Here is a 288,358-nt window from a genome sequence, read left to right as displayed (position 1 = left end):
TTCTTTAACACTTGGCCTCTTTTACCTAACATCATGACACTCATCCATATTGTTGAGAGAACCTATATTCTTTCTTTTTCATTTTTATGTGTAATTCAGTTACATATATATACAATTAATTCATTCTGTCATTGATGGATATCTGAGTTGTTTCTAGGTTTGGGCTATTAATAATGCTCCTATGAACATTCTTGTGACTTGGTGTGTGACTTCAATTCCCACTAGTCTTGTACTTGCTCACTCTATTTCAGCCCCACAAGGGTCCTTACCATTCCTTGAACAACTACTACCTTTGCTCTTGCTTATTTTATTTATCTATCTATGTATATATCTATCATCATCTATCTATCTTTCATTTGAGTGTAGTTGACACACAACATAGTAATTCAATTGCTTACTTTATTTTAGCTACAGTAGAATCCTTGCCATTCCTTAAACATTCCAGGTACATGCCCACCTCTAGGTCTTTGGCCTTCCTCCTAGAATGCTCTTCCTCTAGATATTCACATGACTTACTCCATCACTTTTCTTAGGCCTTTGCTGATAGACTTCCTCTCAGTGAGCACTCTCTAACCATGCTACCTACATTAAAATAAAATTCCTGTCCCTACCTTGGGACACTCAGTTTTTTCCCCCTGATTTATTTTTCTCCATGTTACTTATTATAGTTTGACATATTTGTGCATTTTAGTTGTCTATTGACTGTCTTCCACCCCACTATAATGATATCTCTACAGGGGTAGAGATTTTTTTTTTTTCTTCTATAACACGGCTTGACATGTAGACTCCCAGTAAATACCAGTTGAATAAATGAGAGAGTAAATATTAAAATTAACGACCAGCCAGAATCTAAAGTAGTCACTGACATTTTTAGAACTTTGAATAATATAGCTATTTTCAAAGCTGTTTTACAGTCAAATTGAACAATCAAAAAGTTACCAACACAAGTATTATTTGAATAATCTAGTACATAAAATGCAGAAAGAATAAATGTTGCTTCTCATTCCCTACTATGGAGAGAAAACACTTTAAATGGCCTTTCTATGTAACACATTTACACAAAATGACAAGTCCAAAAAATAATATCCCCAAATGTGCATTTTAGAGAAGCTGGCATAGATATTTGGCAAAGCTCTCTTTTAGGGATTGAAACATTAGAATAAACATTATCTGTCTATCTATCTGTCTGTCTAAATAAAAGGTTTTTTTAAAATCTTTTCTTTTAATGTTTATTTATTTTTGAGACAGAGAGAGACAGAGCATGAACAGGGGAGGGGCAGAGAGAGAGGGAGACAGAATCTGAAGCAGGCTCTAGGCTCTCAGCTGTCAGCACAGAGCCCGACGCGGGCTCGAACTCATCAATTGATGAGATCATGACCTGAGCCGAAGTCAGACGCTCAACCGACTGAGCCACCCAGGTGCCCCTAAATAAAAGTTTTACTATGAGAATATTGAATTATAACAGTTAGGAAGCACCTAGTATCCTTCAAGTTTGTTGTATGCTTTACCTGCTTATCTTGTTTAAACACTCATAACAATACTATGAGGTTGGTAAATTTATGATCCCCATTTTACAAATGAAACAACTGAACTACAAAGGGATCTGAACCCCATGTAGCTTAACTCTGGAGCCTGTGCTTTGACCCACTACCTTTGGATGGCCATTATAGATGCTTATCCACGCACATAGATATTGTTACATTTTCAAAGGTATTATTTTAATTTTTTTAGTTGTTTTGGGAATAAGAAAGGAAAAGAACAACTTTTATTTAGAATCTACCATGTTTCGTATGTTACCTCATTTAATCCTCAAAATGGCTCTGGAAGATGACTATTATTGCCCCATTTACAGAAGAGAAAACTGAAGCACAGAGAAGCAGATAAACTTATCCTAATCCTAAAGCTATTATGTGATGTGACTCAAATGTGGTTCAAACCTAGGTCTCCAAAAACCCATACTCCTCACCATGATTTACAGGGAGGAAAACTGGTGTTACTAAACAGTGGAGCCCCGGGACAGGGGGAGTGACACAGTTCCAGCTGGGAACAGGCTGTAATGGGGCCATGGAATCAGGAAGACAGAAGACACAATCTCAGCTGAGAATTTCTGGGTCAACAGATGCCTTTTCCTGACCCAGGCCCTCGGGGTTTCCTTGCCACATGAGTGCTAGGAGAGTAGGTGGAGTGGGGCCCTGTGATCACAGCCAAGCTAACTCTTCATTCTGGGAGGAGGACTTTAGTAAGTCACACATACTGGGTCCAGTGGTTCAGACTGAGGAAACTCCTCTTCCTGCCATTGGAGCGGCAGTCACACCTCCAATGATCCTCACTGTTACCATGACTTCTTCATGGCCCAAGGTTACTCACTCATCTCAACACTTCAACTCTTTGGTTTTGTTTTGAAAACAAAATGAGAAAAAAAAAAAAGTTCAGAGAATGCTATCCCCTTTCCTGGTGAGCTTGGGAACAGTCATTCCATAGGCACAGAATAGATATGGCTTTTTTGACTTTAGTGGGAAGGTGTGAGTTGCAGTAGGATGTCAGAATAACAGTTCCAAGGTGGTAAGCTGATGGGGAACACTCATTCACCATATAGCTGGAAGGGACACTTGTATTGAAAAACTCAGTGAAATACAACCTGGAACAAGAAGCAGACGTGAATACATCAACGGAGTGAGAAAACAACCAGAAACAGCCTGCTGAGTGAGGAGAAATACAAGATGGAGAGGCTGAGCTTGAACAAAGGAGTCACATTGATTATGAGGCAGAGTGGTCCTTGTGTTTAGAGAGCCAGATTCTGCATGAAGCAGCTGCTGTCAGAATGAAAGAATAATGAATTCCTGTCCATTTATTGGTCTTTCAGCCTCCAGGGCACTTACTCAGCCAGCAGTTCTATTTTCAGAAGCAGAGGATAAACACATGCTTTAATCTCACCATTTAAAATCTAATAAATATTTTTGCCAAACATCTGTGACCAATTTTTCCATTGTTCTTTTGTATATCTATAGGCGTATCTATATCTAGCTGCCTTCTGTTATCTTTTACATACTGCCTCACTTGGTTAAGAGCTTAAGGTCTGTACATGCATTACTCAGATTCACATCTGGACTATACCACCTGTTAGCTATTAATTAGCTGACTTGGGAAAAATTTCCTTGTCTCCTTAGTTTTCAGTTTCTCTGTAACTGCAATGGATAATAGATCTAGGTTAACTGGTTCATAGGATTTTGGGTATTAAGTGAGATGATTTGCGTAAAGCAAATATAATGTCTCGATATTGGTTAAGTGAAAAAAAAAAAGCCCACAATATTTAATAGTGTGTGGTGATCTATAGTGTGCTGAGAGCCTTCACACACAATTTTTATTTGGTTTTCACAATGACTTAGTGAGACAGTCCAGGTTTGTCCTTTTCATAAAAAGGTAGGAGGTTTCTAGCTCCATTCAGGGGCTCACATAATACCACAGAGCAAATGGTAGATTCAGAATATTTTATCTAACAAGACATTTTTGGGATACCTGGGTGGCTTGGTCAGTTAACGGTCTCACTTCGGCTCGGGTGATCATCTCATGGCTCATGAGTTCAAGCCCCACATTGGGCTCTGTGCTGACAGCTCAGAGCCTGGAGCCTGCTTCAGATTCTGTGTCTCCCTCTCTTTCTATCTTTCCCTCTCTCTCGCTATTTCTCTCTCTCTCTCAAAAAGACATTTTAATCCTTAGATTAATGGCTTTTCCACACTTTTATGTTACTTCCCCTTAAAATGAAATTGCTGTTCTTTTTGTAGCTGATTTGGCCAACTTCATTCATACTAGAAGGAGCCTAGGTCTCCTCCTGCCAGAACTCATCCTGAACTTCCAGATTCCCTCAAGAACTACTCAGAGGACCTGAATTGGTTAAATAAAAATTGTGCCTGTGCATATTGTCGCCCATTTCTGGAAATATGCAGGGGCTTAAAGGAATACTTAGTTATGTAAGGGAAGGAAATTGAAATTTACTGAGCAGAAGTCTTTTAGTTGCAAATGACAGAAGCCCAACTTAAATTAGCTCTTGTAAAAAGGGAACGTATTGCCTCTGTTTTGAGTTGAATTGTGTCCCCCTCAAAAAAGATATGTTGAAGCTCTAACCCCCATTACCTCAGAATGTGACCTTATTTGGAGATAGGATTATTACGGAGGTAATTGAGTTATCATGAGGTCATTAGGGTGGGGCAGAATCCAATGTGACATGTCTTCATGGAAAGGGGAATTTGGATACAGAGATGTGCACAGAGGGAAGACAATGTAAGAGACACAGAGAAAGGTTTACCATCTACAAAGCCAGGAGAGAGACCTGGAACACAGCCCTCCCTCACAGCCCTCAGAAGGAACCAACCTGCCAACACTTTGATCTTGGACTTCTAGCCTCCAGACCTGTGAGTTAATACATTTCTTCTATTGTTTAAGCCACTTGATCCGTGTACTTTTTTATAGCAGCCCTAGCAAGGCAATACACCCTCTTATATCTGAAAAGTGCAGGAGTAGCTTAAGGATTTCGGTAGGGGTGTATCATCAACTATTGAGGCTTGGTTCAAGAATTGTGTCAGTCATAGTGAATCCACCCCATTCCACTGTGAGTCTGTCTCCATTAGGCATAGACTTAGGTTTTCTGCATCAAAATTCCTGTAAGCAGTGTGGAATCTATAAATATTTTTGACATTTCTGGCATTTCTGGGTTTGCATAACCCAGATACAGTACCCCGTTCTCCATACCATTTTATCTTTATACACCTGTCTTCAATAGCTCTTCAAATGATATAATTACTTTCTCTGAAACTTTGAATTTTCAGTTATATCTGTAACTGATACTGGTGAAATGTGGCTAGTAGCTTTCTAGAAATTATCAGAACTCCCTAGAAATCCCTTTTGAGTTTCAAACTGTAATGATATAAAGAACCTTATGTTTGAAAAGGACACTGACTTTATCCATCAAAATTTCTCAGGTTGAGTGACCTTTTGATAGTGAACCTGAGTGGACTGCAGACCATTTACTCTGTGTTTTACTCTGCACATCACATCTCCTCTAAATGATCTGGCTGTGGCAGTGGGAATCCTAATGCACCACAAGTCCTGCTCATCCCTTTTTTTTACACTGTATATTTTGTAAAGATCTGGCTCCTAAAAAGTAGCAACTGCAGAAATGCTCCTGGCAATCACTTTCTCATCCTTGGGTAGTATTTCTGCTTAGACCAGATGTCACGTCCTTCTTCCTCAGATTATCTGTTCATGACAAGTCAAGATGTCCTTGTGCTTCTTAAATTATTTTGTATTTTCTAATTATAATAGAAACACATATTTTTGTATTGTATATTTTGTAGTGACCTTAGGTAAATACAGAAATGTATGGAGAAGAAAACAAAAATTCCCAGGAAGACTATAATATTCAGAGAGAACTGTTAACATTTAATGTATTTTCTGGCACTGTATATATGTATATATGTACATAATCTCATGTTTTTCTCATACATTATTATCTCATGAGCATTTTACTGTGCAGTAATAATTTTGAACACATCGTATTATATATTTCTTCCTTATAAATGAATCATAATAATTTAACTCTTTACCTATTGTTAGATAGTTAGCTTGTTTTTATCTTTTCTTATAAATGGTGGACATAATTATATCTTTATCCTCTTATCCCATGACCTCCTTGGAATCAATTCCTTGAAGAGGAATTGCAGAACTTGATTATCTTTATCCTTAATGTCTTTGGTGTGTACAGACTGCCTTTCCACAAACGATTAGCAATTTAAACCACCAACTCATTATGAGTGCTTCTCCTCTTCCAATGTTCCCCCAATGATATAGGACATTCTCATTAAGAAACATTTTGACTGTGGGCTAGCTGAAAGATGTTACCACACACTTCCTTTACTTCTTTGGTTACTAAGAAGTTGAGCATTGTTTCTTGTATGGTTTTTCCTTATTTGCATTTATTTTCTATGTTCATTCGTTGTGTCCTCTGCTTATTTTTTTTTTACTAGTTTTCAAGTTTTCTTTTTTCTTTCTATTCTTTCTCTTTTAATATTGGACCTCAGAGAGAGAGTTGAGTTAGTGATACTCCTCTTTTCATGGACATTGCTCCCTTTCATCCTGATTCCTGATTCCCATCTTACTACTGCCTCTCCCCACGCCCAATGTAAGCTTCCTAGTATACGCATTCATGTGTGTTGTAAAATAGATACTATTATAAGCATGTATTTTAGATTGATGTAAATGAAATGGTATTGCATATTACATTTATGTCTGCTTCTCAGTTTCACTTACAGCAATTTTAAAGATCATCTATATTGCTCTGTGTGTATCCGGTACTTCTAACTGCTGCAAAGCACTACATGGTGGGTGAATATGTGCATATTCAACAGGAGTGGAATTGCTAGGTTATACCTAATGTGACTATTGAGCCAGTGCTCTTTAGAAGGCTAGTCCGTCTAAATTCCCACCAGCTGTGCATGAAAATTCCTAAATCCCTACATTCTTCCCACACTTACTGGTCACTCTAACAGATGAGAGTAATAAGGTATTATTTTACTTTGCTTTTCTTTGATTGCTAATGAATTTGAGCATCTCGATTTGGGTTTTCTCTTGTGTATATTGCCTAATCATAGAACTTCTGCAGTTTTTAAAATATTTTCTGATGTATTTGTTTTTTTCTTTTTTGTGGATTTCCAAGTCTCTTGTATGTTTTGCTCTACTTGTACATCATACTTGTCAGAAGTGTTTCATCCAGTTCATTTTACTTTTAATTTTGTCATGCTATTTTATACATTTCTATTTTAAATTAGTAGGTAGTCACTTCTACTAATGGTATTATGTGATTTTGTCCAATGCATTTATGACATTTGGCAAAGTGAATTATGTTTTCTTTTGCACTAGCAACCTATCTGTTTTACTGCTTGCCCCAAATACAGTCTTCCCAATATGCCAGCCAGTTGTTTCAAAAAGTGTGTTATCACTTTTGATCCACTAGGGGCCAACACTTTCCTGAAAGAAACTGATGTGCCTTCCTAAAACTCATCCTTTCCTCTCTGAAAGGGAGGAAAGTAGCTAAAAATAAGTAATTTCCATTTAAATTAAATGACTGGAAACTATGTGAAAAGATCTAAATAAAATGAAAAGGCTACCGAATTACATCAAAAGAATTCCAAGGTTTTTTTAGTGAAAAAAATAAAAGCAAAAAATACAAGTAAAGCAGTTAAATGTTTAAAAAATTAACTAAAAACCTTTTAGTTTTAAAGGGTTTTTTTTAATGTTTATTTTTTTTTAATTTTTTTTAACGTTTTTATTTTATTTTTGAGACAGAGACAGAGCATGAACGGGGGAGGGGCAGAGAGAGAGGGAGACACAGAATCGGAAGCAGACTCCAGGCTCTGGGCCATCAGCCCAGAGCCCGACACGGGGCTCGAACTCACGGACCGTGAGATCGTGACCTGAGCTGAAGTCGGACACTTAACCGACTGAGCCACCCAGGAGCCCCTTAATGTTTATTTTTGAGAGGGAGAGAGAACAAGTGGGGGAGGGGCAAAGAGAGAGAGACAGAGAGAGAGAATACCAAGCAGGCTTTGAGCTGCTAGCAGAGTCTGATGTAGAGCTTGAACTTATGAACCGTGAGATCATGACCTGAGCTGAAACCAAGAGTTGGATGCTTAACCGACTGAGCACCCCAGGTGCCCCAAGAAAGTTTTAGTTTTAAAATAAAAATAAAAATGGTTCAACCTCTATTCAAAATCTACATAAAACACTAGTAAATAAGAGATAGGTAATAAGAAACAGCAGTAATGATTTTTTCTACTTTTCTACCCTTCTTTGCTCTGAAAAGGCAGGGAGCTCTCCTGGCTTCATATTTTGTAGCTTCTACACAGACAACCAAGTCAAAAGCTGTTCTCAAGCTAAAAAAAAAAAAAAAAAATCGGTGTTTTAATTCCAATGAGGCAATGTGTACAAAAGGTCCATGCTGACCTTAAAGCAATCCTTGAAAAATGCTTCCTCTCTGAGTCCCATTAAAATTCTTAAAATCATGCTTATGACACAAGAGTAGACAACTCCACAGAGGAAGGAAAGGAGGAAGAGAAAGAGGGGAATGAGGAAGGCAGAAGAGAAAGGATAATCAGTTACCAAGGCTGCAAGTCTTTTATCTAGGAAGATACAAAAGGACAGCTGAAGACAGTTCTTTACACATAGAGAGCTGCTTCTGTTTAGTCCTGGAAGAAAGGATCAAGATCCAATCATGGCCCACATGGAAAACAACATGAAAATAAAGTGCTATTATTCTTTTAAATGTTAACAAAATTTTTTTTAACGTTTATTTATTTTTGAGAGACAGACAGAGCATGAGGAGGAGAGGGAGACACAGAATCCAAAGCAGGCTCCATCTCCAAGCTGTCAGCACAGAGCCCGGCATGGGGCTCGAACTCACAAATTGAGAGATCATGACCTGAGCTGAAGTCGGTTGCTTAACCGACTGAGCCACCTGGGCACCCCTAAAATTTTTTTAATGCTTATATTTGAGACACACACACACACACACACACACACACACACACACGCACCCACCCACACACACACACACACACACACACAGCACACAAGTGGAGGAGGGGCAAACAGAGAGGGAGACACAGAATCTGAAGCAGGCTTTAGGCCCTGAGCTGTCAGCACAGAGCCCGACACGTGGCTCGCACCTGTGAACCATGAGATCATGACCTATGCCGAAGTCGGACTCTCAACCGACTGAGACACCCAGGTACCCATAAGGCATATTATGGTACCCATATTATTATACAAAGATGCATAGGTCAGGTTGGAACTTGGTTTCTGGGGTGTCCCTTCCTAAGGCAGCTATCTCATATCAAATATGACAGCCCATGCTATAAGAAGCAATTTGCATGTGAATTCAATCAAAATGACAGTCCATGATCTAAGAAGCGATTTGTATGTGAATTCAAACAAATGCATGAAAGTTTTATATTTGTATGTAAGACAAGGTAAAATTTTAAGAATCAACTAAAACACATCTTAAACATGACAATTTACATTATAAAACACTTTCCAATTAATGTCTATTCTGTTTACTTTCAGTTTAGTACTTATAAAAGCAGGATGTACAACTGTAAGAACACATTTACAAGTACTAAGAAAGCCACAAATTAGTTCATAAAGTTTATTTTTTTAACTCTTAATTGATAAGGGTTATTTTGTATGTGTAACTAATAAGCAGAAAATTATTTTCTCTGAAAGCACACTATCCTTCTGTCTCCACCCCCACCCTCTGGTCTCCTAGTTTCACTCTCCAGAGGTGGAAAAAACTATCGTTTTATTGCCAGTTTCTTCCTATCTGATTCATGTGAATTTTCTTTCTTTCCTTTTTTTTTTTTTTTTTTTTTTTTGCAGAAATGGTAGTATGGTTATAGGGATTGTTCCATACCTTGCTTTATTTTTTTTTCAAGTTTATCTACTTTGAAAGAGAGAGTGTGAGTGGGGGAGGGGTAGAGAGAGAGAGTCTCAAGCAGGCTCCACACTGTCAGCCTGGAGACTGATGAGGGGCTTGAACCCATAAACCTTGAGATCATGACCTGAGCCGAAAGTAAGAGTCAGCTGCTTAATCTAGTGAGCCAGACTGTTCTTGTTATTTGCAAGCCTTTTCGTCAACAGCAGGTCACTAGCAGTTATGTTTTGGGGAAGTCAACAATTATACATGGATTTTCAACTGCATGAGTTGTTGGTACCCCTAAGCTCTGTGTTGTTTAAGGGCCAACTGTAGTTTGGCTTTCATTTCAGGTCAGTTAGAACAGAATGAGGTATGTCTTATTCTTTTCAGTGGTTACAAAGTATTCCATTGGTTGAACATACCAGAGTTGATTTCTCTAGTCTCCCATTGAAACACATATAGGTTGTTTTCAGGCACTGACTATCACCACAATAATTAAGTGATTTTCTGTGTACCTGTATTTCTTTTGTGAGAATATAATTTAGGAATAGAAACTTGGAAGAGGAATTGATGGATCAAAAGTTATGAGCATATTGTGTGTGAATAGTGCTGAAATTGTCCTTCAGAGGGATGTAGCAATTTATATTAACACCACACTCTCTCCAAGATTGCTTTTTGTCAATTTTTTTGGTCTTTTCCAATATATTGGGTGAAAAAAAGACTCTTATTGTGATTTTAACTTTCATTTCTCCTAATATGGGTAAGACTTCAACATCTTCCTATATTACTTAAAAACTTTTTAAATTATTTATATTTGTGTGTGTGTGTGTGTGTGTGAGAGAGAGAGAGAGAGAGAGAGAGAGAGAGAGAGAGTGCACGTGGCTGGGGGAGGGGCAGAGAGAGAGGGAGATACAGAATCTGAAGCAGGTTCCAGGCTCTGAGCTGTCAGCACAGAGCCTTATGCAGGGCTTGAACTCACGAACCATGAGACCGTGACAGGAGCCAAAGTTGGACACTCAACTGACTGAGCCACCCAGGCACCCCTAACATCTTCCTATTTTAAAACCATTTGTATTTTTGGTGAATTGATTATGTTTTTTGCCCATTTTCCCATTTTTCCATAGAGTTGTAAGGCATTTTTTTAATGATTTGTAGATATTTGTGAATATGGAAATTAGCCCTTTGTTTTTATATGTTCAAAATAATTTCCCTGAGTTTATTAGCATAAATTTAACATTTTTATGTAGCAAAACTATCAATTTTTTCCTTGTATGGCTTTTGTGTGTTTTATCAGTCTTTATTTTATTTTATTTTTTTATTCCCCTGAGGGGGTACACCATTACTGGAGGTGCTGCAATTCCAGATTGATGCGTGGAGTGGACAGAGCAAGCTCCTATTCCATTTCCTGCTCCAAAAATCCGTTTGATATACTGCCCTTGGATAGAGGACATACCAGAGATTAAACTGATAAGAACAAATAGTATGCTTGATCTTAGCTAAACGGCTGAGAAGCCACATCATGTCAGGTTTTAAAAGGTCCCCAAGTCTGAGACTGCTTTTAAAATTCTTCCATATTTCCTTCCAGTATTTTCATTATCTCATTTTTCCCTTTAGTATACTTAATATGGCTAAAATTTGTTTTGATGTAATCCAGAGTATTTTTTTCCTAGATGCTTGGCTCCCCAAAACTCTCTGACTAATTTATTGACAATTCATCTTTACCATTGAAGTGTTCATGTCTCAAAACTGTCCCCATAAGTATCTGTATGTTTCTTGACTCTTATGTTGATTGATCTGTATATTTCTTTATGTGCATGTAGTAGACTATTTGATTACTATTGCATTTTAATAGGTTTTAAAATAAAGACAAGAATGCCCACTGCCATCACCTGTATTCAATATCATACTGAAAGTCCAAGCCAGAGCAATAAGGCAAGAAAAGAAAAGGCATTCAAATAGGAAAGGAAGAAGTAAAATTGTCTCTATTTTCAGAAGACATGATCTTATACATGGAAAATACTAAAGATTACACACACACACACACACACAGAAAAAAAACTTTTAGTACTAATAAACAAATTCAGCAAAGTTACAGAACACAAATCAACATAGAAGTCAGTTGCATTTATGCACACCAACAATAAGCTATCCCAAAAGGAAATTACAAATACAATCCCATTTACCTTAGCATCAAAAAGAATAACATACTTAGGAATAAACTTAACCAAGGAGGTGAGTGACTTATACACTAGGAAGTATAAAACACTGATGAAAAACCCAAATGAATAAACAAACAAAAAGCAGAACCAAACCTACAAATACAGAGAACAAACTGATGGTTGCTAAAGGGGAGGAGGGATTGGGAAAATGGGCGAAGGAGAGTGGGAGATAAAGGCTTCCAGTTATGGAAGGAATAAGTCATGGGAATAAAAGGCACAGCATAAGTGCCTTCTATACTTAATGATACTGTAATAGCGATGTATTGAGACATATGGTTGCTATACTTGTGGTGAACAGGGCATAATATATAAGCTTTTTGAATCATTAAGTTGTACATCTGAAACTAAAGTAACATTGTGTGTCAATTATACTAAAAAAAATAGAAAAAAGAAGTATAAAACACTGATGAAAGAAATTTAAACAGACAAACAAATGGACAGCCTTGTCATGTTCATGTATTAGAAGAATTAATAGTGTTAAAAGATCCAAAGTAACCAAAGAAATCTACAGATTCAGTGCAATTTGTCAAATTCCCAAAGGTATTTTTCACAGACATAGATTAAAAACAACCCTAAAATTCATATGGAACCACAAGACCCTGAATAACCAAAATGATTTTGAGAAAAAGGAACAAAGCTGGAAGCCTCATGCTATTTATTTATTTATTTATTTATTTATTTATTTTCAATTAACTGACATACAGTGTAGTCTTGGCTTTAGGAGTAGATTACATACAATATCCAATGGTCATCCCGTGTTCCCTCCTCATTGCCCATCACCCATTGTCCCCACCCCCATCAACCCTCATTTTGTTCTCTGTATTTAAGAGTCTCTTATGGTTTGCCTCCCTCTCTGTTTTTATCGTATTTTTCCTTACCTTCCCCTTTGATCACCTGTTAAGTTTCTCAAATTCCACATGTGAGTGAAATCATATGATATCTGTGTTTCTCTGACTGACTTATTTTGCTTAGCATAATACCCTTTAGTTCTTCCACATTGTTGCAAATGGCAAGATTTTATTCTTTTTTATCACTGAGTAGTATTCCATTTGTGTGTGTGTGTGTGTGTGTGTGTGTGTGTGTGTATGTATGTATTTATGTATGTGTGTGGATATATATATATATATATATATATATATATATATATATATATATATCACATCTTCTTTATCCATCAGTTGATAGACATTTGGGCTCTTTCCATAATTTGGCTATTGTTGATAGCACTGCTATAAACATTGGGGTACATGTACCTCTTTGAATCAGGACTCCTGAATCCTTTGGATAAATTCCCAGTAGTGCAATTGCTGGGTTGTAGGGTAGTTCTATTTTTAATTTCTTAAGGAACCACCACGCTGTTTTCCAGAGTGGCTGCACCAGTTTGCATTCCCACCAACAGTGCAAGAAGGTTCCCCTTTCTCCACATCCTTGCCAACACCTGTTGTGTCCTGAGTTGTTAATTATAGCCACTCTTACCATTGTGAGGGGGTATTTCAATGAGGTTTTGATTTGTATTTCCCTGATGATGAGTGACATTGAGCATCTTTTCATGTGCCTGTTGGCTATCTGGATGTCTTCTTTGGAAAAGTGTCTAATCATGTCTTCTGCCCATTTCTTCACCGGTATTTGCTTTTTGGGTGTCGGATTTGTTAAGTTCTTTATAGATTTTGGATACTAACTCTTTATCTGATATGTCATTTGCAAATATCTTCTCCCATTCCATCGATTGTCTTTTAGTTTTGCTGATTATTTCTTTCGTTGTGCAGAAGGCTTTTATCTTGATGAGGTCCCAATAGTTTCTTTTTGCTTTTGTTTCCCATAGGGTTAAAATATTTATTAGTTAATTATTATATGCACACTGAAAAGCTATTGGTTTTTTTCTGCATTAATTTTGTACTAGACAGCTTGCTGAATTTTCTTCTTGTTTATAATGGCTTTTAAGTTAATTATCTTGGGTTTTTCAGGTATATAGACACAACATGTGAGAATAACACATTTACATTTTTTTCTGTCTTCATTTTTAAAGAGCAAAGTAAGAATCTACTAACAAATAAAGCTGTATAACTTTTTGTTGTACATAGAAACATTATTGATAGCATAAACACTTAGGATACAGAGTAAAAGTTAGGACTATTTTAAAATAATTGGGGGTGGGTGTAGAGAGAGAGAATTTACCAGGAAAAAAAAAAGACTAAGTTCTTAGCAGTCATTAAGAAAATTAGAAAGCAAATCATAAAATATGTGTAATAAGCATGAACATTAATGGACATTAGTGTCTGTGAAATCTGTTATATTATGACTCCTACCTTGAACTTTAGGTTAAATACCTCCTTGTGTTGTGAGTGAGATGGTCAAGTTATGTGGCCCATCCTTCAGCCTGCTGCAGTGGCAGCTACTGAAAAGAGGGTACCTATGTCCCCTTTTCCAGCAGCAAAGCTGCAATTAATGGCCAATGATCACTCTGACCTGCTTCCTCTTTTTCCTCAGCCAGAGATTAAAGAATTGTCACTGAGTCTTCATAAAAGGAACGGGGAGAGAAAGGGTGTGAGAGAACCGCTGGATTCAGTTGAATATGACTCAGTAACGGACTGTTAACAAAAGAGGGCAGCTGTGTTGCTGTTATCACGATGGGGACACTGAGCACCTCGTCCCTTGTGGGAAGAGTCGCCTTATGGACTGGGCAGTTGCCTTCACTCTTTTAGAGACGCTTCCTCGCTTTGTTGGCTTCCTTGAAGTTAGCATCACTGCGCTGGCTGGCAGCCTGCTTCCTCCCTGCCAAAAAACTATTTTGGATTCAATTCATAGTTTGCCTCCTAATTTATTTTTACACTTTAAAGAAATCGGATACTATATCTGTTTGTGTGCTAAGTAAATTTTATGTGCATTTAAGTATTCTCAGGCAGACCAATAAGTTCTACAGAACTCTTTTTGTAAAGACATAGAGAAAAGCAACTTGATTGAGAAATAGAAGCCTGGCAGAACACTGATTATGCAGTTTCAGTTACATGAATGAGATTATATGTTTAACTACATGAATGGGCTTAACTCTTCAGACCTGCCTTTTTCACCAGAACAGTCCAGCTTGACTTTTCATGTCCGTACATACAAGTGTAACTCACTCTTTTAATGACTTATAATTATGCACTGTGTGAATGTACTATAAATGAATCGACCCGTCCTTTGTTAATGGAAATTTGAGTTGCTCTTGCAAAAATTCATTGCATTATATGTACCAAGGTATACAGAATGAGAATGAGGATGGTTATACCAGAATCCCAGTTTTGCCCAGGGCAGGAGTATTTCTTACTGGAGCAGTATCCACTCTGTGGCAGTGGAAACAGCAGAGAGCTGCCAAGCATTGGGAACTGTGATCAGGGCCATCGATATTTGGATGTGACAGCATTGGCAGGTGGCCTGACGCAGAGGGAGGCCATGAGAGGAGCCATAGGAGTCGATTTGGTAAGCTCCAGGACTGAAGCTCAGTAACTGCAACACTGGAGAGAAATAACAGGACTGGCCATATTTACATTTTCTTAATCCTGAAATACTGGCACAAATGTTGGTATCACTGGCAGTCTTCTATTTAAGAAAATAATTGTATGGTGTCGTCATCTACACTTTGTCATGAGAAAATCATGAACTTGAGAGAGAGCCAAGGACTGTTGTTCCTGTGCCCTTCTAGCCTAAATCTTTCTAGAAAGGGTAAGCTTGGAAGAAGTTAGAATAAATTATCCTAGGGGAGAACCATCTGTTTGTATGAAAATGGGTTTGGTGCTCTCAGGAAAGAAAGGGAGGAACCTTTAATCCAGAGCTTCCTTATCTTTTCTTTTTCTCCTCACCCTATGCCTTCCCTCATACTACATATTCCCCAGGGCCCCTTCCTAACTCCCTATCCCCACCCTCACCCCCATCCAGATTCCATCAGGGACTTCTGGACACTGGGCCCAAACTAGCTCTGATAAATACAAAGTGCTCACCTTCATCTGTAATTTAGAACATTGAAATTAATGCAACCAAAGGATACTTTGAACAGGTCTTTCTTTTCTTTTCCTTTTCCTTTTCTTTTCTTTTCTTTTCTTTTCTTTTCTTTTCTTTTCTTTTCTCTTCTCTTCTCTTCTCTTCTCTTCTCTTCCCTTCCCTTCCCTTCCCTTCCCTTCCCTTCCCTTCCCTTTCCTTTCCTTTCCTTTCCTTTCTTTTTTTTGAACAGATTTTAAAAGGGAAGTGATGCAGTGAGAGAGATTTCTAGCAAGTCACCTCTATTTAATACAAAATGTAAATGGAGTATAGAACTTTCTGGATATGTGTCATAATGTCCATAACCCAGAGGTTAGATTTTTGAAATACTGAAATAATGGGACTACACTAAGAAAAATACCACAAGATACTTGGATTTTCAAAAAATAGCCTGATATTCCGGCATACCAGAAAGCAGTTGAGCACTGAACAATACGGGGGTTGGAGCACCGACCCCCACACAGTTGAAAATTTGTATTTAACTTTTGATTCCTCCAAAACTTAACTACCAATAGCCTACTGTTGACCAGAAGCCTTACTGATAACATGAACAATTAATTTACACAAATTTTGTGTATGTGTTACTGTATTCTTATAGTAAAGTAAGCTAGAGAGAAGAAAATGTTATTAAAATCATAAGGAAGAGAAAATACGTTTATAGGACTGTACTGTGTTTAGCAAAAAAAAAAAGTCCGTGGATAAGTGGACCCATGCAGTTCAAACCCATGTTGTTCAAGGGTCAGCTGTACTGCAAAACGACATTTCAGTCATTTATTAGGTCAAGGTTGGAAAGACAGAGCAAGGCAAAGTACCAGTTTGGGATACCAACTGACAATTAGAAGAATCCCATGAAATTGGGCCAAGTAGAATGGCATAGCAAAGAGGGCCTGAATTTGGTGCCAACAAATTAAGTCTCAAGAGTCCTGACTATTTTACTTATGAAGGTGGCTGGGTTGAAACAAGGTCTTCTATCCCATTGGGCCTTACTTTCTTCATCCATAAAATAAGCATAGTAGCACTGCTCTGTCTCTCCCACAGGGCTGCTGGAAGATAGTATAGAATATTGGTAATAGAAACTATAAAAATAAGACCATAAGCTTTAAGGGTAGAGTTGTCCTTTATTTAAAAATGTCAGGGGCGCCTGGGTGGTGCAGTCGGTTAAGCGTCCGACTTCAGCCAGGTCACGATCTCGCGGTCCGTGAGTTCGAGCCCCGCGTCGGGCTCTGGGCTGATGGCTCAGAGCCTGGAGCCTGTTTCCGATTCTGTGTCTCCCTCTCTCTCTGCCCCTCCCCCGTTCATGCTCTGTCTCTCTCTGTCCCCAAAATAAATAAACGTTGAAAAAAAAATTAAAAAAAAAATGTCAGTGTTAGGAAAGAAACGTTATGATTTTGCTCTCAATCTCTGCATAAAGATGGTTCCTTCCTTGAATGTTCTCTTATTCTTATGTAGATGTAAATTGAGGGGAAATTTTGAATTACAGGATGTTTCCTTCCTCACTAACAATGTTAGCTCATACCTCTCATGAATGTGTTTAATTTTTAGCTACTGTCATCTCCATTCAGAATGATGTACCTGAATGAGAAAAGAGCTCTCATACCATACTGTTGGGAAGGCTAGTTTTGTTTAGTCTGTACACATGGGGTCCTCTCTCCATTATTTTGAAGCAAGGCTCAGATATCATATTAACAGACTCTTTGAATTTGATGTTTAATTTGAACTGTCTTTGATTTCTGCATATCTGTTAGCCTTACACCCTGCAGCTGACCTAGTCTTGAAGATTCATGGGGCATGAGAGCCTTTGGCAGTTTGCTTGGAAAGGAAGCTTGGCTCCTTCCTGGCAATCGTCCTATTCCATTTGGTTCTCCCTTGTTCCTGCTCTCTCAGCCCATCTTTGAATTCTGGCTCACTCAGGCTTCAAGCCCCTGCTTGGTATTTGTTGCCACTGAGCTGGGTTCTCACTCTCTCCAAGGGACAATGGCTTATACTTCCTCTTCTAAGCTTTCCTGACTTTTGCTTTCTCAGGCAATTCACATGTACTTCTAGCCCCTCAAATCTCAACACTGGCAGGACTGGTTCACTGCCAGGCCCAGTCAGGAGGAGAAAAGGACATGCAAATTTGTGACAGCTTCCTCTCAGGTTGTGGTGTTGCTTCTCCTTAATCTGGTTCCTTAAATTATCCTCCAATGGCACTCTTCCAACCAGAACTGACTAGTCCAAATTTTCATGGTTTAGTCATGATAACTGCTGGGAAGAAGATGCTAAGTATCTCATTTTGTGTTAAACCTTGCCATTGGGCCACTGTCTTGTTTTTGGCCTTTTGATCCCAGTTTTCTATAGCACTTTTAGGTCAGCAGCTCTTTATCTTGACTTGTATGGTTCTGATTCTGATTCCAGTCACATTGTTTGGGTTTCCCACACCCAGGCAACTCTCCAACACCAGCCAGGTGTCCTACAATTCAACTCTGTTCAGATGGTATCTGATCTCACAGGTTAATGGCTCAGCCCCACAAGACTGTCTACACTTCAGATGCCCAAATTGCAGGTCCAGATTGTTCCCTCTGCTTCTGACCAACCAGAGGTTCCCATGACTCCCTCTTTGGGTTTATTAAAAAACAAAATTCAACCAAGTAAATTTGAAGATCAAATTGGCTTTATGTAATGATTCATAATCAGGCAGGATCCCATCTAGATCCAAGAAGCGGAAAGCTCCAGGAAGCTGTAGAAAATGGAAGTTTTCTAAAGCCAGGAAGGGGCAGAAGAAAGAAATTTATTAGCAAGGAATGCATTATTTTAGGCAAAGATACCCTTCTAATGGTATTGGGAAAACGAATAAAGTTTTACACCACAAGATGGCCAGTGGGACTAAAACAAGCTCTGGTCTCTAGCTTAGAGACTCCTCTTCCAGGTTCTTCTTGCCCTGTTTGCCAAGCGTGCGAAAACCCCCACTGTTATGGGAGCTGATGGAAGCTCTCTAAACCCCAGACTTCTGGATTTTTATGGAAGCTGCATTACATAGGCACGACTGATTAAATCATTAGCCATTGGCGATTGAACTCAATCTCCTGTCCGCTCTTCTCCCAGAAGTTTTAACCTTTTACTTTATTTTTAATTTTTTTTAACGTTTATTTGTTATTAAGAGACAGAACATGAGGAGCAGGCAAGGGACAGAGAGATAGGGAGACCCAGAATCTGAAGGAGCTCCAGGCTCTGAGCTGTCGGGCACAGAACCCGAAGTGGGGCTCGAACTCACAAACTGGGAGATCATGACCTGAGCCGAAGTTGGTCGCTTAACCGACTGAGCCACTCAGGCGCTCCGAAGTTTAATCACGTGGTAGGCTCCTCTGGTAACCAGGCTCCCGTCCTTAAGTGACCTAGGAGTTTCCAACAATCATTCATTAACATAACAAAAGACACGTTTATAGCTATGGTCACCTAGGAAATTCCAAGGATTTTGGAAGCTCTGTGCCAGAAAAGGTTTGAAACTAATATCACCATGTGACAGCTTGCTCTTCAGAATTCATGCAGCCCCTTTTGCCCAGCGAGGCTAAGAAGGAACCCAGGGAGCACATCTCTCTGCAGCTAAGCTGCAAGACAGTTTGGGTAACACCAGACATGCAGCATTCAGAACCGTCCCTCAGGACACCCGGCTTCTCTGTGTCTGGAACCTCCTTGGGATTCTTTCTACTCTCTGCCCTTCACCTGTTCTGTCTCTCTCTTAAAATAAATAAACTTAAAAACAAAACAAAACAAAAACTTTCCATCCTGTTCTATCTTGGATTAGAGTCAGATTGGCTTTTGAACTAAATTGAGGTCCAGGGCGCCTGGGTGGCTCAGTTGGTTGTGTCTGACGTCGGCTCTGGTAAGGATCTGGTTAGTGAGTTCGAGCACCTCATCAGGCTCTGTGTTGGCAGCTCAGAGCCTGGAGCCTGCTTCAGATTCTTTGTCTCCCTCTCTCTCTGCCCCTCCCCCACTCATGCTCTGTCTCTCTGTCTCTCAAAACAAATAAACATTTAAAAAGATTAAAAAAAATAAGTTGAGGTTCATAAGAGAAAGGATTTTCTCTGCAGACAATAAAAGCTATGTGGGTTTGTTTATGTTTTCTGAAAACCCATAGAAAGCTCGTCCTACAAGATGGTCTAGAATCTCAGAATTAGAATCAGTGAAGGAAAAGCACATTATCGGTGACCCAAGCTATTTTTCATTTTTCTTCTTGTTATTTCAAGCACTGAGGCAAATGTCAGAAGAACTGACATGGATAAAAAATGGACAGTTTCTAAGATGTGAGCTTTGTTTTTTCTGTTTCCTTCTTATTAGGTTACTTGTGTTCATTCAGGAAAGGGCAGTACAAAATGGAGTGCAATGTTGGAGGAAATATCAGAAAATATTTTGTGTATAATATTGGCAAGAACAAAGTGGGGTGAATACCTAGGTGAAATAAAGCTGAAAAAATATAAATGCACACATGTATCTATAATCTATACACATATAAATTGTACATTGAATAAGTATATATGTGAATATATATTTTGCTAAGCAGTTTTACATGCACTATGTAATTAATCTGCATAATAACTCGATGAAGTAGGTACTATTATCATTTCATTTTGGAGACAAGTAGACTTGCACACAGAGATCTCAAAGAACTTGCCCCAAACCATGTTCATGTGGAGACAGGATTTGAATCTGGTGGGGGATGGGGGGGGGGCGCTAATTCCAGAACCTGTGTTCTTTACCACAAAAGTAAGTCTGATTTACTTCTGTGAATTATGAACTGCAGGAATTTACAGAGTTTCTCTGAGGATTCAGTGCCACTCAAGGGAAGTGTGGGTGGCCAGTGTGATCTTTAGACTAGATCCAGATGGTTGATCTCCTCCAGAAAAACCTTTAGAACAACCAGAGACAGTCCTGGAACCCCAGATCAAAAACATATTCTGGTTCTGGACTGAACTGGCCTGGCCATTTGAAGAGAAAAAGAGGAATTCTATTTACCGTTATGTTTGATGGACAATCTACATGATTATCACCTGTACAGGTGAATTGGAAGCATATATATTCTTTCTGTTGTTCTGACTTCTGAACCAGTGTTGCAAATAACTGCATGTAACATTTCTTATCATTGTGCTATTTTAATCAGAAGAACATAAATAGTGAAATTAATGAAATTCCTTAACTATTGTTTCAGCATATAATTTTCACCTATTTGTAAGACTGTTCTAATAAAAAATCCTTTGCTCTATGTAGCAGAAGCCTTTTATTTTTGTTTTCTTCCGAACATGTTAATCTTCTTTTGTTCATGAATGATTAAGTCAGTATGGCAGAAAAATAATATGTCCAGGCAGTGAACAAAAATGCAGAAGTTGAATTTACTAGCCAAGCACCAAATCTGAGTCATTATACCATAAGTAAATTATGCTGTGCATGAGCAATGCATTAACTTGTTCAATTTGTTCTGATAACATACGACATTTTAAGGAAACGTTAGGGATGTTTAGTTTATTTCTATTCATTGAAAAATTTTATTTAGCCACCGATGCCTTTGAGCTTTCTTGCTGTCTCCAGCCTTTTATGTAGGAAAATAATTCTAAAAGTAGACATGACATTTCTTTTAAAACCAAATGCTTCTTCGAACATGTTGCCATTATAAAAATAGTAAGTAGTACAGATGGCATGTAGCTGTAAACGAGAGCTTATTTTGACTTAGATGCCACATGCAATCATCTAGCATTTAATCGTATAAAATCGGGACTGGTGGTATAAATAGGAATCCTTTTTGTTGGTCATTTTCATATCCATTTCTACTGCCAAATCTTGTTGACCCTTGTATGTATTATTTCCTGCCTTTAATGTGGTGTACATTTCCTATAAAATAAAAATTGGAGGGGCGCCTGGGTGGCGCAGTTGGTTAAGCGTCCGACTTCAGCCAGGTCACGATCTCGCGGTCTGTGAGTTCGAGCCCCGCGTCAGGCTCTGGGCTGATGGCTCGGAGCCTGGAGCCTGTTTCCGATTCTGTGTCTCCCTCTCTCTCTGCCCCTCCCCCGTTCATGCTCTGTCTCTCTCTGTCCCAAAAAAAAAACAAAATAAAACGTTGAAAAAAAAAAAAATAAATAAATAAATAAAAATTGGAGAATGGCTTTCATTCAGCTTAAAAATAAATATTTCCTCCTTTCTGGCCGCTGCGCAGATGATGACTGTGACTGCAAGTACAGGTGTGTGTCTGTCAGAATTAGAAGGTTTCCCATGTTCATGTGACACCTGTACTGACTTCCATCTGCACACCTGTAGCACTCGGTTCTGATTCCATCTGTGTTTCTTCTAGGTGATGAGTATCGTAGAGATCATCTCATATTTTCCTGGGTATCTCTAGTTTTTTACACAATATTTACTGAGCAAATTAATGTCTCCTTCTGTTTCTTACCTAATTACTTATACATCCATTTAAAAACTGGTATGTTAAAGAAAAATATAAAGGTAAGCAAGCTCATAAAGAGGTAAATCAAAATCTGGGGACACAAGGGTGCCTGACTGGCTCAGTCAGTAGAGCATACACCTCTTGATCTTGGGACTTGAGTTCAAGCCCCACCTTGAGCATGGAGCCTACTAAAAAAAAAAAAAAAAAAAAAAAAAAAATCAGTTCTGAGGCACTTATACTCTAATAATGTCTGAACTAGGTATTTAAGGAAAGTAGAAAAGAAATACTAGATAGACATGATCTATTTCTTTAAAGCACCTCTAGATAATGGAAGGAGAGGGCATGAAAACACATACACAAAATGTAGGAACATCTATCACTGAAATGAGTGCAGGCATTTTGTTCACACACAAATACAAGCCACACAAATACAGTCCATTTTACTAGTGTGTGAGTATGCAATTTTGTGCTTTGCATTATCTCTGAGATATTTTGGATCCTAGCTAAATTTTCCACTGCCATCTAGCATGCTTGTAGCCATTTTCCCCCCACCTATTCCGCTGTTATGTATTTGGTGGGTGACAACTGCCCTCAGTGTTAAGCCACAACAAAGTCTGGAGGTATATCTGCTACAAAAATATCATAATATGTATTTCAAAGCCAAAAGAAAAAATCAGGTGTGGATTTCCAGATTCCCTCCACCACTGCTTTCCACAATAGTTTGGCTATTGTGAATATTCTAGACTTGTTCTTCCTGACCCTCACTCCTAAGAGCTTATAATTGTGTTGCTCTGCTCCCTGTATGTTTTTGCCAGCTCTTACCTCACCATGCACACACACACACACACACACACACACACACACGTGTCTTTCCTGCCTCTCTTACCTTTGTGTGCCTTATCTTTCTTTTCCAGCCTTTTGAAGTACCAGATAATCTGACAAGTCTTCAGGGATATATTCATGGAGAGGGCATATGTCGATTTCTCTAGACCTCTAGAAACAATGTTTTCATTGGATGACCCAGGAGGGTACCCCTCAAATGCCTCTAAAAAGCAGATTGTTGCTCAACCTATAGGTAGGGTTGGAGATCTGGATTCAGGAATGATATGCTTGATTGGACACTGGAAGACTAGCAGTCTAAATAATGCTGCACATATTTGCAAATGGGATTGATATGGTGGATGTAACTGCTCACCACTCATACTACCTACGTGTAACTTGACAGAAGCCCTCTTGTCTTGGCCTGAATAAGCTGGCAGGGAATCAGGGAATCTGAATAATCATTTCAACAGTTGATTTCGCTGGCAAAGGGAGCGTTCTCAATTGTCTGTCCTTCCTTTTTGGGTAGGGGAAACTGACTGGGGCCCATATTCCAGACCCCAAAGTCTGCATATCATAGATCCTTAGGCTTGGAACCCACTTTACAGATCACATGAGCAAATCCACAGTCCACAGAGGACTACCTCTGCAACACCCCTCCTTGGACACCAATCTGCCAACCAGGCGGGGATGTATCAGCAAGGACGAGTAGGGCCCCATGAATAGCCTCTTTTATCTTGGGTAGAATTTGTGGCTGTCAGTCAGCAGCCTGCTCCCCTAGCCAGCATAAGCATTAACAAATTGTCTTTTCCAGACTCTGTGTGCTAACATGCCATGTAGGAATTATAGTTGCATTATTTCATTTGTTCATCAAATTTACAGATACCTATTATATATTTCCATTGTTTCAGGTGGTTTTCTGAATATCAAATGTTTATATTTTCCATTATTACATTTCAAATCTAAAGTTACTGGGTGGGTACTTCTGTAAATTTCAGTTGCCATGTACATATTTCTTTCAAGATTAGTAAACACATGTATATGTTCTTATTAAATCCTTTTTGATTTCTGCTGAGAACAAAAGGAAAGGGAGGGAAGCTCGTGTACCTGGTTGTCACTGTGCTAGGCACCTTGCACCAGAGGTTCTGAGGGGGATTCTGTTCTAAGGACATACATGAGAGAACTGAATCCTGCAAAGGTTTGAATCTGAATCTGCTTGGTCACACAGCTAGGAAAAGGGCCAATCAGGATTTGAAACCAGCTCTACTGGACTCTGTGCTGGCTGTCCTGCCTGAGGCTTCTTCTCTGGGTACTTTGTTCCTATGTAGCCTCCCCAGTGTGCCCAGAGTTTCCGGGAATCTCCATTCATCAATTCCTTCGACAATGTAAATGGTGGCTCCTACCTCTATCACCCATTCCAAAACAAAAATGAAAAGAAAAACCTGCTCTCTCCACCTTGTTTTCCCCTTACTTTGCAATCGCATTGCTTTCTCTCTCTTTCCAGCAAAGCAACTGGAAAGGCTTGTCATCTCTCCACTGTCTTCGCTGCCTGGCTTCCCACCTTGCTCTACAACGCAGCTTGCTTGTGACTCTGCCCTTCTGCTTTCAAAGGTCTTCAAACTTGTCTTAGTTCAAAGAACTTACAGCACAACTTTCTGCTCTTAACCTCTCTCACCTTTGAAAATGTCCGGTGTTGACGAGTCCTTCCTTCTTAAAACCCCCTCCTTTCTCGTAGACACACAATGGAGCCATTTTCTCTCCTGGTCCACCTCCAACCTTCTCTCATCCCCAGGCTCTTTGACTACCTCTTCTTGTCTCACCTGCTCCTTCCATGGGGGAGACTGCTTGGTGTCTGCCTTTTTTCTTCCCCCACTTCCACTTCCTCTTTCTCTGCATTTAATTTATTTTTTTCCTATGAAGTCTTATCCATTGCCATGGCCTCAACTCTCAAATATATGTCTTCAGTTCCAGACCTTCCTTGTAAAGTACATACTGGGTATCTCCTGGTGCATGTCTCAAGATGCTACAAGCTTCTCTCCCCTCTCTCCCCATTGCATCACTCAGTACACCCCCAGCCCCCAAACAATTGGTTGCTCTGTTCTTGGTGATAATGTAATACCTTTACATTAGATAAAAGATTTCTCTTTTATCACTTGATGTATTATAATTATTTATGCATCTGTTCCTTCTGTGGTTGATTATGGAAGAGCTTATCTTCAATGCTTGTAATAGTTTCTTCCATTTTTAGCATCGTTTCTGGCCAAAAGTAGGGGCTCAGAAAACATTTGTTGAATAAATGACTCAGACTGCAGATATGCCTTTACAGACTCAACTGAATCATTCTGAAGTAAATCTGGAAGCACAGTAATGAAGCCTACCTTTATGGCTCTGTTTTCTGTGATCCATACGGATAACCTGAATCCCTGAGATAAAAATGTGGGCCACTTTTGTTGAATGTTCTAAGCATGTGACTGAAGAATACTCAGGTCTTGGCAAGGGTTCGGTTTTAGTATTTCATCCCACTGTAAAGAGTTACATAACCTTAGCTTCTATGTGATGACTCTATACCAAGCCCACCAGAACACAGTAGAACATTCCAACTCAGATCCATCAGTTCAGTCCCAGTGCCCAAATGTCCTGACCATGAGCCTGCATCACAGAAACACTCTCCAACTTTGCCACTCATGTTACCTTCCTTTTCTTTCTCATCCCTCAGTTCATTGCTTATAATTATTCCCAATAGATTTGACTCATTCCATACAGCATCACCTCTGGTAAGTTAGAAAGTTCTGAAGGTTTTAGGTGCAGCCATGAGAAGTTATGTAGACTGAGTATTTCTTTACAACCTCGTATCTCAGCCAAAATATAAAACTGTTTGTTACAAAGATGTTTTTCTCAGTCCCGTACAGAATAAAGCTGCATTGGACAAGGTATGATTGAGTAGGTATTTCTAACTATAGTCAATCGATAAGCATTGATTAAGCTTTAGAGTGAGCAAGGCATTGTTAAACACAGTGGGTAATAAAATGAAGAAAAAATGTGGTTCCTGTTTTAAAGATGTTTGTTGCTGACTCATTTAGAAATTGATCACAAGTATTATGTAATGTCCTGAGTCAGTCTTAACAGCCTAAACCTGTCTGTACATCACAATCACTTTGGTACCTTTAAAATAGTAAGGATGCCTTGAACCCACATTGGACACAACTGAATCAACATTTTTAGGGGGTTAAGCCTGAGAATCTGCATTGTTTTTTTTGTTTTGTTTTGTTTTTTGTTTTTTTAACAATTTATCAGCTGGTTGTAACGCAGCCAATAGTCTGGCTTTTAGAAACCACTGGTCCATGTTTCACCTAAGTAAAACTCAGTGGAAATATCTGGCTGTGGGAATAACTAAAAGAGCCGTGTTAATTTGTCCCTTCAGTTTTAGTGACACAATTTTTAGAAACTCAGACAAATTTTCAGTTTCATAACTTTGTAAAGTAAAAGCTCAGAGAAAAGAAAAATGTAAGTCCATTTTTTTCCTAAGTGAAATGTCTGCGTTTTTTTTATGTGACTTTTATATAATTTACTTGTCATGCTGGAATGGTTCATGATTCAGCTTTGCTAATCAGTGCTAATAGCAAGAGCATCTGGCATATTGGAATAGAATTAGTTATGGCAATCATGAAATTCAAATCAAACAACAAATATTATCAAGTGCCAGCTATGTGCCAGGCATAGCATACAAATCACCAAAAATATTTTAAAAATAGATGAATTGAGCTACTAAGTAAAGGCAGACTATGGGAAAATATTAAGTAACAATGATTTCTAGGTAGTAGCATATTATCAGGGGAATTATAATAATCCTTCTGAGTCAATCAAGGGTAAATTGAATGAAATTCTGTGGTGTTAGAGTTAATGCCATTGATGTTGGTGTTATTAATTTCATAGTTTTAATACACATCAAAATGGACTTCAAAGGTCTTGTGTTGCATACATTCAGTAGGGTATTTATTAGTTTCCCAAGCTTAGGAAGGTCAATTTACTAATTTTAAGACAGCTAAAAGAATATAGAGGTGGAATAGTAAACGAGTTGAAGGAAAGTGTGAGAGAGAGGTCTCCTGATCCATGATAATTGACTTAGAAGCAGGAACTAAATTATTCCTTTGGCAGAGGTGTGGGGGAGGGGAAAAGAAAGCAGAATGATAAATGAGGTCGGTTTTGGTAGAGGTCAAGTGTGTGGGGAAATGGGGGGAATGTCTTTAAAGGTAGAAGAAAATTATATTTGGAATCCACAATGGCATGGTATGCTCATGTTCTAGAATCTAGAAATATATGGTTCTCCTTCAGATGGATGGATCAGGGGAAAAGAGGAAGGGATGACAGGAGGGTCTAGAAAGGGGTCAGATCAATATCTGGGACTCTAAATGTTTGAAGGAAGATTTAACTTCCTCCCTCTGCAATCAAAAGGATTTGCAAACCAATCAAAAGAGTTTTGAAATTTCAGTTGAGAACAACTTAGAAGTTAGATAACACTTCCTACATTTCTAAACAGTAGATTAAAACATGTAGATTAAAACAGTAGATCTAAACATGGTTAAATTTTCTTTATATTTATTTATTTAATGTTTTATTTATTTTTGAAAGAGAGAGAGAGAGCGAGCACTAGCAGGGGAGGGGCAAAGATAGAGGGAAACACAGAATCCAAAACAGGCTCCAGTCTCTGAGCTGTTAGCACAGATGTGGGGCTCGAACTCACAGACCATGAGATCATGACCTGAGCTAAAGTCAGCCACTTAACCAACTGAGCCACCTAGGTGCCCCCTGATTAGATTTTCAATGTAGTATTTCAACCTCCTGAAACTTCTTATGTAATAGCAAATAAATTTAAAGAAACCTTTTACCTTTTACTCAATGAAAATATATTTTCTAATGGCTGGATATTTCTCATAGGCCTTCTAAATGGCTTAGTGGCAATGTATTCTCCATATTTATTATATATCTTTCGAAACAATTAAGAGGATCATATTAACAAAAAAGAATGCTTCATCAGTTATGACAAATGTCATTCGTGTCCCAAGTTCTGTTTTTGGTGGATTTTGTTTTGTTTTCATTTTGGTTTTTGGCTTGTCATGATTTTAATAATAAAGAAAAGGGTTTTAATTCTTCTTTTCTCTTTTCCCTGGAGGCCTATTTACATGGAACGATCTAACTTATTCTAACTTATTAGAGGTTTCATGAATCCCGTTTTGGGAGGAGGCACTCTTATTTGCAGACATTGGCTACTGACTTTTGGATTTGCAAATAGACTGCTATATTTCAGTTGTGCTTTGTGGAAAACAGGTCGGCTTTGGGAGAAGGAACTTATTACTCATCAGAGGAACGTCATAGAAACAGACAAGATCAATTCATAAAAGAGAACTAGAGACTTAGAAGAGAATTTGAAAACACATTTTGTGCATTTTAACTCTTTAAACCCTGAACTACAAAATATGTGTACATATATAAAATATGTGTACATAATCGTCCATCTACACTAGATCTTATCTCACAAAAGGGCTAAATTAATTTATAAAAATACATACCATGCCAAAGGTTGACATAAATTTCTTAGACAATCTGGGCCAGAGGACTATTTGTGAGAGAACATAAGATGTAGTCATGTTCTAAAACAATGGCTAAGGGAAGGATACAAATTTGGCTCTAAACTTTCTAAGCCATCAGAGAAAAGAGGAAACAACATCCACTTATATGAACTATGGTGTTCCCAAGATCAAAGCATATCAGTTCTCTGGACAAAGCATAGCCTTCCCTAGCCCTGAGACCTGAGAGAGAGCTCTTCTTGAGTCTTTGTAAAGGACTCTATGTGATCTAGGGATGCTGCTATCATCTCTGTATCACTGGGATGCGTACCACAGAGACTTCCATTTGCTGTTTATCACAGTGTCCCTCAATTTAGGTCTGACAAAGCCAAAGTACAATTCAGTGAAAGCAATTCAATGGGTTACCAAAATAATGTAGCCCAAGTAGGAAGCTTCCAAACAGCATGATACGATACAAGGGACAAAATATATATCTGAATTGCCTTTCACATATATTGACAGGTGTGTTCCATGCACAATAAAATAGCACATGATGTCAGCACATCACTCAATAGTATTTAAGATGCTGAGAGGTAAGCAGGACAGGTAATGCTCTTATTTTCCAGTTAAAATAATCTAGGATTGGGAAGATAAATTTATCTGATTCACACAGCTTGTGAGTGGGCCACACCTGGATTCTTAACAATGATCTGCTAATTCCAAGCCCAATGCTTTCCCCACCACATTCAGCAAGTTCTTATAGGGTACCTTCTATGGGCTTGCACCTTTCCAGAACTTAGGGACACAGCAAGTTGTGTGACCAGAGTCTCTAATCTCAGAGAGGGAGGAGTAACAGATACTAAAAAATAAGCAAATGAATATTATCAGCTGGTGCTAAGTGCTATAAAGAACAGTAAGGAAGACAGAGAGCCAATGAATAGAGACAGGGATACAGGGAGGGAAGGTGCCATTGCAAATGAGAATCCTCAGAAAAGAACTCTTATGAGGTGATATTTGAGCAGAGATCTGAAGGAAGTGAAGTGCCCTGAGAGAAAAATATTCTCCTTTTACGCCAGATATAGTGGCTAAGGTATATAGCCCTCTTTTTTGATACTCTGCTCATATTTGGCTTATATATTTTAGACTTTTTTTTTGCCTCATGTAAAAATTGCCTTTGGTGATTATTATCACATTGGTAATTATTATGACGTGTCTCAGCTTGGTGGGAGTAAAATCTGCTAGACTGGAAAAAAATCTAATTATATCATCCTAAAATGTGGTAAGAAATTTCCTGAAATATCCTGGCCACACACAGCCCCAACACTGGGCTGAATCAAATAGCAGATGGAGTTTTAGGATATTATGGAATAAAGATAACCAGAGTTTGATGGCCAAAATTGTATCTTCCACAATGAATGAGCCCAAGGATCCATTTCAATTGGATCTTAAAGAGTCTAAAATCTCCCTCCTCTTGAAAGAAAGACTTCATGGAGCAGCTGGTGGCTGTGTAGGTCTAAAGGGTAACTAAGATGTTGCAAAGTGAAAAGAAGGGTAGAACTTGCTCCAAATCAAAGGAATAGATGCATAATGGGAAAAATAGTTCCTGCTATTGTGATTTTCTCTATTTACACTTTTTAGGGACTGGAAGTCCAACAAGAGCTGCAGTTTTGGCCTACCCCAAACTGGGGCAGCTTATGACACCACCGAGTGACCCCGGTTGCTCTCACCAAGATATCTTTGAACATGTGTGACCGTCAGAATCCTGAGACTGGCCAATATTACTTCATCTTTCATTCCTGCTGTCCTTCACCCCCCAAATCCCGGGCCTTTCCGGTCATCTGTCCTCACTTATCCTTTATCCTAGTTCTCTTCTGGGCTTCCTCTATCCTGGCTTGTCCCCATACTCTTGCCCTATTTGCTAGTCCTTTCCACTGGGCTTGCCAGAACCTCCATTCAATTGCAAACTACTCCATTCTTCTTAGTACAACCCAAGGTCAGATGGTGACAAGGACACATTCTAGCCTCGCTCCCACCTTTTTTCCCCAAAACTGTTATTCCTTTACCCTCATACAAAATGAACTTTTGGCTCAGGGTATTTTCATTCAAATTCAGTCCCACCATCTTCCTGGGACTTTTTGTCTTGTGGGAAATTTATTTAATGCATAACATTAGAGTTTCCTGATCTCAGTTTTAATGAACTTCATCTCTACTTTCTTCCAGTTTTCTTTCCCCATGACCATCCACTCTATACTTCACATCTAGGATTGTTCTACTTCTATAATCTAAAATGTCATTAACCTGCTCTGACCACACCACAGCCTACTAACAACTCAACCTCTCTTACTTTTCAATACACTTTGAAAGTATTAGGTGGTCCATGACCACACACTTTCCCTGGGTTGCCAGTACTCTGCTAGATTCCCCATCTTCTCTATCAACCTCTGTACTGTGGTTTGCCATAAAATACTGCCTCGCTCTTTCGCTGAATCATTTGCCCCTTGTCCTGCCATTGTGTTCATTCTGTAAAATCTCTGATCAGACCACTGAGATTTCAGTCTCTGCAAGAGATATAGAGAAGATCTTATAACTCTAAAGATTGGAACCATTGCAAATTCATATTAAAAACAAAACAAAACAAAACTCAGTTGGACCTTAAATGCTACCTGGTGGTCTTTGGTATATCTAGACAGCCCTCTCTTGCATTCTTCATCAGTATCCAAGTTTCCTCATTCATTCCTTTTCTTTTTTTTTTGTTTTTATATGAAATTTATTGTCAAATTGCTTTCCATACAACACCCAGTGCTCATCCCACAGGTGCCCTCCTCAATGCCCATCACCCACTTTCCCCTCCCTCCCACCCCCCATCAACTCAGTTTATTCTCAGTTTTTGAGTCTCTTATGCTTTGACTCCCTCCCTCTCTAACTTTTTCTTATCCTTCCCCTCCCCCATGGTCTTCTGTTAAGTTTCTCAGGATCCACATAAGAGTGAAAACATATGGTATCTGTCTTTCTCTGTATGACTTATTTCACTTAGCATAACACTCTCCAGTTCCATCCACATTGCTACAAAAGGCCATATTTCATTCTTTCTCATTGCCAAGTAGCATTCCAGTGTGTATATAAACCACAATTTCTTTATCCATTCATCAGTTAATTCATTCCTTTTCAACCACCTTTTCAGGCCCCAGCCCCAATTTCACTACCAGTTCTGATTGCCTAATGACGTGGGTCTGGGAATCAGAATTTGATTCTCCTCCACTTCCTGAAGATGTGACTTTGGGCAAATTGCTTGACTTCTCTAAGCGTCTGTGTTCTCCTATGTAAATTTAAATACTAACAACATCATTGTATTATGAAAATTTAATGAGGGAAATCCATGTCTAGTGCTTAACCTGGGATTGATAGATAATAAATATTAAATGTATGTTAGTTATTGTTATTATTCATGGGGGAAGCTGAGACAAATTGCCAGGAACTCCCTCAACTTTCTCCCGTGACAACTACCATTTCATCTGTGTTTGTACCAACTTTTACTGTTTCCTGTCACAGAGGAATATGAATACTGACTCTGGTCTAAGGCAAATCTTACTCCAACAAATATCACAGATATCTCCAATATCTTCAGTTTTTCTCTTTACTGTTTTGACTCACTTTTCTGTCTTTAAACATGTTTAAGCCCCTCCCCTCCTACAGTTCTGGCTACCCTACTTTCACAGCCAAAAATATATTGATTTTAAAATACTAGATATAAAAGACTATTTTAAAAGACTAAATATAGACTAGATATCTCAAAATTCTCAGAACCACAAGGAAGCTTGAGTAAAAACATCATGAGCTAACACAAAGAGCTTCCCACTGTTTTCCTTGATCTCACTGCCAAATTTCATACCATTGATAACTTCTTCCTTGAAAGTCTTGGCTTCTGTGTGTCCAAGTCTCTCCCGATTTCCCTCCAAATTTCTTTTCTAAGCAAGTCTTTCTTTTCCTCTTTTTTAAACAAAGTTTATTTATTTATTTTTGAGAGAGGGAGAAGGAGAGAGGAAGAGAGAGAGAATCCCAAGCAGGCTCTGGCTGTCAGTGCAGAGCCTGACGTGGGGCTCAGTCTCACAAACCATGAGACCATGACCTGAGCTAAACCAAGAGTCAGATGCCTAACCACCTGAGCCACCCAGGCACCCTTTTCTTTGCCTCTTACTACTGGTAGTCCTTGGGGTTCTGTCCTTAGCTCTTTCATCTTTTTATCTTATGTACTGTCCCTGATTGACCTGATCAACACCTACTGATGTGCCTAACACTAAAGCTCACGATCCTCAAATCTCTCTCTCTGACCCAGAACTCTACCAAATCATGAAAACCTGGAAAGACATATGAGTACCCAAGATAACTAATTCAAAGTAGAATGTGTTAAACACTACAAAGGAGGTTCAGGGGGAAAAAGTGCTATGGAAGCCAAAGAAGAGGGATCCTACTCTTGGTGAGATCAAGCACAGGGAAAGATTTTTATGGAGGACATAAAATTACCCAAGCCTTGAAATGTGATAATTTCAAATACCACATTTCAAATGTGATAATTGGAAATATTTGGTGGCCAGGAGCAAGACAAAAGGAAAATAAGGGAAAGTTTAGAGCTTGTTGGGGAGTGGTGAGTAGCCTGGATTTCCTAAAATTTAGCAAGGAGATAAGTCTGAATATTTAGTTTGGGGCTAGACCTGGCAGTGTAGACTTTCTCAAGTTGTTTTTTAAGAAAATATTTTTTAATATATTTTAGAGAGACAGTAAAAAATACATTTTACTTCATGATCCAGTAAACAGATACAATATCTGCACATGCATCCTGAACAAGCTTCAGTACCTTCACAAAAGGGCACAACGTTTCTATGTGCAAATGCACACTAATATTGCCTGTTCTATTATTAATTAAATTCTCTAATATTTTTAAAAGTTAAAAATTTAATACTTTATATATTTCTCTTCCTTAGAATAGGGCTATTTGAGAGCTTCTGAGTATATATAGTCCAGATGCATGTGACAATTTTTGGAGGTCATGTTAGCTTGGCAAGGATCTCATAAGCTCTTAAGCATTTTCATATTTTGTTGAATTTATACTCATAATGGATATGGGTCGAAAGCAGGAATTGCAACAAATGTTGAAGTTGAAATGCAATAAGGCAACAAGGACAATAACATTTAATTCAGTAAATGTCCTCAAGGTCATAACTAAATTCACATATTACATCCATTTGATCAACATTCTCAAATAGCACATCAATATGCCTCTAACATTTCAAAGTAGAATTAAAGAAGACAAAAATTTAGTGATGGTTATAACTATTTTGGCTTTCTCCTTGTTAGAAATAAGGCTGTACACACCTTTAATGTATTACTTTCAGAGAAGAACCTGTAATTAGCATACTGAGCCCTTCTCTGATGGCTCATTATTTAGAAATGAAACACAAAAATTATTAAACTATTTTTTAAATGTGTAAAGTGCAATAATTGTAAACAAGTCTTGACAGCAGTTTTGGTCTGTTTTGGCTCTAACATGTAATTTAGTTATTTTTTAACTTTTCTTGTGAAATATAGCACAACTATAGAAGATTGATCTAAAGGTAGACAGAAAGCTCACTTTATCATCACAAGTCAAAAAATAGGATGTTCTCAGCACCCAAGAGTCCTCTGTCATGCCCCTTGTGGGTCTCAAGGTCTCATTACAGAAAATGATGAAGATTGCCATAGAGTATGGGATTTACCCTTACACAACTGTGTGAGTTGGGTGAATAGATTATATATATACATAGCTGCTGCTTCTGGGTCCTGTGCTGGTTCTGAAGTCAGCAGAGCAGGCAGTCCAGCCCAGGAGTCACAGAAGGTGAAGAAGGAGGTTTGGGGTAGTTGTGGAAGCACAGGTCTGCCCCATGTGCACCTTTGTGGCTAGGACCAAGTGGGAGATGAGTGACAGCATGCACTAAGTCAACCACGGCACCCTGCACCACCTTTTGTGCATAAAAAATATGTGGTCACTGCCGTACTTTTGCCTTCCATATTGTGCTCAAGTTCAGATGGTCTATGCTAACCTAGAATTATAGAACGGAAAATTCTGGAAAAAGTCGTTACAAATAAGCTGACACTGTACAAATAACTACACTTTTCTTCTGCCAAAAAGGTAACTACTATCCTGATTCTTATAGTGGCCATTCCCTTGTGTTTCTTTTTTATTTAAAAACTGTATGTAATTCATACCTAAAACCCTATAATTTCTTCATTTTTCTGAAAACATTTATTCTAGTGGAATCCTATAGCTCAGGTTAATTTATGTCTGGCTTCTGCTCAACATTCTTATTTGTGAGATCCATCCATGTTTTGTGTATAGCTGTAGTTTATTCCTTTTTATTGTGTTGTATTATATGAATATCTATGACAATTTCCTTGTCCATTCCACCATGAAGAACACGTGGGTTGTCCTCCATGTTTGGAGGAATTGTAAATAATAGGGCTGTGATCATTCTTTTACTTGTCTTTCGGTGGAGATGTACACATATTTCTGTTGGGTGTACAGACCTAGGATAGAATACTGAGTCAAGGACTGTGCATTTGTTCAATGTTGACGATATCAAATTGTTTTCTAAAGTGACTGGATCAGTTTACACTTCCACTCCCCCCCAGAAGCATATAAGAGTTCCTGTTGTTCTGTATCTTGGCCAATTGCATTGCTAATTTTAATTTTAGCTATTCTGGGGTTTGTGTAGAGGTATGTAACGTGGTTTTGGTTAGCCTTACCTTAATTACTAGGGGCTTGAACACCTTGTTACATGTGTATTGGCTATCTGGATATCCTCTCTTATGAAGTTTCAGCTCATGCTTCATGACTATTCCACTGGATTCTCTGTAGTTTTCATATTGATTTGTTGGAGTTTTTCATATATTCTGGATGAAATTCTTTTCTTAGTTATGCATGATGCAAATGTCAGCCATTCTGTGGCTTCCTGTTTTACTTTCTTTATAATATTTTTGTTGAACAGGAATTTTAAATTTTAAGGTAATTCAATTTTCCAGTCTTTTTCTTTGTGTTCAGGTACTTCTGTATACTACTTAAGAATTGTTGGGGCACCTGGGTGGCTCTGTCGGTTAAATGTTCAACTTTGGCTTGGGTCATGATCTTGTGGTTTGTGGGTTCAAGCCCCACATCAGGCTCAGCTGGTCTGTGCTGACAGCTCAGAGCCTGGAGCCTGCTTCGGATTCTGTGTCCCCCTCTCTCTCTCTGCCCCTACCCCATTCATACTCTCTATCTCTCTCTCTCTCTCTCAAAAATATATAAAAATAAACATTAAAAAGATTTAAAAAAAAAGAAATAAAAAAGAAGAATTGTTTCCCTGATCCCAGCTCATGAACAAATTTTCCTTTGTTTAATTCTAAAATCACTTTATATTTTACCTTTCATTCTTAGAATTATAATCACGTGATATTGATTTCTATGCATGGTGTTAAAGAGAGGTCATTTTTCATGTTTTTCAGAGCAGACACCTGATTCTCCCAGGACCACTTTTGGAAAAGATAACCTCTTCGTACTGTGCTGTAGAGCTGCCTATGACATAAATCAAATGTCTTGATATGTGAGAGTTACTTTCTGTGCTCTTACCCCATTCCATTGGTCCCTTTGTCTGTTCTTCACTTGATCTTAGCCAAAAGGCAGAGAAGTGATTCCCTTTGTCTATTCTTGTGCCAATACCTCTCAGTCTTAATTACTGTAGCTTTATAGTAAGTCTTGATAATAGCCAAGCCACTCTGTACTCTTTGATTTTTTAAGAAGAATTATTCTTTATACTATTGGTAATTCTTGACCCTTTTTTGTATTCTTAAAAATTTTTTTTTAATCTTTATTTTTGAGAGAGAGAGAGATAGAGAGAGAGATACAGAGTGAGAGTGGGGGAGGAGCAGAGAGAGAGGGAGACACAGATTCTGAAGCAGGCTCCAGGCTCTGAGCTGTCAGCACAGAGCCTGGCAAGGGCCTCGAACTCATGAACTGCGAGATCATGACCTGAGCCAAAGTCAGATGCTTAACTGACAGAGCCACCCAGGCGCCCCGACCCTTTTTTATATTCTTAATTAGAGTTTTGAAAAGCTTGTCAATTTACTCTTCAAAATGTTTATTTATTTTGAGGGGGGAGGGGCAGTGAGAAGGGGAGAGAGAGAGAGAGAGAGAGAGAGAGAGAGAGAGAGAGAGAGAGAATCCTAAGCAGGCTCCATGCTGAGTGCAAAGCCCAATGTGGGGCTCCATCCCATGAAGTGTGAGATCATGACCTGTGTCAAAATCAAGAGTCAGATGCTCAACAGACTGAGCCAACCGGTGCCCCTAAATTAAAAAAAAAAAAATTGAATGTAGAGATTTTGATTGAGATGGCATTAAAGAATGTGGTAGATCACACACAAAAAAAATAGGTTCACATTTTTCCTAATTTTGCATGGCTGCCTCTTTGTAATTTGACTATTTCTCCGCCCCCCTGGAATTGTGGTTTGCTTTGTAACTTAATTCTGGGAATCCTCAACCTCGGCTTCCAGAGATATTGCAGCTTTTGTTCTCATCCTCTTGAAACCCTGAGACTATCCTGTGAAGGATAGCGTCAGCAGGAACGAGAGACCACATACAGCAAGAGGTCCAGCAAAGAGCTGGCTCCAACATGACATGTGTGAGGAAGCCATGTTAGGCCATCCAGCCACTCATTGCAGTGACTGATACCAGGTGAGATCAGAAGTGCTCAACTGGGCCCAGCCCCCATTACTGACCCACAGAATGATGAGCAGATAAAATAGTTGTTTTAAGCCACTCTTAAAGAGCAGGTCTTAACCCCGTCACAAGAATAAAAGAAATTTTGTAACTATGTAGGTGACAGATGTTAATCAGACTTATTGTGATCATTTTGCAGTATATATTAATATCGAATCATTATGTTATACACCTGAAACTAAAATGTGATATGTCTTTTATACCTCACTTTTTTAAAAAAGGATCTTTGGGTTTACTTAGGTATTGATAAGTGCATACTTTCTATAACTATGCTGTTTTTCTAGAGTCTCTTCTTTCATTTGAGTAAATTGTTCAAATTATTATTATTATTTTATTTATTTAAAAATTTTTAAGGTTTATTTGTTTTGGGAGAGACAGAGAGAGTGAGTCAGGGAGGAGCAGAGAAAGACGGCAAGAGAGAATCCTTAGCAGGCTCCACACTGTCAGCGTGGAATCTGATGCGGGGCTCAAACTCAACAATCTTGAGATCATGACCTGAGCCAAAACCAAGAGTCAGACACTTAAGTGATTGAGCCACCCAGTGCTATGAATTAATTAATTAATTAATTAATTATTAAAATATTATTTACTTTTATTTTTTAATTTACATCTAAGTTAGCGTATAGTGCAATGATGATTTCAGGGGTAGATTCCAGTGATTCTTCCCCTATGTACAACACCCAGTGCTCATCCCAACAAGTGTCTTCTTTAATTCCCCTTACCCATTTAGCCCATCCCCCCTCCCACAACCCCTCCAGCAACCCTCAGTTTGTTCTCTGTATTTAAGAGTCTCTTATGTTTTGTCCCCCTCCTTGTTTTTATATTATTTTCATTTCCATTCCCTTATGTTCATCTGTTTTGTATCTTAAATTCCTCATATGAGTGAAGTCATATGATATTTGTCTTTCTCTGACTAATTTTGCTTAGCATAATACCCTCTAGTTCCATCCGCATAGTTGCAAATGGCAAGATTTCATTCTTTTTCATTGCCGAGTAATATTCCATTATATATATGTATGTGTGTGTATACACACACACACACACACACACACACACACACACACCACATCTTCTTTATTTTATCCATTCACCCATGGATGGACATTTGGGCTCTTTCCATACTTTGGCTATTGTCAATAGTGCTGCTATAAACATTGGGGTGCATGTGCTCCTTTGAAACAGCACACCTCTGGGGCGCCTGGGTGGCGCAGTCGGTTAAGCGTCCGACTTCAGCCAGGTCACGATCTCGCGGCCCGTGAGTTCGAGCCCCGCGTCGGGCTCTGGGCTGATGGCTCAGAGCCTGGAGCCTGTTTCCGATTCTGTGTCTCCCTCTCTCTCTGCCCCTCCCCCGTTCATGCTCTGTCTCTCTCTGTCCCAAAAATACATAAACGTTGAAACAGCACACCTCTATCCCTTGGATAAATACCTAGCAGTGAAATTGCTGGGTCGTAGGATAGCTATATTTTTAACTTTTTGAGGAACCTCCATACTGTTTCCAGAGTGGCTGCACCAGTTTGCATTCCCACCTGTAGTACAAAAGGGTTCCTCTTTCTCTGCATCCTCACAAACATCTGTTGCTGCCTGAGTTGTTAATTTTAGCCATTCTGACAGGTGTGAAGTGGTATCTCATTGTGGTTTTAATTTGTATTTCCCTGATGATGAGTGATGTTGAGCATCCTTTCATGTGTCTGTTATCTATATGAATGTCTTCTTTGGAGAAATGTCTATTCATGTCTTTTGCTCATTTCTTCCCTGGATTATTTGTTTCTTGGGTGTTGAGTTTGATAAGTTCTTCATAGATTTTGGATACTAACCCTTTATATGATATTTAATTTGTAAATATCTTCTCCCTTTCTGTCGGTTGCCTTTTAGTTTTGCTGATTGTTTCCTTTGCTGTGCAGAAGCTTTTTTATTTTGATGAGGTTCCAGTAGTTCGTTTTTGCTTTTGTTTCCCTTGCCTCCAGAGACATGTTGAGTAAGAAGTTGCTGTGGTTGAGGTCAAAGAGGTTTTCACCTGCTTTCTCCTCTAGGAGTTTGATGGCTTCCTGTCTTACATTTAGGTCTTTCATCCATTTTGAGTTTATTCTTGTGTATGGTGTAAGAAAGTGGTACAGGTTCATTTTTCTGCATGTCACTGTCCAGTTTCCCCAACACCATTTGCTGAAGAGACTGTCATTATCCCATTGGATATTCTTTCCTGCTTTGTGAAAGATTAGTTGGCCTTGCATTTGTGGGTCCATTTCTGAGTTCTCTATTCTGTTCCATTGATCTGATTATCTGTTTTTGTGCCAATACCATACTGTTTTGATTACAGCTTTGTAGTACATCTTGAAGTCTAGGATTGTGATGCCTCCAGCTTTGGTTTTGTTTTTCAGGATTGCTTTGGCTATTCTGGGTCTCTTCTGGTTTCATACCAATTTTAGGATTTTTGTTCTAGCTCTGTGAAGAATGCTGGTGTTATTTTGATAGGGATTGCATTGAATATGTAGATTGCTTTGAGTAGTATCGACATTTTAACAATATTCGTTCTTCCAATCTAGGAACATGGAATATTTTTCCATTTTTTTGTGTCTTCTTCAGTTTCTTTTGTAAGCTTTTCATAGTTTTCAGTGTATAGATTTTTCACCTATTTGGTTAGGTTATTTCTGGGTATATTATGGTTTTTGGTGAAGTTGTAAATAGGATTGATTCCTTGATTTCTCTTTTTGTTGCTTCATTATTTGTGTATAGAAATGCAACTGATTTCTGTGCATTGATTTTATATCCTGCGACTTTGCTGAGTTCATGGATCAGTTCTAGCAGTTTTTTGGTGGAATCTTTTGGGTTTTCCATATAGAGTATCATGTCATCTGTGAAGAGTGCAAGTTTGACCTCCTCCTGGCTGATTTGGATGCCGTTTATTTCTTTGTGTTGTCTGATTGCTGAGGCTAAGACTTCCAATACCATGTTGAATAACAGTGGCAATAGTGGACATTCCTGTTGTGTTCCTGACCTCAGGGGAAAGCTCTCAGTTTTTCCCCATTGAGGATGATATTAACGATGGATCTTTCATGGATGACTTTTATGATCTTGAGGTATGATCCTTCTATCCACACTTTCTTGAGGGTTTTTATCGATAAACGATGCTGTATTTTGTCAAATGCTTTCTCTGCATCTGTTGAGAGGATCAGGTGGTTCTTGTCCTTTGTTTTATTTATGTTATGTATCACACTGATAGTTTTGGAGATATTGAACCAGCCCTGCATTCCAGGTATAAATTCTACTTGGTCATGGTGAATAATTCTTTTAATGTATTGTTGGATCCGGTTGGCTAGTATCTTGTTGAGGATTTTTGCATTCATGTTCATCAGGGAAATTGGTCTGTAGTTCCCCTTTTTAGTGGAGTCTTTGTCTGGTTTTGGGATCAAGGTTATGCTGGCCTCATAGAATGAGTTTGGAAGATTTCCTTCCATTGCTATTTTTGGAATAGCTTCAAAAGAATAGGAATTAACTCTTCTTTCAATGTTTGGTAGAATTCCTCTGGAAAGCCTTCCAGCCCTGGACTCTTGTTTTTTAAGAGGGTTATGATTATTAATTCAATTTATTTACTGGTTATTGGTCTGTTTGTATTCTCTATTTCTTCCTGTTTCAGTTTTGGTAGTTTATATGTTTCCAGGAATTTGTCCATTTATTCCAGATTGCCAATTTTATTGGCATATAATTGCTCATAATATTATCTTATTATTGTTTGTATTTCTGCAGTATTGGTTGTGATCTCTCCTCTTTCATTCTTGATTTTATTTATGTAGATCCTTTCCTGTTTCTTTTTGATCAAATTGGCTAGGGGTTTATCAATTTTGTTAATTTTTTCCTGGTTTCATTGATCCGTCCTACTATTTGTTGTTGTTGTTGTTGTTGTTTTGGTTTCAATACCATTGATGTCTGCTCTAATATTTATTATTTCCCGTCTTCTGCTGTTTTTGAGTTTTATTTGCTGTTCTTTTTCCAGTTCTTTAAAGTGTAAGGTTAGTTTGTATATCTGAGACTTTTCTTCCTTCTTTAGGAAGGCCTGCATTGCTATATACTTCCCTCTTATGACTGCCTTTGCTGCATCCCAGAGGTTTTGGGCTGTTGTGTTATCATTCTCATTGGCTTCCATGTACTTTTTAATTTTCTCTTTAATTTCTTGGTTAGCCCATTCATTATTTAGTAGGATGTTCTTTAGTCTCCAAGTATTCATGGTCTTTCCAAATTTTTTTCTTGTGGTTGATTTCGAGTTTTATAACTTGTGGTCTGCAAATATGCACAGTATGGTCTCTATCTTTTGTACTTGTTGAGGTCTGATTGTGTCCCAGTATGTGATCTATTCTGGAGGATGTCCCCTGTTCACTCTAGAAGAATGTGTATTCTGCTGCTTTAGGATGAAATGTTCTGAATAATGTTATGTTAAGTCCATTTGGTCCAGTATGTCATTCAAAGCCATTGTTTCCTTGTTGATTTTCTGTTTAGATGATCTGTCCATGTTTGTGATTGTTTATATATTTGGGTGCTTTCACTTTGGGCACATAGATGTTTACAATTGTTAAGTCTCCTTGGTGGCTAGACCCTTTAATTATGATATAATGCCCTTATTCATCTCTTGCTACAATATTTATTTTAAAATCTAGATCGTTTGATATAAATATGGCTAGTCTGGCTTTCTTTTGGTGACCATTAGCATGATAGATGGTTCTCATCCCCTTACTTTCAATCTGAAAGTCTAAAATTTTAGGTCTAAAATGGGTCTCTTGTAAACAGCATATAGATGGATCTTGTTTTCTTATCCATTCTGTTACCCTATGTCTTTTGATTGGAACATTTAGTCCACTGATGTTTAGAGTGAGTACTGCAAGATATGAATTAATTGCCATTGTGTTCCCTGTAGAGTTGGAGGTTCTGGTAGTGTTCTCTGGTCCTTTCTAATCTTTGTTGCTTTTAGTTTTTTTTTTTCCATGTTTTTTCCCAGAGAGTACCCTTAAAATTTCTTGCAGGGCTGGTTTAGTCGTCATGAACTCCTTTAGCTTTTGTTTTTCTGGGAAAAATTAAAAAAAAAATTAACGTTTATTTTTGAGAGACAGAGAGAGAGACAGAGTGTGAGCAGGGGAAGGGTGGAGAGAGAGAGGGAGACACAAAATCTGAAGCAGGCTCCAGGCTCTGAGCTGTCAGCACAGAGCCTGACACGGGGCTCGAGCTCATGGACCATGAAATCATGACCTGAGCCAAAGTTGGATGCTTAACCGACTGAGCAACCCAGGCGCCCATTTCTGGGAAAAATTTTTATTTCTCCTTCTATTTTGAATGACAGCCTTGCTGGATAAAGAAGTCTTGGCTGAATATTTTTCCAATTCAGCACATTGAATATATCCTGCCATTTCTTTCTGACCTGCCATATTTCTTTGGATAGGTCTGCTGCGAACCTGATCTGTTTTTCCCTTATAGGTGAAGGACTTTTTTTTCTTTGCTGCTTTCATGATTCTTTCCTTGCCTGAGTATTTTGTGAATTTGACTATGATATGCCTGTTCATGGTCAGGTTTTGTTGAATCTAATGGGAGTTCTCTGTGCTTCCTGGATTTTGATGTCTGTGTCTTTCCCCAGGTTAGGACAGTTTTCTGCTATGATTTGCTCACATAAAACTTCTACCCTTTTTCTCTCTCTTCATCTTCTGGAACCCCTATAATTCGCATGTTATTCCTTTTTAATGAGTCACTGAGTTCTCTAATTCTTATATCATGCTCTTTTGCCTTATTTTCCCTCTTTTTTTGTGCTTCATTATTCTCTGTAAGTTTGTCTTCTATATCACTGATTCCCTGCTCTACTTCATCCAAGTTGCCGTGGCATACATTCAAGATCGTATCTCAGTTATAGCATTTTTAATTTCGTCCCGAGTAGATTTTATTTCTTTTATCTCTGCAGAAAGGGACTCTGCTTTTTTCAACCCCAGCTCGTATTCTTATTATCGTGATTCTAGTCCCTGGCTGTCATTTCTTCCTGTTCTTTCTTTTGGAGTGAATTCCTTCATTTCGTCATTTTGGAGGAAGAAAAAGAATTAATAAAATAAAAAAATAAATAAACATTTAAAAAATTAACAGCAACACACACAAAAAATCAAATAAAGGATGCTAGATCCTAGGTGTGTTTTGGTGTGGCTGTTGCAGGAAGCGTGATAGAGTAGAGAACAAAGGGAAAGAAAAGAAAGAAAAAAGGGAAGAAAAAGGAAATCATTTGAAAACTTAAAAAACGAATGCAGTAAAAAATGAAATGATGAAAGTAAAATAGAATTTAAAAATTTACAAAAAAGTAAAAAACAGTACAAAAAATTAAAGAAAAATCCTTTTTATAAAAACAAAAAATAAAAATAATTTTTTTCTTTCTACATTCAAGAATAAGAAAAGAAAAAGAAAAAAATTTGAATAGATGGACCAGAGGACAGAATAAAATATGACTGAAATTATGTCCAGTTCCCCCCAGAAATCAAACTATGAAGCAGTTTATAGTCCGTAAAGTAAGCAGGTGGAGAGACTTGTGTTCCTCTAGAGCATGGTTGGCCCAGATGGACAGAGTTTGGCATAACACCCTGTTCTCCAGTAGATGGCACTCCTTAGTTTACTGGGGTGATTTTTATGGTGCATATAGGCATGTAGGCACATGCGCGGGAGGGTTGACAATGGTATCACCCAGCTACCCAGTCTCTAGTATCTGTGCTCTTGGTCACTGGAAATCAAGCACCCCTCCTTTGTCTCCAGCTTCTGTCCACTCCCTGCTTCTACATTTTCAGCAACCAAGTCATCAGCCTGCCAGGTGGCACCTCCTTCCTGAGTTTTATCTCAGATGGGGCTGTGTTTCCAAACCTCTCACTTCTGAGGGCCCTGCAGATTTGAACTGCTCAGACCCTCTGGGGGAGGGAATCGCCAAGCAATGGCTGGTGCCAGCCTGGCCCCAGGAACGTTCATGTGACCACGCTGTTACCGATGCCCAGAGACTGTGGCTGAGTGCCAGCCCACCCCAGAAAATGTTCATGTAATCGTGTAGCAGTGGTGGTTCAGGGATTACAGTAAATCACAACACACTTCTGGTGCCAGGCGTCACCCTTAATGTCCTTGTTCCAACAGCAGTGAACATGGCTGTTCTCCAGGGTCCACTGGGACTTTACCTCTGGGTGGCCACACAGCCTCTACCAAATGTCCTCCCAGCAGGGGAACCACCTCTTCCTGTGTGGCTCGAGGACCACTTGGACCTCGCTGTCTGCTCCAGGGGATTTGCTCTTCCTACCAGAGCTCTGCCAGGTATCAAGCTGTGGAGTTTCAGACTCTGCACTCCCCTGTTTATAGCATCTTAATGGTATTTAAACCCTCTCCTTTCTCCCTTTCTTGTTCAGTCCCTTGCTGGTGCTTCCACTCTTTCTCTTTCTCTCCAGGTGCTTTTGGGGGGAGTGCTTTTCCTGTATCTTCCCCCCTGTCTCCATCCTCTCTCTGCAGCAAAAACAGCTCCCTGCCCTCCACGGCTTCTCTCTTCCCCAGTTTGCCTCTCCACTCCATGTACCTGCCAAATTCTGTGGTTCAAGTTGTACTGATTTTTTTTAAATCCTCAATTAAGTTTTCTAGGTGTGCAAGATTGTTTGTTATTGATCAGGCTGCATTTCAGGGACAAGACAGGCAAAAAAAACTTCCATGCTGCTCTGTCACCTTGGCCTCTCCCCGCCCCCCAACTTATTTTTTAGAGGGGGAGAGACAGAGAATGTGAGTGGGGGAGAGGGGCAGAAGGAGAGGGAGAGAGAGAGAGAGAGAGAGAGAGAGAGAATCTCAAGTCGGCTCCATGCCCAACTCAGGGCTTGACCTCATGAACTGGGAAATCATAACCTGAGCTAAAATCAAGAAAAAGAAAATTAGTAGGAGAAATAATCACATTCCTACAAGCACCCAAAATTAGTACACGCCTCAAAATAAACATAGAAATGTATAAAGTTTATGTGAATAAACAATTTCTTTATTTTTTCCAAACTTGTTGGTATTTTAAGAAATGGAGCCCTTCAGAATGGAAAGGCAGAATCAAATCTTAAGAGACCACAGTTTTTTATTACCAAGTGGTATCATGCATATAACTGCTTTGGGTGCGTATAACCCTTGACATGGGAATGCTTTCATTACCCAGAGCTCTGAATCATTTCCCAAAGAGAAGTGAGGTCAGTGAATGTGCAGGCTTCAATTCTGATACCTTCCTCATGCCTTTGATTTACTTAAAATCTCTTGTATTGTTGATCATGTTTAGATGCTTTCATACAAATACAAATACAAAAATACCAAAAAATGTAAAAATACATGCATGCCCATTGGTAAAATTAATGATTTGGCCACATTACCAAAATCAATTGGTAAAATAATTAATAAAAGATGAACCCAAGAAAGGTCAGATAATTCTTTTTATTTGGACTCATTTCTAGACTAAATGTAAATAACTTCTAACTTTAAGAAACTCTAAACATTTTCTTCCACATGATATTTCCATAAATGAAGGAAATAAAGAGCTAGAGGCTTGATTTGCACATTTTTCTTTTTAATGTTTTTCTTTGTATAACATAGGATGAAACAAATTCTGATAATTCTGCTTATGAATTCGGGTGAACAAGGGGGAGATGCAAACAGCTGATCATTGATAACCATGTTATTTTCAATCTACTTATGCTATTGATTCTCTTTGTTTCCTTATGTGTCATGTTGCTGACAGTAAGCAAGAAACATTCCCTATTCATTAAGTGGATTTCCATCTATGAATGAAGTTGGCTAACTGTCTGCTTGCTGCTTCCTTGTTCAGATCTGAGGCCACCTGGGCTCCATGAGCAACCTTCTCCATTGAAGGATGGCCTGAGGATATAGATATGGATGACAGTGTCTGGGGGACCCACACTTTCATCCTGAAATAAAGACTGGAGTATCAAACATGTGAAGCTCAGGCCACCACAGTCACATCTGATTTTTCTCTCTTCATTTGTTGATGGCTGGGAAGAAGGAAGAAGCCAGATTTATTTGTGGGACGAAATTTCTTTTCAGACTTTTCTTCCGTTGACTCTGTGAAATAAAGGACATGTCAGTTAGTAACTGGCATTATATGATAAATACAATTTTTAGAGTCAAGTTGCACCACTAATTTATGTAGAGATTTTAATCCTCCTAGTAAGAAAGTATAGTTATTTGCTTAACTATCCTGTATGCTTCCAGGGTAAAAATGTGTTAAAAACTGGAGGTAGGGGTGCCTGGGCGGTTCAGTCAGTTAAGCGTCAGACTTGATTTCAGCTCAGGTCATGATCTCATGGTGAGATTGAGCCCCGCGTTCGGCTCTGTACTGGGCGTGGAACCTGCTTAGGATTCTCTCTCTCTTCCTCTCCCTTTGCCCCTCCCCCACTTGCTCAAATGCGTGCCTGCATGCACACACTCTTTCTCTCTCTCTGAAAAACGAAACGAAACGAAACAAAACAAAACAGGAGGTGGGGTTCCAAAAGGGTATGGTGGAAAAGCAGAAGCTTTGGACTAACTACTTGACTGGGCAGTTATCCCATGCTGGGACTCAATTACCCAGTCTGCAAGGGTTTGATTAAAATAAAGCCAATTACAGAAGTTTGCTATGTTGTTGTCAGGCAGAAAGATATTGTATATGAATATCATCAGAGTCCATTGACTTATAGGAAAATAAAATCAAGTGATGATCCCACAAATGAGAAGTGAAAATCAGTTTTGAATTAGATAGTTCTGGAAGACATACATATAGAAAGTTAAACTCATTTGGTTTAAAAATTCAGAACAAGAAGTATCTAATTTTTGTCAGTAATATTCAGCTAATATTGACAGTACACATCAATTTGATTTTATGCTCTATTGTGGAGAATAAGAAAGAAAGAAGGAAGAAGGGAGAGTAAATACAGAGAGTTATAGCTAAAGAAAAAAACAGAGAGAGCCCCAAGGTAAAATTCAAGCACCTAAAGATCTCTCAGGCTTGAACGCTTACAGTCACCTGGCCAGTCCTTTCTGAGACACAAGGTGGGAAACTTAGTTCCCCAGATCAATCCACTAACCAATTGGAGCAAATTCCCAAGCTGCACTGATTTTCTAATCTAATTTTCTATCATTATTCTCCCCCACTTCCTCCTGCTCTCTCCCCTCCTTCTTGATCTCATTCATTCTTTCATTCAGCAAATTTTGTGGGTGTGTTTGTGTGTGTGTGTGTGTGTGACTTATGTGTCTGTTCTAAGCCCTGGAGATCCACCAGAGAATAAGCCAAAGTGCCTGCCTTCGTGGATCTTACATTCTAGTGGGGGAGAATCATTACAAATAAATCAACTTTTATGAAATGTGATGGCAGGTAGTGATTGGAGCTGTGAAGAAAAATAAACTAGGGTGAGGGCACAGAGAGTGATGGGAAGGGAGAGTTCTTCCTTGTTCATTACCTGCAGACGCTCATCTGGTTACTTAACCCGGAGACACCGAGCAGCTTCCTGACTGCCTGAATTACACTGCACTGTATTCAAGTGTCTGGGCTCTGAAGTCAACCTGCTGGATTTAGATCCCAGCTCTACTATTTACTTCTTTTGGGATCTTAAATAAATTATTTATCCTCTTGTGCTTCAGTGTTCTTGAATATCAAATGGGGATGATAATCATAACTCCCTCGTTGTTATAAAGCTTCAGTGAAAGAGTGCATATAGAACCTACAGGTTTGTGCCTGGCATGCTAATTTAAACACGAATGTTAGCCATTATCACCAGCGGTAGCACTCAGTTATGGTTTATATCCCCTTTCACCTGGAATAAAATTGTGAGTGTTTTTCTGTTATTCTTTGAAAAGTTATAAAGTATGCTATTATATATATTTTTTCATTGTTTTAAGTAATGGATGAAACACAGTTGTATGAATAATCCAAAACTAACAGGTAGTCAAAAGAGTGTTTGTTTGGGGTTTTGTAATTCATATATTTTATGCCTATATTTGCATTCTTATATATCTTTCACTTAAACATTTTTCTATTATTGGCTATGCTTCCACAATTGTGTAAATGGATCACATGTCACAAAGTTCATGTTCTCCCACTCTCTTCCACATTTAAATTGAAAAGGAGCTACAGTTGACCCTTGAGGATCCCCTCATGAAGTAGAAAATCCACGTATAACTTTTGACTCTCCCCATACTTAACTACTAACAGTCTACTGTGGACTGGAAGCCTCACCAGTAACATACACAGTGGATTAGCACATATACCATATTTTTATAATAAAGAAAGCTACAGAAAAGAAAATATGATTAAGAAAATCATCAGGAAGAGAAGGTATACTGTACTGTATATTTATTGAGAAAATCATCAGGAAGAGAAAATACTGCACTGTAATTATTGAAAACAATCTGCACAGAAATGGACCCTTGTAGTTCAAACCTGTGTTGCTCAAGTGTCCACTGTATAAAATTGGCTCTGATGTATGCTTTCCTGTGCTATGGTTAATATTTTGTAACTTGTTTAATTCTAAAGGGGTTTACAAGCTATTTAAAGACACTAATAATTGAAATCAGCATTTCTATTATTTAAAAATAATCAGTTGAAGAGATTAAGATACCTGTTTTTGGACTATTTGCTCAGAGAACTTTCTCTTCTCTTTACTGTGAGCTCTTTGATCTATGAATGGCTTCTTAGTGCCCAACACAGTGCAGGGCACATTAGTAGGTATTTCAAGATGTTCTGTACATGTTTGTTTCACAAAACTGGAATTTGAACACAAAATTTTCTGAAGTAATGTTATGCCTAGCTTCTTGGAAGTGCTTTTCATGAAAATAGATATTTGATGGGTATTTATTAATTTGACCTCATCCACTATTTTCCCCACTTAAGCTGTATGTTTTTTTTTAAATTGCAGACAATCAACCTAGTGATTCTTTTTTTTTAAGTTTATTTATTTATTTTGAGAGAGAGCAGAAGTGGGGTGGGGGTAGAGAGGGAAAGATAGAATCCCAAGCAGGCTCTGTACTCTCAGTGCAGAACCCAGTGAGGGGCTTGAACCCGCAAACTGTGAGATCATGACCTGAGCCAAAGTTAAGAGTCAGATGCTTAACAGACTGAGTCACTCAGGTGCCCCCATGATTCTTTAATCTATACCAGTTTCCAGATTTCATTGTCATCTTGCTAAGTGCATAGTTTTGTGGAAAGGACCTAATATTATTTTGGAAACAGATTTTAACCCCTGACTATACTTAACTCTTTTCTACATTAAACTAGAAAGGGAATTTTTACCTTTTCTATAAGCAAATGGAGATATCTACTCCTTTTACCCTTCTTGTATGGTTAATGATTTTTCAGAGTGAAAGAAAGCTTTATTCTCTTTTTATTAAGAGAAAATAAAGTTTTAATATATTAAAACAGTAGATATATTAAAAATTCCTTTGCATTTGGAGAAATAATTTATCATATTTCATGATCGTTGACAAAGTTAATCATAGTGGAATCAATTTCTGATGATCTAAGTGTAGATTATTCATTATGTAGATTAACCATGACTAATTTTTATTCGATTTTTGTCTTCCTCCTGGTATTTAAGACACATTTGGCCACCTTCTTTCTTCACTTAGTCTGTATTTAAAGAATGCAAAGTATATTTAATATCAGATGAGGCAAAACAAATAAGAATGGAAATACAAGCATAAAATATACAAATTATAAAACCCCAAACAAACACTCTTTTGCTTACCTGTTAGTTGTGGATCATTTGATACCACTGTGTTTCATCCACTACTTAAAACAATTAACAGTAAATTATATTATTTTATAGAAAATCCTCTATTGCCAAAAATTCATATTCAAACAATTGGTAGAGTTGATGATTAACAGGAATCATTTATGTACATAAGCTAACAAAATAATAGTCAAGATTTCTATATAATTAAATAAAGCAGCTTTTTGTTCTGGTGGTGGGAGTTATGATTTTTATCGTTTATTCCATTAGGCACAGACAGTAGGAACCAGCTCTTTCTGTTTTCAGTCTGACATCATGAAATGAGGCTTACAAGATGTACCATGTGTTAGATCCTCCTTTTAAGGTTTGATCCATTTTTTTAAGTTTATTTATTTATTTTGAGAGACAGAGGGCATGAACAGAGGGGGGCCAGAGAGAAAGAGGGAGAGAGAGGATCCCAAGCAGACTGTGCTATCCACCTCAGTGGGGGGCTCGAACTCATGAACCGTGAAATCAAAACCTGAGCTGAAATCAAGAGTCAGGTGCTTAACCAACTGAGCCACCCAGGAGCCCCACATTTCATCTATTTTATTATAAAGATGAGACGAATGGCCACAGGTTAAGTTGAGCCAATACAAGCTTCCTGGAACTAGTAGAAGAGTGACAGCATTTGAATTTTCTAGGCTGTATGGCTTAGTAGGATGAGCATGACATTTAGAGTCACAAGTAGAACTCAGCTTATCACTTATTTCTTATGTGATCTTTGGCAAGTCACCTACCCTCTGGTTAGGCTCTACTTGTTCCCAGTTTTAAGGTGGGTATAACATTTTTCTTTGTAATTGTTGTGAAAATGAGGGGAATAATTTCTAAAAGTACTACGTAAACTGTAAGTTGTTGAACGTTAGCTACGCCTATTAATACGCAAAACAACTTCTTGACGTGGCTGGTGAGACAGAGGCTTACTGATTTCATGGCTCCATCCTGTGGGTACCATAACATTCAGAAGCAAGGATGGTTATACAACCCTCAGAGATGTTATGTCATGTTACCTAGCTTTTTTTTTTTAACTTTATATGATTTTCTTTTTTTTAAATATGAAATTTATTGTCAAATTGGTTTCCATACAGATTCCCTCCTCAATGCCCATCACCTACTTTCCCCTCCCTCCCACCCCCCACCAACGCTCAGTTTATTCTCAGTTTTTAAGAGTCTCTTATGGTTTGCCTCCTTCCCTCTCTGTAACTTTTTTTTTTCCCCCTTCTCCTCCCCCATGGTCTTCTGTTAAGTTTCTCAGGATCCACATAAGAGTGAAAACATATGGTATCTGTCTTTTTCTGTATGACTTATTTCACTTAGCATCACACTCTCCAGTTCCATCCACATTGCTACAAAAGGCCATATTTCATTCTTTCTCATTACCAAGTAGTATTCCATTATATATATATAAACCACAACTTCTTTATCCATTCATCAATTGATACTAGCTTTTAAAACTAGGCAGTGAATCTAAGTCTTGAATTAGCTCTGGAAAAATTTCATTTGTCAGGTTCAGAGGTCCTGTTTAATTTTTCCTCTCTGTCCAGCAAATTCATGATTTCCATCTCACAGAGCTAAAACACATGCATCCTGGAATATTCATGATAAGAGTATGGACTGAGAAAATCTTAGGCCCAGAATGTCCCTGGGAACAAAGAAATAATTAACAGTCCACACAGAAAAGGAATACACTAGGAATTCTAAGTACTAACCTTATCATGAGTGTGACCTCCCTTCTTTTTTCCTGGAATGATGTCAGAAGATTCCCTTCGGGCTTCTGAACCAATGAGTGGAAGAAATCTTAGGCTAGTGGGGCTTGGTACCTAGAAGCCATAAGTAAAGATTTAGTGAGACATATTTAAGGTGATTACACCTGTAATGTGAATTCACGGGGGTGGAGAATAGGGAAAGGTTCAACTGCTTTAAAATATACCCCTCCTTCCCAGATGCCCACTATGACTTCTTGACACTTCATCCTTAGCATTATCTGTAGCTTAAGTGTTTGACCCTATTACAGGGAACATGTTCTTGGGAAGGACAAATAACATTTTATGAAATAATAAGGTTAAGTTGAAGTATTTCTTCTTCAGTTTATTATTCTTGGTTTAATTAGTTGTTTAATTTAACAGAGGTTAGCTCTAGTGGAGACTGGAAGAGAATGAGTAAGGAGGAGAAAATTCTGGGCAGCGGATGAATTCTGGGCCAACGGACAGCACAGGCAAAGTCACAGAAGAGGGAAGAGTGGTGATGCTTAAGGAATGGCAAGTAATTTGGCACAGCTGGAGTATAAGGTACATGGGAGAATGTGGTAGAAAATGAGATCATACAGTTCAGGCAGATGCCAGATTATGAAAGGTTTGTATGCCAGGCTAAAGGTATTTGGATTTTATCCTGTAGGCGATGAAGAGCCAGGTTAAAATCTGAAATAGTTTCCTATAGTGTTGTTTAACGTGAAATGGCAGAGGCAAATGGTCAAGACCATGGACACCTAGAACTAGAGACTTCTTTGGGATCAGATGCAGCACGCTCATAGAAGCATCAGTCTGCTTGGTTATGTGATTTTCTTCAACCTTGTTGGGTAGCCCAGGGTCGGGAATGAGACATCAGATTCCTTGTTTTCTAACTACTCTAGTTGTAGAAGCCTCCAACTTACCCTATATATAGGAAGAGAGCCGAAAACAATCCCTGCCTCTCTGTTTTCCATCAGGAATCCTTCTAAGGCACGTCTTCGAATCTGCAAAACACAGGAAGTGGATGTTTAGTGATGTGGGCACATTCTATCAGTGGCAAAATTCCTGGGTTTAAATCCTGACTCTGATGCTTATTAGCTGAATGATCTTGGGCAAGTTCTTTCTCTGTTGACTATTTATGAGGATCAAATGAAATAACACAGATAGTGTGCTACTCAAATGTAAGATTTACTATCATTGTATTATTATTACTGACAATGATATGTCAAAAAGAAGTGAATGAATACATTTTATATAATTGAGAAAGAAAAGGAATAGGCAAAACAAGATTCTGGAAGAATTCAGAGATTCCTAAGAAAAGGGTGTTTTTTTTTTTTTTTTAATTTTTTTTTTTTCAACGTTTATTTATTTTTGGGACAGAGAGAGAGCATGAACGGGGGAGGGGCAGAGAGAGAGGGAGACACAGAATTGGAAACAGGCTCCAGGCTCTGAGCCATCGCCCAGAGCCCGACGCGGGGCTCGAACTCACGGACCGCGAGATCGTGACCTGGCTGAAGTCGGACGCCTAACCGACTGCGCCACCCAGGCGCCCCATGAAAAGGGTGTTTTAATTCAACTTTAGCATTAACGTTTTATTATTTTACCAATGAATTGAGAAGATAAAGTTGAGCTAAGGGGTAGACAATCCTTGGGGCATTTGATTGTTTCAAGGCCTTTTAAACTTTGCTAAAGATTTCCCCAAAATGTATTTAATATTGCAGTTAAATTATTTAAAAAATTATTTCTTATCTTCAAATTGGAAGAGAATATTAAAAGGACATACCAATCTTTATTTTTAGGTTGTACTATTTCAATCCTATTCAACAAAATTGAGTTATATGCTATGCATAAGTTTTTGGCCATAAAGAGCTTAGGACTCAGTGGTGAGTGGGAAGTAAAGATGAGTACACAAAAAAATACTGATTCATTGGAGAACATGGTAAATAAATATGCTATAAAACACAAAGCAGGGAGAGATCAGGGTTGTTGGAGAATGTGGAATTAACATTTATTGAGAATCTGTGATGTAACTGTATGCATCTTCACATCTAATCCTCACCACAACACTTTGAAGGGTTTGCAGATGAATAAAGAGATAAAATTATTTAAGATTAAACCTAAGTCTGTCCCACTCCCCATCCTGTCCTTCTCCTCCTTGTCACCCTGCCCTCTGGGAGCAGCTGAATTCCATTTGGACAGAAAGGCAGGACTTATGAAAACTATTTAATTTGGAAAATATTAAGTATTTATCAAATTATGAAGTTGATAATGTGAAAGAATAATGACATAATGAACATCCATGGACCCACTGCTCTGTTTTATGTATTGAAACAATACCCTCAACTTTGAGGTTCTGAGTCCTTTTCATCTGCCTTTAAAATGTAATGACTGTCCTGAACTTTGTGCTTTTAATTCTCTTGCTTTCGTTTATATAGTTTTACTTTATGTAAATTTTTGCCCAAACAATATTTTATTTAGTTTGGTTTCTTCTTGACTTTTATATAAATGAAATAATTATGTACATATTCTTAAGCAAAACTTTTCCCATTTAATAGCATGTGTCAAACAATTATTCATATACATGAGTGTTGTTTTGGTCCATTTATATTCACTCTTCTGTAGTATTCCAATTTATAGATATGCCATAATTATGTTCCGATTATAATGTCTGTGAGCATTTAGGCTGCTTTCAGGTTTTTCTATTACAAACAGTACTTCTCTGAACATTCTTTTACCTGCCTCCTAACCATGTGTTTAAGGGTTTCCCAAAGATATATATCTAGGATAGTATAACTATTTTCAACTTTACTAGATAACGCCATATTGTCTTCCAAAGTGGTTTTACCAATTTACACTATTTCCGCCAGCAGATTAGTGTTCTGATTGTGCCAAATGCACACTGACCCTTGATATTGTCAGACTCTCTGACATTTGCCAATCTGCTGGGTGTAAAATGATATCTCATAATATTATTGATGTGAATTTCCATGTTTACTAATGAGCATCTCATCATGTGCTTATTGGCAATTTTTTTTTTCCTTCTGTGATGTATCTATTCAAGTATTTGACCATTTTTTAAGTTGGACTGTCTTTTTTTCTTATTGATTTTTTTAGGAGTTCCTTTTCTATTCTGAATACTAATCTTTTGTCAATTACAAAGGTGGGATGGACTTGACAGAGAAAGGTCACAGATGTGGTACGGACAGCTCAGGCGAACTGGAGCAGAAGGCAGGAATGCTCAGGAAATAACAACTAGCCTGATCTGTAGAGGGTGGGGCAATGGTAGGTTAGTAACAGGAGATAAGTTTAAAAAGATTAAGTTTGGCTTATTGTGTTGAAGATCTTGAAGAAATTGATTTCAATTAATACCACACCTTAGCCTAAAGACTCATGCTATATCCACTTTTTACAAATATTGCAAATAGAATGAATAGCAGGACCCATTTCTCTCCTAATTCTGCACTGAAGACAAGTGTGTCAGTCTGTGATAGGCAGAATCATAGCAACCAAAGATGTCCACATCCTATTTCCCCCACCCCCAACCTATGGTTTCACTGCCTTACTTGGCAAAAGGAACTTTGCAGATGTGATTTAGGTCAGGAACCTTGAGGTGGATTATACAGGTGGGTCCAATCTAATCCCAGGCATCCTTAAAAACAGAGAACCTTTCCCATAGGGTCACAGACATGTGACCACAGGAAGATGGTCAGGGAGAAGCAATATGTCTGGCTTTGAAGATGAAGGAGGAGGGCCCCCAACTAGAGCATTGAGATTCTCCCCTACAGCCTCTATAAAAGGAACATAGCTCTGGCAACACTTTAATTTTAGACCAGTGAGAACCAGGACAGACTTCTGACATATAGAACTATAAGATAATGAATTTATATTGTTTAAGCCACCAAGTTGGTAGTAATTTGTAACAGCAATAATAGAAAACTAATATACCAGAGAGATCTAAATTCAGGAAAACAAAAGCAAAGTGCTTTATCTTTTTTTGTTCACTTGTTTGTTTTAAGGCTACCTTGGGAGAAGAAAGAGACTTGAAAAACTTAAAATCATGATCCACTTCAAAGGCCTTGGGAGGTGTACGTTTGAAAAGCAAAGACATTGAGCTCATTTTTTTCCATCTGTGTAAAAAGATACAAGAAAAACTGTTCAGCACATACCCACATCTTTTATTCTCTGCCTACTGCACATGTATCCATTAAATCCTTCTTTCTCTGGGTCCCAAATTCTCTGGCTTTCATGGCACCAGTCCTAATGATGCTACCTCTGCACTTAACTAGTCATTCTTTATTTGTTCACTCAAATACCTTTTAAGTGCCTATTGTGTGCTAAGCACTAAGCTAAGATCTGGGTATATAAAGATGTATAAAACATGGTCTTAATCCTCAAGGAACTCACAGAGCTAGTGAAGGAGATGCATATTACCAAATTAGAATATACTATTTTGAGTACTAAGATAAATGGATGTTCAAGGCTCAGCAATTACCCATTGATCAACTGTGTGTGGGGAACTTTACCACAACTTGATGAGTCTTGACTCTACTACACCACCTCTCATGTTTTGGCATGATCTCTTCTCTGGAGCTCTTGCTGGCCAGTCAAGGCAAGGCTTGAACCCTTCAGTGGAGTCTTGGCAGTCACGTGGAACCCTTGTCGATTCTTCTAAGATTGCTGCTGTGTGGCTTGTGACACTTTGCTTCAATTTCTGTTTCTTCTACCAACTATTGGGCTAGATGATGGCATGCAATCTCTCCAGCTTTGGCGCACTTACGATTTCCCTGAAGGACTTTATTTTAGATAATCCCTTCTGCTTCTTCCCATTTTTGACTCATCTGGTCAGATCCCCCTGTTCTGGTCTGCTGTATATTACCAGTCCAGGGAGGACCCCATGCTTTGCTGATGTTGAGCTCAGTTAAGCTCCAATCATTTCCATAATGACAAAGATCCAACCACATCAAAACCAGGACTGAATGTTACAAAAGCACAAAACACCTTTTGCCAACACTCTGTTCCCTACTAGGGAACTGTCCTCTTTTTCTAAGCCTTTAAGCAGTGCTCAGGTGTCCTTGAGACACAAGCATACCCATGAATCAAACTCTTGTCTAACGTTAGAGCTATCTGTCTTCCTTACAAAGCAATATATACTATCACCACCTCACATCTCCTATTTATTTCTCAAGCACTAGCATGTGATTGTTACCCACCACTCCACTGACATTACCCTCTCCAAGGTCATCAGCTGAAATAATGCCAATCTTGTGTTTACTTTTCTGTTGTCCTATGTGACTTCACTGCCACGTTCTACAAATGTGTCCTCACTACCACTTGTCATCATACCATGTGCATGTGGTTTTCTTTTCAACAACCAGACAGGTCTATCTCAATGCTCATTAAATATCTTCACTTGGATGTCCCACAAACATCTAGACTTACACTTGTCCAAAACCAGATGCACTATCCTTTTCTTCAGACTTGTTTTTTCTCTTCTGTATTCTGTCACTATGATTGCTGTAAAGCTTAAAATCCTTCTGTTGGTCCGTTACAAAACCCATTGCGATTTGGCATCTATAAAATTTTCTTGCTTTATCTCCCACCACGTCGTCCTTACTTGCTCACTGGACCCCCCAGTCTTGAAAAACTACATCATAGTCTTTCATTATTTAGTGCTTTTATTTACCCATGATTTAAGTAAACATAGAAGATCAAAGTTGCCTCTTTGGTCTTGTTTGGTTACATCCCATTTACCCCTTGGTGATTATCTTGAGAATTACATTTTCCTAGAAGTACCATTATACTGAATTGTAGCTTTTTGTTTACATATTTTTCCCCTCCACTGGATTGCAATGTTATTGAAAAGTCCTGGACTTTTCACCTTTGAATTCTCCATGTCCAGCACAGTGTCCCATTCTTGGGGTGCCTGGGTGGCTCAGTCAGCTAAGTGTGTGACTCTTGGTTTCAGCTCAGGTCATGATCTCACGGTTTGTGAGTTCAAGCCCCACATTGGGCTTTGTGTTGATGGCACTGAGCCTGCTTGAGATTCTCTCTCTCATTTCTTTGCCCCTTTCCTGCTTGTGCTCTTTCTTAAAATAAATAAATAAACTTAAAAAAATAGAGTTTAATTCTTGTCTGCTCATCTAAAGAAAAACCCAATGGTCTTACTTTTGCCGGTCAAATACCAGAGGATATTCATATTTTTGCGTCTTCTCTGTGAATTTGTTTTCTTCTTTTATTTCTATGGGATATTCATTAACATCACATGGCAAAATGAAATCATTTGTTGGTGATATTTCAAACATTCTTCGCTGTCCAAAATATCCACAGTAATGACCATTGAGGGCATGCCAGACCCTGAGGAAAGGCAAAAGTAGGGAGAAGAAAGTAACTGGAATTCAGTGAAAGTTATTGTTTATTAGATCATTTATATGGGTTTTTACTGGTCCATCAGAGATTTTAAGCTTGATTCGAGGACTATTCCTGTTAAATACATGGAACCAATCATAGCATAAGCATTTTTATCCATTAGAATTCTAATCAACAACAATTTTGGGAAATGTTGATTTGAGTCTGTACTTATGATGGCCATTCATTAAAATCAGAAAACAAGGAATGGATATTTCCCAGAATAACACTGTTCATTCATTGTGATCAGAACCTGTGTTGGCTGACAGTATGCTAGTTGAATTAGGCCTTACAGTGTGCTATATCTTAGTTGTCTACCTCTGCATCAGCATCAGTAGGGCTTGTGGGAGGAGTTTCCTAAGGATGCTTTTACTATTAACAAAATCCTCTCAACCTCCATCCATAACTCCTACTGTTCTGGAAAAACCATACTATTTTTCACAACTGAGTTATGAAATAAGGTGACAAAAGAAGTGTTTTTTTTTATCCATATGCATAGTTTTACCATCAGGTCACTCTGTGAGATCCCTCTAAGCAGCCCACTTGATTTAAAGTCCTATAGAATATCCTTAGCAGGAGTGTGTGCCCTGCATCTTAAGGAAAGATAAAACAGTATGTGGAAGATCTTGCTTTTATATCTTGACTTCAACCTCAGAGTAACAAATGATGGAAGCAGTCATCATGGCCCATGAGGAGGACACACTAAATGAGGTAAGAGTAAATTCCACCAAGTTCAAGTGGTTTCCCAGGTCACGGGGGCGGGCATTGAGGAGAGGACAGAGGAGAGGTATCTAGCCAGGACTCCTCACACCTAATAGCATCCTAAGAATGTAACATGAGCATTTTACATCCCTTACATATTCTAATTCTCCTACACTGCCTTGCCAGAGCCTTCACCAAAGTGAAATGGACCAGTCCTTCCAGCACAGAAGTTAGAGGGTAAGGACTACCTTTAGGACAACTCCAAACTCACTCTATTCTAGGTCAGGACTGAAGCAGCTTCTGATCTTGTTTTGTGACATTTCCTGCTGCATGTGGAATTCTTCCAGATGACTGATCCCACCTCTCAGCCTGATTTCCTGGGTCTTAGATAAATATCTTAGCCCTGTCTATCCTCTGTCTAAAAGCTAAGTCTTTATTACACTTTTTCCTATTATAATATCACAATCTTTTTGATAACAAAGATTTAGAATGTTAAAATTCCCTACCCCTTTGGAAAGTGGCAGCCAGTGTTTGCAAAAGGACATAGCTTAGTTATAAAGGGAAGTGTATCTGAGATAGTTATTCATAGAGCTACTTTTTCTGAATTGAGTATCTAGGGAGATCTCCACTTGAAGGAATCATACAAAAGAAATTTCTGAGCAGGGAATGCTCATAACAACAGAAGCGTGTGCACATGTGACATGTGGTGCACGTGCACACTTGCGTTTGTGTGTGCATGCCTGTGTGTATTACAATCCCCAATTAGCACTTCTGCTGACAGGTAGCTGAAAATAAACCGGAACAGAGACCCAAGGGACAGAGTTGTGAAAAACATCTGTAATAATTAAATGTCATGTTTTTAATTTTTCCTATAAATAAAATAACACATTCCCTTTCTGGCGGAGGAAGAGCTGTTTAACCCCAGTTAGGACCTTGCCCCCTTCCAGACTCACCTTTCACTCAACATTTCTAATAATTTACTTTCACCCTTCCATATTTAAAGCATTTTTCTCTTTTAGTGCCTCCTTTCTCTCTCTTTTTTCTTAAGTGCCTCCTCTCTTAATGAATGGTACCATCGTTCACTGAGTGGTATATGGCAGGAGGTAGGCTTGACATCCTCTGCTTACCTTCCCTTTCAGTTAAAGTTTATGTCTCCTGGATTTTATCTCCTGGACAGTTCTCAGATCCGGACTATCTGCTTCCAACACTGTTGCCACTGCCCTAGTCCAGGCACCTGCACTCAGCATAGACTTCCAACTGCTCTCTTTGCTCCCACCTTGCTGCTCTGAAATCCATTCCCTACACGTTATTTTTTTAAAAAAATGTAAATCAGATTATGTTAGTCCTTCACTTAAAATCCTTTGGAGGCTATTTCCTTCAAGGTGAAGATTCAAATCAGCCCCAGGCTCACACAGGGTCTTTTACCCAATGTAAAATATTCCTTCCTTTTTGCCTTCACTATGTTTAAACTCTCCAGCACACTTTGAAACCTCTCTACCACTCTCGATCTTACCTGACTTTATTCTCCCAAAAGGATAATTCATTACCATGATTTTGACACATTTTAATATGCAGCAATTTGTCTCAAGAAATGTCATGGCATTTCCTTTCTTTTTGTATGTGTGTATGTGTGTGTGTGTGTGTGTGTGTGTGTGCGTGTGTTCAGTATTGGTGTATGTATCCTTAGCATTATCCAGGCAATTAGAAATAAGTAGGCTTTGCAGAATCAATCACAGTGTCCATGAAAACATCAGCTTGCTTTCACTTTTCTCAGTGTTGAGTTGCACTTTGCTATGACTTTCTTTATGCCTTCTGATCCTGTGTCTCCTGTGGCCATTCCTGGGCTTGAGTCTATCTCTCTGAGATAATCATCTTGCTTCATTCTTTGAAATGAGTACACAAAAAACACTTTTATTGAAGTATTTGTTATACTCTGACATGGATGAGCAGAGCATCTTGTCTCCTTGGGCATGGAAAAGAATTCTAAGCCAGTGGCCATCTTTCCAAAGCCCTTTCTGCGTGCCACATTTTGTTTGTTTGTTTATGTATTTATTTTAATTATCCAATCAAGATTGTATTTGGGGTATAAACTTAAACTGTAGCTTAAAATTTTTACTTCTCGTGCTCAAAACCCTAAATTCACAATATGAAGGTCCATACCTTACTGAGCCATCAATGGAGGCAGTAAGTACCACTTGTTTGTCTTCTACGTAGATTACTTGAACAATTTCTAAAGAATGAGCACGCCAGGCAAGCAGCTGCTTCAGTTTCTAGAAAGCAACAATAAAGCATATTCCGTAGCATAAGTATGTGCTGATCATAATCCAATCTCAAGCAAAACCAGTAACCATGAATGAGCCAAGCTTCCAAGTGAATGGGTGTGGACATCTGTGCAGGTTGAAACCCCTCTCCCTGTGAGCTCTTTTTCCTTGCTCAGGTATCCTAACTCCATTTTTAGGTGATTGTTCATCTCATGTATTCCTGGGAGAAGAAAGACCTTATGTCTTTAGCAATTTCTCGTTTAAGTGAGGATGAACATTTAGTTGAGGATTACAAGATGAGTAGACAAAAGAAAAGCCTTAGGAGAAAGGCTGTGGGATAGGCAGAGGCAGAGTGGAATCAGGGGCAGGAGGAAGCAGAGCTGAAAGGTGAGGACCGAAGGGGAAGTTGGCAAAACTTCCGTGTTTTCAGATTTTATCCAGAGATAGCCCTGGTGATTTTGTTCTCTTTTTTTGGTGGTGGTGGTGGTGGTGATGGAGGTAGTAGGGTTATATATGATATCACAAGGAATCAACAATTAGAATGGGCCTGGCTCATTCTCTTTGATAGACCTCAGAGGTCTCGATTCAAGATGTGGCTTATCCTCAAGTCTAGAGCCTTTAAACAGGCCTGAACTGTGTGAACTAGAGTTGTCCACTGGAAAGCTGACTCTGTAGCAACATCTCCTCAGAGCACATTCTGTCTCTATCACTGATGAACTCACAGCAAGCACTACTTCTTCTGGGGTCATCTACCTAGAATATATGTGTAGCTAGAATTCTGGCAGCTTGGAGTTTTCTTATGAGCCTCCTATTCATTTAGACTTGAACAAAGTTCAGACACAATTCCTCCTAAATTTATTGACCTTCTGACTCAATCCCCTCTAGTTGTTCTTAGACAACCAGGGTGAAATCTGCATTCTCTTACTTCTTATTGTCTCATAGTTATTCAATAATAGCTTGTCATCCAAGGGTTCTTTCTCTGCTTTGGGATTGGATTCACTTAGGCAAGTGTTTCTCTACTATGGGCCATATCTACAGTAAGAAAGACGTTTTACAGATGTCAACAGATACAATATCTGCACATGCATACCGGACAAATTTCAGATACTTAACCTTACTATGTGCAATGCACACTGATATCATCTATTCTATTCTATTGCATTTTATTCCCCTTTTAAATTAAAACTGGTCACCACTCATTACACTGATTTTATAACCCACTAGTGGGTTATAACCTGTATTTAGAAAAACATTGCTCTAAGACTTTTTTTTTTTTTTTTTTGTAGACAAGTGTATATTATCATACGTATGATTTCTCTTCCTGTGGACAGGTTTTGACTATCCTATCTCTTAGAATATCTATATTATATAGAGCATCTTTTTAATAGTAATGTTGCAAGAGAAGCAGATTAATATCTGATGTATGTACTGACATATTAGGTGTTTATTGTAACTAGTTGTAATCTATAACTGAACCTGATTTAATTCATGATATATATTAATCTGTGTAATAATGAGGCATCTTATAATGGGATTCTGTTGTATATACGCAGCCATGTACAAAGTGGAAAAAATACATTGCCCAAATACAGAAAAAGGTTGAAATGACATTGAATATGGAGCAATTTCAAATAAGTTATTAAAATAAATTCTTTGCTTTTATAAATTGGTGAAAATGCTTTAAAATAAATTCCACTGATAGTTTAATTCAATATTATTTTATAACTTTGTTTTTAAGATTTTCTCTAAATTTTATAAGGTCTTGTTTCCCAGTTTATAGGAAGTTCATTTGCAAAACTGTAAGCTTTGGGTCATACTCTTGTGCCTTAAAATTAATAACAATATATGATAATCATCAAAATTAAGGGAGAACAGATAACTTTCCACTTATATATGGTTCAAGCATGTCATTTGTTTTTGTTCTGCTCACAACATGACTTGATTTCAGACCATTTATAGCTGTTGATAAGTGAAACTTTGTGCTTCACAAGTTGTTTGAACGTTGTTTTCTATTTGATAGCAGTGAGTGTTATATATGGAAAAAACACTAGACTTGAGGACAAGAAGCCTGGCTCTAGTCCTGATTTAGTCATTAACTGTCTACATGGAGTTAAGGCAAGACAGTCTCTGATTTCCCCTCTGCAAAGTGGAGATAATCATAGGAAAAATAAACATCTGAACATTAGAAAACCATCATTGGTTCTTGGAAACAAAAAGAAAATTCTATGGATCAACTGAAATAAGGTTTGAAACAGTACCATTCTGTGACACTCTGCAAGGAATCCAATCTTAATCTATGTAACCATAGGAAAACAATAGTAAAAGAAATACTATTTATTTACGTTTTAGGTTTAAAATATGACCTTAAAGAGAAATAAGTCTATGGTAAAATAGTGCTTCTTGCTGTAACTTTTAATTAGTCAAGTTGAGTCTTTATAATAGATGTAGATATATTTGTTTATCCACATTGACACAAAAAGTTCATATTCAGGTGGTTTTAAATAAGGATGGTGACATTTACATTGCGTTCACTCTAAAAAGAGCATAAAATATGTTTGAATCACAAGGAAGATTTAGACTAGATGTGAGGAAGCGTTTCTTTCTTTTTGTTTAATTCCAGTATAGTTGGCATGTAATGTTATGTTAGTTTCAAGTGGACAACATACTGTACATTACTCAGTGCTCACCATGATAGCATGATAACATGTTATTGCAGTGTTATTGACTATATTCCCTATGCTGTATTTTTCATCCCCAATGGTTGGGCACTAGATTAGGCCTGTAAGGAAAAGTTATAGCATCTCTTTCTGTGTTTCTTTTTTTTTTAATGTTTATTTATTTATTTTTTTTCTTTTTCTTTTTTTTTCTTCAATATATGAAGTTTATTGTCAAATTGGTTTCCATACAACACCCAGTGCTCATCCCAAAAGGTGCCCTCCTCAATACCCATCGCCCACCCTCCCCTCCCTCCCACCCCCCATCAACCCTCAGTTTGTTCTCAGTTTTTAAGAGTCTCTTAATAGCATCTCTTTCTGTAAAGTTATGTCAGATATATAAACTGACTGTGGAGGACTAGATGATTTGTGAACTTTTTTAAGCTCTGGGTTTCTACATAGATTCTCTCAAATAAATCAAAACATGAAGATGATGTAATGTGGCCAGTGGCTAGATCACTCACTCACTCACTCACTCATTCTTTCTTTTCACCAGTAAACCATTATTATTTGGCATGTAGCTTGTTTCTTTTTTCTTTTTTTTATTTCAAGTATAATTAACATAGACTGTTATGTTAGTTTCAAGTGTACCATATAATGATTCAACAACTCTATACATTTCTCAGTGCCCATCAAGATAAAATACTGTTAAGATTCAATAGTATTATATATGACTCCAGAGTAGGAAGTCTTGGCTTGCATTTCTATCTTTTGTGGTATCTAGCACAGAAAAATGGTCAGTTTCTGGTTCACGAATTAAACTAAAACTAAAGTTCCTACCTTTTCATTGTGAGGTGGATCCAGGAAGGAACTAATGCTGCAAAGGATAACATGTCCTTCTGTAGAAAATGTAAGCATTGGAATCTTTAGTTAGATCTCCTTTTTGTCTAAGCAAATACTATCCAGCTTGCCAAATTAATTTGACTTAGGCATTTATAATGGTAAGTAAAATAGAATCTGAAAAACCAGAAATGAAAGAAAAAAAATTATATCACTTATACGTAGGAATTCTGATATATGGCAACCTCATTGTGACTTACTGTTGCCATGTATGCTCAAAGTCAAATTTCCTCTAGATGTCAGGGTAGATGAAATAGAAATGAATACAACACTACCAAATGGAATCCAAACCATTAGAGAGATAATCATCCTACAATCCACATGATAGTTACAAAACTAGATTTTAAAAAAAGCAACAGGGTGCCCGAGTGGCTCAGTTGGTTAACTAACTGTCTGACTTTGGCTCAGGTCATGATCTCACAGTTTGTGAGTTCAAGCCCCACATCGGGCTCTGTGCTGAATCTGGATCAGAACCTGGAACCTGCTTTGGATTCTGTGTCTCACTCTCTCTCTGCCCCTCCCCCGCACATGTCTGTCTGTCTGTCTGTCTGTCTCAAAAAATAAATAAACATTAAAAAATTATTTAAAAAAAGCAAAAAGGACTACATCTAGGCATATTCAAACTGCAGAAAGAAAAAAAATCTTGAAAGAAAACAGAGGGGGGAATATCTTATCTATAAAGGAACAATATAAGAATTACATCTAACTTCTGAGAAACCATGAAAGTTAGAAGAGAATGGAATGAAATATTTAAGTGTTGAGAGAAAAACGATCAACCTAGCATTATGTCCCTTGTGAAACTGTCCTTCAAAAGTGAAGGAGAAAGGTGACTTTCCCAGACAAACAAAACCGGAGATAATTTGTTGCTAGTAAACTTGCCTTGCAAGAAGTATTAAAAGAAGTTCTTAAGAGAGAAGGAAAATGATATAGGTAAGAAATTCAGATTTATACAAAGAAAAGAAGAGCATAAGAGAAGGAATAAATGAAGATAAAGTAAAAGCAATTTATTTAAAGCAATAATAGCAACAATGTATTTGACAATTGTAACTTATAGGTACTTGAGCTGAATGACAGTAGTGACACAAGGAAGAAATTAGGAATATTTTGTTATTATAAGGTACTCATATTACCAGGGAGGTGGTGTAGACTTGTTTGAAAGTGGACATGAATTAGTTGTAAATGTATATTGCAAACTCTAGGGAAACCATTCAAAAAGTTTTAAAAAGATACATAATTGATATGCTAAGAGAAAGTAGAATAATATGAAAGGTCACTTAAAACCACAAAAGGCAGAAAAAGAGTGAAAGACAAAAATAAGAACAAAAACGAGGAATAAATAGAACACAATAAGAAATATGGTAGATCTATATCAAAAATCACTTTAGATGTCAACAGTCTAAGTAAACCACTTAGAAGACTGAGATTGTCAGAATGGATTAAAAAACAACACCCAATTATATGTTGCTTACAAGAAATCCACTTTATATATAAGGATACATGTAGACTAAAAGTAAAGGGATAGAGAACGACTTACCATGTTAATGCGAATCAAAAGAAAGGAAGAGCATCTATGTTTCAGAGAAGACTTAAGAGTAAGAAAAATTATTAGGGATAAAGAAAGGCATTACATAATGATAAAGGGGCAATTCTCCAAGAAGACATAACTATCCTTAACATGTATGTGCTGGGGCACCTGGGTGGCTCAGTCAGTTAAGCATTGGACTTTGGTTCAGGTCATGATCTTGCAGTTGGTAAGTTTGAACCCTGCATCAGGCTCTGTGCTGGCAGCTCAGAGCCTGGAGCCTGCTTTGGATTCTGTGTCTCCCTCTCTCTCTGCCCCTCCCCACTCTCTCTCTCTCAAAAATAAACATTAAAAATTAAAAGAAAAACATGTATGTGCCTAACATCACAGTATCAAGATATGCAGCTGAAAACTGATAGAATTGCAAGGAGAAATAGATAATACACTGTTATAGTTGGAAACTTCACACCCATCTATCAGAAATGGACAGACCCAGGGGGCAGAAAATCAGTAAGGACATAGTTGAACTTAATCACACCATCAGTCAACTAGATATAATTGATATCTATAGACTACTGCATCCAAACACAGCAAAACCCACATTAATCTCAAGCTATCATTCACCAAGATAGACCAAATTCTGGGCAATACATTATATCTTAACCAATTTGAAATAAGAGAAATCATATAGTGTATGTCCTTAGACTACAATGGAATGAAATTGGAAATCAATAAGAGAAAGGGAGCTGGAAAATCCCAAAATAATTAGAGATGAGACAACATACTTCTCAATAATAGATCATAGAAAAAAATCTCAAGAGAAAGTTTTAAATATTTTGAACTAAATAAAAATGAAAATATGACACCAAAATTAGAGGGAAACAGCAAAAGCAGTGCTCACAGCGCAATTTACATGCACATATTAGAAACAAAAGGAAGATCTATAACCTAAACTTCTCTTTTAGAATGAGATAAAAAAAAAAAAACAAGTTCACCAAAGTAAGCAGAATAAATGAAGTAAAAATCAGAATGGAAATCAATGAAACTAAAAATAGGAACTCAATAGAAAAAAATCAACAAAACCAAAAGCTGGTTCTTTAAAAAGATCAACAAAATTGATAAATCCGGGCTAACTAAGAAAAAAAGATCTCATGGGAATTAAAAGGATACAAAGGAATACTATGAATTCCATGCCCACAAATTTAATAACCTGGATAAAATGGACTGATTCCTTGAAAGACACAATCTGTCAAAACTCACCCAAGAAGAAACAGATAATGTGAATAGGCTTATATTATTTTTAAAAAATGTTTATTTATTTATTTATGGATGGGGTAGGGAGTCAGAGGGAGAGGGTCAGAGAACCCCAAGCAAATTTCTTGCTGTCAGTGTGGTGCCCAATGTGGGCCCATGAACCGAACTGTGAGATCATGATCTCAGCTGAAATCAAGAGTAGGATGCTCAACTGACTGAGCCACCCAGGCACCCCACGTCTATATTATTAAGGAAAGTAATTAATAATCTTCCCAAACAGAAACCACTGCGTCAAAATGAGTTTAATGGTGAATTCTATCACACATTTAAGTAAGAAATCTTACCAATTATGTACAAACTCTTCCAGAATATAAAAGTAAAAGGGAATACTTTCTAACTTGTTCAATGAGGCCAGCACACCCTAATACCAAACCCAAAGATATTATGAGAAAACTATGAACCAATAGCTGTTATGAATATAATTAATATAGATGCAAAAATCCCCATCAAAATATAAGCATATTAAAAGAATTATATACAATGGTCAGCATTTGAAGATCATTTCATGTAATCCATCCTATCAACAGGCTAAAGAAGAAAACATCACATGATCACAATAGATGCAGAAAAAGCAGTTGACAAAATCCAATACCCATTCATGATAAAAACTCTCAATTTGGAAGTGCACGTTACACTTTTCCCACCAAATTCTAAAAGCCAAAAAACCCAGATCAAAACAACCCTAAGTGTAACATGCAAAACTATAAAACTGGAAGAAAATCTAAACCTTGGGTTTGGCAATGACTTTTTAAAAACAGCATCAAAGGCACAATCTGTGAAAGAAACCATTGGTAAACTGTACTTCATTAAAATTGAAAATTTTGTATAATCTCTGGAAGACTGAAATAATTGATGGTACAAACTGATTCATAAAGTAAGTTTTGAAATGAGAACAATGTTCTTTCAAGAAAAGATGTAAAATTTAAATATTATTACTTTTTGTTTAACATTTATTTGTTTTTGAGATACAGAGAGAGAGCACAAGCAGGGGAGGGAGGTGAGAGAAGGAGATACAGAGTCTGAAGCAGGCTCCAGGCTCCCAGCTGTCAGCACAGAGCCCAACACAGGGCTCAAACCCACAAGATCGTGACCTGAGCCTAAGTCGGAGGCTCAACCTACTGAGCCACCAGGTGCCCCTAAAATTTAAATATGAATGTAATAGCAGTACCCGAATCCAAATATCAAGGTTACAGTAGCAAATGATAAGTGAAGGGGTGGGTGTAGAGGAAAAACAAGAGTAAAGTGGGCTAAGCTTTTGTTTAACTGAAAAGATGCTGTTTCAGTCTAAATTCTAACAAACTGGTTAGTTTTGTCTGTTTTTTGGAAAAACTTAAAAGTGAACACTACTAAAATTTAAAAATGTTTTTACACTAGGAATGCTCATTCACACACTCACATAATCTTTTAAAGTAGATGAAAAGAAAGATAATTCATGATTAATTAAAAAGATGAAAGAAAGGAAATAAAGCATTAGAAAAAAGAATTTTGTTACATCAAAGAATAAAGACCAACTGTATGAGTTCTAACAATCAATACAAAAGTCCCCTAATGAGAGCAAAGAATCCCTCTCCTTCCTAATTAATGCTGTTACTCCCTTTATGAGATAAATACAACATAATCTATTCAAGATGGAAAATGAAAACTTTACATTCTTCCCAATATGTAAGGTAAGAGAACAGGTAGTTCTGTACCCCATTAAAAAAATTTTTTTTCAATGTTTATTTATTTTTGAAAGACAGAGAGAGACAGCATCAGCACAGAAGAGGCAGAGAGAGGGAGACACAGAACCCAAAGCAGGCTCCAGGCTCTGAGCCGTCAGCACAGAGCCTGATGTGGGGCTCGAACTCACGAATGGTGAGATCATGACCCGAGCCAATGTCGGACGCTTAACTCTGTACCCCATTTAAAGATGGGAAAAAATAGATTGTCTCGCTCTAAGTAAAGACCTCAGAATTTCTATTCATTGCTCTATTCATTCATTATTCTATTTATTCAGCAAGCTATTCATAACACTCTCTCCTGCTTCAGCATCCTTCTTTTTCTTTCTTTTGTCTCAACAAATGTCATGTATTTTCCTACCTCCATCTTTATGTCATGTGGTTATGGAGCAACCTGTAGACGACTACCTAAGCATGACTTACCCACATTTCCAGTCAGAAGTATCCTGGTACATGGATCAGTATACAGCGATGTCAGAGAAATGGCAGAATGTTTTGTGAAAGGCAGCATATCCTTCAGTAGCTTTCCCTGAATAAAGTATAATAAATTCTATAAAATATTAATCTCAGAGTTGAATTTCTCTATAAATAATCCATCTAAAAAATTATCTCTACTACTGCAACATGATTCTCTTCTTTATAATAAAAACAATTTGAAACTATCTGAAGGGACTTATTTCCTTGAAATTAAATATTCATAAAGCTGTAACAACTATTAAGAGCATCTAAACTCTGATTATTACAGACCACTTCTATTCTTGGGGGTTGTTTCTTACACTTCCATGACCCTTTCCATGAACTTCCTCAGACCTCTTTTCCAGGTACATATTCCCCTTCTAAACAAACATTCTTTTCAGGTTTAAGTGTATCTCACTTGTTTAAGTGTATCTCAACCAGTAATATTGCACTTACGTTTTCAGACATATCTATTTTGAAAATTGGTGCAAGATAAAGAGATTGTAGGAGATTCAAATTCAGCAGATTATTTTTCAGTGCTTAGGATAAGTCAGCACCAGGAAGGATTTTCCACAAGCACTGCCTCACTTAGACAATAAACATCCCTGCTTCAGAAGAGAGATTTAAATTTTTTTTTAATTTTAATTTTATTTTTGAGACACAGAGAGACAGACTATGAGCAGGGGAGGGGAAGAGAGAGAGAGAGAGAGAGAGAGAGAGAGAGAGAGAGAGAGAGAATCTGAAGCAGGCTCCAGGCTCTGAGCTGTCAGCACTGAGCCCTACGAGGGGCTTGAACTTACCAACTGAGAGATCATGACCTGAGCCAAAGTTGGATGCTCAACCGACTGAGCCACCCAGGCACCCCAGAACAGAGAATTTGATAGGGCACCTGGGTGGCTCAGTTGGTTAAGCATCTGACTCTTGATTTTGGTTCAAGTCATGATCTCATGGTTCCTGGGATCCAGCCCTACATGGGGCTCTGCACTGACAGCATAGAGCCTGCTTGGGATTCTTTCTCTCTCCCTCTCTCTGCCCCTCCCCTGCTTGTGCTCCCCCCCACTCATCAAAATAAATAAATAAATAAACATTAAAAAAAAGAAGAGAGAATTTGAGTCTGCTAATCATTTCCTGAGATTTATTTGGGTATAATCTTCCTTCTGTCACTCTTATTTCTCTATCAGAAAAAAAAAAAAAAAAAAAAAGGCATTGCTCCAATACCAAGATACTCTCAGGAAAAGTTGTTAATGATAGTTTGTATTTTTGGGGTGCCTGGGTGTTGACCAACTCTTGATTTCAGCTCAGGTCATAATCTCACAGTCGTGAGATCGAGCCCCACATCAGGCTCAGTGCTGGATGTGAGCCTGCTTAGGATTCTCTCTCTCTCCCCCTACCTCCTCCCCCTCCCCCACTTGCTCTGTCTCTCTCTGTCTCTCTGTCTCTCTCTCTCTCTCTCTCTCTCACTCTCTAAAATGAAATTTAAAAATTGTTTCAAAAAGTTTGTATTTTCAAACCAAGATTTTCCCACTTACACGCTAAGATCTATTGACAGACCTGGACGTTTTACCCAGCAGATGCCTGCGCTATTCTGTGTCACTGGGTCTCACTATCTGCCATACAAAATGGTGGCTCTTTTCTCACTTGCCTCTCTCGTGATTTCTTGCCTCTCTACTGATTTCATTGTTATCAGCACCTTCCGTCAAGATCCTTCCTTCCGTCATTTCTGTCTTCCTAGTTTTAAACTCTGCCACCCTCCGCTCCAAGTCATTTAAATGTATCTTCGGGGAAATAAAAGCTATTTTTTCATTGTAAAATACTTAAGGACACTCAGTACAATGTAATAACTTCTTCCAATAGTTTAGATAACTAAAAATTTATACATACTCAATATTTGAGTGTTCTTTTATTCTTTTACTGTAATACATCATTAATATCCTCTAATGTTATTTAAATATCCAATGAAATAGTTAGTGGCATGTGCTCATAGCTCAATTTAAAGAAAAGAAAGATTTGAAATAGTTAACTTAGGAGTTTTGATCATTTGACCCGAGTTACAGAACTGTCCTATTGTAATGTTTGAGTCGCACTTTCAGTGAGAAGGCTGAGGAACCACAATTTGTTACAAGGTTGAAAATATTAGAATTGGATGTTCTCTGGAACCTTAGAAGGCTAGGATTCATTCCATAATACTTTTATCTTTCTCATTCTCTGCTGTTCCAGGTAAACAATGGGTCCCATCACCTCCATAGTCCACAAACGAAGATGTCCATCCTCATGAGCACTGACAATGATAGGGGGCTGAGCTTCTATTAAATTGGTGCCTCCAGGATGTTTTTTGTCCACTGGATGTTGCTCTCCCATTGTGACATCAGTGTGTTCACCTACAGGAAAGTTAACGAGCTGCCATGGGTGTTTGCAATACTTGGAATTACAAATTTTATAGAACATAAAAGAGGAGCCAGGTAGGAAAATAGTAAGACAACACATTCTTTTCCCTAGAATATTTTTTTCAACCTCAGATAACTTCACTCAGGGCAGAGAACAAAAAAAGCATTAACAAATAGAATCCTAGATCACTGGGGGGAAGAAATCATTTTTCATCTTATTACAAAAGCCTCCACGTTGTATATAACAGCTAAAACTAGATATATACCCAGTGTAAGTCTTACACATCCCAAATGGCTTATGAATCTAGTATAAGTTTTAGGAAAACGGACTCAAGACTAAGAAGCTCAGTAATGCATTGGATTTTTAAAAATCTAGAATTAGTATTTAAAACAGCATCACCATAATGGAAATTCTGCCTCTTAGACTACTGAATCTTATACCACCCCCTTCACATTTAGCCACAGAAAGGATATAATGTATATTCGTAAGACTATTCTAGAACCCGAACCCCTGTAACAAGAAATTGTTACAAGAAAGAGAGGTGATCTCATACTTACGTTTAACCTCAGGGTCGTGTATGCTCTGTTTGCTTCCCTGAATTAGGGGAGAAAAAGAGAAAGCATTTCCATGACATTGTAAGGAAATGAGAGGTACTGGATGAGTTAGATTCTTCAGGTGCATTTACACTTTTTTTTAATTTTTAAACATTTGAGTATAGCTGACACACAATGTTACATCGTTACATTAGTTGTAGGTGTACAGCACAGCAATTGGGTAGGTCTTTAAGTTATGCCACGCTCACCACAAGTGTAGCTACCATCTGTCCCCATGCAATGCTGTTACTGTACCGACGATACTCTCTATGCTCTAGCTGTATCTTTTTTCTTGGGATTTATTTACCCCATAACTGGAAGCCTGTAACTCCCCCTCCGCTGCACCTATTTTGCCCATCCCTCATCCTCTCCCCCTGGCAACCATCAGTTTGTTCTCTGTTAATTTTACATTTCTCAGCATTCTTTTTGAAGTTTTTATTGTATTTTATTTTTTTATTTCAGAGATAGAGAGAGAGAGAGAAGGAGAGAGACTGGGGGAGAGGGGCAGAGAGAAAGAGAGAGAATCTTAAGCAGGCTGCATGCTAAGGGCAGAGCCCAATATGGGGCTTGATTCCACAACTCAGGGGTCATGACCTGAGCCAAAATCAAGAGTCTGACACTCAACTGACTGAGCTGTCCCAAGCACCCCTGAAGTTGTTTTTGAATTAATTATTTTAAAAAGTATATTGCAGAGATTGTCATGTTGATAAATATGGTATCTGTAACACAACATTCTAGTGGCTTAGGGAGGGCATAACAATGAAAGTAATTATGTGTGTAATGCATGCCATGTTCTTGGTGTACATGATCTCCAATTCTATTAGCAACCATGTGAATTAGACTTTATTTGATAAAGAAACGAAACTCAGAGATTAGGTGATGTCTCTAAAGCTAATCAGAGCACCTGATTGAAGTACAAGTCTGTCTGACTCTTACATCCTTGTGAGTTTATTCTTTTCATCATGCTAGTCATTTTAAAATAATTTTTCCAGGGAAAAGTTTCCTTTAAAACAAAATCCTACTAGAGGGGAGCCTGGGTGGCTCAGTTCATTAAGCATCCAACTTCGGGTCAGGTCATGATCTCATGGTTCATGAATTTGAGCCCATCAGGTCAGGCTCTGCTGACAGCTCAGAACATGGAGTCTGCTTTGGATTCTCTGTCTCCCTGTCTCTCTGCCCCTCCCCAACTCTCTCTCTCTCTCTCAAAAAATAAATAAACATAAAAACTATTCAAACAAAATCCTACTAGAGATGTAATGGGCCAAATCTATGGACTGAGAACAGAGTTTGAAAACCACAGTATTACTCTGTGTGTCGTCTCTTCCCTGTGTAATGTATGTAATACTTTTTAGCAAAAGAGGTTGTCTAAAATTGATTTATTATTTCAGAAATGTAAAGATAGCATATGTAATGTATTTTATTTATATGTATGCTTTATTTTCAGATATGAAAACCTTGAAAATACAAAAAAAAAGATTTTACACATGCATGTACATACAGAGTTTTTCCACCTTGACCTTCTCTCAAAAGAGCATCTCAAGTGGGGCCAATCACTATTTCTAAACCAACATTGGATATAACAGGAAGACATACTCTTTCTATTTGTTGCTTACCTTGCTACTCTGTGGACCTTTACTAGAATCACATTGTGATGAGGAGCACACAGAATCCTGACTTGATCTCCTACAGGAAGAGGGAAAAGCCCAAGGAAGGAAAGTTAAGATATTCTATCCTACACAAAGTGTGCTCTTCTCTGCTTTAATTTCAGTAGGTTACTTCTCTCATCATCTATGGATACTGAGCCACTCAAGAAACAAATCATACTTTCTATCTTGGGTTACAAATGTTCATCTGTCTGGTTTTGGTAGATGCTGTTGGGGAGCCTCAGTAATTAAGATTTAATGTTGCCTGGGTCTGGGAAATAAAAATATGCCCTGTACCACTGCTCAGGGCTAGATGTATTCCCAGGAGCTGACACTGAAATGGCAGGAGCAGGGTTGGGGGGTGGGCCCCTGAAAAGCCTGGCTAACCCCTGCTCTGCTCTGCAATTCCCAGTTCTAGCCTGGTTGTCTCGGCCGTGCTCTGCTGGAATGAACTGGAAAGTGACTTAGGTTCCAGTGAGGGCACTGATATGGAACAAGTCTTCAAAATAGTCTCAGTTAAGGCAATTTCAAGTCAAGGGGTGGGGAAAGTGGTGCATTCTTGCTCGCTGCTGGGTGACTCAAAACCAACACGGAAGCCTTTGCTGTCTCATTTCCTTTCCCATTACATGTTGCCTGAAAATCAGAACTCTGAAGCGCATCTAGGCAGAAAAAATAGTTTTTCTTAAATATTTAGAAAACAATGTCCTTCCCCCTCAGAAATGAATGGAGATGGCTCAGTTTTAGCAGATGTCATATGAAACCTTCTGCTATAGGTTTAAATTTGCCCTGCAAGTCTTTCCTTATTTTGGCCACGAGTGTGGTCAAGTGGGCACTTTCTACCTCTTCTACTAGTGTAGAGATCGCTGTGAGGCTGACATGGTAAGGGAAATGAGAACCCCACATAGCAAATCAGATCCCAGAGGACCACCTACCTACAAAAGATAGTAGCAGGGAAGAAAGCTTAAGCCAAGTAGCATACCCAATTTATATCTTCCCTCAGTTGTACCTTCCTTAGTGCTGGGATAAGGAGAACTCTTTTTACATCACCCGCATAAGTCCCAGACAGTATTTCTTCATCAGTAAGTAGTGAGTTACCTTGCACATTCAGGGGGTCGAAAGAGGAACAGTATGTCATTGATTCTAAAGCGTTTGGGATCCAAATCAGGGTCCACCTTGAAGCAATTTTCAGGTCTGTACCTGGGAGTGAAGCATACATTTACATGATAAACATTTACAGGTTAGGCAACTTGCATTACTTATACATCCCATGAAGAGCTAATCAATTCCTGCAATGCTGGAATTGCAGCACTGAACATGAAGAGAAAACCTAGAGGGGTAGAGTTGGAACCTATCTCCCTTAATAAAGCCCCGTGTAACCACATGACCAACTCAGTGTTTAAAAGTCTTTTAACCCAATTAGCAGGTCTAGCCTTCTACTAATACGTCAAAGTGGACTTACATATAACCTCCTGGAAGTTTCAGAAAGTTTGAAGAATAGAATTCTACTCTGAGTAAGTGGAGTGGCAAATTTCCAGTTTGGGCCCCCCAAAAAGCATGAGACTTTGAACAGGAAGAGAAAGGCCAGGTCTCCTGACTGGTGAAGGGATCTTAGGCAAATTTGAGCAGAGGTAGAGACGGCTTCCACCATGAATATGAAAACCACTTGCAACTTTAGAGCCTTTTGAAAGCTGGACCCAAGTTACATTAGACAGTTCTGTACTAAATTGTACGTTTTGCAAAATACTAAAGTGATTCTAAGTCACTTACTTGTGTATAATCATCTTCTCATGGGAAGGGAACATGATGTATGGCTCACCATACCGTTACTTTCCTCTGACTGAGTGCTGGATTCACATGCATCGCTTTACAAAATACTAGCACTTCAACAAGGAGCATGTCCTCCTTCAAGTTGGGAATATTCTCAGGAGAGCTTCCCTCCTGATGCTGTGGAAGCAGGACTACAGTCTCTCTGCTTTCCTTTTGTAGTGAGTCACGCACAAGCTGACACAGCATGAGAACTGCTTTAATAAGAGGCTGAAGAACCCACAGTGCATATTGATATGGGTATCAAGTGACAAGTCTACAGTCATGAGAAAGCCCAAGGGCAAGTGTTGAAAGGAAGGAACAGGAGGGTGACAGGAATTCTAGGACAGGACCCAAGAGAACACTGGCTGAGGTACAGAGGGAGAAGTCAACGAATGGTTCAAAGGAGAACAAATCCAGGATCTAAACAAGACAGGACTATGTCCCCTCAAACGTTGGTTAAAGGTAAAGGCTGAGACTTACACTGGAAAGGGGTCTGGGGTCCAGATGGACCAGGAGTGTTTAGGGCACTGTAAATAGAGAAGCAGAGGTTTCTTCTTGTTTTCCTCTTTCCTCTTGTCCTTTCTAGTGCTCTTCTCCCTCTTTCCTTCCTCTGAATGCTTAGATAGATTGATGTTATTTTTATTCATTCACTAAGGTTCTTGACCACCTTGTACCTGAAAGTACAACACTGCAAGTTCCCTTGATACAGGATGTTTACACATGGCCCTTGCTTATGGCCCAATTACAGAACTGGGGAGAGTTTGTTATTTACAACCTATCCGTAGCAAATAATCCAATGTTACATTACTTCCTTTACAGACAATGGTAAGAATATTTAGAAATGGATAGCAGGGAGTGGGTAAAGCTTTTGGCTATGGCGCAGGGCATATCTGATTGGTTGAGATCTATTTATTTAATTGCATATGCCACCCCCTTGTTAGCATTGACCTATAATGCACTGCACACGTTGCAGTGGTGAATAAAAAGAAAATCCATGTAGAATGCTACTCACCATTTGACTTTGGTGACTGAGCAGATGGTGGTATCACTGGGAATACAGGAAAAGGAGATGCATGGGAGAGGGGAAGACTGGGACACAGTTTTGTTCTTTCAGGGTGTTGCTGGTGACCCAGATGGTCATCGCCAGATATGTGTGTTTAAAGCTCTAGGGAGATTAGTGTTTAAAACATATATTTTAGGGGTGCCTGGGTGGCTCAGTCGGTTAAGTGCCAACTTCAGCTCAGGTCATGATCTTGTGGTTTTATGGGTTCAAGCCCCACATCAGGTTCTGTGCTGACAGCTTGGAGCATGGAGCCTGCTTCGGATTCTGTGTCTCCCTCTCTCTGCCCCTCCCCCGCTCACACTCTGTCTCTCTCTGTCTTCTCTCAAAAATAAATAAACATTACAAAAATTTAAAATATATACATATTTTAACTTTTTGTGTAGGTTATAAATTAGGACAGGATCACACATGAAAGCATGTACTAGAGGGAGAAGAGTGAAAGTCAAGGGACTTGGGAATATGAATACTTAAGTTTCCTTTTATTCATATTACTCTGGGATTTGGACATGCAGAACAAATCTCATGAATGTAACTTCCAGAAAACCCTCTCTTGAGAGAATCACCGCTGTTATACCACTGATTTATTGTTTTTAAAAACGTGTTGAGGGGCGCCTGGGTGGCTCAGTCGGTTAGGTGTCTGACTTCAGCTCAGGTCACGATCTCGCCGTCCGTGAGTTCGAGCCCCGCGTCAGGCTCTGGGCTGATGGCTCAGAGCCTGGAGCCTGCTTCCGATTCTGTGTCCCCCCCTCTCTCTGCCCCTCCCCTGTTCATGCTCTGTCTCTCTCTGTCTCAAAAATAAATAAATGTAAAACAAAAACAAAAACAAAAACAAAAACAAAACGTGTTGAATGTGGGGCACCCAGGTGGCTCAGTTGGTGAAGTGCCCGACTTTGGCTCAGGTCATGATCTCACAGTTCATGAGTTCGAGCACTGCATCGGGCTCAGTGCTGAAGGCTCAGAGTCTGGATCTTGCTTCAGATTCTGTGCCCCCTCTTTCTCTGCCTTCCCCCCCTCAAAATAAAGAAACATTAAAAAATTTTTAAAATAAAAAAGTATTGAATGTTATTTTGGCTCTTTTGCAGTACAGCTTTTATATTGTTTAAAGATGCAACTTACACTTCTTTGACAGTAGAGTTTACAAAATTCCATAAGATAATCACACCATTTAAGGTCCCAGCAACTATCAAATTATATCCTTCTACTTGCAATAAATCAATGCAGTTCACTTCCATACTGATGGCAGGATTCTGAAGAAGGAAGCAAAAAGACTTATGGACCATCATGAACACAGTATCTAACCACAGCAGAAATGCTATGTGTACAGTTTGTTATTCTATCATTAAAACAAAATGTCTCATTATGATTTTTTAAAATTTAGAGCATGGAATTTAGTAAAATAGATTTAATTTTGCATTAGAGTTTTGTTTGTTTGTTTGTTTGTTTTAACTAGTTGAACTCATTAAAACACCAAAATATACTCCTCAACTACTGGCTCCTTCTTCCCAGCCTTGACTTATTCTTCCCTGGCATACCAACCATTAGATTCCCTTGCCTTCCTTCTCTTTCCTTCAATCTTCTTAAAAATATTCTATATTGGCTGATCCTTCCTACGACTTTCCCTTCACTCACTGTTTGGCTTCTGCTCCATACTTCTCTATGAAAACTTTTTCTATTTATCACTAAGCACTCTCTATTGCCACTGCTATTTGGCACTCTTCAATTGTTGCTTCAACTATTTGTTGGACACCTGCTGTTAGGTTCCTGAAATACAAAGTCAAACAGAATGTCTGTGACCTGGACAAAACTTATCATATCATGAAAGTATTAAGATAAAGCCCTGTACAATTTAAAAGTGCTGTATTGGAGGCATGTATAAGACTTTCTAGAAACATAGAAGAGTGACAGCTAAATAAAGTAGAGGTCTATTATACAGATGGCCAACAGGCACAGGAAAAGATGCTCAACATCACTTATCAGGGAGATGCAAACCAAAACCATAATGAGATATTGCTCCACACCAGTTAGAATGGCTAAAATCAAAATGACAAGAAACAAATAAATGTTGGTGATGATGTGGAGAAAAAGGGATCCTCATGCCCTATTGATGGGAATATAAAGTGGAGCAGCCACTTTGGAAAATAGTATGAAGGTTCCTCAAAAAATTAAAAATTGAAATACCATATGGTCCAATAATTCCACTACTGGGTATTTACCCCCTCACACCAAATAAAAACACTAATTTGAAAAGATATATGCACCTCATATGCTTATTGAAGCATTATTTACAATATCCTAGATATAGAAGCAACCTAAATATCCATCAATAGACAAAGAGATAAGGAGGATGTGGTGTATACATGCATATGTGTACCTGTGTGCATGCATGAGTGCTCATGCACACACACACACACACACGAATATTACACAGTCATAAAAAAGGATGAAATCTTGCCATTTGCAATGACATGGATGGAGCTAGACAATATAATGCTAAGCTAAATAAGTCAGTCAGAGAAAGACAAATACTATATGATTTCTTATGTGGAATTTAAGAAAATGAACAAGTAAAGGGGAAAAAAGAGAGAGAGAGAGAGAGAGAGAGAGAGACAAACCAGTAAACAGACTCTTAACTATAGAGAACACACTGCTGGTCACCAGAGTGGAGGTGGGTGGGTGAATGGGTGAGACAGGTGGTGGAGATTAAGGATTGCACTGGTGATGAGCACTGGGTGATGTATGGAATTGTTGAATCAATGTATTGTACACCTGAAACTAATATAACACTATATGTTAACTATACTCAAATTAAAATTGAAATAGGGGATGAGATCATGCCATTTGAGATAAAATGCATGGACCTAGAAGGTATTATGCTAGGTGAAATAAGTCAGACTAAGAAAGACAAATACTATATGATTTCACTCATAAGTGGAATCTAAAAAAAAAAAAAAACAAAAAACAAACTAATAAACAGAAAGCAGAATTGAACCTACAAACACAAAGAACAAACTGATGGTTGTCAGAAAGGAAGGGGGTGGGACACTGGGTAAAATGGGTGAAGGGGAGTAGAAGATATAGGCTTCCAGTTATGGAATGAGTAAGTCACAGCATAAGGATACAGTGGATGATATTGTAATAGCAATGTAATGGGACAGTTGGTAGCTACATTGTGGTGAAAATAGCATCATGTATAAACCTGTCAAATCATTAAGTTGTGCACTTGGAACTAATGTAACATTGTGTGTCAGCTATACTCAAATTAAAAAAAAAAGATTATAGGTGTATTATTCTTGTCACTCTCAATTGCTCTCTCCTTCCTAAAACTTCTTACTCTCTTGACATCTTTGACATAAGGCTCCTAATTTTGCTTGTGTCTGACAACCCTTCCTTTTCTGTTTCCTACTTGGTACCTCTTACTCTACCAACCTGTTAAATATTAATATGTTGAGGGTTTAGCTCTAGCCCCTTGGCTTTTTCTTTTTTCCAACTCCTCTGGGCAATCTCATCATCTATGTTTTAATAATTGTTCCAATTTCAGTGTTCTAATGATCTTTTCAGTCCCCTCCCATAAGCTTTGGGGTTACATATTTAATTACTTAGAAATGTTAAGGTGGGGCGCCTGGGTGGCGCAGTCGGTTAAGCGTCCGACTTCAGCCAGGTCACGATCTCACGGTCCGTGAGTTCGAGCCCCGCGTCAGGCTCTGGGCTGATGGCTCGGAGCCTGGAGCCTGTTTCCGATTCTGTGTCTCCCTCTCTCTCTGCCCCTCTCCCGTTCATGCTCTGTCTCTCTCTGTCCCAAAAATAAATAAAAAACGTTGAAAAAAAATTAAAAAAAAAAAAAAGAAACGTTACAGGTATCTCAACATGCATAATTTCTCACATCCTTCAAGTATGTTACTTCACTCCATTCTACAGCTCACTGGGTAGCACCCCCTCAGTCCATCTTTCAAGTAGGAAGCTCCATGCTGTCCTTGATTCCTTCCTTTCTGTCAGGACCCTCCTCTCCCAACTACATAACATCAATCACTAATTAATGAAGTCCATGTTCTGCTACATTTGCCACCTAAAGATTGTTTGAAACCTCTCCTTCCACCATCCTATCATGGCCTTATCTCCTTCACCAAAAACAGTGGCCTATTGCCTGAATCTTCTGCCTGCAATCATGTCCCATTCAAAACTGTCATCAAAGGGTGCCTGGGTGACCCAGTTGGTTAAGTGTCTGACTCTTGATTTCGGCTCAGGTCATAATGTCACAGTTCGTGGGACTGAGCCCTTTGTTGGGCTCTGCACTGACAGTGTGGAGCCTGCTTGGGATTCTCTCTGTCTCCATCTCTCTCTGCCCCTCCCCACCCATAAATAAATAAACTTAAAAAAGAAAACCATAAACTGTCATCAAAGCAGCATCAAAGGTGCTACCCACAAATTCGATCATGTCATTTCTCATTTAAAGCCCTTCAATGGCTATTTCTTATACAATATTCAAGTACCTTAACGCCATGAGCATGACCTAGCCCCTACCTATCTATCCATCACAATCTTCTCTCACTCCCCGTCTTCTTTCAGCCACACTGAGGTACCTGCATTTATTCCTCACAAACCATGCAATTTCTTACTTTTGTGACATTTTTCATTTTATCTCCTCCACTTGGCATTCACTTTGTCTTCTCAACTCCTTCTGGAAACTTTTAGATACCCTATCTGGGCCAAGATACATCTTAGTAATTCTTTCGGACCTATTCAGCAATTGTTTTTAGGAAGCTCCCCTGACCTAATCCTCCCAGCTCTCTGCTGTGCTGCCAGAGGGAAGTAGGTATAGGTACCAAACTCCACCAACCTGTTAATCCTGGTGCTAAGAACAATGCATGATACAAAGTAGGTATTCAATAAATAGTCCTTCATAAATGGAAGAGTTTTAGAAAGATAATTTCCATGCGCAACCCAAGTTTTTTTCCCTAAGTGACTTTTGCAAACTTTCCATCTATAGAGTAATTTCAAAGTGTGTTGCAAAAAAGAAGCGCCATAATTGCTAATTATGATAAATACAAAACATAAGGGCTCAAAATCAGAGATAATTTACATTTTTATTGTAACCATAAAGGTACTTTCATTATACTTCAATAATGTATTCCAGAAGTTTTTCTCATTTTTTCCAAAGTAAGCGTTTTTCATTACCCATGTAATAACTTGCCAATTGCATCAGGTCTAGTTCACTGTGCATTAATCATTGTTCAGCTTTTATTAGCTCCAAACAAGGAGCATAAAACTGAACCTAGTGCTTCCAATTGTGTGGAGCTGGAAGAAAGGGACTAGAATGAGTGTTTGAGGAGATGCATTCTGTTCATCCAGCTTTGGCACACATTATGTGGTAATGTTATCCTGAGACAGTCACTGTATATTTTGATTTCAAGTCCTTTAGCAAACTATGAAACCTACTTATCATTTAAACTAACAAGAATGGAATTGGAATTGTAGAGCTGAACTAACATTTAAATTTTTTTTTTTTAATTTTTTTTCAACGTTTTTTTATTTATTTTTGGGACAGAGAGAGACAGAGCATGAACGGGGGAGGGGCAGAGAGAGAGGGAGACACAGAATCGGAAACAGGCTCCAGGCTCTGAGCCATCAGCCCAGAGCCTGACGCGGGGCTCGAACTCCCGGACCACGAGATCGTGACCTGGCTGAAGTCGGACGCTTAACCGACTGCGCCACCCAGGCGCCCCTAACATTTAAATTTGAGGGAAAATAATACAATATCTCTCCATGTAGGATGAAATAATAGTTTCCAAATTCTTTAAAAAATTTTTCCTAATGTTTATTTATTTTTGAGAGAGAGAGAGAGAAAGACAGAGCATGAGAGGGGGAGGGGCAGAGAGAGAGGGAGACACAGAATCCGAAGCAGGCTCCAGGCTCTGAGCTGTCAGCACAGAGCCCAACATGGGGCTTGAACTCATGAACCATGAGATCATGACCTGAGCCAAAGTGGGACGCTAAACTGACTGAGCCACCCAGGCGCCCCAGTTTCCAAATTCTTTAAAACAAACTATATTATTCTCTCTTAAATTATGTTTGTTTCACTAATGACAGCGGTGAAACCTTAAGGCTTTCTTCAATTGCTCCCTCTATAATTTTCAGTTTCTTGAATTTTTTAGCATCTGACCACTTATCTTTGTAAAAACTGGAAAGTATAAATGGCTTGAGCTAATATTAGAGTAAGCAAATAAGATTGATAAAGTCTCAAGAAAATCAATCGATCTGAATCCTTATGGGAACAAGGGCAGCTTCCTTATTTCTCTGTTCTTCAGCCTGAAACATGTCATGCACTGTACCCCTCAGGAATGATCGCGTGCTCCTGCCATACTGAGTAGATACAAGTGCCTCACAAAAATACTTTCTTAGAGATTTTAAATTAACTAATTAATTTTTAAAGCAATCATTTTGTGAATCCTAATGGAAGTATATGACAGAATCTATCGAATCTAATTTAAAAAAAAATCAGGGGCACCTGGGTGGCTCGGTTGGTTGGGCGTTCGACTTTGACTCAGGTCATAATCTCACGGTTTGTGAGTTCGAGTCCCACCTCAAGCTCTGTGCTGATAGCTCGGAGCCTGGAGCCTGCTTTGGATTCTGTGCCTCCCTCTCTCTCTGCACCTCCCCCTCTCATGCTCTGCCTCTCTCTCTCAAAAATAAATAAACATTAAAAAATTAAAAAAAAAATCAAAGCTCATGCAATTAAGCCAGATTAGAGGAAGTACAGACAGAACTCCTTAAATTACACCAGGGGGTGCAATCAGCAAAATCCAGAAAATGGGAAACTATGGCACCAACTCTTACTATTTTCAGTAGATAAATTGCAAAGGAAAAAGAGAAATGGAAATATGTTTATAGATTAAAAGAGATTTAAGACACTTATCAACTAAATGCAACAAATGGACCTTATTTGAATCTTGTAAGCCATAAAAAAAAAGGGGGGGGAATCTAGGAAATTTGAGCACTGTGTAAATATTTGATGATATTAAGGACTTCTTAAAAATTATTTTAGAAGATATCTTAAAAATAACCATGTCCTTCCATTTTTTGAGTCATTATCATGTAGAGATACATACTGAAATATTTAGGGATGAAATGACCTAATATCTGGGATTTGCTTCAAAATAATTCTTTTGTGGTGGTTGTGGGAAGTGGTAGGAATAAAAAGGAATGTTTGGCCATGTACACATAATTCCTGAAGCTGCATGTTAGTACATAGAAGTTCAATGTGGGGCGCCTGGGTGGCTCAGTCATTAAGCGTCCGACTTCGGCTCAGGTCGTGATCTCGCGGTCCGTGAGTTCAAGCCCCGTGTCAGGCTCTGTGCTGACTGCTCAGAGCCTGGAGCCTGTTTCGGATTCTGTGTCTCCTTCTCTCTCTGACCCTCCCCCATTCATCCTCTGTCTCTCTCTGTCTCAAAAATAAATAAACGTTAAAAAAAAATTAAAAAAAAAAAAGAAGTTCAATGTATTGTTCTCTCTACTTTTGTATGTTTATAATTTTCCATAATAAAAGGAAAGAAATGAAGAAATGAAACTTACATTAGCACGTTGAGAAAAGTTTTTCTCTATCAACTCGACATGTGGGAAAGGAATAGTCATGCTCCTATTTTGAGGGGATGTCCTCAGATGCACAGTGTGAATCCCACTTTGTAGCATAGGCATGACATTGGGCAGCTCCCATATTACCATAAGGCACATATCATCTTCCTTACCCTTCAATAGAAATACAGTGAGTATATGAAAAATTCAATTCACTGTTTTATTTTGAGCTGTTTTAAAGGTATAGGAAAAATAGAACATACAATGATGTACCCCCCATCTGGCTTTATCAAATCTTAAATCCTGTCTAGATCTCTTTAATATAGTTTTGTTTCTTCTTCCTTCTCCAGAGGTAATTAGTAACCTGAATACAGTGTTAGTTATGGAAGTTTTAATATTTCTATATAAACTTATACGTGCATTCTGCATATACATATATTACATATTATTGTACATATATATGTGTACATATATAATGATATTTCTTTATGCCTATTTATAAATGCTGTCAAACTGTATGAATTCTTTAAAATTCTTAACATCATATTTTTGAGATTTGTACAAATTATTACATATCTTATAAAAGGTTTCTTATATTTCTTTATTCTCTCAATCCTTAATCAGCACCTGCTTGGGGCAGAGCAGGAATACAAATATGAATAAGAGAGGTTTTCAGTCTTCATCAAGCTCAGTCTATGGATTTTTGAAACATGAAGAACCAGAATAATCAAAATGAACAATGCTGCAATAAAACCAAAACCAATTTTGACTTGGGAACAGCACCAGGCTTTTTTTTTTTTTTTTTTTTGGAATGGTTAAAAAAGGCTTGTTTATAATAGACACTGTATATTAGGAAAAGCATACTGGTGGCCAGTTGCACTAATTGAAAGAAGGGAAATCAGTATGTTGTCATGTGGTAGAGTGTATAATAACTAAAAATTCCTTTCTATGGTGCTATCTGGATTGCTCCGACAACATGGGAAGAGTATATTGCATCAGGGATGTTTTTCACTCCTTTTTTCCAGCAGCAGGGACATCAGTCACCTTAATCAATGCTGAAATTTCATGATTGCTTCCCTAATTTAAGATTTTTTTTCCTGATTTTAGCTTTCAGAAGGGGAATAATAAATTCAATGAGTCCTCGAGTTCCAGGCAGAGAGAGATCCACTCAGTAGCCAGGATAAATGATCTAGCCTTCATTTTAAATATGAAGAAGGCATTAGCATTCTTAGGTGGTAATAGACTCGCAGAAAAAATAAATTAGCCTACCTCAATCCTCCCGAAATGGCCCTGAGCAGATTGCATCGTTAACCTCAAAGTAAACAAAGCAATTTTGGTGACAAACTGAAAAAGTGACTTGAGCATCGCTGAATGCATTATGAGTTCTGAGAACACAGGGGAATCATTGCTCCCTTACACCGAGACTGCTGGGGAGCAGTTCCGCCAGGGAATTATCCCCGGACGAGGGTATAAACAATGTCTGAGGTGGCAGCTGTGGGTCAGTTTCACCTTTCTGATACCTGCTCCAGAGGCTCCTAACTAATCCTTCAGCAAATGCTGGCTGGGCGAGATGCTGTCGCTGATCAGCTCTTCTTTTTTGTTCTTTGCTTGGACCTGGACAAGGATGCTCTTAATTGGGAGCCTCCTAGGAAGACTCGTGGAGAAATGTTATCCTCAAATGACTGGTGAGAGAGGCGTGAAATGGGGAATCATCCATGGACTCCATTGATTTCCCCAAGAAGAGCACATATGGTACAAATATAAAACTGAGATTGCAAACCTGGATCATTTTGATCTTCCCGTTGTGCTCCAAGGCGAGGATCAAGTACTGGTGTTTTTCCTGAGCTTTCAGGAAAATCAGGCGCCGTAGCCAGTGCTCTTCTTCCTTCCAGTCTTTCCCTTCAGGCAACATTTTCATCTCCTGCCCGCTGCCAAAGTCCCAGATTTTAATTGTTCCTGAGCACACAGGAAAAAGACTATGTAGATAAAAATAATTTATATAGAAAGCTTGGCTTTTATCTCAGACAAAACTGATCTAGGAGTGCCTGGGTGGATCAGATGGTTAAACGTCCAACTCATGATTTGGGCTTAGGTCATGATCTCAGGGTTCATGGGATCCAGCCCTGCATAGAGCTCTGTGCCAACAGTCTGCTTGGGATCCTCTCTCTCCCTTTCTCTCTGCTCCTCCCCCACTCACACATGCTCGCTCTCTCTCTCTCTCTCTCTCTCAAAATAAATAAATACACTTTAAGAAATTGATCTAATTGAAAGCTTTCTGCCAACCATTTATCCTATGTTTATTTCCTACTATGACATGTGAGTCTCCCTAGCCTTGCTGTGCAAAAGAATGAATCTCTGTATGCCCTTATTTGTCACAGGCTAATACAAATTAGCAGGACTAGGCAATGTTTTGAAATTTGTGACAGGTTTTTTGAAACACTCAAACTCTCCTAGCTGAGCTTTCTGTATGAAGTAGATCTTTCCGCCCTGACTCTTCCAATGTCCTCCAGTTCACTAAATACCCTCCAATATCTTCCTATTTATCTAATATTATGTCACAGTAGTCAGCTGTAGTGAAAGATCAGTCCAATAATGTCACATTTCCTAAGGTGCTGACATGTTTGAAGAATTTAGCTCTTACTAGGTAATAAAATATTTAAGAGAATTCCAGCAGGTAGGAATCTATCAAGCTTTGAGTTGTTTTATTGGTTACATGGGAAGGAAATGCAAAAGGGGTGCTGAGTTTCTTTTTACATCTGAAATCATATTTTCTTTGTCATTAACTTGGGTCATTTGATTTAGGGGAACTTGATGAGGGGCCAGGAGGCTTGATTCACTGCGTGGCTGTTGAATGTTTGTTGCTAGGTCATCACTCCATGTAGGAATCGTCTCATGTAGGCTTTTCTAGGGGTCACCTCAGGTTTAGAATCCAGTGGACAGCCCCTCACGTCACTTTCCTCCCCTTGTGTCACCCTAATCCCACCTTGTCTCTTGCTTCTTATTTCCCAGCTTTACTCTTGCTGGACATCCGGAATGTTCTCACTGTGTTCTTTTACTCCCTTTATGCCAGGTACTCTCTATCAGCAACACTCACAACTCCTACCATTTGCTTACTCACTAACAACAACATTAAACGCTGACTAAATTCTCCCTATATACTCAGCACTGTGCGAGTAGCTGGGAATGAAAAGTGAACGGGCATCGTTCCTGCCCTCAAGGACTTTATGGTGTTGGAGGAATACAGTCGTGCAAACAAATGAAAGAAGGAATGCTTCCATTCAGTCCTGGATATGTGGACTACAGTCTCATGGCCCAGATTTCCTGCTACTTTGGAACTTTCGCAGTCAGATTTAATGGGGACATAGAGAGCCAGGAGAGGTACTGCTCAGCTTAGGTGTGTGGGTCGGTGGGAATGAGGGGGACCTGATGGTTTGTGAGCAGAGCTGTTCTGAGACCCGAAGAATCCTGCTTCCCAGGGTGTCCTAGAATGTCTCTGTACCTTTGTCAATTACCTCTGTGGAGGACAAACTGTCCAAGTTTGAAGAAAATCTCCACCCTAGCACTAATAATGAAATGTGACTTGCTTGTCCAAAAGTAATACTATCTTAGTCATCTGTATGAATTGCTAATGCATATGCCTGATAATAGTTGTGTACATTGCTCAGAATTTCTATTTTAACTAATTTTCATATGTATGTAGAGTGTGCTTATAGAGCAGGAAGGCTGTTTTCTTAAGAATTGTCCACATGCAGAGCAGTTGCACCAATTCACGCCCCAGCACTTAGCATTCATGATTTTATTTCATGTGTATTGTCTGCCACACTTTAAAAAATCAGACTTTCACATCAGCATGTACACACATCCCACCAACAGGCTTATAAGCAAGAATTTCTTTGGCAAACATATCTCTAGAATAAATAAACCATGAGTAGCGCATACAAGTTGACCATATGGTCTAGATGAAGTAGTTCTGTTGTGGGAGGTCAGGCCCAGGTGACATGATAGGTGAGGCAGCTGGAGTGCTTAGTTCCAGAAGGTTTTACACAATGCTCGATAGATAACACAAGGAGCAGCAAGCGACCAAATACCACTGGAGAATGACATCCTCTCAAGTGTGACCTGGTGTATGCTCCCAAAGAGCTTAGACATATCAACAAGTCCAATAGAGAATTCTAGGTGTTGTATAACAATGTTGGCTGGATTTTTGTCTGGTCCTCAAGTCTACTGTCAGTAAAAATATTATCAGCAAGCACTAAATGTAATGTCCATCTCTTAGCTGAAGGTACCCAAAACGAAAAGGGCAAAAGGAGTCAATGCAAGTAAATCCCACCAAAGATAGAATGAGATATGCCTGAAAGACTTTTGCAAATGTTAAAGCAATAATATAAATGTAATCTCAGGTATTGATACCAGGGCTCTGGTGCTCATTAGAGAAGAGTCACTAAGGCAGAGCACTCTCTGGCATGCTGACATATTCCAGCCTGATTCATGCTCTCTCTAACCCACACAACTAATGAGTTCCTAGCACAAATTCTCAGGGCACTAAGGCAGGGAGGCCATATTCTGGATACAAGTCTGACCATTATATGCTCCTGTGGCAAAAAGAAATCCACTTTCATTAATAGCTGCAGAAGTCAGTTCAACACTGAAGCCATGAGGGTCTAAAATCTGGTATATTTGGAGGCCAGTCTCGATTTCCCATACCTGTAGGAAAGAACAACAACAACAAAAATAAAATAATCCATATACCTTTCAGTTATTAACAAATTTTACAATATTCAAAAAGCCCCAGAATTGGTACTATGCACTTCTAAAATCTTTCCCAGCATTCTGCCATGAATGTTGGTTTGAGCAAACAAAGTTCTAAAAGATGCATTGCTGTCTAGTAGTTACTGTGCTACCCTGGACTGTGTCTGCTGTAGGTGGCCGAGACAGGCAGCGACTATTCCAGGCACGCTGGCTGTGGAGGAAGTAGTCAATTTTGCCACTGTAAGCACGAAGCAAGATTCGCAGCAAGATAGAAATGTAACAATTATAACAGACAAAACAATGAAACAGGATTTATTCCCTGTTGACATTTATCCAAATTAGCCACGGTCACAGGACAGGATCTGTGGTTGACACATGGAATCTAAGAGAACCCAGAGGAAGGTCAGGAGCTCACTGACCTTTCCAAGAAGTGTTCTGATTAGGGACACAGGCATCACTTTTAGAGACAGAGAGAAAGACTTCAGAGAAAGCTGTCTGTGTAATCAGGCTGGATGTGACTGAAAAATCCAGAAACATGTCAAGACACATCATTATTTCTCTTTGGAAACACGGGAGAGGCTCTACACCTCCAGCCTTCCAGTCTAAATCTCTTCTTTTTCATGGATCTGTCATGCTCACATGTGAACTAGGCTGTCAGTGAGTAATAAAACAGAACTGGCAAGCACAGAATGGTGCCTCTCAAGGTATCTGGGGACAGGGACTGCATAAGCAAAGGGCCAGAGATGGGAAGGTGCATTGTCCCTCCGGGGAGCTGAGAGGTGTTGCAGCTGGAAGAGGGAGAGAGGGACCAAATGGAGCTCAATGGAATCACCTGGAGGCCAGGTAGCCAACCGAGGGCCACCGACTGATCTGAATGAGGCCAGTTTGGCCCTAGAGCCCACGTGGTCAACGTCTGAGTCCTCCCGAGTTCAGACAGAGTCCTCAAGGGAGAAATGAGTGATGCTGCATGAACAGGTTTCAGACATCATCCATTTCCTGGCCTGAAGTAGGATCACTCTTCAACCAATCAATCATAATGAAAACTCACCTAGATGCATTCCTTCCCCCACTGCTTCTCTTACAGGCAAGACATTTTCTCCATAGTTTTAGTTTTCCTTTACTTATTTTGTAGGCATTATCAGAAATAGGTGATAATTAAGTGAACTCAGGAGATTTTGGCCCGAGAAAATTTCCAGCAGATGAGCACAAAAGGTCAAAGATTGAGAGGGGATTTAAAGGGTCCCCACAGGATGCTTTCTACTGCTCGAGCTCTCTCCTTTTGGAGATCATGCATGAAATGAAAGGCAGCATGCATGAAATGAAAGGACAACACTCTGAAGAAAACACTGCCAGCCATCACTGCTGGATGGCTTCAGTGGTTGTAATTACAGGTGTACTCAGGATAGCTACATACCCTGGCCCCTGGGGAACACAGTAATGACAGGGCAGAGGAATGCAGAGAAACAGACATAGGTATCTACATCAGGCAAACCTGGATTCATATCCTAGCTATGATGCTTACTAGTTATATGATCTGGGGCAAGTTTCTTGATTGCTATGAGTCCTAGTTTCCTCATCTTTAAAATGTAAACGTTGATGTGTCCACAGAAAACCAGTGTGGAGATTAAATAAGATCATGGGTTTGAGGCACTTGGCATACATCCTGCACCTAGAGGGGTTACAGTAAACATTATAAATTTCTTTCCCTTCCTTCTTAACATATCTTCTTCCCATAGCTCAGATTTAAAAATCATCTATCTATCATCTATCATCTATCTATCCTAGTTCTCTTTCCTTGATATATTTCCTTTAAAATTTCTATTCTGATAGTAAAAATGAGCTTTATATATTTAATTGAGCGTGTGGCCTAATAAGCAGTGTAGGGGTGCCTGGATGGCTCAGTCGGTTGAGAATCAGACTCTTGATTTCAGCTCAGGTTGTGATCTCATAGTCATGGGATTGAGCCCCAAGTGGAGCTTTGTGCTGAGCACGGAACCTGCTTAAGATTCTCTCTCTCTTCCTCTGCCCCTCCCCTGCTCATGTGCACTCTCTCTTGAAAGAAAAATAGCAAGCTGTCTGAGCTGGCTTAAAATACTTGTTTTTCACATGTGCATGAACGCTTAAAAATAGCTCTACTGTTGAGTCTCATCAAATGCACCACTACAGTTACTTAATTTCCCAAAGACTTACCTGTAAAAAGAGAAAATTCTATTAGCTCTGACTTTTTCTTTCTGAAGAGCCAATATGTACTCACCTTAATTATGGATTCAGAACAGATAGTAAGGACTTGGTGAAAATATCTGTTGTAAAGCATGACATTGATCTCTCGTTCATGAGTGTGAGGAATCTGTTTTGTATCTTGTACCATCCTCGTCAGAGGATACATGTCCATAACACCAGATCCTAGAACAGAAATAAGTATCTCACAAATACCCAATATTAGAAGTTTTGAATCACAAAGGATTTTACTCAATCATTTGTGTTTGGAAAGAACCAATCAGTGGGATTAGTAATATCAGTTCCTAGGATATCTAATGAAGTGAAAACACATTCTTTTTCTCTAAGACATTTTTGACAAATAAAGCCTATGTTATTCAGTAAGAGAAAAACATTCATTTTGACGGCTTCATTAATTTTCAAGTACAGGCGATTTGAATTCGCTGATATCCTATTTTCAGTGACCCCCATTTTTTTATTTTTTTACAGTCTACTGTTTTCCTTCTTTTAGAGAGTCTACCACATGCCTCTCCATCTGGTATATAGTAGCTTTCTGCTGAAAGGTCAGCTTTCTGCTGAAGGTAAACTTCCATTTAGTGATTGGAATTTATTGTTAGAGAGCCTTTTCCAACCAACAAATGATAAAGCACTCTGTAAACACATTCCTATTAAGTGTAATGAAAGAATGGTTGCAAGCCAGTGCTTGCAACATCAATATTAAATAAGATTAATTTCTAAATCACCATGGGGAAGTAGATGGAGAGCAGATATTCCTTATTTACATTTTCCTAAGGGGGTAGTTTGGCTTTACAGGAATATATAAATGGCAAATATGATTTAACTCTCAAAATCAACTATGTATTCTGTTTCAGTGTAATGTCTAGAAATATAAATAAGAATCTCAAAGCATTTCAAAGATCAAACAAAATGAAACTTCTCTGTTTTATTGATGTGGAGATTAAATTACCAAAGATAAACCCTTTGTATTGAGTTTCTCATGACTTTCCAATCCCACCTGCACCTGTAGGAAAAGGTTCAGCAGGAGTTACTAAGCACTTTCCTAAGGTGCTTAAATTTTAAGATAAAATCTGTTCACGTGTAAAGAAGGACTTAAAAGGCTTTTCTGGTAATATTTCTCAGTTTGAATGTCCCAGTATGGACATGTGAGAGGAAAATAGTAACCAAATAACCAACACTCAGAGCTTTTTGGTAGATCATTTAACATTATATTGTGACTAACTTTTTTCAGAACTCACATCAACAAAGCTAGATATGCTTATGAACCAATGGTAATGCTCTACATTTTGGCTATGCAAACACTGCAGTTACAGAGAAAGAATGTGGTTTCAGGAACCAGAAGCTCTGGGAATGAATCCCAGCTCTACCTTTTAACCTTGTGTTTTAAAACTAGTCAATGGAACTGTTTTAATATTTAGTTTGTCATTTATAAAATAGGATAAGCAGTAATTCCCAACTCATGGGGTGGTTGTGTGGGTCAAATGAAAGTACATGAAAGCACTTTGTAAAAGAACTTTACAAAAGGTAGTTGTATTAACAGAGGAATAATAAAAACGACAGTAACAACAGAATATTCTACAAGACATTTCCAGAATGTGGTGCTGCTGTCATTGGGGTTTAGAAGATTACTATGGCGGTTTCATTTGAATCAAAGCATGAAATAGAATCTGAGAGATAAGCTTCATGTAATTCTGATGTCAAGTTGATGGTTGCAGTTGATGTAAGCAACACACAGAGCTCTATATTTTTGTAGGTAAAGTACTGTCAAGATTACATAAAACTGGGAAGTAATCTTGATTTTCTCTTCTCCTTCCTCCTCTTCCTTCTTTTGTCTTGATACTTGAGTCCTTAGTTACTCTGATGATAAGTGGGTTGTAAATGCTGAGCCCACTAATCAAATATGCAAGTGGGGATACCAGGAGAATATGCTTAGAGTCATTAGCATGTTATTTTCAGAGGAGGTAATAAAGAGGAGGGGTGCTTATACCAGAATTAAGTTCTGTTTTACAAGGTGGAAAATTGTCAAGTATGAAATGCTGGTTTGGAAAAAGACCCCCAGAGTTAAAAAATAATTATATTCTCCACCGACAGAGATAGCACCATTTCCCTGCTCTAATTAATCTCACAGGAACTCAGAACAGGCGGTCAGTGGGAAAATGCTTAGGAAATGCATTCTGAGTTGGTGTTCCAGAAGGAAGAAGTACTGTTAATATTGTGTATTTTTTCTTCTAAAGCCAGAAGGCATGCATGTGAATCACATTTAACCTAAATGCCTTAGCAGAATCTTTTGTGACTTTAGGAAGCATTTTTTTGTTTGTTTGTTTTTTAAGAGACAACAAGAAAAGGAAACAAATCTGTTAGCATCAGCCCCGGGGATCTGTCATTTGGAACTCTATCCTCTCTCTCCACTTCATTGTCTAGAAGCAGACAGGTGGGAGGGTCAGCACCTTCTAACTGACTGTCTCAGCACCAGAATGCATGGGGCTAAATTGCCTCACTGAACAAAGGGGGCATTGATTCAGCGTTTTGATGCAGCCACTCTAAAGTGGATTATATTCCAGCTTCTGAGGTCATAACAGAGCTGGCTTGCCTTCTATGCAGCAACACATCACATCCTATTGTTGCTCAACCCAAGCCATCATCCTAGACTCAAGAACTTAGAGCCCTGACCTGGTCTTTTTGAGGAAGTTCAGTCACACATTTTATCTACCCAGTAATGGAAAGACAGGACAGGGTGGAACTGAATTAAATATCTGCTGTGATGAGGACACCTGGATGGCTCAGTCGGTTGACTGTCCGACTCCTGATTTCAGCTCAGGTCATGATCTCACAGTTGTGGGATCAAGGCCCAAGTTGGGCTCTGCACTGAGCATGGAGCCTGCTTACAATTCTCTCTCTCTCTCTCTCTCTCTGCCCCTCTCTCCCACTCACACTCTCTCTCTCTTGCTAAAAAAAAAAAAATCTACTGTGATGAATCACAGTGTACATATTCCCCTTCTACTTTTTCTTTTCTTCTGGTTAGTTTTCTTCAAGTGATAGTTAAAAAAGGTTAAAAGTCAAGATAAGAGTTTTGTCTGCCATTAATTGGGTACACTTACCTGTAATAAGCATGCCATTATTGGAGTCATATACCATAGAATAAATCTGCATATCTCCTGGTCCTCCCTGGCTGTCATGGAAGATTTGTAACAGTGAAAGAGTCTGTATATCCCACACCCTGAAAACCTGGGGAAAGAAAGAGCACAGTTCACCACTTTTACACCCTATGTTCCCCACTCAAAGCTATTTACGTGAAGCATTTTCAAAGCCTGCTGAATGCTCTTAAAATCTTGCAGCAAGTATGATTTAGGTGATGAGCACACATTTGCTAAACTCCAATTTGGTTCTTGGTTCAATTATTGTCAGTTAATATCAAGTAAATAGCAGCAGCGATTAAAAGTTTGCCTCGAGGGGCGCCTGGGTGGCGCAGTCGGTTAAGCGTCCGACTTCAGCCAGGTCACGATCTCGCGGTCCGTGAGTTCGAGCCCCGCGTCGGGCTCTGGGCTGATGGCTCAGAGCCTGGAGCCTGTTTCCGATTCTGTGTCTCCCTCTCTCTCTGCCCCTCCCCCGTTCATGCTCTGTCTCTCTCTGTCCCAAAAATAAAATAAACGTTGGAAAAAAAAAAAAAGTTTGCCTCGAGGAACTAGATTTTTCTATCATTACAGAGAAACAGTATTCTTCTTTAAGAATCTGGAGGGCTGATCATGACTTACAGTTCAAATGAAGCCATCTCTCTACATTATGGATTGGAGAATAAATAGAAGATTTATATTTTATTTTATTTTTTTCACAATGGGATTTGTATTTATTTATTTATTTATTTATTTATTTATTTATTTATAATATGAAATTTATTGTCAAATTGGTTTCCATACAACAGCCAGTGCTCCTCCCAACAGGTATCCTCCTCAATGCCCATCACCCACTCTCCCCTCCCTCCCACTCTCCCTCAGTTTATTCTCAGTTTTTGAGTCTCTTATGCTTTGACTCCCTCCCTCTCTAACTTTTTCTTATCCTTCCCCTCCCCCATGGTCTTCTGTTAAGTTTCTCAGGATCCACATAAGAGTGAAAACATACGGTATCTGTCTTTCTCTGTATGACTTATTTCACTTAGCATAACACTCTCCAGTTGCATCCATGTTGCTACCAAAGGTCATATTTCATTCTTTCTCATTGCCAAGCAGTATTTCATTGTGTATATAAACCACAACTTTTTTATCCATTCATCAGTTGATGGACATTTAGGCACTTTCCATAATTTGGCTGTTGTTGAGAGTGCTGCCATAAACATTGGGGTACAAGTGCCCCTATGCATCAGCACTCCTGTATCCCTTGGGTAAATTCCTAGCAGTGCTATTGCTGGGTCATAGGGTAGAACTATTTTTAATTTTTTGAGGAACTTCTGACTGTTTTCCAGAGTGGCTGTACCAGTTTGCATTCCCACCAACACTGCAAGAGGGTTTCCATTTCTCCACATCCTCTCAAACATCTATAGGCTCCCGATTTGTCATTTTAGCCACTCTGACCAGCGTGAGGTGGTATCTCAGTGTGGCTTTGATTGGTATTTCCCTGATGAGGAGTGATGTTGAGCATCCTTTCATGTGCCTTTTGGCCATCTGGATGTCTTCTTTGGAGAAGTGTCTATTCATGTTTTCTGCCTATTTCTTCACTGGATTATTTGTCTTTTGGGTGTGGAGTTTGGGGAGTTCTTTATAGATTTTGGATACTAGCCCTTTGTCCGATATGTCATTTGCAAATATCTTTTCCCATTCCGTTGGTTGCCTTTTAGTTTTGTTGGTTGTTTCCTTTGCTGTGCAGAAGCCTTTTATCTTGATGAGGTCCCAATTGTTCATTTTTGCTTTTAATTCCCTTGCCTTTGGAGATGTGTCAAGTAAGAAATTGCTGCAGCTGAGGTCAGAGAGGTCTTTTCCTGACTTCTCCTCTAGGGTTTTGATGGTTTCCTGTCTCACATTCAGGTCCTTTATCCATTTTGAGTTTATTTTTGTGGATGGTGTAAGAAAGTGGTCCAGGTTCATTCTTCTGCATGTTGCTGTCCAGTTCTCCCAGCACCATTTGTTAAAGAGATTGTCTTTTTTCCATTGGATGTTCTTTCCTGCTTTGTTAAAGATTAGTTGGCCATAATTTTGTGGGTCCAATTCTGGACTCTCTACTGTATTCTATTGGTCTATGTGTCTGTTTTTGTGCCAATACCATGCTGTCTTGATGATTACAGCTTTCTAGTAGGGGCTAAAGTCTGGGATTGTGATGCCTCCTGCTTTGGTCTTCTCCTTCAATATTACTTTGGCTATTCAGGGTCTTTTGTGGTTTTAGGATTGCTTGTTCTAGCTTTGAGAAGAATGCTAGTGCAATTTTTATTGGGATTGCATTGAATGTGTAGATAGCTTTGGGTAGTACTGACATTTTAACAATATTTATTCTTCCAATCCATGAGCATGGGATGTTTTTCCATTTCTTTATATCTTCTTCAATTTCCTTCCTAAGCTTTCTATAGTTTTCAGCATACAGATCTTTTACATCTTTGGTTAGGTTTATTCCTAGGTATTTTATGTTTCTTGGTGCAATTGTGAATGGGATCAGTTTCTTTATTTGTCTTTCTGTTGTTTCATTATTGGTTTATAAGAATGCAACTGATTTCTGTACATTGATTTTGTATCCTGCAAGTTTGCTGAATTCATGTATCAGTTCTAGCAGACTTTGGTGGAGTCTATCAGGTTTTCCACGTATAATATCATGTCATCTGCAAAAAGTGAAAGCTTGACTTCATCTTTGCCAACTTTGATGCCTTTGATTTCCTTTGTTGTCTGATTGCTGACGCTAGCACTTCCAACACTATGTTAAACAACAGCGGTAAAGGTGGACATCCCTGTCGTGTTCCTGATCTCAGTGGGAAAGCTCTCAGGTTTTTCCCATTGAGGATGATATTAGCTGTGGGCTTTTCATAAGTGACTTTTATGATGTTTAACTATGTTCCTTCTATCCCGACTTTCTTGGGGGTTTTTATTAAGAAAGAATGATGAATTTTGTCAAATGCTTTTTTCTTTTCTTTTATTAACGTGATGTATCACGTTGATTGAGTTTCAAATGTTGAACCAGCCCTGCATCCCAGGAATGAATCCCACTTGATCATGGTGAATGATTCTTTTTATGTGCTGTTGAATTTGATTTGCTAGTATCTTATTGAGAATTTTTGCATCCATATTCATTAGGGATATTGGCCTGTAGTTCTCTTTTTTTGCTAGGTCTCTGTCTGGTTTAGGAATCAAAGTAATGCTGGCTTCATAGAATGAGTCTGGAAGTTTTCCTTCCCTCTCTATTTTTTGGAACAGCTTGAGAATGAAAGGTATTATCTTTGCTTTGTATGTCTGGTAGAATTCCCCAGGGAAGTCATCTGGTCCTGGACTCTTATTTGTTGGGAGATTTTTGATAACTGGTTCAATTTCTTCGCTCGTTTTGGGTCTGTTCAAGTTTTCCATTTCTTCCTGTTTGAGTTTTGGAAGTGTGTGGGTGCTTAGGAATTTGTCCATTTCTTCCAGGTTGTCCAATTTGTTGGCATATAATTTTTCATAGTATTCCCTGATAATTGCTTGTATTCCTGAGGGATTAGTTGTAATAATTCCATTTTCATTCATGATTTTATCTATTTGGGTCCTCTCACTATTCTTTTTCAGAAGCCTGGCTTCTCAAAAGGTTTATCAATTTTGTTTATTTTTTCAAAAAACCAACTCTAGGCTTCATTGATCTGCTGTACAGTTTTTTTTTTAGATTCTATATTGTTTATTTCTGCTCTGATATTTATTATTTCTTTTCTTCTGCTGGGTTTGGGGTGTCTTTGCTGTTCTGCTTCTATTTCCTTTAGGTGTGCTGTTAGATTTTGTATTTGGGATTTTTCTTGTTTCTTGAGATAGGCCTGGATTGCAATGTATTTTCCTCTCAGGACTGCCTTTGCTGGATCCCAAAGCTTTTGGGTTGTTGTATTTTCATTTTCATTTGTTTCCATATATTTTTAAATGTCTTCTCTAATTGCCTGGTTGACCCATTCATTCTTTAGTAGGGTGTTCTTTAACCTCCATGCTGGAATGAGGAGGGAAGATGGCGGCGTAGGAGGACGCTGGGCTCACCGCGCGTCCTGCTGATCACTTAGATTCCACCTACACCTGCCTAAATAACCCAGAACACCGCCAGAGGATTAGCAGAACGGAGTCGCTGGAGCCAAGCGCAGACGAGAGGCCCACGGAAGAGGGTAGGAAGGGCGGCAAGGCGGTGCGCGCTCCACGGACAGGCGGGAGGGAGCCGGGGTGGAGGGGCGGCTCGCCGGCCAAGCAGAGCCCCCGAGTCTGGCTGGCAAAAGCGGAGGGGCCTGACGGACTGTGTTCCGACAGCAAGCGCGACTTAGCGTCTGGGAGGTCATAAGTTAACAGCTCTGCTCGGAAAGCGGGAAGGCTGGAGGACAAAGGGAGGGAGAGCTGCTGAGCCCCCGGACGACAGAGCTCAGTTTGGTGGGGAACAAAGGCGCTCGCCAGCGCCATCTCCCCCGCCCATCCCCCAGCCAAAATCCCAAAGAGAACCAATTCCTGCCAGGGAACTTGCTCGCTCCGCGCAAACACCCAACTCAGTGCTTCTGCGGAGGAGCCAAACCTCCGGCAGCGGATCTGACTCCCTCCCGCTGCCACAGGGCCCCTCCTGAAGTGGATCACCTAAGGAGAAGCGAGCTAAGCCTGCCCCTCCTGCCGCTGTGCACCTTGCCTACCCACCCCAGCTAATACGCCAGATCCCCAGCATCACAAGCCTGGCAGTGTGCAAGTAGCCCAGACGGGCCACGCCACCCCACAGTGAATCCCGCCCCTAGGAGAGGGGAAGAGAAGGCACACACCAGTCTGTGGCCCCAGCGGTGGGCCGGGGGCAGACATCAGGTCTGACTGCGACTCCGCCCACCAACTCCAGTTATACACTACAGCACAGGGGAAGTGCCCTGCAGGTCCTCATCATGCCAGGGACTATCCAAAATGACCAAGCGGAAGAATTCCCCTCAGAAGAATCTCCAGGAAATAACAACAGCTAATGAGCTGATCAAAAAGGATTTAAATAATATAACAGAAAGTGAATTTAGAATAATAGTCATAAAATTAATCGCTGGGCTTGAAAACAGTATAGAGGACAGCAGAGAATCTCTTGCTACAGAGATCAAGGGACTAAGGAACAGTCACGAGGAGCTGAAAAACGCTTTAAATGAAATGCAAAACAAAATGGAAACCACCACGGCTCGTATTGAAGAGGCAGAGGAGAGAATAGGTGAACTAGAAGATAAAGTTATGGAAAAAGAGGAAGCTGAGAGAAAGAGAGATAAAAAAATCCAGGAGTATGAGGGGAAAATTAGAGAACTAAGTGATACACTAAAAAGAAATAATATACGCATAATTGGTGTCCCAGAGGAGGAAGAGAGAGGGAAAGGTGCCGAAGGGGTACTTGAAGAAATAATAGCTGAGAACTTCCCTGAACTGGGGAAGGAAAAATGCATTGAAATCCAAGAGGCACAGAGAACTCCCTTCAGACGTAACTTGAATCAATCTTCTGCATGACATATCATAGTGAAACTGGCAAAATACAAGGATAAAGAGAAAATTCTGAAAGCAGCAAGGGATAAACGTGCCCTCACATATAAAGGGAGACCTATAAGACTCGTGACTGATCTCTCTTTTGAAACTTGGCAGGCCAGAAAGAATTGGCATGAGATTTTCAGTGTGCTAGACAGAAAAAATATGCAGCCGAGAATCCTTTATCCAGCAAGTCTGTCATTTAGAATAGAAGGAGAGATAAAGGTCTTCCCAAACAAACAAAAACTGAAGGAATTTGTCACCACTAAACCAGCCCTACAAGAGATCCTAAGGGGGAACCTGTGAGACAAAGTACCAGAGACAACGCTACAAGCATAAAACATACAGACATCACAATGACTCTAAACCCGTATCTTTCTATAATAACACTGAATGTAAATGGATTAAATGCGCCAACCAAAAGACATAGGGTATCAGAATGGATAAAAAAACAAGACCCATCTATTTGCTGTCTACAAGAGACTCATTTTAGACCTGAGGACACCTTTAGATTGAGAGTGAGGGGATGGAGAACTATTTATCATGCTACTGGAAGCCAAAAGAAAGCTGGAGTAGCCATTCTTATATCAGACAAACTAGACTTTAAATTAAAGGCTGTAACAAGAGATGAAGAAGGACATTATATAATAGTTACAGGGTCTATTCATCAGGAAGAGCTAACAATTATAAATGTCTATGCGCCGAATACCGGAGCCCCCAAATACATAAAACAACTCATAAACATAAGCAACCTTATTGATAAGAATGTGGTAATTGCAGGGGACTTTAACACCCCACTTACAGAAATGGATAGATCATCTAGACACACGGTCAATAAAGAAACAAGGGCCCTGAATGAGACATTGGATGAGATGGACTTGACAGATATATTTAGAACTCTGCATCCCAAAGCAACAGAATATACTTTCTTCTCGAGTGCACATGGAACATTCTCCAAGATAGATCATATACTGGGTCACAAAACAGCCCTTCATAAGTTCACCAGAATTGAAATTATACCATGCATACTTTCAGACCACAATGCTATGAAGCTTGAAATCAACCACAGAAAAAAGTCTGGAAAACCTCCAAAAGCATGGAGGTTAAAGAACACCCTACTAACGAATGAGTGGGTCAACCAGGCAATTAGAGAAGAAATTAAAAAATATATGGAAACAAACGAAAATGAAAATACAACAATCCAAACGCTTTGGGACGCAGCGAAGGCAGTCCTGAAAGGAAAATACATTGCAATCCAGGCCTATCTCAAGAAACAAGAAAAATCCCAAATACAAAATCTAACAGCACACCTAAAGGACATAGAAGCAGAACAGCAAAGGCAGCCTAAACCCAGCAGAAGAAGAGAAATAATAAAGATCAGAGCAGAAATAAACAATATAGAGTCTAAAAAAACTGTAGAGCAGATCAACGAAACCAAGAGTTGGTTTTTTGAAAAAATAAACAAAATTGACAAACCTCTAGCCAGGCTTCTCAAAAAGAAAAGGGAGATGACCCAAATAGATAAAATCATGAATGAAAATGGAATGATTACAACCAATCCCTCAGAGATACAAACAATTATCAGGGAATACTATGAAAAATTATATGCCAACAAATTGGACAACCTGGAAGAAATGGGCAAATTCCTGAACACCCACACTCTTCCAAAACTCAATCAGGAGGAAATAGAAAGCTTGAACAGACCCATCACCAGCGAAGAAATTGAATCGGTTATCAAAAATCTCCCAACAAATAAGAGTCCAGGACCAGATGGCTTCCCAGGGGAGTTCTACCAGACGTTTAAAGCAGAGATAATACCTATCCTTCTCAAGCTATTCCAAGAAATAGAAAGGGAAGGAAAACTTCCAGACTCATTCTATGAAGCCAGTATTACTTTGATTCCTAAACCAGACAGAGACCCAGTAAAAAAGAGAATTACCGGCCAATATCCCTGATGAATATGGATGCAAAAAATTCTCAATAAGATACTAGCAAATCGAATTCAACGGCATATAAAAAGAATTATTCACCATGATCAAGTGGGATTCATTCCTGGGATGCAGGGCTGGTTCAACATTCGCAAATCAATCAACGTGATACATCACATTAACAAAAAAAAAGAGAAGAACCATATGATCCTGTCAATAGATGCAGAAAAGGCCTTCGACAAAATCCAGCACCCTTTCTTAATAAAAACCCTTGAGAAAGTCGGGATAGAAGGAACATACTTAAAGATCATAAAAGCCATTTATGAAAAGCCCACAGCTAACATCATCCTCACCGGGGAAAAACTGAGAGCTTTTTCCCTGAGATCAGGAACACGACAGGGATGCCCACTCTCACCGCTGTTGTTTAACATAGTGCTGGAAGTTCTAGCATCAGCAATCAGACAACAAAAGGAAATCAAAGGCATCAAAGTTGGCAAAGATGAAATCAAGCTTTCACTTTTTGCAGATGACATGATATTATACATGGAAAATCCGATAGACTCCACCAAAAGTCTGCTAGAATTCATACATGAATTCAGCAAAGTTGCAGGATACAAAATCAATGTACAGAAATCAGTTGCATTCTTATACACTAACAATGAAGCAACAGAAAGACAAATAAAGAAACTGATCCCATTCACAATTGCACCAAGAACCATAAAATACCTAGGAATAAATCTAACCAAAGATGTAAAGGATCTGTATGCTGAAAACTATAGAAAGCTTATGAAGGTAATTGAAGAAGATTTAAAGAAATGGAAAGACATTCCTTGCTCATGGATTGGAAGAATAAATATTGTCAAAATGTCAATACTACCCAAAGCTATCTACACATTCAATGCAATCCCAATAAAAATTGCACCAGCATTCTTCTCGAAACTAGAACAAGCAATCCTAAAATTCATATGGAACCACAAAAGGCCCCGAATAGCCAAAGGAATTTTGAAGAAGACCAAAGCAGGAGGCATCACAATCCCAGACTTTAGCCTCTACTACAAAGCTGTCATCATCAAGACAGCATGGTATTGGCACAAAAACAGACACATAGACCAATGGAATAGAATAGAAACCCCAGAACTAGACCCACAAATGTATGGCCAACTCATCTTTGACAAAGCAGGAAAGAACATCCAATGGAAAAAAGACAGCCTCTTTAACAAATGGTGCTGGGAGAACTGGACAGCAACATGCAGAAGGTTGAAACTAGACCACTTTCTCACACCATTCACAAAAATAAACTCAAAATGGATAAAGGACCTGAATGTGAGACAGGAAACCATCAAAACCCTAGAGGAGAAAGCAGGAAAAGACCTCTCTGACCTCAGCCGTAGCAATCTCTTACTCGGCACATCCCCAAAGGCAAGGGAATTAAAAGCAAAAGTGAATTACTGGGACCTTATGAAGATAAAAAGCTTCTGCACAGCAAAGGAAACAACCAACAAAACTAAAAGGCAACCAACGGAATGGGAAAAGATATTTGCAAATGACATATCGGACAAAGGGCTAGTATCCAAAATCTATAAAGAGCTCACCAAACTCCACACCCGAAAAACAAATAACCCAGTGAATAAATGGGCAGAAAACATGAATAGACACTTCTCTAAAGAAGACATCTGGATGGCCAACAGGCACATGAAAAGATGTTCAGCGTCGCTCCTTATCAGGGAAATACAAATCAAAACCACACTCAGGTATCACCTCACGCCAGTCAGAGTGGCCAAAATGAACAAATCAGGAGACTATAGATGCTGGCGAGGATGTGGAGAAACAGGAAACCTCTTGCATTGTTGGTGGGAATGCAAATTGGTGCAGCCGCTCTGGAAAGCAGTGTGGAGGTTCCTCAGAAAATTAAAAATAGACCTACTCTATGACCCAGCAATAGCACTGCTAGGAATTTACCCAAGGGATACAGGAGTACTGATGCATAGGGGCACTTGTACCCCAATATTCATAGCAGCACTCTCAACAATAGCCAAATTATGGAAAGAGCCTAAATGTCCATCAACTGATGAATGGATAAAGAAATTGTGGTTTATATACACAATGGAATACTACGTGGCAATGAGAAAAAATGAAATATGGCCTTTTGTAGCAACGTGGATGGAACTGGAGAGTGTGATGCTAAGTGAAATAAGCCATACAGAGAAAGACAGATACCATATGGTTTCATTCTTATGTGGATCCTGAGAAACTTAACAGAACCCATGGGGGAGGGGGAGGAAAAAAAAAAAAAAAGAGGTTAGAGTGGGAGAGAGCCAAAGCATAAGAGACTGTTAAAAACTGAGAACAGGGGCGCCTGGGTGGCGCAGTCGGTTAAGCGTCCGACTTCAGCCAGGTCATGATCTTGCGGTCCTTGAGTTCGTGCCCCGCGTCAGGCTCTGGGCTGATGGCTCAGAGCCTGGAGCCTGTTTCTGATTCTGTGTCTCCCTCTCTCTCTGACCCTCCCCCGTTCATGCTCTATCTCTCTCTGTCCCAAAAATAAATAAACGTTGAAAAAAAAAATTTAGAAAAAAAAAAAAACAAAAAAACTGAGAACAAACTGAGGGTTGATGGGGGGTGGGAGGGAGGAGAGGGTGGGTGATGGGTATTGAGGAGGGCACCTTTTGGGATGAGCACTGGGTGTTGTATGGAAACCAATTTGACAATAAATTTCATATAATAAAAAAAAAAAAAAAAGAAGACATCCAGATGGACAACAGGCACATGAAAAGATGCTCAACGTCGCTCCTCATCAGGGAAATACAAATCAAAACCACACTCAGATATCACTTCACACCAGTCAGAGTGGTCAAAATGAACAAATCAGGAGACTATAGATGCTGGCGAGGATGTGGAGAAACAGGAACCCTCTTGCAGTGTTGGTGGGAATGCAAACTGGTACAGCCACTCTGGAAAACAGTCGGAGGTTCCTCAAAAAATTAAAAATAGACCTACCCTATGACCCAGCAATAGCACTGCTAGGAATTTACCCAAGGGATACAGGAGTACTGATGCATAGGGGCACTTGTACCCCAATGTTTATAGCAACACTCTCAACAATAGCCAAATTGTGGAAAAAGCCTAAATGTCCATCAACTGATGAATGGATAAAGAAATTGTGGTTTGTATACACAATGGAGTACTACATGGCAATGAGAAAGAATGAAATATGGCCCTTTGTAACAACGTGGATGGAACTGGAGAGTGTCATGCTAAGTGAAATAAGCCATACAGAGAAAGACAGATACCATATGTGTTCACTCTTATGTGGAGCCTGAGAAACTTAGCAGAACCCATGGGGGAGGGGAAGGAAAAAAAAAAAAGAGGTTAGAGTGGGAGAGAGCCAAAGCATAAGAGACTGTTAAAAACTGAGGACAAACTGAGGGCTAATGGGGGGTGGGAGGGAGAGGAGGGTGGGTGATGGGTATAGAGGAGGTCACCTTTTGGGATGAGCACTGGGTGTTGTATGGAAACCAATTTGACAATAAATTTCATATATTTAAAAATAAATAAATAAATAAATAAAAATCCAGTTAGTATTCTCATTTCCCCCAATTGTCTTACACAGACAACATACATGTATATTCGGTCTATGTGTTTAATCAGCAGGCAAATAAATTCCAAATATTATAATTAAAAAATAAAAATAAAATAAAATAAAATAAACATAAAATAATTTAAAAAATAAAAAATTTAAGACCTGATTTTGTTGTATTTTTTGAGCAGGTAATCATTATTATTTGCAAATATAATGACTCAGTCATTATATATCCAATATTCATAACTCCTTTTTTCTTATTTTAGCACATTGGTTAGAACATTTAAGACATTGTGTAATAACAGCAACAGAGCCGTCATGCTTTCTGTCTTTGCTGATGATGTCCTGTCTGCAACAGGAGAGCCATGCCTGCTCTCTTTCCAGCACGACCTTCCTTTAACGCTTATATTTAATCATGTTCTTCTACATGCTTTCATCAGCAGAAACAGAACAGTGGCTCATCATTTCCTTCTCCACATCGACAGTATTTTTCTCAGTGACAAGCAGCTATTTCAGTCAAAAATTGTATGTGTTCTAGATTTTCCAGTGGCTGATTTTAAGGGGAAAAAACGGTCTATTTCATTTATGTTGTTTTCTGTTACCTTTGCAGAGGAAAGGCTGATGATGTGTTGATCTTTCTCATTGGTTACGATCTCGGTGATACTGAACATGTGCCCCACAAGTTTCCCCACCGGCTTGGTGCTGATGTTGGGATGCCACAACCGGAGTACCTTGTCGTCTCCTAACAAGGAGGACATGGGGAGGTTATTTGTTTTCTCAGGGATACAGACAGCTGTACGGACAGCTGGTCAAAGTTTAAAAAGTGCCTCTCACTCAATCATATCCTTCTCATCCTTCTAATACCAAGTCACATTCTGCTTCTTCCAGGATGCCGTCTATGATTGACTTGCTAAGAGGCCAGGCTTGCTTTAGGGCCACTTCCTCCTGTCAGGCTGTTTTGCAATAATTGTATTTACACACACTAATGTGAATTCTTATAAATATTTTATGAGTTTTTCTTGATTCAGTATTTTCCCACTCATTCATGCATTAATGTATTATTTATATTTTATTTACTTCCCAAGGTATTTTAGACAGATGTTCTTTTGTCTTCACATTGAGAGGAAGAGGAAAATTGCACATAATCTCTACCATTATAACAAATCAACTGTTTTCCTGTCTCCATCTTCCCTTCTAGCACATATCCATAAGCATCTATAATTTACACATACTTACTATCATAGCATACATACTATTTTTTAATTGTTAAAATCATATGCGTACACGGTAAAAGATTTAACAACACAAAAGGCTATAATTTTGTCAAAAATGTCTTCTTTTCCCTCAGAATCCCTACTTCACCTCCCTATAGATGATCACTGCTAACTGTTTTCTCCCTCTTTTTTAAAAATAAACTTTTTATTTTCAGAGTTAAGGAAAACACTTTTCCATTCGTATTGAAATGCGTTGAATTATTTTTAGGGGGTATTTAGATTACCATTTCTCAACAACAAAAAATCACTATTACTAACTTTTATCTTTGATATACACATTTAAAAAATATAATATAAATGTTTCCAAAATAAAAAAAAATCACTGTTTTTTAAAATGTATTTTTACCAAGAAATCACAGCATGCTATCTTGAATGCAGAGAGAGACCAACCGTGTTATTATATGTGGGGATTACAAGGCAAGTTGCTTTCTGTTTTTTTTTTCCCAGGGTTATTGAAATATAATTGACATACAACATTGTGTGAGTTTAAGGTATGCAACATGATTATGTGATATAAGTATATATTGCAAAGTGAGGTTAGTTAACACATGACCACCTCACAGTTACCTTTTTTCCTTGTCGTCAGAACTTTTTAAGATTTGCTGTCTTCATAACTTTCAACTATACAATACAATACTGTTAACTATAGTCACCATGTAGACTTTATATCCCCAGAACTTATTCATCTTATCACTGGAAATTTGTACCCTTTTGTAAAATACAAATTTTATATGTTCAACATAATTCAAATTATACACACACACACACACACACACACACACAATTTTTTTTTTGCATTTGTGGAAAAGCACAGGTCCACACCTTCATAATTATCATTTTGGCTTATACATCATCATTTTTTAACATTTCCTATCAATAAGTGTTCCTGCTAATTCTAGTCTTTCACTTTATTCAGCAACTTACGTATTTTTTTCTTCTTTTGGATATTGTTATTGAGGATAAATTTCCATGTTGTTAGGTTGTTTTCTAAAATGGTCATACCAAATTCCAAAGCCATCAACTATATATGATTATACCAGTTTCATCAAACTTGGGCCAGCAAATGGATTTTATCATAATTTAAAATGTTTGCTATTTTAATGTCTAAAATGACACTATGTTTTTATTTAATTTATATGACAACTGATGCTGCTGAATTTTTTCTCCCACGTATATCTGCTATTGTATCTCCTCCTATGAATTATTTAATCATATACTTTACCCATGGTCTATTAGAATTCTGATGATCTTAAAAATTAAAATCTAATAAAATTTTATTATCATATGCATACACACACACACATCCACTTTTATGATAAAGAGTAGCTAGTTGTTTACCAACTCTTATTGTCTCTTACTGGGTACACAGCTGGACTATATTTCCCAGATTCCCTAGCAGTTAGGTGTGATCAGATTACTGACTTTAAGCCAGTGAACTAAGAGAATTGATATCAGATTTGACATGAGTAAGAGAAATACATTTCCATTTTGCTTGAGTCATTATACATTTTGGGATTTATTGTAAGGAATAAGTTTAAGAATTCTCTGACCTTGCACCAATGGGTTAACAAGGCTTAGAGTGGAAAGCTGCCACAGGGTAAAAGTGCGTCCAGAGTAGAACAAAGCATAGAGCAGAGTGGAAAGCCCCTTGCACAGGAGGAAACTGTCCAAGAACAGATAGAGGTGGACAGCTGCTGCAGCAAGGTGAAAGCGCTGAGAGCTAGTTAACAACAAAAATGCCTTGTTAACCCTGAGGTAGCATGTTCTATTTGTCTTAGCACCTAGAAAAGTTAAGATAAACAGATTCAGGACCTGGTGCCGTAGTAAATGGCCATGTGCTTAGTGCCAGGACTTTGATTTGTATTGATCCTAACACCTAACACCTCATACCTTTACAACCCCCTTTCTCTCACACACATGAGTTAATGATCACTGTTTTATTGTCTCTTTAATGATCACTGTTTTATTGTCCATCACATTTTTAAGCCTTCTGATCCTAATAAATACCGAGCAAAGATCCTTACTCAGGGTTCTTGTATCCTCCTGGACATTAGCCTCTCTCGTATTCAATTTTGTGTCCACTCTCTTGCTGGACAAAAGAGAACTCCAGACTCAAAGTCTGTGACAATTTGTTACAGCATTATCTAATGCGTAGTTGTAATCTATTTTAAACAAGCAACCTAAACCATGTATAATAGTTTACAAATATAGAATATTTTTATTTTATTAAGCTTATTTATTTTAGGAAAGAGAGAGAGAGAGAGAGAGAGAGAGAGAGAGGAGAGAATGAGTGGGGGAGAAACAAAGAGAGAGAGACAGAGACAGAGAATCCCCAGTAGTCTCCATGCTGAGAGTGCAAAGCCTTATGCGGGGCTTGAACTCATGAACTACAAGATCATGACCTGAGTGGAAATCAAGAGTTGGACCCTTAGCCAACTGAGCCACCCAGTTGCCCCCCAAATACAGAATATTTTTAATATATTGGATGTCCTATTTCACAAATAATTAAATGTCATTTTGAGTCATATAAAATCATCAAAGAATTTCAAGTTGGAACCCTAGGAATATATAATCCAACTCTCTTATATCAGAAAAGAAACTAACTCCTACATATTAAGTGATTTTCAATTAAATGATTTACTTTACTTTAATGATTTAAGTGTGATTTGTCCAGAATCACATATCAGAAAATGGTATCACGTTAGGAATATTATGGCACTTTCTTGATAATTTATTATCAAGGACCTTCAGGGCACTAGAAAAATAAGATTCTACAATAACACTATAATTTAAGGTATAATTTATATATAAGTTATATAAGACACAATTTGTGTATTAAAAAGTACAAAATTCAAAGTGGTCATGTTAGTTAATCAGGTATCACATATTTGGCCACCCACAGGATGAATTTGCTGATATATATTGGATCTTTTTATGGAAATACACTTACCCACACCAGTCAGTTAGGGAGGAGAATTAGATAACTTACCAGCTGGACATTTATAGACCAAAGAAATGTTCTAGACACAAATGTTTTCATAATTCTATGATTATTTTGCCAGGTTCCATAAAAAGAAAAAGAAACATAGTATTTTCTTTCTCTCCTTTGAGTATTCCAATCCATTCTTCAAATCTTAGCATACCTTTACCTCCAAGAATATTTCAAAATGCCTTCATATTCTTTAAAACAAAGTGCCCCTGCCTATGTGTTCCCTGCCCCAGCATGTTTTATAATTAATTATTCATTTTTCTCTACCATCCACTCGAGGGCAGAACTTTTTCTTTTTTATCATAGTATCTCAAGTGTGTAATCTACAGTGGGAGTTCAAATATTTATTGAACAACTTCCACAACTTCAACCTTGGGATGCTGAATCCTAGCTCAGAAGTTTAAATATAAAGTGGCACAAGACTGGGAAAACATGTATCCAAACAAAAATAAATCTTTGTTGAATGTTCGCCTGATTCCTTCCACTCCAGAAGTCGTTGGGTTATGGAATCTTAGTAGAGACAGGCTGAAAAATCTCAGGGCACAATTGACTCTTACCTTCTATTTCTCAGGCAACTGGTATGGATTGAATCATGTCTCCCCAGAATTCTTATGGTGAAGCCTTGACCCCCAATGTGATGGTATTTGGAAATGGGGTCTTTGGGAGATAATTAGGTTAAAATGAAGTTTTGAGAGTTGGGCCCTAATGATGGGATTACTGTTCTTATAAGGAGAGACACCAGAGAGCTAGCTCTCATGCTGTCTCTCTCTCTCTCTCTCTTTCTCTCTCTTTGCCATGTGAGGATAGAGGGAAAAAATGGCCATGTGCTGGCCAGCAAGAGAGCTCTCACTAGACATTGACCATGCTGGTACTTTGATCTTGGACTTCCAACCTCTAAAACTGACAAAATAAATTTCTGTTGTTTAAACCATCCAGCCTATAGTATTTTGTTATGGTAGCCTAAGCTGACCAAGACAGTGACCAAGATATTTTAAGTGGGTAAGGGGGATGTTTTGTTAAATTTAAAACTTCCATGTTGCTCTTATTAACAACAAAAAAAATATCTTAAGAAATTACTTCATGCTTGGCATTTTGTTAGATGTTGAAAAAGTTCTAGATACTGACCCTACTGAAAGTCTTTCTCAGAAGACCAAAACTTATACCTTCTAGAACTTATTTCCAACATTTCCTCCCTAAAGCTGCCCCTGATCACTGTCCCCAGCCTCAGATGGTGTTAGGATTTCTTCCCCATTCTTAGGTTGTTTTCTTCCTGTTTTGTTTATAGCACAAACCCTATTTAATTATTATTATTATTATTTTTTGCTTAAATATCTGTTTACTCATTAACTGGTGAGTCTTATATTTCTCATTTACAGCAGGGTTTAACAAATAGTAAGTGCTTAATACATGTTTGCTAAGAGAATGAATTGGCTAGTAGAGTCACTCAGGGAGTGCTTACAAAATATGTATGTGGGGAAAGTCTACCTTGATTTGAAACCTGGCTCTATCACTCACTAGCCTTATGGCTTTAAGTAAGTGACTTCGTCTTTCTATATCTGGGTTTTCTCATCTGTATATATATCAGGGATGACTGGAACTTTCGTCATAACCTTATTGTGATATTAAATGGGGTCATACATGGATAATCTGAACAGTTCCTGGACTATGAGTGGACTATTACTACGACTCTATTCTTCTTCTTCTAAATCGCTGTCATGTGCAAGTATTTTATATAAAATGTTTGGGGGAGAGAGAGAAGAATGCATTCACAGTGATACAAAACATGCCCTGCTCTTGAGAGTTTATAATCTAGTAGAACAACTAAGGCAAGCATGAACGATCTGGAGGTAAAGTAAGCATTCATAGAAAATATTTCAAATCTGAAGGTAGGATTTTCTACTATAAATGATATATTATGGGTCATAAAGGGTTAATTCCTTGTTCTTTTGTTATTTTTCATTTATTTTAGTTTCTCTCTTCCTTTTTTTTTTTTTTTTTTTTCCACTGTGATTTAGATAAGGCCACATACAAAGATAGGATTTTCTTTCCTTTAGCAAGCTCCTATTTCAGCTGGTGAGTCAGTGGATCCAAATGCCTCACTCTTGATGAGATGAGCTGGCTCAATGCAGAGAGAAAAGCAAGGGAGGGAGAGACTGTGTCAACCAGATTGCTGTGGTCCAGGGGTTGCAAAAAGGGGCTGGGAGCAAAGAGAACTGACTTGAGCTCAGGTTTCTGAGACGACCGGTTGCATGATGAATTGAGACAAACCATTCTCTTTTCTGGGGCCTCAATTTCCTTATCTGCAAAATTTTGATCTCCCGAGATTCCTTCCCATTCTAAAGTTTTATGATTGTGGGCTGTGGAGGGAGGGGATTACTACAGTGAGAGTACAGAGCAACCAGGAATTTGTAAAGGTAATGAGAAAAACTCCAGATTATCAGCTACATGATTCATACTGAATAATTCCTATAATGCAGTATCTTGCTTGCATTCTCTTTTCATTGGCAAGTATGTTCAGAACCTGAGCCTCAGGACCAAAGGTAGTTGGGCTTTACCACTCCTGGAGGATGAAGCCGGGCTATCCTCAGAAGAAAATCTGTGACTTGTATGACACAGGAAGAAGGATACAATAAAAGATTATGACTTGAGAAATGTGGCAAACGAAGAGCTTTGTCCAGTGTGCATTATGAAAGAAACCCATTGTGTGCTACCAGAGTCTTCCAGTTGGGTTTGTTTTTTATTGATAGTAATGGAATCCTTACGTGGTCTGTGTGGTGGTTATTTGGAGCCAGAATGATCAGAAAGGGACATGATACTAAGCTCTAAATGTCTACAGTGCTTAATCTGTATTGTTATTGTTACGATTATTAATCTGTTGACTCGTGATCCATGTTGTATTATAGTTATGTATTAATATGTCTTATTTGTATGATTAAATTTAGAATTCTAGAAGGTTAAAATACAACCTGATCTCTATGACATATAATGCCTAGTCTGTAAAGCTGTGCAAGAAGTAGTTGTTGAATGAAATATTAACAAGTGCATGCAGAGCCTCCAAGTTACCTTGGATGGCAGAGAATTGTTTTTATACACTGGAACTTCCAAAGTAGGAGTTTAGCTCTTAAAATGCCAACAGAGATGGATATTAGCTTTAAAAAAAATTCTTCATGGTCACTACAACAATGCTTAGGAAGTTTGCAATTTTTTTGTTTGTTTTGTTTTGTTTTTGTAAATACCTTGTCCTGGTTTGGCTTTTTTTTTTTTTTTTTTTTTTTTACCTCCCTGCAAGAGCTTCTATTTTTTCAAGCTCATCAAATGTCCCTGCATATTTCACACATTCAACTATGCTTAGCAAAGCTGCTTTCATAGTATATTTTGAGTCATCAGCTGGTACATACAGTACATTTAGCAATGTGCTTGGCTGAGTCACTAATCAACAAGAGTATTCTCCTGAGGAAAACGTGTTTTCAGTTATTGAGGAATTGCATTTTCTACTAATAGAAGTTCTGTAACTGTGACAATTTAATAAATTTTGCATGGTGAAAAGTATCAGTTGCCTGTCAGTCATACTGCTAGATGTTTTGGTTTTGTAAGAAAGCTAGAAAACCTATAATTAATAAGATTTCAAAGCTATAGCTGGGCATCTTATAATATAATGACCACTGAAGTTATAATGAAGGTCAAATACTGTATTCCATAAACACTGAAATGGTTTGAGTTCCAGAACTTTACCAAACACGTTTGTGTTTTTTTCCCCCTCAGAAATGATTAAAATACCTAATATTACAAAATATATGAAACCTGGTCAATTCTTACATTTTGAATTATTTTGTGTGAGAACAAAGGGCTGTTCAAAGGGGTTGATTAAGATGGAAGTGACAGTTTGTCTTTTCAGAAGAATCCAATTTAGGAATCAGAGCTCACTGAATTTTGCTTTCTTATAGGGTTTCCTGAGGAGGGTCTGAATTGAATTAGGATAGAGGCCACTATATTTTCACCGAACTCAAGACATGCCATGCTGGGGACAGAGTCCATGGTAGTTCTATTCTCTGTCCCAGGACCACTGTGCTCTTGCCCTCATCCCCAGAACACCCCTACCTCCTTCTGATGAGTGGTCAGCATCATTTCCTCACAAGGAATAAGCCAAGACAGTCATTGGCTCACCAAAGGGAAATGGGGATCAAGAAATTGTGAAAGAAGGACATCACTTCTTTGTTTGAAAACATGTGATCTCTTATGTGTTCTAGACTTCAGTGCGGGGCTCTTTAAAGGATAACCTCAGTGCACCTGGGTGGCTCAGTGGGTTAAGCATTTCACTGTTGGTTTCGGTTCAGGTCATGATCTCACAGTTCCTGAGTTTGAGCCCCGTGTGGGGCTCTGTGCTCACAGCGTGAGGCCTTGTGTGGGATTCTCTCTCTTCCTCTTTCTCTGCCCCTCCCCTGCTCACACCATCTCTGTCTTTTTCAAAATAAATAATAAATTAAAAAAATAAATAAAAGATAACCTCAATTAGCACAGCTTAAAGACTTGGATCCCTGTTCATTTTGAGAATTATCACCACCAAGCATCAGGAAACTCGCCCCCTGTGCAAGCCATGACTCCCACATACTACTCTGCAGACTCCTCATACATATGCTTTGCTTTCTTGATGTCCTTGCTTGAAATTTAGAAGTCTGTGGCGCATTAATGCCTCAGTTTTCTGAGTACACAAAGCTCTGACTATATATTGAGTAATACCTAATTAGCAGACTGGGTTCCAAAATTTCCAAAGAACATTTTAATTTATCTCCCTATGAACAGGAATTTCCTTAAACAATAGAATCAGGGTATTTTAAGCTCAAGGGAATCTTGGAATTGATGTAGTTCAACTTCCTCTGTTTACCAGATAAGGAAAGTGAGCAATGGGAGAGATTACATGATTGTTGAAATCAGACAGTTGGTTAGTGTCCAGGTTATGACTAAACCCAGCTCTTCTAACTTTTAGTGCATTATTTTTACTTGTTTTGCTCTTCGATAGACTACTGTATATTTTTTTGAAAATAATATTCAAACCATAAACTAGTTTTAAGTAAGCGTTGTGAAAGGGCCCAAAGCTGAGCACAAATTTCAATATAAACTTCAAATATAAACTTGAAGAAAACTTTAGCTTTATGTCCTCGGGGGAGATTACCCAGGTGTGCAGAGACAGTGTGACTATCTTTACACAGTTGACCCTTGAACAACACAGGTTTGAACTGCGTGGGTCCACTTATATGAGGATTTTTTTTTTTTTATAAATACACTATGGAGCTTTAAATGTATTTTTTTCTTCCTTATGACTTTCTTAATAACATTTTCTTTTCTCTGGCTTACTTTATTGTAAGAATACAGTGTATAATACATCAAACATTCAAAGAATGTGTTAATCAGCTGTTTAGGTTATCTGTAAGGCTTCTAGTCAACAGTTGGCTGTTGGTAGCTAAGTTTTGTGGGAGTTAAGAGTCACTTAAAGTAGGGATTTTCTACTATAGGGGGTCAGTGTCCCTGACCACTGCATTGTTGAAAGGTGGACTGTACTTATCAATATTGCGCTTCAGGGCTGAGGCATGATAGGAAACTCTTGATAGGAAAACAAAGGTGTGTGTGTTTTGGGGGAAGGAATTTGAAGGAGCCAGTAGCATTACTCACTGAACAGTTTTGCTCTTTTAATAAATATTTTTGCTCTAAGAATTTACCAAATGGTACGTTTGTTGGTGACAGCTTGCTTCTTAAAAATCTTGTTTGCTCTTTCCCTTGATAAAGTTCAGATCTCCAGTATAAGCCATTTTCTTGATGTTTGTTTGAGTTTCTGTTTTGTTCATTTACATCTTTCAATTCTATGTGATCTTTATTTAAGGTGACTCCGATCTCCTTGAGGTACCCCAGGAGCTCTTCTTCTCACACATGTAGGCAGCCTGGGGCCGCTACATCCCCTACATCCAACTAGGCCTTTTTTTCATCACCAAAAGGAGCATCCTCTTGGGTGTCTAATCACATGTGACATTTAAGTTCAAACTTGAGATCTGCTTGCTCTCCTTCCCATGTAAGCAACCTCTTCCTGATCTCTGGTGACAATACAGCTGCTGCTCTTCTGTTTCTCCTACTTTACACACTTGCAGCTGGTTGATCCGTCTTGTTAATCCCAATGCCATTCTTACTTCAGGTTTTATGACTAGTTTCTTTCCCAGGCTTTTGGGACTGGCTCTCTCTTTTCTTTTTCCATTGCTCCTACAATTCAGACCCTCACTGCCTCACTCATGACTTCTGGAACAGCCTCCTAACTGGAACCTCTGAGTTCTTTTTATTCCAATAAAACCCCCATACATTTGCCAAAATGACTTTGCCTATGTGTTATAGATGGATTGAATTAATACTTATTGAAAAGCAACTATGTGCCGGGCATACATTATCTCAGTTAATCTTAAACACCACCATATGTGGGTTTTGTTATTGTTAATATTATTATTTGTAGATTTGTTTTGAGCACTTATTATGTGCTAAGTACTTTATTTGAATTTGAATTCTTATATATAATCTTATGAATAGATACTGTTATCAGTCTCACTTTCCAGTAGATGGAAGCTTAAAGGAATGAAATAAACTCCCCAAGGCCACACAACTTGCTGGAAAGACAACCAGGATTTTCAGCCAAAAGGTCTGACTCCAGAGCTCAGGCTCAAAGCCATCCTCCTGCACCCCAGGATTATAGGTGATGAGTCTGAGGCTCAAGGAACCTCTTCATCCTCCACTTTCCCCTTCAAGCTTCTTATAATATCATCTTTCCTTTACTCTCCACCGATGACCTTGTATCCTATATTACACCATACTTAACCCTTAAATACTAGTGTGTTTCAAGTCTTGCTCCCTGGCCTCTTTTCTCCTAACTCTAAAACACTGGCCCCTGACCTTGGTGGTCATGTATGCCATTGAAGATTTGATAAAATTTGGAACTACCTTTCCAGAAAAATGCACATAGACACTCAAGTGTCGTTAGCTTTCAGGGGCCTCCAGAACTCCTTTAAAACCCTGGGGGAACCAGTCTAGGAACTCATGTTCTCACATGTTGAAATAACTTCTAGAGAGATTAAAGGTCTGAAGGTAAAATATAAATAAAGCAATAAAAAACTATAGTAAATACAGGAGAAAGTATATCACATATTCTGGTGCTGAGGAAGAACTTTCTAAGTGTGCCATCAAATCCAGAAGGCACAAAGAAAACGTCTGACAGATTTAGGCAAATTTTTTAATTCTCTAAAATGTTTTCCTAGGAGTAAAATTCTGTAGGCTTATGAAGACCACCATATTAATCAAGGAGAGCGCTGTTTGCCAAGTAGAAAATCTCTGTATGATATGAACAATCCCCTTACCTCCAGTGACAATCACGTTTGCCTTTGTACAGTAACAAAAAGTGTTTGCTCCTCTTGGCATGGAGAACTCTCTGACAGGCCTGGGAAACACAAATGAGATGTAAAGCTTCTACACTTTTCTTTATAAAGCGAATTCTAACTTATACATAGGTTATGTTCAGTAGACTCATTTCTAAGCTGGTTGTAAATCAGGAAGTATGGTAAGTAATGATGACATCTTCGCTGGCCCACAGAATCCATTCATTCCATAATGTGATTTACCACAACACTTTGTATTCTTTCTGCTTAGCGGGAAATCAAGTCTTCCACTCTGGGAACTATGCTTGTGCTCAAGGAAAGACTGTCAGACACCGACCATTCTCAATCCAGAAAGGCTGTTGGGCGTCTGACTGAGTCCATTTGGTACACACAACACCAGGAATGTCTTTGGACGCATCCTCCTCTACCACCACCCACATGCCACCTTGTGTCAAGTCCTCTAAAATATACTGAAATATTATCACTGTTTCCACCACAGTGTCCGGGTTAAAGCCTCCATTCCTTCCGACCAGACCTTCTACAATAAACTGCTAACTTCTTAGCCTCCACCATGTCCATTCTCCTGTCCACATTCCCACCTCAAGTTCTTCTGTCATGTTACAGCCAGGGTGACCTCTAAAACCTGAATCGGAGCACACCCCTTCTGTCCAGGGATTTCCTGAAGTTCTAAGAGGATCCAAGCTCCTTCACCTGGCCTGCTTGGCCCACATGGCCTTGGGTGGCCCCTGTCACCTTTCCAGGCTTGTTCCATGCCTTCTCCTTTCCCTTCATGCTGTGGTCCAGCCATGTTACTCTAGCCACCCTCCCTCTGGCCACACTAAGCTCCTTCACTCCCTCCATAAGACATTTTGCACAGGCCAAAGATGTGCTTGCTTGAGATCCCGGCCTTTCTCCACCCATCCTTCTGTGAGCATCAGTTCAAAAGCTACTTTATCAGAAAAGCCTTGCCTCAACTCCACCCTCTTGCCCCCACCAACTAAGCAGTATTTTTTGTGTTATTGTCTCTCCTGGTGCCATATTATTTTCCCTGTAGCATATAGTATCTATCATATAATTTTAGTATATAGGTTTTGAGTGCTAATTTAGTATCTGTGAGTAGTATTGTGCTGTACTTAAAAGAGCCCAGGCTTCAGTGAAAATGTGTGGGCTTAAATCCTGGCTTCATCACTGTGCCTTCTGACTTATTGTTTTGTTTGTTTTTGTTTTTGTTTTTGTTTTTGTTTTTAGAGAGAGAGAGAGAGACAGTGAGCATGAGTGGAGGAGAAGGGTAGAGGGAGAAAGAGAGAATCCCAAGCAGGCTCCATGCTCAGTATGGAGCCGGAGATGGTGCTCAATCCTACAAACCATGAGATCATGACCTGAGCCAAAATCAAGAATCGGACACTCAACCAACTGAGCCACCAGGGTGTTCTATGCCTCCTTGTTCATTAGACGGGATAATAATAATACTGACCTCTGATACTAGCAATAGTTGAAAGCTGTTACTGTATCTGACCAGATGGGGTGAAGGAAGAGACGTGTTTATGTGAAGAGGGACACCTGGAAGGAGCCCTGGATCAGGAATTAATGAGGCACTGAAGCAGGGAGGGAGGGGAAAGACAGCAGCTGGCCTTCATCTCCTCTTGCCTTGGATGTGTGTGTTATTTCCTTCCCTTTTTTCTTAAGCACAAATGGCAGCATATATCACTCTGTTCCTTGCTTTTTCACTTCATATTATATCTTGAAGATATTTCCAAATCCATACATAAAATACTCCCCCTTTCTTTTCCCCAAAGTTCATGAAAAGAAGCCTCAATGTAGTAACAGAAATCTAAAGTCGGAATTTAGAATTTTTAAAATGTTTAAATGTCCCAGATAAGAAATAGAAAGTTTTGGCAGGTGACCCATTTCAAGGTTTGCCAATGACACACTTGGTAACTGTAGTTGGTTGACTGACTGAGCTAAGTTTGATGGGGTTACACACCAGGAAAGACATCACTCTCTTCTACCCTTGTCTCCAAACACGGTCTCTTATGGTGTCACTTTGTACCAACAGCACAGCCTCTTGGGCTACCTTGTGTTAGCACAGCTTCTAAGATATCTACTGTGTCTCATGGGACATTCACACTGGCTCACCACACAGAAAGGTGTCACCCCTCCCCATTGTCCTGGGTCCCTCTGGCAAGAGAAGAATGTGTCCATTAGGCATGGAAAGCACATCACCTCAGGTTCACAGTACTTTCGGCGTCCTACAAAAATGTTCTAGTTCTTAATCAGAAGGTTAAGAACAGGGCCAGGGTGCCTCAGTGAACCCTTATCTGTAAACACCACCCATAGCAAGATGGCACCAGCCTCAGTCTCGTGTACAAGGTAGGCCCACATGGTCCATTCCATAGAAAAGAAAATGTAGCCACCATGGCACTTTGAGCATAGAAGACTCCCAATAAATATTTGTTTGAATATCCTTAAGATATGAACACCAGATAGACAACACCCCTTTCTGGAATCACAGAGAATAGAAATGTATTGATTCTGGGAAGTTCTCTCTGAAGTTTTCCCTGCTACTCTTGAGACAATGGCACTTCTGAAAGAGAAACATTTTCTAACAATTTCTTTAAAAAGTAAAAATAAAAACCCACTCTACTCTCAAAAGGCCCTGACTGAATGATAGTGTCCTTCGCCTCAGCTTCCCTGTTATTGTTACACAAATCCAAGCCTGGGAGGGGAAAGATCAGTCATGGAAGTTAAGGGGGTGACTCTTAGTGCATGTGTGTCACATGACTGGTGCTGTTTACTGGATGGAAGATGGTGCCCAGACACAAAGGGACTCCAGGGAGATCCTGTGATCGATGAAGAAGGGCCATTGAGCAAGTAGGGTGTCTTCCTATCTTTTTTTCCCTTGGAGGTAAGGATAGTTGGTGGAAGTGAAGGCAGGATGCAAGGAAGAAGGTATTTTTATTTTCTCCTTGAGAATGTGAAGTAGGAAATTTCGGAGTGACTCACATCAAGGTATGTTTTTAAGTGGCCCACACTCTGCATTGTTACCTGCCACCGATCCATATTGCGCCCATTCCCAAGGGACAAGTAAGGATGCAATAGAAAACTAAATCAGGAGTTGGTAAACTTTTTCTTTAAGGAGCCAAATAATAAATATTTTAGACTTTGCCATATAGTCTCTGTGGTCACAACTACTCAACTCTGCTACTGTGGCATGAGAACAGCCATAAATAATACATAAATGAGTAAGCATGGCCGTATTCCCATACTACTTCATGAGCAAAGAAATTTGAATTTCACATAACTTTCATGGGTCATGAAATGGGTCATCCCTTTGACTTGTTCAACAATTTGGAAATGTAAAAATAATTTTTGGTTTGCAGATGTAACAAAAACAGACGGCCTACTGGATTTGGTCCTTGTGGTTTTCTGACCCCTACTCTCAATGCCGGAGCACAAGGCCCAAACCACGACAGCTCTATAGTAGCTTCACCTGTTCTTAGTATTCACACTCATTTTTTGCTGCTTTTCAGCATCTTTACAAAGGGAACAAAAAAAGAACTTACATTTATTGAGTACTAACCATGTACTCACTTTACATGAGTTAACTTAGGTCATTTTCCTAAGACTATAAGGTAGGTACATTCATTCCCATCTAATGATGGGGAAACAGATTAAGAAGAGGTAATGTTACTGTGTTCACGGTGTTCAGTGCTCAGAAAGCTAGTGGTACTAGGATGGAAACCAGCTCTGTCTGGGTCCACAGCGACCCTATTATGAGGCAGTATACACTTCCCAGTATAAAAACCTGCCTCTGAGTTGGGTAACTGAGAAAAAGTAACGCTGAATAGTTAGTTGTTCATCTCTGGGAAGTTGTCAAGCTATCAAAGGGTTAAAGGTTCAACTTATGTCTTGCAACAGGCCCATATGCTTTACATGGTATAATTAATTGCAGATGTTCATTTTCTTGCTGGTACAAAACTCCATTTGTGAAATTACCATACAAAATTATAACCAAAATGGTAATCATGTTTGAAATGGAAATTTTTTTGAGAGGAGTTTTTTCCTGCCTTCTTGGGAGTTGTGCTAGCTCCTGTTTTAACAGCTGGCCAATTACGTATTAGGATAATTGCAGTTTCATCGGGCTCAACTTAAGACTCATTATAGGAAATTGCAGAAATAGGACTATGTTGAATCTAGGGATGAAATGGACCTGACTCTCCTTCTATTGAGATGACTCTCCAGTGGCACCGACAGTTCAGGAAAACATTATTATACTGTATCACTTGAGAAATCTCTTTAGCTTCTAGATTTAGGAGAGTGGCCCAAGGAAATAGTTGAAAAACTCAGCCATAATCTTACTGAATGGATCGATGATCACCGTTTGCTGAGGTTGGCTGAGTATTTTTATCTGAGTTTCCTGACTCCCTCAGTCTGAATGTATCATCAACCACATTCCAGAAGTTATGGTAAATACTAGGAAGCTCAGAATTGGGCTCAAAGACAAACTCCTGACTCTTGCAAAATAGATGATTTCAGAGCAAAGACCAGAAGTATTGGCTAGTTTGAAAATAAAATCTTCTAGCAATCTGTTTATGACTACTAAGTACCAAATCTATGGAACACTGTGGAGACTAGGAATTTAAATTCCCTATAATACCATTACATAAATTAGAAATACATACAAATATAGATTTTGAAGGAAATGTATAAACAAAAAGATACATTGAACCCAATAGAATGGTGTTGTGTGTGTGTGTGTGTGTGTGTGTGTGTGTGTGTGTGTGTGTCTGTGCATACATACATGGGAAAATGGATTGGAATCCAGGATAAAAAGGAATACAATAAGTGAAGGAGAATGTAAACAACTTAGTCCTGCTCTTGAGGTTACTCCACTGGGGGAGGAAAGAAATTAGATTGGCTTAGAATCATGCTAGTTGAAGGGCATATTTTCCCTTACAAAAAGAAGGTATACAATCTAAATGAGATCAGGAAGATTACCATCTTGTTTAAAATCTAACACAAGAATCACCACTTGATAGATAGATCCTAAGCTTTGGAAAAAGGGAATATGTGCCCCATCATAACTTGTTCCCCAAGGAAAAATATTAGTCTTTTCTTTCCCTCCCAGTATTGTCATTATTATGGATTTTGACAGTGCATGGAAATCAAGGTATTCTTTAAAAATCAATTCTTTGTGAAAGAGCATGAACATCTATAAGCAAATAATAAACCTTTAAATTATTACAGTATTTTACAGTTTCAAGGGACCTTCACTCATCTCAGCTCATTTGAGCAGTGCAAAAGTCCTGGGAGGTAACAAAGTTACTATTTTCCCCATTCATTAATGAGGCTATTGAGGTTCAGATAAGTAACATGCCCAAGACCACTTGGCCAAGAAATAAGTGGCAGAAGTGACATTAGAAGTCATGTGCTTCCTCATAAACTTATTCCTTTACTAACATTCTCTCTTAATAAATAGCTTAGCCACGCAAATGGGTCTCCCAGACAGAAACCCAGCAGCCTGCTACTGCCCTAAGAATTCCTCTGGATCTTGGATGATTTGCTCTTCACCTCATTCAGTTCTTTGCTCAAATGTTAGCTCCTCAGAGCAGTGTCTCCTGACTATCCAATCAAAAATGCTATCTGCAGTCACTCTATCCTGTAACCTTACTTCATTTCCTAAATTTGTATTATTTATAGGATTGTCTTTCCCACTTGGATATGTGCTCCAGGAGAGGAGAGAGTTGATATTTTTTGTATACCATTATATCAATTCTTGGAACAGTTTTTGGTCTGTAATAGTCGTTCAATGAATATTGTTACAAATGAAAAAAATGAAATTTGGATTTCTCTCTTTATTTCTCTTATCCAGTAGGTCACCAATTCTTATCAATGTTACATGAATCTCTTCTCTCTCCATTTTTATTTCCACTGGTTAAGTTCAAGCTCTCATCAGTTCCTTTCTGAATTATTACCCTATATTCTCAGTTCTCTCCTTTCCAACTTGCCTTTCCCCAATCCATTCTCCATCATGTTGCTAAGGTGGTCTGTCAAAAATACTTCTTTGACCATTCTGCTTGCCAAAGCATTCAATAGCTTCCTATAGCTCTCAGGTTAATATTCCAACTCTTCAGCATAATATACTGGCTTTTTCATTTTTTCCCTGTCCCTCCTCATCTTTCCCAACACTTCTCCCTCTCTGTGTTCCAATAATATTGATCCACTTACAGTTTCTAGAACTCGCCATTTTCTTTTTCACTTCCACAACTTTGTAAATGCCATTTCTTTAATGGGGCTATTTATCCACTCTCAATGCAATAGCTTTGCCTGGCTAATTGTTATCAGGTCTTCAAAACTCAGCATGTATGAGCCCTTCTTCAGGAAGACTTCCCCAATTTTTCTCCCTTCAAAATCCTATGTAGGATGCTCTAAGAACTCTTTTCTGCTCCCATACACCTCTCTAATATCTATATCATGACACTTATCAGCCTCTGTGGGAATCTCTTTGTTTTCTCTCTCATCAGATACAAGATCAAGGAACTAGTCTTATTCATCTTTAAATTACCAGCACAGAGTACAATGCCTCAAATATAGTAACTCATCAGTAAGTATTTACTGAACAAATGAAGATTCAGACTCTGGAGCTTCTTCTTGTTTCATCAAATTCCTCAAATTATAGGACAATTGGTTAGACAATGTTAGATATAGTAATAGCTCTCGACAAACTTAGTGTCTTGGGAAGGCACACCCTTAATCATAATTAAAAGATAAATAAAAAGACTGAGGCACATAAAGGATACCTAAATCAGCTGGGGAAGGAGGTTCTGGGAGAAGGTCAGGAAAATTTCCTAGAGTTGGTATCAACTGATCCTTGAAGGATTATGGGATCAATTATACCTCAATAAAATTGGAAAAAAGTTAAAAACAAAAAACTTTCCTCTTTTCCATGAAACAAACAAACAAACAAAAGGATTATGGAGGTTGAGGGAATAGAAGTAAGAGGAAGAGAGGGGAGAGTATTTAAGGCACCAAACAGGTATAAAATCCCAGCATGTACATGCTCCTACCCTGAGAGCAGCCACGAACTCAGAGTTACAGGAGCTTAAGTACAAGGCAGTGAAAGGCAGTGAAGGGGATGAGGTAGAGAGGCTGGAAGAGACTAGACCATGGAGATGCTATGGCAGGGGATGGAAAACGTGAAAGTTATTGAGATGGCTGGGTATCATCTTTATCAGAATAATCTGGAAGATTAAGGGACAATAGTCTTGGCAGGGATAAAACTGAGGCAAGACACTAGTTGAAGATAGCCTAGGGATATAGAGATACAGAAGATAAGACAGATTCAATGAGTGTTTATAAGAGAACATAGAAGGATATGTTGATTGGTGGTTTGTGGGCACAGAGGAAGGAATCATATGGGATTGTCAGATTTCTGCCTATGATGAGTTGATGGATCATAGTAATTGGATGGACCAAGAAAAAATATTTTAAAAATCCTGTAAAATATATAGCTTAAGAGGTGAAGGATTTAAGTTCAGTCGTGAACATGAGTTTGAGGGGCTATGAAATATCCAAGTGGAGATGGTGAGCAGGTATACGAAGTACAAAGTTCAACATAGTTTGGGTTTCATAGCATATAGATGTTCGTATGCTAGAGAATAGGAACATCACCCAAGAAGTTCCTAGAAAGTGATAATTAAAGTTAGCTAAGGACAGAACTCTAGAGCACACCCCATTTAACAGCAAATACAAAAAGAGGAGTCATAGGAAAAAGAATAATAAGATACCAGGAGAAAACTCTGGCTTCCCAAAAGCTAAGAGGATAGAGTTTCAGGGTGAGTGAGATCAGTAATGCCAAATGCCCTGAGGCTATCTGATATGTTAAGTTTCCATTGGTTTGACAATGTAGACATCATTGGCCAACTTGAGAGTCCCTTCTACAGAGTAGAAGGGGGAGACACTGCATGAGAGAAGGTTATGGAGGGAACAAATAATGTGGAGGTAGTGGAAGTGGTGAGTGTGGAGTACTTTTTCCAGGGAAAGTGTAGTATGAAAGCTCAAAGGAGGTTATAGGTCAAGAAAAGCATCACTCACATCAGAAGAGAATTAAGTATTGTAGGTGGAAATGAGAGACTAGGAGAAACAGATTAGCAAGCTAAAAAAAAAAAAAAAAAAGCAAGGCCACCGATGGAGGCTTTTCTATTTCAACAAAAAAGAAAGATCAAGGATAGGTGTGGATATAGAAAATTCCAAATGATGTGGGATGTTGGGAATTCCAAAGGCCTTAGGGTTTTGTGGTCATGAAGGGCCAACATCAATGGAGGTGGGGATAGTCTGAGGTAAACAGAGAGGGTGAAATAAGGACTCTATGGAGCAGTAGGGTTGGGATTCTGATTGGTGCTTGACAGATGGGGTGCATGGTAGATGAGGTGCAGGGCAGAGAATGCTGGTGATACATGAGCTCAGATGACTTACCTGGGGTCCAGGTAAGGAGGGAGACAAGAAAGTCAAGGAGAGAACTGACAAAATTTGGAGATGAAGGATTAGAGGCCTCTGTGAGGTCATTGAGAAGGCGCAGAGAGAGTCACATCTTTTAAGAGCCAACAGTGTAAGACAGAGAGGCCAGAGAGAGGGATACCGGGGATTCTGAAGACAAAACTTCTAGGTGCTTGTCAATATTATTCAGCCTAATCTTTTGATTTCCATTTTGTTTTAATTTCTTTTAAGAGAGAGAGAGAGAGAGCACACCTCTACACTCAACATGGAACCAATCCAGGACTCGATCCCATGACCCTGGGATCATGACCTGAGTCAGAATCAGGAGTTGGCCCCTGATCAACAGACTGAGCCACCCAGGTGCCCTGGGTTTCTACTTTGTAATGTGAGATTGACAATACCCAACTAAACACATCAATGTAAAGATATTCTTTAAGAAGAAATAAGCCACCTAATTCATCCAAAAATGGACTTGGCATGCTTATTGTTAGCTACTATGACCTTTCTTCTTTAATAGAATCTCTGCTAAATTTATTTTCATCATCCCCTATATAAGGCTTGTTCTTATCTCCAATAGGCTTCCTAGAGGGCTATCATTTATCACTCTCTTTTCTTTTTTTTTTTTTTTTTTTTTTTTAAATTTTTTTTCAACGTTTATTTATTTTTGGGACAGAGAGAGACAGAGCATGAACGGGGGAGGGGCAGAGAGAGAGGGAGACACAGAATCAGAAACAGCATCCAGGCTCTGAGCCATCAGCCCAGAGCCCGACACGGGGCTCGAACTCACGGACCGCGAGATCGTGACCTGGCTGAAGTCGGACGCTTAACCGACTGCGCCACCCAGGCGCCCCTATCACTCTCTTTTCTAAGCTCCTATTATGCCCATAATCATAAACCATTCAACTGAAATTAACATGCTTTGCTTTGCAATGTGAATTATCCTATGCAGTTGTGTGCTGGTAAATGTTTAATACTCAGCAGGGGCCAGGGAAGTGGAGGTGGGGGAGGGCATTTGTTTATAACATTTGCTGTTTTTCATTGTATAAATATTCCTATGGTGGCCAATTTCAGATGAGTAATGTGACGTCCCTGAACTTGGAGTCTGGAAAAGACACACAGTTATACACCATTATATAGTATTCCCATGTTCTTAAGGACATAAAATCCTTGAGGATATACATAATAGTAAAATGTAGTAAAATAAAAAGTGATGAGCTTGGAGTATTTATTGCTTTTGGTTTTAATATACTGGAATTCTGAGCTTATATAAATTTTAAATGATGGCAGTGTTTAAGAAATTTGCCAAATTCCTGAAATCTTAGCCATCAGCTCTCATAAACTGATATGAGCTGACTCCAGCATGGCACTGATTTTATGTCTGTATTCCTTGTCATCTTACCTAGATTTTAAGCATTTAAAGGCAGGGATCACGACTTAAACATATTTGTATTGTCCACAGTGCTTACCACGTAGTGACTTAGTAAATATTTGTTGAATTTTGATACACTTCTGGATTCAAGGCTGAACTACATGGCCTGTATAGCTTTCTGGTCGTCGTATTGATGGTTAGAATTACCCTGGTGAATGTACTGGAAATATTTGTGTGGGTAAAATCACGTGTGTAGATTTGTGTATCTTGGAAATGAAAATCCTTTCTCTGGATGTTGAAGTAGAATATACATGTACTATAAGGATAAGGGCATATTATATTTCTTTTTTTTTTAATTTTTTTAATGTTTATTTATTTTTGAGACAGAGAGAGACAGAGCATGAACAGGGGAGGGGCAGAGAGAGAGGGAGACACAGAATTGAAATGGGCTCCAGACTCTGAGCTGTCAGCACAGAGCCCGACGCGGGGCTTGAACTCACAGACCGTGAGATCATGACCTGAGCCGAAGTCAGACGCTTAACCGACTGAGCCACCCAGGCGCCCCATATATTTCATGTGCTTTCACAAATGCTTCTTTATGGTTATAAATGTATCATGAATCGCCAACACAATACAAAATCAATTAGAAATTAAGTTGCATCTATTCTTAATTAAATGCTTCAGAAATGCACCCCCTTAAAATGTCAGAGTGTAATCACTAGTAGTTAATTATGTTACAGAAACTAAGTGAAAATTATGCCATAGAAATGATATTTATGGAATCAGATCTGGTGTTAAGAAATGAAACTATTTTTAATGTTCTGTGAAAAGTTTTTAATTCACTTCTCAGTGCAATATATTATATGTCAAGATAAATATTTTTTATCTTTTTCTGGATGATGGGAAAATATGTTTCTTTCATGAAGATTACAACTTTCAAGAAAATGGAGGGTAGTTAGTCATTTCAGAGATGTGATATTCTCTTCTTCCATAACATTTCTAATTTTGTTAGTCTGTTTCTGAAATTAAAATTCTAGCCCTATATGTGTAGAGGCTATCTTTTTCTCTCACTTTTTGTGAATTTCGTTAAAAAACTCAATAGGAAGGACCTGGAAGTTACCATTTGTGTTTTGTTAGGGAAACACTATTCATTATTTTTTCTAGTATGTATTTTAGTTTAACCCTAATGTAAAAGGGGAAAAGCCCAAGTCCTATAGGTAAGACTCAATCTCTTGTTCTTTACATAGAAGAGCTGAAATTCATAAAAAATTATTACAGTGAGTTTTAAAGAAGGGAATTAAATTATCAAGAAGAGATTTTTATTGTTTTAAGTTTTGACCCTTAGTCTTTTGTTTTGTTTTTATCTTTTCAGGTTTTTTTTTTTTGATCTGATACGTATATACATTGTGAAAGGATTCCTCCCCATCCAGTTAACTAACATAACCATCACTTTGAGTATTTTTCTTTGTTTTCTTTCTTCCTTCCTTCTCTCTTCTCTTCTCTTCTCTTCCCTTCTCTCCCTTCCCTTCCCTTCTATTCCCTTCCATTCTCTTTTCTTCTCCTCTTCCTTCCTCTTTCTTTTCTCCCTTCCTTCTTTCCTTCTTTCTTTCCTTCTTTCTTTCCTTCCTTCTTTCCTTCCTTCCTTCCTTCCTTCCTTCCTTCCTTCCTTCCTTTTTTTCTTTCTAGAACATTTAAGTCCTACTTTCAGGAAATTTCAGTTATACAATATAGTGTTATTAATGATAGTCACCAATACATCCCCAGATCTTATTCATTTGTAACTGCAAATTTATACATTTTTCTAACTTTTTCCTATTTCCCCCAACCCAGCCCCTGGCAACCACTTTTCTACTCCTTGTTTTTGTGAGTTTGACTTTTGGGGGGGATCCCACATGTAAGTGATACCATCCAGTATTTGTCTTCCTCTTTCTGGCTTATTTCACTTAGTATAACTCTCCAGGTTCATCCATATTGTCACAAATGGCAAGGTTTCCTTCTTTTTATGGCTGAATAATATTCTATTGTATTTATGTACCAATTTTCATATCCATTTATCCATTGATGGATCGTTACTTTGTTTCCGCATTTTGGTTACTGTAAATAATGCTATAAGAAACATGGTGGTGCATATTATCTTTTTGAATTAGTGTTTTGTATTCTTTGGATAAATACCCTGAAGTGGAATTACTGCATCATATGGTAGTTCTATTTTTAATTTTTTGAGGAACTTCGGTATTGTTTTTCATAGTGACCGCACCAATTTACATTCCTACCAATAATGCACCAAGGTTCCCTTTTCCCTACATCTTCACGAACATTTGGTGTTTCTTATAATTTTGACTTTAGCCATCCCAACAGGTGTGAGGTGATATCTCATTGTGGTTTTGATATGCATTTCTCTGATGACTAGTAATGTGGAGCACCTCTTCATGTACCTGCTGGTCATCTGTATGTCTCCTTTGAAAAAAATTTCTATTCAGATCTTCTGCCTATTTTTAAATTGGATTGTTTTTTGCTCGAGTTGTATGAGTTCTTTATATATAAAATATATATAAATATATAATATGTAAATAAATTATATAAATAAATTAAATTAAATATTTTTATATAAGTATAAATATTTATAATATTTAGATATTAGCCCCTTATCAGATATATGATTTGCAAATATTTCCTTCCACTCAGTAGGTGGTTTTTCATTTTTCTTAGGGCTTCCTTGCTGCACAGAAGCTTTTTAGGTTGATATAGTCTCACTTTTTACTTTTGCCTTTGTTGCTTTTGCTTTTGGTGTCAGATTTAAAACATCACAGCCAAGATTAATGTCTTACATTACTTACATTACATTTACTCTATGAGTTTTATGGCTTCAGTTCTCACATTCAGGCTTTAATCCATTTTGAGTTCATTTTTGTGTATGGTGTGAGATAGGGGTCCAATTTTATTCTTTTGCATGTGGCTGTCCAGTTTTCCCAATACCATTTATTGAAGAGACTGTCTTTCCCATAGCGCATTCTTGGCTTCTTTGCCACAATTAATTGATCATATTTGTGTGGGATTATTTCTGGGCTTTCTATTCTGTTCCATTGATCTGTGTGTCTGTTTTTAGACCTATGTCATACTGTTTTAATTACTATAGCTTTACAATACAATATGAAATCAGGGAGCATAATGCCTCCAGCTTTGTTACTGTTTCTCAAGATTGATTCACCTACTTGGGGGCCTTTTGGGGTCCCACACAAATATTGGAATGCTTGCTCTATTTCTGTGGGGAAAAATGCCACTGGAATTTTGATACGGATTACGTTGAACCTGCAGATTGCTATGGGTAGTATGGATATTGTGATGATATTAATTCTTCCAATCCATGAGCATGGAATATCTTTCCATTTATCTGTATCTTCTTTAATTTCTTTCATTAATGTCTTACAGCGTTCAATCTTTCATCTCCTCGGTTAAATTTATTCATAGGTATTGAATTGTTTTTGATGCAATTGTAAATGGGATTATTTTCTTATTACTCTTTCCAATAGTTAATTATTATTTTATAAAAACACATCTGATTTTTGTATATTGATTTTGTATCCTGTAGTTTACTGAATTAATTTATTAGTTCTAACAGCTCTTTGGTGGAGTCTTTAGGACTTTCTATATATAATATCATGTCATCTGGAAATAGTGACAGTTTTACTTTCTCTCCAATTTGAATGCCTAAAAGGCATTTCTTTTTCTTGTTTCTTGCTCTGGCTAGGATTTCAAATACTATGTTGAAGATGCAAAAGTGGGCATCTTTGTTCCTGATCTTAGAGGAAAAACTTTGAGCTTTTACTGAGTATGGTATTAGCTGTGGATTTGCCATATTCATTGTGGCTTCAATTTGCATTTTTCTAATGACATATAATGTGGAACATCTTTTCATGTGCTTATTTCCATCTGTATAGCTCCTTTGGTGAAGTGTCTGTCTAGGTCTTTTGCCCATTTTTAAAATTTGTTTGTTTTCTTATTCTTGAGTTTTAAGAGTTCTTGGTCTAAGAGCCCTCTATCAGATATTCCTTTTGCAAATATTTTCTCCCAGTCTATGGTTTGTCTTTTTGTTCTCTTGATGGTGTCTTTTGAAGAGCATAAATTTTTTATTTTAATGATGCCCAGCTTATCATTCATTCCTTTCATGGATTATGCCTTTGGTGTTGAATCTACAAAGTCACAGCCAAAACTAAGATTATTTAGATTTTCATCTAAGAGTTTTATAGTTTTGGGTTTTATATTTACATCTTTGGTCCATTTTGAGATGTGTGTGTGTGTGAGAGAGAGAGAGAGAGAGAGAGAGAGAGAGAGAGAGAAATACAAGGTCTGTGTCTTGATTTAGAGTTTTTACATGAATAGATTTTTTCAAATGCTTTTTTGTATCTATTGATGTGATAATTGATTTTTATTCTTAGCCTGTTGATATGATTGATATATTAAATAATTTTCAAATGTTGAGCCAGCCTTGCATACCTGGTCATGGTGTATATTTCTTTTTATATCTTATTAAGTTCAATTTGCTAATATTTTGTCAAGGATTTTTGCATCTATACTCCTGGGAGACACTGGTCTGTAGTTTTCTTTGTAATGCCTGTGTCTGGTTTTGGAATTAGGGTACAACTGGCCTCACTGAACAGGTCTGAAAGTATTTATCTGCTTCTATTATCTGGAGGAGATTGTAGAGAATTGGTATAATTTCTTCCTTAAATGTACAGTAGAATTCACCATTAAACCTACATGGGCCTGATGCTTTTTCTTTTAGAATGTTTTATTATTAATTCATTTTCATTAACAAATTATAGGCCTATTCAGATTATTTACCTTCTGGTGTGAGTTTTGACAGATTATATCTTTCAAGGAATTGGTCCATTTTTATCTAGATTATCAAATTTGTGGGCATAGAGTTGGTCATAATATTCCTTTATTTTTTTAATGTCTATAGGATCTGTCGTCATGTTACTTTCTTTACTTCTGATAGTAGCAATTTGTGTCTTCTCTTTTCTTAGTTATCCTGGCTAGAGGTTTATCAATTTTATTGATCTTTTCAAAAAACCAGGTTTTGGTTTTATTGACTTTCTCTATTGATTTCCTGTTTTTAATTTTATTGATTTCAGTTGTAATTTTATTTTTTTTTCTCTGCTTACTTTGGACAGTTTCTATTTTTGTCTAGTTTCCTAAGGGAAACTTAGAGTATTAGTTTTAGATCTTTCTTTTCTAATATATGTATCTAATGCTATGAATTTTCCTGTCAGTGCTGTTATATATACCTTGATCACATATATTTGTATATATCTCAATACATTGTTGCCATTGTTGTGAACAAACTGTTATCTGTTAGATAAATTAAGAGTAAGGAAATAAATGTTTTTATTCTTACCTTCACTTATTCCTTCTGTAATGATCTTCCTTTCTTTATGTAGGTCTTGATTTCTTACATACATTATTTTTCTCATCTCTGAAGAACTTCTTTTTACATTTCTTGCAAGTCAGGTCCATTGGCAACAAATTCACTCAATTTTTGTTTGTCTGAAAATGTTTTTATTTATCTTTCACTTTGAAAGGATAATTTTGCAGAAAAAATAATTCTGCGTTGGTATATTTTTGTTTCAATTCTTCAGATATTTTACTGCACTTTCATCTTGCATGGTTTTTTTGAGGAGAAGTTGGATGTAAGTCTTACCTTTCCTCCTCTAAGGTGAGGTGCTTTTTTCCATCTGATTTCTTTCAAAAATTTTTATCTTTGATTTTCTAGAGTTTGAATATGATATGCCTCAGTGTTTTTGTTGTTGTTGGTGTTGTTATTTTGGCATTTATCATGCTTGGTGTTCTCTGAGCTTATTATATGTGTGGTTTGGTATCTGACATTAATTTGGGGAAATTCTCAGTCATTCCTTCAAATATTTCTTCTTTTCATCTTTCTCTTCATTTCCCTAGAATTCCCATTATGCATATGCCACAACTCTTGTAGTTGTTCCAAAGTTCTTGGATATTTTATTCCTTTTTTTTTTTTCAGACTTCTTATCCTTGTTTTACCATTTGTTAATTTTTAAAAATGTTTTTATTCACTTTTGAGAGAGAGAGAGAGAGAGAGAGGGAGGGAGGGGCAGACAGAGAGGGAGACAGAGAATCTGAAGCAGGCTCCAGGCTCTGAGTTGTCAGCACAGAGCCCAACACAGGGCTTGAACTTGTGAGCTGCAAGATCATGACCTGAGCTGAAGTCAGACACTTAGCCGACTAAGCCACCCAGATGTCCCTTGTTTTATCATTTCTGAAGTGTCTATTGACATATTCTCAAGTTCAGAGATTCTTTCCTCAAGTAGTCAGTCTACTGTTGATCCAGTCAAAGGCATTCTTTATTTCTATTACAGTGTTTTTGATTTCTAGCATTTCTTTTTGATTTTTTAAAAAATTTTTAATGTTTATTTTTGAGAGAGAAAGAGACATAGTGAGCACGGGGGAGGGGCACAGAGAGAGGGAGACCCATTCTGCAGCAGGCTCCAGGCTCTGAGCTGTCAGTACGGAGCCTGATGTGGGGCCTGATCCCACAAACCATGAGATCATGATCTAGGCTGAAGTCAGACGCTCAAGCAACTGCGCCACCCAGGCACCCCTTTTTTTGAATCTTTATTAAAATTTCTATCTCTCTGTTTACATTCCCAATCTTTTTTTGCATGGTGTCCACTTTATCCATGAGAGCCCTTAACATATTACTCATAGTTATTTTCCATTCCTGGTCTGCTAATTCCAACATCCCACCTATATCTGAGTTTGGTTTGATGCTTGCTCTATCTCTTAAAACTGTGTTTTTGCATTTTAGTATGCCTTGTAATTTTTTTTCCTTGATAGTAGGACTGAATGTATTGTGTAAAAAAAGGAATTGCTGCAAATAATCCTTTAGTAATGTGGTTGTAAGGTGGGTGGGGTGAAAGGGAAGTGGTCTACAGTCCTTTGATTAGACTGTAAGTCTACAGTCCTTTGATTAGTCTTTTAGTAAGACTGTCCTCTGAACTGCAGGCTTCACAAATGTTCTGCAGGCCTCCTCCCCCTTAGGTAGGTCAGGATGGCTGGAGTGGGCTAGGTTTGGATATGTCCCTTCTCCATTATGGAAAGCTAGAGTAGGCTAGAGGTGGATATTTCCCTTCTCCCTTCTGATCTCCCTGATCAGATCATTTCTCTGATCTCTATCAGTTTCTCTGATAAAACCTCAATAGTTTAGGCTCTGGTATGGTAGTTTTGCTGAAGGGAACTTGTTAAAAAGAACAGAATGTGGTGCATTTTCCTCTTCCCTTGTCAGAAGCAGGAGAGGATTTTTGTCCAATATTCACTGTGAGAAACTGGTCCCAGAAATAAAATGCACAAAAGTATGGGAACCCCTATAACTGGGTCCCTGGAGTTTTTAACTCTTAGACTTGTCTATGTTGAGCCCCCAGGGATTTATGTTTTCCTATCACAGTATGTTTGGTTTCCTAGAGGTATCTGCTTGTGGATTTCTGCTCTGGTAAGTTGTGATTCTTAGTAAATACCTGCTTGTCTCTCTAAATTTGGGGGCAGCAGTTTGATCTGTGACTTCACTTCTTTGATGGATTTAAGAAGAATTGTTGATTTTCTGGTTTGTTTATTTGTTTATTTATTTATTTATTTACTTATTTACTTATTTATTTTACCTGTTGTTAGGGCTGAGTGATGACTTCCAAACTTTTTATGTGCCAGACTGGAAACTATGTATTTTTAAAGACAGTTTTGTTAAAGTATACCTTATATAACATAAAATTCACCCATGTGTAGGTTCAATTGTTTTTAGTGAATTTATACAGCTGTATAGCAATCACCAAAATAAGTTTTAGAACATTTTCAGTACTCCAGAAATATTCCTTGTGCCCACTTGGGATCCTTGCTTTCACTGCCACTTCCGGGCATCCACTGATCGACTTCCTGTCTCTATAAATTTGCTTTTTCTGGACATTTGATATAAATGGAATCATTCAAAATGCAGTCTTTTGTGTCTGGCTTCTGTCACTTAGCATAATGTTTTTGAGGTTTATCCGTGTTGTAGCATATAACTCAATGCATTTTAAAACTGAAAATTAAAATATAGTGTCTGCTTTACAGTTAGCATATATTAATGTAATTAACACGTAAGTAGTATAGTGGGGCACCTGGGTGGCTCAGTTGGTTAAATGTGTGACTCTCGATTTTGGCTCAGGTCATGACCTCATGGTTCCTGAGATCAAGTCCTGGGTCAGGCTCCTCGCTGACATTGTGGAGCCCGCTGGGGAGTCCCTCCCTCCCTCTCTCTTTGCTCCTCCCCCACTTGCATGTACGTTCTCTCTCACAATAAATAAACAAACTTAAGAAACCCACATAGGGGGCGCCTGGGTGGCGCAGTCGGTTGAGCGCCCGACTTCAGCCAGGTCACGATCTCGCGGTCCGGGAGTTCGAGCCCCGCATCGGGCTCTGGGCTGATGGCTCGGAGCCTGGAGCCTGTTTCCGATTCTGTGTCTCCCTCTCTCTCTGCCCCTCCCCCGTTCATGCTCTGTCTCTCTCTGTCCCAAAAATAAATAAACGTTGAAAAAAAAAAAAAAAAAAAAAAAAGAAACCCACATAGGTACTATATAGTTATAATGTTATTACATATTAATAGTTATTAATGAATACTTAACGAGATAAAAAATAAAGCTACATACTATTCAAATTCACCTGTCTATAAGAAAGCCATTTCATGTATTTGTTACACATGGAACATGATGTTTATGCTATAGATATTCACAGGCTAGCCAATTGACCTGTAAGAATGATTTTCAAAGTGTAAAGGCTTAAAAAATTTTTTTTTAATGTTTATTTATTTTTGAGGAAGAGAGAGAGACAGAGTGTGAGTGGGGGAGGGGCAGAGAGAGAGGGAGACACAGAATCCTAAGCAGGCTCCAGGCTCTGAGTTGTCAGCAGAGAGCCCAACGTGGGGCTGGAAATCATGGACTGTGAGATCATGACCTGAGCTGAAGTCGGATGCTAAACCTGAGCCACCCAGGTGCCCCTCACAGTGTAAAGTTTTACCCACCGAACTATACTGGGAAAATATAGATATACCTGTATTGATTTATTCCAATACATTGTGTCAATAAACAACAAGTGAGCAAAATCGTTGTGAGAAGGACACATCATATTCAGATTTGCATGAGTGATTTCAATTTCCTCTTAAAAATCTAATCTTGTCAAACAAATGAAATCATTAAGATATGATGTTTTCTAAGAAAGCTCCATGCTGTCATGGGCTTATTACTTGTAAAAGGTCTGAAAGTCACAGAATGTTCATGCATACAAACTATTGTACTTACAAATTATCCTCAAGTCTCTTCAAGGATTCCAAAACCAATGAATGAACACTGTCTAAGGAGCAGGACCCAAAGCAACTTAGGGCTGCAATGTATCTAATTTTCATAACCCAGTCATTATGCAGCTTCCTTTTAACACTGGGATTTAAAAGAAAAAAAGGAGGTGTTATGTTAGACACACAAAGACATTATGTTGAGTTTCTATTAAGCATTTCATTTTGCTTTTAACCAAGTCAAAACTCTGAACTGCGGTAAAGCCTGCAAGTATAAGACCATCCTATGCATTATACCACTTTTGACTGTTTAACTAAATTTTTATCATATGGCGTATTTAAAGGAAAAATAAAAGTTTATCATCAAATTTTGAGCTGTAGATTCAGAATTAAAGGAATACTCTAGAAGAATCCTTGTTCAATATGGGCACTATTATCCTTACTTTACTGATAAATTCTGGTCATCCAAAAGGACTGTGTTTCATATTGTTTTAGGTGAGTCAATGCACTTTCATATTTTCCATGAACACTTTCAGAACTGGAAAACTGAGAAATTTGGAGTCCCAGTCACTGGTGAAGCTGAAGCTGCGACAGCCTTGCCAAAGTGTTGCTCACCAGTTCACAGGACACTTCAGTGAGAGGCTTAGCATTACGGGCCAAAATTTTTATGACAAAATTCTTACCTCAACTGGAAGAAGCCATCTTCCTGGTGTTATCTTTACTCAAATATTACAGTGTACTTGTTTCCTCATTCATGAACACTTATTGAGCACTTACTGTATCCCAGTTAAAAGGACATAAGGATGACTAAGGCAAAATCCTTGTTCCCAAGCTCCTTAGATTCTAGTTGAGGAATGGATGTGTTTATAACTCAAGGCAGGGATGTTTGACAATATGAGATTAAACAGAATAGAGAGCTTTCTTTTTTCCATACTGGATTGCATTTAATTTTGGACTCTGGGTGCTGGCTACTTTTTTCTTTAATTTGCACAACATTTTGCATACCAGTATTTCCTATCCACACCCTCCCCCCACCACCCATCTGATATAAATGTATTATGTGGATATCAACTGCAGGAAAACATTATGATGGCTCCAGAATTTAATTACCCCTTTGGCCTTAATCCTTTTCATTCTGTTGGGTTTAAGAATCTGTTTGGTGTAAGAATATGCCTCAACACTCAGCTTATCTATACGTGTCAGTCTTAATAATTTAAATAACGTCCATTATGATCATCTACATGAGTAAATCATCTACATGTAAATAATCACCCAAAAGAACCAACGTGAATTAGCATTTGTTTAACTGTACCCAGATTCCTCAAATTTCTAACATTCAGCTAATGGAAACAGGAATGTAAAAGAGGCCATGTAATTTTCTGACAGGTGACACACATCTCAGAGAAAGAAAATTTATGTCTCAGCTTCTACTCCAAGAACCTATTATAATTGGAATGAAAATTTTTTTTTAATATATGAAATTTATTGTCAAATTGATTTCCATGCAACGCCCAGTGCTCATCCCAAAAGATGCCCTCTTCAATGCCCATCATCCACACTTCCCTCCCTCCCACCCGCCATCAACCCTCAGTTTGTTCTCAGTTTTTAACAGTCTCTTATGCTTTGGCTCTCTCCCACTCTAACCTCTCTCTCTCTCTTTTTTTTTTTTTCCTTCTCCTCCACCATGGGTTTCTGTTAAGTTTCTCAGGATCCACATAAGAGTGAAACCATATGGTATCTGTCTTTCTCTGTATGGCTTATTTCACTTAGCATCACACTCTCCAGTTCCATCCACGTTGCTACAAAGGGCCATATTTCATTCTTTCTCATTGCCACGTAGTACTCCATTGTGTATATAAACCACGATTTCTTTATCTATTCATCAGTTGATGGACATTTAGGCCCTTTCCATAATTTGGCTATTGTTGAGAGTGCTGCTATAAACATTGGGGTACAAGTGCCCCTATGCATCAGTACTCCTGTATCCCTTGGGGAAATTTCTAGCAGTGCTACTGCTGGGTCATAGGGTAGGTCTATTTTTAATTTTTTGAGGAACCTCCACACTGTTTTCCAGAGCGGCTGCACCAGTTTGAATTCCCACCAACACTGCAAGAGGTTTCCTGTTTCTCCACATCTTCGCCAGCATCTATAGTCTCCGGATTTGTTCATTTTGGCCACTCTGACTGGCGTGAGGTGATATCTGAGTGTGGTTTTGATTTGTATTTCCCTGATGAGGTGCGACGTTGAGCATCTTTTCATGTGCTTGTTGGCCATCTGGATGTCCTCTTTAGAGAAGTGTCTATTCATGTTTTCTGCCCATTTCTTCACTGGATTATTTGTTTTTTGGGTGTGGAGCTTGGTGAGCTCTTTATAGATTTTGGATACTAGCCCTTTGTCCGATATGTCATTTGCAAATATCTTTTCCCATTCCGTTGGTTGCCTTTTAGTTTTGTTGGTTGTTTCCTTTGCTGTACAGAAGCTTTTTATCTTGATGAGGTCCCAATAGTTCATTTTTGCTTTTAATTCCCTTGCCTTTGGGGATGTGTCAAGTAAGAGATTGCTACGGCTGAGGTCAGAGAGGTCTTTTCCTGCTTTCTCCTCTAGGGTTTTGATGGTTTCCTGTCTCACATTCAGGTCCTTTATCCATTTTGAGTTTCTTTTTGTGAATGGTGTGAGAAAGTGGTCTAGCTTCAACCTTCTGCACGTTGCTGTCCAGTTCTCCCAGCACCATTTGTTAAAGAGACTGTCTTTTTTCCATTGGATGTTCTTTCCTGCTTTGTCAAAGATGAGTTGGCCATATGTTTGTGGGTCTAGTTCTGGGGTTTCTATTCTATTCCATTGGTCTATGTGTCTGTTTTTGTGCCAATACCATGCTGTCTTGATGATGACAGCTTTGTAGTAGAGGCTAAAGTCTGGGATTGTGATGCCTCCTGCTTTGGTCTTCTTCTTCAAAATTCCTTTGGCTATTCGGGGCCTTTTGTGGTTCCATATGAATTTTAGGATTGCTTGTTCTAGCTTTGAGAAGAATGCTGGTGCAATTTTGATTGGGATTGCATTGAATGTGTAGATAGCTTTGGGTAGTATTGACATTTTGACAATATTTGTTCTTCCAGTCCATGAGCACGGAATGTTTTTCCATTTCTTTGTATCTTCTTCAATTTCCTTCATAAGCTTTCTATAGTTTTCAGCATCAGATCTTTTACATCTTTGGTTAGGTTTATTCCTAGGTATTTTATGCTTCTTGGTGCAATTGTGAATGGGATCAGTTTATTTGTCTTTCTGTTGCTTCATTATTAGTGTATAAGAATGCAACTGATTTCTGTACATTGATTTTGTATCCTGCAAGTTTGCTGAATTCATGTATCAGTTCTAGCAGACTTTTGGTGGAGTCTCTTGGGTTCTCCATGTATATTATCATGTCATCTGCAAAAAGTGAAAGCTTGACTTCATCTTTGCCAATTTTGATGCCGTTGATTTCCTTTTGTTGTCTGATTGCTGATGTTAGCACTTCCAACACTATGTTAAACAACAGCGGGGAGAGTGGACATCCCTGTCATATTCCTGATCTCAGGGGGAAAGCTCTCAGTTTTTCCCCATTGAGGATGCTATTAGCTGTGGGCTTTTCATAAATGGCTTTTATGATGTTTAAGTATGTTCCTTCTATCCCGACTGTCTCGTGGAATGAAATTCTTGGTAGTGTATACAGTAGCACATCACATATTAGGAATTCCCCATCAGATTCTAATACTTTGGTGCAACTAAGTAATATGAAGAATGGAAAATGGAGCCAGATAGTTAATTATTGTGTCATTATCAGGATTTCAGAAATTGGCTAATTGTTGTTGTTTTTTTTTTTTTTTAGAAATTGGCTAATTGTAATAGTTTGAGATTTAAATTGCATATTCTAACTCTGGGATAAAATATTTGTTACATTAACAACAAAATATAATCCTGTATTTTTAAAAGTATTTTTTTTTTCTTATTCTAAAAGAAAATTTTGCGGGTGCCTGGGTGGCTCAGTTGCTAAGCATCTGACTTTGGCTCAGGTCATGACGTCACAGGTCCTGAGTTTGAGTTCCACATAGGTGAGCTCGAGTCCCGCTTCAGGTAAGCCCCACTTCTCTCTCACTGTCTCTCTCTCTCTCTCTGCCCGTCACTAACTTGTGCCCTCTTTCTCTCTCAAAAAAAGAAAAGAAAAATTTTCATTGCATAATTTAGAAAGTAGAAAAACATAAAGAGGAAAATAAAAATCACCTCTTCAAAGTCCCACAAAGAATCATTATTAATATACTGAGATATTTACATTCAATATTTTCCTAAATAGAAATATACAACACATCTATGTATTTTTTTATAAAACTGAATTCATATGTACATAGAAAAATTAATTTTTTTACCTAATATTATATTAGGGTTACCAATACTCCACACCCCAAACCAAGCTCCACACCCAAAAAACAAGCAGGGAGTGCATGGCATTCCCTACTATGATTATACTATGATTTACTGAATGCTCTTGGTACTTTAAATATCTGACAAAAAACAGGAGTCTGACAAAAAATATATTTTACATATAAGTGTATTATATTTATGTGGACATATTTATAAGATATGTAAATATATACTTGTAGAAACTGTATTAGAGCTTTTACACATTTGTACAGTATTGAACTGACTTAATCATTTAAATTAATCTTTCCTCCATTGTTGGACACTAGATACTTTACTGCTGGGAATAATGCTGTGATAACCATACTTTTATTTTTAAACACATGTACATCCTGGGTCCTAATGTGTAAAGGTTTATGCAGACACTTGATGTGTGTGCTCAAGTTTCCCTCCAGAAAGGGATCTAACTCATACTTTCTACCACCAATAGTGTGGGAGAATGCCCATCCATAAAATCTCCCCCATTTTTAATCTCTTCCAATTTTATAAATGAGAAAGTGTATCTTATTTTATTTATTTTTTTTTTAAATTTTTTTTTTTCAATGTTTATTTATTTTTGGGACAGAGAGAGACAGAGCATGAACGGGGTAGGGGCAGAGAGAGAGGGAGACACAGAATCGGAAACAGGCTCCAGGCTCTGAGCCATCAGCCCAGAGCCTGACGCGGGGCTCGAACTCCCGGACCGCGAGATCGTGACCTGGCTGAAGTCGGACGCTTAACCGACTGCGCCACCCAGGCGCCCCAAGTGTATCTTATTTTAATTTGTACTTTTTTGATTAAGAGAGAGGATATATTTAATACAAAATTTGTTTCTCTGCTAATAAAAGTAATATATGCTTTACTCTAAAAACTTCAAAGACAACACAATTATAAAGACAATAAAAATCACCTATAATCTCATCACTTGGACATAATTGTTAGTATTTTTGCCTGATGACCATTTTGAAATGTTTATTGAGTATTTGTACTGTGAGTGCCTGTGTGTGAATTATCTGGTCATAGTCTTTGACCATTTTTCTCAGGGAATTATTGTTCTTTAATGAAACTCCAACATCTATTAAAGAGTATTAACCCATTATTTGTCATATTGATTTATAAATATTTATGCTAGCTTATTTTTTTTTTCAACGTTTATTTATTTATTTTTTTTGGGACAGAGAGAGGCAGAGCATGAACGGGGGAGGGGCAGAGAGAGAGGGAGACACAGAATCGGAAACAGGCTCCAGGCTCTGAGCCATCAGCCCAGAGCCCGACGCGGGGCTCGAACTCACAGACCGCGAGATTGTGACTTGGCTGAAGTCGGACGCTTAACCGACTGCACCACCCAGGCGCCTCTATGCTAGCTTATTTTAAAATGTTATCTCTCGATGTCCAGAAATTTTGATTTTGTCAAATATCCAGTTTTTTCTTTGAATTTTACATTCACTGCTTTCATGTTTATACTCTTCTTCATTCAAGTGCTAGTAAACAGTCATATATGTCTTTTATAGTTTTTTCATGATTTAGTTTTTTCACTTAACTCTTTCGTTTATTCAATTACCTATAGATTTATTGTTAATTGAAATTTCAGGGGATAATTTTCTCGTTTCTCTTCCCAATTACACTGCAAGTTCTTTGACATAAGAGGCATTTGTTGTTCAGCTTGGCATTTTAGATCTCTACCACGGTAGGTCTAGCACATTGTGCTCACTATATAAATACTTGAACACAGTCTATATATTTTTTTTTAATTTTTTTTTCCAACGTTTACTTATTTTGGGGACAGAGAGAGACAGAGCATGAACGGGGGAGGGGCAGAGAGAGAGGGAGACACAGAATCGGAAGCAGGCTCCAGGCTCTGAGCCATCAGCCCAGAGCCTGACGCGGGGCTCGAACTCACAGACGGCGAGATCGCGACCTGGCTGAAGTCGGACGCTTAACCGACTGCGCCACCCAGGCGCCCCGAACACAGTCTATATTAAAACAATTGAGCTGCCCATGTACTACGCTTACCTTTTAAAGTTCTTTGAGTCTAAGACTTGGTTTTGTAATTTTTTTTTGGCTTTTGCCTGCTTCAGTCCAAAGTCATCACTATTTACTGTGAATTTGTTTACGAAACCACCATCATCCCCCAAGAGGATGTCATCTCGGCAGACCTGGTCAGGCAGAGACACTACGCACACACAAAGGAGGCAGTGATCCACAGGCTTTATGACAAAATAGTTTTCCTAGGAACAGAAGAATGCTTTTAATAAGTTATTACATTGCTCTACTATCCACATATTAACTATTGCCCTATTATTTGATACAAGTTTTACTTTCTGATGTATCTCATTTTAGATACTCCCACGGTGTTCAAGAAACTTGAAAAAAAAAAATGTCCAAAGTTAACCAAGTAAAAGTTAATGACCATTCACCATGATCCCATCACTGTGCTTTTGGGGGGTTTGTAGGGAAAAGGGTGAGGCACCTTTGGTTCAATATGTAATGAGATTTTCTGTGGTGTTACTGGGTCCCAAATTTATGGGAAGTAACAAGGTTGGGGTGTTACAAGATCAGGGACATAAAACTGGATGGTAAATAGGAAAATCAAGTATTAACACCCCAATTATTTTACAAGGAGTTATCAGGAAAAACATATCCTAACAGCCAAGTTCATCCAGAAATAGTCAGTAAGCATTTATCAAGCTGACTCTGGGCTATTGGATTGGGTTCACTGGTCTATATATTGAGCGCTCTCTCAGACTTCACTCTCTACCTAAGAGAGAGGGGAAAAAAACTATTAAAACAACTGTTTTGTTTTATTTTATTTAGAATGTGTGAGACTTGAATATATTTAGAGCTTCATTCAGTCAGTCAACAAATATTTATTGAGCAACTACAATGTGCCAAGAACTATTGTAGGCATGGGCCATGTGGGAATGAACAAGACAAGTTTCTGACTCTGTGGAGCTACCATTCTAGTGCAGGAATACAGGTATAAAGAATCAGATCATTTAAGATCATGGGCAATGCACTGAGGAAATAAAGCAGGGTGCTCTGATAGTGACTGGAGAAGCCACTGTAGGTCCCATAGTCAGGGAAGGTGACCTTTGATCTGGGATATGAACTGGTTGACAGAAAGATTCAGAGGTGGTTGAAAGGAATGGTTTAGAAGGAGAATTGAATGTCAAAAAGATAGAAAGGAAAGAGCCTTATCCTGGACGAGGGTGGAGGGGATGGGATATTTGCCCCCAGAGAGAGGAAGGAAGAAAGAAAGGTAGTAGAATGTCCTCATTAAAGCTGTAGGTGGGAGAGCTAGAATTTACAAGAGGATAAGCCTCATAGACTCAGATTCCTCAGGAAAATAGGGGCAAGTCCATCTGCTGAAAGGGACAGAGCTTGAGGACAATAATGGCCTTTTGGAATATTGACGGGGATGGGAAAGCGATTTGCAAGGGCAAGAAAGAGGTTGACAGAAGCCAGTGAGTCTTCAGATGAGTCTGCGGACCCTGAATTGTAGTGATGCCAAACAGTGTGACTTCGTATTTTTCTCCAGGAGGTATTAGCCACCATGAAGAAGCAGAGAAAGGCTGTCACATCTATCAGTACTAGAGTTTCAAAGGATTTAGGAAAATGGAGGGGGGGGGATGGCTTTAGCCCAGATGATCCATCCAGGTGATGCAGACAAGAAGGCAGAGAAGGAGGCAAGGGGACAGAGAGTGGAAGAAGATGCTCTCAAGGATCTGGAAGCTTCTATGGGGTGGAAAACAGGAGTGAAAACTGGACAGAACTGGACAGAGAAGACGTTGCAATCAAACCGCAGAACATGAGACCTAACACATCACATAATAAAGTACATGAAGCAAGAACCTATCTTCTTTAAAGTCATCCTGGCATCACTAGCTGGTTATGGGGACAAGAATGAGAAGTTTAGTTTTCCACTGAGCCTAGGGACAAGTAAGGCACAGAGGAAGGCTAATTATTTCTTAATCCTCCTCATCCTTCAAAGGATCCTGCTTCCTGAGGGCATTTTTTACAATCTTGCCTCTCCCCAAACTCTTATGGCCCTTGTGTTTTTGTTTTTGTTTTTAAATGCATAATTTGTTGCACCATTGTATTACATATTATGTTTTTTCATGAGATCCTTCAAGACTGAGTTTTGTTTGAGTGCAGGGAATGTGTTCATTACTTCTATATGTCTGCAAATGCTCAATAAATATTGCAAACTGCTTAAATGGTAACATTTCAGCCCACTGAAGGGATAATATTGACATCTTCCCCCTTAGATATTTTATCAGAATTGGTCACTTCATTTTTAGTAATTTTCTTACCAAATGAAGCTGAACTGGAAAGAAGGGCTATGAACCTGATAACACGAGCATAATCAAACAGCTAATACTTGAATTCAGAGAAGGGTATAAAGAAGAAAGGAATCAGCTTCTCTCTCTCTCAAAAACAAAAGAAGACAAAATTATTTATTTCGTTCACCAAATTAAATCCGCACTAAATGAAAAGAATGTTCCTTTTTAATTAGACTCACAGAATATTAATGCTGAACTTGTTTAATGATGAACTTGATTAGTTAAACTGCCTCATTTTATGTATGAGGAAACTGACATTCAGTAGAGGAAGTGGATAGCTCATATCCTACCAGGATGGAAAAGACAACCTCAGGACCAGGAGTATTTTACTGGGCACAGTACCTGGCCACTGCCTTGAGCTTTATAATCCCAGACAATGATGGTCCTTTCTGTAGTGGCAACAATTCTTTTCAGCTGTGAGAGGTAATCACATCCTGTGATCCAGGAGGTGTCCTGGTAGAAAAACACAGAATTGGGGGAGGAGGACATAATATGTTTTAGTCTATCACTTGGTGATGGTTACTAAAGAGTATGTTAGTTCCATTTTAAGCCTCACTTTGCCCCAGTATTTGCAGGGGAGCCTTGCAACATCTCTGGTTTGATGTCTGGAAGAGAGGCTCTCATCTTTCACACTTGACTCTTGAGTTTTCCAGCACCATCAGCGCGAGAATGATGAGCTCATGCCTGTTGCAGCTCCCTGGATGCACAGAGCCACCCACAGAGCAGGCATCTGGGAGCACTCTTTACTTTCGTGGGAAAACCTTTTCATGGGGACACGGGGAGCCCAAGTTAAGCCAGTTCTCTGATCCCGTCCCCCTGCATACAATTTTTAGCCAGAAAAGAGCTCAGTGATCATCTGGTCAATAACTAAGTTGAGTCCAATGAGTTTGTCTTGTGTTGCCTAAAGTCACCAAGTTGGCCCAGGTGGGATCTGTCATGTCAAAGACACAGGACAAAGCCAGCACAACAGCTCCCACTTATGAGTGCCTACTTGTGCTGGAGACTGCCTTCCAGACGTGCGTTAGGGATTCCAACAGCTGTTTCAGCTTAAGAAGCACAGGCTCCTCTGCCAGGTGGCATGGTTCCATCCTGTGTAGTTCAGGGCATTCAGTGCTTACAAGCAGGGTGAAAGGCAGACATGTCCCCATCTCTCGTAAAGCCATCGTGCGACTCTGAAACCAGCTCATCATAGCTTTACAACCACCACAAGGTCACTTTCCACTTAGAGATATGGATTAAATAAGTTACAAGTTGCACTAACGTTTTCAATGCTATTTTCGAGTTTCCAATACAATATTTTCAAATTATATCCCTTGGCCATTTCCCTGTTGTTCTCACAGCGTGGATTGTGTCCAGGTTTTACATTCCTCAATAGCAGCTGCCCGGAAAAACTTTGGTGAGGCTTTTATTTATTTATTTTTTATTTTTTTTTTCAACGTTTATTTATTTTTGGGACAGAGAGAGACAGAGCATGAACGGGGGAGGGGCAGAGAGAGAGGGAGACACAGAATCGGAAACAGGCTCCAGGCTCCGAGCCATCAGCCCAGAGCCCGACGCGGGGCTCGAACTCCCGGACCGCGAGATCGTGACCTGGCTGAAGTCGGACGCTTAACCGACTGCGCCACCCAGGCGCCCCTTTGGTGAGGCTTTTAAATGGAAGCTTCCAGGGACTGATGTCTCTGAACACTTCTCTGAAATAAATTTAACTTCAGGAAGCAAGGTGAGGGTCCTCTGCTGTTGTTCAAGGTCTAGTTTTGGTCCTAGTCAATAGACATACAATACGAAAACATCTTCTTAGGGCCTACTTGGCACTGCATAGAGCTTGTGATTAGTTATTGAGGATCCATGCCCTCAGCCCCAAATCTGACTGCACTGGGAGTTTATAAAATGTACTCACCTTAACAGTGGTGCTGGTCTGGACTCTCATCTATGAACAAAGGAAGAGAATAATGAAAATTAGTTGACACTACGATTAAAATTGAGAATCTTGGCTTTAAAACAACACATTGTCTCCACCGTTTCCTCTCTCTTGTCATTTATACCTTCCGTGCATTTCCTCCTTTCCCCTAAAAACCTAGCTCTGTGGAAGAATTCACTATTTGCTTCGGGCACAGTTTGTGCTTCTGTGGCTTGTCATTAAAGCCTGGTGACTGTGCCTGTAGAGTCTCACACTGTACTGATGGTTTTTCCCTTTTTGCAGACTGCCTTACATTCTTTAGTTATTCGGAGCAACACCGGATATCAAAAACTGGGAATGCAAAATAATACTAACAGCAATGTCAAGAGTAGTCCAAAGGAATGCTAAATAGGTCAATATGAATACAGCTTGAATTGGAAAAGAGAAATACTATTTCATTTGAACGTTGTCTCTCAGGTTCCTGAGAGACTTAGGAACATTCTACCCGTGTGCTTCCTCTTGTACTGGGTTAAGTATCTATTGCATGAATCTTATGCCCTGTACTGTGTTGGTTGAGAATCATAGACTTAGTCCTTGCAGAGCTATAATGAACCTGATCAGACTCATCTCCCCTTAGGGCATGTTAATTGCTTTCAAGGTCAAGGTAAGTATTTGAAGTATATTAATGACCTGATATCTTTTGCATGGTCATGTGGTCTTGGGAAAAGTACAGAAAATGGCTGCCCAGAAGGAACAGACGTGAAAAGGGGGAAAAGTAAATTAGATCACTAAAACTGTTAGTCACGGTCATCAGACTCTCTTTCATCTGAAGAGTTCAAAGAGGCTTTTTCCAACCGGGACTTTTTTTCCAGATGGGAGGAATTAAGTGCCCTCAGGAAATTGGTGAGCAGAGAATTTGCTCTGGTGGTGTTCCTCTTCTATTTCTCTACCTCTATCTTTAGTGGAAAGCATGTGTTTAAATTTCTTTTATCATCTTTAAAAGTTCAATAACCCTTATAAATATCTTCTGAATTTTTAAAATTCAGCCTTTTGGCAGGAATTTTTATTAATGACATTTACAGTCTATATTACCAACCCCTCTAGAGAGCATCGTGAAAATCCTTAACTGTGTTTATTGTACTTTACATTGAGCCTAAATTATGGATTAACCTACTCTGAGATATTTTGCATTATTAATGACTACCTTTTAATAAACTATTCCTGTGACCTACCCTACCAATTATTTTGTTCACAGAATGTGTCATCCTATTTGTAAAACATGCAACTTTCAAAATGCTGTTTATTCTTGGTGTATCAAATCTTTAAAAAAATTAGTTTTTAAGCAATTTTTCTCTCCAGTTGCATGGTTTTTGTAAGAAACAGATGTGTCTGCATGTTTGTGAGTATGCACGTGTTCATCTATAAACGTGTGAATGAGTGTGTGTGCTCACATGCATGCATGTATGGGTGTGATGTCTCTGGAAATATGAAAATGCCGCCTCACTTATTTCACATAATCCTGAACTATTTCACTATGAAGTTCATTATTTTCCTTCTCATGTTCTTCTTTACATACCATCTTACTCTATTTTTGAGGAAATAAAGCTAAAAAATTAGAAGGCACCAGGGAGAAAAAGAGGTGGAGAAAAGCTTTCATATTTATATGAGGCAATCCATTTCTGTTTTCACACTATTTGTCCATAATTGTAACAGCCAACACTTTCTGAGCACTTACAGTGATGCCAAACAAGCACTTTGTATGTATTAACTCCTGCCAATAGCATAGCTACCTCAGGAGAAAAGTTATCAGGTTCTGAGAGGAGTCGGGCGTGGAGGTAATAAGTAACATGCCCAGGTGCCAGATGACAAGGGCTCTGCTGGACAGGGCAGCCAAGCTCCGCATCCCCCACCAGGCACCTGCCACCACACCTCCTCAGGGACCCGGCAGCCTTCTCCACTGCCAGGACCCAGCTGCTCTGATCACTGAAGGGCTAACCACTACTGTTGAAATTGTAATCATGTGATGGTTCTTTTAAACATATTCTACTCGTATAAAGCTTGTCTCTAGTTGAAAATGAACCAATAGGTGGAATTATTTGCTTTCGATATTTAACACCATTCCTTTCAATGTTATAGTGAAACACTGTGTAGTCTGTAACATTATATGTTGCAATAAAATCTCTCCTAGTTTGAAAGTGGAAGCCTGAAACCTACAAATTTAGTACTGAGTGACAATAATTGTAAGGAGCAGGGGTATTTATTGTTCCTAAAGTGCTTCTGTGTTCATTATCTCATTTACCTCCCCCACAGCCCTCCAAGGGAGGGAAGACCTGTCTGGGTGTTTCATTTTGTAAACGTGAAAAAGACATGAACACATGTAAGCCAGCTCATTAAGTTTCCTGTTTAACAGCATAGCTGGTAAAACAGAGGAGCCGGACTATGAGCCACCTTTTAACTCCACGTCCAAGGTTGTTGTTGGGACCTTCTGTACTTAAGATTATGACAAAATCACGTGGCTTGTGAATTTTTCTGATTTTATCCGAGAAATTTTGCAGGATCATCCTTGAATTGTGCTGATGCCACATGGTTCAGTAAGACTCCCTGAGGAAGACTGCCAGATGCAGTTACCAAAATCTCAGCAATTGCTCCAAAACTTGGCAATCTCCTTATTTTAGTGACATCTGGCTTACTTTTTGGAGTAACTCTGAAATACGGCTTATGGATTCTGCTGCACCTGATACATATGTGTCTACAACACATAGACAAAAGAGAAGAAGGAAGGAAGGATGGAAGGAGGGAGGGAGGAAATAAGGAGGAAGGAAGGAAGGAAGGAAGGAAGGAAGGAAGGAAGGAAAAAAGGAAGAAGGAAGGAAGGTAGGTTGGAAGGAAGGAAGGAAAGAGAGAGGAAGGAAGGAAGGAGGAAGGAAGGAAGAAGGGAGGAAGGAAGCAAGGAGGATGGATGGAAGGAAGGAAAGAAAGAAGGAGGAAGGGAAGGAGGAAGGAAGGAAGGAAGTGAAGGAAGATGGAAGGGAGAGAAGAGGGAAGAATCCAACTTTCAAATTACCTGGCTATTAAAGACTGTTATTAATCCTTTCTGAGAAGCTGTTACTAGTAAATCGAACTGAGGGATCTTGACGATGCATTTAATCACATCCCGTCTTCTACTACCTGTCAACAACATAATATTCATTTCATCTCCCAGCACTAAAGATCCTAAAACTAATTTGTTAGGTTTGTTTTTAAAGAAAGAGTAAAGCATCTTTTTTACCTTTTTGCTGAAAAAGTAAAGTAGAATAAAACCATAAAAACCAGCAAGTGTTACTTTTTAATTATCCCCAGAGATACTAAACTGAACCTGTAACCCTTTCCAATTCAATGTGGTGCATGGATTCCCAGAGAAAATGTGTATATGCTCATGCCCCTGGCACATATTTTACAGAAAATGTATATTTTACAGAGAATGTGTTTTCCAGACATCTTTTGGAATCATTCCATTTTGAGATTTCCACATCTTTCAGGAATCCTTTCTTTGAACTGTCACCCTCATGGTTTACACAGAATAAAAGTCTAATATGATCTCAGGCTTTCCAGCATAAAAGAATGAAACCACCTTAATACTGTTAAGGGTTTTTTCTTTGTTTGTTCATTAGTTTTTACTTTGTTTTGAAAACAACATTGGACGCTTTCATTTTCCTTTGCCTATGTACTGAATTGATAAAACCACATATATGCAGCTGGGACAGCTGCCTAGCTTCAGTTGTCTGATGATCGTTTCCATGGCCTGATGATGGGCTCTGGTGAGGTCCAAGAGTTGGGCTGAGGAAGGTTGGAAGACAAAGGTGGGCTTCGTTCACAAGTGACTGCAGGAAGTTCAGGTGCTTTTTAAAGAGACACCAGATGCGACTTAGACTACATGCTTCATCTCAGAATGGGATGAAATGGAGGGCAGGGGCAGATTCTGGGGTTTGCCTTCCTCCTTGTGGGCTTCTTCCTCCCCAGAGGGAAGAAAGGAAAGAAAACCCAAAGTGTCGACAGTGGGGAGGGATGGGTCCCAAGCTCAAATTTAAAAAGAAATGACGTATGTTCTTGAGACTTCTATGCTGAGATGACCCTCCTCCGTGATTGGCCCAAGTTCACAGTTTTAGAGAGATAGGGTTAAACTTCCATGTGATAATTAAGGAAAGTGTAGGAAGGAGTTCTAATTACTAAAAAAAAAAAAATGAAATTTCAGAAAATTTTAAAGGAAATGTGATTTCATCTTGTGCTTGGGCATACAGTATTGAGGTGCCATCGTACAGAGCCTGCACTCACTTGAGATATGAACCTTTCCAGAAAAATGTGAATTATTTCCCCCCAACATTCTTTATTTAGCGTCCTTCAGAGCAATGATCATATTTCAAACCTAACCTCAGGTACAATTTCTATTTTACTCTCAATATTTACTTTTGAGAAAATATTAAAACCCATATTGATTTGGAAAAGAAATTAAAAATATCACCTGAAATGACAACTCGCTGTTTTCCAGAAACAAGGAAAACCAAATTGTCTTCATCCATCTGGGAAGCAAGAGTATTTTCTTCAGAGGAGAAGTATCCAAAGATCTAAAATGCCAAACAACACATGTAAACATATAGAAGATCTCAAAATTGGCTGTAAAGTCACAGATTTGATGTTGGTTAAATTTAAAGTTTAATTTGGATGAATAGTCTACACCTTGCTTTATAAATGCCAGTGCATGGCCCATAGCAAGAGAAGGTAGTTAATTATGTTCAACACACCATGTGCTGATGATGCATGATTTTTGAACAGTTACTGATTTTTCTTTTTTTTTTTTAATTTTTAAGGTTTATTGATTTTTCAGACACAGAGGGACAGAGCATGAGGGGGGAGGGGCAGAGAGAGAGGGAGACACAGAATTCAAAGCATGCTCCAGGCTCCGAGCTGTCAGCACAGAGCCCGATGCGGGGCTCGAACTCACATACCGTGAGATCATGACCTGAGCTGAAGTCGTACACTTAACTGACTGAGCCACCCGGGTGCCCCCTGATTCTTCTTTCTGATGGATGAATTGGTGTACCAGGCTGATGTCCTCGCTCAGACTGATAGTTCTTTTAGGAGCTAACTTTTGTCTGGAAGGCAAATCAGCCGTCATCATACAGCGTCCCAACCGAGAATCTTAACATTGAATTTGGCCACTCTCAAATGACTACTCTTGCCCATTTTCCATAAATCTTCCTGGGCAAGTTTTTTATCCCTACTCAGGGAAGTTTTGCATTTAAGACACAGTGCAGTTTCTCTATTTAACCTTTCCAAATCCTAGTCTGTAGGCATGAAAATAAATTACTAGGAAAGAATCCCGGGGAGGAAAAGTGGTCTTTATTTGTGAATAAATTGTCAAATTATGTAATTCCAAGGAATTTGAAAAATTAGATAGCTTCCTTCAATTGTCTTATGAATAAGCAGAAGTATAATTCAAATAAACTAATGACACAGAATATTTCTCTGGCTTTATTTTTTGGAGTAACTCTGAAATATGATTTATGGTTTCTGCTGCACCTGATACACATAGACAAAGAGAAGAAGGAAGGAGTGAAGGAAGGAAGGAAGGAGAGAAGAGGGAGGAATCGAACCCCCACTGCTGGGTAAATACGACCCTTTGTGTGCCTTGCACCCACACCACTGGGGCTGGTCACCCCCAGAGAAAACCTCCCAGCCTGCTGGACGCGGCCACCAATCATTGAGGAGCTCCACCTTCCTGGGGCTTTGGTGGCTGTCATCCCGTGCTTCTCTAGCTGATCTGGCTCATGGTGCACAGCACCAGTGTCCAGTTTGCTGCACTCGTGTCCCAAACACACACCCACCATCATTTCACTTTCAACAGCTGCCCTCACCTCCCACTTCAAATGACAGTGCAAGCCCCAGGCAAGAGTTTCCCCAGCATTTCTTGCCGCCCTATGTACAAACCCAACCTGGGTTTGGACATGCCCTTTCTCCTTTCCATCCCTTTCAGAGGAAGATGTGTTTCTCTTGTCCTAATCTCTCCACCTGCTCTCTGCATCCATGGCACCCTCAGAGCTTGTCACCTCTCCCCTTATCAGTCCCTCTTTCTCCCTTTCTCCGGACTTCCTTTCAGCATGTTCAAATGTTGCACATCTTAAAAACACAAATACCACAAACCTCCGAAGGGCAATTATGGGAAATAACTCTTAGTCCCTGTCTTGCTTTTCTCATCTCCACCTTCCTGCTCCAAGTGCTGTAACTCCTCCCACTGCTGTTGAACTTGAGTTCCTCTTACAGCTGCATATTGGTTTTCCGTAGTTGTAACAGCAGACACACTCTTTTTGAATTTTGACACCTTTCCCCTTTCTCCCGGTTTGCTGCTGCTACCAAAACAAGTGACTACAAACATAGGGACTTCAAACAACACCCAGTTAGTGGCTCATAGTTCCATGGAAGGCCAACATGGGTCTTGATGGGCTAAACCCAGATATCCATAGAGACGTGTTCTTTATTGAAGACTTGGGAAGAATCTGTTATAAGCTCATTCAGGTCGTTGGCCTGAGGTCCCTGTTTCCTTGCTGGCTGAGCTGGGGCTGCATTTAGTGCCCAGAGGCCTCCCTTCAGATGAGGACATGGGCCCTCCGTTTCACACCAGCAATGGCCCCTCAAATCCCCCTCGCATCTGGAAGCCCCTTTGCCATCCACTTCTGTTTATAAGAATTCCTGTGATTACATGGGGCCCACACAGAAAACCCAGGATAATCTCCCTATTTTAATTCAGCTGATTAGTAACATTCATTGCATTTGCAAAATCCTTTTGTGGCAGTATCTAAATTACTGTGTGATTGAATAACCAGGGCACAGGAATCTTGGTGGGGGGGGGCACCTTTAGAATTCTATCATATCTTCATTTTAAAAATGCGGTTCCATGGGGTGCCTGGGTGGCGCAGTTGGTTAAGCGTCCGACTTCAGCCAGGTCACGATCTCGCGGTCCGGGAGTTTGAGCCCCGCGTCAGGCTCTGGGCTGATGGCTCAGAGCCTGGAGCCTGTTTCCGATTCTGTGTGTCTCTCTCTCTATGCCCCTCCCCCGTTCATGCTCTGTCTCTGTCCCAAAAATAAATAAACGGTGAAAAAAAAAATTAAAAAAAAATAAATAAATAAAAATGCAGTTCCGAGGTGCTGAGTGGCTCAGTTGGTTTAGTGTCCGACTGTGGATTTCGACTAAGGATCTCATGGTTACTGAGATTGAGCCCCGCATCGGGCTCTGTACTGAATGTGGAACCTGCTTGGGATTCTCTCTCTCTCTCTCTCTCTCTCTCTCTCTCTGTCTCTCTCTCTTTCTGTCCCTTCCCCCACTCTTCTCTCTCTCTCTCTTCCCAAATAAATAAACATTAAACAATAAGTAAAATAAATAAAAATGCAGTTCAGTATAACTTAAATTACTTGTGCAAAATACAACAAAAAATGACAAACACTAGCAACCAATTTAACTCCAGATAATAGTGTGAGATTAGTTTTAGATAATAATGTGAAATGATGATGTTAATGATGTTATTTCTGTGCTGATGAATTCCAGTTTTTCGCAGGGGTAGGAGAACTGTTGTCACCTAATTTGAAACAACGTTCTATGTGTCTATGATACTTCTATTTGATTTTATAATTTTATTTTTTTATGAATATAATTTATTGTCAAATTGGCTTATATATACAATGGAATACTACTTGGCAATGAGAAACAATGAAATCATGCCATTTTGCAGCAACATGGATGGAACTGGAAGGTATTATGCTGAGTGAAATGAATCAGTCAGAGAGTGACAGATCTATGTTTTCACTCATATGTGGATCTTGAGAAACTTAACAGAAACTTAACAGAACAAGAAGGGGAAAAGATAGTTATGAACAGAGAGGGAGGGAGGCAAACCACAAGAGATTCTTAAATACAGAGAACAAACTGAGGGTGGATAGGAGATGGGAGAGGGGGAATGAGCACTGGGTGTTGTATGATACCTATATTTTAAAAGCAGTTTACAGATAGCCATTTAACTCAATTTGTAATTTTGGTGTAATTCGTACAGAGATAGAACATATCTGTTAAATGTCTGAGAACAGATGTGGGAGGATGTCCTTTGAGGGGCCACACTGGTGCTTTAGACTAGCACTTGGGTCCAAATGCAGGTTCCAAACCTACAGGTCATGGGACCTCGGGCACATTCTTTCATTTCTCTGTGCCTAAGTTTTCCCATCTGTAAAATACTAATAATTCCCCAACCTTATGCTTTGGTGTCAGAATCAGATGAGGGAATCATGATTGGATTACTTAGGAATTAGGAAGATTAGAAAGTACCTAGATTGCACCACGTGCTGGGTAGGAACTGAATCGAAGTCAACATTCGAGTAAATATCATTCCCAATTTTATGAGACAGTACGGGAAGCAGAGCTCAGGTGTCCTCTTTACTAGCTGAAAACTGTCCACTGGGCACCCCTGCTACCTGCACAGACAGCACATTGTCCATGCAGTCAGTCATACGTGTGTTTTATAGTCACATCTATAGATAGGTACGTGCCCTCTTGCAGGACATCTGCTCTTATAAATGACAAATTGTGCTGCTTTTTCTTATAATGTTACACAATAGTACAATGCTTACCATAAGTGATTTCCAAAGGATGCTAAAAATTACAATTTTCTGAGGAAAAATTTAAGAGCCTTGTTACCAGATAAACTCCTTCAGAAGAGACAGGTAAAGGGGAGCCTGGGTGAGTCAGTCGGTTGAGCGCCCGACTTCAGCTCAGGTCGTGATCTCACAGTTCGCGAGTTCAAGCCCCAGGTCAGGCTCTGTGCAGACAGCTCAGAGCCTGGAACCTGCTTCGGATTCTGTGTCTCCCCCTCTCTCTGTGTCTCTCTCTCTGCCCTTCTCCTGCTCATACTGTGTCTCTTTCTCTCAAAAAAAAAAAAAAAAAAAAAGGGACAGCTAAAGCTTTACATTTTGAAAGGAAATGTTTCAATGTTTGTAATGTTTTTAAAGAGTAGAAAACATCTTTCCTATGATGATCTATAGCCTCAAGGATGTCAAATTTCTCTTTCAACAATTTAGTTTTTTTTTTTTGAATTTATTGTCAAATTGGTTTCCATACAACACCCAGTGCTCATCCCAAAAGGTGCCCGCCTCAATACCCATCACCCACCCTCTCCTCCCTCCCACCCCCCATCAACCCTCAGTTTGTTCTCAGTTTTTAAAAGTCTCTTATGCTTTGGCTCCCTCCCACTCTAACTTCTCTCTCTTTTTTTTTTTTCCTCCCCCTCCCCCACGGGTTTCTGTTAAGTTTCTCAGGATCCACATAAGAGTGAAAACATATGGTATCTGTCTTTCTCTGTATGGCTTATTTCACTTAGCATAACACTCTCCAGTTCCATCCACGTTGTTACAAAGGGCCATATTTCATTCTTTCTCATTGCCATGTAGTACTCCATTGTGTATATAAACCACAATTTCCTTATCCATTCATCAGTTGATGGACATTTAGGCTCTTTCCATAATTTGGCTATTGTTGAGAGTGCTGCTATAAACATTGGGGTACAAGTGCCCCTATGCATCAGTACTCCTGTATCCCTTGGGTAAATTCCTAGCAGTGCTACTGCTGGGTCATAAGATAGGTGTATTTTTAATTTTTTGAGGAACCTCCACACTGTTTTCCAGAGTGGCTGCACCAATTTGATTCCCACCAACAGTGAAAGAGGTTTCCTGTTTCTCCACATCTTCGCCAGCATCTATAGTCTCCTGATTTGTTCATTTTGGCCACTCTGACTGGCGTGAGGTGATATCTGAGTGTGGTTTTGATTTGTATTTCCCTGATGAGGAGTGACGTTGAGCATCTTTTCATGTGCCTGTTGGTCATCCGGATGTCTTCTTTAGAGAAGTGTCTATTCATGTTTTCTGCCCATTTCTTCACTGGATTATTTGTTTTTTGGGTGTGGAGCTTGGTGAGCTCTTTATAGATTTTGGATACTAGCCCTTTGTCCGATACGTCATTTGCAAATATCTTTTCCCATTCCGTTGGTTGCCTTTTAGTTTTGTTGGTTGTTTCCTTTGCTGTGCAGAAGCTTTGCATCTTGATGAGGTCCCAATAGTTCATTTTTACTCTTATTCCCTTGCCTTTGGGGATGTGTCAAGTAAGAAATTGCTGTGGCTGAGGTCAGAGAGGTCTTTTCCTGCTTTCTCCTCTAGGGTTTTGATGGTTTCCTGTCTCACATTCAGGTCATTTATCCATTTTGAGTTTATTTTTGTGAATGGTGTGAGAAAGTGGTCTAGTTTCAACCTTCTGCATGTTGCTGTCCAGTTCTCCCAGCACCATTTGTTAAAGAGACTGTCTTTTTTTCCATTGAATATTCTTTCCTGCTTTGTCAAAGATGAGTTGGCCATACTTTTGTGGGTCTAGTTCTGGGGTTTCTATTCTATTCCATTGGTCTATGTGTCCGTTTTTGTGCCAATACCATGCTGTCTTGATGCTTACAGCTTTGTAGTAGAGGCTAAAGTCTGGGATTGTGATGCCTCCTGCTTTGGTCTTCTTCTTCAAAATTATGTTGGCTATTTGGGCCCTTTTGTGGTTCCATATGAATTTTAGGATCGCTTGTTCTAGCTTCAAGAAGAATGCTGGTGCAGTTTTGATTGGGATTGCATTGAATGTGTAGATAGCTTTGGGTAGTATTGACATTTTGACAATATTTATTCTTCCAACCCATGAGCACGGAATGTTTTTCCATTTCTTTGTATCTTCTTCAATTTCCTTCATAAGCTTTCTATAGTTTTCAGCATACAGATCTTGTACATCTTTGGTTAGGTTTATTCCTAGGTATTTTATGCTTCTTGGTGCAATTGTGAATGGGATCAGTTTCTTTATTTCTCTTTCTGTTGCTTCATTATTAGTGTATAAGAATGCAACTGATTTCTGTACATTCATTTTGTATCCTGGAACTTTGCTAAATTCATGTATCAGTTCTAGCAGACTTTTGGTGGAGTCTATCGGATTTTCCATGTATAATATCATGTCATCCGCAAAAAGTGAAAGCTTGACTTCATCTTTGCCAATTTTGATGCCTTTGATTTCCTTTTGTTGTCTGATTGCTGATGGCTAGCACTTCCAACACTATGTTAAACAACAGCGGTGAGAGTGGACATCCCTGTTGTGTTCCTGATCTCAGGGAAAAAGCTCTCAGTTTTTCCCCATTGAGGATGCTATTAGCTGTGGGCTTTTCATAAATGGCTTTTATGATGTTTAATTATGTTCCTTCTATCCTGACTTTCTGGAGGGTTTTTATTAACAAACGATGCTGAATTTTGTCAAATGCTTTTTCTGCATTGATTGATGGGATCATATGGTTCTTATCTTTTCTTTTATTAATGTGATGTATCACGTTGATTGATTTGCGAATGTTGAACCAGCCCTGCATCCCAGGAATGAATCCCACTTGATCGTGGTGAATAATTCTTTTTATATGCTGTTGAATTCGATTTGCTAGTATCTTATTGAGAATTCTTGCATAACAATTCAGATTTTAGACAGGTAATTGTGCATGTGACATGCTTAGAGTACTTTATAACTATATAACTATTAAGAATGCATTAGAATATTAATTTTCTTTTAATTATGTTATTTAAAGGACTTGCTCCATGCTTTAAGTGATTCATCTATTTAACTATACTTTTCCTGATTACATAAGGAATATGTAGAACATTCAAAGAAAATAGAAAGCAGAAGAAAATGAAAGCCTCTCTGCACCTTATTTTTTTAGCCTACCCTGGAGCATTTAAAAAATATTTTTGAAGTTAGCAGATACAGTTTTAGATTTATAATAACTCACTTTAAATTCACTTTTGGGAGAACACCGTTATAGGCATTCCATATGGTGTTGCATGCCTCTTTTTAAAATTAGTTTGAGTCTGCTCCCAGAAAAAAAAATGTGTTTGTGAATCGCCCACTGGAAACATAGACTAACATTGTGTTGTTTTATCAGAATCTCCCAGTGACTAGTTTGACAAATTTAAGATAATCACATTACCTTAGATCTCTTTACATCTAATTTTTCTCCTTATAAATTAAAAAGGGAGATCTAGATGTTTTAGTTGAATTATAATTTTTTGCTATTCTATAAATGTCCATTTTTCCAACTGTGTTTATATCTAAAACCTAGGGGGAAAAGTGTATTCGCATCTAAAAATCTAGAAAAACAAAGTGTACCTTTTTGTGACATTACTACCACAAAGAAATTTATATTCAGAAACAGTTTTGTATATTCAGTGCCTGACTTTAAAAGAATAAACCTAGTTCTTATTACCTGATAAGATTAACACTGGCTGATAGAAAAAAAAAAAATGGTAATCCAAACTGAAAAAAAGTTATTCTTCCAGCACTGAATTTCCATTTTACAGATGATGGATCTGAAGCTCAGAAAGGTTAGGTCACATTGCTCAAAATAGAAATGCCTCTTAGGAGCATTGGCACAGATAGTTTGTGACAAAAATGACAGAACAATAAAAGAGGCTTCCTGAACTATTTTCTCCAACCTCATTATCCTTTATATACATACAGTGTGCAGAGGCTGGTCACAAGTGTTTGTATTAAACTTGTGTGTGATTTATAAGGACCCAAGTGATGTGACTGAATAATGTCATATGAAATTACTGGACAGAGAAGGAGAAAATCTCAGATCCAGGATCAAAACTCATTTTTTCTGTGGCTTTAGGTAAGTCAATTAACCTTTCTGTGTTTCATTGTCCTCGTCTTTATTATTGTAATAACATTATCCTCCATAATCTACATGGGGGGGGGGATTGTCATGAAGATTAAATGAGAACATAAAAAGGAGGTGTCTGAAAAAATAAATGTGAGATAATTCTGGTGTTCTAACAGGAAAGGTCAGGAGAAGGAGAAAGAGAGAGTAGATGTGGGAAAGAACAAGGCTGCATTTCCTCATCTACACAATGAAACAATCTGGATTGACTGAATTCATCCATTCACTCATTTATTTCAAGAACAAAATAGTGTTTTGTTTATTTACAACAAATCATTTGTAACATATTTCTCTCTCTTCAAAACAGAGAACCCTACAAAATACACAGAGGCCAAATTATCCGTTAATGTAGAACTCCAGGTAAGTGGATTAACCAGAGTTAATTGGTTTGAGCATTGGTTTCCTGAATCTAGGTGTGTGATATAATATAAACAGACTTCTGTTATTTCTTGAAATGCATAAATTATGTGATGTTCACGTGAATTATTTGTTTTGTTTTTGTTTTAAGTTTATTTATTTATTTTGATGGAAATAGAGAGAGAGGGAGAGAATCCCAAGCAGATTCCACACCATCATTGCAGAGTCCAATGCAGGGCTCGAACTCATGAAAATGTGAGATCATGGCTTGAGCTGAAACCAAGAGTTGGATGCTTAATTGACTGAGCCACCAGGCACCCCAACATGAATCATTTGTTATATACTCATTTACATATTTTGGGGGATCCAAAAATATCGCATTAGAAATTCCAGCACATGAACCATTGAGTGTGTGAGAAACATTCATTAAAAAATTGAGAACAGTAAGGATGATTGTCAACACCATGGCTACTCAAAGTTTAGTGACATAGAATTTAAGGTACCAATAGGTGGGACAATATCCAAAGGATTTACACAGTGTGACTGAGCCCAGATCCTTGGAAAAACACGTTCATTTTAGGGGCGCCTGGGTGGCGCAGTCGGTTAAGCGTCCGACTTCAGCCAGGTCACGATCTCGCGGTCCGTGAGTTCCAGCCCCGCATCAGGCTCTGGGCTGATGGCTCAGAGCCTGGAGCCTGTTTCCGATTCTGTGTCTCCCTCTCTCTCTGCCCCTCCCCTGTTCATGCTCTGTCTCTCTCTGTCCCAAAAATAAATAAACGTTGAAAAAAAAAAATTAAAAAAAAAAAAAAAAAAAAAAAAAAAACCACGTTCATTTTGTACACTTACAAGATTTAGGAAAAAGACAGCCATTTCTGTATTCCTGCAAAATTACTGACTGTTTTATTGTTCATTTGATTTCTCAAACTTTTTAAGTCTTTCAGTGGTTAAGGGCTTTTGTTCATATAGATGATAGATAGATAGATAGATAGCTCATATGTATACTTATCTTCTATTTTATTGAATTAGTAGATTAAAAAGGACAAAACAACCGCCTTTGCACTTGCAATCTTGCTTTAGATCCATGCTCTGGGACCCATGCTTATAGAGCCATTTGAACTTTCTGCAATGGCAAGACTCTTCTGTAATCTCTCCTATCCAATATGATAGTCTCTGGCCTCATTGGATATTGAACCCTAGAAAAGTAATCAGCACAACTGAGGAGTTGAATTGTTAATTTAATTTAATTTAATTTAATTTAATTTCAATGTAACTAGCACTTGTGGCTACTGTTGGTTAGCTCAGCTTTAGAGGGTCCACTCTAGTTCATGATGCTAAGGGGCCATTGTCCACCAGGAGTTCATGCTTTTAAACCATGTCCTAGATTCCTGAGGCCCCAGAATTCCCTGCCTAAAGGGTTCCAAGCCTCCTTTCAGGCCCATGAAGTCTCTTTTAGGTACATCCTCATGAGGGTGGACCACACACCACTGGTTTGTACACCCCTAGGACTGAAGAGTCCCCAAGGCAGAGTGTTGATGGAGAAGGAGCTTAGACACATGGGTTGGAGGTATCCATATATGTGCATGCATGGTCCCCCATAATGTGGGATGGGGCCATTGGTGCAAAATTAAGGGAGGTGGGCTGGCGCTAACTCCCTCCTTGTCTCTATATTTTAGTGTGAAACTGCAAGGTGTGAAAATTTTAAATTCTAACGTGGACTTCCAGGACATTATTAAATCATATTTTCAAAATTGGAGGATAAAACATATTTGCTTTAACAATTAGCTGAATTTATAATTTCACATATTATATATATATATATGTGAATTTATAATTTCACATATTATATATATATTATATATATATTGATATATGAATATATCAAATATTCACATATTTGATATCTGGGCCTCTATTTATACTTGTGCCCAAATAAAAGGGACATTTTGTACATTTGACTTCTCTGTAGAACTAGTTGACATTAAAGAATTTGCCATCGCATTCTTCAGATAAATATTTCCAATCATGGTGGCTACTTATATCATTTTCTTTGAACTTGTGATATTTAAGCACACTATATTAAACTTTTTTCTCTTATTCTTATGCTCTTGGAGAACAACGACAAATATCTTCTTATTTTTTCTGATACTGTTCCCAAAGAACAAAGTTGAATACTTTTTATGGTCTGTCCATCTTTCAGTTGTTTGTCAACAAAAATCCATCTTTGTTGATCAGGAGGAATTCCTTCTATGTCTCTTTTGACATTTTCTGTGCTTACCGATAAAAATATAATGAGGACGATATATATAACTTTAAAGTTTCCAGTAGCCACATGAAAAAATGTAAAAAAAAAAAAAAGAATTAATTTTAACAGTGTATTTGTTTAATCCAATGTGTCCAAAATATAATTTCAACATGTAACCAATAGTAAGATATTTTATAATCTTTTTGTGTATTACATCTTTGAAATCCGGTGTGTATCTTACAATTACAGCATATTTCAACTGAGACTAGTTACATTTCCAGTACTAAATAGCCTCATGTAGCCAGAAGAAGTGTTTTGGGCAGTGCAGGTCTAGAGTTTCTAAGGGTTCAACCTCAAGGATGATGGTCTCTCCTAGTGAAGCTTCTTTGAGATTTTGTGTTGTACCTTCACTGAGGAAAAACAATCCAATGTTTCTCAGTCATTCTTTGACTGTCTTACTAATACAGCTGTCTGGTTTGACCTGAACCATCTAAGCAGGGAGCATATCAGGTCCTGGCCCAACCTTCATTTCAGGTGTTCTATCTTTAGGAATAACCAGCAGTTATTCCTTTAAAGGAATAAAGGAACTTTAAAGTTCCATTTAGCGTATTCGGACAAGATGACCATAATTCACTCTAATTTTAGCAACACAAACATTAATTTGTGGTAGTTCCAGAAAAACAGGTCACCATTGTATAGAAATCAGTAACCATGCTGGAAATCTCAGAAATCTTCAGCTGAAAACCCAAGACATGTTGGAAAAGTGACCATTGAATAGAAGGCTTAAATATTTATTTATTTATTTTATTTCTTTATTTATTTTTTTAACGTTTATTTATTTTTGAGACAGAGAGAGACAGAGCATGAACAGGGGAGGATCAGAGAGAGAGTGAGACACAGAATCCGAAACAGGCTCTAGGCTCTGAGCTGTCAGCACAGAGCCCGACGCGGGGCTCGAACTCACTGACCGCGAGATCATGACCTGAGCCGAAGTCAGCCGCCTAACCAACTGAGCCACCCAGGCGCCCCCAGAAGGCTTAAATATTTATAATGCAAGCTCTGCTAAAACATTTCCATGGGCACAACAGGCTTTTAAAAAAAAGAAAGAAAAGAAACAAAAAGGAAAGATGGAAGGGAGGAAAGAAGGGAGAGAAAGAAGGAAAAAGAAGTAAGCTTGGCAATTACAATTCGTTGTCTTTGATACATGAGCCTTGTTCTCTGGCCTTTCCACTTCCACTTAGATATATATTTTTATACATATGGTGCTTTCATATATTTGCTTTTGATATCATAATCAAGTAAAGATCTAAGTGAACATCGTATTTTTACTTTTCATTTCTTGAAAAAAGAAAAAGCTTTAAAAATATGGTACACAGTAGAATCTTCATGCTAATCTGGAGACTGGAAGCTTCCAGGCTTGTTAGTACTCACCAGAAGTTTGTGAGAATGTTTTTCAATTTCTAAAAGCAACCTGAAATATTTATAAGAATTATTAAATTGAGAAGAGATGTATTAAAATTCAATTACTGATGTGTTGGGTATCTATTAGCTTAGCTGTATTAATTCCAAAAATCTATTTTATTGAATTATTACATTTATAAATATTAACAAATTACTGGGGACAATTGAGATCTTTGTAAATTGAGTGCCTTAATAATTTTCCAGATCTTCTCTTAATCCTTCAGTTAAGTGTGATAGTCTTATACATTCCTTAATAGATTTATCCATTGACATTTTCTACTATTTGTTATTCTTGTTTTTTTAACAATTTTTTTTTACAAAAATTTAAAATTTATTTTTGAGAGATAGGCAGAACGTGAGCAGGAAAGGGGCAGAGAGAGAAGGAGACACAGAATATGAAGCAGGCTCCAGGCTGTAAGCTGTCAGCACAGAGCCCTGATGCGGGGCTCAAACTCATGAACTATGAGATCATGACCTGAGCGAAAATTGGATGCTTAACTGACTGAGCCGCCCGGGCCCCTATTTGTTGTTCTTGTGAATGGAAACTTCCTGTTACATTTATGTGCATATGTTGGGAGTGAGTTATTGCTTATGTTTGTGAAAGTTATTGATTCTGACATGTTTATCTTCTTTGAATTCTCTTGAACTCTCTTAGTTCTAATAGTTTGTCATGTGATTCCTTTGTGTATTCTTGGTAGACAACTACATTATCTACAAATAATGACAACTTGCATTTTTAATTATATATATTTTTATATTTTTATTACACTTTTATTACATGCTACTTCCTTTTCCTGTTTTTGTTTTTGTTTTTGTTTTTGTCTTGGCATTACTTACAATTTCCAGTAAAATGTTGAAGGATAGTAAAGATAATAGGCATCCTTTTCATGTTCTTAACTTTGAGTGTTTCTAGCATTTCACCATTAAAAATGGTCCTTACTTAAATAGATTTCTATAAGTCTCTAGGGTGAGCACATCCTAAGTAACTCCCCTCCCTCCGCACAATGAGTCACCCCTTTGCATAACCCTTATCCCTTGAGTATGCATAGACCCTGTGACTTGCTTCTAACCAAAAGAATAAGGCAAATGTGATGGACTGTTTCTCCCATGATTGTTACATTATATAAGACTGTCTTCGGGGGCTCTGGAGAAGAGATTCTCCTGTCAGCCGTGAAGAAGCAAAACTGTGAACTGCCTATGTGGCGGGTCATATGGCAAAGAACTGCAGACAGCCTCTGGGAAAATAACGGCAGCTTCTAGTCTCCAGCTTCCAGCCAATAAAAAGCTTTGTCCCTTAGTAAGTGCCTTGTGGCTCAGTGGGTTAAGCGTCCAACTTCGGCTCAGGTCATGATCTCACAGTTCCTGAGTTTAAGCCCTGCATCAGGCTCCTCACTGACAGTGTGAAACCTACTGGTGATTCTCTCTGTCTCTCTCTCTCTTCCCCTCCCCCAGTCATACTTTCTCTCCTTCTCAAAATAATAAACAAACAAACAAAAAAAGTTTAGTCCCTTTGTCATACAACAAGGAAATGCATTCTGCTAACAACTGGAATGAGCTTGGAAACAGATTCTTCATTAGTTGAATCTCCAAATGAGAACACCTTGATTGCAGACTTGTGAGACTTTGAACAGAGGACCCAGTTAAGCTGTGCCCAGAATCCTGATCCATGTGACATAATAAATGTGTTTCTTGAAGTTGTTAAGTTTAGGAAGAAAGAAATCTTGCCGCTTGCAACAACGTGGGCAGACCTTGAGGGCATTATGCTAAGTTTTTAACTCAGACACAGAAAGACATGGTCTCACTTATATGAGGACTCAAAAGAAGCTGAAGTCAGAAACAGAGACTAGAATGGTTGTTTCCGGGGGATGGGGGATGGGAGAAGAGGGGAGATGCTGGCCAACAGCACAAACTTCCAATTATAAGATGAATACATTCTGGGGATCATAGTTACAATCTGGCGATTATAGTTGAAAATGCTGCTTTATACGCTTCAAAGTTGCTAAGGGAGTAGATCTTTCATGTTTTCACCACAAAAAAGAAACGGAAATTATGTGACATGATCGCAGTGTTAGCTAACCCCACGGCGATAACCATTTTGACATAGATAAATGTACAAATTAATACGTTGTGTATCTTAAACTTACACAGTATGTTGTTTGTCAATAAAGCTGAGGGCAGAAGTTGCCAAATTTGTGGGAATTTTTTACAGCAGCTACAGAAAATGAACACAGTTTTTTTTTTTAAATCAAATTAAAGGGAATGTCTATCATTCCTATTCTGCCAAGATTTTTTTTTCTTTTTAGAAGCAGAATAGCTATTGAATTTCTATCAAATATCTTTTTTAATTTTTATGTTATTTTAAGATCAGGAGTCAGCAACCTTTTCCTGAAAAGGGCCAGGGAGTAAATATTGCAGACTCTGTCACAATATTCAGTTCTGTTGTCGTAGCACAGATGTAGTCACAGACAGTATGTGGATGCGAGAGTGTCGCTGTGTTCCAAAAAACCTTGTTCACAAAACAATGGCTGTCCAGTTTGGCCCACAAGTCGTGGTTTGCTAACTTCTAATTAAGATTATTGTATTATTTTTTCTCCTTGAACTTGTTAAATGAAATTTTTTATGGGACTTTCTAATATTAAATTGCCTTTACTTTTTCTGGTGTAAATTCTACCCGGGAATGATTTTTTAATACGCTGCTGGATGCAACTTGTTAAATTTTTATTTAGGACTTTAGCATTTGTATTAATAAGTAATATTGGCCTATAGTTCCCTGACATTTTATCTTTGCTCAATTCATGTTATTTTAGTCTCGTAAAATGAGTTGGATAGCTTTTCAGCTTTTCCTAAGTTGTACAAAAATGTGTATAATGTGGGAATTATGTAGTCTTTAAAGGCTTGATAGATTTTTTTTTGTTTGCAATTTTTCCCCAAAACTAATTGATTATTTCTTGTTTGATTGGTTCTTGGGGATTTGGGCTATCTTTTATTATTGGTTTATAATTTTATTATATTGGAATTTATTGAAATGTTCTTTTTAGCTTTATACACGTATAGTTTTCTGATGGCCCCACATATAGTTGAGAAGATGTGTCTTACCTATAACTTGGGTTCAAAGTTCTATTTTTATATATCTACTAGCTTATTATAAATGATAATCAAATCCTTTAAATCTTTTCATTTTGTCTATGGTATCTACTGATTAATAAAAAGAGCCTGATAATTTTTAATATTAAAGTGCTTTGTATGCACATGTGCAATTTTTTAAAATTGTAAGCTACCTTAATCCTTTTAGAATAAGAAAAATCTGGTTTGTAAAAATATCTACAGAGTGTAGCCTTCTGTGAGTTTAAACAAAGATCAGAGGCATCCTTTCTCCTTTGCCATGATACATAGATAACTTCACCAAACATACTTCTATGTGCAATGGTGGAAGGCATTCAATGATACATTGACAAAGAAGAGACTCAGGAAATGTAAGAGGTGGTCAACAATAATCCTTTTCTTTCTTCTCTATATTATATTTGTATACAATGAAACAATTGAAAAGGAGTATTTCATTTAGAATGTAACAAAGGCAATTAACATCTTGGTTATTGTTATGGCATGTATACTTCTTCCATTTGGCAGCTCAGTCTAAGAGTTACCTATTAATAATACACTTAAACCTCTAACTCACTTTCAGTTAGGGATGGTGGCCACATCATTTTTTAAATTATTATTATTATTATTATTTTGAAAGACAGAGAGCATGTGCAAGCAGGGAAGGGGCAGAGAGAGAAGAAGAGAGAGAGAATCCCAAGCAGGCTGCACACTGTCAGCACAGAGCCTGATGCGGAGCTTGATCTCACCAACTGTGAGGTCATGAACTGAGCTGAAATCAAGAGTCAGATGCTTAATGGACTGAACCACCCAGGCACCCTAATGGTGGCCATATCTTTATGGAATTTACACATACCATGTACACATTGTGAGCTTAACCCCTGTGGGAGTAACTTTTTGATTAAATTATTCATCCTGAACAAGGAGAAATAATACCCAGATTTCATACAATGAACATGAAAAATGACTACCTCACACCAGTCTACAGACACATCAGGGTTGTTGCAGAGCTTCCTGTAAAAACATTTCACATCTTGATTCTTCACTTCTGGACCAAAGAGTTCCTCCACGGCTGCGTAAAACTTGTCATAATCAATTGCATCTGCATCGTAACAAAGTGCAGGAACATCGTTATCAGACTCCAAGGACTATATTGCATTTCTCAGCTCCTCTTTCTATTTTCTAATCTATTTCATTATTTCAACCTATTAAAACCAGATTATGCTGCATTTTAAGGTTCTTTTAATTAGAAACAGAACTAGTCCCTTGATTAAAATATTAGAAGAAAATATTTTACTTTGGTGTTTAGTTTTTCCTCCAAAACTTATATTTCAACTATTTTAGGAGTTTTATTCAGGAATACAAAGATTGGAAAGTGGATTACTTCCTTCCTGTCAGGAAAATTTTTACCAATCAAGAGTGTCTGCTAGAGCCCATCTTCAAGGAAAGGGAGTGATTCTTGATAGGTTCTTTGAACCTATTTGGACACCACACACACACACACACACACACACACACACACACACACCATACTTGAAAATTGATTTTGCCAAACTTGGTGATTCACTTGGGAGCTACTGTTGTGTCTAAAGGCAAGAAGGAATTAGAAGCAAAGGTGCATTGAGAATTTGTTATGTGTGGGAACTGAGCTAGACACTGGAATTAGAATGCAAAATTAGATAGACAAGTTCCCTTCCTCCGGGAATTTACGTCCTAGTGGAAGACACAGCAAATCAACAAGTAAACCAACAAATAAATTATTTACAGATTGTGATGGGCAAGACTAATTACTAGAGACAGACATTAGATTAATGGTTATCTAATGTGAGAGGTGACAGGACATGAGGAGACTCTAGGATGCTAGAAATGTTCTTTGTCTGGATCTGGTTGGCGGCTGCAGGTATGTTTACCAATGTCCAAATTTGCTGTGCTATATACTTAAAATTAGTTGTGTTCTTTGGGTTCCAATGTATGTATATTATACCTTAGGAGCAAAGTAGAAGTTATTAGGTATAGAGTGAGCTAAGTGCTAGGAAGGAAACCAATAGGGAGCTATGAGAGAATTCTCTATCTATCAGTGTTGGTGGGCAGGGAAGCCTCTCTAAGGACACAAGTAAAAACAGTTAAGCTAAGACCTAATAAGCAAAAAGAATTCAGCCATGTGTAAAGCTAGATAACAGCATTTTAGGCAGAGGCCAACCAAAGACTCATGTTCTGAGAAGGTCTATGGATATGGAGTATAGTGAGGACAGGGAAAGCGCTGTGAGGTGAGATTACCAAGAAGGAGGGTTAAGCTGGAGTCAGTAGTTTGTAATTTATTCTAAGCATGAGAGTAAGCATGATGGTAAGGTATTGCCTTAAACTTTTCTCAAAGCACACTGGCTGCTGTAAGGACAGCTATAAAGAGTGACAGCTATAAGAGCGACAGCTATAAACCTAGCAAGGGCTAGTGCATTAATCTGGGATTCAGGTAGTGGAGGCTTGGCCAGAACGATGCACTAGCCAGTGTACATCCTGGGCTGTCTTGGAAAGTCCAATTTATACTGATATTCTCAACTTAGTTAATAACAACAACCCCTTTCACTCTTGAAAGTGTCCTCAATTGGATGATAAGTGATGTAGGCACTGAGAGGTAGCACTGGCGATGGCGAGATATATTTGGAAGTAGAATGACAAAGACTTATAACTGGAAGCTGTTGGGGGCAGGAGTGGGGAGTGAAGGACAAGCAGGATTCCAGAGCAACAGGTCTCATCCAGGGGAGGATTTGCCGTCTATCTCCCACAGGGACATTGGCAATGTTGACTGTGGACAATTTTGATTGTTGCAGTTAGGAATGGAAGTGCTATGTCATCTAGTAGGTAGAGGCCAGAGATACTAACCGTCCCACGATGCACAGGATAGCCCCTCTTTCACCCCACATACACATACACAGAACAAAGAATCATCCAGCCCCAAATGTCAATAGTGCCAAAGTTGAGAAATCCTGTTCTAGAATGACACTCACGGTTTTGGTTTTAAAACTCAGCAACTATTGGTGTTATTTACCAAAACAGAAGCAACTGAGGAAGGACCATGGGTCTTGGAGGGGGGAGAATAAAGCATTCCCTCTTGGTCATATTAAATGTAAAATTCCTATGAGATATTCAAATAGTTTAGCTGCTTTAAATTCACACCATTGTGAGTATGATGTGTCTCCTTGTAAATGAGTCTCACTGTAAATGCCACTGGATGAGGATGATGAAACTTTCCTTTCCTGGGTGATTTTAATTCTCTCAGGTCACTTGACAAGATGATCGAACAGTAATATTACACAGATGAATTCCTTGGGTGAATTCCTTGACATCATTTTTGAGATAGACACTGCTACATTAAAAACATTCTCTCTAGTTTTTAGCTTCTTGCCGATCCTGAGAAGTAGGCCCTATTTTCCAGTACTTATGAATAAATATGAATATATGCTAGTATTAGAAGTCTGATGAAAGTTAAGATTATATTTCTTCTTTCTCAATCTTTTAGGTCAGTCCCTCTCTCATAGAAGGAAATTTATCTGTACTTATTTTTTTTAATCAAATCTATACTGTATATCTATATATCTATTGTACATTATACTGTGGCATATTATAGTATAATATTATATAAAATATATATTGCTATATATCTATTAAAATATATTCTTTCTGTATAGATACATATTTACATATACATACACATAAACATATATACTATAGAGGAAGGAAGTTTTTCAATGTGGCTTTGTGATTTCAAGCTTTAAGTGAAAGCAAGATTAACTTGTTTGCTTAGCACACATTTCTTTCTTTTTTTTTTTAATATATGAAATTTATTGTCAAATTGGTTTCCATACAACACCCAGTGCTCATCCCAAAAGGTGCCCTCCTCAATACCCATCACCCACCCTCCCCTCCCTCCCACCCCCCATCAACCCTCAGTTTGTTCTCAGTTTTTAACAGTCTCTTATGCTTTGGCTCTGTCCCACTCTAACCTCTTTTTTTTTCTCCTTCCCCTCCCCCATGGGTTTCTGTTAAGTTTCTCAGGATCCACGTAAGAGTGAAACCATATGGTATCTGTCTTTCTCTGTATGGCTTATTTCACTTAGCATCACACTCTCCAGTTCCATCCACGTTGCTACAAAAGGCCATATTTCATTTTTTCTCATTGCCACGTAGTATTCCATTGTGTATATAAACCACAATTTCTTTATCCATTCATCAGTTGATGGACATTTAGGCTCTTTCCATAATTTGGCTATTGTTGAGAGTGCTGCTATAAACATTGGGGTACAAGTGCCCCTATGCATCAGTACTCCTGTATCCCTTGGATAAATTCCTAGCAGTGCTATTGCTGGGTCATAGGGTAGGTCTATTTTTAATTTTCTGAGGAACCTCCACACTGGCTTAGCACACATTTCAAGAGTACTTCCTGGATATAAGACTCTGGGCTAACCATAAGGTTACAAAGCCTTCAAAGCACTCACAGTTCAAGTGCTATGGCAAAGAAGAGGCAGGAACACACACATTTCAGCAGGTTAGGTGCAGCAGGAAAATTCCTTGAGATGGCAAGTTAACGGTGTGCTAAGGATGGCTTTGCCTGGGGAAAGTTCTTACAAAGAGATGACATTTGATTTGGGTCTTAAAAGATGAGCAAAAGTTACAGGCACAAAAAAGGGAGGAAAGGCACTCTACACTTGGGAAATGACACATGCAAAATCAGAGTCAGAAGTCATTGGGAATGCTGAAAAGTTCATATTAGGACAGAAATTTTATGAAGGGAAGTTCCAGGAGCTGAGGCTGGAAAGGTAGATTGAAGCATGGCTGAGAATAGCCCCAAATGTCAAGTTAACATATATGGACTTTATTTTTTTTTTATTTTTTTTTAACGTTTATTTATTTATTTTTGGGACAGAGAGAGAAAGAGCATGAACAGGGGAGGGGCAGAGAGAGAGGGAGACACAGAATCGGAAGCAGGCTCCAGGCTCCGAGCCATCAGCCCAGAGCCTGACGCGGGGCTCGAACTCATGGACCGTGAGATCGTGACCCGAGCCGAAGTCGGACGCTTAACTGACCGAGCCACCCAGGCGCCCCAACATATATGGACTTTAAAGCTGAGTTAATAAGCCAGCAATGTGGCAGTTTAAAAAAAAATTAAAAGAATAACTCTTGGGGCACCTGGGTGGCTCAGTTGGTTGAGCATCCCACTCTTGATTTTGACTCAAGTCATGATCCCAGGGTTGTGGAATCGAGCCTTGGTTTCCAGCTGAGCATGGAACCTGGTTAAGATTCTCTTTCCTCCTTTCTTCCTCTCCCCCACTCATGTTCTCTTTCTCTCTTTGTCTAAAAAATTTTCAAAAATAAGGCAATAACACTTGGCAAGAAGACTATTATATTGAAAGGCTGTTGTAATAACCCAAGAGTGAGATACCATCATGAAATAGTCAAAGGTTATAGCGAGATATCTGGCTCAGGAGACTATGTAGGTGGAGTCTCTGCTTCAAGGTTGATAGAGAACACAGGCAAGTCTCAAAAAAAAAAAAAAAAAGAGGCAAAGAAAGAATGAGAAAGGGAAAAAAAGAGAGGTGTGATGAGACACGCAGAAGGAGACAGTTTCTGGGAGCAGAGGCAGCAAGCTGCTAATGCAGTGAAATAGCCAAGTAAGCTGGAAAATGAAAACAATTGATTGAATTCGGCAGCCGTATTAGGTGATGAAATACCTTGGTAAGAGCATTTTCAGCAAAGTGATGAGAGAAGTCAGACTTGAGTAGATTGAAAATTAAGTGGTGACACTGTGGGGAAATTTAGTGGTGAATCAAAGGAAAGGCACACAGTGGCAGCTTATAGGGAAGAACAAGTCAAGGTCAGGACGTTTGGGTGTATTTTTAGTTTGAGAGGACAAAGCTAAAAAAAAGGAGATTTTGAAGTTGTTGCAGTAGAGTGATAGCTTTGGAGAAGAGGAGGGATAGAAGAATGAAAGGTGCTGGTTTGGGAAACTCAGAAGTGGAGTAAAGGGAGTTTGAGAGAATTCTTGTCTTTTGGCATTGCTTTTTCTTATGATGATGTAAGCTTGGCCAAGGGGAGCTGAGATCCAGACAGGATTCAACAAAAGTGCTAAGGGTGTGGAAAATCAATTACAGATAAATTACAGGTAAACAGACTGGGGAAAATTTTTTTAACTATATAAAAAATTAAACAATAAAAGTTTTGTCTACAGGTTTAGAAAGCCCAGCCAAGTTCACGATCATCTAAATACTACATCCAGAAGCCCTGAGTCTTAGCTCTAACACATAGAGGTTGAGTGACTTGGGCAGATGTACCTGTACTTCCCATCCTTTAATAAGTAAAATGGGGGTGATAGCAATGACAGTAATATTTGTCGTGAGAATCAATTAAATTATATTTTTAAAGGTGATTTACAAATTCTTAAACACTATTCAAATAATACCAGTTTTGTGTTTGAATATGGAAAGTCAACAGTTTAACTCATTTGTGGCTGTCCAGCCTGGCACATGAAGAGGCTGGCCATGCTGACCCCTTTGCAATTGTATGGGCTCTGCTGCTTTTCTTGTAACAGCAGGATTTGTTCCATTAGTCTTTTACTCTGCTGTTAAGCCTTATTTGTCACTGCTGTCCTCAGTGCCCCGAAGTTGTCCCCTTGAGTCCTGACCATGGTGGTGTACTTTCCATTCTGTGTTGGTATTTCTGCTGTTAATGATCCTGGCAGACCACTGCCTACCTTGTTCCCCTTACCTTGGCATGCTCCAAATTATTCCATCCTAGAGACATAAGGGGAGGCCCAGGCAGTGAACAAAAGTTTCAGAAAAACTTTGCCCTGCTTATGAATGTCTTTACGGTCTCATGATACCCTTAAGAGGTGGCAGGGCAGCTTCTATGGCTCGCTAATGGTCACTGTGCACTACTGGGAATCCCAGGTCAACCAGCAAGACATCAGAGGTAGATCCCACAGAAGAATGCTTAGATGCCACTTAATGAAACCCCTTCATTTTACTTATGATGTCTCAAATTTAGGTTCAAGGAAATGAACAAGCTTCCCCAGGACGACTTAGCTAGTTAGGGACAGAGTCAGAACTCAGGCCTCCCGTTCAATGTCTTTGCTATTAAGCAACATTGCTTCTCTTTGATGGCTTAAAACATTGGACCGTTCTAATCCACAGACCCGATTGGGTGCCCTATAATCACTGATCTTACCTTCTTTTTGTATAAACAGGCCTGCTCTGTCATTTCTTTTCTGGGCTGCTACATGTTCAATCAATTTTTCAAACCCTTCCAAGGCTGTCTTGAAATTGCTAGTCTGAAGTGCAGTGCTTAAATGCTTTTCCTCCTTGATATCCATAGGGACATAGGGTTATTTATTTCCGTACAGAAAGAAATAGCACAAATTTGCCAACTTGGAAAACCTTCCAGTTGGTACAGTGCCTCCCTGCTGTCTCAGTTTTGTCCCAGGTCTCATTCCTTCGGTCTTAAAATCCCATACCGTGGGTAGGAGTCAGAGTCATCACTAGGATGTTAGCAGGGAGGAACCCTGACTTAATCTAATGCATTTCATATATGCAAACATTTCAGTAAGTCTCCTGACCTCATAATGTTACCAGTGTCCTTCAAACAGCCCTCATTGCATCATAATATCTCTGTCACCTCCCCTTCCTTCATAAGGAGGGCATTAAGCTTTCCTTCCCCACAAACTGTGTGCGTGTGTGTGTGTGTGTGTGTGTGTGTATGTACACTGGAGGGAAGCCGAATAGGTAAAGGCCAGTGAAAGAAACTTGGCATTACTTTCCCTCTCCTAGATCTCTTCCTACCTCAAACCATCTGCCTTCCTCAAAATGCTGTGGAGAGTCACCTTACCACTCATTCTTGTAGCTTTGCTGGATATGGAACCAAAAACTTCTCAAGATGAAGGTATATTTCAGCATTTGTCATTTCTGTCCCAAATAAAGATATCTTTAGAGGTCCTAGGGAATAAAGAAGTTTCTTCTTCCTTTATGCATTGACCTTCAGTGGAAATGATCAAGTGAGGCAGGAGTGGGGAAGGGGTAGTTTTTGATTGAGAAGAAAGTTCTTCAAGATGTTATTAGTTGAATGCAGCATGGGGAATATAGTCAATAATATTGTAATGATATAGGATGGTAACAGATGATAGCTACACTTATAATGGTGAGCATTGAGTAATGTCAAGCCACATGTTGTACACCTGAAATGAATACGACATTGTTTGTCAACTATACTTCAGTAAAACAAAACACAACAGAAAACCCTGACCAGCCCTTCTCAAACTATCAAGGTCATGAGAAATGAGGAAAGTCTGAGAAACTATCACAGTCAAGAGAAGCCTAAGGAGATTTGATTACTCAGCGTAACGTGGCATCCTGATTGGGATCCTGGAACACAAAAAGACATTAGGTAAAAACTAAAGCAATCTGGCTAAGCTGGGGCCTTTAGTTATTAGCGAGTATCAAAACTGTTTCCTCAGTTGTAACAAATACACTAGTACAAGATGTTAATAACAAGAGAAACTGGGTGAGAAGGTATATGGGAACTGTCTGCCCTATCTTCTGTTTTTCAGTAAATCAAAAACTGTTCTAGAGGGGTGCCTTGCTGGCTCAGTTGGAAGAACATGTGATGCTTGATCTCAGGATCATGAGATTGAGCCCCATGTTGGGTGTACAGATTGCTAAAAAATAAATAAACTTGAAAAAATAAAGTACATTTACAAGGTGAAATGGTTTCCCCGAGCTAGTCTAAAAAGATGATACAAGAGAAGGCATCCTGATGTCACTCCTCCATGTGCCTGTCTCTTGAGTCACATTCTGAAGCCTGGACTGATGCCATCTGTGTATCAGGGCATAGTTGTCATACTGCTCTCCACCTTTGCCATCATTTGGGAAATTTCCTTATCCAATCTCCTATGCCTTTCTTGTTATTCCCTCACTTTGGTGGCTTACGTACAAAAATAGTGCCTGGGAAATACATTTTTGTTATACCTTGCATGTTTGAAAATATTCTTAACCTTCTCTTGCATTTGATTGATATTAGGTTGGGTATAGAATTCTAGGTTGGAAATCACTTTCGTTTAATATTCTGAAGATTTTATTCCACTGTATTTTGTTTCTCATGTTGTTACAAGAAGTCTTTTCAAATCAGTTTCTGCTGCTAATCATAAGCTAGTCTATTGCTGATTCTTTGTACATAACTTGTTTTTATCCCCTGCCCCTTACACACATGCACACACAGGAAGCTTATACATGTTCTTTTTCTCCCAAGTGTATAAAAATTTCACTACAATGGGTATTGGTGTGGAGATCTCTCTCTCTCTCTCTGCTTTTAATGGCAAGGTTCTAAGTGAAATTTCATTTTTAAACACATGTATGCATTTGTTTAAACATCTGCATTGGGGAAGGGGAATGTGGACAGATACACAGTTTATACATCAAGCTGATTCCTACTCATCTGAGGAGCTATATGCACTAGGAGAACTGACATTCAGAACTGAAGACATGCAAGATTCTCTCTCTCCCTCTCTTTTTTAATTCAACTACATTCATTAAATTATGTTTCATAAGGCAGGAAAAGATGCAGATTTATTTGGCAAGATATTTCTGTAAGGGCTCTGTTTCCCACCAGGGACCAAGGTTAGAGAGAGTAGGGAAGCATGCATCCCAGTCCTTGGAAGTTTACTTGATTGTGCAAGTGTTGAAGTTCCCTCTCACATGACATGTGTATGATGCGGAAGGCTGGGGGTTATCAGTGATCCCATGCAAGAATGACAGATAAAACATGTCTCCATCCCCCCTCACTGCCCCCTTGTATTTTATAAAGGATTTGCTTGGAATATAGGGACATGGATGATTTAATGCTCCACTGTAGGAAGATATTAAAATGGACCCTTGATGCCTTGGAAGGGGCCCCACAATACAACTGAAGAACTCCCCCATTCTAAAGGACAGGGCTGCACAGTCCATGCAGGAAGATGCACAGAGATACTGGGAAGCCAGTTCTGTAGGTAGTAGCTCATTCTCACCTTCAAACTACTGAAGACAAGGTAGTTTCTTAGGAGATTGAGGAGAGCACTAGTTAACAGTCCCTTGGAATTTCAGAGCAGTCAAAGGGCTGAGACTTTTCTCAATTTCTTTCTACCCAGTGGGCACCAGAGGGGAGAAACTGAGGCTGGCCAGTTCTCCACAGCAGTCCACACCCAGAATTTGGTGTGACTAGAATGCATACATTTCGAGAGGAGTAGATGCTAGACTCTGAGGGCCCCTACTAGAGAAGACTGCCTGCAGGGTCTGGGGGCCCTAACCAGGGTCCTAGGGGGAGATGCAAGCAGACAGCTGACAAAGGCATTACCTCTGTCAAGGGACTTGTGAGAGAAAGATCTCTGTCACTTCAGGTCCTCAAAAGAACCCACAAATCACCCTAGTAAATGACAGCACTTAAAATCTGCTACAATCTGAGGGTGCCAACATCAGATGACAACTTTACCAATCAAGGAAGACAGGCTTTGGAACCTCATAAAATATCATTCAAAAGCAGTTAAAGAACAGGTGCAGAGAAGACATTTGAAATCAGTAATGGGAGAGAGTAAAGTTACTTTCTGCATACACCTGCTGAGTCCAGCTTGCTCAATAAGCTGGTTGCATCTGTTTCCTTTTCCTACTCTGAGAAATGCAGGCACAATTGGCATCTACTTTTTTATTGTGAAAATATACATAACATAAAAGTGTACACAAGTCAGTGGCTTGAAGCACACTTACAATGTTATGCAACCATCACCACTGTCTATTTCAGAACTTTTTCATCATCCCAAACTGAAGCTCTGTGATCTTAACCACTAACTCCCAATTCCTCCCACCTCAGTCCTCAGCCCCTGACTTTCCATCTCCATGAATTTACCTATTCTAGGTACCGCATGTAAGTGAAATCATACAATATTCGTCCTTCTGTGTCTGACTTATTTCATTTAGCATAATTTTTTCAAGGTTTATCCATGTTGTAATGTACTAGAAATTCATTCCTTTCTATAGACTGAATACGATTCCATTTTATGCCACATTTGGTTTATCCATTTGTCTGATAATGGACATGTGGTTCATTTCCACATTTTGGCTGCTATGAACATCAGTGTACAAATATCTATTGAAGTCCCTGCTTTCAATTCTTTTGGAGATTAGATAGATATATGTAATTACTGGATCATATGATAATTCTATGCTTAACTTTTTGAGGAGCTGCCACACTGTTTGCATAGTGGCTACACCATCTTACATTCTCAGCAGCAGCACACCAGGGTTATAATTTCTCCACATCCTTGCCAACACTTATTATTTTCCATTTTTTGTTTTAGTTTTTACTTTTTGAGAATAGCCATTCTAGCAAGTGTGAAGTGATATTTCATTGTGGTTTTGATTTGCATTTCTGTAGTGACTAATGATATTGAGCATCTTTTTATGCACTTGTTGGCCATTTGTGTATCTTTGAAGGAATGTCTATTTAAGTCCTTTGCCCATTTTTGAATTGGGTTGCTTGGGGTTTTTTGTTGTTGTTATTGTTGAGTTGCAGGAGTTCTTTTTATATTCTATATATTCATCCTTCATAGATCTATGATTCGCAAATATTTTATTGACTGTCATTTCACTCTCTTGATAGTGTCATTTGATGCACAAAAGTTTTAAATTTTGTTGGAGTTCATTTATGTATTTTTTCTTATGTTGCCTATGCCTTTGGTGCCATATTGAAGAAATCATTGCCAAAGTCAATGCAATGAAGACTTTTCTCCTATGTTTTCTTCTAAGAGTTCTATAGTTTTAGTGTTTAAGTTTAGTGGTTTGCTCCTTTTTGAGTCAATTTTTCTAAATGGTATAAGAGAAAGGTCCAACTTGATTTTTTTGTTTGTTTGTTTTTTGTTTGCATTTGGACATCCGGGTTTCCTACCACCATTTGTTGGAAAGACTTTCCTTTCCCCATTGAATGGTCTTGACAGCCTTGTCAAAAATCAATTGACCATATACGTGAAGGGTTATATCTTGACTATTCTGTTCCATTGGTCTATGTCTGTCCTTATGCACTTGCTTTTTAAGGTGTGGTATTTTGCCATCTCCTATCATAACATACTTCTGAAAATAAATAAAAATATATATCATTATTGACAATATAAATCATATTTCTGGTATTAGTCTGCTTCTGTTGAGTATAATAAATATCTTTAGCAGTTAATAGTATTATAATAATGACTCTATCAAAATCCTTACACATTTGCCAAAAGCCTCTTACTCCTCTTTTTCCTTCCTTGCTATTATTCTTCTTCCATATAGGTTTCCCTGGACTTTACTCTGAAAGAGTAAAAGCAAAAGTCCTTTTATTAAAATGGCCATGGCCCTGCATGATCTGCCCAATCACTGGTCACCCATATTTCTGCCCTCATTTCTTAATTCCCCTCTGCTCCAGCCACATTGGTTTCCTTGTTTTTCCTCCAAAATGCTACGAACAGTCCTAACCCAGTACATGCTCCCTGTGCTTGCAGAACTTAGCATGGCTATCCATAACCATTTGTACAAAATAATCTTTTCGCTCTCTTCCCCATACCCTTTCTCTGCCTTATTTTTTCTTTATGGCACATATCAGCATCTGACACACTACACATGTACTTACTTGGTTATTATCTATCCCAACATTACCAGAATGTAAGCTTTGTGAGGGCAGGGACTCAGCACCAATGAATGAACGAACGAATGAATGAATGCTTTAGAAAAAAATATAGTGAGCCCTTTATTCATTCAACAAATATTTATTGAGAACTTACTGTAGACTAGATAGGAAGTGTGATGAAAACATAGTGAACATTAAACATATTAAACATATAGAACTTGTTAAATGTTTGCATATATCTAAAATATAAAATTATATGAGGGGCGCCTGGGTGGCTCAGTCAGTTGAGTGTCCGACTTTGGCTCAGGTCATGATCTCACAGTTCGTGGGTTCCAGCCCCGCATCAGGCTCTGTGCTGACAGCTCAGAGCCTGGAGCCTGCTTCAGATTGTGTCTGTCTCTCTCTCTCTGCTCCTCCCCTGTTCACATGCTGTCTCTCTCTCTCAAAAATACAGATTAAAAAAATTTTTTAATTAGATGAATTTTTTAAAGGTGTGGATGGGTTAATAAGTCTCATAGATGACAAATCCAGATTGGAATCTTTAAAGACAAATCAAGGTTTTGAGGGCGGACCTCCCCCCCCCCACCCCCCCGCCTCAGCTACTGCTCAATGCACCAGGGTGGAGAGATCACCCCGCCCTATTTGATTCTGCATTTCCAGGGAATTTAGAATGGGGGTTCAGTGAAGCTAGTGATTTTCTACTGGTCTTTTGAACAGGGGTAGAAGGGGTAAACACCCTCATAGAGGACAATTCCTTTGCCCTTCCACACTGTGCCTGTCACCAGCACCCGGGGCCATCTTCAGGTCTGGCTCAGGACTGTGGTCCTTCTGTGGGGCCTTGTTAGAGGCTGTGCAGGGACAGCGGTGCAGCCCTCGCAGACTATGATCACGTTCACAACCTATATTTGACTTGTACTATATTTTCATGGCTACTGGGGAAAAGGCCAAGTGGAAAATGTGTGTTCTAAATATAGCACCTACCTCTCTATAGCAGCTAGATTTAGGTTGAAGCTTTGAGAGCACAGCCTGGATGGTCACCACCAGTGAAGAGCTTTGGCAGGCCTCAGTAACAGGACAGGAGGGAGAACGATGGCGGGCCTAGGGGTCCAGCCTGGGGCTTACTTACCTGTGTGAGATGAGAATAATGTTGTGGGCTAGCAGTAAGTTACTACAGCTTCCTGGGATGGTGAGAAACCCAAGATGGGAGGCCCTCACCTACCCTCTCATTAGCTTGTGTTAGGCGCAGGCGCTCATAAATGTTTATAAACGAGAAAATGCACGAGTGAATTGGGTGCATGGGCGTGATGCTTTCAAGCCGGGTGCAGGGAGATGGGATGTGCGGAGCCACTGCGGTGGATTTGCCTCCCTACTGCCTTCTCCTCCCTGCTAGCCTACTGCTGTCCACTAGTGCGGGCACACGCTGGGGCAGTGGGTGCTGGGGCCAGGAAGGAGAGTCTGGAGCCCCAGCTGCGAGCAAAGCAGAGGATACGCCAGAGGTGAGCTGTGGAAAAGCGCCAGAAGGAGGGGGCGGGATTATGAGGAGGTTGAGAGCGCGCGGAGCCGCAGGGAACTAGACACTCGGAGGGGCGGGAGTATAGGGGGCGGAGCTAAAGGGGCGCGCGGCGCGGAAGGGGGCGGGGCTACGAGAGGGAGCCAGAGGTGTGGGGATCGGCGGGAACGCACCACGCGGGGGATGGGGGCGGGGCTACAGGAGAGCGCCCAAGGGAAGGGGGCGGGGCTTCGGGGGAGCGGGGAGGGGCGGGAACGCGATGCGCGGGGTAGGGGGCGGGACTACAGTGGCGGGCCGGGCGGAAGGGGCGGAGGAGGGCGGCCTCTGGTGACGTGTCGAGGTCCTGGCGCGCACAATGGCCGGGGCGGGCGGTGGAGCCCGAGCCCCACCCAGTGCGGAGCGTGCCGCGGCCCGCGCAGGAGGCTGAGCGCCGCGGCCGCCGAGCGCGCCGGCGCCGGGCCATGTACTCGGGGAACCGTAGCGGCGGCCAGGGCCACTGGGAGGGCGGCGGGGCCGCGGGCGCCGAGGGGCCGGGACCGGCGGGGACGCTCAGCCCCGCGCCGCTGTTCAGCCCGGGCACCTATGAGCGCCTGGCGCTGCTCCTTGGCTCTATCGGGCTGCTGGGCGTCGGCAACAACCTGCTGGTGCTTGTCCTCTACTACAAGTTCCAGCGGCTCCGCACTCCCACCCACCTCTTGCTGGTCAACATCAGCCTCAGCGACCTGCTGGTGTCCCTCTTCGGGGTCACCTTTACCTTCGTGTCCTGCCTGAGGAACGGCTGGGTCTGGGACACCGTGGGCTGCGTGTGGGACGGGTTTAGCAGCAGCCTTTTCGGTGAGTTGGGCTGGGAGGAAAGCATCCTCCCCTCTGAAAACTTCCCGTTCCCTGCATTGCCACCATCTCTGCGCGTCCCCTCGCCACCCAGCCCACTCCCAGTTCCTCCCCGCGCGGCCTCCCCTTCAGCCCGCCCTGCAGTTCAGCTCCCGCGCCGGCCTCGCCTCCGCTCGTCCGCCCCGCGCCGCATGGCTTTTCCTTCCTCCTTCCTTCACCTCCTCTCGGCCTGCGGCGGCCCCGGCTCTGTGCCTGTGGCCGCCCCTCTCCAACGCAGCCGGCCCGGCTTCAGCCCCAGCTCCTTCCCAGCTCCCTCCAGCCACTGTCCAGTTCATCTCCTTTCTCTGTTTTCACCTCCCGATATAATTCAACAGGCCACGAAACAGCGGCTTTACACTTTGAGGAAAGAAACGAGGGGCTGTAGAGTCAACAGATTCAAGAAAAAGTAACTCATGAAAGCTGGAGAGGGGGATGAGAAGAGATTTAATTCATTCAATATTGTTTTCTAAAATGAGAAGTAGAAATGTAGCCGAGTGGCAGTGTGTATTTCTTTTCTTTAATTTTGCTCATTAGCAGATGTAAACCTTTGAATGCTTCCTAGGAAGTGAAAGAGCTTCATTCAGGTCTTCAGAATGCAAAGTGACTTGTGGCTCATAAGCTATTTTTACTATATTTTACCTCCTTAGTGGTTCCAGCACACCAAAATCTAAGGTGAGATTACATCTGGCTCTGAGAATCCCACCCTAGATGGGCAAATAATTAGCTGTGCAGCCAGTAGATTTCATTAAAGTAGAACTTGATTGTTAAAACGAAGATTTATTTCAACAATATTCCTAATCCTGTGGAAGATTCAAGTCTCACTGAGACTTGACATTTTGAAGGAGGATCTACCCAATGTATCGTTGAGGACATGATTTTCTAAGCTTGGGAAGTACCTTTTTGTGTGTGCTCCAGGAATTTCATTTGTACAGGCTGTGAAATGAGAATGTGTATTTCTCAGGTCTTAAAGTTCCTTAAAAAAAAAAAAAAAATCCTGAAATGTATTGATAATTTATTACTGCTTTTATCTTGGCAGGTTTTTGAGAACAAAATCTTTGCAGCATTATCAGAAATTTTCTTATTCACCAATCTCCTATGTTGTGGCAAACCCAAATATTTGATATAACTCACTCTTTGGTATTTTAAAGGAAACCAGGAAAAAAGTAATAGAAATCATGATTTCATTTATTTGATTGATTCAGTGATTCTAATATTCCAATACTACTTCCCCCCTCCTCAATAAGCGTTAATGTGAGAATTTCATTTATACAAAGATTTGAAACTTGGGAGGGGGCTGTTAAGTGTATGGAGGTGGTAATATAGATGGCTAGGTGATTATATTATTTATATTTAAAATACCTGCCAGGCAATTTTTTAGGCAGGCTAAGTTTTCAGAAAGAGGGTGATCGAAGCTTAATTGTGAAGTATCATCAGTAACGCTCCCTGAGATGGGCAACAGGTGTTTGATCACAGACATGAAATTTCTTGTTTCCAAGAAGTGCTCTTTATGTGCTGGGAAGTTCTGTTTCTACCTGGACTTTGTGCCTGGGGCTTTAAAAACAGGGTGTGTGGAGTTCTTTATTACTGCTAGCATTCTCCCTCTTCCTTATCTCCTCTCTGTGACCTCACTCTGCTGCTGCGTCTCCTTCTCTTCCATTGCTTTTTCCTCCTTCATTCCTCTCCCTGCTCAGGTCCCATCCTAGTCAGAAGGGATTATCTAAAACTGGTAGAAACGTTCACCACATGGTGTTTTGACTTCTGTGTTTCTCTGGGCATACAGTTACGCTTTCGACCATGACTTTATCCCTGTTTTTAAATTAGAGGTGGAAACTCTGGGCTAAGAGATTCAGAGACTTGTTTAAGCCCTGGGAGACAAGTCAACAGTGGAGTTATGATAGAACTTAAAAAGTTCTTAGCCAGGATTAAGAATTTCTTTGCGTGAAGTAAATTCCAAGAATTGTGCTCCTAGATAAGAGTTAAAGTCGAAGAAAGGGAGGGTACAACCCCCCCCCCCCCCGCCATTCTCCCTGAGCAAGAACTAACATGGAGTGTTGTAGGGGGAGGAAATTTAAAAATTCCCAAAGTGGCTGCTTGTTTCCACTGCCCTATCAAGTGGAAAGCCCACTGGCCTGATGACACGAGAGTGGGTTCTGCTGTCGCCTGGCTAACCGATTGTATGGAGTTTCCCAGTCACTAAACTCTCCTGCCATCAGTTTTGTTATGTCATGGAGGAGTGAGCTAAATGTTCTTTAAGGTGGTTCTGTCCTATGTGCTTGGTGTTTTGAGGACTCTTTGGACATCTGTGGGTTAGAAGGTGCCTGGTTTTAGCACTTATGCTTTGTATCTTCTGCTCTGTCTCCTAAGCCAATAATAAGCACATGGTGTGGTTACACTTCCTCATATACCTTCCTGGGTTCTGTCTTCCTCTGCACACCCTGCTGGAAGAAAGCAGGGTAAGTAATGCATACATACATGTATGAACAGGCTGGGCGGCTGCCTCATTTCACCGCTCAGTTCCTGTTTTTTCAGGGAAGGCTGACAGCAAGTAGAATCCCTGATATTCTTGAGGCAGAGGCTTTGACTAGACAGGACTGTTAAGATCGCCATTTCACTTAAACTGACCAGTCCATTCAGTGAACTAGTTGATTTAATCCAATTTTCGGTCGAATGGCTTGTTTTACAAATGTCCAAGGTAATTTGTCATCTTAGCCTAGGCAGGCCCATTTAGTACTGATCTAGATTTCAGTGAGTGTACTGGTAGGGAACATTAGTGCTCAAAGAACGCCCCCTCTAGCTGCACGATGACGATGACGGCTGAGACATCACATGGTGTATATATAGTGTGTCAGCCTGGAAACTGCCAGGGCAGTATGCCTTACACCCCCTTCGCTGTTGCCCCTTTAGCCACACAAATGTTCTGTGCATGGTATATAACCAGCGTTATGCCAGAAGTTAACGGGGGGGGGGGGTTCTTCACTGCCACCTCCCACCCCCTCCAAAAATCCAAATAACATGTTAATCTTAGCAGAGGATGTTTAGATAGGCCTTTATCTTGGGATACAGAGATTCAGGGTCACAGAGCCAGAGGCTGGCAAAATGCAAGCCACCTCATGCTCACTTGGATTTCACAAGTAGGTATTATTTATATGAATATATTTTAACTTAGAAAGGCAGAAATTCTCCTTTTTAACTTACACCGAAAAACATGTGTGTGTGTACGTTCATATAAAGATTTGTTATAAATGCATGTTCCCTTCAGTAGACCTTTTATGCACCTAAATATTTCAAAATGCCAGTTGTTTGACTGAATTAATCCCTTTGCAATAATCTGGTTAATTCACTAAAATAGTCTCATGATGCTACCACGAGATCCTACGGGAGGTTTTGGCACGGAAATGTCTTTCATTCAGCTGTTCTAAAAACACCCACTGACTAAATTGGCCACAGAAATATTCCTCGTCATGACAATGTGCACATAGTATGTAGTCTGTTTCCATAAACAGGTGGAACCACGCATTTCTTATAGTCTAAGCTCACAGTTCTGTATAGTTTTATTCAAATATTAGTATTAGAAAAAGCAAAACTTATAGGCATCTGGATAGCTCAGTCGGTTATGCGTCCTACTTCAGCTCAGGTCATGATCTCACCGCTCGTGAGTTTGAGCCCCACATTGGGCTCTGTGCTGACAGCTCAGAGCCTGGAGCCTGTTTCAGATTCTGTGCCTCCCTCTCTGCCCCTCCCCTGCTCGCACTCTGTCTATCTCTCAAAAAGTGAATAAATGTAAAAAAATATATATATTTAAAAAAAGAAAAGCAAAACTTCTAGAATTGTATTACGGAAGTTCTTTATTTTTATGGGACATTATGATGTCCCCTCTTCATTATTATGTAATTTGGGGGGTAAATCTCTGTTGTTTTCAAGAAATTAGAAAATATGTAAGAAAGCATTTAATGACTTGCTTTCATAGAGGCTTATGTCCTAATATCAAATCAGACTCCAGTGGATTGTAATTGCTGTTGCATGAAATTACTTTTCTCTTAATATTGTTTACAATTGTATTCTTTCTTGAATTTTCTTCTTTCAGAGAAGAGTTCCAGTCACAAATGCATGTGTGATGCATTTTGACATTTACTGCTAAGATGAAATACAGAAATGAAAACCACACATCCGTTTTAGTGTTCTCAGATGTGATTAGATATATTTTATCATATTTTTATGCTACTGACCTAAGGAAAACAGTATTAAGAAAGGGTGACAGTTAAACAGCTAGGACCTGCAGCCTCAGTACTTCTGGGATGAACTGGAATATCACAAGGAGAGATTTATTACGGCACGTTCACGTCCCAGCTGAGCCCTCAGCCTAGACTCATACGTGTTTCCTTTATCGGCAGTTGTCAGCAGACGCTTTATCTTCCAGAATGGCGGACAGTCTCCCCACAGAATTCGATGTGATCATAATAGGGACAGGTCTGCCTGAATCCATCCTTGCAGCTGCGTGTTCAAGAAGTGGTCAGAGGGTTCTGCATCTCGATTCAAGAAGCTACTATGGAGGAAACTGGGCAAGTTTCAACTTTTCAGGATTGCTTTCCTGGTTGAAGGAGTACCAGCAAAAGAGTGATGTTGCAGAAGAAAGTACTGCCTCGTGGCAAGGCCTGATTCATGAAACAGAAGAAGCCATCACTCTGCGCAAGACGGATGAAACCATTCAACACACAGAAGTTTTTTGTTATGCCAGTCAGGATATGGATGACAAAATTGAAGAGACTGATGATGCTCTGCAGAAAAATCCTTCCTCACTGACATCTAGTACTGTCACTAAACCTCTGGATTCTGCATGCTTGTCTGAAGAAACACACTCATATGTCACTAGCTACGAAATGCCTGCCAAAGACATTCCAAAAAATGATGGAGAGATTTCACTAGAAGTAAGTGGTGTAGAGGGCACCTTGGCAGAAGAAAAATATTGTGGAGATGAAACTTGTAGACACACAGTTTCAGATGGAGATACAGATGAAAACAAACCTATAGAGGAAGACAACAATGATCAACTAAAGAGAAATAGGATTACTTACTCTCAAATAGTTAAAGAAAGCAGGAGGTTTAATATTGATTTGGTATCAAAGCTCCTGTATTCTCAAGGGTTGCTAATTGATCTTTTAATCAAATCAAATGTTAGTCGTTATGCAGAATTTAAAAATGTCACTAGGATTCTTGCATTTCGAGAAGGAAAAGTAGAACAGGTGCCTTGTTCCAGAGCAGATGTCTTCAATAGCAAAGAACTCACTATGGTTGAAAAGAGGATACTAATGAAATTTCTCACATTTTGTTTAGACTATGAACAACATCCTGACCAATACCAAGCTTTCATGCAATGCTCATTTTCAGAGTACTTAAAAACTAAAAAATTAACCCCCAACCTCCAGCATTTTGTACTGCACTCCATTGCAATGACAGAATCATCTTGCACTACAATAGATGGCCTTAAAGCAACAAAAAACTTCCTTCAGTGTCTTGGACGGTTTGGCAACACTCCCTTTTTATTTCCCTTATATGGCCAAGGAGAAATTCCCCAGTGTTTCTGCAGGATGTGTGCAGTTTTTGGTGGAATCTATTGTCTTCGCCATAAAGTTCAATGCCTTGTAGTTGACAAAGAATCTGGAAGATGTAAAGCAATTATAGATCACTTAGGTCAAAGAATAAATGCTAAATATTTTATTGTGGAGGATAGTTACCTTTCTGAGAAAACATGCTCAAATATACAGTATAAGCAGATCTCCAGGGCAGTGCTCATTACAGATCAATCTATACTAAAGACAGATTCAGATCAGCAAATTTCCATTTTGATAGTGCCTCCAGCGGACTCAGGAACATGTGCCGTTCGTGTCACTGAATTATGTTCTTCAACCATGACGTGCATGAAAGACACTTATCTGGTACATCTGACCTGTTCCTCCTCTAAAACAGCAAGAGAAGACTTAGAGTCAGTAGTAAAGAAACTATTCACTCCATATACTGAAGCAGCAACAAATGAGGAGGAACTTACAAAGCCAAGACTCTTGTGGGCTCTTTATTTTAATATGAGAGATTCCTCCGGAGTCAGCAGAAGCTCATATAATGGCTTACCGTCCAATGTTTATGTCTGCTCTGGGCCTGACTGTGGACTGGGAAATGAGCATGCGGTCAAGCAAGCTGAAACACTGTTCCGGGAGATCTTTCCAAGTGAAGAATTCTGTCCCCCACCTCCAAATCCAGAAGACATTATCTTTGATGGTGATGATAAACAACCAGAGGTTTCTGGAACCAATAACATAATCATGGCCAAACTAGACTCCTCTGAGGGAAGCAAAAACCTAGAAAGCCCAGGGAAACATCTTGAAAACTAGGAAGAAGCAAACTGGAAGTGCTATTTTGGGCCTTCGTCCTGGCATCAGAGTATTTTCATTTAGAGGACAGTTTCCTATATGAGTAATTAGAACTGGTTATATGATGGATGCTGTGTAGATGTTCTCTTTAGTTCTGTTTGAGACATCAGTCATTGGATGTCTTTGTTAACCTATAAGTAACTGATTGACTGTTGGACAAGGTTAACTTTATTTTAGTATTGGGTGTATAAGTGAGGGTTCCATATTAGCAACTGTGCTTAACGGCAGGTAATATATATCTACTAATGATCTTCCAATTGTATTTGTCTATAACAACAATAATACCTAAGGAATATTTTAATTAGTTTTGCAGTTATTACAGTTGCTACCACCTCTGAATAGTTACACAGTAAATTATGTGGGTGTTTTGTATATGATATCAATGTACAGACATGATGGTAGCAATAGCAACTTATGCAAGTGCCAACTGTTAAAAGATTAGCTTTGCATGTTCCTTTATTTGTCAAGGTCTGGTGTTTACAATACACTTTGCAGTTCAGTTCCACTTTGCAGTTCAGTTCCCCCATTTGACTCTTGTTAACCTATGAGTCAGGGACACCACCACAATCAAAAGATTACAGAAAGTGCTGGAGAATTCATTTAGTCATTGAAGAGTTCATTCTTGGGAAGTTTGTCCCAAAGGAAATCTAGGGCGTAAGGTTAGTTCTGATTTAATACTTCAGAAAATTGCTGCAGAGCCCTGTGCTGGCACCTAACAGAAAAGAACTTCCAACAACTCTAACTCAGGCCAAAAGGAAAAAATATCTTGCCCCCAGGAAAAGGTACTTCAGATTGGCTGTTATGAAATTCCTAAGAAGAAATGGAGTGAGGCATTTCTAACCTGGGATTACAGATGGTTTCTCAAAACCATCCATAGATTTCTAAACAACAGAAACATTTTTTTTCAGAACCATCAGAAGCCAAAACTGTTGTACTACAGGTGTGAATATCTGTGGAGTTGCGAGAAGAGGTAAACTCCATCCACTTCAGTCTCCTGTTTCTGTTCCTTAGAATGATAATCCTATAGGAAGAGAGCCCATTAAGCCAATTTTTTGTTCTGGAATGGAGCATTTCTATGTGTTAGGCGCTTATTGTGCTTTCTAATTACAGTTTCTCAACAACCCTGTGAGGCTGATAGTGAATAGATTTTTAAGGAAGAAAGACAATTATTAATAATTTGCTCAGGGTCTGGTACATGTAGAAGAGCCAACAGTGGAATCTAGGCTTTCTTCTAACATTAACTGTTATAAGAGTGCCTGTACTGCGGGAGGGGAAACATGCTCCTGGAAGTCAGTGCAGCATTGCTCCAGACTCGGGTCTCTCAGCTGATTTTCATCAGGGAAATGGGAAGATTAGGATTAATTAAAAATATAGTTTAGAGCAGTGGAGCTCCTGGCAGCAGAATTTGGCTAAGTTTTGACAAAGGAATGCTTTTTAGAGTATCTTTTGATCTGAACAACATGTTTATAAGAAATGCAGATGTTACTAGGCTAAAAGGTGAGGAAAAGGAGAAAAAGATTTAAGAAATTTACAGCTTACTGGAAACAAGTCGTGAATTGGTCTTAATATTTATGCATATTTTGAATGTGATAAAGTGGTTTTATAGGGTATATTTTTAGGTTTAAACCCATCAAGATAATTTCACCATCTATAGAACTATACTTTGCTGAATTATTGTGAGGATTAAGTTAGGTAATATGTATGAAATCCTATCCAAAGGAATGCCACTAGATGACATTAATATATAGATTTATTACACTTCCACTCACCATTCCAACTGATACTTTGAATAATTTGACAGAATTGTATAAAGTAGGAAAATAGGCAAGGAAAGATAGATTTGTCTTTTTAACTTAGGGGAAAAAAAATGAGAGTCTTTCCCTTAAACCCCCTACTCAGCATCATAGTATATTTAGAAAGTTTAGGATTTAAAGACAAACCAATTAAAAAACAAGTAATTATGAAATAACTACTGGTGGAAAGACTAGCCTGGATGTCAGTATGAAAAAAGAATTGGGCCCACTTTACATATGATAAGGCCATTCATTCCAGATGAATTAAAATGTTGATTATAAAGGTAAAAATAAAAAGATGACAATTCTCATCCCAGCAGTACAAAAAAAACTTTATGGCAGTGAAAAACATTATTGGGAAAGTAGGTGAGATCAACTAAAGAAAAATGAAAAATGGACACCAAACAGGAAGAAAATGAAAAGATTGGGTTAAGAAAAAAAGCTACTAGCATTACACATGAATAAAGTGCTTAATGTTTTTTAAAAAGTAGATGCAAATCCATAAGGCTTTCTACTCTTTTTTTTTAAATTTTTTTTTTTCAACGTTTATTCATTTTTGGGACAGAGAGAGACAGAGCATGAACGGGGGAGGGGCAGAGAGAGAGGGAGACACAGAATCGGAAGCAGGCTCCAGGCTCTGAGCCATCAGCCCAGAGCCTGATGCGGGGCTCGAACTCACGGACCGCGAGATCGTGACCTGGCTGAAGTCGGACGCCTAACCGACTGCGCCACCCAGGCGCCCCAAGGCTTTCTACTCTTTACTAAGCATATTAATGAAAAGATAGAGTACAAATGAGAAGCTACAAATAAAAGTGAATTCTTGGAATGATAATTCAGATTTAAATAGTGTTAAAAATGCAAATTGAAACAACTTTGACTTAGTTTATGTTAATACAGCAAAACATTTTAAAGTTCACGTATCTTCATGTCAGTAGCATTATTATATTAGTAATTTTTAAAAGAATTATTTAGATGATTACAACAAGAGCTCTGTAACCAATCTTTTTTTGCTAGATCAACTCACTTCGATTATCATATGCCTAGGGAAGTATTTAAAAGAAAAATAAGCTACTTATACAAAGATATTTCTAGCAATTTCATTCATATGGGTTTTAAAAAAAAGCCCCAAATTGGGAAATGGATGAGCAGATTTTGATGTATTGGTATTGCTGTTGTAGACTGTTATATAGTCATTAAATGATATTGCTATATGTAAAATTGTATGAACAAATGTTAAGTGAGATTCAAAAGTGTTAAATTTTATGTACTGATTATATTTATGTAAAAATTTAGGTATCTACATTGAGAAGAATCAGAAGAAAACATGTAATTAATTGGAGTTTAACAATAAGGGGTTCTTTATTTTTTTTTTCTGTAAAATATTGTGTGCAATACAAATAAAAAATAATTGGTAACGTGGTTTACTGATTTGGTGATAAAGTTACTTTTTTTTTGGAAACTTCTAAAATTCTCCTTCAAATTAAAAAAAAAAAAATGTTAGAGTCAAAATGTTAAAGTCAAAAGATAATTCCAAACACATGGACAGAATGTTTTACAACTCTTGATGGAAGGGACTTCTTGGTTAGGATGGATTTTGTATCTTTTTATCTTTTCTTAGTTGCTCAGTATTAAGAAATAAGAAGGTACACTGTGACAATTTTTTTTTAATGGAAACCCCAGAACCAAGGGTGGAAATAATAGAAATAATATTAAGGCATTCTAGGACATCAATATGAAGACATTAAATACTAATTTAAGTGTGGACCCAAATCCAAGAATGCCAGGGAACTGAAGGATGGATTTGGATTCATAGACATGGCTAAGCCTCCATCTAGGGAGTATTCTCAGGGAGACCAGCTAAGGACAAATCTCAGGGGACTGAGGACGCTAGCAGACCCTTTCTTCCTGTCAGCCTGACAGATCCAAAACAAGATGATTGACTTCAACAAACATCAGTTGAATATCAACTATGGGTTATGAATTGACATTACTCTAAGAGTTCAAAATAGAAAAATGGATACGTTCTTTTGTACCTGAGAAGCATTCTGTGAGAACATAAAACCTTCTTATCTTAATGAGAATATAAACGTTTTCTATCCATCATACTCTCCATTATAACTACCAACACTCCCTTCCCCAAAAGAAAAAGAGAAATCTGATTTGAGATGCACAGCATTCCTTTGTAGGGTGCCCAAACCTTTTACTACAGTTGGAAACAAGTAGTTTAAGAGTTAAAAGGTAGATCAGTTAATACTTTCTGAAATCGATTTCAGCTAACATTCAGTTAATTAAGTTTCTGACATTAATCAGAAGTTTTTTGTGTTGCTCAGGGGAAGGTGTAAAGAGAAGGTACAAGAGATTGGGTCCCAGGAGCCCAGGGCACTGAGAGCCCCGGGAGTCAGAAGTGTAAATAAACCAAAACGATGAAGCAGATCATAAAGTGTCAAGGTCAAGAAATTCTGGTTAGGATTATTTTTATTTCCTTCCCCTTGGGTGCACAAACAGAAGTCATTCTCTTACTGCATTAAGGTAGTTGCCTCATCTTTGAAGACTTTAAAGTTTTTATTTCAGTATTTTTACCTTCATCATAAAGAGGCATTGCTTCTAGTATAGTTCTTATTCTTTTAACCAATGACCTAATGTATTCACATTTTAACAGCAGGGGATACAATACCGCCAGCTCTCTAAGGCATGAACAAAGAAGCTGATTCAGCTGAAAGAATTGGACTGTAACATGCATATTATGAGAGCAATTCTGCCACAGCACCGGTAGGAACACAGTGCTTTTTTCTCTTGACAACTACATTTTCTTACATGAACCTCAGGACAATTATGTCAGGTAAGAAAGGGCAGGTATTTATACCCATTTTCTAGATAAGACCAGGAGGAATTGAGTGTCTGACCTGGACGCACTTCTAGTAAGTGTTTAGAATCGAAGTCGAACTTGCCAGGTTGCCGGACTCTGAGCAGAGCGGTCTGTCGCGTGTAAGAGTGTGTAACACAGAAATCACTATTATAAAAGTGGCTCCTAGAATCTGAGCGTACATTTGTTTTCCAAAAAAAGCAAAAGATCTTCCTATAAATTAAGATTTGTGTCATTAAAGTGGGGGGACGATGGGTTGGAAGTGGGTGAAGGGTTAGGATTACTCAAGCTCACGCCCGAAATCAAAGCAGACTGTATCCTGGTACTTATTTCAAGAGCTTCATCTCTCATAGGCAGTGTCTGCTGTTTCCTGCTGTTGTCTCCCTGCTGTTTTTGCGGTTGCTAAATATGTGTTTAACTAACACTCTGAAAAACTAATATGAATAAAGGCATGTCTGCCGTCAGAGGAAACAATGGCTTCAGAAGTTCAGTGTTGACAAAGGTTAATAGGAAGTAATACCTGTTTGTAGTTGGGTCAGGAGATCCATCTTTAGGCATGTTCTAGTTTTCAGGAAATAGGAATCCTTGCGGATGTTAGTGCCATGGACTTTATGCCAGTTCTTTTTATTACTCGTCACATAATTAAACCTCTTGAGCACACCATGTCTGTTTGAGACTTGTGTTCCTTTATTTATTCATCCCCTATAGTTAAAAGTAGAAATATTGCTAAGTCAGTATAGGGAAGTTATTTTTGCATTATAAGTTAATTTCATCATGATGACAAGTTTAAAGTTTTTATCCTAATTTCAGCATTTCTATTACCAATTATAAAGAAGAAATTGGGGGGAAATGTACTGCCAAGGAAGAGCAGAGAATCTTGTTTTTAGGCAATTAATGTAATTGTTAATTTCCTAAAATGATTTCAGTGAAGTATTATGGAGAAATGAACTGTATGTCCTTCTGTTCTTTTAACAGTCCCGTTTTCTGACTGCATAACACTATTTTTAATGGCCTCTGTTGAAACAAATACCAACCAGGTGTTTATTAAAAGGAAAAAGCAGAAGGTGGGAAGTCATTTGTCATGGAATTATAATCTTTAAAGGAAAGTCTGAGTGCAGTGTACCTCCACATTCTCTGCAGTGTCTTGCACCTCACAGGTGGGCAAAAATAGATTTGCTGGTTGGAAAGACCAACTAGCACTTTAAAGCACCTCTTTCCTTCCCTGTCACCCGTTTACCTTCATCACCTCATCCCAGACAGAGGACTCCTGGTGCTAATCTCTGGGGAAATGTATCAGAACCATGGTCTGGGGTCTTTTTATTGGTAGTTACAGATCATTAGTTTTATGATAAGCCTATGTGTGTCAATAAAAATACCTAAAAATAGGGAACGTTTTTAATAATCTATAAGATGTTCCACCTAATACCTTTACTAATTTTCTCCCATCAACGTAGTTTTTCTCAAACCTGGGTGATTTTGCCTTTCAGGGGACATTTGGCAATGTCTGGAGACATTTTTGGTTGTTAGAACTAGGAAGGGGGTGCTATTAGCACCTAGTGGGTAGAAGGCAGGGACGCTGCTAAACATTCTTCAGTGCACAAGACAGCCCCCTCCCCCTCCCCCGCCCCAAGGATTCTCCAGCCCCAAATGTCAATTGTACCAAGGTTGAGAAACTTCATTATAGTCAAGTTTTGGATATTTATAATGAATTTGTTTTTCTTTCTTTTACCTTTTTTCTTCCACATCTTCTGACTATAAGTGCTTCTTCAGCAGGGTCATTGTCAGCGGGAACTGCAGTCCTGGCTGCTCCCCTGTATTCCCCCCACACACACCCCTGTCTACCCCTCTCAATAATCAACAGTGGCTTCCTTCTGAAGCATTATGATAACTCAAACTCCAAAACAAAACTCAGAGAATTAGAGAATATATCTCATCCTGCCCCAATTGTCAGTATAGATTAGAGATTTGTGGGGTTTTTTTTAATCATTACATCCAGAAATACAATAATTCTGCAAAAACATTTATAGAAATGCAGGATGATATTTATTTTAGTGTTTTTGTAATATTAACTTATTCTTTTAGATGATATCTTTCTATATATTGCAAACAACTGCCTCAAAATCAACATAAAAATATTTTAATATACTTTTTTTAGAGGGGTGCAGTTCACTTGACAGGCTATAGGCAAATTAATCAAATTACATGTATGTAATAATATCTTGTGAGTTTCAGAGAAGCCAATCCAAGACTAAATAAACCACCCATAATTGATTTGTACCCACATTTACACTCACTAATGGTTCACCAAGCAATGAGACAGTGTAGAGCTTGACATTTTATAAACAGGGGTTAGCAAAACAATACCTAAATTGTAATGGAATGGGTTTGCATTGTTAATGTGGGGAAGAACCTTAACTAAATTACACTGCAAAGAGAAACAGGGTTCAGTACAATGACACATTTATGGAACACTGTCCTCCAGTTTTTCTGCTGGATCCCGGAAATGCAGAGATAGTAACTGTAACTAACACTGAGCACTTCCTCTATGCCAAGCACTGCTCTAAGTGTTTGCTATATTCCTCTTACTTAATCCTCATAACAGCCCAGTTGGGTACATGCACTTATTATCCCCGTTTTGCAGATGGGGAAACAGACACTGCAAAGACAAAGAACTTGACCAAAACCACACAGCTGGTAAGTGATAGAGCTGGGCTTCAGTGCCAGGGAGTCAGACTCCAGAATGCACAGGCGTAACTGAGATGTGATGTGGGGTTTTCAGAAGGGGTCAGAGCAAGTCCAGGAATGAGTGCCAGGAACTATTCTAATATCTTTATACATATCATCTCATTTTTAAGATAACCCTGTGAGGCAGGTATTAACGTTGCCATGTGTAGATGAGAAATCAGGCTCATAATTTCCCCAAAGTTATAGAATTGGGAAATAGTGGAGCTCCCATGCCATTGGGGCTGACACTGGTGCACAGCTCACTACTGCATCAATCAGGCTGTGATCACTTCTGTGATATAGGTATGGGTATAGACAAACTTCAATGGATGCACAGAGAATTTATTTTGTCTGACTAGGGAAATCTAGGAAGGCTTCATGGAAGAAAAAGCCAGGGCCCTGAAGATGGAGAAGGATTTCTAAAGGCCAGTGTGAAGAGCATTCCACACACGGAGAACAGAGGAAACAGGCATGGGGACAATGCGGTTGCCTGCATGATGTAGAGAGGTGGGGCACAGGGAATAGGGCCCAAAGTATCAATCATGTTGAACCATGATAATTTCCAGTTGTGTTGAATCATACTAATTTCCAGTCTGTGATATTTTCAATACCAGGGGACTTGTATTCAGTGGATAATGAGGAGCCGCTGAAGTTTTTCTAAGTAAAGCTTGTGTTTAAAGGGATACCTGATGGCAATGTGGAGAGAAGCTGGGAAGGTGCATAGACTCCACGGATGACTGGTAAAGAGGAGAAATATGATATGGCCTGGGCAGGGCGGTCAGAGTGCAACAGGCAGAGAAAAACATGGACATAGAAAGAAAGAGAAAAGAGCTGAGAATGACTAAATTTTCAGCATTGGTACTTAATGAGTGGAACACATTTAACCAAAATTGGGAACAGGTTTTGAGGAAAAACAAACGAGTTTGGTTTGGTCATACAAGGATCAGGAGTAGTTCTGGAAGGTCTTAGAGAGTTTTGTATGCTAGGGCATTTTTGACTTTGTCCTAATGGTATTGCACGTAATGTCATTAAGCAAGGAAATGGGCTGCATCTGGATATGCATGGAGGATGAATCCAAGGGCAGCAGAAATGTAGAAAGGAGACCGGATAGAAGGCTATGGGAAGAGATGATGAGAGTCTGAACCAAGGTCATAGCAGTTAGGACAGAGGACAGACTTGAGAACAACTGGGGACATTGAATCAGCATGACTCAGTGATTGGTTGTGAATGCTTTGAGGAAGGAAGGGAAATCAGAAGACAGTTGAGAAGGAACTGGTAGATAGGGACGTGTTGGGAATGTAAACATGGCACTCTGCTGGGTTTGATGGGGTAACTCCTGCTCCTGGGTTAGTTCCTGGTGGGGAAGATTCCTATTCTAGGATTCTTGGGTATACATTGTTTTTTTTGTCTGTGTGTTTTTGGTTTTGTTTTTTTGTTTTTTTTTTTTTTCTCCTGGGCTTGTTAAGCCTCAAGGATGTGAGTCACAGGCTGCCAGTACCTTGATTACCAGAGAGTCCATCCGAGACTTAGGCCACATAGACAGCAAGCAAGCCAATGATGGGAGGAGAGAGGCAGCACTCTGATGAATGATTTCAGACCCCAAGTTTACATGGTTCATGTTCTATTTCTATTGGACAATGTGCCTGCAGCCAGTGCCACTTTAGACTTCCCAGTTATATAAAATATCCAGTTTTTTTTTCCCCTAAAGGAAAAAAAAAGTGACATAGAAATAGGAAATGAGGTAGGAGAGGTGTTATAAAAGCCCAGGGGAATTTCAAAAAGAGCCTGGTCTAAGGTGTTGGTATTACAAAAAGGTTGGGTATACTAATGTTTTAGCATTAATCAATTGATTTAAATTGATAAAATTTATCAATTCATTATCAATTGATAAAATTCTAGAACAATGGCTTTAAACTGAAGAGTATTTATGAATCAAATGGGAACATCTCTAAACTACAGATTACCAGGCACCACTCCCTCATTCTGGGTTGGTGAGTATACAGAGGGCAACTGTAATTGATTGATGGGTGGGTAGTGGGTTGTCATGCCTTGTGACATAAATAAGTGGGAATAAAATAAGTATCTGATGATACAATGGTATTTAATTGGATACAATGGGATTTAATGTATCTTCTGGTGCATATTTTGGCAAGTTGTATTAAAAGCATTAAAATTTTGTCCATCATCTTACCCAACAATTATATTGCCAAGAATTTATCCTAACGAGGTAATCATAGATGTATGGAAATATATAGCTGATAGATTATAATGTCCATGACTAATGCTTATTAGGTGTGTACTACATGCTAAGTATTGTTATAAGTGCTTTATGCATATTAACTCTTAATCTTTATCCCAACACTGTGAGGTAGTTAGATACTATTACCCCATTATTCAGTTAAAGAGAGTTAAGCCCCAGAAGATTAATTTGTTCAAGGCTTCATACAAAGTGGAGGATATAAGACTGAAACCCTTGATGGTTATGTTGTACTGTCTCTCCTCACAGAATTGTTAGGATAGTCAAAAATTGAAAGTAATCTAAAGATATGCAGTGTGATACCTAAGAGAGCAGATGTCTCAGAAATCAACATACCAGCAAGCAAATCATTCAGGACTCAGACTCTGGAAACACTCTTAACCTCCTCTTGCCCCTGAAGATGATCAGAACAAATCCCATCATACCTCACATCCTTGCTGAGACCAGTTGGTGCCTAAAGGGAAAGGCTGTCCGGTCAGTGACGACCCAAATCTTTATGGACCGGTGTGTTTCTCCATCTGATCCAATCCTGAGCTCCCGCCATGTATGCTCAGCCTCTCCTCATGAGCACCAAATTCTCTTGTATCTTCAGCCTCTTCTCTGAACATCTTCTCTGTTTCCTTACTTTTCCTTAATGCTGGCAGCCCCCATGGACCCTGGTTTCCCACCACCAAGCAGAAACTGCCCTCCACCCCCCGCCGCCGCAATGCCTTATTATAATGTTGCTAAGTGCACATTGTTAAATAGAATAGAGGGTGCTGGATGGTGAGTTGGGGTTCAACAACAGACCACAAGATAAGCTGAGATAGTTTATTACTCATAGGTCCTGGAGGAAGCACATGACATACCTTGAGGGGTCACAGAGGGAGATCAAGGCAGGGTGCTGTCAGGGAGAGGCAGGACCCTAGCACATATGCCTTTATTAGGGTCCATGGGCAGAGTGCTTTGGGGTTCCCCAGTCAAGGCAAGATGGGTCAATTCAAACCAGAAAGAGTGTGGTGTGGGTATGCTACACAAAGGTCTTATCTGAGGCAGGCAGGGAGGGGAGACTGTTGATTGCAAGGGCTGTTGGGAAAGTCACATGAGGAACTTCTGTCTGTAGGCTACTTCCTGGGGCTAGGGTGCATGAGGGGCTGCTGTGAAAGTCCCTGAAGGCTGTTTGGCCAAACAAAGTGGATGCTGAGGCAGCAATAGCATGGAGTAGCTTAGCTGAACTCTTGACATACCCCATAGACCCCAGGGCCAGGGAGTAGAGAAGGTGACCCACTGAGTATCCCTGTGGCTTCCAAAGCATTACTCCCTCATTTCCCTGTGAAACCTTTTGGTCCCTCTACACTCGCCCTCAGTGAGGCTGCCAAATGGAACTCAGCTGTCACACAGAAGGGCAGGGGGTGTAAAGCTTAGGCTGTTGGCTCATATTCAGAGTCTTCTCTCCCACTCCCAGATCATCCCCACCAGTTTACCATCTAGCCACCACCCCAGCTGCCTCTTGACTTGTGACCACCCCATTCTGTTCTTTGTTTAAAGAGCCTGTCTTCTGATTGCCTCCCACTTGCTACCTCCATATCCTCAAGTTTTATTCATTTTCTAAATTATTTAAAACTTTTTAAATACAGAAAAGTGCAAAGGGTGTGATAAAGTGCCCATATATCTGCCACCCACAGTGATCAGAGATGGACCTTCCTATTTTTATTTTAACCTATCTTTAAAGAATTAAAAATTACAGATAACATTTACATCTGTGTATTTCCCTCTTTAGTTCAATCCACCTGCTCCCTCCTAGAGGTCACTGCAGACACAAATGCAACATGAAGCCAAGCAGTACTTCCGTTCTTTTGCTCACAATTTATTCACCCATTTCCCTTTTTTGATGGGCCTTGGGCTATTTCCTGTTTTTCACTATAACATAATAAATGGTGCCTCAAAGTACATCCTAGTTACATCTTCTACTCAATGTACAACAGTTTCTCTAGATCTGTGCTGTTCAACATGGTAACACTACTCTGTGCCTCTTGAGTGCTTGAAATGTCACTAGTCTACACTGAGATAACACACCAGATTGTGAAGATTTAGTATGAAAAAAATACAAAATATTTCATGAATTAGTTTATGTTGATAACAAATTGAAATATTTTAAATATGTTGGGTTAAATAAAATGTTATGAAAATTAATTTTATCTGTTTCTCTTTACTTTGTAAAATGTGGCCACTAAAAGACTTAAATAATATATGGCTCACATACTTCTACTGAACAGCACTGCTCTAGGGCATATAAGTAAATTTGGAACTGGTGGGCATGGGTAAATTTTCAAATGGGTTTTTTTTTAATTATCTTTCAGTCCCACCCCTTTATATAAAGCCCCCCTGCCCCCCAAGTTTCTTGGTGATCTTTTCTCTCTCTGAGCTCCTATGGCACATAGGTCTGAATGTCTCATTTGGAATTTCAAATATACAATTTTGTATTTTGGTTTGTCTTTCTGTGCTGCCTTTTCCCCTTCACATCAGGGACCATATATGATGACTTTGCTTTCCCAGCAGTAAGCTCAGAGCCCCACATGTTTAGAGCAACTTAAATATTTAAGGAAGATTTAGACGCTCCTGGCATGGTACCTGTCTGCTTTTAAGCTGTGACTTGTCCTGGAATAATTTTATCTTATTTGCCTAAAATATGCCTCAAGTTTCTTATGCATACAGGATTTACTCTACTCTCCCTACTATGAGAAAATTGCCTAGGAAGTAACATTAGTCTTTACTCTGCTTCCCTTTCTGTGAAGAAACTGCTGTGGATATCTTTCCAACACACTTCTCACTTCTAATGGGTTCTGGAGTCTCGGTAACTGGCGAGGCCAGGCAGGCTTCACGTGTACAAGGCCATTTAGTTAGGTCTATAAAAGCTCCTTTCCAAATGACATCACCTTCAGCTATTTTCCCGTATGTTACATCTGGTTCTATTAAACATGGCAGTGGGGCAGCTTATACAGAAATGCAAAACGCAAGGGCAGACAGGAATTAAGCTGGAGGTGAGTAAACTACGATGAAACTTAAAGCTGTCGATACTACATAGACAAGGTCCCCTCCCTCAGAGCTGGAGCTTTGTGAGTGACGCAGCCTTTGGTATCCCTGTGGGATTCCATTTTGTGAAATGAAGTACTAGTTTCTTGTGTTCCTCCACTGGTGTTGAGTCCATGAAGGAAAACCTGGGAAATGAGCAAATAGCCACAGAGAGATTATATTAAAGGAGATTTTATTTTAATCTAGACCAACCATTCCCAAAGTTGGTCAGAATCATCAGGGGGGTCTCTTAAACATGCAGATACTTGGGTTGCATTCCAGGCCCCCTCAAGCAGAATCTTCATGGGCAGGGCCTTGGAACCGACATTTAAACCACTTCTCCAGGAGATTCATTTATGGCTATTTCAAGAGCTGGCATTTGGAGTCACTCTTCCTACCAAGGGAGACAGACTCAGATGTAGAAGGTTTTAAATTAAACATCAAGGGAGAATCCGTATGAAGCCCAATCTGACAATGTGGGAGAGAAGGTGGAAACTAGCATATGAATGGGTCTGGAAATCAACTCCACTGCAGCACCTGCTAGCTTTGAGTTGTGGCCTTAGGCAGAATACTTGTAAATCTTTCTTTAGCTTTTTTCCACTTGATATTCCCAGCTCAGGATGACTAAGACTCACAAGAAAATGATCTTTTCTTGCCTATCCAAACTGTTCCACAGTAGTCACAGATAGGTTTTACCTTACATGCCCACCTCCTGAATGTGCCTTTTCTTTCTTTATTTTAATGTTTATTTATTTATTTTGAGAGAGAGCAAGTGTGAGCAGGGGAGGGGCAAAGGGTGAGGGGGAGAGAGAGAATCCCAAGCAGGCTCCACGCTGTCAGCCCAGAGCCCAATGCGGGCTTAATACCATGAACTGTGAGATCATGACCTCAGCCAAAATCAAGAGTCGGGTACTTAACTGACTGAGCCACCCAGGCACCCTTCAAATGTGCCTTTTAAACCTCAAGCATTGTGTCCCAGCATTGCACGGCCCAGGGAACACAGCAATTATATTTGTCCTTAACACATTCTGCCAAGCTTGTTATCTTTTGTAACCATTCTCCTTTTATAGTCCTTAGGTATCTCATAGCACACTTTTTAGTTGATTAGTTACTTAACACACACACACACACACACACACATTTATTTTATTTTATTTTTTTTTGTTTTCTTTTTTTTTTTAGTGCTATTCTTTTTTTTTTTTATATATGAAATTTATTGTCAAATTGGTTTCCATACAACACCCAGTGCTCATCCCAAAAGGTGCCCTCCTCAATACCCATCACCCACCCTCTCCTCCCTCCCACCCCCCATCAACCCTCAGTTTGTTCTCAGTTTTTAACAGTCTCTCATGCTTTGGCTCTCTCCCACTCTAACCTCTTTTTTTTTTTTTTTCCTTCCCCTCCCCCATGGGTTTCTGTTAAGTTTCTCAGGATCCACATAAGAGTGAAACCATATGGTATCTGTCTTTCTCTGTATGGCTTACTTCACTTAGCATCACACTCTCCAGTTCCATCCACGTTGCTACAAAAGGCCATATTTCATTTTTTCTCATTGCCACGTAGTATTCCATTGACACACACACATTTAAAGCTGAGTGTGTTGTATTCATCCTTGAGAGAAAAGTGACACTGGTCATTGGCTGTATTTCAGTACTCTCCATTTGCGTCAGCAACAAGGTGATAGAAAATGATTTTGAAATGGAAGCAGGGTGTTACCACCTGCTGTAAAACCTAAACTCTGAGAGCCCTTTGAGGGTTTGGTAAATTATGAATAACTGAATTAAGATTTAATTCTGTATTTCTCAGATTTCCTCATATTTTAATTTGCTCTTCTGGGCTATCTCAGATTTTCATATCTTGGTGCCAGATTCATAATCCAGGAAGGAGTACTTAAAAACTAGAATCTTCGTTGCATGCAGGGGGTCACATGGCTATCCCACAATTCATTCATGTGTTGAATTTTTCCATAGAGTAAATATAAGACTTCATGCTGCTTTATTGATCACAACCAACTCACTTAGTCAAATCTTTCTGAGGAAAATCTGAATAGACCTCTGGACTAGAAGTCAGAAGAGGTGAGTTCTCCTCCAAGCAAGATGTTATTTGTCTTATGACCTTAGGCTCATCCCAAATCCCAGCCCCCTTTCTCACACCCTAACCAAATGAGGACATGAGCCTTGCCTCACAAGTCTGTGAAGAACTGATGATAAACATACATGGGCAGTACTTTGAAAATTTTAAGACACCATATGAAATCGGTGTTATAATTTGTTATTGTCACTGGAGAACAAGAGATGACAAATCTAACAGGAATACCACTTGACTTTATGATACCCATAAAAATGAATATTTTGTAGGGACTTTTTAATAGTCAGAAGATATCAAGTGATGACTGTTGAATAGTGGGTTGAGTTGAGATAGGGATCCCTTAGGAAAAATAGCAGAGAGCTGGTTTGGTTTTTTGTTCTTCTAACCTGTATATTGCTATTTTCCTTAAGAAATATATTCCTTTTCTTTGAAATCTGACTGTGACTGTTGCTAAGCGTCATTTCACATTAGTGTTTACTTACTTACAGGGGTGCCTGTGTTTACTCCAGTGTTTTTATTCTTTATTTGAGAAGAAATATGGCCATATATACATAACTTTTATCATCAAAAAATATAATAATCTCTTGTTAACTATTGCAGAAGCGAGGAAGGATGCCAAGACACAAAAGACATGATCCCTATGTCTGAGGTGTTTACAATTTAACTGGAAGATAAGACATGAGAACATAGAATGGTGACCACAATACAGGACACAGTAAACAGCAACCATGAATGTACACTCTGTGCTGTGCATGAGCAGAGTGTAGTATGCACTAAGGAAGTTAGAAATAGTGAAAGAATAGGTGGGATAGGTAGTGGAAAAAATAATCAGAGTTCCTTGAATGCCAGTACATTAAGCAGAGGGAGCTTTGCAGGTCATTATGCCAGAGGGGAGATTACGAAGGTTGTAAGATTATTGCTACAAGTTCCCCCCAAATAATGCCTAAGGCAAAACATATGGACGAATAATTTATAGAGGAGTATATATCCAGGAAATCAAGAATGAGAGAGTCAAGGAAGAGGCAAGGAAAAAAGGATTCCAAATATCAAAGGATGCACCACTGGGCTGACCATAACTTCCCCTAAAACAGCTGATTGCTTCATCCTGCGGGACATCTTTAGAGAGGCTGTATGAAGCTAGCACACCTTGAAATAACCCATGGAATGGGTAGGGGGTGCAAGCAATTTAATCACTGGCCCCTTCTTGTCTGTTGACTCATACGGTGCCATTATGCTCCATGAGGTATTAACAACTCCTTGCCTCTGGGCTGGGCTAACTGGGTCAGAGCAGCAGTGGGGGAAGCCAGAGCCTCTGTGTGTCCAGTCCAGTGAGGGCAAAGGTGCACAGAGGCCTGTGGTTGCTATAGCAGCAGCAGCAGCAGCAGTAGCAGCAGCAGCTGAGGTGTGACTAGTCAGAACTCCCATTTCTGGGGAGTGAGGCAGATAGTCACAGCCCATATTGGAGAATGGGGGCTTGTGAGCTGGGTCAAGGAAATCTGGGAGGACATATAAACCAAGTCCAGTCTCTAACTGGTATTTTGTGCAAGACAGACGATGAGTCTGGACAAAGGGAAAAAATTGATCAGTTAGGATTAGGTCAGAGCAATCACTTGTGGGATGTGAACCTGCATGAGAATAGTGAGAGGTAGGAAGCATAGAGATAAGTTTAGAAATTTTTCAAAAGTAAAGCCTTCTGTCAGTTTGAAATGAAAATGCGAGCTAGAGGAAAGAGGAGAAGGGGAAGTCTTAACAAGTCTACATGTTCCTAACATGGACCAGAAGAGGCAAGGTCCTGTCAGAGGAGCGTTCTCTGATGCAGCTTTTCTGGGTAGGTTGCAGTGGATTATCATAAGATCTAGATTGCTGTGTTCAAGAAGTAATTTTGATTAAGTGGTAAAAATAAAGAATGTATGCTTCCCATTTTACTTGTGATACCCATTCCCATTCTATGAGTGCAGTTAAATTGGGATTAGAATTTGGAATCGAATTTTTAGAATTTAGAATACCGCAATTCCTGACAGATTCTTCCATTGGACTGTTTTATGTTGTTACTCTTTCAAACCGCAGAGCAGTTACTTTATATCCAAACTGTCCTCTTGCACTGGACCTGTAGACACTGGTCATAATGGGTATTTTGAGGGTCTGTTAGTGTAATGATTATCCATTTTTTCCCCAGTGTGAGCTATCTTCTTCAATATCTTCCCCTGGCAAACAGACATAAATATAGAGTAAGTTCTAATGAGAACATATCCCAAGATGGAGCTCTGCCCTCTCCCCAAAACAAACCCTAAAACTGTCAAATCAGAGACAAGGTAAACAGTCTAAAACTGGGCTATCTTTCCAAATGGAGCAATGGGAAGACAAGGAGCCAAGTTCGAAGCCCAAGAAGGTGAGGCAGAGGTGCTGATATTGAAAGAATCAAAGATAACTTTGGGGAGATGAGCCTGGGATGATTTCCAAGCTACTGTGCAGATGCCAAGGTAGCCTCGGTGGAGGGACACACATGATAGACAAACTCTCCTGTATTTTGCCAACAACATCAACAACTATTTGCTCCTGCCTCCCCTGTGAAAAATCACTAGATTTAATGGGAGCGAAAATGCACTCCCTTGAAATACCAGTGAAGGCAGCATGAGCAAGGACAACTGAGACGATAGTGCAGACATGATCAACTGCAGACATCGTCAACTCTGAGAAGTTGACCCACAGACCCCATGCTGAGGGATGCCTGGTGGAATCCCTCGCTTCTGAGGATTCACTGACCCTTGTGTTTGGGGGATTCCCAGTTCTTTTTTTTTTCTTTTTTAAATTTTTTCCAAGCTTTTCTTTATTCTTTTTTTTTTTTTTTTTTTTTTGGTCTCAGTTCCATTTGTGTGTGTGTGGGTGTGTGTGTGTGTGTGTGTGTGTGTTTAAGTAATTTCTTTTTCTTTTTTTTAAGTATGAAATGTATTGTCAAATTGGTTTCCATACAACACCCACTGCTCATCCCAACATGTGGCCTCCTCAATGCCCATCACCCACCTTCCCCTCTCTCCCACCTCCCATCAACCCTTAGTTTATTCTCAGTTTTTAAGAGTTTCTTATGGTCCCAGTTCTTAATGCACAACAGGCATATGGTGGCTGGATTTCCACATGGCAGTCAACACAAAATCTCTGTTTAAACTGCTTACCTGAAATCATAACTTTTTAACCCACAGAGCTGTAACCTTCATGATATGCTTGATTTCTTTGAAACTGAGTCTGTGTACTGACCTTGAAGAACAGTAAATTTGTCTTGGGAACACACAATGGAAAAATGCAATTTGAAAAGGGGAGGGAAACAGAGATGGAAGAAGGAATTATTAACTACAACGAAGTTTCTGCCTTAATAGACAGCTGATGAATGCCTAAAATATGTGTACTAAAGACCCTGCATCATTTGGGTGTTTCTAAGAACTGCTTTTATTGATCAAATGGAAACTGGGGTTTCCAATGGTTGGGTATCTATTCAAATTAGCATGGTCATCTCTAATTTCCTTTAAATTCTTCAGCTTAAAAACTTGAGTTTAAAAAATTACCTTTTTAATATCAAATGTAGACAAGATTGCAGAACATATGTAGTAGGTAACACATGGATTATATATGCTTTCTCTAGTGTCTACTGGTATAAATTTTTGGTAATTACCAAAGGGATTTAGAAAATGAGATAGCATAGTGTGGACTTTGAAAGCGTATTGATTTGAGTCTTGGCTCTATTTTTTTATTAGTTTGAGACCTGGGCAAGTTATTTAACTCATTTTTATCTGAGTTTCCCCTACAGAATGGGGATGATAATAATTTCCACATGTCTTACAGAGCTGTGAGGATTAAATCAGGTACTGTCCTAAGCAGACAGACTGCTTAACGGTACCTGATGCCCAGGAAGTACGCCCAATATGTTACCAGGGTGAAATTACCTGTTAATTAAGTAAAAGGGAGCCAGAAATCTTACTCAACCAAGCAATGTAAAGATTTCAAAGAAGAATTCATTACTTGCCTAAGAGAATAAGCTTTTTCAGGCATATTAAATATATTGTCTTCCTTATTTAATGTTCAAATAAGTGGAGGTCACTAATTAATGAAGTAGTATCTTTATTAAGCAACTTCAAAGAGTTTTGTTTCCATTACTACATGTATGAAAGTAATTAAGCTGCATATTTAGAAATTTTCTGCAAATCATTACATGTTTTTGAATGAACAAAATTAGGATTTTCATTGGTTGGAGAAAATGTATACACAGTTAGTTTGCAAGATTTTACTGTATTATCTGTAAGATTTTACCTGCTACAAGGTAGGTTTAATAGTTGTCTCGTTTTATAGGTAGAGAATTTGAAACACAGACAATTGAGTGATTTGTTCAAAATCACCCAGAAAACCCACAATGAAGTGCATTATCCTCCAATCATCTTCCTTCCCAGATCAATCTCATCCATTTTCCTTCCAAATCAGTGCTACACCAACCATTCATTCACCCGAACCAGTAACCCAAGACTTGTCCTGATTCTTCATTCATTCCCACAGTCTGAAGAGATTCACATCCCTGAAATTTATTGACCTTCCTTGTCACTCCTTCCCCAGTGTCTCTGCATCAGTTCCATTCCTCATCACCAGAATGGTGTGTCTCCGGTAAGTTTCCCAATAGCCAGACTTGTCCCTCCCCACAATCCTTTTTCCACATCTCATCCAGAGGGGACCTTACATAAGGAAAATCTGCAAAAGCAAAACCAAAAGAAAGTAAAACAAAATTCTCTGAAATAGTAATAATAGTATAGTAATGTAAGAGAACAAAAACATTGCAATGCCTCCCTGGAGTCCTCAGGTTATATCCCAAACTCCTTTCATGACATTCAAGGGTCTTCCTGGGAGAGTCCCTAGTCTTTCATTTCTCTCTTTCTAGAACTCTCTGCTTCTACCATATTGAATTATTTGCAGAAACCCAAATTGTGCAAATTTCCTCAGGTCTTCATGTGTTTACAGAAGCTGTTACCCTTTTCCTGGAATAGGATTGACAGTCCTTTCCCCTCTAACCCCTTCTTATTTGCCTGGTTAAAATGTACTTAATCCACAAGTTTCACTCAATGCCTTCTTCCCAGAGGAAATCTAAACTGGATAGTTTTTGTATTATTGGATTTGTAGTTTCTCCTTATGCTCCCTTCTCTGGAGTGTGAGCCCCTTGAAGACATAGACCATGTCCTATTAACTTTTTAATCTAACAGGTATTAACAGATCTGGAGTCAGGTCCAGTCACTATATCTTCTATGCACTCATTCTATTTAGTGCATTACAGAGTCTAGACCACTGAACTATAAATAAGCGATTCAATGTGGACATCTAGTGGCCAAAGTGGGAGAATGACTGTTGTTGAGTATTTGTGTGAATTATGAATATACTCATATTTTTTAAACATTTATTTATTTTTGAGAGAGAAAGAGAGAGCAGGGGAGGGGCAGACATAGGAAAAGAGAAAGAATCCTAGGCAGAATCTGCACTGTCAGCACAGAGCCTGAAGCAGGGCTCGAACTCATGAACTGTGAGATTAGGACATGAGCCAAGATCAAGGGTTGGCCACTTAACCACCTGAGCCATCCCGGTGCCCATATGTCCTCATATATTTAAGCTCTAGAGCTCTTCTGACTGTTTCTGTTCCTTGTGTCCAATTTCTACCACTTAATTTTCCCCCTAGATACTCAACTATTCAATAATAATAGTAATACCTTATATATTACCATCTTACTAAATACAGTCATATTCTCACTTAATACACATACAAACACACTCGTGATGAGACAGCATTTTGGTACTATTATTTCTATTTTACTGTGAGCAAATCAAGGTTCATAGATGTTAGTTAATTTTCCCAGAGTGATATGTATTTATGTATGGAAACTGAAGTTGAATCCAAGACTGGCCTCAGAAACATTCATCTCTTATAGAATTTATCATTCTATTGTTTATTTCTTTCATAATTTATCTTTGTCCATTTCCTAGCACAGTGCCTGGTATATTGCATGTGCATGATATTGGCCTGTTGATAAATGTTGTAAGTGAATGCATTGTCATCAAGTTATATCACAAAGAATTTGACTTGACTCAAGCTAATGCGCAGAGTTAACCCTTGGATACCTCTTTTCGTTTCCATGCTTTTTGTATGCTATATCCTTGGCCTTGAAATATCCTCACTCTTGTCAACTTGATAAACACTCTTTCACTCAATTCAAATATCGCTTTCACTTAAACCCTCCTCAGTATTTCCATAGGCAGAGATACGCTCTTCCTCAACTGCATCCTCCTGCTTGCAGACACAGTTCTGGCTTAGTACTTACCCCATTCCTGAAATTACTACTTTACATGTCTGTCTTCTCCCCAGGCTGTGAGATCTCTGGCAGCATTTCAGGTAGAGGGAACAGTGGTGTCAAAGCAGCCAGTTTTGAATGTGGCTGGCAGTTTGAGGCATGCCGAGGATTAAGGCAAGTCTCCATAATATGACAACGAGATTAGTTTGTATAGACTTCTGTCTTCAAATTGAAGTATACATGCTGCTTGCGATATGGCAACTCTTTTTAAAAAATTTTTAGTGTTTATTTTTGAATGAGAGATAGAGCACGAGTGGGGGAAGGGGCAGAGAGAGGTGGGGACAGAGGATCAGAAGTGGGCTCTGTGCTGACAGCAAGAAGCCCAATGTGGGGTTCAATTTCATAAACCGTGAGAGCATGACCTGAGCTAAAGTCAGACTCTTAATGGACTGAGCCACCCAGGAGCCCCGATAGCAACTCTTTCTAATGGCAAGGGCAGTTTTAAGAGAATCAACTTCGAAATTCTCAACTTTAATTTGTATTAGAAACCAGCTCCCTGTGATCCAGACCCTCCCATCTCCCATTTTCCATCACCCATCTCCCACTTCACACCGAAAGATAAACCCCTCACCCATCCCAACTCTTATGGTGGAAAATTACCAGGGAGAGGTGAAAGGAAATTCCGGGATGGCAAACAAAGGGACAATTTAAAATATTGATGAAGAACTAGAGGAAGTGAATGACCACTTAGGTGGTTTCCAATTTTATGCATTATATTTATTTATTTATTTATTTGAGAGAGAGAGAGAGAGAGAGAAAGAGAGAGAGAGAGAGAGAGAGACAGAATCTTAAGTAGGCTGCATGCTCAGCCCAGAGCCAGGTGTGGGGCTGGATCCTACCACCCTGGGATCATGACCTGAGCCTAAATCAAGACTCGGATGCTCAACCCACTGAGACACCCAGGTGCTCCTCCAGTTACTTGCTGGTAACAAAATTGATCATTAAATACAACTTTTGACAATAAAAACACTGTGATTTTTGGCATATAAATTCAGGAGAGTTCAAATAATTAAATATAGAAGGAATGGTCTTATAATCAGTAAGAATTAAAGATAACAAAATTCCTTCCATTGGATCTGGATACATGTGTGATCAAAAAATCTTTTTTTAACTTTACAAACAGGAAAAGTAGGAAGAGAATTTATCATTCTAGCATAGGTAAGAGCAACTTGTGGATAGGTCTATTCTTTGTGGGGAAGGAAAGCTGCACTTTAAGAGAGGTATTTCTAATTAATTCTTCTAATACTTAATGGAATATTTTGATCAGTTGTATACTAATAGAAACTGATAACCCACTCTATAAGACCTTTTTTTTTTTTTGACATTTAGAGCCTTACTATCCAAGAAATTTAAAATTTCAACTTCTAAATAGAGAAGAAAAAGACAAATAATTTAAAATCTTTTAGTCAGACCAATATATTACACTAGAATAAAACTAGGGGAAAAGTGGGATGGAAATGTAAGTTTAAATGATTGATCTTTTCTGTGTGTGTGTTTCTATATATATCTGTGTATAGATAGATATGTAAATATGAAATCACTAACATATTTATGAATTACTTGATCTATTTAAAAAAATAAGGTAATAGTTTTCTTTTAAAGTGTTTATATTACACAACTCTTTAAACTTAAGGTGAAAAAATTTAGCATATCTTTAAAAAAAATTTTTTAATGTTTATTTTTGAGAGAGAGGGAGACAGAGTACAAGCAGGGGAGGGTCAGAGAGAGAGAGGGCGACACAGAATCTGAAGCAGGCTTCAGGCTCTGAGCTGTCAGCACAGAGCCTGATGTGGGGCTCAAACCCACGAACTGTGAGATCATGACCTGAGCCAACGTCAGACGCCCAACCAACTAAGCCACCCAGGCGCCCCTTTTTAAATTTGTTTTAGTGTTTATTTTTGAGAGAGAGAGAGACAGAGGGAGAGAGACAGAGTGCGAGTGGGGGAGGGGCAAAGAGAGAGGGAGGCACAGAATCTGAAGGAGACACCAGGCTCTGAGCTGTCAGCACAGAGCCCAACACAGGGCTTGAACCCATGGACCATGAGATCATGACCTGAGCTGAAGCTGAACGCTTAACCAACTGAACCAGCGAGGCACCCCACAATAGCTTTTTAAATATATGAGAGTGCAGGAGTGCCTGGGTAGCTCAGTCGGTTGAGTGACCAACTTCGGCTCAGGTCATGATCTCACGGGTTTGTGAGTTCGAGCCCCGCGCCTGGCTCTGTGCTGACAGCTCAGAGCCTGGAGCCTGCTTCGGATTCTGTGTCTCCCTCTCTCTCTGCCCCTCCCCCCTCTCATGCTCCATCTCTCTCCGTCTCAGAAATAAATAAACATTAAAAAAATTTAAAAAAATATATGAGAGTGCACACAGGTTTTCAAAACTCTATTAGGGAAAGCAATAGGAAAGAAAGCTGAAGATCTCTGCTGTGGCCCAAAGCCAGCCACAGAAGACACAGGCAGGTTTGCAACAGACCTGGTCGTGCCTGGCCTCTGTACCTCTTCACACATCTGGAGTCTGACAGTAGTGCAAGAATTCCAGGAGGGCCACTTTGCCTTTGTAGAAGTTCCTCCACCCCAGAATGCCTGCCCTGGTCCTTTCTGTTTCTTAATTGTATTCCATCTTTGAAGACCCAGCTTAATCTTCATCTTCATGATGCCATCCCCACAGCATAATCCACTGGAATCTTACTTTTTCAGGCTTGTTGCACAGTAAACTTAACATCCGATTTCCTATCATCTTATCTTGCCCTCAAATGTTGCATAGAGCTGGTCTTGGCTTTACAAGAATATACGGCATTGCAGTCTCCTCAAGGGTAGGCACCATGCATCTCTGGTTCCTCCTAGAAGACCCTTCTCAGCATGGGGAGACACACTACATATGTGATCAGTCTATAGCTTTGCAGGGAGAGCAGGGACATCATGCTACTCCTAGCAGAGCTTGTGGGAACAGGTGGATAAAGGCAGAATTATGTATTTTGGAGTCAGTCAGTCCTAGGTTCTCAAAACTGTCTCTGCCACCTATTGATTTCTTATACGTTGTGAGCCACCAAACTCCTTTTTCACAAAGAGGGACACTGTATGTAGTGTGACCATTATGGGGCCTCACATACGATGGGTGCTCATTTTGGGGCAGTCACCTTCCCCTTCCCTGTCCACAACGTTAAGGGAATAGAGAGCTAGGCTCCACATCAGTTATGATGTATGTATGAAGTAGTTGTTACACAGTCCTCTTGTTCTCATTCTCCAGAATACAGAACATAATTTTGACTCAGGCAGGACCAAAATTTATGAGTAAATAATTGCTAAGAGAAAAAACAATTTTAAGGAAGGGATGTAGTTTAGGTCTTTTCAAATGGGTCACCCCAGAAGACTTAGTCAAATAAGCTTACCATTTATGTACCCATGCAGTCAGGGAAGGCCTGAAAAACTGGGAAATTCAGGGACTACTAACTGGTTATGGTGCTGAATGTCAGCAACTGAATTCAGGCTTTGGAAGCTCATTGTGCCTGCTATGATACAGGCATGGCCAAAAACTATTACATTAAAAAAAATCTCTTACCTCTTTGACCTAAATAATAAGAAGGAAAATTCCTCCACTTCTGTACCCTGACTTATCACAGAGCTGGGGTTTTTCCATACTTCAGCTCTGGGTACAATGAGGCTTTTCCCGACTCCCAGTTAATACTGCCACATCCTTGGGATGCCTGGGCAGCTCAGTCAGTTAAGCGTCTGACTCTAGACTTCAGCTAGGGTCATGATCTCAAGCCCCTCATAGAGTTCTGAACTGAGAAGAGCCTATTTGGGATTCTCTCTCTCCCTCTCCACCCCTCCCCCACATGCTCTCTCTCCCTCAAAATAAATAAGTAAACTTAAAAAAAAAATACTCTAGGTCTACAGCCTCCTCCCTCACATGTTCTGTCTCCACGATACCACATCATTAATTTACGTGTTTGACTTGATTACCTCATCACTCTTATCTAGCAGACTGTAAGTTCTATGAGGCGTTTATTTCACTCCCCTTTGTACCTATTTCCTAGCACACTGATTGACACGTGTGGATAAGCAGTAAATAGTTCATGGATGGATGGATGGATGGGTGGATGCATGGATGAATACGTGATTGATGGTTAAAATTACAGCAGCTTATTCCTTTAATCACAAGAACTTACTTATGCATCTATAAGGTATACTGGGATTTGCTAATCTACAACATAATTGCAGCAAGTTTTCTTGCCGAAGACGACCTAAATCATATTCAAGGTAAATTAAGAGTTGAAGGCCAAAAATTATATTTTAATATTTAAAGGCAATTATATAATTAAATACCATTATATTTGATAAGAAATTTTGTAAACTAAATAAAACCATCAGTATTTCATGACAGTCTTATTATGTCACTATCTTTAGGTTTTTGGTTACCTTCTGGGAATGTAGTCAGTTAAAGAAAAGATGGTATCACTCTTCCGATGAAAATTTAATGAGGTGAAAGTTGACTCTTAGTTCGGAAGGCAGCATATCTAACTTGGTATTTTCCTTGTGTCCAGAATTACTTAACATAATCTGAACTTCATTATTTATGATTATAACACTACTTCCTGAAATATTTCCTCTACCATATGACAAAACCCAGTCTTATTCTTCCAGTCACTTGCATATTTACTAAACGTTCACTCATTTATTCAATGAACATTTATTAAACATCACAGGTATCAGACACTGGGATGCTGTCCTCCCCACAATAACAAACCTGTCAGAGTATAAATGGATGTTAACTGTGGTCTGACAATGGCTTTCTGAGTCTAGGACCTCTTCACTTCATACCTTTATAGATGCATGGTCACAAAATTTGATGATGTCAAGAGCTTTTCCATTATATGAGTACCAAAACAAAACTAACTTAAAGAGATTGTATGAATTGCCAATGTCACAGAGCTAGGATCACTCCAGGCTTCTTGAAGCTCGCCACCACCACTCCCCTGCCCACTTCTCCCTACTTACCTGAGACAGGTCTTATTTTCATTCTCCATTAGGACCACTTTTCATACAACCCCTCTTGATTCACTCATTCAACAAATATTTATGCTGGTTGTGTTCTAGGGAGCTCACAATTTCATCTTCTCCCGTGTATCTGCTCATAACAGCTGGTAGTTTTGACTTCTGTTAATGTAATCACCCTCAAATCATCACGCAGGTTATAAATCTCTTGAGTTATTCTTGACTCCTTTTTTTCCCTTTCTCTTCACATTCAATAAACCAATGGGTTCTGTTGATACTAATCACCAATGGTTTCTGGAATCTAGACTTTGCTGTTCATACCTTTAAAGGTACTCTAATTCGGGCCCCATCATACTTGCCTGGACTACTGAAATGGCCTTCAAGCTGATCTCCATACATTGAACTAGGATTGGAATTCTATACCACTGCAGGAATGAGTCCCCTTTCAGAGGAAAGAGGAGAAGGAGGAGGAAAAGGAGAACTTAACTGTTGTCACTTCACACTTAAAAAAAACATGATGGAATAACAGATTTTATAATTTACTATTTTATACAGGAAAAGTTTTTTGTTTTTGTTTTTGTTTTTTAAGAACCAAAAAAAGAAACAAAAACCCTTATCAAGAAATTGAAAGTCTTTCTCATTATGTATAGCCTCATCTGCTCCTTTTAACCTTTTCTCTTCTTGGTATGCTCTGAGCCCTGGCACCTCTGTATTCTCTCATCTGGTTTAGACCCTTAAATGGTCTCTATGCTCCAGTACATAATTCTTCATTCTTCCTTGAATGTGCTTCTCCTGCCTGGTTGACAAAGGCCCCCTGTTCTGTGACTCCCACAGGACACTGTATGGGAATTGTAGCCTTTACATCTCCTGCCATCTCACTGTTATTTACACAACTGGATTCCTTCTAAGCACCTAGATTTCCACTTTTCTGTCACTTCTAAACCTCCAGTGTTGGCAAAGTGACTGGCACGTGGTAGGTGCTCAGTAGGAGCTTACTGAATGTATAAATCACTCTTTGGGAAGAGGCAGAGACATAAATAATATTGTTTTCATGTATTGGTTGCAAAATGGAGGTATAAATGAAGACCGTGGGAGCACAGAAGGCTTCACTCCCTTGTTAGCAGTCTTGCAGGAGAATAGTTCACAGGCTGATATCTGCTAGCAGGAAGGTTAATGCAGCTCCCTGAATACTTGTACCATAACTTGGGCCAGTTCATCCTTGTGAAGCCCACTTTAATTTTATCTTCAATCCTGAGTCAAACACAACTGAGAAAAGGTAAAGTCAAGTGAGACACTCAGTGACTCTCCCTGACTCTCTTCAGAGTTTCTCTTAGGCAGGAAGTATAACACAATACCTGTATCATTGGGGCGGAGCTGGTTTTAGGGCTTTTTTGTCCTGCTGCAATCCACACACCATTTGTTTTCTTCTCTGGGTAAATATGTGTCCAATCAAATTTCCTGGAGACTGTGAGGCATTATTCCTCTTAGATATGTCAGCTTTTAGAGCCGTTGTTGGTTCCATATACTCTGTAATGTGTCTCCAGTAGGCAACGAATTGTCTGTTATGTCTGTCTTCCCCTGCTCCATGTTACACTGTCCCACTTTCTCTTCTTTCAGGGACTGTTTCCATTACCACCCTAACTGTGCTGGCCTATGAACGTTATATTCGCGTGGTCCATGCCAGAGTGATCAATTTTTCCTGGGCCTGGAGGGCCATTACCTACATCTGGCTGTACTCACTGGCATGGTCTGGAGCACCTCTGCTGGGCTGGAACAGGTACATCCTGGATGTACACGGACTAGGCTGCTCTGTGGACTGGAAATCCAAGGACGCCAATGACTCCTCCTTTGTGCTTTTCTTATTTCTTGGCTGCCTGGTGGTGCCTGTGGGCGTCATAGCCCATTGCTATGGCCATATTCTGTATTCCGTTCGCATGGTGAGTTGAAGACTTCAAATGTCCCTCCCCTAAACTATGTCCAGGGTGGAAAATTCTGTGTGGAAAACAGTCAAACTCTTCCTACATTAACAGTGGTTGTCTGCAGCTAAAACAGCTCTACCGGACTTCCCACTTGATATAATTGTGCACGCTAAAAGACCCATGAGGAATGACATCTACTCTATATACGCCACTCTCTAAACCACAAAGAGGAAGGAAAGGGGTTCTAGACAGACAAAATCAACAACAACGAAGAACACCTGCATTCTCCAGCACTCTTAGACTTCAAGAACTCTAACCAAGGAAATCCCACACTTCCTATCATTTTATTCATTCAAAGGTCACATAAACCCACTAGAGAATAGTACAGATATTTTTTTCTGAAAATCACTTTTGAATCATAAAGCATAAGAACTGACCACCAGCAGGGTTCCTGTTGGGTGCTAGCAAGGAGTCTGAAGTGACAGTATGGGGCACACTCCATATGCCAGTCTCCTACTTTACCCATGTATGTTTTCTTTGCTCACTCACTGTGTCTTCCTGTTCTGTGTCTTCTTTCCTCAGAACTCCTGCTCATCAGTCTCCTGCTCATCTTGATAATCTCCTCTAGCTTTCACGTTTTATAAAAAAAAAAAAAAAGAAAAAAAAGAAAAAGATAAAACCTCTTTGCCTTGACATACATCACTTTAAATCATAACCAGTGGCTGGTTCTCTGTCTCTCTGTCTCTCTCTCCCTTCCTCCATCCATCTCTCCACCCTTCTGTCCATCTCTCTTTCTACCACATGAGAACACATTGAGAAGGTAGCCATCTCTGAGCTGAGAAAAGAGGTCCCATAATGAAACCTACCATGCTGGCACATTGACCTTGGACTTCTCAGCCTGCATATTTGTGAGAAATACATTTCTGTTGTCTAAGCCACTCAGTCTAGGGTATATTGTTAGGGGAGCTCAAGCTAAGATATTTACTAAGCACTGAGAATATAACACTGTGTAATTTATAGCTCCTGTATCAAAGAGTTTGTAGTTTACATTCAGCTAGTAGTTATTCCTTAACCCGTTGCAAATTGGTCTCCTTCCTTGATCACACTGTCACAGAAACAGCCCTCATTAAGGTAATTGATAATATACCAAATGTTAGTTCCAATGGGCACATTTCTATTTTTTTCCTGGCATCCGTGGCATTTAACACTTGTGATGTTATTGACAACTTCCACCGAACTATGGTTTCTCCTCCACTAGAACCCCATTCTCTCCTATAGTTATTGTTGACTCCGGACCATCTTCTTAGGTCTCTGCCAAGGGCTGCTTCCCATAGGCCTACCTGCATTCTGTGTTTAGCCCTCTTCTCATACTACACACTGGCCTTCGGCATCTCATATGCTCTTAGGATTTCTCCTTCTAACAATAGCTTGGTGACTTTGGAATCTCTATTTCTGACCCAGGATATTCTTCTGACCTCTGTCAGATCCCATAGTCAGTTGCCTATTGCACACCTCAACTGGAATAGCCCGCAGACTCATCAGATTCTATGTGTGTGAAGACGAATTGGTCATCCCTCCCCTAGATCTGCTGCTTCCGCATTCCCTTTCTCAGTAAATGGTCATTATTCCTCAGCCAAAAATAATAGAATAAATCTTGGACTATTCCTCATCCAGGTCTCCCCTACACCCAATCAATTATCAATTTCATCTATTCAACCTCAAATATTTTTCCATATGTCCCTTATCCCTTCTCATATTGCCACAGACTCCATTCAAAGGGGCCCTAGTTTTTCTTCCTTTATTCTCGCTTTCATCTAATCCATTTTCTATACACTTCCATTAGAGTAGTTGTTCTCAATTACAAATTTTCTCAAGTCATTTCCCAGCTTAAAATCCTTTAGAGGTTCCCCTACCTTCATGATTTAAAAATATAAAGCCCCTGAGTATGACTACCAGGGTCCTGCAAGGCCATCTCTTATCTGCATGTCCAGCTTTATTTCTTAATATGCCTTCCCTTTTGCTACCTCAGGCTCCAGCCAAGTGCAATATTTCTTGTTCCCAGAACTTAACATGGGTTCTTTTACCTCTTTGCCTTGACACGTTTCCTTTCCCTGGAACATTCTGTCCCACCTTACTTGGCTGCCTCCTACTCACCTCAGAAGGCTGAGCTCAGGATCTTCTAGCCCTTACCCATATCTGAATCAGTTACCCATCTTGTGTGTTCCCATATCCCTCTCTGGTCACCTCCTCCATGGCATGTATCACCTACGGAAGTAACGTGTGCTGTCACCCTCAGCATACAGTGAATTCCTTAAAAGCAGAGACCCAGTCTTTAAGTTTTCACCTATAGCTGGAACAATACTTTCAAACAATAGTTGATCAAAGACTATTTTTGGAATGAGCTACAGGCAGTGTTCATAGGAAGGAGAAGTGGTACAAGGGTAAAGAGATTTGACTCTAGACAGCAATATTCTCCACTCAGAACCTGGCACCATAATCACCTCTATTTCCTTATCCAGAGGTGTGATGCATAGCAGTGATGGAGAAATAGCTTCTCACATAAGAATGAGGACTCACAGTGAAGTTGTTGAAAATCTACAGGTGTCTGGATCAATAAGCACTATTTATGTAGGGAGAGAACACTTTTACTGGGACTACATGGGGAATCGTCTTAAGTGGTTCATCCTTCAGGACAAATTCAACTGTGCATGTGCTTTTGCTTCATCCACAACAGTTTTGAAAAATACACTCAAATGATTGAACAAGTAGGGCGAGACATGAACTAGAGCTCTTTATTTGGAAAATATTGAAAGAATAGAGTGAAAGAATAGATAATGATAAAACAGAGGTAAAAAAAGAGATAAATGAAAAATAATCATGGACATATTCAAATATGTCAATATGTCAAATATGTCAATATGTTTGTATATTCACATATACAAACCCAAATAATCCAAAACATTAGAACCATATCCTTATGCCAAAGAGGAACTGTGAAAGTATAGCCCAATATCTTCCTTCAATTAACTTCTGCAGCATACATGTAATTCCAAGATGATAAATGCGGGCTCTGCTTTGAAAAATGGTAAGAGGATGGGGACTGAATTACCCAGAAAAGGTAGAGATGAGTCTGTGGGTCCCTAGGTGGTGGGGAATTGGGGATGGATGATTAACTGTCATCTTATTACTTGTTAGTTGAAACTTTGAGGAGCCAAAACTCATGATTCCTAATATCCTATAGTATCATAAAAGTACAAATCCATAGAAGTATATTAGTTTCAAATGTAATTCCAATGTAAACAAATAGTCTTGAGAACAATCCCACAAAGTCATATGTATGGAAGTGGGGCCCAACTTCTGTTAAGTCTAATAGGTTATTCATTTGAATGTCCTTTAGTCTTGATTCTCAGAGGAAGTAATTGCTTAATGTCACACAGAGGGCAAAAGTGGTGCATCTGGGATATGGACCCAGAACTAATTCCAAATCCAGAGCTTTTACTAGAACTCCGCAACCTTCTTCAAAACTCTGGGGGGAAATCTCCCACCCACCCCCCAAGAAATGCTGTTGTGAAAATAGAATATCCTATCGTATTAAATAAAATAGTTACTTTTAAAATAGAATTGCACATGGGGCACCTGGGTGGCTTGGTTGGTTGAGCGTCCAACTTTGGCTCAAGTCATCATCTTGTATTTGTGGGTTCAAGCCCCATGCTGGGCTCTGTGCTGACAGCTCAGAGCCTGGAACCTGCTTTGGATTCTGTGTCTCCCTCTCTCTCTGCCCCTCCCCTGCTTGCACTCTGTCTCTCTCTGTCTCTCAAAAAATAAAACAAAACATGAAAAAAGTTTAAATAGAATTGCACACAAAGAAAATAATGGTATCAGACATTTGACAACCACGCCCACTCCTACACATTCCCTCTACTCTTAAAAAACTCAAACACTTTAATTACCCATTAACCCTTCCATTTTCTGTGAATATGAATATGTGTTTCTACTAAGAATATAGTTTCCTAAATATAATTTTAGATAGTATAAATAATTTGGCTACATCAATTCAAATATACTCTTAAATACTATAAGCACATGTTCTGATTTATTTGGAATTTTTTTCCTTAATTTTTATGACAATGCTAGAATAAAAGGAACACTTTTTGAACATTTGTTGTTCAAAAGGAACATTTGTTGAAATGCAATAAATTTCTCAGTTTAAAATTATATGTGAAGTATAAACAGTATGTACAATACCTTTTTTAAATTTAAAAAAATGTATTTTTGTAGCAAAATTAGCCTTTTAGAATGGTCAGAAAAAACTATTTTATTCAAAACATGATTTTGGTGTAGAGGAATATTATCCCCCACCCCCTAATAATACATTTATAATAACAATAGAAGGAACTTCTAAGGAAACTTTAAGAAACCTGAACGACTTTCAGACTGTAGACCATTGTTCCTCAGTGCCTTTACTGGGGATAAATTAAGATCAGATATGGTGAGTTTACACGGATATGGCTACAAGCATTCTCTGCACCTGAGTCCTGATGAAACCAAGCATAAGCAAGGTCCCCATCAGATCCCACTTTGTAGTAATAGTCATTGGCTCGGAGTTGGAAGTCACCATAGCTTGCAGCAAGAATTCATCTGGCAATTAAGTTTCATCGAGACCAGCTTAACCAGGTAGAACTGACATCACATGCTTTCTGCCCGGTTTGAGAAGTGGAGCATTATGGTTTGGTGTCTGCATATCTATTATTGAAACAGCATAAGAAAAGGATTCTTTCATTTTCAACCTTTTCTTTCTTCTTTCTGCAGCTTCGTTGTGTTGAAGATCTTCAGACAATTCAAGTGATTAAGATTTTAAGATATGAAAAGAAAGTGGCCAAAATGTGCTTTTTAATGATATCTACCTTCCTGATCTTTTGGATGCCTTATATCGTGATCTGTTTCTTGGTGGTTAATGGTTATGGACACCTGGTCACTCCAACAGTCTCAATTGTTTCATATCTCTTTGCTAAATCAAGTACTGTATATAATCCAGTTATTTATATCTTCATGATAAGAAAGGTAAGCATAATAATAATAAACTCATTGTTTTCACTATACATATGTGACTGTTGGAAATATAATACTTTTATAGAGGTTATTCAGAAGAGCTTCAGTGATAAAAACCTAAATCAAGAATTTTAGAGGAAACTAAAGTGTTCAGGAAGAAATGTAAGATATTCCCAAAGAAAATAGTAAAAATTCTAAGATCTACCAAGAGATCTTAAGTAAAAATCTATTGAAATTAACATTTATCAGAAAACATTTTATGTTCAAAGTTAAAATTCATTTAAAATTCTTATAGTACTATGGAGGTTACCCATTATTTTTACAAAACACCATGAGACAGGCACCAATACTATTCCTTACTTTATTTATAAATTATAACAGAGGTTCAAAGAAGTTAAATGACTTGCCTGATCCAGGAATTGTTGGTGCCTGGATTCCAACCTTGTTTGCTTGAATACCAAAATCTACACACATAGCTCCCCACTTGGGGTTACAGATACTATTAACAATTAGTTGGGTTATTATTCATGTACCATGGCCAGTGTGTACCTCAAATTAATCTGGCTTCAGAAACTCCTCTAGATCTAATGGGAAGCTTATTTCTGTGGTAGAAAGGTTTTGACTTGGTGGTTGTCAGTTATAACTAAGAAAGCCCTCATTATGATTGCTATGAAGCTAAGCCTCTAAGTTGCAAAGTTTAAAAATCAGAGAATTTAAAAGTTATGAATAATAGTTAATTACTCCATTGGAATTTTAAGTTAACAGGTCACACTAATATCAGATAATAATAACTACTCAGGCTACTAATGCTCAAGAATTTGGAACAACAGGGCATTTTTTAAATTAACCTTATAATATTCACTGCTAAATCTCCCTCTCTCTTCTTACTTTCATATGGTTTCTATCTGTATTCACTGATCTTTCTTTGTCATGTTGCCTTCATTAACTGTTAACTTGAACCCAGAGAATTTCAACTTGGAGTCCTTACAATCTGAGAATTACTTGAATTGACTTTAGGAGAGTCATGAGAACCCTGAAACTTGGTCATAAAACTTTTTAAGAATGTTCACATGTGAATTGTTTTTAGCAAGATAGATTATAACTGATTGTCTGAAGAAGTATAAGACCTCCATATTTTAAGAACTACCACCTCGACAGGCAAATAAGTACGTTTTAAATATATTACCTAACAATTGTTTTTTTATGTTCTTCCTCTGGGCCAATGGGTCATACATTAGTTCTTGGAAAACTTTAAAATGCATACACCACACCTGGAGAGATTGTGAAAACAAAAGTGCATATTCAGATTTGCTGTGCTGGGTGCCTGAGATTCTGCATTTTGATAAGTTTCCACATGGTTCCCATGTTTCTGGTTCCCAGGAGCACACTTTGAACTAGAAGTCTAAAAGATACAATAAACAAACAAAAACAAACAAATACATAAAACAATAGTCCTTATCTTCAAGGAGCTTACCATTTATGTGGGAAAACATATTTTGGCATACATACTCTAAACCCTTATAATGATGTATCTTTAGCACTTAACCTGATATAAGAAGCAGTCATTTGATGAAGAAATAGTCTCAAATATTTTTGAATGTAAGTATAAACTAAATACTAACTTGTATATAAGTGGGGTTTAAAGAAGACAGAAACCAATGTAGCTGGTTACCATAATTTTCATTACTACTCCCTGATCTGTGAAAGCCCATGTATAAGCCCATGTATTTTGCTCTGAAAAAAGGGGATAAAAGTTAAATTAAATAACTTATGGTTCAGCATTGTGTCCAGGACAGAGGAAAGAATCATGGGCACTGGTGAACGCTAGCATTCTCCACTGTAGTATTTTTTCTCTAAATGCTTTGTAATCTCAATAGAAAAAAAAATCTTTTCCTAGTTAACAGAAAATTAGTGAGACAGCAGACTGTAAACTCTGCAGGAAGGGCCTTGTCATTCTTTGCTGCCCAAAAATATTCCCAAATTGTAGCACAGTGGCTATCACCTAGTAGGTGCTCACTGAATATTTGTGGAAGGCATTGATGTTCAAACTTCCTTAAAGAAATGGATTTAGTTGCCCTCATAGAAGGTGCATGAAACTCGAATCCATAGAGGTTATAATAGTCCTATATTATTTTGTTAATGAGAATTATAATAAATAGAAAACATAAGACTCCAGGTTTATTTAGGTACATCTGAGCATTGCCACCTAACCCTATACACACATAAGCTAACAAATAAAAAAGAACAACCAAAATTAAACTCAACTAATTTTATTGAATGTTAATCCAGATTAAAGGCCTTAATATTCAACTTTATTTTCTCCCTGCCCAGTTTCGAAGATCCCTTCTGCAACTACTATGTTTCCGACTGCTGAGATGCCAGAGGCCTGCTAAGGACCTACCAACCAATGGGAGTGAAATGCAGATCAGACCCATTGTGATGTCACAAAAAGATGGGGACAGGCCAAAGAAAAAAGTGACTTTTAATTCTTCTTCCATCATTTTTATCATCACCAGTGATGAATCACTGTCAGTTGAAGACAGTGACAAAACCAGTGTGTCAAAAGTTGATGTAATCCAAGTCCGTCCTTTATAGGAAGGAATAGTGGTAATGAAAGACAAGGCCTTGTATTGACAACCACTTTTAGGCTTCCATTATAAGGACTGTTTTGGAATCCTCATTCTATGTTAATATTGTTGGAGAGGAAAAATTTTCCTCTGCCCTACAAGATTCTTCTGGCTGGTCTAGGAATTAAATTAACATCAGACAGATTAACAGGAGAAAAAAAAAAAAAGTTTAATTCTGTGTGCAAGGAGGCCAAGTAATAAAATTGAGACCCAAAGAAATGAGCAAGGCATGCAGCTTTCATACGTTTTAGACAAAGAAACATAAATCTATAAAGAATTGTCAGGACAAAGAAACTTATGTTTGGGAGCTTCAGCTAGTAGAGTTCTAAACAGAATTTGGGCTGGGGTAGTAATTTAGTAAAAGTAACAAGGTTTGCTTATGTAGACTTCTTCAGCCCTGAATTCTCTGTCTCTGATGATACAGATGTCCCTCTAACCTTCTGGTGCAGGGAGGTATCTTTCGCGTGAGAGATTTCCTGCTTTCAGGGGAACAAAGGAAGGTCAGAGCATCTTTTATACACTTTCTGTTTCTTAATAACTTGAATTCAAAGTAATCATGTGATTGTGGCATATTTTGGGGCAGCCTACCCTAGGGCCCCACAATATCAACAGAACTTTTGTGGCCCAGCAGGAAATATGAATTGCCCATATGCTTTCTGGCCACTGGAAACAACTGAGCAAGACAAATTGTTTTCATTCAATGGGTGCTTTCCATAATGAAAAACCACTTATGGCACAAGATGGGCATCTGGCACCATCAACTTCTAACATGTGGGAAATTTTCATTTTGAATATATTTTTTTAAATGACACTATTTTCCAAGGCACATAGATGTTTTTCTCAAAAATACTTAGCTGTATTTACAGCTCAAAAATAGCTGTAAAAATAACTTTGTATCATACACATGTGAAATCACTAGGAAATCTCGAATATTCTGTAGTGTTGGATCCTAATCACTGTCACATCCTATGTTTGACCAAATTTATCAGAGTCAATTCTAGGGTGACAAAGAAATTCAGCGCCCTGGCTTCCTCCAAAACAAAAGACTTGCCATATATGCGGTATGATAAAGATGAGTTTCAGATGAATATGCTGCTAAGCAAGCTCTAGAAGGTTATTAAAAAGCACACAGCAAAGATGGTGAATTTCAAGCTAATCATAGCATCTAGGAAATCATACATTATCAGAGGGTGTACATGAAGAAGGATGTGTTGATGGCAGATAGGTATCTCCATCTGTTTCATTTCAAACGTAACTTGGCCAGATCATCCTCTCTTTTTAACAACTTGCCACAATTTTGCCAAGAGTTTTGGGCTTAGAAAAGAAGGTCCAAGCAAAAAATGAAACCTAATTTGAAGGGGGTGAAAGTAAGTGTAAAACAGTACTCATAAAGTGTATTATTTAATCTCTTTTGCTCTTCAATCAGTCTACTGGACAATCAATGCTCAGTGTTAGTAAAGAGGCCATTTCCCCATAAGTCATTGTTTAGACTTAACATGGATTATTAGAACTCAAAGATTTCTTTGACAATGTAAAACAGAAACTGAATCATTTTATTGTATTGCCTGGTTTTTATTTCTTAGATGACTATCCCACTTAGTGGAGCATCTACATAAATAATCATGTTTGAAAGACTTCTAAGTAATTCAGTTGGCCTATTGAAGAAGGAAGAACCAAAGAAAATGTTTTCACTAAATGAAATTTTCAAAATCAAGTTTATTGCTGGTTCTGCCATAGCAAGTTAGTAAACTGCTTCTGGGAGTCTTGAATAATTTCTATGAAAACTGTCTTCCCTTATTTCCTTTCCACTCTGTTGTATATATTATTTAATTTGTAAATAAAACTCTTCTTAGTCTTCACTTAGTATGGCATTAATGGCCCTTTTTTAATCTTCAAAAGGTAATACTGGCCTTTGAAGACTGTGAAGTAAAATTTGTTCATTTTGTAACTCTCTAGAGTGCCCCAAATTCCTCATTTACATTTCTAGTTTTAGTACGTGAATCTGAGTTCTGTGTTGGAGAAGTTCCATCCAGGGGATCAAAAGTGAACTTAACATGTTTGCCAAATTGTAATTTTTAGTTCTAGGTGTTGAGTCAATCTTATCATGACCTTCTTTATGTCCTTTAAAGAAAGGATGTGATCTGTCTTCCTCAAGGCCTCTGGTGTTTTACTTTTGGAGAAGTGAAAGAGATCTTAGTCATTGCATTTTTATATTTAGAATGACCACACCTATGTGTAGTGTTGTAGGAAAACTGCCTTTTGCAACTTTAACTGGTGGTTTGGGGTTGTTTTTTGTTTTTTTTTTTTTCTTTTTTTTTTTCAATAATTTCAACGAACACAGAGAAATCCTATACTGAATTTCACTGTAAGCTGGCATATATCTTGCACTAGTGAATTAAATATGATGATAGAAACATGGTTTTGATCCTTAGTTTTGGTTATAAATAAATGAAACTATTTGCTACTTCAGAACCTTTATGTCACCTGCTAATGACATCGGGAATTTCTTTTAGTGACTCCACGGAGTTTGCAGGAAAACAGGTCCTGTTTTCTGGAAGTAAGTGAGCCAGTCCCACGGTCTTCTGACATAGTGCAGGGGTCTCAATGACATGGAGCACATAAGTAGGTAGGTGCTACCGATGGCTATCAGTGTTCCAAAGAAAAAGAGTCCTTTATTTATCACCTGTAAAAACAGCAAGAAGTCTCATTTCATTTGTCCAGAGATTAAAATCTTAAAAGACTTCCTTCTTAACCAAGGAGTATACAATTTCCTTTTTATTCTTTAACCTGAAACAGCAATTTAATTGAATGACCACTAGGTCAAGGCCTACAATGACCAGTAAGGTCTAGAATTTGGAGCTTTCCTCCTATCTCTGTCCTTTCTCCATTCCCAGAAATAACTGAGTCCATGTGTTCTGTATAAAGAGTTCTTTGTAGTCTCCCTGTGTATAGCCATGAAAAAAACCCCCACATAGTTTAGAAAAAAAGAGTTATGAGTGTTATTTTAGAAGAGTACTGTGCTGAAGCCACAAATGACTCAGTCACTGCTCAGAACCTGCACAAAGTCTCCATGAGAATTGACTTGGCACTAAGTTTCCTGCATTCTCATTGGCGTCACTGTCTTTCTCCTAGTAGTCTTTTGGCTCCTTGAGGGCAGGGATCCTATGTTATTCATCTTTGTAAGAATAAATCTAGATTTCTTCCAATCAAGGCTCCACACAGCAAAGCAATCTTTCTAAAATCCACACCTGAATCTATTAGCCTCCATTGGTCTCCCTGCTTCCCTCAATATAATATTCAAAATCCTTGAGGTCCTTCTTACCATCCCAGCTGCATCTCTGGCCATTCTCACACCTGTGGGCTGCCTTCCAGCCCCATGGATCCCCACCCACCCTGGCCACTCCCATTCTTCTCCAGGGCAGCTCTGCCTCTCCACCAGTCTTCACCAGCTTCTGAGCTACATGAGGAGAGGGGCTGTTGCTTATTCATCACCATGCTCAGCTCTGTCTCTACAGGTTAAATAAAATCATTTGTTGAATGAATAAAGTTGTTAGATTTCCAAATCTGAAGATCAGAATTCTGAATGTCTATTTAGTGACATCTCTGGGTCAACTTCCCAAAATAAACTATGGCATTACATTGAAATTAGATTGTGTTTTATAAGTGATTCAATTCTGTCCAATTTTACAAATTAAATCCATAAGAGTATTTCAGAAGCAAAAGCCAATTTGCTAAATAAAAGTAGTCATGTTGCTAAAATAAAGTAAGAAGTTTAGAAATAGTAGCATCTGTTTCTTTTTTGAATTTCTTCCCTTCAGAAGCACTCCCTCACTCTCTCTCTCTCCCTCTTTCTCTTTCTCTTTTTGTAATTTTGTTCATTAGGCACTTTTCCCTCTGTGTACCCAGGACAGTTTTTATTTGGAAGCAAACATTTAGTGTCTATCACATCATTTCTGTATTTGCCTGAAGAATCATAACCATACCACTATGAACTTCCATTTATTCTGACCTTTTTCTGCCAATGCCAGTGCAGCACTGCCTCATGGTATCTTATTCTGGAGAAGGCAACCTATAAGGAAGTTTAAAAAGTATTCTTGTGATTCTTTAATGGATAAACAGAAGAATAAAATGAGGAGATGTCTTAAATCCAGAACTTACCATGGTATAGAGAGGGATAAAGGTAGATGGCATAATAGCATGAAGAAATCTCTCCATGGTTTTTTGGAAGATGAACCACCTCGAGTTGACATGTGCTCGCATCTGCAATAATGTAAGAGTCTTAAAGAATATCTCAAATGAATAGCCTTTATTTATTTACTACAACTTATTATTATACTTCATTCCTATTCACTGCAAATCTGGACACGAAGTAGTCAAATTCTTGTTTCCTTAACAGTTATTTCCAATCCTTTTCGGTAAAAGTATAAGACATTACCTTGAAAAGGTTGAGCAATTGCACAAAACATGTTATAGAACTGTATTTTGCTCAGGGGGCAATATGGGAACTCTTTTTCAGCAAAAATCTTGTTCAGTCAGTTCTGGGGATAGTCTGTGGGACCAAAGATTTGACTAATTGTCATTTTTTCCTGATTAATTTGTAATCTTCTTCATGGAAAGAAGAGATCCTTGAAGGTATGTCTTTCTTGACTTACTCCATATTCAGAACAAATATTCTGTTGTAGCTGTCTCATTTTTAAGGACACAAGAAGATTATATATATACATATATGTATATATACTATATATATACATATATATGTATATATATATACAATGGAATATGTATGTATGTGTATATATATATATATATATACACAATGGAATACTACTTGGCAGTGAAAAAGAATGAAATCTTGCCAATTGCAACAATGTAGATGGAACTAGAGTGTCTTATGCTAAGCAAAATGAGTCAGTCAGAAAAAGACAGATATCATATGATTTCACTCATGTGGAATTTGAAAAACACAACAGATAAGCAGAGGGGAAGGGAAGAAAAAGTGAGATAGTTTTTTTTGGTTATTTTTTATTGTTCATTTGTTATTAATCATAAGCTCTGTTTATAAGTGATGCCCTTATTTCAGGAAATAAATGTCTGTAAGATTCAAAAAATAAAGACATAAGCAAGTTACAACAGTGAAGATTTTCGGTATCTTATAGAACTTCCTTCACCATGTATGTAATAATTCTGCTCAAACTAAAGTCCACTTTATTTTTAATCTCTCTTCAGGAAATAAGGAAAACAGCTACACTCTTTTCTTTAAATTTATCCTGAAATTTTTTTCATTTGATCATTTAAAAAGTGTAACCATAAGTATTTGTTGTGAGCTTTTCATGTGACTGGCTCAAAATGTAATTGTGTTTTTTCTTCTGAGTGATAATCTTCTGACCATGAATATCTTTAATATATACGTATTTTTTTTCAGTGCATAAGGCCCCAAAGAATATTTAAAGCTACTCTAAACTTGCAGCTTATAATGTTAAGAATGGTAAGGTCATTTACTATCTCTTCATTCCTCCAAATATGTTAATACATTAATACATATAAAAATTATATCTTCATTAAAATAGCATATTACTAGCTCTACCAAATGTTTAAGGTTTAAGCCTGTGAATTTATCAGTGATTGAAACCAGATAATTTTTCATCTTTGTTCCCTCCTAAATGTCCCTAAAATGTAGATGGAGATGATGTGTGTGGGTCATTGTCACTGTCTACTATCACAATCCATGCATGGGTAGGGAATGCTCTGTGTGTATGTGTGTGTGTGTGTGTGTGTGTGTGTTTTCTTTTTGTTCTCATTCAGCATGTATGCAATGGGGCTGGGGCAAAGAAAAATTAAAGGACATTTGTGACTTCTGGGGAAGATGGCAGAGTAGGAGTTCCTAGGCTGAACTGGTCCTATGGACACACCCAGATAACAACCACATCAGTGTAAAATCCCCAGAAAATTAACTGAAGACTGGCAGAACAGACTCTCCACAGTAGAGAAGATGTCACATCAAAGAATGTAAGAAGGGCAGAGACACAGCCAGAAGCCAAACTGACCCACAGGACTATCTGCAGGAGGGAGGGACACTACCGGCACAGAGAGGGTAGAGGAGGAGACCCTACACCAGCCACCCCAGGCATCCCCATAACATTTGGATTTGAAAACCAGAGGGGCCTATCTTGGAGAGTTCTTACAGTCAGTGGGGCTTAATGCTTGGAACCTCAAAAATCAGAGGGCTTTACTGGGGGAGAGCCAGAGGGTGAGTGGAAACTGAGTCCCCACCCTTAAAGAGATAGTATAACAAACATCCCCACTGATATACAACACAGCATAGAAGCAACAGTTTGCAAAATACCTGGGAAATATGTGAAGATTTATTTAGTAATCTCAGAGCATATGCTGGAGGGACCGTATCCTTGGGAGACTTCTTCAAGAAAAAAAGAGCTGATGCATGCCATTTCCCTCCCCTGTCCCCTAGCCTCAAAACATGGACACCTGGTGAAACCAAGGCAGCACCAACATCCTCCACCTACCTTGCTAAGAGCACATCCACTCCCACATTCTCCTGCAGACCCGCCCCCTCCAACACACCTTTGGCAGGAGTCCTTCCAAATCAGTGCCAAAGCCTGGCAGTGGCAAGCAGCCCCAATGGGCCAACTCCACTCCAAAATGACTCCTGCCCTGGGAGAGAGGAATATAACCACACATACCAGTCCAACTGCAGCCCTAGCAGTGGGCTGGGAGCAGACATCTGATCTGACTGCAAGCCCTGCCCAACAAAAATAGCTTCTCAGGGGACAAACAGGGAGAGAGCCCTGCAGTTTGATGGTACCACACCTCTGACCAACACCTGTTCTGATTCAACTCAAGCCCAAGGAAACCCCAGACTGGCCCACTAACAACACAGTGACAAAACTTTGCTCACAAAAGGCAAAGAGAGACATTGCAGATGACAGGACTGAAGGCAAATATGGCTCAGCCACAACAGGGTACAGGCAACGAACATAGGAGACACCCTGAAGTATCAGGTGCCAGTGAACAGGGGACATTGTACTGCAGGGCACTATAGGACCTCTTCTTCAAAAGGCTACTACTTTCAAGCACAGGAGATGTAGCTGACTTTCCTAACACACAGAAACAGACACAGGGAGTGAGGTAAAGTGAGAAGACAGAAGAATAAGTCCCAAATAAAAGAACAGGACAAAATCAGACTAAGAGACCTAAATTAAATGACAAACAATATGCCTAATAGATATTTTAAAGTAATAATCATAAAGATACTCACTGGACCTAAGAAAAGAGTGGAGGACCTCAGTGAAACCCTCAACAAATAGACAGAAAACATAAAAAAGAACCAATCAGAGATGAAGAAGTCAATAGCTGAAATTAAAAATCCACTAGAGGGAATTAAACTAAGGGAACTCAGTGACACCATTAAGCACAATAATATTTGTATTATAGGGATCCCAGAAGGACAAGAGAGAGAAAAGGGGGGAGAAAATTTATTTGAAGAATAGCTGAAAACTTCCCAAATCTTGGAAAGAAAATGGATATCAAGATCCAGAAGGCACAGAGAGCACCCAAAAAATAAGGTTCAAACCAAGACACATAGTAACTAAATAGCAAATAGTGATAAAGAGAGAATTTTAAAAGCAGCAAGAGTAAAGAAAATGGTTACATACAAGGGAAACCCCAGAAGGCTATGAGCTGACTTTTGAGCAGAAACTTTGCAGGCCAGAAGGGAATGGCATGATATATTCACAGTGCTGAAAGAAAAAACTTCCAGCAAAGAATACACTATTCAACAAGGCTATTATTCAGAATATAAGAAAAGATAATGAATTTCCCAGACAAACAAAAGTTAAAGGAATTAATGACATTAAACCAGCCCTACAAGGAATGTTAAAAGGGATTCTCTGAGTGACAAGAGAAAGACCATAAGCAAGAGTAAGAAAAGTAGAAAGCGCAAAAGCAGTAAAAATAAGTAAATCTATAGAAATCAGTCAAGGGATCCACAAAATAAAAGGATGTAAAGTGTGATACCATATACTTAAAATGTGGGGTAGGGGGAGAAGATGGAAAATTAGTGCTTTTAGAATGGGCTCAAATTTAGGAGACCATCAACTTAATATAAACTTATACGCAGATTTAATATAGACTTAATATAAAATATATGCATACTTTGTTATGTATAAACCACAGATGAAAAGCCAGTAATAGGTATGCAAAAATAAAGAGAAAAGAATCCAACTATATTACTAACAAAAGCTAGGAGACCATGAGTTAAGAGAGCAAAAGAAGGAACAGAAAAGAACTACAAAACAACCATAAAACAAACAACAAAATGACAATAAATACATACCTATTAATAATTACTTTGAATGTAAATGTATTAAATGCTCCAATTAAAAGACATAGGGTATAGAATGGATAAAAAAGCAAGACTCACGCATATGCTGTCTATAAGAGACCCATTTCAGACCTAAAGACACATACAGATTGAAAGTAAAGTGATGGAAAAGCATTTACCATGCATATGGAAGTGAAAAGAAAGCCAGGGTAGCAATATTTATACAGGACAAAATAGACTTGAAAACAAAGACTGTAACAAGAGACAAAGAAGAACATTACATAATGAGAAAGGTAACAATCCAAAAAGAAGATAAAGTAATTATAAATGTTTATGCACCAACACGGGAATATCCAAATACATAAAGAATCTAATATAAGCATAAAAAAAGTAATCAGTAGGAATACAGTAATAGTAGGGAGCTTTCACATCCCACTTATATCAATGGATAGATGATCCAAACAAAATTAACAAGGGATGGCTTTGAATGACATATTAGACAAGATGGAGCTAACAGATGTATTCAGAACACCCATCCTAAAACAGTAGAATACACGTTCCTTTCAAGTGCACATGGAAAATTCCCCATACTACATCACACATTAAGCTACCAAACAAGTCTCAACAAATCCAAAATGATCGAAGTTATATACCATTCATCTTTTCTGACCATGGTGTTATGAAACTAGAAATCAACGACAAGAAAAAAAATCTAGAAAGAACATAAATACATAGAAGTTAAATAACATGCTACTAAATAATGAATGAGTCAACCAAGGAATCAAAGACGGAATAATAAATGCATAGAGACAAATGAAAATGAAAACACAATGGTCCCCAAATTTTTTTGATGCAGAAAGACTGTTCTAAGAGGGAGATTTATAGTAGTACAGGCCTACCTCTAGAAGCAAGAAAAATCTCAAGCAACTTAACCTTACACCTAAAAGAAATGGAAAAAGAACAAACAAAAGTGGAAGGAAGAAAATAATAAAGGTGAGAGCAGAAATAAATAAAATAAGAATTAAAAAAATAGAACAGATGAAACCAGGAGCTAATTTTTTGGAAAGAGAAACAAAATTGATAAATCTTTAATGAGACTCATAAAAAGAGAGAGAGAATGGACTCAAATAAAGCCAGAGATGAAAGAGGAGAGATAACAACAGACACCACAGAAAGACAAAGAATTATAAGAAAATATGAAAAATTATATGTCAAAAAATTGGACAACCTAGAAGAAGTGGTAAATTCCTAGAGACATATAACATCCCAAAACTGAATCAGGAATAAATAGAAAATTTGAACATACCAATTACCAATAATGAAATTGAATCAAAAATTAAAAAAAAAAAACTCCCAACAAACAAAAGACCAGGACCAGACAGCTTCATAGGCAACTTCTACCAAACATTTAAAGAAGAGTTAATACCTGTTCTTCTCAAAAAATTCCAAAAAATATAAGAGGAAGGAATGTTTTCAAATTCATTCTATGAGGCCAGCATTACCCTCGTACCAAAACCAGATAAAGACTCCACTAAAAAGAACTATAGGCCTATATTCTTGATGAACATAGATGCAAAAATCCTCAACAAAATACTTGCAAACTGAATCCAACAGTACATTAAAAAATCCTTCATCACAATCAAATGGGATATATTCTTTGGTTGCAAGGGTGGCTTAATATTCACAAATCAATCAACGTGATACATCATATCAACAAGGGAAAAGATAAAAGCCATATAATCATTTCCATAGATGCAGAAAAAAGCATTTGACAAAGTATATCTGTTCATGATAAAAACCATCAACAAAGTAGGTATAAAAGTAACATTCCTCAACATAATTAGGGCCATATATGAAAAATCCAAGTCAATGGTGAAAAACTGAGAGCTTTTCCCCTAAGATCAGGGGCAAGACAAGGATGTCCACTCTTAACATTTTCATTCAACATAGTACTGGAAGTCCTTAGCTACAGCATCAGATAAGAAAAAGAAATAAAAAGCATCCAAATTGGTAAGGAAGAAGTAAACTTTTCACTAAGTGCAGATGACTTTATACTATATATAAAAAACTCGGAAGACTTCACCAAAAAACTACTAGAACTGATAAATGAATTTGGTCAGGTTGCATGATACAAAATTAATATACAGAAATCCATTGAATTTCTATACACTAATAATGAAGTAGAAGAAAGAGAAAGTTAGAAAACATTCCCACTTACAATTTCACCAAAAATCATAAAATACCCAGAAATAAACTTAACCAAGGAGGTGAAACACCTATACTCTGAAAAGTATAAACATTGATGAAAGAAACTGAAGACGACATTAACAAATGGAAAGATATTCCATGCTCATGGATTAGAAGAACAAATATTGTTAAAATGTCCATACTACCCCAAGCAATCTACACATTTAATGCAGTACCTATCAAAATACCAACAGCATTTTCCACATAACTAGAACAAACAATCTTAAAATTTTTATGGAACCACAAAAGACCCTAAATAGCCAAAACAATCTTGAAAAAGAAGAATAAAACTGGATGTATCACAATCCAAGATTTCAAGATATAATTCAAAGCTATAGTAATGAAACCAGTATGGCACTGACACAAAAATAGACACATAGATCAATGGAACAGAATGGGAAGCTCAAAACTAAATCCACAATTATATGGCCAATTTACCTTTGACAAAGGAGTTAAGAATACACAAAGGGGAAAAAACAGTCTCTTCAACAAATGGTGTCGGGAAAACTGCTCAGCTCTCTTCAAAAGAAGTAAACTGGACCACTTTCTTACACCATACACAAAAATAAACTCAAAATGGATTAAAGAGCTAAATGTGAGACCTGAAACCATTAAACTCCTAGAAGAGAGCACAGACAATAATTTCTCTGACATTGGCCTTAGCAACATTTTTCTAGATAGGTCTTCTGAGGTAAAGGAAACAAAAGCAAAAATAAACTATTGAGACTACATCAAAATGAAAAGCTTCCGCACAGCAAAGGAAACAATCAATAAAACTAAAAGACAACCTACTGAATGGGAGAAAATATTTGCAATATTTGACATATTTGATAAAGGGTTAGTATCCAAAATATAAGAATATATACCTCAACACCAATAAATAAATAAATAAATAAATAAATAATCCAATTAAAAATGAGCAGAAGACATGAATAGACATTTCTCCAAAGAAGACATGCAGATGGCTAACAGACACATGAAAAGATGCTCAATATCACTCATCATCAGGAAAATGCAAATCGAAACCACAATGAGATATCACTTCACACCTGTCAGAATGGCTAAAATCAAAAACACAGAAACAACAAGTGTTGACAAGGATGTGGAGAAAAAATAACCATCATGCACTGTTGGTGGGAATGCAAACTGGTGCAGCCACTGTGGAAGACTGTACGAAGGTTTGTCAAAAAATTAAAAATTGAATTACCATATGAATGAATAACTCTACTACTGGGATTATCCAAGAATATGAAAACACTAATTCAAAAAGATATATGTGCCCTTATGTTTATTGAAGCATCATTTACAATAGCCAAATTATGGAAGCAGCCCAAGTGTCCATCAACTGATGAATGAATAAAGAAGAGGTGGTATCTATATACTATGGAATATTACTCAGCCATAAAAAAGAATGAAATCTTGCCGTTTGCAAAGACATGGATTGAGCTAGGCAGTATTATGTTAAGTGAAATAAGTCAGTCAGAGAAAGACAAACACCATATGATGTCACTCATATGTGGAATTTAAGCAACAAAACAAAGAAAAAAGGAGACAAAAAACATACTCTTGACTACAGACAACAAACAGATGGTTACCAGAGGGGAGGTAGGGGGGACGGGTGAACTAGGTGAAGGGCATTAAGAGTGCACTTAACATGATGAGATCATTCACTGATATTCTAACAAATAGTCTTTTCTTTTAAAAAATTTAAAAATTTAATTCTAGTATAATTAACATACAGTGTTACATTAGTCTCAGGTATACAATACAGTGATTCAACATTCTACGTATAAGAGTACACTTAACATGGAATGGAGCCCAACCTCCTCACTCACCTCTATGTAATTGTACATGGACAGGTCTGAGATTGCATGGTCGTCTGGAATTCTCAATCTTGAATATTCAGGAAGACACACACCTAGGAGCCAAGTTGAATAATACATCTATTCCACTATAGTCTGTAAGAATGTGCTGGCCTCTACACCGATCAAATTAAATAGTGTATACTCTACCACTGTTCTCTCTAATCTTTTAGAACATTGGATGATCAGGCTGAATGACCAATAATCTATGAATACTGAATAGTAACACATTCATAGTAATAGGCATTACCTATTGTGATTAAATAAAACTTATGATAAAATTAACATAATATATTTGTTGGTTACCAAATCATTATTTTTTTATTTTAAGAATGGACAGCAGTTCATAGAAATGACTGTCAGTGACCACCCCAGACCTGCTTAGAATCTGCTACTCTCCTTTTTGTCCTTTCTTGCTACCCCATGCACATTTGTTTCATTGCGCCTAAGCGACCTTATTAGCTAACCATCAGCTCCATCATTTTTCTGTGATCTCCCGGAGGAGGCCTCCTATTTTCCTCATGTCTGAAATCTTAACGTGGTAAATGGTAAATACTGAATAAATATTTGATAAATTAATGACTAACTAATATAACTCCCACATGGCCAATCAACGCTAGCTATTAAGGATGCCATTTCAAAAGTCAGAGAACTTGGTTGCCAGTCCCAGCTTTACCACTTGTAGCTATATGACTTAGGGCAAGTCACTTCACCATCTCTAAGCTTAAATTTGTAAGAAAGGAACAAGAATAGTACCCCTGCCTCATGTTTTCCATGGAGACCATATGAGAAAATGGATTAAAAAACATAGCAAAATACCCAACACATATGAAATGTCCAGTAATGCCAGTTATGAGTATCATTGTCATAATCAGTACTGTTTGATTGTTGTTATGCAGTAACCAAAACCAGTGTTGACAGTATGTTCTGATATAGGAACCCTCCATCCCCTCTATCAGCCCTATCATATGCAGACCAATCACACCAGGGCTGATAAGGGAGGTAAGAAAATAAATGCCTCTGGATCCAGAACATCTGAGCAAGATGACTGAACAAGGAAGGTAGAAAACTGGAAGAACTTTACCCTGGACCCTCTAGTGTCTTCAGATCCAGACACCAGTGCCCAAGGACTTCCCATAACACCATAGCAAATATTTACTGTGAACTCATTTTGTGCCAGGATTTTATTTTTAAAGCTTTACACAAATCATTTTATTTCATCTTCACATCTCTCTGAAGTTGGTATTATTGTCCCCACTTTACAGATGGAAAAAAAAAAAAAAAAAAAAAAGAAAACCCGAGACTTTAAAAAGCTGGAATGACTTTCCAAAGGTCTCACAGCTAATAAGTTGGAAAGTCAGGACAGGAATCTGGAGGTAGGTTTAAAGCCAGTTCTCTGGATCTATCCCTTACCTGAAACAGGTTTAAATTCGGAGGCAGCCTTTGAGACCATGTGATTCTGAGATGCAGTAAAAGTTATCCAGGTCTCAGGCTATTGTTTGTAACTTCTTTTACAGATGAAATGGTGTACATTTAATTTAATTTCAACATTACATGTAAAAATTTTAGACATCAGTCTCTGTCACATCAATATATTTGGTGGAATCAGCTTTAACCAAAGGCAAATAGAAGTAGAAGCTGACATCTTGATAAGGCAACATGCAAGAAAGTGCTGGAACTCCTAAAAGTGTTTCTGGGGCATGCTGTAAGAGGTGCAGGTTCGGGTCTCCTCATGGAAAGGGAGAACAAGGAGCATATCTTGGCCAAACGTTGGTCTTGGGAGCTTTTATGTTGTTTGTGGGGATCACTGCACAGGCCTCCATGTACAGACCTTAAAAGAAACCGTTTCCCTGTTTCTCTGGGTGTTCCTTGTCTGGACATGGGCAACAGTGGCATAGGCTGGTAATAGAAAAATTATAATCCTGAACAGGAAATATGGTTTGTGATCATCCAGGGTCAAAAATAGGTCCACAATTAATCAATAGGGCTAGTCCATGTCCATTTGAAAAATTTTACTTACTAAGGTCATTATTGAATTTATCCATTAACTCATCAAATACTAGGCAGTCTTCAAAGCCCTGAAATAAGAAAAAATGGAAAAAGATCATCTGGAAATAATGAAAGCTTCTGAGCAATTAGAACAGATTTTCCATCAGTGAGTATAATTCATAGGATGTTTACCTTCAACCTGCACACAACAGCTGCTTAGTCACACTTGGCATTAAATTACAATTATAAAAGACCATCAACTTCATGCTTGATGGATTGTCTTTGCCTGGTGCACATTGATTACAATGATTTGGAATTTGACCAAAATTTTAAATTACTCATGTAATTTTGAAGGACTCCATTGCTTTTTTAAGAAGCAAGAATAATTATATTGCTCTACCATGAATATTCGAGTCACATTTAAACTAATCAGGTCTTTAAGACTCACATTTAGAGCAATTAATGACAGGATAGAACCCACATATTAGTTTAGTTCCCTTAAGCCAAGATTAAAGTAAACTTCCAATGTCAAGAAGTCCAGAAAATTAACCCTAATAAGGTTGTACGCTAAACGAAGTGGAGAGAAGAAAATCAAAAGATAGATTTCCTGCTTTCTAGGAATTCAAATGATAGTTTTACTGAAAATATACAAATATGTAAATATTAAAAAAAATTTCACATCAATTATAGAAATTACATCTGAAGCAAATAAAGATACTTATCAGCTATATAGACTGTTAATGCTGCAGGAATTTAGAGATGTAAAATTTCATATAGGCTGAAATAATAACACTTTAAAATTTTTTACTTAATTAATTCATTTATTCCACAAGAATCTCTATGATATAGGCACTATTGAAAACCAAATTTTACAGACAAGAAAGTAGTTAAGTTAGTTGTGCAAGAATATAGTGCAATAAATCCTGGAGACAGGATTTGAATTGGGCCTCATACTGCCGGAGCCTGGGCCCTTATCCAGCTTACTAAAATTGGTATGTTCTTATGTTTTTATAAAACAAAATGTTTGCCACTACTTTGTGGAAAACTGTAATTGATTAGATTTATAGCTACTTATAGTTGAAATATATCTCAATCACCGAAACAATAGAAGACTGTGATTATAAAGCTATAGTTATCAAACACACATACACAAAATAATTGTCTGTCTAGATAATCATTTTAGGATTCCTTGAAATTAATGTTTAATACTTGAGCACTATTTCTTTCCTGAAATATTTTTTTAGAAACTTCCATGAAAGCAATAGTATTCAACATCAAATCTGTTTCATAGTTTATTTGTTTAAATTTTTTTAAATGTTTATGTATTTGAGAGAGAGAGAGGAGAAAGAAAGCGCATACAAAAGTGGGGAGAGGCACAGAAGAAGAGAACAAGACAGAGAGGGAGAGAAAGAGAGAGAGAGGAGGGGGGGAATCTCAAGTAGGCTCCTCGATTTCAGCATAGAGCCTGATGCGGGGCTCAAACTCACAAAATGTGAGATCATGACCTGAGCTGAAATCAAGAGTTGGATGCTTAATTGGCTGAGCTACTCAGGAATCCCTCGTAGTTTTATTCAACTCTGTCAAATGCATTTTCCTTTCCTTTGGAAAGAAAAGGTGGAGAAAACAAAAGACAGTTTGGGCTCTTTTCTTTTTTGAGCCTAACATTTATATACTTAGGCATAATCTCTAGAAAAAAAAATTTTTAATTAAGTCTTGAATTGCTGACAGGCGAGTTCTCAAATTTCAAGCTATCAGTACATTTTCTAACTGCATAGAAACCATGTTAAGCTTTATGCTCTTTCCTGCATGAAATTACTGGATCAAGCAATCCAAGGCTTGACTATAGTTAGTGATCAATCTAAACCGTTGGCAGCATTGTGGAACTGATTGTTTTGTCAGAGATTAGGTGAGGATAGTTACAGACATGGTTCTTAGCCAAGATTTTTCAGTTGAGACTGACCCAGGAAAATGTCAGAGACTTACTTTGGGAGAAAGGACTTACCGCATTCATTCCTTGTCCAAAAAAGGGCACTATGGCATGAGCCGCGTCCCCCATCAGTACACAGTGTGATTTAATGTGAAAAGAAGAACACTTCACGGATATCATGGGTTGGGCCGGCAACAGAAAGAAATCTCGTACGAGGGCTTGCCTTAAGAGGAAAACAATCAGAACATAACCGTTATGTTAGATTGGGTATTAAACCCTGCGTAATTTTTTCAGATGGACTGACGTCATTACCGTTGCATTTTATTGAGAAACGCACAAAAAAATGCCAGGAAGAACACGAGAAATGGAGAAACTGACGTTTCTCCTAGTTCCTGAAATCTCATTGTTCCATTTACCTGTTTTGTTTGCAACGATCTTAATTACATACAAAAAAAATAGGTTTGACTGCATTTTAATAATTTGAAATATGTGTGTGTTATGTGCCATGAGATTTTATTATCATGTGTCTAGGTCATGCAATTTTTCAACTATTCTGGTGTGTTTTAGTTTTTTCTGGAAAAATTAAGATGTTGTGCATCTGACTAAACCACATGAACCAAAACCAAGATTAAAATGAAGTGCTAATTTATGTGTATTTGGAAGCGGACAATTGATATCCAGCTAGGTTTTGTGGCAGCTGTAAGTAGAAAAACAGCTCCTACCCTCAAGAGTTTTAAGTCTGTTTGGAGAGGAAGAAATAACCAGGAAACATAGGGACTAAAATTGCAGCATGTGGAGATTTCTCTTCAACATCAGAAGAGGGATCAGTAAACACTAAATCTGTAGCTAAGGATGAAAACTGACAGTTTTAAACAGACTTGCTCTGGGCTGGTAGTGGGTCATCCCTTTTACATAGTGCATGTCATTGTCATGACTGCCCCGAAAGGTAGATATTCTGATGCCCGTTTTAAAGATAAGAAATCTGAGGCTTGGGAGTAAGGGGCAGAAGCAGCATTAAATCTTGCTTTCTGCACCATTGTGCTGCCTCCACGAAAACATCGCTGGAGGCAGAGAATGGACTGGATTCAAGGGAGGGACAGTGGGAGCAGAATGAGACCAAATGACATGCCGGTGGGGTGGGTGGCGCTGACAGGGGCCAGAGGGGCCATGGGTCATAAACCAGACAGCTAACAAGCTGGCTACCAATCGGGCAGCTCTGTATGAGCCAGGTCCTGTGCCAAATGATTTATAGGCATGAACTCCTCCAGGCCTCATCAACCGTTTGGGGCAGGTACTGCTATTTATTACCATGTTACTGTGAAGGCCCCAAGACATGGGGAACCAGAGACTTGCATCTGCTGGGCCTTGGACCTGTGTGTCCACCAGCAGAGGGAGGCACAGCCCAGCTCTGAAGCACAACTGGGAGGGACCTGAGAGCCTGCCCAGGAGGCAGAAAGACCTGGGGACGTGGGTTACTTGTTTTTCTCAGGAAAAGTTGACCACGGCATGAGGTTTTCAGAATCCTTGCTCACAGCACAACGCCCACTTAGACTTTTGACCGAAGGCAGGCTTCCTGTCCAGGTCACATCAGGATGAGTCACATTTAATCCAAACTGAAGCAAGGTGCATGACCTTTATTTGAATCTTGAATAAACCAAAACAGTGGAGCAAAAGGCACAATTGCACATCTTGAAACTTACTCTCCAATTAGAGGGATGGAATCTGGAAAGTACTTCTGGAAGAAATTCAGCACATCACTGCTGCTTAGAAGTTTTTCAAACTCTTCAAAGGGCATGAACAAAGTACATGTGAAAGATTTGTTCTGCAAGAAGAGGAAGCGTGTGAGAGAACATGGGGAGCCTTACCGTCAGGTTCTTGCTGTGGCCAAGGGGCACCTGGGAGGAACGTCCAGGCAGACAGGAAAGGTGTCCTTCCCAAACCTCATTCCCAGAGAAAAGCCCCACCAAGTCCCAGCTACTCCACAGCTTCTCAGTTATTAGAATTTCTACATGGTAAACCTCAGCCATTTTCACCGAGCCAACACTACACTCCTTGGGTTACTAATAGGTTGGATTGAATAGTGGTTGGATTGAATTTCTTCCCACTTATTCCCTCTCTCTCTCCTTTTCAAACAGTGTTAAGAGGCACTGGGCGTCAGCGTTGCTACCCAGGGAAAATAGACCAACTAGAGAAATACAGAGCCAGATATATAATGAAAAAAAAATCTCTCTAGGGTCTAATGGAAGAACAGCCGTGCTCTTTTTTGATAATGTATATTCCAATGTCCCAGAGACCTCAAAGACTGGAAGTCCTGCCTCATGTAGAACCCGAATCTCTTTGACTTTATTTGCACACCATTTCCTCGTACACCCTCTTGAGAGAGATGACAGGCACCACCATCCACAATCTATCGCTTATCATTTATATATATTAAATCTCCTTTCCACTATAAATAATTGGAATTCCTTCAGGTTTTTCCTCAAGAACCCCAAAGTTGCAATGATGTAATCACTGAAGAGACTAAACAATGTTAGGTATACATATGCTAAGTACAAAAGAATTTAGGCATACATGCAAAATACAAAGTATGTAGTGAAAAACATTAATTACAGATATAAAATTATATTGGCAAATTCTGTATTACCATGTTAGGAAGTGCAATCATCATAAAGGTATTTCTAGGCCAAATATGCAGATAATTAGGTTCCATGGCATACTGTAGGGAAAAAGTATATTTATGTTTGATTAGGGCATTAATGCAGCACATCTATAAAACTGTTTCTGCTTATGTTATAATTGTTTCCATAGCAACTCAAATAGTATCATACACATGATGATAAGCACATCTACTGTTATTTAAAGTAGAAACTGGCGAGGCACCTGGGTGGTGTCAGTTGAGCGTCCAACTTCAGCTCAAGTCATGATCTCACTGTTCCTAAGTTCAAGCCCCACATCAGGCTCTCTACTGTCAGTAGAGCCTGCTTCGGATTCTCTGTCTTCCTGTCTCTCTGCCCCTCCTGACTTTACAAACTCATATAACTTAGGTGGTATCAGATATAATTGATACCAGATATAATCAAGAATTAAGGACATACTATAAGATGTTCTCTCTCTCTATTTCCATGCACACACACAAAAACACACGTATACACATACATATATATACGTACATACTATATATGCATATACAAACTATATATGTATATGTACATATATATGTGTGTGTACTATCTTTATACTTTATTTTTCACCTTACTTGAGGACTTATTTGTATAATGGAAAGGTCCTAAGTTTACATTTCATGGGAAAAATAAAATTTTACAAACAAGCTTCTTATCACTTCTTTCCTACAGCATAAAAAATAGAAAGAAATCTGCTCTCTTTAGTGACCTCGTGACAACCCAGTAAGAGCCTGAGTGAGTTTTGATTGCTTGGACATATCTACCGACCTAAATTCTGGAGATTCCCGGGGGTATGATATACATAAGAACATGCAATCAATTTCCAACCATTCTGAGTTTGCATTACTTTTTACAAAGGTTGTGGAGCACCTGCCATGTGTGTCTCTTACATGGTAAAAACACATAAAGCACAGCCTAGGCTCCTAGCCAGCATTTTCACACTGTTGGAGTTACTCGTGTCTTTCTTCCTGGCTTTTGATCTCAGAGGCTCAAAGAAAGCTCAACACACAGACACAGAAATGAGTGAGTACATAACTGTCTGGCCTCAGGTTATGGCACAGGTGAATAGGCAGATGCTGAGGTAGAAGTTTAGGAAATAAAAGCTGGGCAGGTAAGACATCTGTGGGGTTGAAGTGGTTAAAAGTGTGGAAGGATTCATTGATTGGATAAGAAGAGAAGGACAGTGGCTTCTGGGTGGGGGTAAACTTGCTGAGCAAAGCAGAGGCGGCAGAAATGAACAGTGTTTTAGGGAAGGCATTTAGGAAGTGTGAGTAAGGGGACCAGTCTGGATGAGGCACAAGTCATTGCTTTTCCCTCTTGCTATCTTTTGACCACTTCTACGACCTTTTAGAACTCCAAAAGATAAGGAAGAGTGGAGAAATGGCAGTTGAAATTGATTTATCATTTACTGCATTAGTAAACGTTAAAATGGCTGATGAAAAAGTTTGGGAGACAATATATACCCCCTGTCCTCACCATTGGCATATATAGTGATTTGTACATTGTTTTTGATGTGGCAACTACGATACCAAGAAGATTTTGATGTTCACACATATTTCACGGCTGTACAATAATCCCTTATAATTTCAGCTTCTTTATTACCAAGTCATGCTCTCAATAGATATCTTTATCCAAGAGCAGTCCCAAGGTCAGGCTCCCGTAACCCCACTGGGCACTCACCACAAGTCTCTCCAAACATGAAGTCTGAGCAAAACAGGGACTTGCTGTGCAAAAGCAGCTTTGAGATGAGCCTCCCATTAAATTCTTGAAAGCACTCCCTCAATATTCACCCAGTATTGTCCCTCACCCAATCTTTCTCCCCCACTTCACAGTCCTCAGAGATGAAGAGTCTGTTACATTAAAGAAAGAGTCTGTTACGTTAAAAGGGGTAGGACAGAGAGACAGGGATAGAGACAGATGGAAGGAAGGAAGGAAGGAAAGAAGGAAGGAAGGAAGGAAGGAAGAAGAGAGGGAGGGAGGGAGGAAGAGAGAGAGGAAAGGAAGTTAGTTTTCCTGAGATTATTTTGAGGACATATTAAAATGCTCCCATGCTTGGGTCCCATTGGTATGTCAAAACGGTGTTTCTTATTTAAAAGCAGAGAGTTTTATGCTAACTAATTTGGATGTAAATTAAAAAAAAATAAATTAAAAGCAGTGAGTTTTTGTTAACCAATAATTATCTCTATTAAATACGAACACCTAGAAAATAAATGGCTATCTTTTTTTTTTTTTAAGTTTTTATTTATTTTTGAGACAGAGAGAGACAGAGCATGAATGGGGGAGGGGCAGAGAGAGAGGGAGACACAGAATCGGAAGCAGGCTCTAGGCTCTGAGCCATCAGCCCAGAGCCCGACGCGGGGCTCGAACTCACGGACCGCGAGATCGTGACCTGAGCTGAAGTCAGACACTTAACCGACTGAGCCACCCAGGCACCCATAAATGGCTATCTTAAATCTATGTTAAAAGGCCTGATTCCACTCAAGTCTGGGACAATTTTTTTTAAATGTTTATTTATTTTTGAGACAGAGAGAGACAGAACATGAATGGGGGAGGGTCAGAGAGAGGGAGACACAGAATCTGAAGCAGGCTCCAGGCTCTGAGCTATCAGCACAGAGCCCGACAAGGGGCTCAAACTCAGACACCGTGAGATCACGTGACCTGAGCCAAAGTCGGGAGCTCAACTGACTGAGCCATCCAGGGGCCCCTAGTCTGGGACAATTTTTAACAGAATCCTATTATCTTGTAAACCAGAATTATCAGATCCTGGGCCATGAGAACAAAGTTCACCTGAAAAATGTAAAATTAGCACTTAAGAATTACTACTTTTCTGACCAGGAGGAAGAACTAGGAAAACAATGATTTAGTGATATATTATAGATTTGACTGGCTCATACAATTTGGTATATACCTAGTATATAATAGCACTATCACAAATTGACTAGCTATGTTATAGACGTGTGAATTTCAGATAGGATAAATTACATCTTAAAAATACCTTAAAAATAGATGTTCTTTATGTAACTCAAATTTAAATTAGTGCTATTTACTTATCTTTACCTATAAGCCAATATCCTTATTGCTTCTGTTGGTATTTTAACTTCCCTTAATAAGATTCTACATTTATTTGCTACGACAATATAAAACATAGCTATGATGTATTTGCCTCAAGCCCCATAGGTTTTAACCTGGGAACCAGGAAATGAGAAAACATGCAATGAAAATCTCTTTGCATTAGCTTGCTATTCATTTTATTTAATAATCATTACTTGGTATAATGATGAGTATAAGAACTCTGGATTGTCAGTATACAGAATGATTCCTGACCCACTTTTTTTCTACCAAGAAAAAAGAGAAAAATGACATTATTATGTCAGACAAATTCCCTCTGTGTTCCCAGTAGGGTAGCTGTAATTCCTCTTCTTTCTTGCCCACTCAAGAAAGCATATCTTGAAGGCAAGGGAGAGAAGTGATGTTATTTTTTTGATGTTTATTTATTTATTTTTGAGAGAGAGAGAGAGAGAGAGAGAGAATGCAAGCAGGGGAGGGGCAGAGAGAGAGGGAGACAGAATCCCAAGCAGGCTCCAGGTTGTTGTCAGCACAGAGCTCGATGAGGGGGTCGAACCCACAAACTATGAGATCATGAGCTGGGCCAAAAGCAAGAGTCAGATGCTTAACTGACTGAGCCATCCAGGATCCCCAAAATTATATTAAAGGGATACTTGTACACCCAACTTATTATTCTTTGCAAAGGACTATAGCAGACCTCAGAACTCATCCAAATATGCTATTGAGAACAAGTACACTAGAATATGCATCTTCACTAGTCCAAGGGGCAGGAGGGCTGTGGGAAGGAGCCAAAGAAGGGAAAGGACTTACATCCCCATTCTTGGGTGGAATCGTCAGCTCCATGTACCCATGAGGAATGTACTGCTGGCTGTAATCAAAGCGTGGTTTCTTCATGAGGTGAGTTCTGACAGTTGAGTAGGCTCCATCACATCCTACAATGAGGTCATAAGTGGCATCTTTGGGAACTTTGTCAGATCTGAAAAATAAAATGAACCATCCAAAAAAAAATAACCTAGCGGTAAAAGTGATGCTGTTCCTCTACTTGGATATAAAAAGTAGCAACTCAAGGGGGCCACTCCTCACTTGTACATATCTGATTTTGAGCTTAGAGTTGATAGATATAGAGTAAAGATGACAACCCTCATCTCTATGGTGGTGTTGCTCATGAGAATGAGAATAACACCACTACACCAATTAATAAGGACGTGCCAGGCCACTGAAATGTGACTAAGGCTTGAGTCCCCTGCACAAAGGGAGAGTCTTGATAAGAAGGCAGAGTGAGGGAAGGGATGGACCGGGACAGAGATGGCACAGGAGTTGCCAGGAAGAGTGTGTTTAGCGTGAGTGGAGGGTATTGGAAGACAAGCTCAAGAAAAGAGTACAATATGGGGAAGGAAAAGAGGGAGGAGAAGAAGAGAATTTTTAATGTTAAGACAAAAGGTTTAAATACATTCTTCTGGCAAAAGAGAAAATAACTTTTTCCATTGAGGGGATGGTGAATGAAGAGTGGTAATTTAGGAAAACTCATTTGGCACTGGAGGTATTGAACTGGAGGCAGAGTGCAGGGGGGAGGGGACAAGGAGAGGACAAGGTGATTGCAGTAGCCTGCATGTGCAAGTGTGAGAACCCAGGGACCATGGGCCTCAGAAGAAAGACATAGGGTCTGAAGCCAACCGGGGAGTAAGAAAGATGGGGCAGGGTCATAGATTTAATGGGAGAAAGTAAGGAAAAGGGCACACCAAGAATGATTCTAATTATTAACATCATTAAGGAGGTCAGGACTGGACATGCTTGGAGAGAAATAGATGGTCAAGTTTTAAGATATGTTTGAAAGCATGGCAAGCGGTGCCTGTGAAGGTGTTTAACAGAACATTAACATGGGTCAGTACTGAAAGAAGGATTGAGAGGGGAGACAGAGGCATGGGCTAGGGAGGTTCATTTTAGCAAAGGGAATTTGTAAGTGGTGGTTGAGTGGACTGGGAATCCATGACATGTCCCAAGGATGGGACATGGAGCTAGGAACTTTAGAGGACATAGAGGCAGCCAAGGAGAGGCAAATAGTTTCCAGAAAGAGGAGAGGGAACACAGGGCAGAGAGCATTTGAAGAGTGTGGCTACCAGTGTGGAACATGGTAGGATGCTGAGCCCGCACGAGAATCAAGAAGAATCACTTGTGTTGGTATTCAGAAGTCATCCAAAGGCTGGTTTTTGATGTTTCTTTGAGTCCCTTTTAGTAATCATTTAAATCTTTCAAATAAGCCAAAGAACAAAGTTTACAGATACAGTTCCCTGCTCTAACCCTTCACCTCTGCAGTCAAGACCACTGATTACCCGAGCACTGTGATCCCTCCTTCCTCAGGATTACATTTCAACAGCCGGTGGCCAAAGTGCACCTTTGCATTGGGGTATTTCTCAACAGCTGAGGAGACAAAGAAAATGAGCAAATGGAAATGAAATTCCAATTCTTATTTCACTTAATGAAATTGAAATTATTATTTCCTGAGAACAGTAATGATAGAGATGTTTATTCTTAAGACTGTAATAATGAATTAGCACAAAGTGGTAATTTGACAGCTATTTGGCAAATGTTCTAGGATAATTTGGTAGTAAAAGAGATGAATACAAATCAACTATCCTCATCTAAAAAAATACAACTAATTCCATTATGCAAATTCTTACGTTACTGTGATGGTTGTCACCCTGGAAAAGAAGCAGGCATCACATATTTTAAAATTTGCCTCTAATTTCAGATTTTGTGATTAGAAATACTCAGCCAAACTCTTCTTCTCATGCTATGCCTCATTCTATATCTCTTTTTAGTAGTTCTCTAGACTTCTGAGTCAAGTCACAGATATAGATTTTGATACTAATTCTTTTTGTAATCAAACACTGGAACACTGAGGGAAAAAATAAGAAGATCTAAAACTTCTCAATAAATAGAATCAAAGTATTCTGGTGCTTTTTTTTATTTTGCCTGTTAGCAATCTATAGAAATTAATGAATTATCATATTCTTGTCATAGCAGTAAATACGATTTTTGCCCCTATTAATTCTCATGGAGAGGAGATCTATAATTACAGGTTATTTACTGTTCTTAAAGCTACAAGTCAGACCTACTTATCTATGTTTAAGAAATCTTTTGACAAATAACTTTGGAGAAATCAGAATTTATCTGAACAACTAAGGATATCTTTTATAAACCCTAAATGTGTTTTAACTCTTGAAAAAATTAAATTAAATTACGTTTATTTTTTATTTAAGTGTACACTAATACATCCCAAAGAATTTTCCACAGAACACTAGTCCTGGAATATGCTCCCGAAAAAAACTGTTTTGTGGTCAGAGTGATTGGAAAAATGCTAACACTCTGACCTTCTAGGCTGTGCGGTCCTGGTCCTCAACCACATGTGGCTCAAGTCCTTGAAATGTGGCTAGTCCAAATGGAGATGTGTTGCACCCACTGGGTTTTGACAACTTAGTACCAAATAAAAAAGGTCTCATGCATCACTGTCTTCCGTTGATGACCCATTGAAATGATTATATTTTGGATATAAATATATTGTTAAAATTAAGTTCACCTGTTTCTTTTTAGGCCTTTAAATGTGGTTAATATAAAATGTTAAATTATACAAGTGGCTGGCCTTTGTGGCCAAATCTTGGACAGTGTTGCCCTAGAAAATCCACGATGCAGACTAGCTGAATAAAGGCCCTGAGAAATACTGTAAGAAAACTTTCAAAACTTGTTTCATGCAGGATTTATCAAACTTACTTGATTGCATGCCCTTTTCCTGCTTGCTTTGCTTAACAATTATTAACAAACCCCTCCCTCCCGGCCCTGGACAGTGAACCATGAAACAATCCTACATGAGATGCAGGGGAATGATTTTGTCACCACACCTTCAGAGGGGAGGCTGTGCAGTCAGGAGGGAGTGTTTGCACATGGAGCTGGCAGCTCACATGTTTGTGTAAAGGAAGGACAATTGTGGGAGAGAGTTTATACGCCAAACAACGTTTAGAGGTTAAGAGAGTCTGTTTGGTGGGGGGGGGGGGGGGAGAATGGGCTAAATGGGTGATGGGTATTAAGGAGGGCACTTGTGATGAGCACTGGGTATTTTACGCAACACTACTCCTGAAACCAATATTACACTATATGTTAACTAACGAGTTGAAATAAAAACTTGAAACTTATAAAAAAAAAAGATAAAATAAAAATAAAATAAATGAAATGAAAAAAAAAGAGAAAGTCCATGTACACTTTATTCGCATATTTCTGGCATTTATGAAATTGCACACTGTGCAGAATGTTCCCAAGGAAAACCAGGTATGGGAGCTTCTGGTCTGTCCACCAAGATCAGCTCTTCCCAGGTTGTAGCTCCTACTGCTAGCAGATATTTCATGTGTAATATTGGAGGTACTGACTCTAGGAGATAAAGGCATGGACTTTGGAGTAACAGATCCAGCTCCAGCACAGACTCTACCACTTATTAGCAGTGTGGGCTGCTGTACGGGGAGCATGAGAAGCCTCCTCCCCTGTCAAACTGAGGGAAAAGGAGTTCCTGCCTCACAGAGCTGTTGGGAGGGTTATAAAAATCGATGCGCTATAGAGCATCTATAGAGTGCTCTATAGAGCACTTAACACACTCCCCGGGGTCTCAGTGAGTGTTTGCTCTCATTCTTAATAAATTCAGAGATGCTCTAAAGAGATTGTCTTAGGTTGGCCATACCACTTTTTAAAAAGCTGTTTTGTGGCTTCTTGAGATCAGTATCAGTATATCTAGCCACCTACCCACCCCCCCATCTACCCATCCAAAAGATGGTCTTGCAAGTGTAAGTCAAGAAGTAAAATTAAGAAGAATATTGAGCCCTATTTCTGAAGTCCTTCCCAGCACACCTCCTGCCAGCTCAATTCAATTCAACAGAAACACTGCAGAATCACTCTGGGTAGAAGGGTGGGGAGAAACACAGATAATCATGTAGAAACTCTGCTTTCCAGAACTCAGAGGCTGCTGGATTACAGAGAGGAGTTGATTTAAAAGATAGTTTTGAGGAGGGCACCTTTTGGGATGAGCACTGGCTGTTGTATGGAAACCAATTTGACAATAAATTTCATATTTAAAAAAATGTAAAAAAAATAATTACTCAAGTGTTATGTTCTGCAGGGAATGAATCTAATTAGCACAAATACTGAAGAGGAGAAAAAGCTGTTATGGCCAAGGGCTACCTGGCAGGTGATTGCACTGATCATCCATGCTGCAAGTTTAATTTGCAATCCAGTGGCTTCTCCATTAACGGGTGTGTCTGTAACACATTAGAGTCCTCAAGGTTTTATGCCTTCCTCTTTTTCAACCTCCTACACCCTCTGCTATTTGGTTTCCTACAATTCCTACAAATTGGCCCCTGTGCTCTGGCTTTAAGTTCAGGGTTGGCTTTATGCACCCAGGGATTATCATAATACTCTGAAGACTGCAGCCCTCTTCAGCCTTCAACTACTGCTTTTTATCTTTCCATAGTGAAGAGCTAATCGTGTCATTTTGCAAATCATTCGAGGGTATCTGTTCCTCTAGTCCATGAGTTCTTCAGGGGTGAACACTCATTCATTCCAGTGTTGAAAAGACAATAGGAATTCAACGTGTGTTGAACAAATGATTTTTATTTAGATCAGTGACAAGATGAAAAAGAGATGCCAGAGGATGCATCACTACTACTTTTCAAGGACGTTGTATTGTACATAGCCTTGCCCTTAATAACCCATGAATAACACATGAAAAGGAATAGTAAGCAAATCCCAGTGAATCATGTAACAGGGTTAGGCTTACGTGCTTTACTGAAAGTGACAACAGAATAAAGCATTGGACTTACCAGTCAACAGCTCCTTGTTTAGATTTTCTCTGCTTATAGAAAGAATATACTGCAAGAAAAATATAGTAGATACTGTTTACTTCTGAAGAATAGACAAATATTATTCATTATTATTCATTATTATTCACATTATTCATTATTATTCATTCGGCAATAGGAAATACTTAGCAGAAGTTTGCAAACTTAGTTTTATAACCATTTAGCTAATTAGCCTTTTAAAAATAAACACTTTAACCAAATACATATAAAACAATGTTCAAGTTACAACTTTGGCTTTTTCAAGGTTTGATATTATAAAAACCAAATCCTTCTTTTATAGCAAAAATGTTATTTTTACTAAGATAGTTTTAACAACATCTTATATTTTCATTTAGATCTACAAATTGATGTGTTAGAAAAACTTCAGTAATGACAGCGACGTTGGAATAAATGTGGTATTTCCTAAAGAGACTACCTGGAAGGCATTCATTAAATGTGAAAGGAATGTGTGTTGGGGGGGATGGTAATGGTGAGGAAATTGTGCATAGAGGCAGGGTCAGCCCTCCCTGGGACATGTGTTCTTTATTTCTGACTTTATAGGACAATTAAACAGGGCCTCCTGTTCCAAAAGGCACAATGGGCACAATGCCCAGGGTCCACATACTTTTAGGGGTTCACGAAAATGTTTTAATTTTAGTTTATACTGAAATTAGAAGAAAAAAAATAAATGTAATGAATCTATGGGAATGAATCCAGCCTGGGTTATTTTATTTTTATTTATTTTTTTAATGTTTATTCATTTTTGAGGGACAGAGACAGAGCATGAGAAGGTGAGGGGTAGGGAGAGGGAGACACAGAATCTGAAGCAGGCTCCAGGCTCTGAGCTGTCAGCACAGAGCCTGACGTGGGGCTCAAACCCACAGACCATGAGTTCATGACCTGAGCCAAAGTTGGATGCTTAACTGACTGAGCCACCCTGGCACCCCAGCCTGGGTTATTTTCATCTTTATACCAATGCCCTCCTAAAATCTAATTTTTAATATTTATTGTTTCAGAGGGAGAGGGACCCACAAAGGCGAAAGTGCCCACCTAGGGCCCGTGAAAGTCATAATACAACATCACAGTTCAGGGTGAATCTATTCTTTAAAACTTTAAAGCATATGTTTCCCAAATTTTGAAACATCACATCATTTCATACAAATATGCTCATTTTATAAATCTTCACCTCATCCCAAAGTAGACATTTAATATTAACAGTGAACCCTACAGTTGGTGTAAAAACAATTCGGTCATGCTACAGAGGCAATGACTGAAGAGGGGCTTCCTGTGTCTTTGCTATGAATTAAAACGAACAGGACTTCATTCTCTGCCTCTTTTGTTCTGTTTTCCAGTCTTCTGTGTCATTAATGACCTAATTTCAATGGAAACCACACTTGCCATTCAAAATATGTTTGGAAACATTTAAATTAGGGAAACTCATATACGGAGGGAAACTATTCTTTCCTTATCAGTGGCCAGGCTTGGTTGACATCTGCATCATTTGGGAACTGATACACACATGGGTCCTGTGGAGAGTCCCTGTCCTTCTACCCGGCATCTGCAGGCAAAAGCTAGAGCCTCCCCCATCAAGCCCCACTTCTCCAATGCCTATTCTAAAAAGTTGGTCTTATGAAGAAAAAATAAGAACAAACAAGTCTTCACCATACATGTTAATCAAATTATAGCGTTGTTCACCTTGAACTTATATAGTGATGAACATCCATTGTTTCTCAATAAGACTGGGGGGGTGGGTGGAAACTGCATCTCTGGTGAAGGCTACAAAGAAATAATTCTCATAGTCCAGCTCCACATTTCCTATCTGGATAGCTTTATTGAACTTATTTATCACAACAATGACAAAAACAAAAAAGAACTCTGCTTGTCAGCTGGCAGCCATAAATTTCAAATAGCAGCTCAAATGACTACAATTTAGTCTATTTTGTGAGTCAGTATTCAACTGTCCTTACTCCTCATATTGCATTTAAAAAAATCCTATGTATTCTTCCTAGACATATAGTAGAGTAATTATAAATGAATTCAACATTAATCCAAGACTGAAACTGGCTTCTGTCTGTTGCTTAGTGACTCAGTTGTATTTTACAGACCAAGTTGTTTCAAACGAACCTTCACAAATGTCCTTAATAAATACAACAGTGATTAAAAAAAGAAGAAACAAGTCAGGAAGGATAAAGAGGTCCTTGTAACCAAAACATTAACAATGAAACCTAAAGGAAGTTTGATAATCTCCTTTGGAGATTTGTACAACAAGAGTTGCAGTGCTGACTTTTTCAGATATTTTAGAAAAACATGTTTACACCCTATATCCTGAAAGCCTGTAAAAGGGAATGTTTCCTACTAAGGGGACTCTATTCCTCTATTTGGGGCATAGGAACTGGGGAGCTAGGGGAGGTGGGGGGGGGGATGGGAGAAATAGGTGAAGGGGATTAAGAGAACACTTATCCTGATGGGCACCTAGTAGTATATGGAAGTGTTGAATCACTATCGTGTGCACCCGAAAGTAATATAACACTGTATGTTAACTACACTGGAATTAAAATAAAATTAAAAAATTTTTTTCTCTGCATCATTAAAAAAAATTGGGGAGCTCTGACCTGCTCTGTATGTCAGAGAATATTTTGATAGTTCCCAGGACAATTTGGGAGGGAGATGGCTGGAATGAGCAAGACTGGAAGAGTCTGGACCCTGCCAGGGAGGAAAGGCAGAGAATACAACAGCTGGAGGAAGGAGACTCAGAGAAGGTTGATGCCAACAGAAGATGGGCTGCCTGGGGATTTGCAGAAATCCTGGGGTCATGGGGAGGGCTTTTGACTTCCACAGGCTGTGGAATTGAGTGATTCAAGGCAATTTTATGTAGCTCTTAAAGGAGGCCCCATGTTCAACCCTGTCATAAGAGTAATGATGCAAACCAAAGAAAGAAAGGTGGCTGCAAATTTAGCACTGACTGAGTTCTTAAGAATTGAGAATGACAGGACCGTGGGTGAGTGATCACTTCCTGCTTCTTCTGTGTTGAAGGTCTCATATGGTAACTCCCACCAACACCTTCACCCTCTTGGGCACCAGTAGAAATGAAGCTGTCCCACCCCCACTCCAGTGCTGGGGGTAAGAAACTCAGTTTGGTGTTCAGGTCCACTTCCCTCTGCTCATCTAATGTTCCGATATTCTGAACCATATTTTATTCCTCTGTCTACTCATACTTTGTTGACTCAGTCTCTGGGGAGGGAATGATGTCAGAATTGGCCTTCTTAGCTAACTCCCTGTGAATCCAAGACAAAGGTAGGGATGATTACTGTGGTCACTCTCAATTTAGCAAAAGCAATAATACAACTTAGCAATACTGCCCAGCACTCCTGGGAGCTCCTCCTACACCTATGCTGCGCTGGCCACTGTCCATGAGGACACCTGCCCTGTGCCTCCCTTGATGTTGACCTCATGCACTCATGCAGCCTGTCTCATCATCCGTAAAACAAGGTGGTTGGATTCAACGAATCCAAGGTTGCTGATCACTCTATGATTCTGTAATGCGAAAGTGCATCACAAGTGTTCTTACCCAATACACACTGGGCACTTAAACATTTACATGTTTTTAGAGTTCTTGTCTCACCCAACTTCCGTCCATAGACGGATGCTGCTTTAATTGGGAGAACACTATTTTGCTGCCGATTTAATATTTAAACAAAATGTCCGCCTCAATCCTCGCTTTTTCCGTGAGGTCTTCTCGGAAAACTGAAGCTTCTTCCCTCTCCAAACCATACAGCTGAGCACTCCATCTCTCAGAAGAGTTCTTTTTGCAAGAACTTGATTACCATCTGTCCTCAATGCTTACAAGCTCCTCTCCCAGTCCTCAGTAACCAGCACTAGCACGCAGTATGGAACACAGAAGAGTTAGTGCTTATGACAGGATACGTTTAGTATGTATAGCTTACCCTTGACTGGTATGTGTGAACCTTGTGTTCCTTTCCTACAAGGCCAAGCCCAGCTTGGGGCCACTTGAACAGGACATGTTAATTATCCAAAACTGTTTATCTGATCAGGGATGATCAGTGGATCTTCTTCCCCTTCCTTCTCCTGCCTGGCTCATACATTAAGACTCTGTGCCTATGTTTTTACAATGCCAAAAATAAGCAGGTTACTATTTTAGGAAGTCACTAAATGGAAAAAAATGGATCTTTCCCCACTCCCTCCCATCTCCCATAGGCCCGTAGTTGTTGGAATGTTTTACTTTCTGCCACTTTTTAAATAAATGTTATCGAGTAGAACACACATGATATAACATTTACCATTTTAACTCCTTTTTAAGTACACAGTTCAGTGGCATTAAATACATTCACACTGTGTATGGGCATCAGCAACATCCATCCACAGAAATCTTCATCTTATAAGACTGAAACTCTCTACACATTAAGCAATGGCTCCCCATTTCTCCCTCCCTCCAGGCCCTGGCAATCACCATTCTGCTTTCTGTTTCTATGAATTTAACTACTTTGGATACCTCACATAAGTGTAATTTGGCATTTGTCCTTTTGTGAATGGCTTATTTCACTTAGTATAAAGTCCCCTCCAGTTTCAACCATGTTGTAGCAGGTGTCAGAATCTTTGTTTTTAAGGCCAAATAGTATTCCAGTGTATTTTGTATAGAAAACCTCCCCTTCTCCTCTGGTGAATGTCTTCTTTACTCCCACTTACTACCACATGCACAACACTCTGACACCAGATGTGTTTCGCGGGGTGGGGAGAGGGGGGAGATTCCTCCACCAGGCCATTTCTCAGTGACACAAGCTGGCTGTCCCACAATTTAATCACCCTGACACTATCTGCCTGGATAGCCTCAGATCCTAAAGGTTAGGGTTCAGTGCCATGAGATTGTACCCCCCACTCCCCCCCACACACTTCAAATGCCAATGGCAATACAGTTTGCAACTGGGCTTCTAACCAGTCAACTGTAAGTTAGATGTTTCCATGAGCCCCTCTTCAGGTTCAATTAATTTGCTAGGGCAGCTCGCAGAACTCAGGAAAACAGTAGACTTACTCTTTAAAGGGTACAGATAAACATCTAGATGGAAAAACGTGTAGGGCAAGATATGTGTTTGCCCTCTGTGGGTGAGCCATCTCCAAGTACCTCCGTGTGTTCATGAACCTGGAAGCTCTCTGAACCCCATACTTTTGGGATTTTTGTGGCAACTTCATCACATGGGCATGTTGGATCATTAACTCCACTTCCAGCCCCTCTCCCCTCTCTTCAGATGGGTGGGGCTGAAAATTCCAAACTTCTAATTAAGGCTTGGTCTTTCTGGTGACCAGCCCCCATCCAGGAGCCCACTGAGAGTTACCTCATTAGAACAAAAGACACTCTTATCACCCAGGAAATTCCAAGGGATTTAGGAGCTCTGGATTAGGAATTACAATCAAAGAGCAAATATTAGAAGAAAAGATCTCCTAGTGCTCTTATCACTTAGGAAATTACAAGAGTTTTAGGAGTTCTGTGCCAGGAACTAGGGGTAGAAACCAATATAGATTTTTTTATTATCTTACATACATGGACACCGCATTTTGTTTCTCCATTGATGGACATTTGGGTAACTTTCACTTTTTGGCTATTATAAGTAATGCTACTATGAACATGAGTGTTCAAATATCTCTTCAAGTCCCTGCTTTCAGTTCTTTTGGATACATACCCAGAAGAGAAACTGCTGGATCATATGGGAAATTCTATTTTTAATTTTTGGAGGAATGGCTACACTGTTTTCCATAGTGGCTGCAGCATTTTATATTCCTACCAACAGTGCGCAGGCATTCCAACTTCTCTACATCCTTTCCAGTACTTGTTATTTTCTGTTTTCATTCTTGTTTTCTGAGAGTAGCATCCTAACGGGCGTGAGGTGCTTCAGCCACTTGTATCATCACAAGAGCCACACAGACTTTGTTCCCATGAGCACATGTGCTTTATCTCTTGCTGCCCAGAGTGTGGTCCATGGAGCAGCAGCATGGACACCACTTGGGTGTGTTTAGAATGCATCATCTCTACCTTCACTCTAGCCCTACAGAATCAGACTCCACACTTGAACAAGATCCCAGAGGAGTCTGAGAATCGCTAATCCACCTGCAGTGGGAGCTCTGTGGGAGCTCAGAGACTCAAAGAATATAAACTTCATTTGGGCTCTGCCTTTAATAAAATAAGGCCTTGTTGGAAAAGCAAGTTGGAGTTTTTCTCTGGTTGATAGCTGTTTGGTACACTCATTCTGTCTCAAAGAAACAAACTTAGAAGGTATAAATATTAGATAAAAATACATACTTTCCCCACTCCGTGTGTTACTATGTAAAGATAATAGAAACACAAAGCAGAATAATGGATTTTCTTTTGTAAACTTGATTTCACCATCTGGCCTCTGTTGTTTTAGAAATTATATAGCACTAAACACACTTTTGGTTCATTCTCTAAATTCCATTACAGTTAAATTTAGGGCAAGAGAGTCAGTTTGGAGAAGGTAACAACAGTGTAAAACCCTCTAGAGTTGTTCTTGCATTTTATGCTTGACAATAAATACATAGTAATCTTCTCTGTGTAACTGAAAGGAGATGGGAGAGAAAGGGTGTCCCAGGCCAACATGAACAATGCATAGAGGCAAAGAGCCTAATAGTGATGACAATGTAACTTACTTCTATTGAATGGTTATTAGAAACTGAGCCCTATTGTAAGCATCTCATCTCCTATGGATTAATTTATTAACTAGTGTATGTGTCCAAATTGCAGACCGACACAGGCAATGTCAAAGACAGATCTAGAGACAGGAAGGGCCAATAAGCCAGGGTCAAGTTCCAGACATTAGATTCCACTGTAAGTAAACATTATCTTCAGGGTAAACCAACCTGTGACTTGGTCCCATAGGGAACTGCAGACTTTTTTCCTGAAAGAGAGTGAATCATTCTTGCTCTCATGGGAATACCTTGGGCTACAATCTGAAATAAACCAAGAAATATCAATTTCAATTAGCATAATATGGCATCATAGAATAAGATAGATATCGGTTTTAAAATGTGAGTTTTCAAATATTTTCAAAAAATTTAAAAAATAATGCAAAGAGCCGTGGAAGCACGGTGTTGTAGAAACTTAAGGAAAGCTATGTTCCTGCAGAACTTAATTTTTGATTTTTTTTAACCTTTAGCTTTTGGAATCGACTTAACTTTTATCTGGTCTAAATCACATATTACAATTAAGGAAAATGGGTCAGTGTCAGAGAGGCTGAGTGATTTTCTCATGATCACAAAACAGAGCAATGCATGAGGAGTAAAACCCAGGACTTCCAAAACCTCATGCAAGGTATTTTCCCACACACATATCTGAGGAAACTGGAAATAGAACTGACATCCATACTGGCTTATATGATCATTGAAAAGGCACTTTGTCAGTAACAGTATAGCAGAAAAATATATTACTTCTGTTCATATTTCCAAGCTACTGCTAGACAGTGAGAAGTTTGGCAACGCTGAGACTACATGAGGACCCACAATTCTTATCCAAACCCTTGAGGGCACATCAGTTTCAGGATTTTAAAGTTTTCAAATTTTAGATAGGTAATTCTAAGGATATCACATAATGCCCAGTGGACTCTGAGGCATCACCCCAAAACAGAGTTCAAATATCTGTAGCAAAACATATTCACACTAACCAAGATTTTTTTTTTTAAGCCATAAAAAGCGTCACATCTGGTCAAGTTTGCTGCTGAATCAGTGATGAGAAGTTTTCTGTTTCCAGAGCTCTTTGGAGTACAGAATTGTGGGTGAGAGATTATGGACTTGTATGGTCAAAAGAATGAGGTTTGTAGGCCGGCCTCCTGTCATCCTGGATGCAACCTCAGGTCACACTTCCTGTAGGCTGAGACCCACCATTGGATTGCAAACCCAGTGTCGGAAGAGATCATCAGGGAGAGTCACAGGATCCCCCTGCCCTCATCATGCCCCAGTTCCCCAGGCTGCCTCAAGTGTCCAATGTTCACCCTCCTGCCAAATTTAGAAGTTTGAAAACCTTTGTAGACTGAGTTTCCATGCAAAGGTTCTTGACGTTAATTGGTGCTTTGAGCCTGGATGAAATCAAGAATATGCAATTGTTGGAAAATAGCAGGTATTATCTTTTATAAGGAAAATACGTTAACAAGGTACCTGATCTTCCAGGCCAATGGCGTGCAAGGCTTGCCGTCCTCTATAAGAAAGGGCCAAGTTAATGCTTCTTCCACGTGCAAATTTAGCCACTCGGAGATCTAAGACATTGAAAGTAGACTCTGTATTACACACAGCTCATTATTATCTTAGTACAGAGTGAGCAGATAGCACCTGAATAACTGGTGCATTCAGGACCAAGTTAAAAGACCTTGTTAACTCCTTTAAAGAAAACACTAACAGTAGTAATTTTGTATTAAGTTAAATTTAGATAGTTGAGGTTAAAAAAAATGAAGTTCCTCTTTCTAAAAAAAAATTCTTTTTAAAATGTAAAGAGATGGAAATGCAAGCTGATGCAGCCACTCTGGAAAACAGTATGGAGGTTCCTCAAAAAACAAAAAATAGAACTACCCTACAACCCAGCAATTGCACTACTAGGCATTTATCCAAGGGATACAGGTGTGCTGCTTCGAAGGGACACGTGCACCCCCATGTTTATAGCAGCACTATCCACAATAGCTAAAGTATGGAAAGAGCCCAAATGTCTACTGATGGGTGAATGGATAAAGAAGATGTGGTATATATATACAATGGAGTATTACTCGGCAATCAAAAAGATGAAATCTTGCCATTTGCAACTTCGTGGATGGAACTGGGGGGTATTATGCTAAGTGAAATTAGTAGTCAGAGAAAGACAAATATCATATGACTTCACTCATATGAGGACTTTTAGAGACAAAACAGATGAACATAAGGGAAGGGAAGCAAAAATAATATAAAAACAGGGAGGGGGACAAAACAAAAGAGACTCATAAACATGGAGAACAAACTGAGGGTTACGGGAGGGGTTGTGGGAGGGGGGATGGGCTAAATGGGTAAGGGGCACTAAGGAATCTACTCCTGAAATCATTGTTGCACTATATACTAACTAATTTGGATGTAAATTAAAAATTTAATTAAAACATTTAAAAAAATCAAAAATAAAATTAAAAAAATAAAAATAAAAAAATAAAATACCTATAAGGACACACACACAGACACACACACACAAAGGAAAGAGAAAAATGATAGAGGAATGTTTTACAGTGGAAATCTTTTTCTTGCTATTCTGAAATACCACTGATATACGATGGTTATATCAGTAAAAGAAAATGTAATGAGAAAGAAGTCAGAGAATCAGAACCACATCTCATAATTTTCAGTAATGTCTTACCTTCCCTAGCTTCATATACATCAACTTGGAAATTCCTCTTTGCAAGGAAGCATGCATTTAATGATCCAACCTAGGAATTAAAGCAACGTTTTTCATATTTTTCTGACATCACAAATATAGGGAATTTTTACTGGTAAAATGCAGCATCATGTGTCATTGTATTTGTACTGTATTTGGCTGTCACATCGATTTATTCAGTCACTACCAGAAAGCACCATTGGAAAAATAGTGGGATTAACTCAGGATTAAACGGTATCATTTCAAGAGGTAGCTTTGGTGTTTTTTTGTTTTTTTTTTTTTTGTTTGTTTGTTTTTTTAATTTGTTTTTTTTTCAACGTTTATTTATTTTTGGGACAGAGAGAGACAGAGCATGAATGGGGGAGGGGCAGAGAGTGAGGGAGACACAGAATCGGAAACAGGCTCCAGGCTCCCAGCCATCAGCCCAGAGCCTGACGCGGGGCTCGAACTCACGGACCGAAAGATCGTGACCTGGCCGAAGTCGGACGCCCAGCCGACTGCGCCACCCAGGCGCCCCATTTTTTTCTTAATTTTTATAGTGAGATATAACTTTCATACATAAAGATCTTCAAACGTGCACAGTTTACAGAATAGTTAGAAAGCAAACATCCATATAACCACCACTCTACCCATCCATACCTCCCCCACCTGCTCTCCAATTAAGATTCCCAGCTTTTCACCTATGAGTTAATGTTATTCTGACTTTTGTAATAACCCATCCTTGCTTCCTTATAGTTTTACCACTTAGGTGTATATCCCAAGGCAGGATAGTTTAATTTTGTCTGCATTTGAATCACATAATTAGAATCACACTTATGTATCTTTTCTTCTTTAACTCAACATAATGCTTCTGAGATTCGTCTATACAGCTGCACGTAAACTCCAGGTCACCCACTTTCATTACTATATGATTCTTCATTGCATGAACATCTCACAGATTATTTAGCTGTTCTACTGTTGAAGGACATTTGAGCTGTTTCTGCTCTGGGAATATTTTTTCCCAGTTTTTTTCAAGTTTATTATTTTTTGTGAAAGAGAGAGTGAGAGCAGGGGAGAGGCAGAGAGAGAAAGAGAGAAAGAGGGAAAATCTCAAGCAGGCTCTGCACTGTCTGCCCAGAGCCCAATGTGGGGCTTGAACTCATAAAACTGTGAGATCATGACCTGAGCCGAAATCAAGAGTCGGGTGCTTAACTGACTGTGCCGCCCAGGCGCCCCTATTTTAATCCAGTTTTATTGCAATATAATTAACATATAACATTGTATAAATTTAACATACACAACATAATGATTTGATAAGTGTATACATTGTGAAATGATGGCCCAGGAATATTATTAACAATGCTGCAAAGAACATTTTTGTACATGTATTCTGGCACAGAGGTGCATAAATTTTCTGCAGGGTTCATACACAAAAGTGGAATTCCTGGTCAAAGGTTTATGTGTCTTCACCTTTATTGTGTCAAACTGTTTCGAAGTTTTGTACCAGTGTGTTTTCTCAACAGCAGTTTCTGACAGTCTATTTTTGCCAGCACTTGGTGTCCTCAAACTTTTAAATCTTATGGTGAATGGGTAAGATAGGAAAGCACTTGGTTTTGATCTGCATATGACTGACTGCTAGAAAGGTCAAACTCTTTTTCATATACTGACTGGCTGTTTGGATCTCTTCCATAAAGTGCCTGTTTAAGCCTCTAGCCTGTTTTCTATTGGATTATCGGTCTTTTTTTTCCTACAGATAACTTGAGTTATTCATAGATCTGAGTATACTCTTCATCATTTTTAAATGTTGCAAATGTCTTCTTGCATTCTGTGGCTTCCCTTTTAAACTTTATAATATCTTTAAAGAATTTTTTTATTACTGAAGTATGATGACATATTGTTCTATTCATTTCAAGTGTGAGACTCTACAGTGGCTTTTAAAAAGGAGTTCTTTATTTTAATGCAGTCACCTTTATCCATCTTTGACATTATTAATAATTCATTTGGTATCTTGTTTAAGAAATGTTTTCCTACTTTGAGATTATGAAGAATTTTTTCCCTGTCGTCTTCTCAAGACTTTATAGTGTTGCCTTCTGACAGCTTTATGTAGGTTATAGCAATTTATTTACCGCCTCATTGCTAACAACTTCTATTTCGTAAGATCATCCATATTCAATGATCACACTAGAATTTTCAGCAACATTGAATGTTGTTAACCAACTCTCTTGTTGACACCCTAACCTTCCTTTGTTTTCCAGTTGTCTTCATACATTTCTGGCCATTCCTTCTTTTTCTCTTTCATCCTTGCAAGGAAAGGCCGTCAAACATTGGAGTTTCTCAAGCTTCCAGCCTAGTCCATCATCCACATCCATGGGGATTCAAAGACTTTCATCTCTTACCCAGATCTCCTTCTTGAGCTCCTGCATACAATGTTTCATTGCTGTAGCCTCCTAAATATCTCCAAGCACCTCAAAATCAATGGCTCCAAACTGAAACTTGTAATTTTGCCCTGCATTGTGTCAATTCTCTCCACATATTCCTATGTAAATGAATGATATCCATTTATCCTATCCATCTAGTTACTCAAATTAGAAACCTAAGTGTCATCCTTGGGACTTCTCTCCCCCTCATTCTCTGCATCCAATCCCTTCCAAGTTCTGCCAGTTCTACCTTATAATGTTTCTTTACCTATCTCTTTTCATTTTTACCTTTATGCTTCTATCATATCATGAGCATTATGCTTGACCAATGTCAGGCTTCCTGTCTATTCTACCAGCCAACCTATTCTCCGCAAGCAGCCATTTGGTGTAACGGTGAAATGGGTTATCTGAACTAACTTCTGCTACGAGGTAAAGGAAACATAGAGATGAACTTGATGTTTGGAGCCATGTCTGAGGGTATCTACTAATTGCAGGACCCACTGGGAACTTCAACAGAGTTTATGACCATGAAACTGGATGGATAAAATCTGGAACTCAGGACAGCAACCCTGATTTGGGAGGGTTTAATAAATCCACAGGCTTTGAGTCAGGACCCTAAACAGGTACATCCTGGAAGTCAAGTAAACTGGAAATGAGCCAATGATCAAAGGGACAGTGGACTGCCTAGGAATCATCCCTAGTACTGTTTGGATCATGTTCATCCATCTGGGACTGCTGTGAACCACAGCCACCTGACAGATGCAAACAGAAGCCTCTCTAGAGAAAAATGCATCTTAGGCCTCAAATTTTCTCCACAATATTTGAAAACTATGCAGATCATATAGCCTTCTTTCAACTGCTTGTACACACCACACTCTTTCTGCCACCAGAGAATTTAGCACATTCTATATCCATGGCCAAGGACCTTTTTCCTTTCCCTCTTTACTTGGTAAACCCCCATTCATCCTCAGGATTCCATTTGGTTTCACTTCCTTGAGGAAGCCTTCCTCGTTCAAGCTACCTCAACCCCCTTCTTATAAGTTCTCATGGTGCTACAGACTTTTCCTTTGAAAAATGTTAAGGGTTGAATTGTGCACTCCCAAACTCACATGCTGCAGTCCTAACCCTGGGCCTTAGACTGTGACTTATTTGAAGACGGGATGTTTACAGAGGAAATTAAGTTAAAATGAAGTCATTAGGATGGACCTTAATCCAACATGACTGGTGTCCTTATAAAAAGGGGGATTTGAACACTGACACACAGAGAGCAAAGATGACATTAAGAGACATGGGGAGAAGCTGGCCATCTGCAAGCCCAGGAGAGAGAGCTGGAACTAATCTGCTGAAACTTTGATCTTGGACTTCTAGCCTCCAGGATTCTAAGACGACAAAACTCTGTTCTTTAAGTCACTTGGTTTGTGGTATTTTGTTTGGCAGACCTCAGAAACTAAAAAGCTTTTCACAATTGGAAGTTTACAGCTTTAGGGAGATTGTGTGGTCAATATCTGTCTACCCTCCTGGGCTGCAAACTGGTTTTGCTCACCATTTTATCCTTAGCCTCTACCATTGTGTTTCTAGCAGAATAAGTACTTGATCAATATTTGTTGATTGTATAAATGAATGGTAGAGCTTAAATTTTTAAATAAAATTTTTAACCAAACCAAGCCAAAATTTACTGAGCAGCTATGATATATGATTTAATCTACTACACTTTAGAAATCTAAAGGTTATTAAGCTAAGTCCTTGGGAGCAGTAACACCTAATTCAGTTAAGAAGAGACAAACATATAAACCAACTAATACTTAGTAAACCATTTTTGAGTATGAAGGCCCACTTTTTACATAAACATTTTGCAGATACCCAGCATCATTTAAATTTCTAATATAGGTTGGTTAAAAATATATATAATGAATTTAATCACAGAATATTTACATATACCCCAAGAATAATTATAGTTGATCCTTGAACAATATGGGGGTTAGGAGTGCTGACCCCCTGCACAGTCAAAAATCCACCTATAACTTTTGACTCCCTGAAAACTCAACTACCAGTAGCCTACTGTTGACCCGAAGCCTTACCGATAACATATTAACACAAATTTTGTTTGTTATGTATATTATATACTGTATTCTTACATATAAAGTAAGCTAGAGAAAAGAAAATGTTATTAGGAAAATCATAAAGAAGAGAAAATACATTTATAGTACTGTACTATATTTATCAAAAAATCAACATATAAGTAGACCCACATAGTTCGAACTCTGTTGTTCAAGGGTCTACTGTATGTTTGAGTCATGTAATTTTATTCAATTTTCCAAGTATTCTGTGTGCTATAGGTTGAGAGACCTTTCCTAGCAAAATAATTCTGGGCCCTGAGGTGGAAATCAATATTAAAAAAACAAAACAAAACAAAACAAAACAAAACAAAAGGTAAATGCCTAGAGAACACACAAGAAAGGGATAAATTTTGCCTTGAGGGATGTGACAAATTTTATTTTTTAAAGATGGCCATAACAGTATATCCCATCCTACATACTGTTCTACAGTTATGATCTCGATACTCTTTCATCAGAAGATGGAATTCATTTCTCCATTTCCTTGCATCCAGGAGGGTCTGTGATAACCTTGATCAATAAAATGCAGTAGATGTGACACGAGCTTTTTCCAGGCATAGTCTTTAGGTGGCCTGCAAGCTTCTGCTTCCTGCCTTCTGGAAGCCAGTGATCATTTAAGAAGAATAAATAACTGGAGGCTGCCATGTGTGAAAAACCCAAGTCACAAGGGCAGGCCATATGCAGTTGTTCCCATCAAGAGCCTCAGCTGAGCTCTCTACTAACCAACAGCTCATACCAATTGGCTATCATGGGAGGGCACCATCTTGAACGTTCAGCTTGTCAAGCCCTCCATGATTGCAGCCATATGAAGACCACTCACAGAACTGTGGGGCATGGTAATAGAGTATTGTTTTAGGCCACTAAGCTTTAGAGTGGTTTGTTACATAGCAAAAGATAACCAAAACAAAGGGATTGGTAAAGAACTTCCTGGAAAACATTACTTTTGACTTGAGCTTTGAAAGATGAGACTATTTTGATATGTAGAGAAGAAGCAAGTTGATAAAGAGTAAGAATCCTCTTGGAAATTTAAAAACAACTCTCAAGAGATGCAGAAAAATTATTATTTGAAAAATACTTATTGCTTCCCAAGTATTACAAGATATCTATTCCTTGCTAGGTATTAAAAGTGATCCAGAGAAAATAGCTGCCTCAGGGAGTTCACAGTCCTATGTAGGTCTTCATTTTTTTCTAATATTATTTGACACACACACACACACACACACACACACACACACACATATTCCTATGTGCTACCCATGTGCTAGGTGCTAGGGATACAACAGAGAGCAAGATATACCAGGCCTCTCAAGGGGATTACAGTCAATTACCACACAAGGTGATTAACAATATAGTGGAGGAAGTTCAGCTATGAGAGTACAGAGAAAGGAGGCTCAAGTCAAATTAAGGGTGTGGAGTGGGATAGGGTATGACTTCCAGGAGAAAAAATGTAACTGAAGGAGGAGGATTCTAAGTAGAAGATGCACATGATAAACATTAAAAGTCACTACTAGAGAGAATGAAACAAATCTGATTTAGGAAAAAATACTGATGATGGACAGTGCCCTTGAAGTGGTCATGATGTATACTGCTCTACTCCTTTAATCTGCACTTCAGCCATGTGAAGGAGGTACTGTTGTTATCTTGTCTCATGGGTACAGAAATTGAGGCACAGAGAAGTGAAATGGCTTACCTAAGTTTACACAGCTAGTGAGTGCTGAAGTTGATGTGGAGATTCAAATGGATCCAGTCTGGTTCCAGAATATGAGTGCTTTATCAATAAAATAGAAGTGTGTCTGGATACCATTGGAAATACAGTTGAAGATGAAGACTGAATTTATAGTGGCACCAAGATGTGAGGTTAGGTTGTATTTTTTCTTGCAGCACTGAACTGTGCAGAGGAAGAAACCCATTGGAACCAAGGAAGGGTGGGTTTTGGCCATTTGGATGGGATGGAAAGCAAAAACTTGAAGATTTTATTTGAACTGATGGACAGTAACCACCAAGTTGGATGAAATGCAAGGAAAGCAGCAGAAGGCTCCCGAACAGGGAGAAGTAGGAGGTCCCTGTGAAGAGCAGATGTAGTAGAGGCAACTGTGTGAGGGAGTGAGGAGGTTTTTAATCAGAGTCCAAGGTCTGACTCTGTTGTCCTAGATGGAGCAGTGCTGTGGGGTGACAAGGTCCAAGTCCAACACGGGTCATGGGACTTGGAGGCTGAAGTGTGGTGGAGATTGAAGAAACTGGAAGCTTGCAGTTCAAGGATTAAGGGGCTAGGGAACTGCATGGGTCAACCATGTGAATGTTGATAGTCCCTCAGGGTGAATGGTGGGGCTGGGATCTAGAAAAAAGATTCTGTGAAAGTGCTGGAATCCTCAGTACTGCGGGGAAGTGGCTCAGATTGATTGACAACAACAGAATGGAGTATAAGTAGATGACACAAGCCTCAGAAGGCTTGCAAATAACACGGAAGCCTACAAGTCCAGAAGTTGTAGTATAGAGTAAGGATACCACGCCAACTCCCCATCCAGACATACTCAAGATGTGGGAGAAGGCCGCAAGTTTTAAACTAAAGCCAGGAGTTTCAAGGGAAAGTCAACAAGTAAAGTGAACACACTGGAAATTTTGCTTACCATAAAACTGAGATCCAGAGGACCCTCTGGAAGGGAAGGTAGCAGTGAGAATTTGGAGAGAGGAATCACAGAGCTAGATGGGGGCACATCTGGGAGAGGGTACTCCCCACGGTTCCCTCCAGGAGCCCAGAGGTGGGATGCCTCAGAGGTTCTCAGCAGCTCCCTGGTGGTTTAGGAGCTAAGGAGAGGGCCGTGCCCCAGCTCAGTGTTCAGGGCCTGTCAGTACAGGAGCAGGCACAGGCTGACACGAGTCCTTGCCTTCTATTTCTTCCATGCCAGTGTTTCCTCCTCTGCTCCAAATCACCTTCACATCTAAGCACCTATGTTTGTTTTTTGTGTGTTTGTTTTTGTTTTAAATAAGCCAATGGTTCAAGCTAGGGTTCCTGTCACCATTCATTGATACTGTGGCCACCAAACTTCCTTCATATCACTCAATTTCTGTAGACTGATGATAGTTATTTTTAAAACTTTGCTCCTATTTAATCATTATGTGCGTGGAAAGGTTTCAAATTTAATTTTTTTGCAAAGCAGTTCACATATTTAATATTCTGGAAGGCCAGCCAAGAATCCCTGTTCAATTATTTTGTTAAAATAAATATGCCAGGGTTGGGGTGGGGGTTTTTTAGGACATTGAAAACACTCTATATTATACCCTAATGGTAAATACATGTCATTATTCATTTGTCCAAACCCACAGAATGTACTGCAATGTACACTACGGACTTTGAGTGATGATGATGTGTCAATGTAGGCTCATCAATTGTAGCAAATATCCCAATTTTGTGGGGGATGCTGGTAACAAGGGAGGCGATGCATGTGTGGGAGCTGGAAATATTGGGAAATCTCTGTACCTTCCCCTTAATTTTGCTGTGAACCTAAAACTGCTCTAAACAAAAGTCGTAATAAATAAACCATTTATTTCCCATGTAGCCACTATTGAAATTATGAACACATTCCTTGCTGGCATTTGATGTGTCTGAATAGATCATTACAAGTTGTTCTCCTTTTAATCCCTCAATCTGATTGCTTTCCTTTCAATTCTTCGATCTGAAGTGAGTTCATCTCTATTTCTGGCATCACTTTCTCAACAGTGGTCAAGATGCTTCAACTACCAGTATGACTCGGTGCCTGGCACAGAACACTGTGTGTCTTAACATCTTTTCCATAACTTTTAACTTCTTCCCAGCACAGCCTTAGACTCAGTTTTCCCCCCACTATAGCTCCTTTGATTTACTTCTTTGAAACACAAACATGTTAAATTTCTTACGTCTCTGCTCTCTTCCAACTTATGAAAACTTTCCTGTCTATCTATATTCCTTTCATTTGTGTGTTAAAGAACATCTAGTAAGGGCAATAGTAGTGATAAGTTTGTATTAGTGAAAATAAATCTGGAAGATTAGAAAACAATTACAGAAGTGAATAAAGCCTAAATGGACTAAGTCTCCCTGAAGAAAAAGAGAAAGGCTTGAGAAATGTCTCTTTCTTTCACAGTGTATAGTTCTAACTGCTCCTTTTATGGTGGAAGCAAGACTGGGAAGGACATTGGTAAGGAGACCAACAGGGTCAGGAATGTTGGAATAAAGCTAAATCTAGTAATGTGGAAGTTGATCTTCCTTATTGGGAAAACAGGTCAGACAAGGAGCACATACAAGCCACAATCTAGGTGACTAACGATCAGTGAAAACCTGAGGTGGGAAATAATCTAAGAGTAGACAGAGGCAAGAAATGCCCTCATCCATTTCCTGGGAAGTCAGCTACAAGAAAGGATGTAAAAGCAAGTCTCAGTGACTGTGCTCAGAACAGACTCAGTTCCAAGCCAGTGGGGGGCCACTGGTCTACTTTCATGAGTTTCTTAGGCTCCTTTTCTTTGACCCATATTGATTCCAGGATCTGGGGAGAGGAAGCTGCCTGGAGTGGATATTCCTATTCAGCCTTTTCTAAGGTTGGCAGGTATTGATCCCTCTCCAGTACCCAACATTTCTTGTGTGTTCGCCAACTGAACACGTATACATGGTTCCTCATGGGGCAAGGGGAGATGGAATGCCAAGTGATGTGGACATAATAGGATTAAACATAATCTTGGTTCATGAAAAATCACATGTTAGAGAGAATGAGGCCCAGCGGAAACTCTTATACATTGCTAGTGATGATGTTGTCAAACTGAATACTCATATATCTGACAAATCTGCAATGTCTCTTTAAGGCATATGCCTAGGGGGCACAAGTCAGAATGTTCAGAGCAGTACTCTTCATAACTAAAGCAGGTAAACAAAAATACTGGAAACAGCCCAAATGGCCATCAAAGAGGAATGAAAAATAAATCATGGCATATTCACACAATGAAAGGAAATAATATGAATATTTTAGTAGTACTATAAGTGAAAAGAATAAGCCCCAGATGATTTCGTTCTGCATGGCACTCTGATAAATAAAGACAACCAACCCTAAACCACAAATATATGTGTACACGTAAATTTTAGAAGCATATATGTGAATTATTTATGTGTGTTTATATGAGATAAATATATCATATATACATAGAACTTATGCAAGTGAATGATAAACACAAGATTCAGGGCAATGTTTATAATTAACACAGAGGGTGATAGATGTCATTGGCAATGTGTCAATTCTAGTGTTAAGTGGTGAGGTGAGTTACTACTTCTTATTATAATTAATAAACAAGAAGAAAAGTAAATAAAAGTCTTCTGTAAGACCACAGTGTGTTCATATATATGTAGATGTTATACAAGCTCAGCTAGAAGGATTAGTAACATAGCTAATAAAGTGCTTTTTTCATTCTACCTTTATTTCCCCTTCTCACCTTCTGTAAAATGTGCTTAATTGGAACTGTCAGCACCTTCTTTAGTTGTTACACTGGCAAAAAAAGCTAATAAGACATAAAGATATAAATGGAAGGGAAAATGTGTGTAAACCACCGTGAGCCCACCACAGACTCTCAGTTAAGGCTCAGCTGGTTTCTCAGCATAACTAGAGATGAGAGAGGTGAAAGGAGAGAAGAAATGGGGCAGGGTAGGATACCTAGGAGCAGTACAGGCTTTCCATGACGTGCGTTCTTGGAGGTCAGCCTTGACAGAGAAAGGGCAGTTCTATTAAGTTTGCAGACAATAATGAAATGTCTCTATATTTATTTTGAATCACCAAAAGTCCACAAGAGTAAACTGTTTGATCATAGAATAATTTGCAAGTTAAAAGTTTTAATAACAACTAGTCAAGCCTGTTTGTACATAAACAGAGCTCTGAGGTGATTCCTTGGTTACATAATTATGGATTGACCCCGTTGTTCTTCTGTTTCTCTGCCTTCTTTTCCTGTCTCTTCTGACTTCCTTTTTTGCAAGTCATATGTTTGACCCCACCCTGGCCCATAATTTTGATGCCTAACTTACTAATTAAAAACAGCGTTTGAGGGGCGCCTGGGTGGCTCAGTTGGTTGTCTCCGACTTCAGCTCAGGTCATGATCTCATGGCTCAGCTCATGAGTTCAAGCCCCAAGTCAGGCTCTGTGCTGATGGTTCAGAGCCTGGAGACTGCTTCAAATTTTGTGTTTCCTTCTCTCTCTGCCCCTCCCCTGCTCACGCTCTGTCTCTGTCTCTCTCTCAAAAATAAACATTAAAAAAAAAATTGAAAATTTCTTTTATGTAAATACTGAAGTATGCTTCTCTGGTGTTTAGCTGTCTCATTTTTATGCAAGAGGATTCGCCAAGTTTCTGCGGGTTCTCATGTGACCTCTCTGGCAATGATTGTTCAGGAAAACTGTACCTTTTAATTTATAAATCCTGACCCTAGTAGGAAGGAGCATCATAATTATAAAAATTTCATGCATTTTATGCCTCTTTATTATGTGTTTGAAATTAATCTGACAATGTAATGTTAAGTGGTGTTGACTACTTTTGACTTAATGAAACATAAAACTCTCTCTAAGAATCATAGGCCTTCCTAAGTTTGTCACCAAACAGAAAAGCCTGTTTATATCTCCCACTCATTGAACAATAGTTTGATTTCTCAAGAATTTGATCTTTGAACATATCAGTGTAATGAAAAGAACCAAATTGTTAACTGCACTTACTGTGAAATTAGCACATAAAAATGTCTTCATACTTGAGTAGTAATGATTACATCTGCTAGAATTGAGTGCTGTTGCATATATGTTTTAATATTTAAGCCTTAGCCTAAACTCTCCAGCCTGTATCATCTGGACTTGTTCTTTGAAGCCAAGAAACAGTCTTGATTGTCCTCCTCGGATGATGAAAAAGTGAATGTCACACACACTTACTGTGAGTGTTCTTAGGACTTTTTCTCTAGCCTTGATCCCTCTCCTGAACTCGTGTCTGTTTAGTGAACCTCTTTCTACCTGGGGGTTTTACAGGCATCTCCATCTCAACATGCCTCAAATACAACTTATTCCCCTCCCTCAGCCTTCAAATCTCCACCTTCTGGATTCCATGTTAGAGAATGGCAACTCTGCCCACTAGTTCAACCAACCAGGATACTTCGGAGAATGTTTAACACCCTTTTTACTTGCCAATATACATTTAATCAGGCAACAAGGCCTATTGATCCTCTTGAACCTTTCTCAAAATAGACCTCCTACTCATAGTCTCCATTCTCTTTCTAGGGTCCTCATGATCTTTCTTTCTTTCTTTCTTTCTTTCATATGAAATTTATTGTCAAATTGGTTTCCATACAACACTCAGTGCTCATCCCAACAGGTGCCCTCCTCAATGCCCATCACCCACTTACCCCTCCCTCCCACCCCCCATCAACCCTCAGTTTATTCTCAGTTTTTAAGAGTCTCTTATGGTTTGCCTCCTTCCCTCTCTGTAACTTTTTTTTCCCTTCCCCTCCCCCATGGACTTCTGTTAAGTTTCTCAGGATCCACATAAGAGTGAAAACATATGATATCTGTCTTTCTCTGTATGACTTATTTCACTTAGCATAACACTTTCCACATCCATCCACGTTGCTACAAAAGGCCACATTTCATTCTTTCTCATTGCCACGTAGTATTCCATTGTATATATAAACCACAACTTCTTTATCCATTCATCAGTTGATGGACATTTAGGCACTTTCCATAATTTGGCTATTGTTGAGAGTGCTGCCATAAACATTGGGGTACAGGTGCCCTTATGCATCGGCACTCCTGTGTCCCTTGGGTAAATTCCTAGCAGTGCTATTGCTGGGTCATAGGGTAGATCTATTTTTAATTTTTTGAAGAACCTCCATACTGTTTTCCAGAGTGGCTGCACCAATTTGCATTCCCACCAACAGTGCAAGAGGGTTCCCATTTCTCCACATCCTCTCCAGCATCTATAGTCTCCTGATTTGTTCATTTTAGCCACTCTGACTGGCGTGAGGTGATATCTCAGTGTGGTTTTGATTTGTATTTCCCTGATGAGGAGTGATATTGAGCATCTCTTCATGTGCCTGTTGGCCATTTGGATGCCTCCTTTAGAGAAGTGTCTATTCATGTCTTCTGCCCATTTGTTCACTGGATTATTTAGATAAAAAGTTTCTGCAGTGCAAAGGAAACAAAACAAAACTAGAAGGCAACTGACAGAATGGGAAAAGATATTTGCAAATAACATACTGGACAAAGAGCTAGTATCCAAAATCTATAAAGAACTCACCAAACTCCACACCTGAAAAACAAATAATCCAGTGAACAAATGGGCAGAAGACATGAATAGACACTTCTCTAAAGAAGTCATGACCTTTCACCTGGACTACTGTGATTGTTTTCCAAGAATCTTCCCAGTCTCTACCTATTCAAGCCATACTCCACACTGGCCGGGGTGTCTCTTAGGAGACAAAAATTAGAGGATGAATTTTTTTTTTTTTTGTCTTAAAGTCCTTTATTAGCTCCTCATAAGTCTGCAGAAAAAAGTCCCAAATTTTTAACAGGAACTAAAAGATTCTTTTTTTTTAACGTTTATTTATTTTTGAGACAGAGAGAGACACAGCATGAACGGGGGAGGGGCAGAGAGAGAGGGAGACACAGAATCGGAAGCAAGCTCCAGGCTCTGAGCCATCAGCCCAGAGCCCGACACAGGGCTCGAACTCGAGGACTGCGAGATCGTGACCTGAGCTGAAGTCAGACGCTTAACCGACTGAGCCACCCAGGCGCCCCAACATGAACTAAAAGATTCTTATATGTGACCCCAACTTCTCTTTTCAATTCATTTTTTTGCCATTCTCTGTCTTAGGCATACCAAAGTTACTGCACATTTCTTGAATACGCCATGCGTTTTTATACTCCATGTCTTTGAATATAATGTTCCCTTTACTTGAACTATCCTTTCCTGCTTTCTGTATCTGTAAAATGCTTAGCCTTCTCTCAAGACTCATGTTCTCAGTGCCATTTTTCTTGATGCCTCTCCTCCTCCAAAAGAGGAGAATCTATAATTCTGCAGATATCTGTATGAATATATGTGTTTTAATATCTATCACAATGAACTGAATTAATTATTTACATTCCTGTCCGACTTTCCCACAGGCTGTAAGTTCCCAGAGAGTAATGATATTGGGAAGACTCATATTTTATCACTCTTTCTATTTCTAGTCCAAGCCACAATACCTGATACTTAGTAAGAACTCAACATTTTTAAATTAAAAAGTTAAAAAACACAGATAAATATGAAGGGAAAAACTAATCTTCCACAATCTTACCATCAGGAAGAACCAGTGTTAAAATTTTCTATGTATATAAAACATAATATTTCTCTTAAAAATGGTAGCATATTGTCGATTTTATTTTATTATTTTGTTTGAAAAAATAATAGTATATTGTGAATATATTCCATGTCATAAATACTTTATTTATTTATGAAGTTTTATTTATTTATCTTGAGAGAGAGAAAGCATAGGCAGGGGAGGGACAGAGAGAGAGAGGGAGAGAGGGAGAAGTCCAAAGAGGCTCTGCACCATCAGCACAGAGACTGATGCAAGGCTGGAACTCATGAATGGTGAGATCATGACCTGAGCTGAAACCAAGAGCCTGATGCTTAACCAACTAAGCCACCCAGGAAATCCCAGAAAATATTTTAAATCAAAATATTAAAATAATTGCTTTACATTACCTTGTATGCAATGCCCTTATATTTGGACATTAAAGTATTTTAATTTTTTGGATTATAAACAATCATAATGCACCCATTTATTTCTTTTGATAAAATTGCAATAATGAAATGGTGCCCCATTGGTTCCTGGGTCTCAGCACCAGGGAGGAATAAAGATAATAGCGGAATGAAAGCAGATAGAGTGGAGAGAAAGAAGGGGGTCTGAAATAAGTTGGGGAGAGGATGCTGACAGCCTAGACTGTTGTAGGAGTTTGCCTGATCTTCTCTGGTTTTGTTTTTGGAGTAGCTACAAAGCAGGTGAAAGAAACTGAGAGTGTGTGGGACAAGATTATTTTTAAGGTTTTGTTGCAGGTTTTGAATTTCCCCAGACTTGGTATTTTTGAGAGACCACGTTAAAGATTCTTAATTGCTTTTCATCTCTCTTAGGTTGAAGGATAATTGTTCCTCTGAAGGCAATACCTCTCTGAGGCCAGCTTCGAGAACGAAATAGCTGGTGCAGCTTTCTGAAATCCCCCCCACACACACACACACATTTTTAAGACTATTGATAGATACAGAGTTTTTCAAACTGTCTTCCAGAAAAGAAGTACCAAGTTAGGTCACCACCAACCGTGAGTGATCCCTATATACGAGGGGACAACAATCACTCATATGTGAGGCCTTTTCTCTTTGAGTGGACAGATGTGTGTGTGGATCATGGACAAACTGTCCACAAGTATTTGGGGACAAATGATAAGGAAAGCAAAACAGACAGTTAAACTTCGAGGCAGTTAAGCTTTGAGCTCCCTAAAGATATTGGTTCCATTGCAGGTACTGCTCACACAGCAGTAAATGAGCAAACTCTGAGGGGTGAATGATCAAACTCTGTATTACATAGGTAACAGTGTAGTTTATGAGGCACCTTAAGAGTCTGTCTAGGGGGGCGCCTGGGTGGCTTGGTCGGTTAAGCGTCAGACTTCGGCTCAGGTCATGATCTCACGGTCTGTGAGTTCGGCCTCTGTGCTGACAGCTCAGAGCCTGGAGCCTGTTTCAGATTCTGTGTCTCCCTCTCTCTCTGACCCTCCCCCATTCATGCTCTGTCTCTCTCTGTCTCAAAAATAAATAAACGTTAAAAAAAATTAAAAAAAAAAGAGTCTGTCTGGGTAGCAAAAAAAAAAAAAAATCTCAAATCGTTAGTCAAACCTCCTGGAGAATTAGAGATACAGCTAAATACTAATCATAAACCTGTTTGATGAGAGGGATCAAAGCACAAGGAGAACTAGAAAAGAGGCTGAGGAAAGCTACAGAGTGAGATCAAAACTTGTCCCTAGCCATAGTGCAAATTCAGGATGACTTCTACAGCCACAGAGAAATCCACTCCACTCCTGTTTGTAGAAGGTGCTAGATATTAGTGTGGGGGCACCTGGATGGCTCAGTCGGTTAAGTGCCCAATTCCAGTTCAGGTCATGATCTCCCGGTTCATGGGATCAAGCCTGGCATTGGACTCTGTGCTGACAGCTCAGACCCTGGAGCCTGCTTCGGATTCTATGTCCCTCTCTCTCTGCCCCTCCCCTGCTCATGCGCACGCATGCTCTCTCTTAAAAATGAATAAACATTTTTAAAAAATTTTAAGAAGGGATAGATATTAGTGCAGAAATGAGCGTTTCTCATATATAAGGTTCGGTGACTAGGGAGTAGAAATCAAGAGTAGAGTGAATAGAGTTTTATTTACTTTCATATTAATAAAATAAGAATAAGAATAAAGGCTCATAGTAATTATGTTCTTTACATGGTTTGTCTTGTTAACATTTGCAGAAAATAAAAAGTGTGCGCTTGAACCAGGCTATCTATGGGCCTTGACCTAAGATTATAGATAATCGACGGTTTATACGTATCTAGGATATTTGGCAAAAGTAAAAATTCCAGGTGACATTTGATTTCTACTTTTGTAAAGACCAGATTGGGAACAAAGCTAGAGATGTGTGGGTAAGAAAGTGTGAAAAGGAAGCAGTCAAATTTTAGAGTTAAAAAAGGTAGCGATCTGGTGTTCTGTGGTATTTCCTGTCCTCCCAACTGATTATAGTCCCCTCATTACCAAATGCTCCTTCTGTTGCAATCAGCTGAGCGAAGAGTGCCTGGTGAGGTCAAAAGATCCCAAGAATACAGGTCAGAAACACATTCTTGTGCCAATATAGCCTCAAGACCACTTTAAGCCTATAAATCCATGAGGGAATCTGACATCTATAGACATGACACGCACCCTCTCCTAGAGTCAAGTATCAGTTGTTTCTAAGGCATTTTCATCAACAGAGGCCACTAACCTGATTTGAACACCAGCGGACAGGTCATGATTATGGACAAGTCATAAAATTTGGTATTCTCCTCAATCGACTATTTTGAAAGACTTTAACCTCTAAATACCTTTCCAAGGAGAATTTTGCTAGGACAATCATAGGGAGAATGAATCACAAAACAATGTGTAGTGGGGTTGCTTATCAGCAGAGGAGACAGAAGAAATCCTTCAATGACACCCGGCGATACATCTTTGGAATGTGTGCTACAACAGTGGGCACATTCAACAGTGGTGACAGCTGAGCCTGGAATCCTCAGTAGTTCTTTCAGCTAATGCTCCTGGCGTCACACAGAAAATGAGGGCTCAAGGAGCTGTAGCTGTCACCCAAAGAGTGCCCTTTGGCTCGGCCATTTCTATCATATTGCTAAACACTGATAATAGTCATCAGAAGCAGCATTTCTGAATACCAAGGACCTGAGGATGAACATAGCTTGAGGACACTGGACAGGTTAGATAGACTTTCTTTTGACTTCACTGGCTTGTCACTTTGCAAAAAGAGAAAACCTAGGGGCACCTGGGAGTCTCAGTTGGTTGAGCGGCTAACTCTTGGTTTCGGCCCAGGTCATGATCTCACGGTTTGTGAATTTGAGCCCTGCATCCTCCTCCGCATTGAGAGTGTGGAGCCTGCTCTGGATTTTCTCTCTGCCCTTCTCTCGCTTGTGCGCTCTCTCTCTCTCTCTCTCTCTCTCAAAATAAACTTAAAAAAAAAAAAAAAACAACCAGAAAACATATTATAACACAGAATAAAGAAGATTCTATGGGGTTTTTCCCCTGAGGCTAACTTGTTAGAATTGGAAAGCTACACCTGTAGCCTGAAGCATAGAGGTTATTTTTCAAATCCTTTTTCAAGGATGACATTCCTTATGACACCATTCTGATGGAAAACATTGTCTTTCTTTTGATTGCCCACAAGTTGTAAATACAGGATTCCTTACTTTCTTCTGAAAGCAAACTCATACACACAAAATATGTTAGTGTGTTTGACAGTATAAGGCACTGGGATAACCTTTATAAAAGGGAAGGGAGCAGGACCCAAAGATAAGACAATATCAAGATTTAGAAGGTTAAATGTCTTTCATGGGGAAATTACCCATGCACATCAATAACTTGTATAGAATGCAGCATATGATAAAAGCAAACAAAACCCTGTGGGCATTTTCAAGAGGCAAGAGGACTTTATGGGTTCATCCCTCAGCTGCCAGGAGGTAATCCCTTCTGCAGGGGAAGTGTTCAGGAAGCAGTGTGTCACAGAAAGAGGAAAATGTCTAAATCGTACAGTGATTTTTCTAAATATTCAGATTAAGGTTTTTGTAAAATTTTCAGGGTTTAGTTTCTTTCATCTTTAGTTTCTCAATGAGAGTTCCTTCATTTATCTGTGGATTCCTTCTGACCTCTTTGATTTGGCTTGTCTTCAAAGAAAAGAAATTAATTGGTCTATCACAGGATCAGATGGCCACTTACAGCAAGGCAAGGGCAATTCTTAGAGGGTGACTTTTCACTAGGTAAGGCCACCACTGGACTAAAAAAAAAAAAAAAAAAAAAAAAAGTCGAATTCACTGTTTTCTTTGGACTTCTAAGTGAAAGCTCTTAACTATGTTGCAATTTTTCCCCTAGGGGCTAGGGAGAGCCTTCAATGTGGTAGACAGTAGAAAGTACTAGGATATGGCCCATGGGCAAGAAGAGAATGGGAAAGTGAACAAAAAGACACAAGAAAGAATATGGGCAAGAAAATTAATTTGTCCTCTATGGATGTAATTTAACCTTCTTGAACTGCTTTATTTAATACCTTTTTTCATAATATGCTCAATATTCAAGTTCATTGTCACATGTCCTTCATGCTCATATCCTTAAGAGAATTTTCATCCCTCTTATTCATCTATCAAATACTAACTAAATAATAACATTAAGTAGTGAGGGCACGGTTCCAGCCGCTGGAATACATTGGTAAATATGAGCTTATATTCTAGTTGGAGTTGACATTTAATAAACAGGTTAAAACCCAGAACAAATAAAGTGTGTATTTTGGGTTGCTGATAGATAATATTTAAAAACATAAAACAGGGAAAGGGTGAAGCCAGGCAGGTAGACAGGCTCAGTTCAACTAGGACCTTTGGTAAAGAGTTGGATTTTATTTTATTTGCAAGGGGATACCATTGGAAGGTATTAGCGAAGAGTGATAATTACCAGACTTATGTTTTAAAAGGATCATTGTGGGGGGGAGCCTGGGTGCCTCAGCTGATTAAGGATCTGACTCTTAATTTTGGCTCAGGTCATGATCTCACGGTTCGTGAGCTCGAACCTCGCATCAGGCTTCATGCTAACAGTGCAGCGTCTGCTTGGGATTCTTTCTGTCTTCCTCTCTGCCCTTCCCCTGCTCATGCTCTCTCTCTCTCTCAAGAATAAAAGAATAAATTAAATAAAAGCAGACCGTTGTGGCTGCTATGTGAAGAATGAACTGTCTGTGGATAAGAGGAGAAGCTGGGGGCTCACACAGGAGGTGGATGAGGGATGATGATGGCCTGGACTGAGATGGTAGCAATGGCCGGAGATGAAATTGATTTTGAGTAGAAAATCACTAAGGCTTACTAGGGGAGTAAAAGAGAAAAGGCGTTTGCATAAAATGAAAAAAAAAAAAAAAAAGGAATCAAACATGATTCCTGGGTATGAGCCTGCATAATAAGGTGGATAGAATTCCTTTGCAGAGGAATTTTCGTTGCTTCTAATACATGTCTTCCATGTTCTAGCACATGTTTGTGCCCAGATAGTGAAGTGGCTGCATGATGAAGACTTTAAATGTTATTCAGTGAGAAATGCACGGATGACAGTCACACTTTTATGCCTTCCAAAATCATATATGCAACCACATAGTTATCTCCCCTTTGATAAGCGACATTTTAAGAGGTGTCACTGCTGCTACCCTCGTCCAAGTCTTGGACAAACACAACAGCCTCTTAATGGGTCTATCTTAAAATTTTCCAGGCCTTCTCCTCACACTAGCTCAAGGAATCTTTTCAAATCAGAACTCACTTTCTTGCCTCAAGTCGTCCAGCAGTTTCCTATTGTGCTCAGAGTAAACTCCAGTCTTCTTACCTCGCCCTCTAAGACCCTGGAAGATCTGGCTGTCTCATCTCTCTTTCCTGCAGAACTACTCTTCTCCAGCCTTGTTCTTTCTGCCTTTCTGTCTGCTCCTTGAACACCTCAGCATTTCCCTTCAGGCTCTTCCCTCTGCCTGGAACGCTTTCTGTAGCCCCTCACATGGTTGCTTCCTTCTATTATTCAGGCCCCTCCGCAAGGCCACCCTTGACCACACTCTAAATGGACACTCGTGAAGACTTTCTACAGCTTTACCCTATTTGCATTTCTTTACAGGGTCTATCTCTCACTGAAATGATATATTTGTTTTCTTCTCCACTCTCCTTCACCTCCATGGAATGCTCACCACTGTCTTCCTAGTAACTAAAACAATGTTGGCAAACACTGTGCACTCAATCCCGTTGCACTGAATACATGAATTCTCACTTCATGCAACATTTTGATAGGAAAGAATCAGACTGAAGCCCAGTATAAAGAAATGACAACAGGGGCGCCTGGGTGGCGCAGTCGGTTAAGCGTCCAACTTCAGCCAGGTCACGGTCTCGCGGTCTGTGAGTTCGAGCCCCGCGTCAGGCTCTGGGCTGATGGCCCAGAGCCTGGAGCCTGTTTCCGATTCTGTGTCTCCCTCTCTCTCTGCCCCTCCCCCGTTCATGCTCTGTCTCTCTCTGTCCCAAAAATAAATAAACGTTGAAAAAAAAAATTAAAAAAAAAAAAAAAGAAATGACAACATATGTCACGTGTATTTACCAACATGGCATGTGACAACATTCCCTAGCATTTTGAAATTTAGAACCAGAAATGTTCTGTCACAGTACTTTGAGGAAAGATCATAGCGAAGGCAGAACAAAAGACAAAATTGTCATATACTATGTAAATATATGTGTGGTATAAACTACCGTGAATGGTGTCTGGGGTATATTAGGCCCTTAAGAAATTTTTGTTGAGTAAATGAATGAACGAATTCTTATGAGCTAAAAGCCTGCAAATGATTACAGCAAAGGTGAAAACAAAATGATTAAGCTTTTACTAGTAGTGATATTTTTATTCCAAAATGGGAGTTCTGTTGAGAGAGGAAAACAATATAGTTTACTTCAGGCAGCCCCACAGTAAGCAGAAGAAGCTTTGTTAAGACAACAATGGCTGCAGAGGAGAACCCCCGGCCCAGCATTTTTTAGGTGTGGGGCAAGACTTTGCAGGTTAATCTCATTTGCTCAGTGACATGGGAGCCCCTCACTCTACCACTTTACGTGCTCCATTGGACAAGCCAAATAAGTCAGGCGACCAAATAGGTGCTACTCCCAATTACTCAAATAACTTGCAAACATCCAACATAATGATTTTGCATTAGCTTTTATTCTTATTATTAGACAATATAAACTGAGTTATTCACCAGGTGAGGCAAATGTTTTGATTAAAATGACTATTTACCCTAATATCTGTTTTATAAACATAGTCAACATGGGGATAAATCAAATTCAATTTGCTCTATTTTCTGTTTTTAGGAAATGCTAATCTGAAATGATAAGGGAAAACAGACACTTTTGTACCTCATGGAAATAAAATTCCTTTCCTAAGAAACAGCACATGAAAACTGATACCACATTTAAAGTAGGTGTCTTTAAATATCAGAAAGGTCCCACAAGAAGATGAACAATCTGTACAAGTGATTTATAATAATTATTAAGAATAATGACAACTAATACAATATCACTAACAGGAATAATATATCCAAATAGATTCTTACCAAGCCACCACCAATGACAGCTATTTTTTTCCTTTGAATATCAGATAATTCCATGACTGCCCAAGTGTTTTTATAATTGTTGTAGCTCCTGTCACAAAGGAAGCTGTGTCTCCTGGCCGCTGGTTTCCCCGCCTTTATATTGCCCAGAGCCCTGCCTGTGTTAACCAGCAGCGATTTGAGCAGGGCTAATTCCCCTTGAACTTAGAGTATAGCATTTAACCCCTTAGTGGCCTAAAGCACAAACTGTTCAGCTTTAAGAAAAAAGAGAATTCATTGCAATAACCAAATTTTGAAAAATCCAGCCAAGTGAAGACACCCACTCTCTACCTTACGTGTAAGACAGGGGATTTTTTTTTAAAGTACAGTGTTGAGGCTTTCCCTCTTTTTCTAAAGCATGCATTCTTACTTTCATCTTCACTCATGACTAACCATGAATGAAACTGCCCTCATCTGAAGTCCCAAAGCATCTTACGCTTCTCTAGGAGAGACAGGTGGCTTCGTGTCACAACTGTGACACAGTCATAATCCAACTGTGCATGGATTATTGCCATTAAGACCAGTCAGGACGAGCACATGGAGGGTCCTCTCAGACTGTCTTAGACCTCCAGGGAATTTTTTTTCCTAGTATTAATATTCTCCTGAACAAGATTGTGAATTTGTCACCGGCCATACTTCCCTCCCCAGCTTTTTTTTTTTTTTTTTTTTTTTTTCATCATAGGCAAGAAACCTTAGAATCTAACTTGTGCATTAACTCCAGGAGAGGTAGTGAATTCTGTGCTTCTTGTAAACTCAACCCTGGCTTATTTTCTCTCTCCACTTTTTCTTTTTTTCATCCCATGTTACATGTGTATTATTTATTTTTGGTGCATAGTTTTGAATTGAATTGAGGGTTTTTTCCCCCCTGGAACATGATGTGTAGAATAAAGTAAGAACTAAATGATGACACTTCCTCACTTCCTGGAGAGAGGCAGGAGCATTCAGGTTTCTCCCTGGTGAGGGAATAGTTAATCATCATCGAATAGCGGCCCCTTGTGGGTAAGTAGTGTCAGCGTTGCTAGAAAACTTTTTTGTTCTTAGGTAATTTTATTTATTTTGAATAGGCAATACATTCAGATGGTGTGAAATTCAAAAGACACAACAAAGGGTCTTACAGTGAATACTCACTCTTCTGACCCTGTCCCTTGGCCATCTATTTCTCCTGCCCAGAGACAACACCTGTTTAGTGTCTGCATTACCTGCTCTTCTAAAGTCAATCTCTCTCTCTCTCTTCTCCTCCTCTCCCTCTCTCCCCCTTCCTTTCCATAAATAGTAACAAATTTGAAAATTATATACACTTTTACTTTCCCACACCTTTTTTTTTTTACAACATATAACTCAAGAATTTTTCCATATCAGTATATAGAGAACTTTCTCATTCTTCTTTGTTTAAATCATGGGCTGTAACACAAACAGTAAAGCACACACACACAAAAATACAGTAGTGCAATTTTACTTATTGTAGAGCAAAATTTTATCATAAAGTAACCACCATTTAGGCCAAGAAAAAGAACATTGCTAGAAGCCCAGAAATCTACACGTGTCCCTTGCCTACCAGCCATCCTTCACAGAGGCAATTGCCATCCCGACTTTATCACTTTCTTGCTTTTATTTATAACATTACTGACATATATGCATCCTTAAGATAGCTTAGTTTTACCTCTTTTCGAACTTCAATATATATTTTTTTACTTATTTATTTATTTTTATTTTTTTACTTATTTATTTTAATTGATTTCCTTTTTTATTTTTTACTTATTTTATTTTACTTATTTTTTTACTTATTTATTTTAATTGATTTATTTTTTTACTTATTTTTATTTTATTTTTTTACTTATTTATTTTAATTGATTTATTTAGACAGAGAGAGAGTGAATGAATAAGTGAGGCAGAGGGGGAGAGAGAGAGAGAGAGAGAGAGAGAGAAAGAAAGAGAGAGAGAGAGAGAGACCTAAGCAGGCTTCATACTCAGCGCAGTACCCAATGCAAGGCTTGATCCCATAACCCTGGGATCATGACCTGAGCCTGAATCAAGTCAGACCTTAACCAACTGAGCCACTAGGTGCCCCACTTGTAGTCATTTTAATTTATACTCTTTGTTAATGAAGTTACCACGGTTCACCTGTTATTCACAATTTGCTTTTCTTTTTTTGCATAGTGCTTTTTTGTTGAGTAGTCTTTTTTTTTAAGTGGACATTGGATTTGAGTTTTATTCTTTATATATGTTGCAAATAACGTCTTTCATTCTTACACTCTTATACGTTTACTTTTTTAAATTTTATTTTTTATTTTTAAAAATTTACACCCAAATTAGTTAGCATATAGTGAAACAATGATTTCAGGAGTAAATTCCTTAATGCCCCTTACCCATTCAGCCCATCCCCCCTCCCACAACGCCTCCAGCAACCCTCAGTTTGTTCTCCATATTTATGAGTCTCTTCTGTTTTGTCTCCCCTCCCTGTTTTTATATTTTGTTTCCCCTCCCTTATGTTCATCTGTTTTGTCTCTTAAAGTCCTCATAGGAGTGAAGTCATATAATTTTTGTCTTTCTCTGACTGACTAATTTCACTTAGGATAATACCCTCCAGTTCCAGTTCCATCCACATAGTTGCAAATGGCAAGATTTCATTCTTTTTGATTGCCGAGTAATATTCGTGTGTGTGTGTGTGTGTGTGTGTGTGTGTGTGTGTGTGTGTGTGAGTGTATATAGCATCTTCTTTATCCATTCATCCATCGATGGACATTTGGGCTCTTTCCATACTTTGGCTATTGTTGATAGTTCTGCTATAAGCATGGGGGTGCATGTGTCCCTTTGAAACAGCACACCTGTATCCCTTGGATATACACCTAGTAGTGCAATTCCCGGATCATAGGGTAGTTCTATTTTTAACTTTTGAGGAACTTCCATACTGTTTTCCAGAGTGGCTGCACCAGCTTGCATTCCAACCAGCAGTGCAAAAGTGTTCCTTTTTCTCTGCATCCTTGCCAACATCTGTTGTTGCATGAGTTGTTAATTTTAGCCATTCTGACTGGTGTGAGGTGGTATATCATTGTGGTTTTGATTTCCCTGAAGATGAGTGATGTTGAGCATTTTTTTCATGTGTCTGTTAGCCATCTGGATGTCTTCTTTGGAGAAGTGTTTTATGCATATCTTTGCCCATTTCTTCACTGCATTATTTGCTTTTGTGGGTGTTGAGTTTGATAAATTATAGATTTTGGATACTAATCCTTTATCTGATACGTAATTTGCGAATATCTTCTCCCATTCTGTTGGTTGCCTTTTAGTTTTGCTGATTGTTTCCTTTGCTGAGCAGAAGCTTTTTATTTATGAGGTCCCAATGGTTCATTTTTGCTTTTGTTTCCCTTGTCTCTGGAGACATGTTGAGTAAGAAGTTGTTGTGGCCGAGGTCAAGGAGGTTTTTGCCTGCTTTCTCCTCTAGGATTTTGATGGCTTCCTGTCTTACCTTTAGGTCTTTCATCCACTTTGAGTTTATTTTTGTGGATGGTGTAAGAAAGTGGTCCAGGTTCATTCTTCTGCATGTCGCTGTCCAGTTTTCCCAGCACCACTTGCTGAAGAGACTGTCTTTATTCCATTGGATATTCTTTCCTGCTTTGTCAAAGATTAGTTGGCCATACATTTGTGGGTCCATTTCTGGGTCCTCTATTCTCTTCCATTGATCTAAGTGTCTGTTTTTGTGCCAGTACCATACTGTCTTGATGATTACAGCTTTGTAATACATCTTCAAGTCTGGGATTGTGATGCCTCCAGCTTTGGTTTTCTTTTTCAGGAATGCTTTGGCTATTCTGGGTCTTTTCTGGTTCCATACAAATTTTGGTATTGTTTGTTAGCTTTGTGAAAAATACCGGTGTTATTTTGATAGGGATTGCATTGAATATGTAGATTGTTTTGGGTAGTATCAACATTTTAACAAGATTTGTTCTTCCAATCCAGGTGCATGGAATATTGTTCCATTTTTTTGTGTCTTTTTCAATGTCTTTCATAAGCTTTCTTTAGTTTTCAGTGTATAGCTTTTTCACCTCCTTGATTAGGTTTATTCCTACGTATTTTATGTTTTTTGGTGCCATTGTAAATGGGATCGATTCCTTGATTTCTCTTTCTGTTGCTTCGTTATTGGTGTATAGAAATGCAACAGATTTCTGTGCATTGATTTTATATCCTGCGACTTTGCTGAACTCATGGATCAGTTCTAGCAGTTTTTTGGTGGAATCTTTTGGGTTTTTCCATATACAGTACCACGCGTCTTCAAAGAGTGAAAGTGTGACCTCCTCTTTGCCGATTTGGATGCCTTTTATTTCTTTGTGTTGTCTGATTGCCGAGGTAAGGTCTTCTAATACTATGTTGAATAACAGTAGCGAGAGTGGACATCTCTGTCATGTTCCTGACCTTAGGGGAAAAGCTCTCAGGTTTTTCCCATTGAGGATATTAGCGGTGGGTCTTTCATACATGGCTTTTATGATCTTGAGGTATGGTCCTTCTATCCCTACTTTCTTGAGGGTTTTTATCAAGAAAGGATGATGTATTTTGTCAAATGCCTTTTCTGCATCTATTGAGAGGATCATGTGGTTCTTGTCCTTTTATTGATATGATGTATCACATTGATTGTTTTGTGGTTATTGAACCATCCCTACATCCCAGGTATAAATCCCACTTGGTCATGGTGAATAATTCTTTTAATGTATTGTTGGATCTGGTTGGCTAGTATCTTGTTGAGAATTTTTGCATCCATGTTCATCAGGGAAATTGGTCTATAGTTCTCCTTTTTAGTGGAGTCTTTGTCTGGTTTTGGAATCAAGGTAATGCTGGCTTCACAGAATGAGTTTGGAAGTTTTCCTTCCATTTCTATTTTTTGGAACAGCTTCAAGAGAATAGGAGTTAACTCTTCTTTAAATGTTTGGTAGAATTCCCCTGGAAAGCCATC

At 38.9% G+C, this 288,358-nt stretch overlaps 4 protein-coding genes, 1 long non-coding RNA gene and 1 other non-coding gene across 10 annotated transcripts; 2 read left to right on the top strand and 4 right to left on the bottom strand.

Moving 5' to 3' along the window:
• Positions 1-10,789: 10,789 nt before the first annotated feature.
• On the bottom strand, positions 10,790-10,979 carry LOC123587131. The gene has a single exon (XR_006707185.1). It is a non-coding gene; the product is annotated as a U2 spliceosomal RNA (small nuclear RNA).
• A 34,843-nt stretch (positions 10,980-45,822) lies between these two features.
• Positions 45,823-180,101, bottom strand: WDR64 (WD repeat domain 64). Of its 3 annotated transcripts, none has more exons than XM_045453104.1 (28): positions 179,654-180,101; positions 168,350-168,480; positions 151,927-152,029; positions 150,493-150,596; positions 147,429-147,458; positions 145,874-145,984; positions 143,202-143,416; positions 136,771-136,905; positions 117,535-117,614; positions 106,489-106,628; positions 94,829-94,955; positions 91,750-91,898; positions 89,327-89,450; positions 86,527-86,702; positions 84,747-84,920; positions 78,297-78,427; positions 75,407-75,508; positions 74,282-74,351; positions 72,633-72,669; positions 71,929-72,068; positions 69,658-69,763; positions 64,621-64,679; positions 61,026-61,135; positions 57,924-58,112; positions 55,780-55,885; positions 52,682-52,762; positions 51,741-51,851; positions 45,823-46,351 (listed from the first exon to the last, which is right to left on the bottom strand). In XM_045453104.1, exons 1-28 carry the CDS (start codon positions 179,655-179,657, stop codon positions 46,268-46,270), a joined length of 3,129 nt encoding a protein of 1,042 aa, XP_045309060.1. In that variant the 5' UTR covers positions 179,658-180,101; the 3' UTR covers positions 45,823-46,267. The 3 variants fall into 3 exon arrangements, with proteins under 3 accessions (XP_045309060.1, XP_045309059.1, XP_045309061.1); XM_045453103.1 differs by lacking the exon at positions 179,654-180,101 and adding an exon at positions 174,597-174,999; XM_045453105.1 differs by lacking the exons at positions 150,493-150,596; positions 179,654-180,101 and having other exon boundaries at positions 168,350-168,454.
• OPN3 (opsin 3) lies at positions 175,168-226,452 on the top strand. 3 transcript variants are annotated; one of them, XR_006705979.1, is made up of 7 exons: positions 175,168-175,307; positions 193,305-193,484; positions 194,484-194,665; positions 196,150-196,202; positions 196,592-196,739; positions 196,847-196,972; positions 221,723-221,765. XR_006705979.1 is itself a non-coding variant. In XM_045453109.1 (4 exons), exons 1-4 carry the CDS (start codon positions 182,022-182,024, stop codon positions 224,555-224,557), a joined length of 1,209 nt encoding a protein of 402 aa, XP_045309065.1. In that variant the 5' UTR covers positions 181,862-182,021; the 3' UTR covers positions 224,558-226,452. The 3 variants fall into 3 exon arrangements, 1 of the variants encoding a protein (XP_045309065.1); XM_045453109.1 differs by lacking the exons at positions 175,168-175,307; positions 193,305-193,484; positions 194,484-194,665; ... (1 more) ...; positions 196,592-196,739; positions 196,847-196,972 and adding exons at positions 181,862-182,394; positions 216,612-216,931; positions 224,294-226,452 and having other exon boundaries at positions 221,723-221,974; XR_006705978.1 differs by lacking the exons at positions 175,168-175,307; positions 193,305-193,484; positions 194,484-194,665; ... (2 more) ...; positions 196,847-196,972; positions 221,723-221,765 and adding exons at positions 181,865-182,394; positions 186,515-191,151; positions 191,392-192,069.
• Positions 180,447-181,758, bottom strand: LOC123585209. The gene is made up of 3 exons (XR_006705980.1): positions 181,270-181,758; positions 181,032-181,176; positions 180,447-180,491 (listed from the first exon to the last, which is right to left on the bottom strand). It is a non-coding gene; the product is annotated as an uncharacterized LOC123585209 (long non-coding RNA).
• Positions 186,849-191,078, top strand: CHML (CHM like Rab escort protein). The gene has a single exon (XM_045453107.1). It carries the CDS (start codon positions 186,849-186,851, stop codon positions 188,811-188,813), a length of 1,965 nt encoding a protein of 654 aa, XP_045309063.1. The 3' UTR covers positions 188,814-191,078.
• Positions 226,286-283,508, bottom strand: KMO (kynurenine 3-monooxygenase). The gene is given in 16 exon segments (XM_045453108.1): positions 226,286-227,138; positions 227,141-227,272; positions 228,599-228,658; positions 228,748-228,849; positions 237,010-237,092; positions 239,057-239,114; positions 241,028-241,175; positions 242,653-242,774; positions 243,597-243,668; positions 247,510-247,675; positions 249,030-249,117; positions 252,558-252,606; positions 259,461-259,550; positions 260,751-260,848; positions 261,961-262,030; positions 283,384-283,508. Coding segments are annotated over 16 exon segments (1,461 nt in total). The 5' UTR covers positions 283,438-283,508; the 3' UTR covers positions 226,286-227,069.
• Positions 283,509-288,358: the final 4,850 nt, after the last annotated feature.

The sequence above is a fragment of the Leopardus geoffroyi genome, chromosome C3 (genome assembly GCF_018350155.1).
Source record: "Leopardus geoffroyi isolate Oge1 chromosome C3, O.geoffroyi_Oge1_pat1.0, whole genome shotgun sequence".
NCBI classification, from domain to species: domain Eukaryota; kingdom Metazoa; phylum Chordata; class Mammalia; order Carnivora; family Felidae; genus Leopardus; species Leopardus geoffroyi.
This window is presented reverse-complemented; position numbering and strand designations above follow the sequence as displayed.

Bases quoted from the DNA above. Each gene is read 5' to 3' on its own strand.
- WDR64 (XM_045453103.1), bottom strand. From the start codon at position 174,741: ATGGATATCAAGGAGGAAAAGCATTTAAGCACTGCACTTCAGACTAGC. The intron at 106,629-117,534 runs GTAAGGGGATTG...CCTCCTTGTTAG, and splicing joins AAACGTGATTGTCACTGGAG to GAGACGACAAGGTACTCCGG. The intron at 72,670-74,281 runs GTAAGCAACAAA...CCCCTAATTCAG, and splicing joins AAGGTCCACAGAGTAGCAAG to GGAAGCAAACAGAGCATACA.
- OPN3 (XM_045453109.1), top strand. From the start codon at position 182,022: ATGTACTCGGGGAACCGTAGCGGCGGCCAGGGCCACTGGGAGGGCGGC. The intron at 182,395-216,611 runs GTGAGTTGGGCT...CTCTTCTTTCAG, and splicing joins GTTTAGCAGCAGCCTTTTCG to GGACTGTTTCCATTACCACC. The intron at 216,932-221,722 runs GTGAGTTGAAGA...TTCTTTCTGCAG, and splicing joins TTCTGTATTCCGTTCGCATG to CTTCGTTGTGTTGAAGATCT.
- CHML (XM_045453107.1), top strand. From the start codon at position 186,849: ATGGCGGACAGTCTCCCCACAGAATTCGATGTGATCATAATAGGGACA.